Below are 243,502 nucleotides of genomic sequence, written 5' to 3'. Positions count from 1 at the left end.
TGGAATTGAACTGGGATGCTTTCAGGTCATGTTTCTTCTTCCAGTTTCTGGGGCGGTGGGGTAGCCTAGTGGTTAAAGTTTTCGCTCGTGAAGCTGAAGACCCAGGTTCGATTCTCGACATGGGTATATTGTGTGAAGCCCATTTCTGGTGTCCCCCGCTGTGATATTGCTGGAATATTGCTAACAGTGGTGTAAAACCCAACTCACTCTTCCACTCTTTTAGTATTTCTTGATGGCTGGTCTTGAATCAAATCGTTAAAAAAGGCCTAATAAATAATGTCATCTATGTTTTTACTTCACATGGGCTGGATGATTAATACTATACCCAATCATCTTGATAATATTATAAAGCGAAGGAAATTTTCCCATCCTTCTATATTGTGTTTGTTGAAAATGATATCGTTGATCTGTCTGATACCTTGATTTGTTTTGTTTCAAGGACACCAATATTTGAGATAACAAGGTATGACTGGTGTATTAACAAATGGTACTAACATTTCTATATGAGTGGATAATTTGGTTTACTTGCTTCTCATCCAGTGTTGTCTGTAGTGTGTTGAGTTATGTGACAGGACGTGCTCTGTGTGCAGAGGTGGAGCAACAGAACAGTTGTATGTTCCGTCTTTGTGCAATATTACAGACACTCAGTGTAGTGATGATGTTCTGCTGGAGGGAGGATGGGATGTGTGACAGCTGATCTGTGTTAACACCGCCAGTCTGTAGTCAGTGTCCTTCACCATCAGACAGGTTGTTAACATATTGACCTTGCATTGTGGTCGCCATGTTGACATTTAACATCGCCATGTTGACATTTCACATAGCTCTGTCACCATTTGACCTTGCATTGTGGTGGCCATGTTGACATTTAACATAGCTCTGTCACCATTTGACCTTGCATTGTGGTCACCATGTTGACAGTTAACATAGCTCTGTCACCTTATTTCATAGCATTGTGGTCACCTTATTTCATAGCATGGTCACCATTGACAGTTAACATAGCTCTGTCACCTTATTTCATAGCATTGTGGTCACCATGTTGACATTTAACATAGCTCTGTCACCTTATTTCATAGCATTGTGGTCACCATGTTGACAGTTAACATAGCTCTGTCACCTTATTTCATAGCATTGTGGTCACCATGTTGACAGTTAACATAGCTCTGTCACCTTATTTCATAGCATTGTGGTCACCATGTTGACAGTTAACATAGCTCTGTCACCTTATTTCATAGCATTTTGGTCACCATCTTTTGTAGCATTGTGGTCTCATCACGTTTTTGACAGTTCTGATAATGCTGTCACCATCTTTCATAGCATTGAATATCACAGGTACTTTGCAATACCTTAACATTGTTATGCTTTGAAAAGAATTTATTTTTGAATTTAATGTTACTTAACATTGTTCAACCTGGTAGTTTGGGATACCTCTCTTCATATATCTGTTCAAGGAATCTTAATGAATTGTCATCATCATCTTGACCAATGGAATCTCAACAGAACCTCTTTATTCAAAGTATTTTTCTAGGTCATGTTAGAAGTTTCTTGTCTATCTACACATTTCATATGTTCCTTGTATTTAGCCAGCCGTCATCTCACACCAGAGTTCCCCATGATGGCTAGACTTGACGCACAACAGGATACCATTTTTACATACATGTTGATGAGGCTTGATTGTCAATAATAGCCGGCTAATGAAGAGCAGGAATGATTGCTTTAACTGTTGCAATGTGTTTGGTCAGTGGGAACTGTAATGATTGCTAGCATTGTGTGCATGTGTGTATGCAGAGTCTAATTATACTGTAGCTAGTTGGTATCATTTACTGTGGAAACTGAAGACAGAATGTGTGAGCAATATAAACTGTAAGGACGTGTTCATCTGATAGTAGGGGCGGTGGGTTAGCCTAGTGGTTAAAGCGTTGGCTCGTCACGCCGAAGACCCGGTTCGAATCCCCACATGGGTACAATGTGTGAAGCCCATTTCTGGTGTCCCCCTGCCTCGATGTTGCTGGAATATTGCTAAAAGCGGCATAAAACCAAAGTCAGTCAGTCATCTGACAGTAAGAAATGTCTGGAACATTAACAGTCATTAGTTTCATGGACGCAACACTCATTCCTACTTTGCAATAAAAAGGGGATTGGGTGGTCAGACTTGGTGACGTCGTTCATGCATGTAATCATATTCCAGTAGCATAGATCGATGCTAACTATGTCAATTACAGGATTGTCTGGTCCAGACTTGATTACTTCCAGACTGATGTCAAATAGCTGGAAAATTGCAGAGTGCATCTTAAACAACTGAGCAAAGTTTGTAATATAGGCCAAGTGACAGTGGGTTCCGTCAACCCTATATTTCTGGGGGAAGCATTTACCCATCAGGCTGAAATCAGGGTGCGGTGAGGTAGCCAAGTGGTTAAAGTGTTCACTCGTCATGCTGAAGACCCAGGTTTGATTCCCCACTTGGGTACAATGTGTGAAGCCCATTTCTAGTGTCCCCCGCCATGATATTGTTGGAATGTTGCTAAAAGCGGTGTAAAACTAAACTCACTCTCACTAACTCAGGCAGAAATCTGTGGTTTGATATCCACATGGCCCTTTCTGGTGCTTGCTGAAAAATGGCTAAATGCAGCTAAAACCAATCAGCCTCTCTTATCTCCATATCTAGGATGACTTATCAAAATGGCTGAGAAAGAGAATATTTTCTGCTGCTGCAAGTGGCAGTGTTCCAACCATTTCACATCAGCCTGCAAGTTATCAAGTCAGTCTGTATAAGAATCTCCACTCAGTCTCAGTTTCCACTGCAAATGATCAATTAACATTGTTTTACCAGCTAAACCTGGTATTACCAAAATATGCAGAATCAGTGTATAATCCAGAATATATAACAATAACAAGTGAACACAGACAGGGCTAGATTAGTCTCTGGATATTAAAGTCACTGACTTGTAAAATCAGATGAAATAACAGCAACAAATAATTTTGGGTTTAGTGAAGAGATATTTGGTAATCCTGTAAGAACAATTGACTCCTGGCAAAGTATGTCATGTATAGATCAGGTTATGATACATTATACAGATTACAAGGCTACAGTTTAATGGCATCTTGCCCTGTTTGTGGTTACTTGTTAGACAATAGTCAGAGCAGTACATGTGAAGGTGCTCTCCTATTTTGCAATCATGTGCTATTGGTGTTTATTTCACCGTTTTGTTTTGTGATATTGTTGCCAAGTGTTATGTGTTGTTATGGCAGAACTTACCAGGTGATATACAGTTATACTCACTTTCATCATCGGGTCATAATAAGGTGGAGTTCTCAGATCGAATTGCTCATGGATTTTACCTACTGTATTGATTTGAGTTTTGTATGACATGAGATTGCTGTGTTATTCTTAATACTATAAAACTGGTGTCATTGTTTTATTACACAACCAGTTTCTAGTCATCGTTATGTGTATTACAAAGTTTTCCTATCGAGCAAATTCCAGCATATATGAGGCTATATTTTTCTCTCTGTTTGGGGAAGCATAACCAAAATTTAAGAAAGAAGCTGACATTGACTGTCTTGTTTTTGAAGCTGGATCATTGATCATTGATAGTTGTACCGAAACTATTACACAAAAGACATGAATTTGCCATATTTGGTATAAGTGCAAATTTGGAATATTTCAAATTGTGGAGAAAAGATGTTTGGCAGATGTTAGATCGGACAAATATAATGGCCTTGTCTCCATTCTATAACAAAAATAACTCTCCCAGCAAATACAGAGCTATATCACCAGTATAAGACTGGTCTGGTCAAATACGTCTTGCATTATGAAATGTACTTTTTCTCTTTAAGTAATTATTCATTGGTTGTAAGATAGAGATTGGGATAGTCCCTCTAAGTTTGTGGTTCCTTGGTATTTGTCACTATAAAATGGGGGAACTAATACGCTGGTTAATCTCATGGCTAATTCGATGACAGCTCAACTCAAGGAAAGGTATATTTATGCTTATTTTTCCTCCTTGTATTGATGAGTGACATATACATAGTAGCAGTGTGGCAATACAACTGTCAGGAAACACAAAAATGGAATATCTAGACATAAGAATTTGAGCATTTATGTCCCATCTGTTTCAGATCTGACAGAACTTTTAATGTATTGTTCACACTTCTTGACTCATCCGTTTCACTGTACACCTGAGATCGGACAAGTGTGTTGTCTGCTGTAGGCATAATACAACACATGGTTAGAATTCTTGTTTGTTGTATGTTGCATACCAATAGCCATCATTTGCTTCTTCATCGGACACGTGTTGAACTTGGTTAGACTGTGTAGGTCACAAACATTTTCATTAATTTCTCACATATTTCTTGACCACGAAACCTGCACTGCCTCAGAAAGATTATTTGAAATGTCCTAAAGGTCATGTATATGTACGGCAAACCTATGTATTGTGCAAACATTTGTACTTAAGATATTTGTCATGCATCATTGGTCTTGTTTTAATATAAGACATCTTTGTACAGTGAGTCCATCACACTGAAATGCGAGGCAAAATTGGCAAAACCTTTATGAATCTGAAATAGTATATGTTGTCTGAGATTTACACAAATTTGAGAAAAAGAAACTACGAGAGACTAATACTTCTCCAACCTTGAGATGTCTTGGGCTGCTCCAACATTGCGTCATTGTCCTGTTTGGTTCTTTGTGTATGTAATATTTTTTACAAATTTATGCAATAAAGATACCAAATGTTTCAATTTATCTTTTTGATGAAACACTTTTCACAATACAGTGAGACCCCGGATCCCAAATACAGAGCTGTCAACCCCTAAAGATGGTTTGGAGTGAGACTGAAAAAAATAAGCCGGGGTTATGTCGAGGGCAAAGCCCTGGTGGGGGGGTCTCTGGGGGGCAAAGCCCCCGCCCCCGAAAATGAAGTTTAGTGATTTTCAGGAGCATTTGGAGCCTTCTGGTGGCATTATTTTGACACTAAAAGATGCATGCTAATAAATAATAATAAGCCGAATCATTCGCATAAACATCGTTTTAGTACTTCGTTCATTCAGGCGTTCTTTCAATGTTCAACTTTACGCAAAAACGAACGAAAATGCGTATTAATTTTGAAATTATTTTTGGCTACCAGATATGCGTGAGATTATTATTTGGAGGCGTGAGAGCGTGACATTTGTCAATAAAGCGTGAGACTCACGCCAAATGCGTGACAGTTGACAGGTATGCATATATCTGGAAACCTATAAAAGTGACTGTCTATAACGGATATGCGGTTTCCGTTCCTGGACGGTAAATTTTACAAACCAACTGGCTAAATCAACACAAAATTGACTCACTTACCCGCACAAAGCTTTGATCTTCCGCTGACCGTGTGAAGTGAAGCAGGAGTGTCTGGACACGAGACAAGGTCTGCTAATCCGGATTAATGACCGATCAGCAGGGTATTGGTAGTTATTAGTAGGCCTATCTGACACAGAGTGAATTGTAATTGACAAATCAAAATGACCATGCTGTTTTGGAAGTGATTTTAAACTAGAAGGGTATGCTTGCTACCATTTCAACACTTAAGCCTGGATGACAGAAATCCAGATATCCGGACGTTTTACGCAAAAACGAATGTCTCACTGTATACATAATCTGGAAAAAGGCCACAAAAGGATTGATACAACTGCTTCAAGAACCTCAAGGAGACAGGTAAGCCAGTTGTCTCAGGTGCCACATTTCTTCTGTGTGCTGAGTTCATATGACGGCGTGAATGCGTGTGTTTGTGTATGTGCGGCTGCTTGTACTAGCCCAGACTTAAGCTGGTTGTATAGTGCTAGCCCACTGAGATACCATGCCGCAGTGAAGCATGAATACCCAACTCAGACACATTATACTGACTCCAAGCCGACCAGTCCTTGTTGTACCCATTAATGCCAAGCGCCAGGCAGGGACCAACAATTACCATATTTTAACGTCTTTTGGTATGACGCGGTCGGGGATCGAACCCGCGACCTTCCGCTCTCCGGGCGGACGCTCTAACCACTACACCACGGAGGAGGTCGTTGTGATGTCCGAACCTATGTGGGTTTGAATCCAGGTTTACTCTGATGTTACAGGATCTGTCAGCACCATATCCATACCTGTAGCTTGGTGTTGCTGGCATATTGTTCTTCATGCAACACAAACACAGGCAATACATATATTCTGTGGGAATTCTGGGTTTGAAGCTGAGACTCAAATACAGATGCCATGTTGGAAACAAGCACAGGCATGTTGCAGAGAAACAAAATCAGCGTGGCGCTTGGAAACAAGCACAGGTACGGAGGGGGGAAATATGATATGATGTCACATTGGGCTGCTTAAAAAACTAGACATCGCCTCTGCAAAATGAAAACTGAAACATGATTTGCAAGTATGATTTATATGACGGAAATAAATCATGATGACAAACATCCCATCACAGACATTAAAACATGTATCAGAATCATGCTGAGGCTGTAACAAAACTTCATAAAATCATCGTAAAAATCATATTTACTAAATATTAAGATACATTTACACAATAAATTCTCAATATCACAGATACCTTTCCATATGTGGACATACATAATTTTAGATATATAATTTTTGAGGGAATGTCACTTGTCTGCATTACATTTCCTTTTAAAAGCGACCCGGGACGGAAGAGAAACTGGAGGGTTTCAAAAATGATCATTTCACACAGGAGGTTGTGACAATGCTTCCTCAAAATCAATGCTAAAATTGTTTTTTTCTGGCAAAACAAAAACAAAATACCTGATGTTTGTATGAATGAGGAATATGTATATAAGGTCACGTCTGCTGGTCATTACAAGGGTAAACGATGATATGCAAACCTAAAACCTCTTGCAATACCAAAGACAACAGAGATGATACAAAAACAGATGTCACTTCTGTATATCATTTGAAGAATAGCTGGTCACCATGAGGTTACTTTCTATGATGATTCACATTTTGAATTCTGGTGACCTTGACATTTTAGAAAACAAAACAAAAACCTGTCCAACTGGAGGCAATTCCCAGGAAGCAAAATATCATAACATCTCAAGTTGAAAGGATTATAAGAAGTTGGAATGTTTAACGTACATATACAGAGTGACCTTCACCTTCAAACTTAGCCAAATATAAACCAGCCAAAAATTAACAGAAATCTTTGACATGTCAAACAATAAATCATACAAATCCAGGGAATGTGTGGTTGTCAGATAACTACTAAGACCTATCAAACAACTTTAATCATGTTAAGAACTAAAACGTTATTGAATAGTAAAGAAGGAACTTGTTCGGCAACCATTTTGAAAATGAAGAAGTTACTTTGGCTCTGAGAGGACATGAAGAACATACAATATGAAAACAATATATATACTGCAGTAGATCTCAGTACTGGACGGAGGATGGAAAAAGACCCAAGCTATTAAGCTCATGTTTACAATGTCAAGGTTAGCAGCAAATGGGCAAGCCTGACATTTTCAATATGGCTTCAAGGGCCTTGAGGTGTTGAGATAGCAAAAGTTTACAATGGACGGATGTCTGCTCCAATAAAGTCGTCGATAAACAATGCCCTATCCCTTTATATTACAAATGACCACTTTTAAAAAAATAAAGAAGTAAAACTAAAGTTCAATAAGTCTTTTTCCTCTGAAAGTGACAATAAGTCTGAATTCATGTTCCACATCATTGAGGTACACACTCCAGATACTGACAGTACACTCAAAACATGTAAACTTAACACATGGAATGTATGCTTTCCCTTGCAAAACAGACCAGTGAAGATCCAGGTTAGAATTGGTCTTCAGTAACCCATACTTGTAAAAAGATGACCAACAGGATCGGGTGGTCAGGCTCGCTGACTTGGTTGATACAACTCATCTTATCCCAGTTGTGTAGATTGATGCTCATGCTGTTGATCACAGGATTGTCAGGTCCAGACTCCATTATTTACAAATCGCCGCCATATACCGGTAGCTGGAATATTGCTGAGTGCGGCGTTAAACAACACACCAACCAATCTTGTAAAACAAATTAAGAATACTACCATTACATGAAGTAAAATGAAATTATATGATATAATATCAGATGATCATGATGTGTCTGTGATGGTCGGTTTCATCTTTGGTTGCTAAGTAACATAACAGTAAACAAGGCAAAAGCCAACTGCACCAATTTTCAAAGTTATAAGGCTACATTTTAGAGATGATATTCATTATGTGGATTCGGTATGTGTACATTCGCATGCATTTCTTATTATACAGTCAGGAATATGTTCCATTTTCCTTTAACCAAAATGACAAACTAGACATAATTTCCTGGTGAAGAACATGAAAATATGCAAGATCGTGATTCATGTATAGTCTGTTTGGCTCAAAAGCGGACCGATGAATTGCAGTCTAACTCGAAAACTGATAAACATATAAACTTTCTTATTTTTAGGACATAAATTCTGCAAAAATATCACAGAGTTGGTCTGGTGTTTTGATTATGATCAGCGTTTCATGAGTATTATATGTTTATCAGTTTTCGAGTTAGATTGCAATTCATCGGTCTGCTTTTGAGCCAAACGGACTATATATCATTAGATTTTCATCCCTACCCACATCACATCCTGTATCCCTTAGGTAACTACCTAACACTCATGCTTCATGTAAACCATCCACAATTAATATACACAGATGCCAGAAAATTGACATAAGTATTATTAAGTCTATATATACTACTGCACCTGCCTCTCTTTTTGTGGAAATATTGGAAGCAGTCTGATCAATAAATTATCCATGGAATGTCTTTTCAAACAAAGGAGAGTGAATATTGTTTAATGCTGCATCCTCAAATTTGCAGCTGATCACAGCGAAGTTAAATTTACAAACAATCCACTCGGTCATCTTGAGTTAACGTTCAGGTTATTGAATACAAGGACATAATATTTAACTTTCAGTAACAATATTGACTGTTTTCACCCTTGCCACATTGCTTCGAAAGAGATGCTTGGATTGGAAACCTGGGTCCTTATTCTCGAAAAGTTTGTAGCCCTAAGAATTCTTAACTCTGATCATAGCCAATGTGTAAAGAATGGGCTTAAGAAGTTTGTAGGGCTGTGAACGTTTCAAGAATAGCTAGCCTGGATATCTCCTTGCAAACTTGGCAGTATCACACATACCTGACAAACAGTGACTAGTTTAGTCGTCCGGACACAGTAATGGCAAAATTCACTGTAAGCATGCCAGATCTCACATTGTTTTCACTGTCAAAATATTTTGCTGTAGTCATATGTCTTATTGAAAAAATGAAGAAGTGAGTTAGGTTCTATGACGAGACATTGATTAAAGGAAGTCAGTGAGTTTGACCACCCTGTCCCATTATGTTGCACCTCAAGACAAGCATAGGATATATTATATAATATACCAGCCTTCATAAACAATATTTACATATTTTCTACTTGCAAAACCGGTTCTGTATACATATATTTTCGGATAGAAAAGGGTATAAAACTGAATAAATAAATAATTTCAATCTTTTTGATAGGTCACATTTTATCTGCAGGACATTCAGTTTTAGACCACACATTACTTCAAGCAACCTTTCATATCCTGTATCTTGCAAAATTTACTTTATAATATCCCACAATATTTGTGTATTTATGATTGTCTATTAAATATATGAACAGTTTGAAGGTAGATGGCTTCAGGATTCCTGGAAATTTAAACACAGACATATTCTGATATCACTCTGAACTGAAGTGTAACAAGATATGTCAACAGACCAAGATGGATGGCATCATTAATCCAATGACATAATTCTTCAGTGATTGATATTTACTTGTATTTCTTATTGTCTCATTGTGCTGACATAAATAATGTATGTTGTGTATCTTGGATTGAAAGTTGATTCCATTTTATAAATTATTAATGTAAATCAATCATTATAATGTGCATACAGTTGAGGAAGATGTATTATAACCACAATTTGATTTGATATGAGCAGGGATGGCAACAGGAAAATCTATTTTCAGCTGGAAACGTAATATTGTGTCATCGAGTTGAGGGTTTCTCAATGGATTTAGATGATGCACAATTGAACAATTTGAAATAAAATCAGCGGAAATCCGCAGATCAGCGGAAAATTGCCATCGCTGTATAAGACGTTCACGGATGTTCATGGAATCTTCAATGTCATATTTACATTTTTCTTCTTTTAATTTATATGATTTTAAGTATTGCACATAAAATTTGTGATGCAGTATTATTCAGTTACGTAAGAAACATCTGAAGGCAAAGATGATCAGTTCATGCAAATCACTCTGCATGGAGCTATGAACTACAGGCCTCGGCTTCAAGCCAAGATGACCCATGAAGATCCAGGTTAGAATTGGTCTCCAGTAACCCATGCTTGTCGTAAGAGGCAACTAATGGGATCGGGTGGTCAGGCATTGACTCAGTTGACACATGTCATCATATCCCTATTGCGTAGATCAATGTTCATTTGTTGATCACTGGACTGTCTGGTCCAGACTCAATCATTTACAGAATAATGCCGAGGGCAGCGTAAAACTAACCTCACTCACTCACTCACTCACTCAAGCAAAGATGGTGCAAGTGAGACAAAGGTCAATACCCCCAAAAGATTTCTACTCAGGTTACACATTTACAACTAAGAATTACTCAACAAAATGTTCGCATGATGTGTTTCTGTTTGTAAGACATTACTAAACTTCATTTGTTTCATTTTAACATCCTAAGATTCTGTGCATAGATATATAATTGACAACACCAAATGGAATAATTTCACTTGAGGGACAAGGTGAGTTATTCTATCTCAAATATCACAGAACAGTTGCACATATTGTACAGTGGTCAACGTTGCCTTCACAAACATATTACCCTGAATATATATACTCATCAACAAAAGAAACTGTTTAAACAATTTTCTTTTGTAATTTTCATGGAGTGTTTTTGGTTGTAAACACCATAGGTATTGCTCGTATGTAGTGATTTAATACATCAACTGCAATGGGGAGGGAGGAAGCTTGTGCCGTAGAAGATTATCATCAAATAGTTTGTATGATTTAATGCTGCTTTTAGCAATATTCCAGCAATATCACTAGGGACACCAGAAATTGACTTCACACATTGTAACCATATGGGACATCGAACCCATGTGTTTGATGTCATAAACGAAATGCTTTAACCACTTGGCTGTCACACCATCCCATGAAAACGTGAAAAGCTGGTTGATAAATGATCAAGAATCTTCGGCAAACTGGCACATGATGGTTCACACTTTGAAGGAGTACTCCCACAGGTTAAACAATTGATTTAGCCATTACAAATCTTCATGAGCTTGCATGCTTCTCAATAAAAGAGTATGATGGAATCAGTGTGCGAAATAGCCACTGGCCCGCTAGCCCGTGGCTAGTAAAATTCAAGTCGGGCCAGTAAACCTCGACGGTCACTGGCCTGACTGGCTAGTGAATTTCCATGGGTCATTTTGTAAATATATTACTCTTTTCAACTTGTCAAGTTATAGTAAACTTATAAATAATGCAATATTGTGGCCTGATAAAAATGTTCATCATATTTGCAGCTTAATGATGAAACCCGTGTCATGCCGTCAATATCTTCGTCTCATCTATATTTGTAATCTTTAACTTAGGTTATACATTCACATTTCGGGCTAGTGAATTATTTTGTTGGCTAGTAACTTACAGGTACAGCTAGCCCGACTGGCTAGCAGACTTAGGAAACTATTCCACACACTGGATGGAATTGGAACGAGCATGTGTGGGATGAGATTGGACATTTTCTTTGACATTTAACCCATGCATCAGATACCCAGCAAGAGTCGCGGAATTCACTTGTGTTGATCTGCAACACCATCTCACAGGCCTTTAAGCGGTTGTTCCCATGTGATGCAAGTACCATGTATGCATTCAAGATCACGGTGGCCACATCTGGTACTGACCTTTTAAAATGACATGGTCGCACTGATATTTCATGGTTCTTCATCTTATTGAGTCCTCAGTGAGAATTGGATGGCTGTGCTGTTTGAAAGTAACATTTTTCAGTTATTTTTTTATCATCATGAAACATGTCAGTTTCTTTTGTTGCTGAGTATACAATATAATCAGTAAATACTTGTCACCATGAAATATTTTTCAAATGTACAATATCATCTTGGCTACAATATCACACAGAGTTTGCTCCCTTGCTCACATCCTTCACCAGAGGGCACTGTGACTTTAGTGATGGAGCTGATATTGTGAGCAGGGATGACGGACGGAGGGGGAGGGGGGTCAATCACCGGTCGGGGAGCAGGCGATCTCAGGAACTCGGTTTTGTTGAATGTTGATTTGCTGCTGAAATTCAAGAAATGAAATTTTAACTTTTAAAGTATGAGATGAGATCATAGAACAATGAACAAATTATCAGGTTGTTGTTCTGACTCAGGAAATGCTTCGCCTACATGCACAAATTAGGATGAATCAGGGGAGTAAATATTATTTTATGCCACAACAATATTCAAGCTTTGTCATGGTGACATGTAAATAACCAAATCTAGAGCTGACTGCTTGAGTAAAGAAAAGATGTTGGTACAATTTGCTCACAAGTAAAATAGAAGAATAATTTTTGACAAAAACTAGGATCTCAACCTCATGTCTATTGCTATCAATTATCAATATGCAATAAAAAATAAAACTGAGAGTTATAAGTTCCTTGAAGAATTTATCTCAAGTCTTAATATAATTGAAAAGACGCTTAGGTGAGATTCTCTGTATATCATCCAAACTGGCTTCTACAGAGACATTGGCAAGATGAGATAAGACAATATCTCCTTGAAAAGGACCGCCTCCGTGGTGTAGTGGTTAGAGCGTCCGCCCGGAGAGAGGAAGGTCACGGGTTCGATCCCCGACCGCGTCATACCAAAAGACGTTAAAATATGGTACTTGTTGGTCCCTGCCTGGCGCTCGGCATTAATGGGTACAACAAGGACTGGTTGGCTCGGAGTCAGTATAATGTGTCTGAGTTGGGTATTCATGCTTCACTGCGGCATGGTATCTCAGTGAGCTAGCACTATAAAACCAGCTTCAGTCTGGGCTAGTACAAGTAGCCACACATACACATACACACACATGCACGTCCTCCATATGAGCGAAATATTCTCAAGCACGACGTTAAACCCAATTTCACCTCACCTCACCTTGAAAAGACCTCTAAAGTAATTGCATCACAATGCTTTGCAGCCCTTTGTGGCATCATCAAAGAAGACATCTATCAGAAACAGTGTATACTGACCTCTCTGTCCCCGGCCTCTGTACGTTGTTCGCTAGGATCAGTCTCTCACTGAAGGCATCATGTCGGATCCAGGTCTCCTTGTTACCCTCGTACACTGTGTTGTTCTCCACCACGCCCTGCGTCACACCCACCACCTTCATGCAGGGACCGTGGGGGCACTGCAGTCGGTTCTCTACAACCTGCATGGACAAAACTAGTTTGTAGGTGAAGAGCGATCCTGCTTGCATCAACAATCGAGAGCCATTTTGTGAAATCGGTGAGTATGGAGATAAAAAAGTACCATCGGTAAATAAAAACCTAGAAGTCAACTTTGTTTCAAAATATATTATTTAAAGTGTCCATATTTCATCTATATATATATGACAATGTAAGAAAAATAGTCCACTAACAATAAACACTGACATTTCTGCAAGAGAGTTCTGAGATTTTTCACAAGTCATCGGCCGTAAACCCATCAAATTCCGTGTCACTGTCCTCCTCATACTGTAAAGTCGATCCACATTATTCAAAAGAATTCACTGTCATATATATTGTGTCTACTCACGGATCGGAAAGCGAAGTGTAGTTGAGAGAAAATGCATAATATATTTTTGCTTCTCTAAATATCATATTTATTGTAGCAACAAACTGGCTTTGCTTATTTTACCCCATTCAACAATCACAAACTGATTACGCCTACGTTCCATGTCCGTGCTTACCACGTTCATGATTGATATGAGGCAGGCAATCAGCAATTTACCAGCTCTATGTATGGTGCGATATAAACACTGCATGGACACAACTAGTTGTAGGAGAAGACTATGATCTCAGGCAGGCAATCAGCAATTTACCAGATCTATGTATGGTGCGATATAAACACTGCATGGACAAAACTAGTTGTAGGAGAAGACTATGATCTCAGGCAGGCAATCAGCAATTTACCAGCTCTATGTATGGTGCGATATAAACACTGCATGGACACAACTCTGTAGGAGAAGACTATGATCTGAGGCAGGCAATCAGCAATTTACCAGCTCTATGTATGGTCGCGATATAAACACTGCATGGACAAAACTAGTTGTAGGAGAAGACTATGATCTCAGGCAGGCAATCAGCAATTTACCAGCTCTATGTATGGTGCGATATAAACACTGCATGGACACAACTAGTTGTAGGAGAAGACTATGATCTCAGGCAATCAGCAATTTACCAGCTCTATGTATGGTGCGATATAAACACTGCATGGACACAACTAGTTGTAGGAGAAGACTATGATCTGAGGCACTCAGCAATTTACCAGATCTATGTATGGTGCGATATAAACACTGCATGGACACAACTAGTTGTAGGAGAAGACTATGATCTCAGGCAGGCAATCAGCAATTTACCAGATCTATGTATGGTGCGATATAAACACTGCATGGACACAACTAGTTGTAGGAGAAGACTATGATCTGAGGCACTCAGCAATTTACCAGATCTATGTATGGTGCGATATAAACACTGCATGGACACAACTAGTTGTAGGAGAAGACTATGATCAGATGTAGTAAATATTATTCAATGTTTCAATCTGCAATTATACAGCTGCAGTAAATTATGTTTTAATGAACAAATTAATGGATTTACCAGATTATGATTTTGGTCCCAGTCATTTGCCATATATTTTAGTCAAAATGCGTAAAATGAACTACGGATATAACAAACTATAATTAGTGGTCCCTTTAAGATCGCAATGTATGGTGTCTTGTAAACAAACAGCACTGACACATTTAGTTGCCGTGACATCAGTATCTGTCTTGTGGAACACTTGAAACAGAACATACTTATAAACAACTGACATATCATGAACCGTTTTGGGTCACAGCCACTTGCTGCATATTATATCCATAATTTGTATGATGAACTAATGTATAAGATGAACTAGTGAGTTACAGTGACAGAAATTAGCAATGGGGACACCACAAAACAGAAGTTGGTTACCCAACATCAAACCACTAGGCTCAAACTAGTGGTCCAACAGAGTTGGTTAACCAACATCAAACCATCAAACAATCAATCGCTACTGTGACCAATGCATTCCCATCCAAGCTGATGGCGCCGTTGAGGTTTCCAACTACATCATTCTGAGAGATATGACTACAACAACGACACACAATCCCGTGGTCACGGTTGTCATATACGCCGTTGCCATGGATATGGATCTGTGAACAAACAACAACAACAATATCCAGTAAGATATACCTTCAAGTTTCATACATGATTATGGCCTATAGAAATGTTTTGTCTCCATAATATTGGCTAAAATGCATTTTCTTACCTTCAAGAGAAAAAGCAGATAGAGAGCCTGTGACCCATCATGAATTTTTAACCATATATTCTCCAAACAAAAATTGCTTGGGTTAAAGACTTGCTCATGTGCAAACATCGGTAACATTTCCTGAAATTTTCTTACTTTAGGATATGCATTAACTTCATGATCTTTAAATTTGGTGAAAGTCCAAACTATGCCAGTGTTGAAGAGAACAAGCACTATTTCCCATATATATTTCCAAACCAAATATTTGATTGCATCATTTTAGGAAATATTATCTTAAATTTGGAGAAAGTCCTAAACTTGTGACCCACATGAATTTTTAACTCCAAACAAAGAAGAGGACAAACACTAGACCTCCCTCAGCATGTTCATATATAACACATTTGATGACACCCTACATACTGGTTTCAAAAGTAAAACAAAACTTTTAAAAGCATCATTTTGGACTAAAGAAAGTTAATGTCAGGTTCCCTCAGCAATTATTACACTTCTATACTGGTTTCGAAACAAAACAAGATGGTGATGTCAGGTTCGAATTATTAGTTGTATAGCGGGAGTGAGTGAGTTGCCACACTCAGCAATATTCCAGTTATATGGCGGCGGTCTGTAAATAATCGAAGTCTGGACCAGACAATCCAGTGATCAACAGCATGAGCATCGATCTGCGCAATTGGGAACCAATGACATGTGTCAACCAAGTCAGCGAGCCTGACCACCCGATCCCGTTAGTCGCCTCTTATGACAATCATGGGTTACTGAAGGGCAATATTCTCACCCGGACCTTCACGGGTCCACTTCTATAGTGATGTGCATGCATGTGGGTGTATGGTGTGGGGATGCCTGTACTAGTGGGGACTAACACTGGTTTTAATATGCAAGTGCTCGGAGACACTACGCCACAGTTTAACATTGACACCAAATTCAGACACAAATACAATAGGGTCACTCCAATAGGACTGGGACAGGTGGGTAATGAGTTGGACCAGGGTACCTGTCTAAATACCCGAACCCGTTATGATCATGTGACTAATAGATCAAACAATGTAATATGTTATTCTTTCATGATTAAAAGGTTGCATTGTCTTTGAAGATTTAGACATAATATTCTTTTGCATATAATACATAGTTAAGATATTGAAAAACTCGAAATTTTAGCCTCTGAGCTGAGTTATATATTGCCATTTCTTACAAATTTGATGTCAGGAATTAACATAACGGGTATCCAAGTAGGGTAGGGTAATTGGGGGTTGGGCACCCAGGTAGAAAGTTTGGATCCGACCCAGCCCTAGAGTCAACCAGGTAGCAAGCTGCAACTTTTAACTTCTATTGGTATGATGTGGCGAGGGACCAAACCAACAACTTTCTGCTCTCCAGGCAGACAATAGGTTAAATATGGACAGATATGTTACAAGTCGTACCGACTGGTTCTCGCTGCTGGGAGAAGCGCTGACGATGCCTGTCCCACAATTGTTGGTGATGCTGTTGCTCTTCAGGACCACAGCAGAATCTTGGTTAACTGTGATGCCGTCAGAGAGGTTGGCGTATACAGCGTTGAAGTGGACGTGGACGGCATCCTCCATCTGTATCACTATCCCCTTACCTGGACAATCACCAGGTGTGTTAGAACAGGTAATTACAGGTTGGATACAACACACTCTGCACATACATGCTTAAAAGGTAAAGATTTCTAACAATGAAAATAAAGGCACGGTGGGGTCGTCTAATGATTACAGTGTCCGCTCGTCACGCTGAAGACCCGGGTTTGATTCCCTACATGGGAACAATGTGTGAAGCAGATTTCTGGTGTCCCCTGTCGTGTTATTGCTGGAATATTCCTAAAAGCAACATAAAACCATACCCACTCACTCTGCATATTGATTATTATGTTGTTTACTGTCACACTCAACAATATTCCAGATATATGATGACAGTATGTTAACACAAACAACTGAGTCTAAACAAGACAAGCTAGAGATCGATATGATGAGCAATTACCATATTGCCAGAGTATGTTCACACACTCTCAACCACCAATGCTAGCCTCTTATAAACTACATATGTTGCTAGTGAAGCACATGACACATGTGGTCTCACCTTAGGCAAGTGAGCTTGTTCAAAATTGCCTCTGTTCACCAAGCAGAAAATGGGTACCCGGTTGGAAAAAGCCACATGACTAAAACCTTCTAGCGCCTAACAGGCAGCTTGGGTTATCCGGGGTAATAATAATCAGATTCTGATAAAGTGCCGCAAGCAATCACTTGGTGTTTGGAGACTGTGCGCTATAGAAGATGACTTATTATCATTATTATTTCAGTGACAACTTCAAACCGAGAGCCTCAATGGAACATGTACTATCAAAAGAACATTACCTGATGGCTTGAGCTATGAAGATCGAGAAGCTCACTGCAATAAATGCTGAATCACTACTTTTCATACAAGGCACTACTCTTTGAGGGCAAGGCACGTCTTCCTTCATGATATTAACTCGCCTTTACTCATTTTTAAAAGTTTTGACTAGCTATATATATACAATATGATGATGGACTTGGAGGTTTAAGATCTCATCTCAAGAGTCTGGACCCCTAACAATATCTCATCGGTTCTTAATATTTTGTCCTTTCCATGAAATGGGCTGTCAGTGTAAAAACGTTTCACCCCATTGAGGTGCAACCCACCTGAGTTATGATAGACATTGTTGTACTGTACTGTGGCGACATCACATCGTGGACGTGGAGGACCCTCCTCGCCGTCTCCGTACCCGAGACTCCTGGATGATGCAATGTTCATTCCATCAGGGACATTTGGCACATGCTGCACATCCTGTAACACGAAGTAATACAATATACCTCACAACTACTCATCATCTGTCAAAATGTGCAAAACAGATTTCGTTTGCTATTTTAGTTTTATTCCATAGCATCACACTTAACATAATATATTTCTTAGATTACATTAGAATTAATTCATATTTTCCTGTGTTTGCAAATATAACGTTGTTTACATACCGGCGTCATGCTAAAAGTGGGAACCCACAATGACAATGGGGATATGTAACACCTTCTTGCCAAGTTTCACATGCCCGGCTTGTTTCTAATATGCAGCATACTATGTAATTTCCCGAGATTTCTGTTTCTCGCATTGTTTACTTCCAGCATATCAATGTGTGAACTTATTTTGTGCTCGCCTCCATAATCGTGAATCAAGCTGACAAAATTATATCTGACAGTACTCACTACTTAAATTCGGAATACAACCTCCTCCCTTCAGGCTACCGCTACAAAGTTCTAATTGTGAAAACTAAGAGAGCACGTACATCCTTTATTCCAAGTACCATATCTCTTTTAAACAAATGTGAAGATACTTAAATCAATGAATTTATGTAAATATGTTTTGCATCTCTCTGTCAGTAGCTCTGCTGATGTAACACAAATTCCTGAAAAGGCATTAAAGTATTATTCTATTCTATTCTATTCTATTCACTCGGTGCATGGTCAAAGGGCTGACATTATTACCCCAGAAAATGTACTTAAGTGTGCCTAGTTTTCATTCTCAGCTCCCTTGGAAGCCTACAACCAGCCTGGAAGGTCAACACCTACATTACATCTCCTCCTACCAGGTACCTATTACACTGCTGGACAAACAGAGGCATATTTCGGGACACAAGTCTTAAGGGTACTGTGTTAAGTCCAAGAAACTTTCATACTGTCGATTGTGGTCTCTCATCGTACAACTCTCCATTACTGACCTTGCTTTACATTACCTCATTTATGTATAGTGTCCCTTAAATGCTTAAAAACTTTGTTGGGTATTTGTGAAAACACAATGGAGAAAGGTGATCAGCACAATTATTCCATTAATTATTATTGTCACAAATCTGGCAAAACATGCCTCAGACTCACATATGAAAATAAAATCATTTGGTTATATGTTCAAATATATGGAACCGATATTGGGAAGTAGTTTTATAAACGTGCTCTTGATGAGCATGTAAATAAATGACAACTTACGGACTTGTTGACAAACATAATCCCTGAATCACCATTGTTGTTTATTTGGTTGCCATGGAGAAACGGTTGGGAGGCACTCATAATCCAAATTCCACATCCAGCATTACCTTGACAACAAGAAAAATCTCAATGAATAATTCCATAAAGGGAGGTGAGGTGAAATTGGGTTTAACGTCGTGCTTGAGAATATTTCGCTCATATGACGATGTGCATGCGTGTGTATGTGTATGTGCGGCTGCTTGTACTAGCCCAGACTGTAGCTGGTTTTATAGCGCTAGCCCACTGAGATACCATGCCGCAGTGAAGCATGAATACCCAACTCAGACACATTATACTGACTCCGAGCCGACCAGTCCTTGTTGTACCCAGTAATGCCGAGCACCAGGCAGGGACCAACAAGTACCATATTTTAACATCTTTTGGTATGACACGGTCGGGGATCGAACCCGCGACCTTCCACTCTCCGGGCGGACACTCTAACCACTACACCACGGAGGCGGTTAATTCCATAAAGTACCATTTAGGACAGGTGATATGAATGAAAGGATTTTGCATACAACACTGATCGCAAAGCATAGACAGCTAGACAACACAATACATATCACACACAATATACAGAGAGTACATGTCATAGACCTGGAATACTACAGCTTAAACAACAAAACATTTATAAACATATCATGAAACTCAGATGGTATGGCTGGTGATGATCCATATACAGTTGTGCCCCGTTTATCCGGACACTTGTGTTTTTCTTGAAATTGTCCGGATAAACGAATTTCCGGATATCTGAACCGAGGACTGTAGCGTTTGTGCTATTTGTGCGTTTGTGACATTTTGTGAAATGATCCGCATTCCACATTTCTCATTGGAGTTCACATTTTGTAATGATGCATGCGCAGTGACCTGTATCCGGTTGAGAAATAAAACTGACAGTAGAGTGTGAGCTACGAAAGTGTCCGGTTGTGTCTCTGGGTTCACAGAAACTTAAATGGGTATTCTACAATTGGCGAAGAGGATGGGATGGTGACTGAGGTATGTCTATGGTGAAATTGCAACACATTAACGGTTTGAAAGCGTTTGACTGTTCAGACACTGCCAGTCTCGCTCCTCGCTGGAAAAGATGGTTAAAGAATGCGGACCAAAAGAAAGCTTTATTGCTACATACAGCTGGGTTATCAGTGCAGGATATTTTCTTCACACTAGTTATCCCGGTAAACAAATTTGATTTGCTGTGGTATTGCATTAAACATGTTTATAGTTTTACACAACAGCTACAACTTGTTGGGTTGTTGGAGGAGCCTAGTGGTTAAGGCACTACCGTTTCATGATTTAGGCTCAGGTTTGATTCCCCAGACAGGTGCAATATGTACAGCCCATTTTTCACTTTTTGCATTATGTCACACTGAAATATTGGCTTTACTCCATTCTAGTCTGCCCCCTCATAATCAAATGTACACTTGGTAACTTCATTGAAATAAGAAACAGAAGATGTTTAACCTGAATGTAAACTGTCTTGAAACTTTTTATCATTTGTGTTATTGGTAACATGTATCTTAAAGTAGGGGTGTAGATACATTAATAGAACAGCACACTAGTTAGCCCTGAATGAGGATTGTTAATTAAGGACACCAACAACATTGGGTTTTTCATTTTATTTGTGCCCTAGTTTATCCATAGTGAAGCATTCAATTTGGCTTCCTCGAAGAAAAAACACACCTCACTCTACTTTCTAGTATAGTGAAATAAAGTACAATTTTTCCCTGAAAACATTTCCGACTCAATTGACTTTTGCACCCGGTGAACTTACCAGATATCACATTGTTCTCCAGGGATCCTCGACCCCGCTCTCCAATGACAATTCCATCGCCGATACCATGTGAGATAGTGTTGCCACTGACAACAGGATCACCACCATGTCGGATGTCAACACCACCCCACTGGTTACCACGGATGACATTATCTGTACAACAAATAACAGGATATGAAAAAAAAATACAATTTCTTTACATTTCATGTCTTTTGATACAAATCATTTTCATGTTCCTATGGGATAAAGGTATTTCACATTTAGCACATTCTTACCGAATATGAAGCCACATCCATTCTCATTCACTGCCACACCTGCTGCCTTGCCATCATAGATGTGGTTTTGACTGGAAAACAAATACCGATCCATGTGCTAAGTCATGTTGCAGTAAATGACTGAAGCTCACATAAAAGATCTGGAATTCCAGTGGTTCATGATGTGACACTTTCTAGAAGGCTGGCTGTTAGGGATGTCATGATACATAAGTTTCATGAATCGATACGTATCACGATACCCATGTCACGATTCAATATGTATGCACGATACCTATTTTCGCAGCATTATTGCGTAAATTTAGTTACATTTTGAACATTAATATTTCACATTTTATAATTGTCCATGAAAAGATCAACATTTTTGATTCTCAGAGATTAAAATTCCCATCTTTGTGCATGAAAAATAATCATTTATAACTCTCATAACATCAAAACCATGATGCAATTGCAAATGTAAACGATACATAAACATATTTAAACTGATATTTTCAAAACTAAATATCGATACAGTTTTGAATGTATCGATAATTGTATCGTCTTAGGAAAGTATCGATGTATCGTGGCATCCCTACTGGTTGTACCTATATAACAGCAAAACGAGGGAGATTCAAGGTCTTCTACGTCTCATCAGAGAAGAAAAAATCATTTACCAGAGAAAAATAGCATCACACACCAGAGAAGAAAGAATCACTCACCAGACAGTGGGGTTCCCCCCGTACAAGATGTAAACCCCAGCCTCTCGGTTCTCATAGATGTCATTCTTCTTCACCTGGCCACGCCCACTTCCCAGCACTACGACCCCTGACCTCTTCCCATGATGGATGCGGTTGTTCTGGAGAAATGACATGCATAGCAAGAAGTTCCATTAACCAAAATCTACAAATAGATTAATGACTTAAGTTTCAAAGATTTTTACTGCAATGCATTATGGAATCAGTGGGCCAGACATGAAAAAAAAACAATATTGAAAAGAACTACAATATGTTTTAATTTATCCTTATGTGAAGAAACAAACATAAGCATGTAACATGAGAATAATAAATTAAGATTGCAACCATAAAGCCAGATATGCAATGTGCACTTTATATAACCAGATGTGTAATGACAGTACTAACTTGTATGCTTCATTTTTCGGAACAGATTTGGTGAAATGGTATATCTGAAATGCCTACTGGTAATTTTCACAAACTGGGCAGGATTTTTCTATAAGAACAACAAATACTGATCTGTGTTTTTTCATAACAGTTGAGTTAATGGCCAAATGCACCACATTCTGTATATCAGCACTATAGCTATAAGACTACGTCCCTTTGCACGAAGAGATATATGCCACACATATATGCAGTTAAAACCTGCTGGCATAGTCATGAATATATCTACACTAAAGTATCTAGTCCACAGTAACAGTCTATAGGAGACATCTAAACCCTGAAAATATTGTTGGGCTTAAAAGGGGGTGGGGTGGTGAAATTGGGTTTAATCGCCATGCTTGAGAATATTTGGCTCATATGACGATGTGCATGCGTGTGTATGTGTATGTCGCGGCTGCTTGTACTAGCCCAGACTTAAGCTGGTTTTATAGTGCTAGCCCACTGAGATACCATGCCGCCAGTGAAGCATGAATACCCAACTCAGACACATTATGCTGACTCCAAGCCGACCAGTCCTTGTTGTACCCATTAATGCGGCGCCAGGCAGGGACCAACAAGTACCATATTTTAACATCTTTTGGTATGGCGCAGTCAGGGGGATCGAACCAGCGACCTTCCACTCTCGGTGGACGGGCGGACCGTCTATAAGATCTAATTCCCATGGATAAGACGACCCCAAACTTGACCCTTAAAATCAGTGTCAAAATGGTATGTTTCGCGTGTATAAGTCGATCCCCGCGATGGGGTCCCTAATCGCGGCAAACACAGACAACAGACAACTGGCAGTTACCAATAATTATAACTTTGGTCCACATTATTCTAAGAATTCACAGTCATATATATTGTGTCTACTCACGGATCGAAACGAAGCGTAGTTGACAGAAAATGCATAATATATTTTGCTTCTCTAAATATCATATTTATTGTAGCAACAAACTGGCTTTTGCATATTTTACCCCATTCAACAATCCGCGAACTGATTACCGCTTCGTTTTCCATTGACTGCTAGTTTTACAGTAACATCGGTAAAATGTGTGAATTTAAATGGCTTCTGTATTTTACCCCATTCCATGTCATGCACAACTTCTTCTTTACCACGCTCATGGTGGGTCCGTTATAACCTTTAGTGTTGATTATATTATATTTTATATATAAAACTGTAATTAAAATTACACAATGCTAGGGATATATTTCTTTGGGTTAAATAATAGTATTCTGTATTATATTTTACTGACGACCGCGCCAAAATTCGTCCCGTTATATTATTGTGCATGTTTGAACTTGTTAAGCCAGGAAAGCGTGTGCACAGCTGATTGCTATTTCCGGCTCAAATACACACGGTAATCTAAATTAATTTATAGAGCAAAAACTGTAACTAAAATTACACAATGCTAGGATATATTTCTTTGGGTTAAATAATAGTATTCTGTATTATATTTTACTGACGACTGCGTCAGAATTAGATCCCGTTATATTATTGCATGTTTGAACTTGTTAAGCCAGGAAGCGTGTGCACAGCTGATTGCTATTTCGCTCCAAATACACACGGTAATCTTAATTAATTTATAGAGCAAAAAACTGTAACTAAAATTACATAATGCTAGGATATATTTCTTTGGGTTAAATAATAGTATTCCTGTATTATATTTTACTGATGACTGCGCCAGAATTCGTCCCGTTATATTATTGTGCATGTTTGAACTTGTTCAACGGAAACGATTGTGCACAGCTGATTGCTATTTCCGGCTCAGATACACACAGTAATCTTAATTTAATTTATAGAGCAAAAACTGTAACGTAAAATTACATAATGCTAGGATATATTTCTTTGGGTTAAATAATAGTATTCTTGTATTATATTTTACTGATGATGATCGCGTCAGAATTGGCCCCGCTATATTATTGTGCATGTTTGAACTTGTTCACCGGGAAACGTGCACAGCTGATTGCTATTTCGGCTCAGATACGCATGGTAATCTTAATCCCTGCAAATAATACAATGCCCAGCAAGAACAACTTATAACTTAAAAAGGTAAATAATCTTGTCTAGTGATGTTTAATTGCAAAGTTGGCGTCTCTACTGACAAAGTCGTCTTCTGTTGTTTGTTCACGCAAAGTGATGCGATGTTGTTTTCTTACTCCTGGAAAAGTTTGACGAAAGCGTGAACTCCCATGGATAAGAGCGACCCCCTTCTACAGACTGCTTTTTGGTCCTCAAAATTAGGCTTATAGAGCGGTCATATATCGGTATCTTCCATGCAACTTTCAATATTAATCCACTTTCCTTTATCATCAACTACCCACTGGAGTATACAGGTGCATAGAACTACTTACCTGTACAATGGGGTCAGCATTCTTCCGAATGTCTATGACGGCCTCCATGTTGGAATGGATATCATTACGCACGAAACAGGGAAATTCATGATTAGTGTTGTGATCGGGTGAACAATTCCAGATTGCTCTATTTGCTTTGCAATTACCATAACAGCTGTTTCAAAGATACAACATTACAAATCAGACATGTGACGTTTCAAGCTTGCGATGAATGTAAATAGGGCTGGCTATTGCTATGGATCATAGAGAGTGATAATTGTTAACTAAATACCAATCAATTATCAATTAATATCAGAAAAATAAATTTGAGTAAAAATGAAAAACAAAAAATCACAGGTGTTGACTCATGCTATTGGACCACCTGTTTGCTGGTCATTCACTCCACATTCCCTCCCTTCCCTTTTCTCCCCTTCCCTACCTATCTCCCTCCCTTCCCCATTACCTTCCTTCCCCTCCCACCCTTCCCCTTACCTGCTATCTCCCTCCTTCCCCACTTCCTTCCCCTTACCTGCTATCTCCACCCCTCCCTCCTTCCCTACCCTCCTACCCTTCCCCCCTTCTTAAGCATCTCTCCCTTACCTGAATATCTCCCTCTCCCCTTACCTGCTATCTCCCTCCTCTATCCCCTCCCTCCTCCCTGCTATCTCCCTCTCTCCCTTTACCCATTCACCCTCCCTCCCCTTCTCCTTACCTGCTATCTCCCTCTTCCCCTTACTCATCTCCCTCCCTCCCCCCCTTCCCTCCCTGCCATCTTCCCTCCCTCCCTTTCTCCCCTTACCCTGCTATCTCCCTTCCCTACCTCCTTTCTCCCTCTCTTCTCCACTACCTATCTCCCTCCTTCCCCTTTACCTGCTATCTCCCTCTCCTTCACCTTTACCTACATTCTCCTCCCTTCCCCCTTACCTTAGCATCTCCCTCCTTCCCTTCCCCTTACCTACATCTCCCTCCCTTCCCCTTACCTGCTATCTCCCTCCCTTCCCTTACCAGCTGTCTCCCTCCCCTTCCCCTTACCTGCTCTCCTCCTCCCTTCCCCCTTACCTGCATCTCCCTCCTCCCTCCCCCTTACCTCATCTCTCCTCCCTTCCCCTTCCCTGCTATCTCCCTCCCCCTCCCCTGTTACCAAGCATCTCCCTCCCTCCCCTTCCCCTTACCTACACCTCCCTCCCTCCTTACCCTTATCTCCCTACCTTCCCCTTACCTTGTTATCTCCTCCCTCCCCCTTACCTGCTATCTCCCTCCCTTCCCCACTCCACCTCCTCCCTCCCTTCCCCCTTACCCTCCCTCCCTCCCCTTACCTCATCTCCCTCCCTCCCTTACCTGTCTATCTCCCTCCCTTCCCCTTACCTGCTATCTCCCTCCCTTCCCCTTACCTGCTATCTCCCTCCCTTCCCCTTACCTGCTATCTCCCTCCCTTCCCCTTACCTGCTATCTCCCTCCCTTCCCCTTACCTGCTATCTCCCTCCCTTCCCCTTACCTGCTATCTCCCTCCCTTCCCCTTACCTGCTATCTTCCTCCCCTTCCCTTACCTGCTATCAGTCCAGAAGCAGCAAGTCTCATGAAGATCCCAGATGTTCGACAATGGTGGATCTTGTTCTTGAGAACCACCACCTGGTAACAATGTTTAAGTGGTCATGACTGGTTAGTTCAAATTATCAAAATCACATGTACAGACATCTGCTATGAAACCAGTTGCTTTTAATAGCATATATGTGTGGGACATAATACATATGACCATGACTCTGTCATACTAAAAGATTCATTAGCATGTCTGACACTTGGCATTATATACAAGGACTGGGCAGCTCTGCTCGGAGTTGGTACACAGTCAGAGTTGAGTATCCAAGTTCCTTCCAATTTCACCTTACCTCACCTCACCTAATACATCGATAAGTCTCTGCTTGTCTACAAAGAATCTAACTCTAAAAAGACAGGGGCTCGTTCCTCAAAATGATCGTATCTCACCATCGTTTAACATAGACTTACGACTGTCGTAGCGCTACGATTGCTTTGAGGAACGGGGCCCAGAACCATATGTCCACTCACAAGTAAATGCATGAAAGCTGTCAACATACCCTTGAGTTTTGTATACATCTGATGCCATAGCCAACGTTGCAGATGTCACACTCAGACACGATGGCGTGTGCCTGGAGGCTGACCATGACGCCGCCTTTCGAGTGGATCATACGACACTGATGTATGAGACAACCTGGAATAGAATGGATATCTTAACATGGACTCTATCAAGAACACAGGATGTGGACAGGGGTATATTCAAACACTCAATACAGCTTTAGTACACCAAAGTATACTACTCACCTATCGATACAGCTTTAGTATACCAAAGTGTACTGCTCACCTTTCGATACAGCTTTAGTACACCAAAGTGTACTACTCACCTATCGATACAGCTTTAGTATACCAAAGCGTACTACTCACCTATCGATACAGCTTTAGTATACCAAAGTGGACTGCTCACCTTTCGATACAGCTTCAGTATACCAAAGTGTACTGCTCACCTATCGATACAGCTTTAGTATACCAAAGCGTACTACTCACCTATCGAGCTTTAGTATACCAAAGTGTACTGCTCACCTTTCGATACAGCTTTAGTATACCAAAGTATACTGCTCACCTATTGATACAGCTTTAGTATACCAAAGTGTACTGCTCACCTTTCGATACAGCTTTAGTATACCAAAGTGTACTGCTCACCTATCAATACAGCTTTAGCATACCAAAGTGTACTGCTCACCTATTGATACAGCTTTAGTATACCAAAGTGTACTGCTCACCTATTGATACAGCTTTAGTATACCAAAGTGTACTGCTCACCTATTGATACAGCTTTAGTATACCAAAGTGTACTGCTCACCTATTGATACAGCTTTAGTATACCAAAGTGTACTGCTCACCTATCGATACAGCTTTAGTATACCAAAGTGTACTGCTCACCTTTTCTCATTGCTTTAGTATACCAAAGTGTACTGCCCACCTTCTCGATACAGCTTTAGTATACCAAAGTGTACTCACTCACCTATTGCTACAGCTTTAGTATACCAAAGTATACTGCTCACCTATTGATACAGCTTTAGTATACCAAAGTATACTGCTCACCTATCGATACAGCTTTAGTATACCAAAGTATACTGCTCACCTATTGATACAGCTTTAGTATACCAAAGTATACTTCTCACCTATCGATACAGCTTTAGTATACCAAAGTGTACTGCTCACCTATCCATACAGCTTTAGTATACCAAAGTGTACTGCTCACCTATCGATACAGCTTTAGTATACCAAAGCCGCACTGCTCACCTATCGATACAGCTTTAGTATACCAAAGTGTACCACTCACCTATCGATACAGCTTTAGTATACCAAAGTGGACTGCTCACCTATCGATACAGCTTTAGTATACCAAAGTGTACTGCTCACCTATCGATACAGCTTTAGTATACCAAAGGGTACTGCTCACCTATCGATACAGCTTTAGTATACCAAAGTGTACTGCTCACCTATCGATACAGCTTTAGTATACCAAAGTGTACTGCTCACCTATCGATACAGCTTTAGTATACCAAAGTGTACTGCTCACCTATCGATACAGCTTTAGTATACCAAAGTGTACTACTCACCTATCGATACAGCTTTAGTATACCAAAGTATACTACTCACCTATTGATACAGCTTTAGTATACCAAAGTGTACTGCTCACCTATCGATACAGCTTTAGTATACCAAAGTGTACTGCTCACCTATCCATACAGCTTTAGTATACCAAAGGGTACTGCTCACCTATCGATACAGCTTTAGTATACCAAAGTGTACTGCTCGCCTATCGATACAGCTTTAGTATACCAAAGTATACTACTCACCTATTGATACAGCTTTAGTATACCAAAGTGTACTGCTCACCTATCGATACAGCTTTAGTATACCAAAGTGTACTGCTCACCTATCGATACAGCTTTAGTATACGAAAGTATAGCTGAACTGACTGACTGAGTATGGTTTAATGCTGCTTTTAGCGATATTCCAGCAATATCATGATGGGGGACACCAGAAATGGGCTTCACACATTGTACCCATGTGGGGAATGGAACCCGGACCTTCGGCGTGACAAGTGAACGCTTTAACCACTAGAAAACCTGACCGCCCCGATTCAGCTGAAGTTAACTAAAGTGTGCAACTGAATTATTGGTACAGCTGAAGTTAACCAAAGTGTACAACTGAATTATTGGTACAGCTGAAGTTAACCAAAGTGTACAACTGAATTATTGGTACAGCTGAAGTTAACCAAAGTGTACAACTGAATTATTGGTACAGCTGAAGTTAACCAAAGTGTACAACTGAATTATTGGTACAGCTGAAGTTAACCAAAGTGTACAACTGAATTATTGTTAAAGCTGAAGTTAACCAAAGTGTACAACTGAATTATTGGTACAGCTGAAGTTAACCAAAGTATACAACTGAATTATTGGTACAGCTGAAGTTGACCAAAGTGTACAACTGAACTATTGTTAAAGCAGAAGTTGACCAAAGTTTAGAACTGAATTATTGGTACAGCTGAAGTTAACCAAAGTGTACAACTGTCTACAGAAGGACATAGCACTTACCCTGAACCTGATCAACGACAGATCGCATGAGGCTGTCCTGAATGACATCAGTTGGAATCGGTTGAGATGTCTGGCTACTGATGGAAACAATATCAGCATTGACGCCCTGTGCAGATATTGATGCCTGGATGTGTTTCTGCCGCAGGTGAGGCAGCATGATGACAGACTCCTCCCCTGATGACAAGTCATCATCCGAGTCTGTGTGTACGATTCTTTCAATATCCTCGTCATCATCACTGCTGCTGCTGATACTGCCAGGTCGACCAACATCTAGCGGAGATATGAAAGTGAAGGCACACCTGAGTGAGTGAGTGAGAGAGAGAGAAAAGAGAAAGAGAGAGAGACAGAAAGAGAGAGAGAGAGAGAGAGAGAGAGAGAGAGAGAGAGAGAGAGAGAGAGAGAGAGAGAGAGAGAGATTTCATGCTGCTTTTTGCAATAATCCCAAATTACAGCAGCTTACAATGGAAATTGTGTTGTTTGTATTTACACCACTAAGCTGCAACAAATTAGCAAAATCATGATTATTACAATATACCCCAATTTTTCCAGGTTCTACATGTTTCCCAAAGTTTAATATGAAATTTTCAATCAGAAACAGATGATCTCACCTGGTGAACTTGATCTTGCAGAGTCAAGGTCATCAAGGAAAGACAAGCTGTCCTCACTGTCAAATGACAATCTGGAGTGAAGACTCTGCCCACTATCTGGGCGTGGCTGATTTTCAAAGTTGCCTTCATTCAAATCTAAGTGTGGTACTTGTATTGCTGCTGCCTCTGCATTATCTGCCCCTCCTTGGGCCTCATTTTCATCTACCCTAGCCTCATTTTCATTTACTGCAGCCTCTACATGAATACATGCAGCCTCATTCTGATTTTGGACGGGTTCTTGCATCACACTTTCTGAAGTTGCCTGTAAGTTGGCATTGGAATCATTAGAGTTTGAAATAGATTCATGTTGATGACTGACAGAACCTTGAGTATTGGATGAATTTTGATTGTCTGTAGTTTCCGGTAAATCTGCAGGTGGTTGATCAGCTACCCCATTGCTGACAAGCATTGGATTTGGAATGTTTTGGGATGGTTCCAGCGAATCACAATATGAAGTACCTGATTGGTCATTATGATCATGTGACGCTGAATCTGAACTGTGATTGGCCAGATGAGCTGAAGATGCAGTCATGGAATGCATGGTTGACGCATGAGACTCAGTAGTTTTCATAGTTATGAGTGATTGTCTCCTCTGACGACGATTCTGTGAAAATATTGAATTCATCCGTGATCGCAGGTAAGAATAAGTCCAGTTTCTCTCATCCTTCGAATACCCTTCAACAATGATATCTGCTGTGTCACTCTGGGAAAATTCACAGTTTTCAATAACACTGACATTCATATGTTGTAGAATGATGGTAGCGTGACGGAATGTGCAGAATCGGATGTGACACGTCCCAGGGTTCTGCGCATACACCATACCATCCTCCAAAATGCAGTTGTCCAACTGAAGGTACCCAGCTCGAATCTACAACAAAACAGTCAACATGGTGACGCTGCTAAAGGTTGACACAGATTTTTCACCAGCTGTTCAAATGTTGATGATACAGTATAAACAAGCATTGTCACTAAGGTGACATAATCCCCCGGCGCAAATTATCAAATCAAACTTAAAAATTTCATTAATTAAATTAATGAAAGTGAAGGTTGTAGTTTAAGATGATTTAATTGTCAACAAAAACATGACCAGTCAACCTCTCTTGATATCTTGTTCTGTAGCTGTTCAAACACACAAATATTTTCAAGACTTACTTTGACCTTGACATGAATGTCATGGTGTATGAAATGTGCCAAAATAGTAATAAGGACAAGTCTTGAAAGTCGATGAAGAAAATACAGTGAACCGTTCTTGAGATATCTCGCTGACAATCTTAACATGCAAGTTAACATGCTGAAATCTTCAAAGTGTCGCTGTGACCTTGAAAATTACGTCAAGGTCACCAAAATCGACTGGGCCCTGCACCTTTCCTAGATAAAGCGTGGCGTCGAATATGAGGAAAATCCAGTGAATGGTACTTGAGATAACTTGCTGACAAGGGTAAAACGTTAAAGTCCCCTTGTGAACTTGAAATGAAGGTCAAGGTCACCAAACCTGACTGGGACCTTTCATATACTGTGATGAACCTTGATGAACCTAGGTACCAGATATGAAAAGAATCTAGTCAACAGTTCTTAAGATATTCCATTTCGTATGTACGGACGGAAGCCTAATACTATATCCCCCGCTTCACCTAAATGCATGTCGGGGGATAATAACGCAAGTAGAGTATGCAATTGTTTTCTCTTAAAGGTCACATGCAACCAAAAAATCAAACATAATTAAAACACAATTATCACTTATTCATGACATATAATATACATTGCTGGTTATGAAAAAACATATAAACAAAATTATAAGCGTACAATCGCAAATCAAAAGTGCAATATTGTGTACTTGGGTTTACTTCCCAAGAAGAAAAGCAGACGGGATACCGAACCCAGTCACAGCGTTGGGTGTGCACTCAGGTGTAACGGCTGGTTCATTAGCAGATGCCCTCACGGCTCATTGTGTGTGTATATATAGAGATGTTGGGTTTTGTAAATACATGCTCATTTTTTGTGTATAACATTTTGCAATCAACAGACATCATAACATGTCATGTGTTCAAGTATCACACCTGCCTGTCTGTGTAATTACATAATGTGACAGAGACCGAACTCGGGCCATAAATCAATGCATTTTGTTTATAGTGTATAGCCTGATTGGTGTTAAGTTCAAATTGCATGTGGTCAGTGATAGCAGCTGTGTATTGAATATTGTCATTAGCAGACAGGCAGGCAGACACACAGGTGTCAATAAAACAAGACATTGAGTTTTGTCTGTGACAACGACATATCTATATCACAGTTAGAAATTCTGTCAACACTAAATAATGACATTGCTTTTAAGTATCGAACTGAGAAAGTGATGCGGTAAGAAGAACGTGTGGTGAAATAGACAAATGAAATTATATAAACAGTTAATTTACTGTCATAACATATAAAAAGCTCGCGCCTGTGAGATATCAACAAAACATTAGAAAAATAGCTCACACCAAAGCCTTCACCGAGTATTCACCGGACAACCCGCTTCCAAGCTGCGCAAACCTATTTCACTGCAATCAGCGCAGCCCATCTGTTGAAACCAGTTTTCCCCCGAAAAGTCGGGGGGAAATTAGTGAAACGTTTGAACTCCTATTTCGCGCGGTTTTTTTCGCGTTATTTTTCAACTTTATAAGTTGAATTTGCATTTTTGACGATTTGTTTCGGTAAGTCCATACCGCAAGGTATCAGAATCTGCAAAGTTGTGTTTTACGCTGCATGAGACCTTTAACTTTTACTGTTTAATCAAGTATACTTGAATCTACAACGAAATGACAATAACTAAGGAAACAGCTTCGCGACCAACAGAGTATAAATCTCCCAAAAATTTCAGCCTTTGCCAGCCCTGACCAAAGCTTACCTACCCACAAAATATCTTCATATATACATGTCTAAATTTTATATAATTGTCGGACTGGTCAATTTGAGAATCTGGCAGTCCATGTTGAAAATAACCTGTCCTGGGCGGTCGGGCAGGCAGGTATCTCGAATGCTGCTAACAACATCTGTAACTATGGTAACTGGAGACTTTCAGATCACTAATTCATCAGTATGTAATCTTAATAATGGCTTTAGCACTGTTTGGGATACTGTTTACAGTTATATGAAGGGCCCAGTAATGTGTGTAATTTACTCCAATTTTTTGTTGTTGAGTGGTATGCCTTTGTCTGGCTCTTCACTAAAGTTATCTATGTACATGAGAGTTTTCTCCCTTCTTTTAGCGAACCATGGTCTGTACCACAGACTCTGGATAAACCAGAAATTGAACGTACTGAATCCAACTTAAGTCTAATCTGCCTCAGTTCTAGAAATTACCAGTCAGCTTTGTTCCACTTGGATGGTAATTTTCATTTTGAGGACATGTATTTTGAATTTAGATAATAGTGCTGCAACGATTCGGTTCGATTCATCAAAAATCGAATCTGATAACTTTGTTTCGATTTTCGATAACCATTATCACTATTTCGATTCGATATTTGAATCCCTATTCAAATTTTTTCCACACAGCTAGAACGTAATTTTGACTCCAACTTGAGCAGCTTCGAACACTGAAATTAGGCGAAACGTGATTGGTTGATGCCGGGTTAATTATCCAATGAAAATTGTTGTTACTAGACATCACGAAGTTGACGATGGATTTCACGATAAAAAAGCCAACTCTGAGAGTTAATGAAATCTGATGTTTTTACTTGTATGAAGAATCGAATCTAAACTGATCTATTCGAGGGTCCAATATCGAAAATCGAATTGAATCGAGGTCTGGGAGAATCGTTGGAGCCCTATTAGATAATAATGAAAATATATTTCTGGGATTAAATGTCAGTCAAATCAAGACCATGATGCAGGTTAAGCAGGAAGTAATCAAAACGAGTAGGAGTGAGTGAGTGAGTTTGGTTTGACGCCGCTTTTAGCAATATTCCAGCAATATCACGGCGGGGGACACCAGAAATGAGCTTCACACAATGTACCCATGTGGGGATTCGAACCCGGGTCTTCGGCGTGACGAGCAAACGCTTTTACCACTAGGCTAACCCCCGGCCCCCAAAACGAGTAGGAAAATGATGTAATATCTTTGCTGATTTTACCTTACAATTTCAATGTTTTCATCCTGCCTATCATTGCCATTGTTGTATTTCTGCTAAGCGGAAATGGAACCAGTATAGAAGTATCTGGACGCGTGTGATTCACCAAATCTTCTGCATGTTCTACAGTTTATCATATCAGTAATCAACAAATGTGTATTATCTATGAGTAGAGTCAGTGAGTGAGTTTAGTTTTATGTCGTTTTTAGCAATATTCCAGCAATATCACGGCCGGGGGCACCAGAAAAGGGCTTCACACATTGTACCCATGTAGGGAATCAAACCTGGGTCTTCAGTGTGACGAGCGAATGCTTTAACCACTTGGCTACCCCACCAACCCAATGACAAGAAATTCATACTAGATATGCACACCATAGAAATCAGCATGTATAAAGTTCAATAATTACCATCAGCTTGAACTGATGTTATGTCAAGAGCAGTCAAGTTCTTACCTTGAGAATAAATGTTGTGAACCACGGTGCTCTCAATACAAGATTGCTCAGACGTCCAGTCAGGGCAATTTGTTCTATACACACCACTAAGATAACACTACCAAGTTCTCCCACGCCAACCAACTCAAAAGGAATTTTGGATGTCATCTCAAATTGTTCATCATAGATTCCAGGATAAACCTCTATCCGATCAAAGTCATTGGCCACAGAAAGAGCACTTTTTAACGAAGAATGTTCTTTCCCACGTCCGACTCGTATAATTTTTCTATCTTTTTTCCGCTTGAGAACATATAGACAGCTGCTGTGACTGAGATCTCGCGAGCACTGTGACCACTGCCTTGTTGACAAGTACTGATCATGATATGCCTGTTTCCAAGATGGCGGCTCGGAATGAATGTTGAGTGGCCAGAATGGATGCTTCCAGTCTTCACACTTTAGGTACAGTTCCTTCCATCTTGATCCATCTAAACTGAGGATAAGATCATTCCAGGTTTTGCTCACACAGCACCCTCGACACAGGTCTGCTGCGTTAAGATATGAAAGTATCATCTGCCATATTTCCCAAGGGAGACCACTCTTGTCCCCTGGCAGCACCTTGCTCATTGTATCCGTTTTCACCGTAGTTGTAGACATTGTCAATTCTTGCTAGGCACTTGAATCGAAACAATGACACCCATTCTGAATTAGCACTCGAGTTGGATATTTTCTTCTGCCAAGCATGCTACAGATATTTTGGACCAGTACATATTCTATGCAAGAATAATTTTGGTCACTTTCTCTTGAATCAGTTTCCCTTGTTGTCATGGTGATGAATTTAGTTTCTTTACCCATTTTACTTCAGGACCTGAAATATTGGAGAGGACAATATAAACATGTATGCCGAGTGAATAAACATTCAAGAAATGCAAGAACATCTCCCTGTACCTAATCACTTTTGATGTACCATGTTCACCCAAACCTGTGTAGGAACTGCAGCTGATATTCCTCGATAAACTACATCTTAAACAAACATATTCGAAGGTTTCTTGGTGTTTTCCACATTTCACCATTATATGACACTGCTTGTATTGGTTTACAATATGGTGATATTATCACTATAACACTTTTCAATCTCTGGTTTTTAGCACATTTCACCATTATGACACTAAATCTTTGAAGGGCATTATGACACAGGTCGTACTGCTTCACAATATGGTGATATTATCACTATAACACTTGTCAATCTCTGGTTTTTAGCACATTTCACCATTATGACACTAAATCTTTGAAGGGCATTATGACATAGGTCGGACTACTTCACAATATGGTGATATTATCACTATAACACTTGCCAATCTCTGGTTTTCAGCACATTTCACCATTATGACACTAAATCTTTGAAGGGCATTATGACACAGGTCGTACTGCTTCACATAGTGATATCATCACCATGTGGATCTCTGGATTTAGCACCCTCCACCATTATGACACAGGTGTCACATTGGGTCACGGTTCAATGATGTTATCACTATATCACGTGTTGATCTATCAAAGATGAAAAGTGTAACATAAACATCATCACAATTTACTGGTTGTGACTACAACACACCTATCATGTCAGTTAGCCAATATCACACAATACCTGGGAACTGTGCACCCATCTAAGCATGTGTTATAAAAGATCTTCTTTGATACTTTGCATCAGTTTACTTTATAAGTTATCACATCATGTCGAGGGAAATAAGGGGTTTTATCAGTCCCTCATAAGGTTGTATTCCCCGAGCCCCGAGTCCGAGGGACTGATAAAACCCTGTATTTCCCTCGACACGATGTGATAACGCATTTATCTAGCCGAATGTTTTTACTAAATCAAAAGAAAACAATACGCATCAATTTCATTCTCAGTTGTTGTGGCAAAACGTTTCCTTGCTGCCATGTTGACGCCAACTGATCGATTGACCTCAATGCAGTGCACGTTACTAAAGGTTTGGCGATGCACGCTTTTCTCCCTTCGCGTGGTCACCGAGGCGTGGCGGGATAATATGACTTTTGTCCTCCCTGCTCGCGGATCGTGATGGGTGTACATGGTATTTTATCAGAGTCACGTGAACCAATCAAAACTCGACATTCTTACATGAGGTTGGATAATCAGTTTTAACAAATCTCTGAATTCTTTTTTGTGGTGTCAACCCCTTCAACACGCTGTGCATTATCAAAGCAGTGGCAGTCATTTTCACATCTACAAAATGCTTTGAGATGCATCTTAAAAGTTGATTATTAATAATAAAGGCAAGATATTTTATGCAGTTCAAATCTGCTACCACAACCCCTCAATCAAAAGAGACAAAGAATACCTCTTCCACCTACACAACAACAGAGCACTCCATCTAACATCCCTAATGAACCATGTCTGAAATGTGCCTGTTCTATCGCCTCAGTTACAGAAGGCTTCTTCTAGTTATTATAATTGCTATAATCACTAACTGTTGTTGTAAATACCTTTCATGAATACAAGCATGCTGTTCTGTTAATCTTCATCACATGTATACAGATCTGTTCCGTTCTGTATCACTTCACTCTTGCTTGAGAATTAGTGCCTTTCCTTTAACAGCGCTTCTATTTTGCAAGATGATCTACATTGTATAACAAAGTACGCTTGAGAATACAGTACGTTCACAATTACAAAAACAATACGTTTATGTCTGTAATTACCATTAGTTCGGATAAAGAAAGCTTTTGCAGCTTATAACATAGAGATGATCGTGTTACCACATTTATGGAATCGAAGACAGGAGTTCTGCTGATCTTGTGTTCAGCAATCACGCCGCCCTCAGAAATCTCAACTAATCAGATTGTTCATAAGCGCCCTGATCTAGTCAACAAATTCGTTACAACATACATTACATTATATGTGGGTTGTGACATTGCAGTATATATCCGTGAACTTTATTTGTCGATAGCGCAGTTTGATGCGTCCGACCATCACCTCGTAAACATAAACAAACGAGGCTCGGTTCAGTAACTACTTCCGGGTCACGTGACAGTAAGCGCTTCCTCGCAGTTATATAATAAAAATGCACGGACTGTTAAAACATTTGTCACATGTGCTCCATAGCTTGTAAAACAAAATTATGATAATTCTTCTTTTTATGAGTCACCTTCTACTTCCATGAGTGGAATTTTCAGGTTCCAAAAGGTTGTGAAGGCACTGATAGTGCTATATTCCTATCTACCACTTTTATATTCCCTTTGTATTTTGTAAAGGCGTCTGTCGTAACAGATTTGGGGGGGGGTAAGTTTTCCTCCTGTCAGCTGAATATGTTTTCATAAACGATGCTCCACGGTGATGATAACGTTTGCATTTAAAGAAAGAGAGATACGTTTATACTCTTTTGTGTACCTATAACGCTAGATTTGAAAGAACCCAACTTTATATCCGAGCGTTCACACAGCAAGTGTTAGATAACAGATAAAACAAAAAAAGCCTTTCTATTCATAGGAAACTAACGTCTCCGCTGTAACAGCATGTTGTCAATACAGAGGAGTGTCATATTTCAGGTGGACTAAAGAATGTCTTAAGTAAATGTTGTCTTGAATTTAGACCGCTCAACCGTAACGTCTATGTCACTAAATAACAATATTGTTATTATTATAGGATATATATATAGCGCACATATCCACGCACTAGTGCATGCTCAAGGCGCTGGTATTTTTTCCCTCGATCATTGGATGTCAATCTGAACGGCACATCGCATTATCAATCTCAACTCCCTGGGGAGTATACAACTCTTTCAGCCACTAGGCGCACCGAGTTCTTGTGGCTTTCTCGTCCTAACGAGGTACCCATTCACAGCTGGGTGGACTGGGACACATAGTCACGGTACTTTGTCCATGTCCACTGCACGTTGCTGTACCCGCAACTAGGTGTTTGCACGTATTCCTGTGGCCACCAACTGGTCAAATACCAACGGATTCGTGGGATCTTTTAAGTGCACAGGGTTGTGTACTGTACACTGGGGGTTGTGACAACACTGAAAGAGTCTGCACACAAAGTTGACTCCAAGGTTTTTACACCCGGTCACAGGTGGGCTCCAATATCCAAGGTAAATGTCTTGACTGAAGAGTGGCCACTGTAACTGTTTACGCAACTATCAACATTCCGTTACAAAGCCTTGAACTAATGCAATTATTTCATAATAAAAGTAGGGTCTTGTTCCAGAAATTGATATTAGCCTATGTCGTAAGCCTAGGTGACATGAAGGGGTAGCCTGATGGTTAAAGCGCCCGCTCGACACGCTGAAGACCCGGGTTCGATTCCCCATATGGGCACAATGTGTGAAGCCCATATATGGTGACCCCATCCGTGATATTGCTGGAATATTGCTAAAAGCGGCGTAAAAAATCATACTCACTCACTAACACTAGGTGACGGGAACGGGAATGGAGCCAACTACAATTCAAAACAAAGTGCTCTTGTCAACCAAACTGGGGAAAAATATATTTAAAACTGGAATTATTTTATTTTGATTATGCTACATTCCGAAGTATTCTGACTTTGCATACAAATGTTAAAATCAAATGTAATATGGCGTGAAGGCTTTGCGAGCAAGTGCTGCAGGATTAGGGCTGCATATTGACCGCTGAGCTGGACCCGGTTCCACAAAGCGAATTTAACGCTAAGACGATCGTACCTCCTATACTTTAACATTGGGGAGCGGTGGGGTAGCCTAGTAGTTAAAACTTTCGCTCGTCACGCCGAAGGCCCGGGTTCGATTCCCGATGAATGTGCGAAGCCCATTTCTGGTGTGGCCCGCCGTGATATTGGTGGAATATGGCTAAAAGCGGCGTAAAACTAAACTCACTCACTCACATTAACCATTGGTTTGCTATAGTCATGGCAGTAAGAGCTATTTGTGGAGTGGGTGTTTCCCTGGTGTCATGTATGAACAAGCTCAGTCGTATTCCAGATGTCCAATTATAACATGACAGTTTATGTTATGGTCAGTTTACATTAAGATACGTTGAAGACCAATGTAGAAAAGTGGAAAAGTAATTTACTACTTTGCTTTTATTAACAATTACGAATTTTGCGTTTTTGGTGTTTCGCGATTTCTTTAGTATTTCGATTTTTCAGAAACGACAAAATTAAATTACCCTGCCAACGAATGTATACTCATGCCAATAATGGTTGTCAAACCACCACGAACAGACCCCAGTCCCCCCCACCCCAACGTGCGGGTGTGCGGGTGTGTGTGGTTACGTCGAAGATTGATTTCTCCACTAACTTTGATTTTTATCATTTACTGAACTCATGACAATAATCTTATCAACGTTACTGATTTGTTTTACAATACATCAGTTCATGTGTAAACAGTACCCTTAAACAGTATGGACTGTTTTGCAAAATTTAGTTTAGAACAGTTGCCTAAAGTAAGTGGCTATATTTACACTAGTGAGTCTAAACTTTTGAGTGAGTGAGTGAGTTTAGTTTTACGCCGCACTCAGCAATATTCCAGCTACACTCTGGGGCAAAAGAAACGATACCATATTATTGAGGCTGACACGATGACAAAAGATAAACAGAAAATCAATGTTGTAATTAGAAGACAAATAGGTGAGGAGCATGGAAAATCAAATTCATTAATCGAGGCCAATAATTGTTTGAGATAATTGCTAAAAGACACATAATCTTCACATGTCCTGTATTCGATCACTCCAGTAAGATGAGATACGTCAATGTCTGTGACACAGAGACACTCCTGCGAGTCGGTGACTTACCCGGCATCGATGCAGGCTCTAACACGACGTCAAACAGATGAGGTCAGACGTCTGATCACGTGAGGAGGTATCCTGTTCCACTCCTCCCTCAAAGCTTGGATAAGGGTTTGTCTGTTCACTGGGGCGACCTGTCTGGCACGAATCTGTCTCCCAAGATGGTCCCACAAATGCTCAATGGGTGAAAGATCCGGAGAGCGTGATGGCCATGGCAGGACAACAACGTTGTTGGCGTTGAGAAAGCCTTGAACACGTTGAGCAGTGTGACATGGGGTGTTGTCCTGTTGAAATACGGTTCCTGGATTCTATTGTAGGAAGGGTAGAACAACTGGCCGAAGGACTTGGTCGATATAACGCTGCCCATTCAAATTCCCATCGACAACAGCCAGATCTGTCTTTCTGTCACCACATATCCCTCCCCACACCATAACGCCATCACCGCCAAACGGCTCAACCTCTTGCACGCAGCAACGTGCCGTCCGCTCTCCTCTGCGTCGATGCATTCGTGTCCTGCCGTCAGGTCTGTTCATGAGGTATCTGCTCTCATCAGTAAACAAGAGTCTGTCCCATTGTTTGCGCTGCCAACCTTGAACGATACGTGCCCATCTCACACCTCGACGTCGATGTAGGCGCCTCAGTGCTAAACCACGGTAGGGTCTGTAGACTCGGATACCATGCTGACGAAGTCTCCTGGACACCGTTCTTCGGCTGATACGATGACCCAGCGCAGTCGATGCTGATGATGTCACAGTGAGGAATCGGTTGCGCAAATGCAGGGTACGCAAGTAACGGTCGTCAGCTGGGGTCGTGGCCCGAGGTCTGCCACTCCTCGGCCTGTCCTGTGTCCTGCCTGTCTGTCTGTAACGGGTCATCAGCATGGTTATTGTCAATCGGCTACAACCGAAGATCCTGGCGACGTGATTGTGGGTAGCGCCAAGTTGGATCATGCCAATTACCCTTTCTCTCTCTTCTTGCGATAATCTCGGCATGGTCGCAAATGTAATCGTAAAATGTGGATGTCCATAAACATTTTCACCTGCACTGTTACCGAATATTTGTCACGTGTGTCATGTGTGCACGTGCACGAAACTATCGTGAATAAGTTCACTTTTCTGGGTTCTTGCTTTGCAGGTGCATCACTGTTTCATTGAGTCAGCTTTGCTGCGATCTGTTGAATGTTTCTAGCCATAAATACTCAAAATAATCAAAGTCCAAACACAAATTATCATTTTAAAAAGCTTGGTATCGTTTCTTTTGCCCCTGAGTGTATATGGCGGCGGGCTGTAAATAATCGAGTCTGGACCAGACAATCCAGTGATCAACAGCATGAGCATCGATCTGCGCAATCGGGAACCGATGACATGTGTCAACCAAGTCGGCGAGCCAGACCACCCGATCCCGTTAGTCGCCTTTTACGACAAGCATGGGTTACTGAAGATCAATATTCTAACCCGACCTTCACGGGTTGTCTAAGCTTTTGATCAGTAGTATATAACATTTTCCATCCAGTGCTGGTATGGGGGACTCTCGGTTCAAAACCGAAACAAGCTCAATAAAATTGTAAAAGTTATTAGCATAGTTGCCAATATAGAATTTGACTGTTTATCTTTTATATATGAAAAGCGTGAATTATGCCAAGCACTCAAAATTTTAAGTGATCCCTCCCACATTTTACACTCTGAGTATAAACGTTTACCATCTGGCCAACGTTATCAGCTTCCAAAACTAAAATCAAATAGGGCCTTAAAACTTTATTCCATCAAGTTTTTATAAATTTATAATTATAGGTAGAATGTTTCTTTTAACAAGGTATTGGTTATTTATCTATTTGTTGATATTTAACTCTTATACATGAGGTCTGTGTGAATGTACAGCGAATTCCCGTGAAGGGTAATAAACATTTTTGTCTTGCCTTGTCTTAACCTGGGCAGATGTTAGATTCAAAACCACGATCGTGTTTTATCTGACACGTCTACTACGGACGCAATTCTTATCCAGTTTGATTTGGTTGTTTAAAGACGCACTCATCTATATGGTGGAGGTCTGTAAGTAATCGAGCCTGGACCAGACATTCCAGTGATCAACATCATGAGTATCGATCTACGCAGTTGGGATACCATGACAGGGGCGGATCCCACCCCACCTTCCGCCTACGCATGACATGTGTCAACCAAGTCAGCGAGCCTGACCACCCGATCCCGTTAGTCGCCTCTTACGACAAGGATGGGTGACTGAAGACCAATTCTAACCCGGATCTTCGCGGGTCTTATCCAGTTGATTTCCTTTCTGTTTACTAATAATATGTTGTGTAAATATACTTAACACCTACGTAACTGACGCTGTTTTCGTACCAACGCAGAGAGTGTGCAGAAATAGCAAAACCATCCTTAACCCACACCTCTTTCGACAGCATAACAATAATAAACTCACAGGTATACATTGTGCTGCACAGGAATAACATGGAATAGTCCTAAAATAACTGAACAGGTGATACATCGATGTCTTTTTGAGTCTCAGATCTTTCAACAAATATTTGTGAGATCCGTAATTCCGGATTGCGAATATATTATTACAGATCTAGAAATCTAGAAAAATAAATAACTTCAGCAACCCATGCTTATAGTAAGAGGCGACTAACGGGATCATGTGTCGACAGCCTCCGTTATTAAAAAGTAGTAGGACTGCACGGTATTACCGGTATATCGGAATACGCTTTTCAAACGATACGTATTACCACATTTTTTCTGAGTTCCGGTATATTGGGTAAAGAACATATACAAAGTTTTTGTGATTATCTTTATGGTTTAAATTAACTTCTACACATACTTTCATTCACAACAGATGTTTTCCTTCGTTTTTCAATGACAAAACTGCATACTGTAATACATGTACTATGAATTGTTATGAAAAACAGAAAATAGAATCCATGCAACCTAATTTTGAGATTGCTGTTATCAGAACCAGAACATATGTGTTTAGGTACTTATAATGCAACAAATTAAGAAAACATGCACAATTAGCGTCACTCACTGTTAAACACTTAAGGTCCCAATATATCGCAATACGTATCGCAATACGGGTACCTGAATCGCAATATATTGCAATACAATTTATTTGCCAATACACAGCCCTATTAAAGACTCCCGACATATAGCTGGAAGATTGCGGCGTTAACAAACAAACAAACAAACAAACACAGCCAAACAAACAAACAAACAAAGACAAACAATAAATATATAAATAAAGATTGCAAATAAATAAATAAATAAATAAATAAATAAATAAATAAATAAATAAATAAATAAATAAATAAATAAATAAATAAATAAATAAATGAGCTTTGTCCGTCACATATAAAGTAGGGTATTCCATACTTTACCCGTGCTTTTTTCAGAGTCATTAAAAGAGAATATAGAGTTGGTCTATCGTTTAAACGTCATGATTTATCGTTTGTGACGTCAAGAACAATGGAAGATGTCACTTTTAATTTGAGTATCACAATGTGTTCATGACGTCACGTCGCTTGTGGCTTCTTAGCAAACAATAAAACAATTTGAACGTACTCACCAATCAGAATAAAGCTAAATAGAATATACTGCTCAGTTAAAATATATACCGAAAATATTTCGCTTATATCCGTCTCTCAATAAATGACGTAACGCAATGTTATGTTATTTTTCAGTTCGTGCATTTATGGGTACAAATGCACTAATGTTTATTTTTAGAAATGTTTGTAATTGTCATTACCACATTTGTTCACATTTGCAGTACTGCAAAATACTCAAGCAGACGATTCATTATTTTTATTATTATATGTTGTACAGAATACAGTCCAGCGAAGTTGGCCACTTTCCCAGTGTGACGTCACTTTTGTAGCGCCCTGATTGCGTGTTATGAAATATATGTTGATGTTTTGACATGCCATGTAATACCGTTAGTTTGTTGGCAAAAAAATTGCATTGCATAAGAATGTCTGCTTGACTCTGAGCCGAATGATGTTTGGTCATCTCGGGAATAATTTTTCTAGTCGCCCTGTGGGTGCAGACGAAATTGTTATCCCGATTTAATTTGCTGATCAGCAATAACATGGCGGCGCAGGCTAAGGTAAGTTCGTGCAATGCATGACACTTCGGAGACTGAACAATAGTAATGTAAACAAACCACCAGCACACACTTATGTGTCACAAAACGGTAATGCAAATACTGTTACTTGCATTAAGTAAAGGAATTATGTAATCTGCTGTCAACGCTGTAAGGCCCAGACTTTTTTATCATTAGTTGAGACAGACAGGGTCGATTTTTGTCATCTGATCGAGGCGTAAAGTCGAACATCCAAAATAAACAAACCTGAAATGTGCATTTGCAGTGTCAGCAAGCAGTCTTCAAATACGACAAGAGCCAAAGACGTTGTCACTCCTGCAAATGTAAATTGCTCACTGAGTGGGTGAAATATTTTTTTTAGATTTACTTTAAATGGCAAATTAAAAATACAACACACCTAATATATGAGCTTTGTAGTTGTGCTTACATTGTGATATAACAGTGCAAACTGTTGAATGTTAAACAGAGTTCAAATTAAATATACCAGTTTGTCTGAGACATCCTCTTAGATGCTCAGTCCAAGATTATCGTGATTATGGACTACATGAAACAAATATCAGCTGTCATAGTGTATAATGAAGCCCAGGAACACGTACCACTTGTCATACCAGCTCTGTCCACAGGTCATTCTGGACTAGTGGATCTGAATATAACTTTATTTGAGGAGAAACTATTCATTCCTCTTGAATAACAGTATTAACACACTGGTGTCATTTGTAACTATGAAGTCTTGAATTACCATGTCCAGTAGAGCAAGTAAGTTTGTTTAGCAAGTATATGTTGTAATGCAATGTAGCCGGAATTCTATGAAACATGTTCATGTGGACAGTGTAATATATTGTGGTTATCATGATAATCAAAACATTTATCATGATCATAATCTGCACAGATTGATTCAAATTAACTGTGTGAATAAAGAATTTGATGTGATGATGATTTACATTTTCAAGATTTATGCTATAAAGGGTCATGTTTATATGTTGAATATATGGGTCAGTGTGTCTGAATGTTCTTTTGATAGATGATAATAGCTTGTACAATTCTCGACCATGAAACAAAGCGATCACATATTACTTCAAATGACCAATCAGTTTGGAAAACTGCAGAAGTGAAAACACCCATAGACAAATTTGATTATCATGATAATGATTGCATACTTGTCTTTTCAAAGCATTATGTGATTCTTATAGAGAGGCCTTAACAAGATCAATGGTTCTGAAAAACAGACTAACATTAGTTAAATGTCCTGGCTTTCACTCTTTATCAGTGGTACTCAATGTATAAGAAACAAAGAGCAGACCTTCAACTTGGTCAATAATGTTCCATTCCTCACATTGATACAGGGTAGGAAGCACATTTCTGGCATCTCCTGCTTTGGTTTTGCTATAATATTGTAAAATGTTGCAAAAAACAATATGTACTCACTCATATGGTGGTGTGTGTTCTTGTGTGTAGCACAGGTCGCAAATCAGGCCCTTGCATGCGAAACTGTGTTTGGCATCTTGACGTTGGAGAGTTTCTAGGACTTTCTAGGCCCTACAATGAAGCACCTCACCCTAGGCAAATGAGGTTGTTAAAAAATGCCTCTCTTCACCAGCAGTGAATGGGTACCCGGTGGTATAAGTCATGACTGTTAACCTTCTAGTGCCTTATGACAGCTTGGGTTAACCAGGGTAATGACGTGTTTTAGAATGCACAAGTGTGTGGATGCAGGTGCTTTGTAACTGTCCAGAGCTCCAGATAAGATTTAGCTCATGTGGGTACTGTACCCACTGTATTTTTTTTTGGGAGTGGGTATTATGAATGTTGAGTGGGTATTTCATTTTCCATTACCCACTGCTTTCAAATATGTGGGTATTTCAGTGATTTTACTCACCTAAGTATATGTCATTGAGTAAGTTTACTAAGCAGGTATGTACTGCATTATGTCATGCCTAAGCAAAACCAACTTAAATATAATGAACATGATTTCATAAAACATCGCTCATCCTGTACTGATAGTACAACACTTGTCCTATACTAACAGTACAACTTGATACCAATCAATGTCTTTTTCATTATGCAAGTGATTTTTATAAATATATTCCGTACGCATATATTTTAAACTTTTTGCGTATCTAACATTTTAAATGCATAATTGGTACGCAACAAATTTTTTTCAATGCGTAATTGGAAATTTTCAATGCGTATTTACCCAAATATGCAGCTTATCTGGGCCTCTGACTGTCCATTATTATATTATATCTCTCAATAAAATTGGTGACAGTTTCTCAAAAGTGTTATGTCTTTGACTACAGGAGAAACTCAGTGAAGGTCAACCAACTTAATTTTTAAGTTGATGTGAAGCCTTGAAAGGGCAATTCTCCTTTGCAATTTGGGTCAGATCATTCAGTTGAAATGGTTCTTTTCTGTATGAAAGAAAGAATCAGTGTGTTTTCATCATAATTGAACTACATGCCATGATCCGTCATTGTGGATTTTAGTCAGGGATTTACAGGACTCGAATTCCTGCATCCTATTCGCATGAAAATTGACAATGGACGCAACAAAATTCATTAGAGCATCCACAGGGACGCAGAAAAAGTCCAAATACTTTTTGTATAAATTCCAATCAAGTAACAATAAGTTATCACTGAGTTTGCAACTAGCTGGGTTATGGCATCATTTGCAATTTAATTACTGTAACAATGTGATGATCATGATACAATAACAGTATTAAATATAGCTGTGAGCAGCGATGAGGGCTCCTTGGCTTTATTTCAATCAAGCCATTTGTACTTGAGATGTAGATGTTGAAAGTAGTAAAGGCTACAGTTAATAGGGATCATATCAAATGCTTCAGTAGTGAACTTTGAATTCTTATGGCTGAGATGCGACTATGCTTGTCGTAAGAGGCGACTAACGGGATCGGGTGGTCAGTTTCGCTGACTTGGTTGACACATGTCATCGGTTCCCAATTGCGCAGATCGATGCTCATGCTGTTGATCACTAGATTGTCTGGTCCAGACTCGATTATTTACAGACCGCCGCCATATAGCTGGGATATTGCTGAGTGCAGCGTAAAACTAAACTCACTCACTCACTTATGGCCGAGGGTTAGATACAAAGGATTGTGTGGTATGGTTTGGATAATGGCAGTTAGGGCTTTGGAAACAGTTGTTGGCTTGATTAAGAAATAAGAATAATGGTTGCACGTTCACTTGCTAATTATTTATTTGTTTTACCTGAATTGATGACATTCCCACCAGTTCTGACAAGCTTATGGTGCTGGCTGAAAACGTTTTAACTGGAAGTACTGGACGTTCTGATAAATTAGATCAGTTTTTTTGCAAAGCTTGAATTGCATTCCTGGATCTGGATCTATGAATATCATTTGGTGTCTCGGGTAAAACAGGAATCTCAAGGCATAAAGATCCCGTTGATCAAATTGACAAGAAAACAGAAGATTTGGTAGCCTTAGCTGAAAAAGGTGCAAAGTTCGCTGTGATTCACAATATAGTACTTAAAGAGTAAGTCTATCTTAAACAAATAAACAAACGTTTCCAGTGATCTAATACAAAAACTACAATGGACTCAGTCGAATTAGATATAGAACGTTAGTTCACGTAAGATTCATTTACTGCATTCACTTTGGTGGTTCAACTGGTGTAAAATCAACGTAAAATACTCATACCAGTTCCAGCTGAAATTCATTACCGTAACAATACAGTCCAAATGATATTGGTTAATTGATTTCTTGAATTAAGACTAACAAAATTACTAACAACTACTTCTGTTTCTATGAAAAGATTGAGCTATTTCATCAGCAAAAGATACTTCAGGTGCTAGAAATTAAAATATCAAATCTAGTGAGAAATTTTGGTTCGAAGTATCCTTCCACAAAGTAATTTGAATGGCTAATAAAAGCATACTGAAATGTAAGTACTATTAGTGTTTCTAAACTTTTATATGTCAGTGAGATGTTGTTAAAGTCAAACCACAATTGATACCCAAAGTGGATTTGCTCTGTCGGCATTGGAAAGCCAGCGAGTGGGGGGGTGTTGGTAGATTTTACTGGCGCTTCCGTAAGCTTTCTCAATTAACGCTAGCAATTATGAAAAAGATATCTACCAAACGGTGAAACTTTTCACATACACCATAAAACAGAAAGTAATCAGCAAAATTTTGAGATATATACTGCTAACTTTTATTGTGCTCTTTACAAAACCGATTAAGATAGCAACTCAAGTGAAGAAAATATCATTTTACTTGTCCCTCCGTTGTCTTTGGCGCTATACTGACGCAATTGATAGGCCTATTCGGCACTATAGCCTTAAATGCATTTACAAAGTTAAGTTGAAATCAGACGGTTGGTTTCAGAGTTAGGGGGTGTTTGAAGCATATTTGAGGGCTGGAAATCGTCCAAAACGCAGCCAGAACACGTTTTCAACATGCGAGCGGATCTTCCAAATACAGCCGGGGTCGCGGGGGTCATGTACATTTTAAGAAGTTCTGGAGAAGAAATAGTTCCCTCTTTGACAGGCTGTAGCTTGGTTGTTCTTGGGTCTACAGACAAATCAATTAGTGTTCTGGAATCCCCAGGACATAGGCTATCAGACATACATAATGCAGACACATAGAACAGCTTCACAAATGTTTCCAGTGTTGTGGTTAGTGTTTATGTGGTTGTTTATGGTGTTTATTTTGGTGTGAGTGTAGATACCATTTCCATTTAAATATCAACAACAGCCAAGTTGAAATGTGACACGAAGCGCCCGTACTCTGTATTTGTGTAGCATGTACCAATATCCACAACGCTGTTTCTCTCACGCTGAGCTTGGTTGACACATGTCATCGGTTCCTAATTGCGCAGATCAATGTTCATGCTGATAATCACTGGATTGTCTGGTCCAGACTCGATTATTTACAAACCGCCGCCATACAGCTTGAACATTGCTGAGTACGGCATAAAACTAAACTCACTCACTCACTTACTCTCACGCTCACGCAAGTGAACTTGTGACTTCACAGCAGTTAAGGTACTTCAGTAGTTTGTATCAGTATCCATTACACTATTACACTCGGGCTGTTGCAACTGAATTTGTGAATCGAGAGCAGGTATATATACTGGAAATACACGTAACACCTCGATACAGGTCACCTATGAAGTTTTAAATCCATGCAAAGTGCAGAAAACCCAAATATTACCGTATTTTAGCTGATCTTCGACTGAATACACCAATTACTTTTATTTATCTATACTACTCAAAACAAGTTAGTTAAGGGTCATGCGATGTCATCATGTAATGTTATTGATGAGGCTGGTTGCATTATGCATGAATAAAACTTTACATTCCGTGTATGGTAGTTTATTCAAAACCATTGCAGGACCTGGATAAAGGCTGCAGATAACCGTGGTGCCAATAGTCATCATGTGGTAAGGTGTTAAAAAATGAACAAATTGAAACATCGAGTGCTTCACAGAAGCGCCACCACTGTGCTTGTGGAAGATGATGTTTCATCATGAACAACATTTACACGTGTTCTTCGTGGGATTAGTGCTGTGCATGCTTATTTTCCCAATAAAACTTGTAATTGTCGCATTGTTAGTATTACTATTAGGCTCCGTTCATCCGTACGAATTGGAATATCTTAAGAACCGTTCACTAGATTCTTTTCATATCTGGTACATAGTTTCATCACAGTATAAGAAAGGTCCAACTCAGGTTTGGTGACCATGACCTTCATTTCAAGGTCACAAGGGGACTTTAACATTTTACCTGCATGTTAAGCTATATCAGCGTCCAGGAGGGAGGTTTGATGTCGTTAACGTCAACAAACGTTTGCCATATGGAGCCGGGGTGTCATGGTTTGGGGTGTGTTTTCCTTTCATCAAAGGACACCTCTCTATGTCATTAATGGTAACTTGACCGGATATCGCTATCTAGGGGAGATTAACAGACAATGTTCAGCACATGGAATGCCAGGCAGATTTAGCCCCTATGGAACATGCTTGGGACGAGTTGGGACGTCGGCTTCGTAACAACCACGACCCTCCAAACAACCGTGCAGAACTGGCCCAGTATCTCATTGCAGAATGGCAGGCAATACCCCAAGCCTTCATCCAACGTCTGGTGAACAGTATGAGACAGAGGTGTACTGCTTGTCTTACTGTTCGAGGTGGTTTCATCTGTCATTAGTCCAATGTTGGCGTTTGAATTTTCGCTTCTGACAGTAGGTCACTTTGACCTTATTGATCAGCAATTACTGACATTCCTGTTGTTTTTGTCTCCCGTTATGGTTATCATGAAATGTTGGCTCGAGTTGTTATATGATCGCTACATTTCACTGTTATTTATCTTTGTAGTTATGGCCATTAAAAGTTTTGACCCTTAACTTGTTTTGAGTAGTATATATCAATTTGCCTATGCTGCATTTATTGCTTGACACCAGTATGTGTGTATATGTTTTAGCTCAGTAGTCGAAAGCATCACAAGTTGTGGGACCTGTGACCTGTGACCCATGCTTTTTTATTTTTGTTTGTTTTTAAAAACCGCACTCAGCAATATTCCAGCTATTTGACGGCGACCTGTAAATAATCAAGTTTGAACCATGCAATCCAGTGATTAATATCATGACACCAGTATGTGTGTATATGTTTTAGCTCAGTAGTCGAAAGCATCACAAGTTGTGAGACCTGTGACCTGTGACCCATGCTTTTTTTATTTTTGTTTGTTTTTTAAAACCACACTCAGCAATATTCCAGCTATATGACGGCGACCTGTAAATAGTCAAGTCTGAACCATGCAATCCAGTGATCAATATCATGAGGTTCAACATGTGTCAACCATGTCAGCGAGTCTGAACACCCAAACCAGTTAGTCGCCTCTTTCGAAGAGTATGGGTTACCTAATTTTACAGGAGCAGAGGCTTAACATGTTTTTCATAACCTAATTAATTGAACAGTTTGCTATATATATACTCACCCCAAAAAGTTAAGGACCACCCCAATTTTCAATATAAAAGTATTTAGTAGTTCATCTTATGATCCATATAATACTTAAATATTGAATATTGGGGTGGTCCTTAACTTTTTTGTTGAGTATATAGCTTAGACAAAATGCGTTTTAAGAGAGTGCATGAATGTTTGGGGTACGACATTTTATGTGCATTGCACGCAATTGCACATGCATTGAATATCACCACAAAACAAATCATGCTATACTGCAAGAAGAAAAATGTTAATCAATCATTTGGTAAAAATACTAAAATGCTGTTTTCTTAAGTCACAGAAATGTAGGTCAATCATAGGTGTTGCTTAGTTAATGTCTACAGTGAGACCCCAGATACCCGGACCCCAAATATCCGGAAACTTCGCCTTCCGGTCAATTTTCATAAAAAAACAATCTCTTACGTTATAAAAGTGACTGTCTATAATTGGATATGCGGTTTCCGTTCCCGGACGGTAAAATTTGCAAACCAACCGGTTAAATCAACACAAAATTGACTCACTTATCTGCATGAAGCTTTGATCTTCCGCTGACCGTGTGAAGTGAAGCATGAGTGTCCCACATGTTTTGACACAAGACAAGGTCTGCTAATCCGGATTAATGATCGATCAGCAGGGTATTGGTGGTGATTAGTAGGCCTGTCTGACACAGAGTGAATTGGAGTTGGCAAATCAAAATGACCATGCTGGTTTGGAAGTGATTTTAAACCAGAAGTGTATTCTCGCTACCGTTCAAACACCTACTATATTATTGTGCATGTTTAAACTTGTTCGCCGGGAAACGTGTGCACAGCTGATTGCTATTTCCGGCTCAAATACACACGGTAAGCTTAATGCCCAGCAAAAACTACTTAGAACTTAAAAGGTAAATAATCTTGTCTAGTGATGTTTAATTGCAAATTTGACGTCTTTACTGACAAAGTTGTCTTTTGTTGTTTGTTCATGCGAAGTGATGTGATGTTGTTTTCTTACCCCTGGAAAAGAGTTTGACGAAAGCGTTACCCATGAAGATAAGCCGACCCCCTTCTACACACTGCTTTTTTTATCCTAAAAATTCTGCTTATAGACGGTAGTATATGGTAAGCCTGGATGACAGAAATCCAGATATCCGGATATTCAGTTATCCAGACGATTTACGTAAAAGCGAATGTGTCCGGATATCCGGAGTCTCACTGTATATGTATATATAACCCGGATCTGGAAGTGCTATAAACATGTTAAAGAAGCGTGAGAAACCTGGTAGATGTGACGGTAGAAGGTAGATGTGACAGGGACAGTGTGGCTGCTACTTGCTCAAAGTCGGGAGGTGATGACCATCTACTATCTATCGTAGAATGGTTTGAAGCGCATATAAGATAAAGGTATGTCACCGTGTATTGTATTATTGATTAAGTGAACAAGTGGTTGATAATTGAATTTTGGAATCCAATGATCAGTAAACTGATCTTATGATTGATTATACTTTGAAGTGACATGGTGTCCGTGGTAACCATAGTAATTGTTTACCATGGTAACAGATCAGAATGAAGTGTCAAGAAGAATATCTCTGGAAACTGCCAATACTTCTTCGATCCGACCCCAATGTATTGAGAACCCTGTGGTCTAAGACTGGTAGATTCAAGGGCAAGCTACATTACTTGTTAGCCTTTACCATTTGGTACATGGCACCTCTGTTGTAGATACTTTTAGTGAATCTAAGATTAAGTTCTTCCCCAAATTTATGGTCATGATTGGATTTGAAGTTAATCAGCAGTCGAGTCAGCACTCCACAAGACGAAGAAATAATATCAGATGCATGTATAAAAGATAGCTATTTAATCCTTCTTGGATATATAAATCTGCATAACAGGAAATACCATCAAAGACTAACCATGGTATATGTTTTGCCTGAATCAAAGCCGTTTCCATGTACATTCATATTTTTGATAGATGAAAATGGCTCCAATGATAATACCGCTGATAAAGGAAGCTCCCAAATGACTCATTTCTATTTGAAAAGATCATTGGCTTGTAATAGCTATGGAAACCATGGGTCCAGCTTGACGCTAACATTTCATATTGGTAATGTGCAGTAACAGATGTAATGAATCTCCCATTGACGGTGCAGTGTTTTCATGATATAGACGTCATATGATCTCAAATTGGATAGTCTGGAAACTGACTCTACCCTTGGGTCATTAAAAAAACACCTGCTCTTTATGTTCATTGGAAAATGAATGGACCTCTTAGTGCTTAATGTTACATCCAAATTTCCACAAAAACAAATGTCCTTTCTATTAAATTATTACATTTATTCGAACCCAAGGGAACCTGTTTCGAATAGGATGGAGTGGTCTATTGATTGACAATAGAGACAATGAATTTCCTTAACATCTCAATCTCATCCTCTTCTCAATCCTCACCTCTAGTCAACTAGTGTAATTTCATTTTCAGTTTGAGGAAATTTAGAGATGCTAGGCTTGTTTATTTTGATTATTTTTCACATTTTTTGAAACATCATTAATGTTGTTAAATATGTGCGTTACCAAAGTTTAAGGTCCAAATATGATGTTAAAAGCTAAACATCACAAGTCAAAAACTGTGAACAGGGTGCACAAATATCCAACCATGACACCTGACTAACTAAATACTAAACACATGTTACATCTCCTGTCCCAAACACAATTTTCCAAAAATGTTACAACGATCCATCAAAATATTATCAAGTTATTTGTTGAGCAAATTTGAGTTCAAAATAAATGATTTATGATTAAAAAATAATATCAAACTTTACAATGCATCTTTCCTATGACCAATTACATTACCCAAATCTGAAAACAATCCATTAAATGATTATGAAGGTTTAACAAATTTGCCATGGGAATTTTCCTCAAGTTCAAGAGATGTAAATTGTGTTAATGCTTGATGTTAAGTTAAAAATATCATAATTTAACTTTGCATCGTTCATCTCCTAAAGATAAGGAAGGTTATCTGCAAATCTGAAAACAATCCATTAAAATGTGTTATTTGTTTGACATAAATTCCCATGGTTTTTAAATTTAGAAAATCAGAACCAAACCTTGCACTGCACCTCTCCTTTAGCATGTTGAGACAAATGACCTGTTTTCCAAATGTGAAAATATTTCGACTAATACTTTGCTAGTTATTGGTTGAACAAAATTTGCTAAGTTCAAATTTGTAAGTTGATGTAATTTTGTGAAAAATTATGTATAATATCATTGTCAAAATTTGCACTTCTCTACAACGTAAGACAAAGATGGTGGTTCCCAACACAGTGGAGAACTATCTAACCAATAGTTTTCAAGTTATTGGTTGAACCCAAATGCTTTTGGATTGACGGAGGCACGGTGGACAGAAGAAGGGATAAAATTGCTTGGTATAACTGTACACCTCCAACCTGTTTAGGTTATGTGTGTCATTGAATTTGTCTTGTGACACTGAACTTGAATTGAGATTGTACATGACATTAGACTAAATTCATTGAGATATATATATATATATATATATATGTATATAATCATGTATTTTTTCTATTCTGAAGGTACACAAAATAGAATGTGTTCTACTATGCTGATACCATCCACGATAATCTCCAGGGTATACGTTGTGATAAATCTCCACTATACCCTGGATACATCTACGGCTCGGCCCGATGATTTTATTACCTCCCTTGGCTGGCTTTTTATCCAAACAGGTGTCTGCGCTGGGAGGTTGAGCGTACCAATCACAACTCACTTTCGCTTCTTAAATTATCTAACCGATTAAACTTGGCAACACAATTAATGCAGAGGTACTCTGAAAGGGGTAGAAGGAGTTCTTGCATATATTTTTTAAAAGTTTCAGACCTGTCAGTTTGTCTGTGTATGATTTCCCCTAAAATCTGAGTCGCACTGCTGACGCCATGCCGCGCTGCTATCTAACACCGTTAAGCTCGGTTGTAGCTGTCTCACAGCTGCTATCTTTATTGACACACGCTGAAGCTCTAGGGCTCCTTTTTGTTTGTTATATCCAAATTATATATATTAGCTGATTGGCTACTGTGAGTATGCGGAGCCAGCAAAGGGAGGTAATAAAATTATCGGGCCCAGCCGTAGATGCATCCAGGGAACTTGTGGAGATTTATCGGAACATATACCCTGGAGATTATTGAGGATGTGCTGATACAGAATAATGAAAAATCTATGCTTAGAGATACCTAATACATTTTCTCTCACAAATTGGAAGTTGGGATGCCCTGGTGGTTTTATTACTCACCAGTTGAAGATATCACTGTTTAATAATTTTACGTTATTACACATTGTGTAATAACATCGCGTGATGCCGTATGTATGACGTCAAAGTGGTTTACAGTTATGACGTCACAATACTAATACCTCTGTCACAATAATATTAGACCTTGCTTGACTCGCGGAAAGTTTAAAGTCATCACACTAGTTGAATTCTTAGGAAAGAAGTACTTTGCTCGATATTATTTTGCTAATGTCGCGTGAGTAATAAATAAAATACTAAACTATGTCCCGTATAATACCATATTTATGAAACTCGTGAATGGTATTGGTATCTAACTCGCTTTCGCTCATTAGATACCAAACGATTCACTTGTTTCATAAATATGGTATTACATGGGACATCGTATAGTATTCTCTATAGCTCACATGTTGAAGACCCGGTTTGATTCACCTCATGGGTACAATGTGTAAAGCTCATTTCTAGTGTCCACAATATTGCTGGAATATTGCTAAATACCAACTCACTCACTCACTCAGTAGGGCTATTACAAATTAACTCGTGTACAATTCAGATTGCCATTCACGATCACTAGATTTGTATATTCAGGTAATTTCTATAATAAGGAGTGTTTCTGTTTAAATTTAAGTGTTACCTTCAAAGCGAGATATGCAAAATTGAATATACCTAAGTCAGGCAGCATATTAGTCACTTAATATTTAATTACACGGTAATGTGGTTACATGTTATTGTTATGATAAATTTACACCGTCAGCATAGTCAGAACACGTCTCGGTGGCTGGGACTTCGTCAAACTGTATATTTCAATGTCATTCTTTTAGTCTATAGTAGAGGGGGCAGTGGGGTAGCCTAGTGGTTAAAGCGTTGGCTCATCACGCCGAAGACCCGGGTTCGAATCCCCACATGGGTACAATGTGTGAAGCCCATTTCTGGTGTCCCCCGCCGTGATGTTGCTGGAATATTGCTAAAAGCGGCGTAAAACCAAACTCAGGCAGTCAGTCAGTCTATAGTAGAGAAAGAGTGTCTTATTCCCGTGTTTCTGGATTCATTGTGCCACGCCTCAGAAATTGGTTTGATTCCCACATAAGAACAATGTGTGAAGCCTATTTCTGATGTCCCCTGCCGTGATATTGATGGAATATTGCTTAATACCATACTCGCTCACTCTGGAGGTGACCCGTGAAGGTCCGGGTTAGAATATACCTTCAGTAACCCATGCTTGTTGTAAGAAGCAACTAATGGGATCGGGTGGTCAGGCTTGCTGGCTTGGTTGACACATGTCATTGGTTCCCCATTGCGCAGATCGAAGCTCATGTTGTTGATCACTGGATTGTCTGGTCCAGACTCGATTATTTACAGACCGCAGCCATATAGCTGGAATATTGCTGAGTGCGGCGTAAAACTAAACTCACTCACTGTTACATGTTGGCCCATCGTTGGAAGTTCACTGTACAGAGTTACATCCCTTAGGAGTACTGAATGTTGTTGGACATGGGTGCGAATCACCTTGTGGGGTTTATAGTTGAGAATAGATTCCAAGCAGCCTATGCATGTAATTGTCACAGAATTGGATTTGGTGGTCAGGATCGCTGATTTTGTTGATCACATATCCAGGGCTTGAAAATTCCACTCGTTCGCTCGTATTGACGAGTTTCAGGCAGTGAAAACGATAACGTTTTCTGACCCAACTATTTTTCAAAAAAAACATTGTTATTCCCGATTAGCAGTATTTGTAAATTCCTCGAAAACTAACCGCAAAGTTTAAGTCTTGATGTGCGTTTTGTATCCATTTTTAACAGATGTCATGCAGCATGGTTTTGTAACCTAAATGCTTCGAATATCGTGATTGGCTGCTATTAATAAACTGACCAATGAGAAAAATCCTCACAACATGAATGTTACTGCCTTCGAATCAGAATAAGCTTTATGATAGGGATCTCCTGCTTGTTATTACCGATTGTTTATAGTAGTCAACTTTTCTTTTGGGTGATGATTTGTTTTATTATTATACATAGGTAATTTCCAGGTTACATAAAATACTTGATATATTTTACCACATACACTAAACTGATAATTAGAATAAACAAAGATTTTGTACAGAAGACAAAGTAATGTTTATTGTAGTTTTATTCCAAGCAAACATTTTGAAATAAAATAATTTAAATTTACATTCATTGTGTTGCATGATCTATAGGGCAAGTACAATTTTAGCAGGACGACTGGAAAGTTCATATTACTCGCCCTGCAGGGCGAGTGCAGATTTTAAATTTTTTCGAGCCCTGCATATCCCACATATGTCATCATATCCTAATAACATGTATCGTTGTTCACAATATCAACCACTGAAATGTCTGTTCCAGATTCTGCTGTTTACAGGCCATCATCATTTAACTACAATATTACTGAGTGTGGAATTATACAAGTAACAAGCATGGGATTTGAATCCCAGATTCATGTTGATTATCATGATTATGATTCTTTATTTATATTAGTTTCAGATTCATGATATGGCTGAAGTATTACTGATGTGGCGTTAAACTGTAATGCACTGACTTACTTTCACCAACTGCATGATGTTGGAAACATCTGCTATCAAAGGTTTTATATTTTCTCCTTGGTTTTTCAATGTTACGCATGTTAAGGTAAATCAATGCATTAGTTATGTGCTATGCAGTTTGTCTAGTTCGGTGTCTGGTAAACAGTTTTGCCAAACACGTTTAGATAATTATTCATCAAAAACATGTCTTAAATACATCAAGGAAACTGCTTAGAGAGAAAATTAACGTTTTTTCGTAAATAAACTTTATTGGCAATACTAAAAATGAATTCTGTTAGAATCTGTAATTACATAGTTTTGACATAAATACAAATAACCAATGTAACAAGACTCAGCTAGCCGTGCATAGTTTAACAAATGATGAAGAGAATGCCACCACCCCTTTGCCAAAGTCATGAAATCACAGCATAAATATAGTTCACATTATAGTTGTTATGATTCATTAGGGTATTCGGTGAATCTAACTGTATTCCTTCATGAATTCAGTTTGATATTCACAACCACTAGAATTGAATATTCTGAAATTTTTTGAAAGAATGTTTTTAACTTGAATTCATTATTTATCAAAGTAATATATACAAATGGAATATATCCAAGTCACGCAGAATAATAGTCAACACACCTATGTATTTAACCAGTGAAGATCCAGATTAGAATTGGCCTTCAGTAACCCATGCTTGTCGTAAGAGGTGATTAACAGGATCGGGTGGTCAGGCTCATTGACTTGGTTGACACGTCATCGTTTCCCAGTTTTGATACTCATGCTATTGATCATTGCATTGTGTGGTACAGACTCAATTATTTTACAGACCGTGGCCATATAGCTGGAATATTCCTGAGTGCTGTGTTAAACAAGAAACCAACCAACTTATGTTTTATGTAGTTCGTGAAAACATGTCAAATGATTTATTTTGTTATTATAGTGAATAAAACATCAACTGGTGTTATGTTATATTATTTGGGAAAATATTCGTAGTTGTGATCATATAATCGTGACATGTATTTGAATCAGTGGATTCAGTGCAGATCAGGTAGTTGTTTTTGCCTAACTGGTGTTTCTTTTAAAGGTCACATGCAACGTAAAACACAACTTTGCAGATTCTGATACCTTTCGGTATTGACTTACCGAAACAAATCGTCAAAAATGCAAATTCAACTTATAAAGTTGAAAAATAACGCGATGAAAAAAACCGCGCGAAATCGGAGTTCAAACGTTTCACTAATTTTCCCCAGACTTTTCTGGGGAATACGGGTTTCAACAGCTGGGCTGCGCGCCATAGCACGCGGCGCAGTGAAATAGGTTCGCGCAACTTGGAAGCGGGCTGTCTGGTGAATACTCGGTGAAGGCTTTGGTGTGAGCTATTTTTCTAATGTTTTGTTGATATCTCACAGGCCGAAGCTTTTATATGTTATGACAGTAAATAAACTGTTTATATAATTTCATTTGTCTATTTCACCACACGGTCTTCTTACCGAGTCACTTTCTCAGTTCGATACTTAAAAGCAATGTCATTATTTAGCGTTGACACAATTTCTAACAGTGATATAGATATGTCGCTGTCACAGACAAAACTCAATGTCTTGTTTTATTGACACCTGTGTGTCTGCCTGCCTGTCCGCTAATGACAATATTCAATACACAACTGCAATCACTGACCACATGCAATTTGAACTTAACACCAATCAGGCTATACACCATAAACAAAACGCATTGATTTATGGCCCGAGTTCGGTCTCAGTCACATTATGTAATTACACAGACAGGCAGGTGTGATACTTGAACACATGACATGTTATGATGTCTGTTGATTGCAAAATGTTATACATAAAAAATGAGCATGTATTTACAAAACCCAACATCTCTATATATACACACACAATGACCCGTGAAGACGGCATCTGCTAATGAACCAGCCGTTACACTTGAGTGCACACCCACCCGCTCTGACTGGGTTCGGTATCCCGGCTGCTTCGTTTCGAGGGAGGTAAACCCAAGTACAAAATATTGCACTTTTGATTTGCGATTATGCGCTTATAATTTTGTTTATTTGTTTTTTCATAATCAGCAATGCATATTATATGTCATGAAGAAGTGATAATTGTGTTTTAATTATGTTTGATTTTTTGGTTGCATGTGACCTTTAAGTATTTTGGAAAAAAAACTACAAAAATGAAAATATAAAAATAATACATCAACCTGACATTAGTTACAAGATAAATTGTGCTGTTTCAACAGTTTAGGTGATAATATTGGTTCCAAGAAAACGTCAAAACATTTCTGTTACTATAGTTACTTTACATGCTCATATGGTGTGAGGCCTGTGGCCTGTTGATTTCTGGTAAAATCAAAAAGGGAATATTCTTGATTCCCATGATTACAAAACTTAATGTAAAAGCGTCACACTTTCCAGTGGTTGTCAGGGGCAACAAATTCTTTAAATGCTGTTGAAAATTCATGATAAATTATAATCAGGTGGATTGAAAAAGTTCTTGAAGATGGGAACAAATAACCACATGTTTAACTTGCATACAGATTAATCTGCTTCATATTTCTGTCTATTTATGGTACAGATTTGTTTCTTTACTTACGGTACAGTTTGCTTTCTATGGCAAAAACAGGATCAGAAAAACATTAAGATGCAGTTAACTTTCAGATGAACTGTTACAAACCGTCAATCAATTAAATGGTGCGAAGAGGTGTGTATTTAAGAGAATGGTATTTGAGGCATCGAAGATTTGAACTTAGATTGTACATTACCAAGGAACGTAGAATGATTGTGTGTTATAACTTTTCGATGTTTCCATATGTGCAAATCTAAATGATGATTGGTGAATAACCCTTGCTTGTTGTAAGAGGCGACTAACGGGATCGGGTGGTCAGGCTTGCTGACTTGGTTGACACGTCATCATATCTCAATTGCGTAGATCGATGCTCATGATGTTGATCACTGGATTTTCTTATCCAGACTAATGTTTAAAGACTGCCACCGTATATCTGGAATATTGCTGAGTGTGGCGTAAACCTAAACTCGCTCACTCACACATTGTTGAAAAGAAGAAAAATATCATTTGGCCTCATCCTGTTCATAATGTGACACATTATTTCATTTTGTCATCTGAAAATGAAGCTGCCTTCAGTGAAGTTTCCCTGTTGGGTTGACATAGACTTGCACAAGTCTCTTAGGTAATAATTAATAGTTTTAATGATAATTTCTAGAAAATGTAAATGAAAAGAACACATTGTCTTTCTAACAGACTGGTATCCTTATCTACCATCTGCTTACCTAGACTTGCCTCTTTAAAGGATAGTAGTCACGATATGCCTGCAATATTGCCGATGTGACTCTAAATCTGAACTCTCTTCAAAGGATAGACCCGGGAAGATCCGGGTTAGAATTGGTCTTCAGTAACCCATGCTTGTTGTAAGAGGAGACTAACGGGATCTGGATGGTCAGGCTTGTTGACTTGGTTGACACATGTCATTGCATCACAATTGCATAGATCGATGCTCATGCTGTTGATCACTGGATTGTCTGGTGAAAACATGATTATTTACAGACCACTGCCATATAGTTATAATATTGCTGAGTGTGGCGTAAAACTAAACCCAATCAAATCAATCTTTAAAGGATAGAATCACTATACATCAATTGGCTTAACATTCAGTACAGCCTTGGAGCAAGGCTAGGGTTGACATTCAGTACGCTATTGTTCCTTAAAATGTCAATCAGTAATGTATAGAATAATGTAATCAAAACTGGGAATTGTAGTGATTACAGATTACCTGAATCTTATGGATGAATGCTGTAAGTCCCTCACCAAAGGCTTGGAAATTACACCATTCATTTTCTTGGGACAGATAATCCGTCATTCCTTGAAGCTTGTCAGTTATTCTCTGAACACAGATGGGACTTGAATCGAGTGGGACTGACACATGGCTACAGCCTAGAATACTGTAAAATTTGGTTGAAAGTACAAGTGAATAGGGCTGACTATCAAGGGGGAAACAACTATTTGAAGCAATAGTCCATTGCAACATTGTATTGCGATAGCGATAGGCCATTGTGACCAACTATTCCAATAGTTTTTCTCCTTGAATTGTCTCATTTGAAGCCATTTCCCAAATGAATGTATAGTTTATATGAAATTAATACAAGTTGAAGTAGTTTATGTCTCTTTTAATAACTGACAAGAAACAAGATCAAGTAAACAGTTAAAACGTAAACTCGATGAAGCTGCAAGTCTGCACCCAAACATCCTGTATTTTGTGCTGCACATTTATCAACGGAAATCAATTACTAAACTATCGATAGTCACACAAACTATAGATGCATCGAAAGTTTTTCGTTTCTACCATCGATTAATTGCTATTGGAGACTCAACAATTGCAATCCATCGATAGTTCGATGCATCGTTACAGCCCTACAAGTGAATGAATGACCGAGTGAGTGAATACGGTGTTATGTCGCTTTAACAATATCCCAGCCATATCATTCAGGGGACACCATAGTCTGTCTCACAGTCCTTGCACTGCATTAGTTTCCCTTCAGCTAAGGCCCTAAATGAAGCAAGTCTAGATTTCTTCAGGTTCTGGTTCTGAATCTTCCATCTCACTGGGGCTCCTTTTCAATTTAACTGGAATTGTTTGTTTCTATAAATTATTATATGTATTCAGAAACTCGAGATTAGTCTAAGGACACCAGAAATGGTTTTACTCAGGTTTGGAATTGGACCTGGATCTGCGGTGTGATGAGGGCATGCTTTAAAGACCGAATAAACTTTTGTACTCTTTTTACCGTTACATATAAAAGGTGTGTGGTTCGGATCGGTGGGGGTGGTGGGGGTGGAAGTGACAATATTGCGTGATAAATTTCTTGCTACATTCACATGGTTAACGTCCACTCACCAGTAAGTATACTAGTCGATCTTCTTGTAACCGTGATGAGCGAGGCTGATCATAGTTTTCACTATCACTAGCGTCTGCCTCGAACAAATAAGGCCTAGCGACAACAAGCCATTTAGACAGAATCATCTATGAAAGCAAGTTGTAACTCGGAAGCTACGCAAAGCAGGTGACAAGATTAAATGACAGTAGATTGTGAAAACATAAAGCTTTCACTTTTCACGATTGTCATGATTTCAGGTTTAGACAAACCTGTAACAAGATACTTTACCCCCGAAAATGTACATGAATATTAAAGCGCCCCTCGTATGTATACCTCACATTGCGTCACGGAAACACCCCTCTGATTGGTTTAAATTTCGTTCGTGGGAGAGAATTGTGCACTGTTGTCAAAAACGTCGATTTGAGTTAATTAAATGTTGAAATGAGTAGTTTTAATGACGGGGTTTCATTTATAACGATGCCAATAAATGATATATGTATTTATATCCCCCTAGAGTATATGTGATCTTTAATCCCTAGGCTGCCTCACCAACTCTCTATGTACAATATATACACTGTAATAGGCTGAAAACCTTTAGTTAATGGTCTTTGAAAGAATTAACAGGAACACTTGTCTCCAATACAGTGATTAGTGTTTGAAGGCTTGAATTAAGAATACTTTCACAGTCTATTGCCTCTTGGACAAAAAGATAATTAAATTTTATTTCTTTTGAAAAATATATGATTGAACTTTGAGAGGGTCTCAGTGTACACACAAGAACAATAACAGCACTTTATTGTGTTTTAAGGTGAGCATTGATTATTTATGTTGATTGTCAGATTAAAGTTCACTTTAGAAAGAAATTAGGTTCTAAATTCTGTGTATAAGACTATCACTACGAGCTGCCATGGCCCTGTACACACCCTCTCATGTAGACTAACGCTTTGTCCCTGAATATATATAATATTGATAGTAACAAATAAACCTGTTTGTATTGAAAAGGAGCCCCAGTGAGTTCGGAGATTTCTGAAACTGGGGAAATCTAGACTTGCTTCATTTAGGGCTTTAGCATTGCAGGGAGGGCTAGGCAGTGGGGAAATATTGTGGTTTAGGGACTGAGACAGACTATCTCTCATGGAGTGCTAACTATTTTAAAGAATAGGATGTAGCTTTGAATCGGACGCTTGATGATGGAACAGCAACAATATGTTTTGTCCATGTCAGTAACGGTTGTCTTTACTTGTGCAACCTGTATCTGGTTTGTGTGTACAAATGGCCAAATAAAAAAAATGTTGTGGTTCCAATTACACCTCTTTAAATTTAGGGTAGGTAGGCAGGAATTTAAAAAAAATGTTTACGTGTTTATTTTAGAAGGAAAGTACAAACTAATAACACATGTATCAATGTGTAATTCTTTATTCAGTCAAGCTTGAGGCCATCATATCGAGTTTCTCTATCAGAATGACTGATATCTGTCGGCGCCGGGAAAAAACAATGGTATCTGAAAGCTTATTTTATTCAGCCAGCTTAAAAAAAAAGGGTTGGCACCAGAATTTAAGGGTCGGTCGGCTAATCGGAACCACAACATCTCTTTTTTTAGGCCTATTCCATATTCAAAAGGCCATTTTTCAGTCCGTCTGCACACCCATTAAAAGACAAGCATGCTTTCATCTTCAGCACGTCTTTCACCATGAGCATTATCCCCAGCCACTGTTGGACGGTGGGGGTAGGCTAGTGGTTAAAGCATAAGCTTGTCATGCTGAAGACCTGGGCTTGATTCCCCATTTCTGGTGTCCCCCGCTGTGATATTGCTGGAATATTGCTGAAAGCAGTATTAAAATTAAACTCTCACCAACAACCTGTGAAGATCCAGGTTAGAATTGATCTTCAGTAACCCATGCAGGTGACTTGGCAGACATCATGTCATCGGTTCCCAATTGCGTAGATCGATGCTCATTGCAGATTGAAACATATTGTGAAGATAAATTCAAAATGAAATTACCAGGCAGTATATTACCTGAATGTATTGTTTTAGATTATCAGTAGAAGAACAGAATAAAAGCAAGTTTGTATTGAGATTCCAGAATATTGAGATTATTATGTATAATCTAAATATTCTGGAATCTCAATAAAACAATTAATGCAGGGTACAATTACATTTCTCCACCATGTGATGATCCAAGACTAGCTGACTTGACTTGTATCTCTTCAGCATGGTTTGATGCTCATGATGTCAATCACTGGACGGTGAGGTCCAGACTGAATTATTTAGAGGCCCTCGTCATTGCTAAATGCTGCATTAAGCTACAAACAGCCAAAACACATAAACAGGCAGATCCATGTTGTATAGTACAGGACCAGAGTGAGGTGGTTTGTCTGTGACTGATTTAGTAACTCAAAATAACAAATAATTTCATTTCTACTGGCCCATGCATATGTCACTACTTGTTACACAGATGTTTTTTAGATAAAAGAAAGGTCTCTTGGACTTATTAATTGAAATAACTTTTTTGATGTACAAAAAATTAGTGTTAGCAAAAATTATGTAGCTGTTACTGGATTATCTAGTGTATTAAGACCACCTCCGTGGTGTAGTGGTTAGAGCGTCCGCCCGAGAGCGGAAGGTCGCGGGTTCGATCCCCGACCGCGTCATACCAAAAGACGTTAAAATATGGTACTTGTTGGTCCCTGCCTGGCGTTCAGCATTAATGGGTAAAACAAGGACTGGTTGGATCTGAGTCAGTATAATGTGTTATTCATGCTTCACTGTGACATGGTATCTCAGTGGGCTAGCACTATAAAACCAGCTTCAGTCTGGGCTAGTACAAGCAGCCGCACATACACATACACACGCATGCACGTCGTCATATGAGCGAAATATTCTCAAGCACGACGTTAAACCCCATTTCACCTCACCTCTAGTGTATTAAACACATTTTGGGGGGTAATTTTCATGTGAGAAACAATTCATTCTATCTTCTGATAGTGAAATTTTTGCAGGAGAGGAAATATGGTAAAATATTCAGTTTGACTTTGATTTTAAGTAAAATGTTTCTTGATAGGATAAATTCCATTTCAATTTCATTGATCTTCAGTATCCCATGCTTGTCGTAAGAGGTGACTAACGGGATCGGGTGGTCAGGCTCGCTGGCTTGGTTGACACATTTCATCGGTTCCCAATTGCGCAGATTGATGCTCATGATATTGATCACTGGATTGTCTAGTCCAGACTTGTTTATTTACAGACTGCCGCCATATAGCTGGAATATTGCTGAGTGATTCCCCACATTGGTACAATATATGAAACCCATTTCTGGTGTCCCCCACTGTGCTATTGCTGGAATATTGCTTAAAGCGCCGTAAAACTAACCTCACTCACTCACAGCTGTCTGGTTTGACAGCTGGTATGCATAAGTCAAACAACTGTATTTATCTTAAGCAGGTTATCATTCATCACTTAAGAATAATGGTTGTAAAAGTGAAAAACTAGTCATAATTTTGGATGTTATGAATATGAGGTCTCTTCAGGCATGGGTGGGTTGTAATCCTAAATATTTGAATAAAATAAAAAACAAAACATCTGAAATCTCTTAAACAATGTTGAAAAAACAGTGTTTTCAGTGATTGTGCCCTTTATTAATTGTGTGGAATATATACAGGATGAATGACCTTGTCCAAAAAGCACGACAAGTGTTTAACATGATATTGACCTTGCTACAGACATTAATTCATTGTAGTTATATAATCATTTGCTTTACTTGTGATAAGATTCACAGACACTAACAATATATTGCTGTCCATAAGCAACACCACATAAGGCGAGTCGCCTGTAAAACACTTTAAAATTGATGCTAATTTATATACCCTGTCTAAATCCCATCAGCAACTCCTACACAGTCCATACATTTGCAATAAAAAGCTTGTCTTCCATTGTTTTGTTATAGATGCTTGGCTGTTCAGATCTCTTGATGTTGCACCATATTACGCCATATATAAATATATAATGGGTTGGCACATAGTGAGACACTATGCGACCATTAATAAACATATAAGACAGGGTATATTTCCTGTAACTTAATCACCAATTATCTATTTTATAATTTACTAGGCTTAGTATTGTTTAACTATGAGCGTGTTTGTTCAAAGTGCCTGATAGACATTTTCTCCAACTCTAGTTAATAGATGAGAAAAACCCAATAAGAATTGATCTCTGGTAGACCAACCAGTTAGATGTCATGTGAGGTCACAAGGACAACTTATCAGGGATGTCTCAAGGTATGATAATGTAGTGTCATTATTGGTAACAGTTTGTTATCTATTTTGATAATTTCAATACAACCATATAAATAGATATATATTTATGTTAACACAGGAAATACAGTGATGTTTTGCAGCATCAATCAGGGGTGGAAATAACCCATTGCCCGATGCCCGAGTCCAGTGTTTTTTTCTGTCGGGCAAGCATATTTGTATATCACACTGTACCGGTGTCCAGTTGACTTTCCAATGTTAATTATGTTGTTTATTTAAAAAATCAACAAGAAAATTGGCCAGTATAGTGGAAATATTATCAGGGCAAGTGATTTTACTTGTGCCACTGTACCAGAGTACACTAGCAATTTTAAAGTTATTTCCAGCCCTGATCAATATATATTATGTTAAGTAAATACATAAAAATAACTGTTTCATCAAATTAGAGATGATCCTTCCCATGCTCTCAGTTGATGGAGACTGCTTGTTTCGCTATGTCAGCTGGTAAGGAATTCAGCTGCAATGGAAGTATAAGTATCAAAATAGTTCTTGGAACTGTTATTTGGGACAAATTTTGAAGTTTTACTATCAAGCAACATCAATGGCTATCGGATGCCACTTGACAACGCCAGCAGAACCTGAAAGTGGTACAGAATGTGCGAGAAAATGTGAGATCTTCTCCCCCCATGCCTGAGGCAATGCCACCTTCAAACCATTCTAATTCTAGGTATGCAATTCTCGCCTTAAACACAGCAATTTTCAGTATTCAAGGAGAAGTAAAAGATCAATCACAATTCGATTTTGTTTGTTTGCTGTTTAACACTGCATTCAGAAATATTCCAGCTATATGGCAGCAGTCTGTAAATAATCGAGTCTGGGCTAGACAATCCAGTGATCAACCACACGAGCATCGATCTACAGAATTTGGATACAATGACAGGTATCAACCAAGTCAGCTAGCCTGACCACACCGATCCCCTTAGTCGTCTCGTACGACAAGCATGGGTTCCCGAAGACCAAATCTAACCCAGATCTTCAAGGGTCCTTACAGTTGAAAGACTTTTTATATGAAAGTACCACGCATTCTTTTGAGTAGTGTATTTTGATGGGTGTAACCTGAAGTGATTATATATGTGGCAGAATATTCTATGTGTATGTTCTTAAAATATTCAGTCAAAAACATTTATTATGATTGCATAAAGTTATATTTAAGATATATTTTGCTGTTTTAGGGGCCAGTTATTGTACCTCAATTTGAGGTTTGCATCCTATTCTTCCCAGGTGCACATTCCGGGGGGATCTATTCTTCCATGGAATTCCATGGGGGTTTTGTTTGATGGATGTTGATATGCAAACAACCACATACAACAGAATGCCATGTTATTTTGTGAGTACACTAGGGCTGTAACGAATACACTATGTGGCGAATATGATACGTATCATGAATCTTGGGTAACGAATACGAATAATTATTCATGAGTACGATATTGTAGTTAAGTGATTGATGTACAATATGGAAAGCCCATGTTGACAGTTTTGATTTGTCACAGCAGCAAACAGTGATCTCATGACACTCAAATTTGGTTTGTAATAGTTATAATCGACAGTACCATGTGCAGTCTTGGCAAACATGACTTGCACTACTCCAATGCTTGTACATGTTCCATTCTTGCATATCTCACTTTGGAAAGGACATAAGGGTTCAAGTAAAACATGCTCCCTTAAACAAATTGTAAATATTCATTAATATTTGGTTCTGGTGACAACGAATTGAATTCATGAAGGGCTACAATTCGATTCACCGAATATGCGAGTGAATCGTTACAGCCTTAGAGTACACGTCTTGTAAGCTGTAAATGTATTTATCATGAAAAGGGAATTAGGTTTTGTTTGATTGTTGTGTGAGTTCTGGGATAAGCTGAGCCTGTCTTATCCCTATAAATATTACTTAGTGGAGAAAATAACATTGAATTCCTTTGTTTTTGGTACTATATTTTTGTGACTTCCTTTGTGAGCGTAAGAGAGGTCAATATATAGCGTTAAAGCAGGACCCTTTCACTTCATCCTTATGACCCGAGAGTATTAATTACACCATGATGTTTAGAGACAAGCATGTTATAATAAACCACTACTAAAATGGGTATTTCATGTAATTTTATCATCTGTGTAGTGTGTAAGTATCTATAATCCCATGCAAAAACATCTCAAATTTCATTTGAAGTTTGGACATTAATTTGCCTAAGTTCAATCAGGTGACTGCACTGATGTATGGAAACATAGCTGAGTGAGTGAGTGAGTGAGTGAGTTTTTTAACAATACTCCAGCAATATCACGGCGGGCTACACCAGAAATGGGCTTCACACATTGTACCCATGTTGGTAATCGAACCCAGGTCTTCGCTTTAACCACCGGACTACACACTGCCCTGATACATAGCTGAAGTTAGATGACACTGGTTATTGTCAATCACATTATTTCCAGTTTTAAAAGCTGCAACTCTTGTTAGGGGACTGCATCAGCTGCTAGCCATGATACAAGTGCTTACTGAGTTGGTTGGACAACACGATATTGATACCGTGGCAGACGTCAATCGACGGTGTGTCATATGACGTTGCCATGGGTTGAACGGAAGACCAACTGCGGCCATTTTGTCTGTCTGCCGTATGTTGCTAAATATTACATTGTGTAACAGGTGTACAGGTAGTTCTGGAACTGTTCAATGTTTGCACTCAGATGGGTCATAATTCAGGCTCCGATAGTTTCACGGCTGCTGAAGCACAGACAAACAATGGTTTGAATATTTTTTTGAAAACGCCTGAAATGAGAAATTGTTGGTACATTGCCATATTTCTTCCCTTGTAATAATATTAAACAACTGACAGGTTTCAAGAAATTATTTCCCCTCTAAATGCTGTGGAGGTGCCATCTTGCTTGATGTTACAGTCATGACGTCAGCCTTTTTAGATATATTGGTCTGGTGATTTCAGTGACTGTTAGTAATTAAAGACATATACTTTACTTGTGTGTTTAGCATAATAAGGAATACATTATCAATCTGTGACATTAGTCTCTAGCCAGAAGCAAAAGTGCATTTCTGTTCACTTCAGAAATCTTTGCTCATGTTTGCGCACTTGATATACTAAACATGCTAACATTGACAAAAAATGTCTTCATGGTTTTAACCATGTTCAGGTCTAATCCAGGCATTTAGTGAGATTATCCAAGATCATATTCATTTAAGGAAGTCAAAACCTGCCTGAATGATATAAGCTTAAATTGCATATTTACATGAAATAAGTACTTGAATTTTGAATTTGGTTTGAACATAAGAAGATGTAATGTGTGATAAAAGATCTCATAATTAATATTGTGTGACACCCAGCCTGTGATTCTCTCTTTAGATTTTAAAGTAGCTATCACTCATTAGAGGAAATACTGAATTTTTGGTTGTACAAAATGAAATAATTGTTTGCTGGATGTATTGTTATCCATCCTTACTATCCAACTTCTAAATGCCACTCAAAGAAGTTATATGTATGTTCAGAGTTGTAAAAAATATAAATAAAAATTCACCATATGAATCAGTGACTTTAAAAATATATTACCATCTTACAAAAATCCCAGGTTTGGAAAATGAATGGTTAGTGCCTGGTTCCTGGTGAATGATGCCACCTGCAGCAGAGGAATCCCTGCCACTGACCTGCCACATACCCTGCTTCCTGATGGCCTTGGAACAGCCGACTGTGAGAAGGAGGTGCTGCACCATAGAGGCTAGGCAGCCTGTCTCACTTGTGTGTTTGTAGGTCACAGAGGAGAAGGCAGACAGCCCAGTGGAGTTCTCTACCAATGATCAATAGAGACCAGTGGTGGTTCATTATGATCCCGCTGTATCCTTGTGGTCAATAGATGCTGTCATTGTGTGGACGCTGGCCAGCCTCGAAGGCCTTGGCCGAGTTTTGCAGCCTGGTTTCCTGGGCAATGTCCATTGGTGTTGTTCACAAAATTATGCCATGAGTTGAGCAAAGGAATTCTGGTTAGGTATTCAAAGACTTGGAATATTGATGAATCCTCTTAACTTGTGCTTTATAATATTTTGATATTTTTAAATTATTATTTAAAAAATTCTGATTTGCATCAGTAAGCTGAGTATTTCAGAATTACTTTGGATCTTTTTGTTTAATATTATTTAGAAAATAATATGGATTGAAAATTCTTTTTCAATCTTTAATTTGCTACTTGTGTGTACGTATGCATATCCCTGTGCAATTTATGTGTGCAATGAGTATATTATTGGTCTAAATGTATATTAGACATTTTGGGGAGTTTAATTGTTGACTCTGCAAATTTGCTTGCACTGGTGAATCTAGTGATCAGATGTTTGATATCTATGAGGCAACTGGAGTGAGGAAAGGAAGCTTTGTAGCAGTGGCCTCTGCATCTTGTTCAAAGTTTGCCTTGCGAAAAATTGTCCACATTTTTTTCAAGTACCTGCATACAAATGCAAAAAAGTTACCGTTTCTTCAAGCCTCCACTAAGCCAAATTACTAGCTGTCTGTAAATGATAAAGTCAATCAATCCAGTGATTGCCACCATGAGCTTCCATCTAATCCATTGGGATATAATTATGTGTTTCGACCAAGTTGGCAAGCTTGACCAGTCAATTCCAGAAGCTGCCTGTTGTTACAAATGTGTCATCGGGCTTGTTGTGATGTTTCATTCCCCGCATGGGTACAATGTGTTGAGAACATTTCTGGTGTTCCCCGCTGTGACATTGCTGGAATATTGCTATAAGCGGCGTACAACTGAATTCATTCACGACAAACATCTGCTGCTGGGTATTGTTTTGTGACAAGAGGTTGCCCCATAACAAGTGTACAGGTTTAAAATGGACTCTGTCCATCCATCATTCCATTCATCTGCCTGTGCATAATGTTGTTTCTGGATTTCAATAAACTTGGCACATGGATAGGTCTAGTTGTCACCTGGTACATTTTGATAGTTTAGGAGTTTTGAAAAATTATTTGATTATGAAAACCATTTTTGACCGAATGATAGGTCTGGTGGTGAATTGATGCTTTTAGATAGTTTGGGGTTTTAAAAGTTTGTTTGTTTGGCAACATGTTTCATAAATGTATTCATGACAATTATTTACTATTACAGGTGATATTGATGACTTTGTCTTTGTGTTGAGGTTGAAGTGTTGACAATCTTGTATGATGCTTGTGTCATGGTTGTGTCATCAGCTGAACATAATACCTATCAGAACATTGTTCCAAAGACTCATCAAAGCAGACAAAATTGGCAAAAGCAACATGAGATATAAAAACACTAAAGTACTCGCAGTACAACCACTGATAGATGAATCCATTACAATAATGTAAAACGCAATAAAAACGGTTTCTAGAAATCATTAACCTATTCGCTGTGTCCAAGTCCAAAGGGGTTGTTCCCATCTGCAAGAGGCTGATGGCCCCCCTAGCGCAGCAGTTATGAGTGTCCCCCTGGAACTACTGACTGACTAAGTTTGGTTTTACACTGCTTTTAGCAATATTCCAGCAACATCACGGCGGGGACACCAGAAATGGGCTTCACACATTGTACCCATGTGGGGATTTGAACCCGGGTCTTTTGGCATGACGAGCCAACGCTTTAACCATTAGGCTACCCCACCGCCCCTCCCTCTGGAACTATATGTTTGATACCTGACCATCGTTTTCACAGGTAATGTGTCACTTGAACCAAAAGTAGCCACATTAATCTGAAGAGCTGACTATTGATCGCTGTATGTAAGTGATGGGGACAATGATTAGTTGGCTGAAGGAGCTGTGATGATGTGGATCTCGCTTCCGAATGCTATGTTGTGTAGAGGAGCTCCACGGCAGGGTGTTGTTCAACATGTGAAAGGTATAGCTAACAGTCACGCGGATAAGGGTGATCCATGGAGAAGTTTAGACAAACATTTGGATCAAATTTGATTTGGGGAATTATTAAGATAAAGTACGGAGAAAGTGGGTTTTACTTTCTGTTTGAGATTATTGTACCTACAATGACAACATTTGTACAAGTACTGTCGCGGGTTCGATCCCCGACCACGTCATACCAAAAGACGTTAAAATATGGTACTTGTTGGTCCCTGCCTGGTGCTCGGCATTAATGGGTACTAGCAGGACTGGTTGGCTCGGAGTCAGTATAATGTGTCTGAGTGGGGTATTCATGCTTCACTGTGGCATGGTATCTCAGTGGGCTAGCACTATAAAACCAGCTTAGGTCTGGGCTAGTACAAGCAGCCGCACATACACATACACATGCATGCACGTCGTCATATGAGCGAAATATTCTCAAGCACGACGTTAAACCCAATTTCACCTCACCTCACCTCACCTCACCTCACCTCATACAAGTACTTGTCTGTTTCTCTGACAGCTTGTAGGGATACAGAGTAGCCTCGTGGTTAAAACGTTGACTTGTCACGCTGGAGACTTGGGTTCGATTCCCCACATGGGTACAATGTGTCAAGTGGCGTAAAACCATTCTGACTCACTCAAGCTTGTACTTGCAAGGACTAATGTTTGCCATGAGACACCATGCAGCTGTTTAGCATGGATTCCCTTTTCAAACACAGTATGTTGAGTATGAATGAACCAGTTCTTGTTTTAGCCTGGGATAACCAAGTGCCAGTAACATAAATTACCATGTTTTGATGTCTTTTGGTGTTATGCTCCGTGGATCGAATTAGTGGTGGTCCGATTAATTGAAATAGTCGAAGATTGGTGGCAATGACTAAATGACCAAGCAATCGATCATGTCTTCTCAATATCGAACACAATTAATTTTGGAACACTTGTTTGCATCAGCAACATTTTTCACAAGGTTGGTTTTGTCTGTTACATTTCATAAGCACTACAAGCTTGTTCACTGTCATGATTGAAGTTATCTTAAAGACTCCAGGAAATTTATGTTCCTAACATACTTGTCATCCTTTTAAGATGTGAAATTTGTAAATGCATTTTGTGCAGTTTGAAACCCCGAAAAGAACTACATGTTTTTTCTATATGTTTTTGTGCATTAACAAACATAACCATGAGATTTGATAAATGACGCTAGCCGATTATTTTCTATGATTGATCGCTTGTAATGAACCAATTATCATTGGGGAGATTTTAACCAATTCCCAACACTTGACAGAATCACTTAGGTTCTGACCATAGTCCTGGTACAATTCACACTCATATTTGGTGAATCAAAGTGTATCCCTTCATGAACTCATAATTCGTTGGGGCAGTGGGGTAACCTAATGGTTAAAGCATTGGCTCGTCACGCTGAAGACCTGGGTTCGAATCCCCACATGGGAACAATGAGTGAAGCCCATTTCTGGTGTCCCCCGCCGTGATATTGCTGGAATATTGCTAAAAGCAGCGTAAAACCAAACTCAGTCAGTCATAATTCGTTGACACTAGAATTGAATATTTACAAATGCTTTTAAGAGAGTGTTTTACTTGAGACTAGTTTGTTGTTTATGTAAGTGAGATATGCAAAATAGAAAATATATCCACACATGCAGTGGTGTAGCATGTGTGTTTTTTGGCTAAGGATATGAGAGACATTGTTTGCAATGTATTGTTGTTTTCAATTTATAGAAAATACCATTTGAATGTTGCAACTTATGCAATTACGTGACATGTTTGGTATTTTGATTTATTGATATTAAGCATAAGTATTCCTGAATAGATATCTGTTACTATTTATTTTAAAACATATATAACACTCGCTTTGTGATGTATTTATTTGTCATGTGGGCGGTGGGGTAGCCTAGTGGTTAAAACTTCGCTCGTCACGCTGAAGATCCGAGTTCGATTTACCCACATGGGTACAATGTGTGAAGCCCATTTCTGGTGTCCCCCCGCCGTGATATTGCTGGAATATTGCTAAAAGTTGCATAAAACCATACTCACTCACTCACTGTATTTGTTGTGGCTTTAGTAGACAATCTATTCACGTGAATTTGTAAGATGCAACCAGTCACTGATGACTGGCTGCTTTCATTATCAACAGTTATCATACAACTGTTTGATTGCCCTTTAAATATGTTGGTGAGTAAATGTGAAAACATAAACTTTTTATACAACTGGTTTAGTGCATTTTGTGATGTTTTGCTGTAGATTCTTACACCATTTTCACTACAGCCTGATAACAGTGTAAGAATATACACAGGATGTTGTTGTCCAATAAAATGATTACAGTTTTAAAAATTATTTTTTTCTAATAGAATTTGTGATCTTTATGTAAAAATGCTATTCAATTCTGAATTTTTTTAGACTCCTCCCCTTTGGATTATTTTTGTGTGTGTGAGAGACAGGAATGTTAGATATTTTAATTCTGAGCTGTAAGAGATGAAATATATCATGTGTTATCTCTTCAGGGTTGACCACTCACAGCCATTTTGGCTCAGGGCAAGTGGAATATTGTGTCGTCTAGCGTGACTGGAGAAATATCTGTTGGCTGTCATAGGGGACAAGATTTATTCAGTATACTGACCATATATTTGCCAGCTGCATGTGTCCATCCCACATTTCTCTGTATATTATATCACCATTTTGTGAGAATATACACCCTGAACCTAATGGCTTTTATAGCTTCATTTCAGAACTCATGTGGCGTCTGTCCATCTTTTTTATCACAAGCATGGCTCAGAATGTCTCTCATATCTTGAAATCAACAACCAATCTAAATGTCTTCATGAAACCAAACTCCACATAAACCTACAATACAAATGTTAAAGCGGCATCTTTTTCTTTACAAACCTATTGATAAACAAATCAGGAGTCATTGATGAACCTTTATCTTTATGTATGCCTTTTTGTAGCAGTGTCATCCCTCGCCTACCGGCTCGGGTGACACTGCTACAAAGAGGCATACATCAGAGCGTATTACCCTCGAGAGAAGCATACAACTTATAATATCTGGAAGATAAGTTTTACTGACTCATATGTAAACACAGAGATGCCAACCCATACGATTTTATCATATTCGTTATGAAAAAACAACACAAAATACGTGACTACGATAGCAGTAAAAATATACGATGTAAAAAAAAATAATACATTGAATCAAATTATCAAATAGCACATGTACCATACACAATAAATTTCAACCACTTTTTATTCAGTATCAAGCTATATGTGGGTACTTACTACTGATTTAGGTGAGTATGAATGTTAATAACAAGTTCTTTTAATATCTATGTATTTTTTATTAAATATGAAAATTATTTGGAAAAGTTAATACTAATTTTGGCCAAAAATGCTAAGTTTTTAATCAGTTTTTTGGCCAAAATACTAATTGGGCTAAATTAGGGTTGGCATCTCTGTAATCATTGTAGAGGACAGACAGTGCTTATACTGCAGGAGGTTCCATGATGACGCATTGCGATGGGGTAGCCTAGTGGCTAAAGCGTTCACTTGTCACACCGAAGACCCGGGTTCAATTCCCCACATGGGCACAATGTGTGAAGCCCATTTCTGGTGTCATTGCTAAAACGTCATTTCTGGTGATATTGCTAAAACGTTGCGTAAAACTAAATTCACTCACTCCAAGATGACGCCAGCACAGAGGGAAGTCCAGTACTGAGGACATTGCTTCATCAAGTTATATATAGTTGTGAACGAACAGTACAATAGGGTTGGATGGCTGCTTGAGGCTTTGTATTATTAACACAATGGTGGCATGGGGGTCAAGGCTATTTAGTATCATCCAAAGCTGGCTTCCACAGGAGATTATGATTGGCCATGATGTCATAATAATTGATGAGATTACAATCAGATTACATTACGAATCTCTGCCAGATTAGTCATCCTTTTCACACACAAGACACTAAGTGTATATTTTTACAAAAGCTGAGAGAAATAGACTTGTGACAGTTGTCTAGTTCTAGTATTGACACATGGTTTATTTTTTATATCAGAAGATACAAGTGTGAAATTCTGTATCATGACGGGATAGATGTACAATACAGCATCTGCAGCAGAGTGATCAACACACTGGTTTGCTTTGACTCCTTAGATTGTCATGAATCAATGATTTACAAAACAAAAAAATTTGTGTCCTGTTGAAAGTGGTTGGCTCTGCAGTCTGGAATCTCTCCACTGCCAGGTTTGTTTTTATTTTCTTAGATTCTCAAAAATCAACAATTTACTAGGGCTGTGATGATACACTATGTCACTATGTGATACATATCGCGATATTTTAACTGCGATACGATACGTTTCACGATACATACACCTTGAAAGAATGACACAGTATTAATATTTAAAATGATTTATTTCAAGGTATTTGTGTATAACAATAACACTATTTCAAGGTATTTGTGTATAACAATAACACTATTGTAATAAACAAACAAGTAACTATCATACTAGTATTTTTTTCTCTAAAAAGTACTTTAACATGTTTAAGATAATACTGTTTTGAAAAAAAAAAGGAGTGTATCGATACACCAGTCAACGAAACGATAGCTGTATCAAACTTAAATGTATCGTGATGTATCGGTGAATCGTCCCAATTTACAAAACAAAACATTTTGTGTCCTGTTGATCATGTTGGCTCTGCAGTTTGGAATCACCCCACCTCCACATTTGTTTTTTGTTTTCTTAGATTCTCAAAAATCAACAATTTACCAAGCAAAACATTTTGTGTCCTGTTGAAAGTGGTTGACTCTGCAGTGTGGAATCACTCCAGTTCTTGTTGTGTGGGCTTGTAACCACATTTGAAGGAGCAGGTGCTTGTTGTTATCTTCCCTTGAAGTCAGAATAAGCTGCTTATCTTACATCCTTCTCATCACAGATCTGTCATATACCAATCTCATACATAGTCAGAGTACCAGGACATTAAATCAGTAACATGAATGTTTTGGTCCAGACAGGCAGATGTTATCAGATTGTCAGTGCGAAGGTTGATGAATGTTGGTAATTTACTAAGATGACAACTTATTAAAGGTATCGTGACATTTGACTTCAACAACAAAAATTTGATTGAACATGAAAACATGAATTGAATTATCTGAAGTTTTACCATGTTTACTCCAAGATATATTTTTCACAGATTATAAACATACATTTATTATGATAAAAATGAGTTTTGATTGGTTGGTGTGTTAATAATCGGAAAGTTTAATATCAAATGAAAAGTATGACTATGTTAAAATACAAAATTATTTATTCTTCATGTCTACAGGTAAAGAATTTTCATTAATTAATTTAATCATGGTAATGCTAAGTATGAAGCAGCGATTAAATATTATAAGTTACATTTGATTGTCCCCCTTATTGCCTCTCATTGTCCATATGAGCCATGGTAATCTTAACACATGTAAATGCCTCCGTGGCAGTGACTATGAATAGAATATCATTGTCTATAAATTGGTATCAATACAATATTAACATAAAAATGCATTGATACATCGATTTTGTGATGCTGTGACATTGCTATCTGAAGCACAATATTCATGGTAGTCCTTTAGTTATTAAATAAGGTCTATTTCAAACCAGCTCTTGCTAGATGTTTTGTAATTTCTTTGTTTTTGAAAATTGTTGTTGGTAGGTGGAAGGAAAGACATTTTAGATTATTTCTTTTCTGTTTGTGAATGTCAGTTAGCCATTTGGAAGGAAATGAAACAGGTGCTTGGTGCTTGTAAGTAATTTTAATGCATTTGCTAAATATGTGAAAAGTTGCGAACAACATTGCCACCACTTGCTTCCCTGAGTTGTCTCCCTTACTATGAACAGAGACTGTTCCAAAATGACTCATCCTGGATCAAAATAATTCAACTATTGACGTCATCTTTTCTTGTGTTAAGATTCACTAAGTGCATAAGGTTTAGAATCTTGTAGTGCAAAGAGTGTACGTTACTTTACATGATTTTTTATATGTTTCTAACTCCATTAAAGCTTAAACATTACAGTTAGTTCCGATAGATAATTAAAGTTAACAATATCTTCACACATTGTTGATATCAACTTTCACAAAATGTGTCTGAATGAAATCATTGACATCATTAAGCGCAAATGCAATGCAAGCCATTGTACAATTAGCCAATCAGGATTTATGTTATTAGTAGGTACTGCTTGTTGTGTTAGAAACATAAAATATATTATTGCATGGTTTGCCAAACAAGTGGGAGAGAATCTCTTGCAACTGAAATATTTTAATATGTATGCAATCTTAAGTCTGTTGCCATGTGATGTAGACAAATAGTGTGAACGTGTGATGCACAGACTACAGGGCATGTTGCAACTAAGGCTGTTATGATTCACTCGCTTATTCAGTGAATTGAACTGTATCAATTCATGAATGCAATTCATTATTTGCTATCACTTGAATCGAATATTTAGTGATTGAGAGTTTTCACTTTAATTTTCTTGTTATTTATAAATAAAGGAATATATCTGGACAGGTAGTAAAGAAGCCGGCACTCTTATACACCTGGGCCCTGTTTCACAAAGCTCTTGCAGCGTTACGACTATCGTAAGTCAATGTTACAGTATAGGAGGCACGAATGCTGCGTGAGAAAAGTTATGAAATCTTTGGCTTACGAGAGCTTTGTGAAACGTGGCCCTGGGTGGTGAGGTAGCCTAGTGGTTAAAGTGTTAGCTCATCACGCTGAAGACATAGGGTTGGATTCCCCACATGGGCACAATGTGTGAAGCCCATTTTTGGCGTCCCCTGCCGTGATATTGCTGGAATATTGCTAAAATAAGCGTAAAACCAAACTCACTCACTCTCTCTTGTACATATACTTTGACTATACGTGATCACTGGTCATTGACACTATCGATATTGTTAAAACAGGTAAAAAATGATTTGACATTGTCTCACTATACATAAGGAAACACAGATCTGCTGTTGACTTGCTGTGGTAATCGTTGCCCAATGTCAGTGATATGTATCATACTCGCCTCATACTGGATTCGTTGTAGCCCACTCATTTATCAGGAGGTTGGACCACACCTTCACTTTATAGTTGCTGGTCAAGGGGCTGGACTCTTTGGCAGCAGTCTGTAAATAGTCTGGACCTGACAATCCAGTGATCAATGACATGAGGATCGATCTACACAATTGGGACATGTATCAACCAAGTCAGGGCACGTGACCACCCGATCCCATTAGTTATCCCTTAAGACAAGCACAGGTTGCTGAAGACCAATTCTAATCCAGATCTTCACTGGTCAGCTGAAACAGGAAGCTAGAATATACAGCTAGATTCACAGGCTGTGCCAAACACTTTCAGTCTACTAGCACACTATTTGCTCTTTACATTATTTAGATTTAGATAAGACTATCATTAGCAAGACCAAACAGAATATTACAAGACAGGGATTTCATCACGGACTCAGCAGTCACTTCTGCAATAATTGTCCTGACTCCCAAACACATCCCGATTCAAATGTGCAAAACAAAATTCTCCAAAATGTTGTCAGCCATTTGATGAAATGAAAGCCAAATATGTTTTCAATATCAGTATGTGATATAAAAAGCATAATGAGAATAATTAATATCTTTAAATGTGACTGTGAATGTGATCTTTTTATGACTGATCTGTTAAGAGAGTACTTCTGATCACCCACTGAAAGGAATTTTGTTTTCGCACCTGAGCTGAAAATGGTGAGGCCTATTAGGGTTTCAGTGTTTAAGAAGGTCACGTTTACACTTAACACAACAGCAATACCCCTTGTTGCCACAACAGCATACTTTAACATTTAGACAGACATTTTGATAAGATGGCTTCATAGAACAAAATCCTTATCATTTTTCTGAAGATTGCTTATCCTGTGTAGATTTGTGTGGCTCTTCTAATTATGATATTCTGATTATGAAATTTGTTTTTGTCATTTTTACCTGTTTTTTTCTTTTGTTTTCTGAAAGTTGACAATTCGATGACCTTCAAACAAGCATTACCTGCTGGGAAGTCTTGTAAACATTTATATGTCAGTGTTTCAGTGAAGGTTGTACAGAATTAAAACATCATGGGTGATCTAATTTTAATAACTTGTGGGTTTGAGCTGAAAAACTCTTCTTGATGTCATAAATGTGAGCTGTCTTGTTCCACGCTGGAGCTATTTCTGTGATGCAGGTTGGAGTTGGATGAGGAGGCAGAACAGAGGACCTGGTGGTTTGAGTCTTGTTTGTACTGTCATACACTTTGATTAGTTGACATACTGGATTGTATACCTCTCATTTAGGGAGGATGGTCAGGGACCTTTTAGGCTCCAGTTCAAAGTGTTTATAAAGGCATGTTGTGTTGGACTAATCTCTGAAAGAAAAAGTAATTTCGAATCTCTGACACAATGTTTGAAGCAGCAAGATGCCATGCATGTTCTCAACTTGAAAACTTCCACACTGTTCATTGCAATGATAGACATAATGGATTCTTGGCCATCAGGTTGTTACCAGCTAGCCCAAGACTAGTAAAATTCAAAACAGACTAGTAACAATTCTTTGTGAACTATTACCTCAACCATGAGGTGGAGGACATATCTGTAGCAACACATTTTGTTAACCATTGAAAATAGAATTTAATTTTTTGATTCTGCCCAGATATTGGTCATGAGTCCTCTGGACACAGAAACACTACTGGTAGGATAGACCAGATAGAGACAATAACATGCACGTTATTAACCGAGTGAGTTTAGTTTTACGCCACACTCAGCAATATTCCAGCTATATCAGGGGTGGAAATAACCTTAAAATTGCTAGTGTACTCCGGTACAGTGGCACATGTAAAATCACTTTCCCTGATAATTTTTCCACTATACCGTGATTTTTTAAATAAACAACATAATTAACATTGGGAAGTCAACTGGACACCGGTACAGTGTGATATACAAATTTGCTTGCCTCACAGAAAAAAACACTGGACTCGTACGTCGGGCAATGGGCTATTTCCACCCCTGTATATGGCGGCTATCTGTAAATAATCGAGTCTGGACCAGACAATCCAGTGATTAACTGAAGCCATCCATCATTGAAGTGTTTGTAAGCTAACCGTGGACCATGTCATACATAGTGAAACCTATTTCCTGTCGGTTATCATAAAACATTGGTGCCTGATAGGGGCAGTGGGGCAGCCTAGTGGTTAAAGTGTTCGCTCCTCACGCTGAAGACCCGGGTTCGATTCCCCACTTCAGTACAATGTGTGAAGCCCATTTCTGGTGTTCTCCACCTTGATATTGCTGGAATATTGATAAAAGCAGCGTAAAACTAAACTCTCTCACTGGTGCCTGAATATGCCCAAGCAGATTACTGTCGGGAATATTTTATATACAAGGAAAAGGACATTACTGCATTTGCCTAAAAAAATGTAAGACGAAAATTCACATCTTTCTTGATTTGTCAATGTAATCAACACAATAATTACTGTGGACATAACTGACATTTGTATTGTCATCTTAATATTTCTTGAAAATGTGAGTTTTAAATGTATTCATAGATTGCTTTCAAATGTTTGAAAATGTGTTTCAAATTCCTTTTGGTCAAGATTTAGAGTTCCTTGAGAACTGAAAAGGCTTCTGATGTTTGGTTGATGAGTGGTTCCAAGCAGAGAGCTGTACATACATTTGATAATGGTCGTCTTGGGCATGATGCTGTCACGTGCATTAGCAGCTGCTGCCTGTGCTAATATTGCCATTATCTGTCGCATGATTGATCGCCTTCTACATGGAATACTTGCACAAGTACACATATAGGGCCCAAAATACCCTGAATCTCTATAAGCAGACACGCTGGTCATTCCTGGTAAAAGGACATACTTATTATGTGATCTTGGGTTCAGCATAATATCTGATGGTAATGGGTTTCAAGACAAGTTGTAAAGATGCTTGTTTGGAAAAAGTGGGCGCTGTTGTACTTGAGATTGTCACCATCCACTATTGGTACTATTATTGGATTTTGCTGCTATTTTCACCTTCTTTTGCTTGTTTTCAGAAGTCTGCCATGATCGCCATGGACCATCTTACTTGATATCGTCAGGTGAGTTACTTAATATCATCTTAGGTTTCATATTTCTTGGACCCAGTGGGGATTCTGGGTTAGAAATTTTCCCCAGCAACCCATGTTGGTGGTTGTAAGATTTGACTCAACGGACCTGGTGGCTGAGATTTGGTGACTTGGTTGATGACGTGTTATGAAACCCAGACGGCATGGTATGTCGATCACAGTGGAATGTGTGGTCCAGACTTGATGATGTACAGATCTTGTCATGGAACTGGAACATTCCTGAGTGTGATGTTAACAGCACTCATGCATGCACAGACACATACACATGCAGACGCAGACACAGCCACTTGCAGATCTAGACACAGCCACTTGCAGATGCAGACACAGCCACATGCAGATGGAGACACAGCCACATGCAGATGCAGACACAGCCACATGCAGACGCAGAACACACACAGCACATGCAGATGCACAGCCACAGATGCAGCAGCCACATGCAGATGCAGACACAGCCACATGCAGATGCAGACACAGCCACTTGCAGATGCAGACACAGCCACATGCAGATGGAACAGCCACATGCAGACATGCAGACACAGCCACATGCAGATCAGACACAGCCACATGCAGATGCAGACACAGCCACATGCAGATGGAGACACAGCCACATGCAGATGGAGACACAGCCACATGCAGATCTAGACACAGCCACATGCGGACGCAGACACAACCACATGCAGATGGAGACACAGCCACTTGCAGATGGAGACACAGCCACATGCAGATCTAGACAGCCACTTGCAGACGCAGACACAGCCACATGCAGATGGAGACACAGCCACATGCAGACGCAGACACAGCCACATGCAGATCTAGACAGCCACTTGCAGACGCAGACACAGCCACATGCAGATGGAGACACAGCCACATGCAGATGCAGACACAGCCACATGCAGATGGAGACACAGCCACTTGCAGATGCAGACACAGCCACATGCAGATGGAGACACAGCCACATGCAGGAACGCAGACACAGCCACAGCCACTTGCAGACGGAGACACAGCCACTTGCAGACGGAGACACAGCCACATGCAGATGCAGACACAGCCACTTGCAGACGGAGACACAGCCACATGAAGATGGAGACACAGCCACATGCAGGCACAGACACAGCCACTTGCAGATGCAGACACAGCCACATGCAGATGGAGACACAGCCACATGCAGATGGAGACACAGACACATGCAGGCACAGACACAGCCACTTGCAGACGGAGACACAGCCACTTGCAGACGGAGACACAGCCACATGCAGATGCAGCCACATGCAGATGCAGACACAGCCACTTGCAGATGCAGACACAGCCACATGCAGACGCAGACACAGCCACTTGCAGATGCAGACACAGCCACATGCAGATGCAGACACAGCCACATGCAGACGAGAGACACAGCCACTTGCAGATGGAGACACAGCCACATGCAGGCGCAGAGCGCATGAGACACAGCCACTTGCAGATGGAGACACAGCCACTTGCATGCAGGCGCGGAACACAGCCACATGCAGACACAGACACAGCCACTGCAGATGCACTTGAGACACAGCCACATGCAGATGGAGACACAGCCACATGCAGATGTAGACACAGCCACATGCGGACGCAGACACAGCCACATGCAGATTGAGACACAGCCACATGCAGATGCAGATGGAGACACAGCCACATGCAGATGGAGACACAGCCACATGCAGACGCAGACACAGCCACATGCAGACGGAGACACAGCCACTTGCAGATGGAGACACAGCCACATGCAGATGGAGACACAGCCACATGCAGATGGAGATGCAGACACACTTGCAGATGGACACACACAGCCACATGCAGAGATGGAGACACAGCCACTTGCAGATGCAGACACAGCCACATGCAGATGCAGACACTTGCCAGACACATGCAGATGCAGACAGCCAGCCACATGCAGATGGAGACACAGCCACATGCAGATGCAGACACAGCCACATGCAGATGCAGACACATGCAGATGGACACAGACACATGCAGATGCAGATGCAGACACAGCCACATGCAGATGCAGACACAGCCACATGCAGACGCAGACACAGCCACATGCAGAGACACAGCCACATGCACAGACACATGCAGATGCAGACACAGCCACTTGCCACATGCAGACACAGCCACATGCAGACACAGACACAATCACTTGCAGACACAGACACAATCACTTGCAGCCACTTGCAGACAGACACAGACACATGCAGACACAGCCACTTGCAGATGCAGACACAGCCACTTGCAGACACAGACACAGACACAGCCAGACACAGACAGACACAGCCACATGCAGATGCAGACACAGCCACTTGCAGATGCAGACACAGCCACATGCAGATGGACACAGACACAGCCACTTGCAGATGCAGACACAGACACAGCCACTTGCAGATGCAGACACAGCCACATGCAGATGCAGACACAGCCACTTGCAGATGCAGACACAGCCACTTGCAGATGCAGACACAGCCACTTGCAGATGCAGACACAGACACTTGCAGACACAGACACAGCCACTTGCAGATGCAGACGCAGCCACTTGCAGACACAGACACAGCCACATGCAGACGCGCAGCCACATACAGACACAGCCACTTGCAGATGCAGACACAGCCACTTGCAGACGCAGACACGGCCACTTGCAGACGCAGACACAGCCAATTGCAGATGCAGACACAGCCACTTGCAGACGGAGACACAATCACATGCAGACACACAGCTACATGCAGACGCAGACACAGCCACTTGCAGATGCAGACACTGCCACTTGCAGACACAGCCACGTGCAGACACAACCACATGCAGACGCAGACACAGCCACTTGCAGATGCAGACACCGCCACTTGCAGACACAGACACAGCCACATGCAGACACAGACACTTGCAGACACAGACACAGACACTTGCAGACACAGCCACTTGCAGACACAGACACAGCCACTTGCAGATGCAGACAAAGACACTTGCAGACACAGACACAGACACTTGCAGACACAGACACAGCCACTTGCAGACACAGCCACAGCCACATGCAGACACAGACACAGCCACTTGCAGACACAGACACAGCCACATGCAGACGCAGCCACATGCAGACGCAGACACAGCCACTTGCAGACGCAGCCACAGACACATGCAGACGCAGACACAGCCACTTGCAGATGCAGACACAGCCACTTGCAGACGCAGACACAGCCACTTGCAGACACAGCCACTTGGAGATGCAGACACAGCCACTTGCAGATGCAGACGCAGCCACATGCAGATGCAGACACAGCCACTTGCAGACGCAGACACAGCCACTTGCAGATGCAGACACAGCCACATGCAGACGGAGACACAGCCACTTGCAGATGCAGACACAGCCACTTGCAGACGCAGACACAGCCACATGCAGACACAGACACAGCCACTTGGAGATGCAGACACAGCCACATGCAGACACAGACACAGCCACATGCAGATGCAGACACATGCAGACGCAGACACAGCCACTTGCATGCAGACACAGCCACATGCAGACGCAGCCACATGCAGACACAGACACAGCCACTTGGAGATTCAGACACAGCCACTTGCAGACACAGACACAGCCACATGCAGATGCAGACACATGCAGATGAGACACAGCCACTTGCAGATGCAGACACAGCCACATGCAGACGCAGCCACACAGCCAGATGCAGGCGGACACAGACACAGACACATGCAGATGGAGACACAGCCACTTGCAGACACAGCCACATGCAGATGGAGACACAGCCACATGCAGATGAAGACAAAGACAAAGTAGCAGCAGCAGACGAACTCAGTGCAAGCTTATTTAACGGGTACTGATCCACAGACTGTTTGTTTCATCCATTCTAGCAGCAGCAGTTAAGCTGAACTAAAACTTTATTCCTCCAATACTTGGTAATCACATCTGAATTTTTCTCAGGACCCTTTGGCTATTCAGTCACCTTGAACTGGAAAGGACCCTTTCTCCTTTAAAGAAATCAAACTGTCAAATTATGAGTACATTTTCACTTCTTTGAGTGGCTTTTAGAAGTTGGGAAATACAATATAGAACTTTTTTTTTTATGGATAACAACTGTCCAAATTATTGAGTACATTTTAGTAAAGAATTTTGCCTTTGACTGGGCCATTCTCTGCAGAAATTATTGAATAAAATGCTTTTAAGTGTTGTGGGAATGTTGGTAAGATCCTCCTTCTCACCAAACTATGCATTTAATTTTGAAAACAACTGACCTGTCCGACATGGAGTGAATGGAATCAGCTCATAACATGTGATTCATCTGTTCTCTGGTTGGAAGACAAACACCTGAATACCTCAAAAAGATTTATGAGTTCATGATATATTAATTAGATTGGCTGTGGAGATGCTTGCGTTTATGATTTTGGCAGATTCATTGTAATACTTGAAACAAATTGTGCTGAAACATTAATGTGTGACAGATCAGAAGAATCGTTAAAGGTATCATTAATCATTAAGAATAACTATTGACCTTGATCCAGCTATTTAATAATTAATTAATTAATGATAACTTGTTTTAGCCTGTAATGGGAAGGTTTTCAGAGTTTGAAACGATGTTTGATAAATTTCAGTAGGTATCATCCAGTGAGTATGATACAATCAGTCATGCTCCCTATATTTACTAATGTTTTGGGTCAGTATATAAATTATCCCAGATATTTCTTATTACCTCAGTTTGGAGGTGTCGTCTCTGAGGTCAAGGTTGCAAGAATTAGAAAGGACATAATCGTGAATTATGCTTGCAAATCATCTAAATGTTATTGATTTATGATACAAAAAGTTTAGAACATCTCAGTGTATTACTTCATTTTTGAAGTATTTTTCAGTTAACGATAGGTATGTAATTTATATTTTGCAATTTATGTTTCTTCAAAATTTCAAAGATTTGCTATTTTGATTCTCTTAGCTGTTACATCTGTTTTGAAATAATGTGAATTTTTGTGAGATTCTGATAGTGCTTCAATTTAAATACTCCATTTCAAAACTATTCTTGTTTTGAATCAAGTAAAAATGTAGTGAAAAATGTAAAAAGTGTGAACAAGATAATATCTCTGAGTCTCTGTATTCGAACATCAACTAGTCCACGGTCACCTTTCACAAAGCAATCCTAGAGTTTTTATGTGTACATTTCAATATTGACTTGAGGTGGTGGGGTAGCCCAGTGGTTAAAGCATCCCCTCTTCATGCTATACACCCGCTGAAAAAGCGGCGTAAAACCATACTCACTCACTCAACATTGATGGAAGTCGTAACCTTTTATATGATTGCTTTGTGAAATGTGTCCGATCAGTGATCAGGGTCTTCTCAATCAGCGTAGAGCTCATCATACACATCCCTAACTGCCCAGCAATTCATCAGTTCATTGAGTCACTATAATACTGTGGTCTACATACTCCATTACCTAAACAGCTTCCTCAAAAGGCTTCATTTATATTTCATCGTGCAAGGTTTATTGGTCAGATGACCCAGGCTAAGGCCCAGTGTATTTTCAAATTGTCATCAATATGTTGAACTGTGACCAAGGCTCATGATAGCTCTGGGACATAAATAATTGAGTTTTGGTATTGATTGATATGAAATGAAATATCTGAATAACTTCAAAGGATGATATCATATGACTGGTGCCAACTGCAGTAGAAGGTTTGATAATTGTCAAATGATTAAAAATCTAATATGAGGTGGTGTTTGATCACCTGTATTCCTGTGAGCAAAGTTTACAAAACATTTTGTGGCAGACTTGGTTGATATTTCGAAATTTGATGCATCAGTGACACAAAACGATGTCCCATGAAATTCCCTAGTTTGAGTTGTATTGAGATATATTCCACTGTTTTTTAAGAACATTTGCCTTGCCTTTGTATGTGTTTGTGATGGTTGCTAGCTGTAGGGCAGGATATGCTCACCTTTTGACAAACACCTGTTGTCATCACAGGTTTAGTATTTCTAGAACACATGCTATGATGTAGCTGGGACTAAACAATGAACTGAGTGTTTTCCTGTCTTGTGATTTGGGAAATGTTTTTGTCGCTTTCATGTTTGAATAAAATCTCATAAACATTCTTGTAGTTTATTCCTTCTCAAACGTCAACTTCAAATTGTTTATGAGTTGTTGTGGAACATTGTGGTTTCTTTTCCAAATATTGAAGATTAGAACCTACATCTTTTAATATCCTTACCAGTTTTCCTTACATGTGTAATGTCAGTGGATAAACAATGGTAAACACCTTTCATCAATTCATCTCTGGGCATTTTCAATGTATGTGTGTCCACGTGTCAGAATAATAGTTATCAATACTGGATGGAAGTAAATGGCGAATTGACACAACTCATGGTATCATTGTAAGTATCGAAGCTTGTAAGAAGATATTACCATGTGATGCTTCATCTCTCAGTGTGCTATTGCTTGTGGCTCTTTGTCATCGATTGTATGGTCCTGTTACAAGAGAGGATTGATCAATTCTGAGACTTACTTAGATGGATGACATGATATATATATTTTTCCCCAAAAAGCCCTTTCTGCATGATACACTTGCTCCAACAATGATTCAGGGGTTCCCAGTTTCATTGAAGTCCCTCATTTGGTTGTCCAAAATGTCTCCAATGTTATTTCTGTGGAACATTATGAGATAAAAATTAGAAAATTGTTAACGAGTATGAGAGTATGTTTTCAGAAAGAATTAAGTGGCATGGGATAGTTCCTTCCGTAATTGAAATATGTTGATGTCTTTTTACAGCATGGGCAGCCCCTAGACACGGGCCCACCAAGGCAGACTGATTATGACATGCAGGCCCATAGACATATTGTAGATCTATATAGAGGGGAAGAAAGACCCAGTTATCACTTACTACCATGTTTAAAAACGGGCAATGGTGCAGCTGCATGTAATCAGGATTAGAGAAGTCCAATACACCTTCGTTTAATGATCCCTGGGTACTATATACAGGCCTTCCATAAGTGTATGTTCAAATGTTAGTGGTCTCTTTGGTACCATCTGCATCCCATCCACAACTGTGTGTTCAAATGTTAGTGGTCTCTTTGGTACCATCTGCATCCCATCCACAACTGTGTGTTCAAATGTTAGTGGTCCCTTTGGTACCATCTGCATCCCATCCACAACTGTGTGTTCAAATGTTAGTGGTCATCCACAACTTTGGTTACTTTGGTACCATCTGCATCCCATCCACAACTGTGTGTTCAAATGTTAGTGGTCCCTTTGGTACTGACTGCAGCCCATCCACAACTGGTCTCTTTGGTACCATCTGCATCCCATCCACAACTGTGTGTTCAAATGTTAGTGGTCTCTTTGGTACCATCTGCATCCCATCCACAACTGTGTGTTCAAATGTTAGTGGTCCCTTTGGTACCATCTGCATCCCATCCACAACTGTGTGTTCAAATGTTAGTGGTCTCTTTGGTACCATCTGCATCCCATCCACAACTGTGTGTTCAAATGTTAGTGGTCCCTTTGGTACCATCTGCATCCCATCCACAACTGTGTGTTCAAATGTTAGTGGTCCCTTTGGTACCATCTGCATCCCATCCACAACTGTGTGTTCAAATGTTAGTGGTCCCTTTGGTACCATCTGCATCCCATCCACAACTGTGTGTTCATGTTAGTGGTCTCTTTGGTACCATCTGTGTGTTCAAATGTTAGTGGTCCCTTTGGTACCATCTGCATCCCATCCACAACTGTGTGTTCAAATGTTAGTGGTCCCTTTGGTACCATCTGCATCCCATCCACAACTGTGTGTTCAAATGTTAGTGGTCCCTTTGGTACCATCTGCACCATCCCACAACTGTGTGTTCAAATGTTAGTGGTCTCTTTGGTACCATCTGCATCCCACAACTGTGTGTTCAAATGTTAGTGGTCTCTTTGGTACCATCTGCATCCCATCCACAACTGTGTGTTCAAATGTTAGTGGTCCCTTTGGTACCATCTGCATCCCATCCACAACTGTGTGTTCAAATGTTAGTGGTCCCTTTGGTACCATCTGCATCCCATCCACAACTGTGTGTTCAAATGTTAGTGGTCCCTTTGGTACCATCTGCATCCCATCCCATCCACAACTGTGTGTTCAAATGTTAGTGGTCCTTTGGTACCATCTGCATCCCATCCACAACTGTGTGTGTTCAAATGTTAACTATCTGCATCCCATCCACAACTGTGTGTTCAAATGTTAGTGGTCCCTTTGGTACCATCTGCATCCCATCCACAACTGTGTGTTCAAATGTTAGTGGTCCCTTTGGTACCATCTGCATCCCATCCACAACTGTGTGTTCAAATGTTAGTCCCTTTGGGTCCCTTTGTTCAAATGTTACCCATCTGCATCCCATCCACAACTGTGTGTTCAAATGTTAGTGGTCCCTTTGGTACCATCTGCATCCCATCCACAACTGTGTGTTCAAATGTTAGTGGTCCCTCTTTGGTACCATCTGCATCCCATCCACAACTGTGTGTTCAAATGTTAGTGGTCCCTTTGGTACCATCTGCATCCCATCCACAACTGTGTGTTCAAATGTTAGTGGTCCCTTTGGTACCATCTGCATCCCATCCACAACTGTGTGTTCAAATGTTATCTTTGGTACCATCTGCATCCCATCCCCTCAAATTAGTGGTCCCTGTCTGCATCCCATCCACAATATATGTTTTCCCTTTGGTTTTGTTATGAAATTTGAATATTAACAGAGTCTGCAGCTGTGTTGGAAATGTCCTCGCTTCAAAATACAACCAGCCGTCAATGCATCTGTTGTGTGATAACGTGTTTGTATGTGCACATTTTGGACTAGTCTTGGTTATGAATTAATGTTACATATTTCAAATAATTTCAACTTTGATGCTGCAGATATTCAAAAACATTCAGGTAGGATACAGTGGCTATTTCTTTCAAACGGATTCTCTGATATTAGACGAATAGGACCAATCACCAGCATCTCATGTTAATGTCCGTGTTCGTTAAGCATGTTGAGCATGAGCCCTGTGGACCTCAACCTGGAATGTACTGAGGAACACATGGCTGAGTTGTTAACAGAAACTGGTTATGTTATGCTGTAAGTGTAGACTTTAAAATAGAGCACCTTGAACAACAACAAAAATATCTTTGTGATTTAATCAGTATTCACTTACATATAACTGATGGTAAAACAAACAAGATGCTGTTTGTCATCATCATCACCAGTCAGTGTAGGGCTTGTTTCAGAGTCCTCAGACAGTAAAACAGTTTCTAACATATGAGTGAGTGAGTGAGTGAGTTGGGTTTTACACTGCTTTTAGCAATGTTCCAGCAGTATCACAGTGGGGAACACCAGAAATGGGCCTCACACAGTGTACGCATGTGAGGAATCGAGTCAGGGTGACGAGCGAACGCATTAACCGCTAGGCTACCCCATCCCCCCCTTATAACATGTGGGTTGAAGCGACAGACTCTGTTTTACTTGTTTTGATTGGGCTACCTCAGTCACACCTGGACTGCCTTTTTCATTTATTCATTTGCAAATATTTTTTGAAACCAAATAAGAGTCACATGCCAATTTTTATTCTGTATTAGTTATTAGACTACTACAGACATAATATATTTACCCACATGTTTACAATGTGTGAAGTCCATTCCTGGTGTTACTGCCATGATATTGCTGGAATATTGCTAAAAGCAGCGTAAAACTATACTCACTCACTCATAATATCATTAATCAGTATCATTTTTCAAGTATCGCTAAAGATGGATTATGGTCCAGAATGCAATGCAGTTTCAGTTTGATTTAATGAACAAAGTGTGGCGAAATGAAGTAAGTTTAAACTATTTGGACAAAAACCTAAGCCATCAGGGCCCCCTTTGAAGCTTATTCTGTGGAACCATTTCAAAAGAGCTAAATGTCTACGACTGTGCACTCACCTAAAGTGAACAGTCCCAATACAAATCATAAAAAATCTCTGCAAGTGTGCCCGACTTCCGAGTTTGGGCCCAAGGCATCACAAATGTAAATAGTAATATTCCATATTGATCCTTTGTGTAATACAGTTTGTTCAGATCATGGTTATCTTTTCTTGGTCTGATGGTGACCTTGCCCTTTGTATGAAGCTGTCACACACACATTGTGCAAAAGAGTTGATTTTCACATCTTCAATATAGGGTCATAAATTAACATGAATGTCTTTGGTGAGCATTCTGATTTCCCGCCTCCAGGAAGGAAATGGCTAGGGGCAGGATGTAAATTAATGTGAAAGGAAACCATACAATTTTTATTGCACAGCCGGATAGTGGTTATGCAAGTTACTGACTGGTGGCCTAAGGTTCAAAGCACAGCACTGTTTGACTTTTTTAGTATTCTCACAGTTGTTCTGCATACTTAAGGAATTACCGAGTAACTGAATTACCTGTAACTGAAGAAGTCCTGACCAAAATACCTCGAGCATTGCGGCTGTAATGGTAGGACATGGAATCCTGTGGTGAGCAGCCCAGATCTGTTTCCTCTCTGGCAGGATGGAAAGTACATTGTCACATGGGGTTGTCAAGCATCTATGCACTCAGTGCATGGACAGACAAGATGTATCAATTGTCAGTACTGATTGCTGCAGACAAGAGGAAGGTAGCATATGTACAACGAAAATGTTTTATATGGTTTCACAGAAATTAATACAGATTGGAGGCCAGCACATGCCAGGCATATTCAGCGTATTTGTGGATTGTTTGTCCAGGAAGATACAGGTTGTATGGACAGCATGGTGACTACTAGTATATTCCCAAATGTGGATATCCAAGTGGATAATGGCAACTAACGACTCCACATCTCGAGTGTCTCAGCTCCAAGTTCCCTGTGTGTCGGTCCAGTTCTGGATTGGGACAGGAAGACCGAGTTTGTATGTTCCCCACTACAAGACTGAGATGAAATATAAGAATGGGGCTTGGACTGTGTAGTCTTGATTTAATGTGAAGTGATGGAGGCATGTGCTTCCCCCTTATATCATCTCAACACCTTCTGGAGGGGCGGTGTGGTAGCCTAGTGGTTAAAGCATTGGCTCATCACGCAAAAGGCTCGGGTTCAATTCCCCACATGGGTACAATGTGTGAAGCCCATTTTTGGTGTCCCCCACCATTATATTTCTGGAATAATGCTGAAAGCGGCGTAAAACCATACTCACTCACTCAGTTTACACCTGGAAGGTTCCATACTATTCTGGATTGGTCTATGCTGTTTTCAGAGTCCAGATTACACTTGGATCCAAAAGTATCAAAATATAGTAACTTCCACTCCACTGCTGACATGAGATCGTTATATATTTCTGACAACTTATTGTTGTTAACACACAATATTATGAGCTTCTACTGAATCTAAACAGAAACAATACAATGCAGTTACAACATTGTTTAACATTGAATTACACTGCAAGTACTTGTTATAGTTAATGTGTTCTCTACGTATCACACATTATGTGTATTGGCTTTGTGTACCTTTGATAAAGCCTTGAGAACAAGACAAATGAATTAGCAGCTAGGTATTACCTTAAGACAATTGTTGATTGTGTTTTCATCAGTAGGGAGGTGGTATATTAGGATTTATATCATCTCTACCATGTGTTGTCAGTATAGTCTAGCAGTGAGTCAATAATGGGATTTCTTGTTTCAGAGTGAGACCCCCTTGGTTTGCCAGTACATACAAGGTCAAGGGATGACTGACCCAAATCAACTTCTATCTTCGGTGAAGAGGAAAGATGAGAAGCAACAGGCACAGTAGGTTTACACATGTCTTTTGTCACTCTAGAAATCTGCTCTAAGGCTTCTGTAAGGAAGTATTTGTCTTAAGCTACCCGACTCATGTTTAGTGGGTGAGCCTTGTAGTTGCACAGTCTGTTCTACATGCAAGGTGGGGCGGTAGGGTAACCTAGTGGTTAAAGCGTTCTCTCATCACGCTGAAGACCCAGGTTCGATTCCCCACAATACATTATGGGTTCAATATGTGCAGCCCAGTTCCGGTGTCCCCTGCCGTGATATTGCTGGAATATTGCCAAAATCACCGTAAAACTAAATTCACTCACTCACTCACATGCAAAGGCCTGGGTTCTGTTCTCAGTATCGGTACATTTTAAGAAACCCGTTCCTGTTGTACCTTGATCATCTTATACCTGGAATGTTCCTAACTTTTTGGGTAGAAACCAGACATTTCACCTTCAAATTATTGTTTGCTGCTTGGACTCCCAGATTCTATGTGACACTCTAGCATGAAAGATATCTGCTTCAAAGACAAAAATATCTGGAGAAAACTCTCAGGTGGCTTGTATATTCTTAGGGAAGAAGGCTCACCTACTCACAATATTTAGTTTTGTGAAAGTACACATGTTGTCTTTTTCAGCTTGAAGACTTTGATTTTGTTTTGTTGTGTTTTATCCCTTTCTTTGAGCTCTTATTAATTTCTTGACTGCTGATGTGTTAAAGTTTTGTAAATACTTGACTATGCACCTGAACTTGAACTGGGCTGTCCATATTTTTTCCGTGTTTCCCATCTCCAACCCTTCCTGAAGTTTCATTCCAACAAAAAAATATAAAAGATTTTCTTGTCTTGATTTTCCTACCCACTATGGAAGTTAATGCCCTGGGCCTAGATTTTCGAAGCTCCTTAGTGCTAAGATAGTCATAAGTACCATACATTAACATTAACTTATGACTATCTTAGCGCTAAGAGAGCTTCGAAAATCTAGGCCCAGATGTAATAAAAAAATACCCCTACTCTTGTACACACATTAAACACAAGTGAGCTTGATCTTTCTTCATCTACATTTATTTAACAAATGTTTCTGAAGCAATGTGATGAAATCTGCATCATAAATGTATTCATGACTATTACCAAGTGATTGAAATATGAAAATTTTCATAAAATAATTTAAACAATCAGTGAAAAACATTGTTTTATGTATCTTTTTCATATTTTTCCCGCTCTTTTTGTGGTAGAAGTATGAGTGAGTGAGTGAGTGAGTGAGTGAGTGAGTGAGTTGGGTGGTACACCACTTTTTGCAAAATTTCCAGCAATATCACGGCTGGGGACCCCAGAAAGGGGCTTCACAGGTAGAGGTAGGAGATGGAAACACATGAAAAAAATATGTAAGGCCCTACAGGGTTTGAATGCAAAATTATTTAAATGCTATAGATAACTACATTGCTTCAGATGAAGTCTTGTATGGAGTAAACAGGAGATTGTCCTACGACTAATGTAAATGTAAAGTTCGCACAATAAGATGACTAGACATGATTATTTGCAATATTGACCGTATTTACTGTTATGCTAGATGTTTTGTATATGCAGTCAATAACATTATCCTGTGATATTTTCTTGTAAAATAACCGAGGAATAGTGTTCATGTGTGTTTCAGGGGATTAAGTTAAAATACTCAATGAAATAACTCAGATGATGGTTAACTCCATGATCAGGACTGACTGAATGACTGACTGACTGAGTTTTTTTGGTTTTACGCCGCTTTTAGCAATATTCCAGCAACATCACGGCCACGGACACCAGAAATGGGCTTCACACATTGTACCCATGTGGGGATTCGAACCCGTGTCTTTGGTGTGATGAGCCAACGCTTTGACCACTTGGCTACCCCATCGCCCCCCATGATCAGGAGTTGACTCTGTTGTGTGTATTGAAGCTGAAATGAACTTTTTTGAGGTTTAGCTCTGTTGTTGCCCCAGGTATGTTGTGTATATACCTGAAAATATTCCTTATTTGGTATATAAGTGGTTAGTTAATACAAGTGGAACAATCCATGAAGATTTGTGTTAGAAATGGTCTTCAGCAACCCATAGTAGTGACTAACAAGATTGCTTGGACAGGCTCCCTGACTTGGTTGACACATGTCATCATATCCCAGTTGCATGAATCGATGTTCATGATATTGATCACCGGATTGTCAGGTCCAGATTCGATTATTTACAGATTGTTGCCATATAGCTGTAATATTGCTGAGTGCTGCATAAAATAACAAATAAACAAGTAGAACAATTGGAGGGAGGATCTGCTGTTTTAGATCCTCAGAACCATCAGAGGGAAAAGCAAAATATTGACTTTCTAATGTTAAACATATATCCTTTAATGTATATTTATCATATATCGCCATGTATACGGTGAGTTTTTCTCATGTGAAATGAGGGGGCTGAGAAAGGGGTTGCCTGATATGTGGTGTAGAAGATCTGGCATTTTTTCAAGCTGTTTCGCTAAAATGAGCCTCACCTCGCTCCTGAAAAAATCAATATCTGTCAGGAAATATTCGGAAGTAAGCAAATGTAGGATCATCTCAAATAGGCTGTTACATATTTTGTTATTAATGGCTGTCATCTGATCATGTCTACTGTATCTAAGAGTGAGTTGAGGTGATTAGCCAATTCGATCACATACGATTTTGCCGAAAGTACTGCTTTTGATTTTGGGGAAAAAGCAAAACATGTTATAATGATAATAATAATGAGAAGTCTTATAATGCGCTAATCTCCGCGAAACAAAGCATGCTCAAAGCGCTAACACCGTGGGCCTAGATTTTCGAAGCTCTCTTAGCGTTAAGATAGTCGTAACTTAATGTTAATGGATGGCATTTACGACTATCTTAGAGCTAAGAGAGCTTCGAAAATCTAGGCCCTGATTATTATTATCCCGGATAGCCCCGGATAAGTGTGTTCGTTGAACACCAAGATGTTTATTTTTACGTGAAACTAAAAATAAAGTAGTTCCACAACAGCATTAAATGACATTGTAGGGCATTATCATCAAGAAGTCGTATCAGTCCCCAACTCAACGAAGACTCTTGATCCTGATGAGATGTCGAGTTTAACGTGAGGTTGGTTAATCACACCTTGTGCCATGAAGGCCTTAAGTCCAGTACTAAATTCTTGAAGTGAATGAGTTGGGCTTAATGCTGATTGTGACACTATTCAGATAATATAACACTGAGTCACTCAGTGTTGGAAGAAGGCTGAAGTGAATGAGTTGGGCTTCATGGTGATTGTGACACTATTCAGATAATATGACACTACCTCACTCAGTGTTGGAAGAAGGCTGAAGTGAATGAGTTGGGCTTCATGCTGATTGTGACACTATTCAGATAATATGACACTACCTCACTCAGTGTTGGAAGAAGGCTGAAGTGAATGAGTTGGGCTTCATGCTGATTGTGACACTATTCAGATAATATGACACTACCTCACTCAGTGTTGGAAGAAGGCTGAAGTGAATGAGTTGGGCTTCATGCTGATTGTGACACTATTCATATAATATGACACTACCTCACTCAGTGTTGGAAGAAGGCTGAAGTGAATGAGTTGGGCTTCATGCTGATTGTGACACTATTCAGATAATATGACACTACCTCTGGAAGAAGGCTGGGAAGTGAATGAGTTGGAGAAGCTCAGTGTTGTGACACTATTCCTGATTGTGACACTATTAATATGACACTCGAGTGTTGGAAGAAGGCTGAACCTGACACACCTCACTCAGTGTTGGAAGAAGGCTGAAGTGAATGAGTTGGGCTTCATGCTGATTGTGACACTATTCAGATAATATGACACTACCTCACTCAGTGTTGGAAGAAGGCTGAAGTGAATGAGTTGGGCTTCATGCTGATTGTGACACTATTCAGATAATATGACACTACCTCACTCAGTGTTGGAAGAAGGCTGAAGTGAATGAGTTGGGCTTCATGCTGATTGTAACACTATTCAGATAATATGACACTACCTCACTCAGTGTTGGAAGAAGGCTGAAGTGGGGCAAGTGTCAGACATTTACCAGTTTGTTAGACCCAAGAATGGTAGTGGTGCTGACAAACCCACAAACTTAATCAGGTTGAAGCAGAATTTCAATCCAGTCTTGGATATAATTCGTAACTACTCGTCCCTTTTCATAACCTGAATGAAGACTCGTACCCGTCTCGTAGCCATTTTACTGAACTTGACTCTGTCTGAGCGTAAAAGCGCAAAGAGAAAGAAATAGTCTAGTCGCCAAACTATTTTAAAGGGCATGTAACTCTAGTTTACTTTGAAAACACACATGGCATCCATGCCAAGGAAATTATCTCAAAAGGTGTGTTTAACATGCTTAAATACTTTCCTTCACCATAATGTTAATATATCCTGGATATAAAAATTCAGGAAACCCAGAAGAACTATGCAATAATTATAATATACTTAAAGTGTCTGGGAAAAAATTATGCAAGCCGAAGTGAAATATATTTCAACTAACTATTTTGACCCAATGTCTTCTCTACATACACGCTCTCTGATTGGCTGGGGGAATATTTCTCCCGTACATGGCTATGAGAGGGGTACGAGTCTACTTTCAAGTTACGGAAAGGGACGAATATAGTCTGTTTGGCTCAAAAGCGGACCGATGAATTGCAATCTAACACGAAAACTAATAAACATATAATACTCAATGAAAGGGGCAGTGGGGTAGCCTAGTGGTTAAAGCGTTGGCTCGTCACGCCGAAGACCCGGGTTCGATTCCCCACATGGGCACAATGTATTAAGCCCATTTCTGGTGTTCCCCGCCGTGATATTGCTGGAATATTGCTACAAGCGGCGTAAAACCAAACTCAGTCAGTCAGTACTCAATGAAACGCTGATCATAATCAAAACATCAGACCAACTCTGTGATTTGTTTGCAGAATTTATGTTCTAAAATTAAAAAAGTTGTTTAACAAACTATCATTAAAATTTTGACACAGTTCACCATTTGTTACGAGGGAGGAGTGCAGAGAAAGGGACAGCCAGGTGTTAGAGAAGCACGTGCACAAGTGCCGACAACGTTATTGATTCATTAACTTGTGCTGTGCCGTCTCCATCCTTTCTCGCACACCTGGCTGTCCCTTTCTCTGCACTTGTCTCTCGTAACAAAATAGTTAATTGTGTCGATATTTTAATGATAGTTTGTTAAACAACTTTTTTATTTTTAGGACATAAATTCTGCAAAAAACTCACAGAGTTGGTCTGAGGTTTTGATTATGATCAGTGTTTCATTGAGTATTTTATGTTTATTAGTTTTCGAGTTAGATTGCAATTCATTGGTCCGCTTTTGAGCCAAACAGACTATAGTTATGAATGTCATGGTTTTCTGAACATGACCAAGGGAGGCAACTCTGTATGGGGAATTGCAGTGCTGCAGATGTCCATTCTATTCTCAGAGTAACACTCTAGGTGATACTTACACATTGTGTGCTGGAGCCTCATCATTCTATTGTGAGAAGAGGAATGGCAGTTTAATTGCGAGGTACCTAATATATTGTGTTACCACTTATTCAAAATCTGTCGGACCAATGACTGTTCAGCAATTAGTTTATGAGTGAGGTCACATGGATCATTGGATATCAGAACATGGAAAAGATATTGCAATAAATATTGTTTGAAAACCATATTGCAGTATACCAGGCTAATGATTATGTATATCTGATTTCAGCACTCTATGATATGAAGAGTGCATAACTCGCTGAATTCATAGAATCGCCCTCCATTCATGTGTGAAAACATCAGAGATGTGAAATCATCTTTTGTGTGATGCCATGTGTGTGTTCAGATTACTTGCTGAAACGGCATCATTGGTTGAAGCTTCAGTTTGTCTGCGTGAAGAAGAGGTCAATGTTTCTTGGGCACCTTCTTCACGGAAGTGTTTGTTAATTAATGTATGGGGGGCTGTGGTTTAAGTGTTCCCTCGTCTACGCAGAAGCTTGTGTTCGATTCCCCACATGGGTACAATGTGTGAAGCCAATTTCCGGTGTCCCCCGCTGTGATATTGCTGGAATTTTGCTAAACGATATAATCACTCACTCACTAAACAATGAAAGCAAAGGTCATGAGAAAACAAAACTTTTTTACTTCTAAACCACGAAGAATACAAACAAAACTGGTCACACATCAAACTTGGCTTTCCAATACAATGTCATTTCTCGAGCCTTTATGTGAAACATGAAATTTCAAAAATATTTTGTTTAGTACTAATAACAAGTTATATGGATGTGCCCAAGAATAATTTCATTTTTGGTTTTATCTTTTATTTATGTTGACCACCAAGCAGGTGTATATATTCAGGTGTGTTTGAGGAACATGGTAGTGTGTTATGTATGCAAACCCACTTTTAAGTGTTGATGATACTGAATCAAAAGATGTTGAAAATGGTAGTTGTTGCTACCCTTGCTGTTGCTACACCTGGGGTATTGCTGTATCTAGGTCTAGCACTATAAAACTGGCAATCATATGAACAGGTAGAAGCAGCAGCAAGCACATACAGACTCGTATGTGCGGTAATCTTGACTGAGATGTCAAGCCATTGTCACTTCACCTGACCTCACCTTACTTTTAGCTGTAAAGACCCCGGTTAGAATTAGTCTTCAGTAACCCATGCTTGTCGTAAAAGGTGACTAATGGGATCGGGTGGTCAGGCTCACTGACTCATGTCTTTGTATTCCAATTGTGTAGATTGATGCTTTTGCTGTAGATCACTGGATTGTCTGGTCCAGACTCGATTATTTACAGACTGCCGCCATATAGCTCGAATATTTCTGAGTGAGGTGAAAACTAAAAATCAAAACTCCTTACCTCACTAATCAGAACATTTTAACTGGTTAGTGTTTGTGTTGTTTAGACATCTCCACTTTCATTGTATGTACATCTGTGTCTTAATGCATCACATTTGTTACACATGTTACAACTGGGTCAGGCGAGTACTCTGAATAATGGTTTTCCATTTTGTGTCATGAACAAAGTATTGTGAAACAGATCATGACTTGGTTCATGTAGTCAGTCCAGGCTGTACATAGAAAGCTTTGTTGAAAATAAGCTTGTGAATCCTGTTCCTGGTGATGCCTGTGCTTGGTTCACAGCAAGAGTCATACACAAGATATTTTCTTTTATTACCCACCTGTGGAAGATACTGCATTGTAATATTTTTAGGGCAATATTACACTAGTGTTATACCGCTAGACATATGACGTCATAATGGTTTACACTTATGATGTCACAATGCTAATACCTCTGTCACAATGGTATTAGACCTTGCTTGATTCACGGAAAGCTGAGTGTCATCACACTTTAGGCAATTTCTATCAATTTATGTTGGAGAGTAATAGAATACTTAACTTGCTTCTGTGAAATAATATTTCACTTGTTTGATACCAAATCATTAACTTTTTTAATAAAAAATTAATGGTATTACATAGAGTTCGTTTAGTCTCCTCTCTCTCTATATTTGCATAACACATTCTTCCTGATAATAACAGCTCAAAGAGGCTCTGTATATTACATATAGATAACCTGTGAAGGTCTGGGTTAGAATGTACCTTCAGTAGCCCATGCTTGTTGTAAGAGGCGACTAACGGCTGGGTGGTCAGGCTCGCTGGCTTGGTTGACACATGTCATCGGTTCCCAATTGCGCAGATTGATGCTCATGCTGTTGATCACTGGATTGTCTGGTCCAGACCGATTATTTACAGACTGCAGCCATATGATATAGCTGGAATATTGCTGAGTGCAGCGTAAAACTGAACAGTCGGTCACTCACTCTACATATAGACATTGTATTTTGTATATAGACAAGTATTAAAATCATTACTGTGTGCACATGGATATCATCATATGATAGTGAAGTGTGTAAGATGTCGCTTAAAAGTATAAATATATATTTTCAAATACAAAGTTATTAAAGGTTCTTGTTCACAATTTATCCATTAATCCCAAAAAATCTTTTTTGTAATATTTTATTTCCTGTCTCACCATAACGACTCTGGCATTGGACCTTAATATCCGCTACAACGATTTGTACATTTTGACCAAGCAGTACAAAATCAAAATGACTGGACTGGCGAAGTAATCTAATCACTCCAAGCCTTATTAACTTGCTGCCATATAGCTGTGATGATAAAACATCTGGGCAGATTCGCCATCGAATCCTAATCAACCAATGTAAGGTGTCGGTGGTGCTAAATTTGGCTACGGTTTTCACAACCAATAAACCCAATAAGGATTCAGGGTAAGAGTATTATCACTGGATTGTCTGGTCACGTCCATCATGTAGTTGGAATATTTTAAAGTGTGGCTTTGAAGAACAAACAACCAGTTCAACTGTTACCAGCCTGATACATGTTGGACATGTGAACAACAATAAGATGTTTCCATGGAAGCGATACATACAACACGTCGATATCACACTGTACGTTGTTGCATTGAAGTGACTGTCAACCTGTTTTGTATTCTCATATTGCATGTTTCTGTGAATAGGAATTCTTTGCTGAACATCAGATATATATTTTCATAATCCATGCATTCCACTGGAAATTGTTCAAAATCATGTCTAATAATGTTTTGTCTTAAAATGAACAATTTCATAAAATGTCTATGAAATTATGAAATGGTTTGTCACATTCCTTCTTAAGTATGATAGTAAATGACCCTATCTAGGATCTGGGGCCAAGATTTTCAAAGCTCTCGTAGCACTAAGAGAATTGTAAGTTAATGTTAATGCACGTCACTAACGACTATCTTAGCACTAAGAGAGCTTCGAAAATCTAGGCCCAGAGACCTGTTCGAAATGGTGGTCAGTAACCCATGCTTGTTGTCACAGGCGATTAATGTGATCAGAAGGTCAGGCTCGCTAGCTTGGTTGACACATGTCAACGGATCCAAATCGCATAGATCGATGCTCATGCTGTTGATCACTGGATTATCTGGTCCAGACTCGATTATTTACAGACTGCCACCATATAGCTGGAATATTGCTGAGTGCTGCATTAAACTACAACCCAACCAACCCACCAAGGATCCAGATATTATCAATCAGTCAGTATCTTAGTACAGTGCACAATCATAGACTGAAGTTTTGTTGCAAGAGAAACATAGTCAACAATGTGAGAACAAAATGTAGTGCTGGCTTTTGTGTGCACTCAGTTCCTGTAGTGCTGGCTTTGTGTGGCCAATTCCTGTAGTGATGGCTTTGTGTGCAGCCAGTTCCTGTAGTGATGGCTTTGTATGTGGCCAGTTCCTGTTTTGATGGCTTTGTGTGCAGCCAGTTCTTGTAGTGATGGCTTTGTGTGCAGCCAGTTCCTGTAGTGATGGCTTTGTGCGCAGCCAGTTCCTGTAGTGATGGCTTTGTGTGCAGCCAGTTCCTGTAGTGATGGCTTTGTGCGCAGCCAGTTCCTGTAGTGATGGCTTTGTGTGCAGCCAGTTCCTGTAGTGATGGCTTTGTGTGCAGCCAGTTCCTGTAGTGATGGCTTTGTGTGCAGCCAGTTCCTGTAGTGATGGCTTTGTGTGCAGCCAGTTCCTGTAGTGATGGCTTTGTGTGCAGCCAGTTCCTGTAGTGATGGCTTTGTGTGCAGCCAGTTCCTGTAGTGATGGCTATGTGTGCAGCCAGTTCCTGTAGTGGTGGCTGTGTGTGCAGCCAGTTCCTGTAGTGGTGGCTGTGTGTGCCAGCTGTAGTTTGTGTGCAGCCAGTTCCTGTAGTGATGGCTATGTGTGCAGCCAGTTCCTGTGCAGCCAGTTCCTGTAGTGATGGCTTTGTGTGCAGCCAGTTCCTGTAGTGATGGCTTTGTGTGCAGCCAGTTCCTGTAGTGATGGCTTTGTGTGCAGCCAGCCTGTAGTGATGGCTTGTGTGCAGCCAGTTCCTGTAGTGATGGCTCTGTGTGCAGCCAGTTGCTGTAGTGATGGCCTGTGTGCAGCCAGTGATGGCTTTTTGTGTGCAGCCAGTTGCTGTAGTGATGGCTTTGTGTGCAGCCAGTTCCTGTAGTGATGGCTGTGTGTGCAGCCAGTTCCTGTAGTGATGGCTGTGTGTGCAGCCAGTTCCTGTAGTGATGGCTTGCAGCCAGTTCTGTAGTGATGGCTGTGTGTGCAGCCAGTTCCTGTAGTGATGGCTGTGTGTGCAGCCAGTTCCTGTAGTGATGGCTGTGTGTGCAGCCAGTTCCTGTAGTGATGGCTTTGTGTGCAGCCAGTTCCTGTAGTGATGGCTTTGTGTGCAGCCAGTTCCTGTAGTGATGGCTTTGTGTGCAGCCAGTTGCTGTAGTGATGGCTTTTGTGTGCAGCCAGTTCCTGTAGTGATGGCTTTGTGTGCAGCCAGTTCCTGTAGTGATGGCTTTGTGTGCAGCCAGTTCCTGTAGTGATGGCTTTGTGTGCAGCCAGTTCCTGTAGTGATGGCTTTGTGTGTAGCCAGTTGCTGTAGTGATGGCTTTGTGTGCAGCCAGTTCCTGTAGTGATGGCTTTGTGTGCAGCCAGTTCCTGTAGTGATGGCTTTGTGTGCAGCCAGTTCCTGTAGTGATGGCTTTGTGTGCAGCCAGTTGCTGTAGTGATGGCGTTGTGTGTAGCCAGTTGCAGCCAGTTGGCTTTGTGTAGTAGTGATGGCTTTGTGTGCAGCCAGTTGCTGTAGTGATGGCTTTGTGTGCAGCCAGTTGCTGTAGTGATGGCTTTGTGTGCAGCCAGTTGCTGTAGTGATGGCTTTGTGTGCAGCCAGTTGCTGTAGTGATGGCTTTGTGTGCAGCCAGTTCCTGTAGTGATGGCGTTGTGTGCAGCCAGTTCCTGTAGTGATGGCGTTGTGTGCAGCCAGTTCCTGTAGTGATGGCTTTGTGTGAAGCCAGTTCTTGTAGTGATGGCTCTGTGTGCAGCCAGTTGCTGTAGTGATGGCGTTGTGTGTAGCCAGTTGCTGTAGTGATGGCTTTGTGTGCAGCCAGTTGCTGTAGTGATGGCTTTGTGTGTAGCCAGTTCCTGTAGTGATGGCGTTGTGTATAGCCAGTTGCTGTAGTGATGGCTTTGTGTGTAGCCAGTTCCTGTAGTGATGGCATTCACTTACCCGCTCACTTGCCTTTGGTGTCACCTTCAGAAAATGACTTTGTTCTAAAGATATCTCTGTACACCTAGCAGTAGATGGGTACCAAGTAGTATAAGATGGATATATGGTTGTTAACCTGCTAGCACCTCATAGACAAATTGGGATGTATGCCCTAAGGAAGCTAGGAATGAAAATAGAGTGCACACTGACCCACTGACCAGGGCAAGAGTAATAGAGCACTTTGAGCTTACCCTAGCGTGGTGCACAAATCAGCACTGTATGACATTTCATTTGTCCATGGATCCTGATGGTAACACATGACTCCAGCATCTAGTTCCGATGTGTTTTATGTATTGTGTCTGTATCAGGCTGCAATCCTGTACTACTGTATTGTATCATGAAGATGTATTAACCTGAGATGACAGATTTTTCAAATTACTAAGGACAGTACTGGTATGTTTTTCTGCTTCCGAGTGACATGTTGTATTGTTCATCTGATAATGACAGTCTGAGATGGCCACTCAGTCTATGTTTTCTGATCCTGAGTGGCAGGTTGTGGCCATTTTTCCTATTAACTGAATCAAACTGTTGTTCATTTGCAGGATTAGTGTGGAATGGGAAACAAGTGCTATTTCTATAATATTATCGTATTCAGCTGAAGTTCATTACATATGTGATAATATATTGTTAATGACAGGGCCAGAGGTTGTCATGGAGACAGAAATTGTTCTTTCCCTGTGAACAGGAAGCTCATCAACATGTTAATGATTGAATGACATCAAGATTAATGTTTCCAAAAAACAGGAGGAGTATTTTCAAAGGTATTCAGATCAGTTATTATTATGTCAGATACATTTAGACTGACTGACTGAGTTTATTATTATGTCACACATTATTATGTAAACCAGATACATTTGGAACACAGTGTGGGCAGAGTTGACCTAATGCTGCAATACTAGTTGCTTCTGATGGATCTACAAACAATCAGTGATCATGGGTTCGAATCCCAGGGTCCCGTTTCACAAAGCTCTCATAAGCCTAAGATCTCGTAACTTTCCGTAGCATTCCTACCTCCTATGCTCCTAACATTGACTTACGTTACTCATAGCGGTACGAGGGCTTTGTGAAAGTGGGCCCAGATTTGTCCTGCTCACAGTTCAAAGTTTGCCAGCACCATTTCCGTGTTTGAAGGTGGGGTGGGTTGGCTTAGTGGTTAAAGTGTCCGCTTGTCACCCTGATGACCCGGGTTCGAAAACCCAAATGGGTACAGTGTATGAAGTTAAAATAGTTAACATCTAAATCATATATCACTTGGGGATTACCTCCCTTGTCAAACTACCCGTGAAGGTCCGGGTTAGAACTGATCTTCAGCAACCCATGCTTGTCGTAAGAGGCGACTAATGGGATTGGGTGGTCAGGCTCGCTGACTTGGTTTTCACATGTCATCGTATCCCAGTAGTGTAGATCGATGCTCATGCTGTTGATAACTGGATTGCCTGGTCCAGACTCGATTATGTACAGACTGCTGCCATATAGCTGGAATATTGCTGAGTGTGGCATAAAACTAAACTCACTCACTCACCTTGTCAAACTGGGATATCCCTGAAATACTGTTTAAAGCAGCATTCAACCTCACTCACTCCTGAAATAAACTTTTAGTAATTTTTTTTTATGACATTTGCATGATATACAAGTTTTCCATTGACTGAGAGGCGAGTCACTTGTCTGTTAAACATGCATGTATGGGTATCATTTATGCTTCTTTATGAGACTTTATTCTTGTAACATAAACACTGACTGACAACTTCCACACTCTTGGGGAACCCTGTGGGAATTACAGAATTGTTGTTTCTTCAATTCAAGGCCACAGTTTTGCATACATTGAGAAATGTTTTCTATAGCCCATCCTAGTGAACAAAATGTAGAAATACATGCACAGTCTATCATCTCGATCTTTGCATATAGTCGTAGATTGATGCTCATGCTATTGACCACTGGATTGTCTGGTCCAGACTCTATTATTTACAGACTGCCGCCATATAGCTGGAGTGAGGCGTTAAACAACAAACTAACCATCTTTGCATATAGAGCCAGTGATAATCAACAACATTGTAAATCAATATATTTTATTTCAGTATCTGTTTGGTGAGTCTATACAATCGCCTTTGAATGATTAGCAAACTGATCAATGATGACTAACACGATCTCCACAGGATACATCCTCTGTCACGTTGATCATGTCCGACATTTTAAGTAAATGTATTTCAATACATTTGTCACTGCTTCTGCTGCAGTGGGGTAGCCTAGTGGTTAGAGTGTTCACTCGTCACGCTGAAGGGCCGGGTTGGGTTCCCCACATGCATACAATGTGTGAAGCCCATTTCTGGTGTCCCCTGCCATGATATTGCTGGAATATTGCTAAAAGTGGTGTAAAACCATACTCACTCTCACCAACTCACTCACTCACTCACTCATTCACTCACTGCTTCTCTCGGTCATTCTTAACAGACATTTCTGGATGATATGAGTGACGTTGTAACCAATCTACACAGGATACAATTGTAGACTAAGATTTGCATGCATGTCTTCACGTCACCTGTCACTTGGGAGAATTATATTTTTCTGACAATACAGTTAATTGTTGCTTGGATGTCAGTGTACACGTGAAGTCACACATACTAAATGAGGTAATATGCAAAATTTCAATATAAAAAAATAAGATTAAAAAGATTTGCCTCGTGTGATGAACTCATGGAAATTGAGTCTTTCTAGGAGGCCCAAAATTGTGTGAAGGTTGTGTTAAGCATAGTTTTTTCTGATCATAGTATTGAAATTCTTTTGGGTATTAAATCTGGGATAGTTTTACTGAATCACAGGTAGATCATGCGAGAAGGTGCACAGCTGATTCCTATGTCCAGCATATTACTTCGTAGTATTCTGTCGCTATCGATGAAACCTGGAGCCTATGTGAGCAGACATTAATAAATATAATTGACCAGGACTATACAGGATTAATGGTATACCACAAAAGCTTTTTCAATGATACATATTACTACTTATATATGTATACTAGGATATTGGGTGAAAGGTTATACCAAACAATTTGTGATGATCATTTGACCTAAAATCTACTTAGGTCATTAACCTGTATTTTTGAACATCTAAAAACCTAAGTTCTGTTTAAGGGTTGATACCTCTAATGTAGGCCTACAAAATGTCTGAACGTGCAGATTCTGTGATGTATTTTGACACCTTAACATGTTCATCTTATTTCTAGTGTTTCCGATAACTTGATCTATCATATAAAATGCTGCACACTAAAATGTATATCACTGTTAAATAACTTGACAATACCTGCCGTTTTCTCGATTGTCAGTTTCTTGATGTCGGTGACACTTGTATGACCAGGGTGCAAAATAGTTTCCAAATTTTGCTAGCCAGTGAAAAAGTTACTAGCCCTCAAAATATTTCAGAAGCCCGAAATTTTTAGTGTAGAACGTAAGCTTAAGATTACAAAAAATAGATGAGAATAAGATATTGTCGACATGACATGGGTTTCATCATTAAGCTGCTAATATGATGAACATTTTTATCAGGCCATTATCCTGCATGATTTAAAAGTGTATTATAACGTAACAAGTCGGAGAGAGTGATATATTTACAAAATGACCCCATGAAAATTCACTAGCCAGTCAGGCCAGTGACTGCAGAGATTTACTGGCCCGACTGGATTTTTACTAGCCACAGGCTAGCGGGCCAGTGGCTTTTGGCACATTTTGTATGACCACACTTTTCATCAGTGCCAAAGACCTTATCGACACCTCTGTGCAGTGGTACGGTGATTGGTTATGCTATGGTATTATACTGTGTGCAACACATCGAGTTTACGTACTTGTAGAGACCGTTCTGCTTTGGTGAGTCCACACAGCTAACAAACTACTGAGCCATTGAAAGTTGAGTGAGAACAATGACAGTAAAGTAGAAACTAATGATAATGATGATGGTCACGATCTGAGGCAATGGAACCAATGGAGACATGGGGAAACCATCCAGGTTGGCGGCCGTCGAAAGAAAAGATATGTAAGTTCTTGTTAAAGTTAAATTATAAAAGTGAAATATAATATTTTTAAATACATTTGAGCTGTTCTGTCATAGTAGACATTAAAATGACACTCTTAAAATGAGAAGTTTTATTTTTTAAAATAATTCTCAATTAATTAACATACATGATGTCATGAACTGGTGCATTGCAGGATTATAAGTTGAAACCGAGCAAAACTTTCCATTTTACATTGTAGTTCCAATAAGACTACAGAGAAATTCTTTAAAAAATATATGAAATAAAACCCCTACCTGACTACGCTAAGTTTGAAACTGCTGTAAAGATCACAAGATATATAATAATCACAAGATATATTTTGCTTGTGCCTTAGAAAGTAGAATCTGTATGTACAATTAGTGTAAATAACTGCCAAACAGAGCTTGTAATACATAACAATATGTATTGCAATATATTACCGCACAAACGTTTGGCCAAAACACCCACAAACTCAGCGAATAACTACAAAATTACATTTTGACAGTATATGGTGGAACACAGCTTCTACTTTGTGTAGACGTAGGTAACACATGACATTACAAATGTTCCAATTCCAGCACAAACCAGATCAATCTTGTCCAAAATATCATTGGGCTTCTTACGAAATGTTGTACCATATTAAGCTGGATATTAACTTATTCCTATTTTCTTTCCCTAACTTACGTACTAAATAAGGACTTCATGTCTTTTGCCACAACATATTTTTCTCAAAGGGAGTCTGTGACAGTGATAGAATTATTTGTCCATATGTAACCTTTAAGGCCATATTCCTTTGTGCGCAACCATAGCAGGAGGTTTAAGCGTGTAATGTGTAATTGCATTACCTACTTTTAACTGACCTGTCTTCTTCTTATCAGATTAGGGGTTATGGGGTAGCCTTGTGGTTAAAGTGTTCACTTGTCATGCCGAAGGCCTGGGTTTCGATTTCCCCCATGGGTACAATGTGTGAAGCCCATTTCTGGTGTCCCCCACCGTGATATTGCTGGAATATTGCTAAAAGCAGTGTTAAACCAAACTCACTCACTCACTCTCAGATTAATATGCATACTGTTTCAAGAATTGATGTTGAGTCACAAATGTCTGAAAAGTCACTTGCATAATGTTGATAACATCTTCAGTGATGAGTGGATGTATGTTCATATTAAACTGACCACCTCTGGTGTAGTGGATTGAGTGTCTGCCCAGGGAGATGAACCCCTGCCCACCACCTCATCAGAACAAAATGGGTGACACCCCCCTTAAAATCATCATCACCCCTCTTAAAGAGATGCCAACCCTCACGCTTTGGGCGTAATTATTACGATTTTGGCCATTAAATTACGCCATTACACTTTTCACTCTGTGAAAATTACGCTTTTCTACCCGTTTTGCGAAAATCAATAAAGTGGATAAAATTTCACAGGGAATATTTTTCGTAACGCATTAGTGTAGGGGTTCAGAAATGGCATTACACCGATAGGAATCGCTTACTCTTAGCATTGCGCTCATTCCAATTAACTTGTAAGGAATTAAAGTATTTTGAATCACCTGACCAACAATTTTTCATGTATGGAACTTCATAAAGATTGGTCACGTGTATTTCTGTCTAGAATCTTTCCTATTCATGTAGCGGTGGGTAGTATGGTTCTGTCTAAAATATTTCCTATTCATGGGTGAATAAGCCCATTTTTGGTGTCCCCAGCAAGTGATTTTATAAAGTAAAAAGCACAACTCAGTCAGTCTATTACTATATAAAAGTATTTTTATAAAGTTAACATTACTATGTAACGTTTTAGGTCACAAATTACACTTTTTGACCTCCAGTATTACACTTAGGTCCAAAATAGGGTTGGCATCTCTGCTCTTAGCCATAAATTATGAACAGTCCCTAATTGTGAAACCGATGTTGAACCCCTCTCTCTCTCTTCTTCTTCTGACATGGTAACAGATGGGGTTTCTGGGGTAGCCCCGGATCTGTATCCCCCTCACACACACACACACATGCTGGACATGGTAACAGATGGGGTAGCCAAACACAGGTAGATCAACCCAGCTTTGGGTAGCCAAATAATGTTCGTCAAGCTTATTTCTGTTGTCCCTCACCATGATATTGCTGGAACATTGTTAAGCAGTCTAAAACCATACTCACTGACAGTAACATGCATTAACTTCCTAATAGACAATGTATTTTAGGGCTAAATTTAGTGCTTTTTACCAAGTTCCTTGTCGAGTTGGGTCAGTTTGTTTACACAGGTAGATAAGCAGGTTTGCCAGTTACATGTCATGTATGACTGTGTCTCTGTTCCTATTGGGGGCGGTGGGGTAGCCTAGTTGTTAAAGTGTTGGCTCGTCACGCCGAAGACCCGGGTTCGAATCCCCACATGGGTACAATGTGTGAAGCCCATTTCTGGTGTCCCCGTGATGTTGCTGGAATATTGCTAAAAGCGGCGTAAAAACCAAACTCAGTGGTTCAGTCCCTGTTCCTTCACATGTCTACTACTGTCAATATGAAGACCGGGTTCGAATCCCCACATGGGTACAATGTGTGAAGCCCATTTCTGGTGTCCCCCGCCGTGATGTTGCTGGAGTATTGCTAAAAGCGGCGTAAAACCAAACTCAGTCAGTCATAATTACAATCGTCATACTGAAGACCCGGGTTCGATTCCCCACATGGGTACAATATGTGAAGTCCATTCCTGGTGTCCCCCGCCGTGATTTTGCTGGAATATTGCTAAATAAACTCGCTCACTCACTCATAATTACAAGCAGTATTCACCTCATGGTGAATATGTCAAGTGCAGAAACAACAATATGCACCATTGTTCTTTCCAATCGAAGAATTGATCTAGATTGTGTAGCAAGATTTGGAATCTTCTACATCCATTGACCTAACCTGCTTCATTTGCTCTTATTTGCCTATATATTTGTAGGAGATGAATTATCCAAGTGAGAATTTATGTTTGCAAGAAAGAAAAAACAGTACTATTAACTGAACATTTGTGACTGTGTACCAAGTGTACCATGTCTTTGAATTCCATGTCTTTAGTCTTGGCTAGCTGTTTGCTGATTAGTAAAAGATTAAACTGATGGGATTTGCTCTGAGCTACTTGTTTTAGTTTCACACAAATGCACGTTAGTTTCAACACAGTCATCTGTGTCTTGAACATCACTTTTGGCTTCTTTGATTGGCATTCTAGAAGTTGTATGTCCATAAAATTTCCTCATTTTTCATTTTTCTCCTTTGGCTTGCCTCCACCTGTAAAAACTGACTATTGTGCTGATGTCTTGAATACTGTATAAATAACTATTTCATAATCACTCACGAAAACAGTTATGAAAACGTACATTGTGTGGAAGTTTGATCCACACAAAAATTGTAAAAAAAGGAAACATTGATCACAAAAAGTTTCTGATGGGTTTGAAATGATGAAAATGTGAAAAGGTTTGTCATTTTAATGAAAATGTGAGAGATTTGTCATTTTAATGAAAATATGTGGCGATGTCTTAATGTCACTCCAGATTAGCACAGTTTCTTTGCCAAAGATTGCATTCTGTAAAAAGCTATAGACAGCATAGTTTTACTGTGGACTGACAAGATGTGGGCATCCATCTTGTCTCATCCTTTGTACTGTTGCAGCTGCAGTGAAAATAAGGTGGAAATTAACTGAAATCAGTTGCCATGGCAACCGAACAAGCATTTATGAAAATGACTAATTTTAAGATGTATGAAACTGCCTACGTACATCATGAACAGTCTCCAGTGAGTGAGAACAGTTTGGACACGTATGTGAAGGAAAGAATAAGGTAGGGAAAAGGTCCATGGTGACATCATAGATTTTAACAGAATGTATGCTGTGTTCCTTCTGCAGGCAATTGTGTCGGAGCCAATTTGTTCAACAAATGCTGTTATATAAGTAACCTGGTTTATTCTGCTTTAGAAGGATATGTCATGGCCTTAAGCACCTGATATAGCTACTGGTCAGTTCATTGACCTTGTTGGCCTGTTACTACCTGCTGGTCAATACGTGTTAATATTGCATGGTGAGCCAGTTGTTGTCAGAGTCCGGCTTCCTTCCTGGTGTGAGTTCAAAGTGGTGTCAGACTTGTAGAGGAAGGATTGAAATGGACAGTAAACTCTCATTGTTGCCTCTGTCGTAGGTATTTTCTTTTGTCATCACTGAATATTTACCAACGTTTATAAAAAAAAGTATGTGGAACGATTTGCTACTTAACTCTTCACATTTTGCCTAGGTATATAAGCTCAACCTTACCTTCACCTTTAACCTACATAAATCCATTTTTTCTACTACCAGCCAGTGATTTTTGTTATATCAGGTGGTATCCAGTTTTTCCCCAATATATATCATATCAAGGTTTTAAGTTAGAGTCTCCGAGTCAGAACTTGTCAAACACGGACCAGTGAGATGTAGTTGTGGACTATCACTTTTACCATCAGTCAGATGACAAGTTTGTAACAGATTTATGCCTTTTTTCAGCCTTATTTCGTATAGATTTTCGACAAGGTGAGATTCGTGCATTTGATTGAATTCTTCATGTTGTCAGTGGCTTGTGAGAATCATTCTTAGTGTTTAAAAAATGCTTACAGTAACATTAAGCCCAGCTCCCTCACTCACTCATAGGTAATTGCTGTTTGTCAGTGACATGGATGATGTGGAAGCTGCCTCGGGGAACAAGTCTCAGTTCAACAGTTTGTCACAGAGTATGAGACTTGTTTGGATATAACCTTGAATTTTCTGGATGGTCATTAGGGGCCATTAAAAGGGATCTGCGGTGGGTACTTCGAGGTGTGGTGGGTATTCAGTTTCAATGCGACAAAAAATGAAAAAGATGAAAGAAATGCGAAAATGTACCTGAAGTGAAAAACATGTTATGGATATGTCTTATAACTGGTGATTGAGGCTAGGTTGACATGACAAAAAATGTTGTGTGTCTTTATGAAACGTGCATGCAGTGGAAGCCTGCCACAGCACTACCACACACGGAATGAAATATCAAGTCATAGATAACCTTTACATAATACAAAAGAATCTCTAAGTAACATTCAGAAAACTGTCTGATGCTGGAGACAGATGGTTATAAGATATAAAAAGAGGACCTAAAAATATCTCCCAAGTAGCAGGTAATGACAATATGCTATTATGATAAAAGCATCTGATCAAGGAGTGAATTGTTGTGGGCACATCTATGCTGCGATGGTTGACAGATATTGTGAAACTCATGCTTGTGTGGGGTGTGCTTTCTGTGACATCTGAAGCCTGCCATTACACCAGCAAGACAGCATGGTCCACAGAAGGAGGAGGAGGTAGTATTGGACAAATTGTCCATGATTATTTCTAATTCCACTGGACAATCTGGTGGTTATTCGGCCAAACTAAGAGCTTCTTCAGATTACAACTGTTAAAATAATCATTGGAGATTTTTCTGGTAGGGCTTTTAGTGGAGTGTTCTGTAACACATACCTTGGAAGCAATTCTGCTTTTGAATCAGTCCTGAGCTTGTGAACTAGCTTCACTGCAAAAACAGGAATTTCTCAAATTTCATTGTGTTTGCATATGTTGGAGATCAGGGGTGACACACTACCTGCTTAGAATGTCTTGCAGGAAATTGTATGGTACATATAGGTAAATGCATATGTTTGCCCATTCACAGAATACCATATACATGGAGGGAATACTGACAGATGTGTAACTTCATCACACTTTGATCGCCATTGTGTAGACTATGGATGTCTAGACATGAGTTTTATGGTCCAAGGGACATAACTATGTACACCATGTTTGTGCACATCAGAATACAGTATTGTTTTACTTAATGTGTTCGGAAGGAAAGTTGCAAAGTCACCTCACTTGCAATGTTTGTCCCTCCACTACAGGATAAAATTTACTCAAGTAAAAAAAAAAAAAAAAAAAGAAATTCCCTCCCTCCCCTCATTTTCTGTTATATGCACAGGTTTTTGGTCAGTCAACTTTTTTGTATATTTTTTCTGATGGAAATTACATCTCTCAAGTTTCTGTCAGGTTCAAGGTTATGGTTCCTGTAAAATATTTAAATTTTGCTTTTTCTGTGTTGTACTTTTGATTAATTTTTATTTAACATGCATATTTTCTGGTGGGGAATATCAAGAAATATTCTTGCTTACTGGGACATCCGTCAAGAAAGTGATGTAATACGATTTTTGATATTTAACACAAAGATTGATTACCCTGAACAGCCTTGTGGTTGACAAGGGACAACATAAAAACTTGCATGGAATGCACATGGTGGAGACATGTGTGTATACTAGAGTTATGCCCCCTTACTGTGCTCACTGACCAAGCAGTGAGGATGCCCAAGCTGGCCACTAGAGGGAGCTAGTTTGTTTGTATAGTATGTTCCTGTCAGGGAGTACGGGTGTTTTGCCTATGGCTTGGGGAGCAAGGACTATGTAGCCCATGTTTTGTAGCGTGGATGATCCTCAGTGAAGTAGACCTGCAGAGGCTATGAGTCAGTCCATCAGGATGTGATACCCATTCCCTGGTCACCCTCAGCTCACTGAGCTGTAGCTGGAATATTGATTGTCTCCAAGTTTCTCGCCAGTCTCGCCGTCGTCCCTCCGTCCCCGTTGTCATTCGTACAGGTAGGTGTTAACCCTCCTCCAATATCCCATCCTATCTTTGTGCGAGGTCCTGGCAAGTGTCAAGTGGTTATTGTATCCTCATTGCAAAGGCTGCAGTATCATCTGTACACCAACTCATGAAGCCTTACTGCATGCTCTGCCTCGTAAGCACATTTCAGATAAACAACACTGTAATTTGCTTCAAGCCTGATAAAACATTGAGTCACCAGAGTTGGTGCCAGTGTTCTTAGAGACTTGTGCACGGAGGAGGAAAAAGAGACAGCCCAAGCACGCTTGTTATAGGTGTACCACTAAGCATGTAACTAGCAACTGGTCAGGATTGCTGAGTGACCTGGGTCAGAGTAATGACCTGATTAAATAACATGTTTATTGGTGAGTGGTAGCTTTTCACTTTATGCTCTGCTGTGGTTGTGCTTGGAGGGAGTAAAGAGAGTGGGGGTAGAGGTAGGGGATGGGGAGAGGAGGGGGAAAAGGAGCTCCATGTGTATGGACATGTTGACCATGCTTGTCTACAGATCAGCTGAAGGTGGTGTGGCATCAACATGGATCTCAGCCTTGACCTACTTACGTCTGTGTGTCATTGCATATTAGGGACCAGCCATTGCTGGAAATGTACATTCCTCTCTTTCTTCCTCAGTTTCTTGTGCATTTATTCCATCTAGATGACACTGAGTCTACATTAAAAGTTTTCTACCCAATGTCTGCCTAATGAGCCATTTTCTCTTGCCTTTGAGCAATAGCCAGACTGATGGCTTATTACCCTTGAATGGCTGCTTGTGAATGCATGGACTCGTCCCTTGCTGAGTGAATGGCAGCCAACTGGAGTGGTGTGTGAGAGACTGGCTGACTGGCCAGTGTGGCTGGGGTAATTGGATGTAGTGGCTAGTGGATGCAGCCACCCCATCTGTTCAAGGAGCACTGCACACCATCTCAGACCTTCACTTGGCTAGTTTTCTGCCAAGCAGCTGCAGGGGTCATATACAATAATCCCAATTCAGCGATCATGACATCCTCTCCATCTGACCACCCTAATTGCTTTCTTTCATAATGTTCACTCAGTTTTTTCTTAGAAAATGTTGGACAGCCTTCTAATTAAATTTATTTTAATGTTGATAAATTGCTTGAATCTTATGAATGTACAGTATTACAGTTTGATAGGTTTTACATTTTTGAAATGCATTATATTTGGATGAGTCATAGAATGATACGTTAAGAAAGATTTTGCATGATTTGACATGACTTTCAGACACCTAAGCAGAAAATATAAATTTATATATTTTTGTCACAAATGCTGTCGTGTGTGGTTTTACATTGTAGACAAATGTACAACAAACACTGCTGTTTGTGGCTTTACATTGTAGATAAATATACGACTCTGTGTTCATGGTTTATGCACTCACTCACTCAAAAGTTCTTCACAGTACCTGTATATATGTTTCTGATCAACTGATTTTAGAACGTCTTCCCAAATATAATATTTGACGTGAAATGAGTCATAATATTTGACGTGAAATGAGTCATATTAGCATGACAGTAGTGTAGATGTATGCATTCCTTCATTTCTAGACACATTTGTTCAATCAAAACAAAGGTGGGGGCCTCTTATCGTGATAAAGGCTGTATATTCAATAACGTTCAGATTAGTCCTTACTAATGGGATAGGGAGTTTTGTTTTTTTTAGTGGAAAAAATAATTTTGTAATATGTTTCCGTTTTATTATTCCAATCACAATTCTCAGTTGTTATATATGTAATTAAATAGAAAGTCTTGGATTTGCTGGCATCAGACTGTACTGGAATTTAGTTCTCTTAGAATGCAGCACCGAACCTTGAGTTCAGCTTAAGGGTTAATCTGATGAGAAAAATATTGTTTTTATGTGGTTATATGAATTATAAATTATTATGATTGAAAGGACTTAAAAACACAAATCAAAAAGACTGGCACTGAAACAATGCCTAAAATCTAACCCAAAGAAAATATTACAATTTTTTAGATCTCCCACCTACCCACTCAAAGGGTCACCAAAATAAACCAATTTTTAAGAACCCTTTCCTGAGAATCAGTACCTAAATTTTAACCATATTAAGGTATTACAAAGTTTCTCAATCTCCCACCTACCCACTCAAAGGGTCACCAAACTAAACCAAGTTTTTAAGGACCCTGAGAACTGGTAATAAAGTGTTGTGAACATTTGACTTGTCTAAAGGATCAAGACTGACCTAGGACACTCAGCCATGCCTTTTTTCCACCCTGTCAGCAGATATGTATTGATAGAGCACGACACCATAGATATTTGTCATAAAAGAGCTCATTTTCTTTGTAATATATAACAGGAAGGTGCTTCAAATAGACAGCCAGTGGCTGAGCGTTGGCGTTTCAGGAATAGCATGTCTTGTGGATGTCATTTCACAATCAGCTCTTCCAGCTTATTTGTCATAACCCTTTTTCAGAAATAAATGTCATTCAGCTACATCAACACTTTTTCTTGTCTTCCATGTCAGCATTTTTAATTTGTTGTGCTTTTATTTTTTTCAAAATGTCCACCCAACTAAGTGACATGCTCATCCTTTTATGAAGAATGATAAAACTGACGTTTCATGTTTGATCATGATATTCCTTCAAGCATCGATGATTACCAAAAGTAGTCAACATTCATCATGGATTAATGTTAATCTTTGACATTTTGCTCCATCTTGGTAATGCCTGGTGTCGGCTGCTGCTTCATAGGAAGAGCTAGCTGTCGGGTGGTCATGGATTGGATATCAATTTTTCATCAAACTTGCATTGATTTTCCCATGGTAACTGGTGCAGTGGTGATGATCATTCGGAATGGAGAAGGCACACAGGGGAAGAACTTCCCTTCAGGGCCATCGCCATGGATATGATAGCAGTTGGCAGATTAATCATTTACAGTTGCTCAGGTCTTTGTTGGCTATCATGGACTGTTGACCGTGTCAAGGCCCTCTAACTCCACTACATTGCCTGGGACTTCTTCCACATTAGAACGAGTTTCCTTGCATGGCTTGCAACACAAGATGGAGCCAGTAATTGAGTTTCGAACATTTGCTGACGTACATGAGCGTTCCTAAAAGATTTGATGGTTTGAATTTCGTTTAAAATTAAGCAAGTGGTTTATAGAACTGTTGCAGTGTAACTGGTGTTTTAAGGTTCTGGACATCAATTGCAATTATCACGGTGCAGTGTATCTAATGTGTGTTCTTTGACTCAGCCGGCATGACTGCAACATGTGGAATTACTCATGAATGTCAGAATCTTATGTCATTGTGACGTTAGTTTATAAAAATCATATCATAAACACTACAGATATCACCAGTAATAAGGGTGTTCAAATAGGAACAATGGAACTTGTGGGAACAGGCTGAGTAATCATACACACACTTGTGTGTGTCATTATGTCAGAATAGAAGCATGTAAGGTGAGGTGAGGTGATATTGGGTTTAATGTCGTGCTTGAGAATATTTCGCTCATATGACGACGTGCATGCGTGTGTATGTGTATGTGTGGCTGGTTGTACTAGCCCAGACTGAAGCTGGTTTTATAATGCTAGCCCACTGAGATACCATGCCACAGTGAAGCATGAATACCCCACTCAGACACATAATACTGACTCGAGCCGACCAGTCCTTGATGTACCCATTAATGCCGAGCGCCAGGCAGGGACCAACAAGTACCATATTTTAACGTCTTTTGGTATGACGCAGGTCGGGATCGAACCCGCGACCTTCCGCTCTCCAGAAGCATGTAAGGTGTTTCAGTAGTAATAAAATATTAAAAACAACAGATCAAAGGCTTGGTGTTGAGTAGTGTTTCATGTTATTTTCAGTGTTTGATGCTACGTTTATAATGCCCCTTCCATGTGCATTAACAGTGTTAAGTTTTACTCTAATTTTGTCCCATACTGTAAAGTGTAATTGTTAAAACTGAAAAATATGGCAGCTAAAATAATTATTTGTTAACTGAGAAAAATCATTTTAAATGGACCAAATTATTGCATGTTTGAGACACAGTCTCATCACAACGGAGTCCATGTTCCAGTCAGTGAGATCTTCAGTGACTCTCACTGTTGATAACCCATGACACAGACATGCTACCCATACAAAATGGCCTCCATTCAGGAGCAGACGCTACAAGACCTGCCTACAGACGTCACAACCCATCCCCACAGTGCTTGACTCCCATCTCTGTCACCAACCAGCCGGTAATTGTGGGATGTAACTGTGTATGCTTATCAATGTCACAATAAGTTTGACAGAAGCCATTTTGTAGGTCCTTAGTCACGCTATCAAAAGTAGATCAGAAAATCATGTGTTTCATGTGATACCTCAAATGACTTTGCCATCTTGCCATAAAGTCTAATATGGATATGATCAGATGTAATCACCACAAGAAAATTAGTTTCAAGGCAACAATCCTCTGGACACGAGGAAGTCAATTATACGAATACAGTTTAGTATGCCATGCGCTTATTGTCTGGGAGGGATGCATCAAACACTACCTGAGGAGCTGGAGTCAAATGTAAGGGCAGACAACCCAGGGTATAATGAGCTGGTTAGGTAAAAAGAGAAACAGAAATGGCCTAAGGCATTGTTTTCCGGGCTAAACTGACCTTTGTCAAATGGCAGGTCCTTGGCAACCACGTTGTTATTGGGATCAACACATCTCACTTCAGACTTGACAGTCATGGAATTCTGTCAGATGACAAGTAATAGTGGGCATGAATATGCTAAAACCAGGATAGTATTCCTCTCTTTGACCTGTGTGCTGTAATGCAGTTTATCATGCATTAAGTGGTTGCTCAGGTGTGTAATGTGTTGAAAGGGTGTGAAAAAAGGTGTAATGTTTCCCAGTTTGTGAAAAGCATCAGAAAAGATCTTGACCTCAGTAGTTTTTTAGGAGGAAGATTCAGTGTTCAGGAAATGTTGTTAGCCCTGCAGGTATCATAGTGTATGCTTTTGTTTGTGGCTGTTTCTTTATTTTTATTAAATGCTGAAGTCAGCATATTCCTGCTGCAGGACAGTGATCTATAAATAGATGAGTCTGGATCTGACTATCAAGTGATTGACATCATAAACATTGATCCAAACAAGTGGGATACCATGCACTCAAACTGTGCAAAATCTGACTTAGTTGGCTTGTAAGGCATTCAGGGGTGGTGGGGTAGCCAAGTGGTTAAAGCGTTCGCTCGTCAAGCTGAAGACCTGGGTTTGATTCCCCACATGAGTACAATGGGTGAAGCCCATTTCTGGTGTCCCCGGCCATGATATTGCTGGAATAGTGCTGAAAGCGGCATAACACTAAACTCACCCACTCACTCACTTAAGGTATTCAGAGATTGCTGGACATCTGTATTTTTACCAAGGGCTCTCAATCTAGAAGTGTTGTCACAGGAAATGAAAAGCATTCTTTAGTAACAAGAGTAGTCTATTTTTCAAAGATATGGAATGGACCAGACCAACCAGTGATTGGAATTATGGACAATGATCCATGCCATTGACATCCAATCAGGTCACTAAGGTCTGGACACCCACTGTATTAAGTTGTATCTTACAACAATGACAGGTTGCTTGTGGCCAAATCGGTCCCAGAATCACTACTTTCTTTTGATAGAATGCTACATATATCCCTATTTTTGGTTTTCTTTGTTTGTAATTTTGTGTTTGCTGTTGTCAAACAAAATGTTAAATCCTTTTGTGAAACACTCACTCACTCACTCACTCACTCACTCACTCACTCACTCACTCACTCACTCACTCACTCACTCACTCACTCACTCACTCACTCACTCACTCACTCACTCTCACTCACTCACTCACTCACTCACTCACTCACTCACTCACTCACTCACTCACTCACTCACTGTCTGAGCTGAACAGAGAAGGTGTCATGAATGACCACTGACTTGTTAACAGATGCATCAAGTGTCGGACAAAGCTGCCTGTCACGTTTCATGTCATTGCTATAGACATCAGTCCTAGTTATATGCACTGTGGTTTCAGATTACCCATCTTTCCTCTAACTTTAGGTGCAGACCCAAACTGTTTTCGTTTGAACTCATGTTTGTCACAAAATATAGAACAGTCGTGACGATAAATTCTAAACACTGGAAACTTGAGTATATTGTTATGGATAACTTCACAGTTGCTGGTGTAAATAGATTGCTGTTTTTTAACACACCTGAATAAGAGCATTTTATAGACGTTCCAGTTCGGAGATATGACGATAGGACAGGGACTATAAGTGTATGTTACAGTTGTGCCTAAGTCTTTAGGTAGTGTTGGACTAGTTTCTACATTACATGCTATAACCTGTCTTCAGTGCTGTGAATCATTACCCAATACAGTAAAGGTATGACTAGATCACTGAGTCCCTTGCCACCAACAGTGATAGGCTCCTGGAGATGAAAGTATCTATCCCCATATCCTTCCTTAGGTAACACAGGTGAGATAACGAGGTGGTCATAAATACAGGTACAACACCTGAGGGGCAAGTCGTCAGCATGGCTGGGCAAATTGGCCACGCTTTGATGGATGGACAGATTAGGTTGAGAAACAGGTAGACCTCTGCCCTTTGGTGGTACTCAGTTCTGAAAACACACAATTTTAACAGTTACCTATGTATTTGAACAAGTGTTTTTCATATGAAAGTTAAATGGTACTTTGTTTCTGCAAGTCTTTAAAATTATTTCAGTTGCACAGTCCCTTGTGATTATTTCAGTAGTAAATTCATGAGGATTGTTTCAAGTGTAAAGCCATCCAATTTGTTTCAGTTGTAAAGCCCCCAAGTTTGTTTCAGTTCACCAGGATTTTTCAGTTGTAAAGTTTCAAAGGTTGTTTCAATGGGAAAGTCACCAGGAATGTTTCAGTAGTAAAGTCACCAGGAATGTTTCAGTAGTAAAATCACCAGGAATGTTTCAGTAGTAAAGTCACCAGATTGTTTCAGTAGTAAAGTCACCAGGAATGTTTCAGTAGTAAAGTCACCAGGATTGTTTCAGTAGTAAAGTCACCAGGATTGTTTCAGTAGTAAAGTCACCAGGATTGTTTCAGTAGTAAAGTCACCAGGATTGTTTCAGGTAAAGGGACCAGGATTGTTTCAGTAGTAAAGTCACCAGGATTGTTTCAGTAGTAAAGTCACCAGGAATGTTTCTGTAGTAAAGTCACCAGGATTGTTTCAGTAGTAAAGTCACCAGGATTGTTTCAGGTAAAGGGACCAGGAATGTTTCAGGTAAAGGGACCAAGAAACAACTAATGTACCATTCAGTGTAAGCATTTTCTTGACATTTTTATGTCAATTCCAGATTGATAGTTTGTCAATAAATGTAATATCCTCATGAGTGACATCCTGTTGTAAATTAACCCCGAGTCTGAACTGTTTATCCTGGCCACAGGTAGCAGTGTCTCCTGTAAACCCGTAATACGAATCCCCACAACTATGAATGTGTTGGTTTATTGATGTTACACACATGGTAAATGTGATGTGTTTGGTTTGGGTGATTGATTTGAAAGTAAATATACAAAACATGTCATAGTTTATGAAGGCGCTGCAACTGTTGAACTTGCTCTTTGTGAAAAATGACGTTTCTATTGAAAGTAATGTTGTGAATATTTTAAAGTTGTCCAAAATGTCACGTAATCAAAATATAGTTGGATATTTTGCACCATATCGGTAACACAATAACAATATTCTATGTTTTATCTTCATGAAACTAATTGGAAAGTCATCTTTTATATTCACAGGATTAATGTCTCTTGATATAAACTTTGATTATGTGATGGGGTACAACAGTTTTAGAATATTTCACACAGAAATAACTGGAAAGGTATATATTCATACCAAAATGAGAAAAAAATATCTGTCTCCAGTCTCATTAGTTCACAAATAACAGATTTTGTTGAAGTTGACCTGTCATGTGTATATACTGGGAGAAACAAATAAAGGATCACAGGAAAATTCAAGTGTTCGTTTAATCTTTTCCAGTTTTCATCACCAGCTTTGAATAGAGCTATGGTGAAGGAACGTTTGAATTTTCCTGTGATCTTTTTTTGTTTCTCTCAGTATATATGTGGATGATCCATTGCCATTATCAACTATTGTCCAATTGAAATTTTAAATATTCAGAAATTATTAGATTGAAGGAAAAGGGATTTTCCATATATGGTTTCCATATATTTTTATAATACATAGAGTCCCTGTAATGTTTGGATTGTAAGCCAACAGGTTTATGCGCTCACTCGTCACAGCAAATGGCACATGAGTATAATGTGTGAAGCACCCCTACTGTGTTATTGATATCATTAAATCTAAAAGTTGTGTATAATCCAACTTATATGTATACTCTTCAAAGATGATGTATAAATGATGAGTAGAGGACTTCTTCCACTGGAATAATTTGAATAAGATGTATCAGTTGAATAGTGCAAGGATGTAGTTATTTTTTAGTTTTCATAAATGTCAACGACAAATTCTCCGGAATGTGTTTCAGAGATTCAGAGATATAAAGATATTCCTTGTAATTAAGACTGCAGCTGTCTCTCTCATTGCAGATTATATTCTGAGAATTTTCTAGCTACAACTTGAGCTGGTTCACAATCACCATAGTTTGTCATCAACTAGCTTCAACTAGCTTCGTGTTTTTGATGGTGGTCACAATAGGTAGAAGGGTATTCATCTATGTAATGTTATGCTGTGTAATTCTGTGTCGTCTCCAGTTACTGATACAAGCAGAGTATTATCGCATTCACATCATTCTCATCAGTAGTTGTAGGGAAACAGTATATTCTTCTTTTTGTCTTGGATAATCTGATACATCAGTGTCTATATGTACTTGGTGTATGGAAGAAAGATTGCATGACTTAAGAGTTCGGTTAGTAAGTCAGAGATTCTCGTGTTTAATACGTTCACTGGAAATGTCTTGTAAAATACTTTATATATTTATACATGTGTGTCACTGATACAATCAGCATATTATAACATTGCCATTGTTAGTTTTCTCAACAATAGTTTTAGGGAAATAGTATATGCTTATATTTGTTTTGGACGTTCATGAAAAATAAAAAATACTGCATTCTTGCATAATTCTCCAGCATCACTGTGTACATGATGTTTGGTGGAATGACTTTTTCCACAACTTGAGCCTTCATGTAAAAGTCCTGGCTAGCTATTCTTGAAACGTTTGTAACCCTACGAACTTCTTAAGCCCATTCTTAATACATTGGCTACGATCAAAGTTAAGAATTCTTAGGGCTACGAACGTGTCGAGAATAAGGGCTCTGGTTTTTACATTCACGGGAAATGTCTCTAAAAACTTTATATGTTTATATATATTTGTATGTGCGTGTGTGCATGGATGCATGCTTGTTTCATTGAGTAAAGTCTGGTGTCCCTGCCATGATGTTGCTGGAATATTGCTGAAAGTGGCATAAAACTAAACTCACTCACTCATTGAGTAAAGGATGTTATAAAATATATGTTAGGGGTTTTTTTCTAAATAAAGGCACTTCTTTAAAAAAATGTATTATATCCTTATATCATGTATAATAGTATCAGTTATTATTTTAAAATTGTTTGCTGAAACATTTGAAGCCATTAGGAGTTATCGAAATATTCACTAAGTTTAAGTTTTTAAAACATTGAGAATGTGACTTCACCCAAATATAAATGTTGGAGGTCTTAGCGTAAGGAGGGTTGTGGAGGCCTGAGAAAGTGAATGTTTTATTTGGTTTGGACTCAGCCAAGTAGCTGGCGTGAAATGTTGCCAAGCTTGGTCCAGCCCGCTGAGCCAGGAATGCCAAACTCTGCTTCACCAATACTAGGGGGGAAATCTCAACCTCTCTCAACACTGAAAAGACTTTTGTTGGGCCCTCTCTTCTCTGCAAATATTTATTGTTGTGATCAGAGCCGGTTTAGATGCTGTGCTCGTTGAGCGCGCTCAGCGATTCCCGACTTGCGATCGCTAGCTGGAGGTGTGTACATGACAAGCGATTGCTTCCGAAGACATTGCAAGGCTCATTCCTGTGGCTGAGGCTGTTAGGCATTGTGATTGTAAGGATCCTGCTGTTGTGAGGTCACAGACAATGTAAGAAATCTATTGCTTATTCAAGGTAGGCTTCAAGCTTAACAATATGTTTCTTAACACAAACAGAATTGTCTAACCTTAATTGTTCTCCCGGGAATAATTTTGCTTAAGGTGACGATATGGACCGATTTTTTTTTAGTTTCAAGTTGAAGGGAGATTAATGTTATAGTCAGGCTAACAAGATTAATGTTGTTATGCATTGACTGATGTGCAGCTGACTTTGATAGATTGTTTTATCAACATTTTAGCAAGAGACACGTTGTGTGAAGATTGATGTTGACTTTTAATGGGACATTTTACTTCTGTATTATAAAACTATGACAAGTCACAAAGATATTTTTAGACAACCATTTGATTCCTTTTTCAGATCAGAATATGGGAGAATCTTTTATCAAAATTGTAATGATAGACCTTTGATTCCTGATACGGGAGGAATGTGTGAAGTAATTCCATTTGTCCCCTGTTGGAGGGGATTCATGACTTGCCGTTCTTCCTCATAACTATGCTGAGTTGCTGCTCAGTCTAGCCAACAACAGTGGATGAGTCAAGCGCGCCAGGCGAAGCGAAAGCGTGAAATCATGAAAGAGAAATATTGGCGATTTCAGTGGAGATAAGATCCTGATATTGTTGCGATGGTCGTTACTGGTTTTAATGGTATTTCCTGCAGTGAGTGTCTATATTTGTGTGTCTTAAAACCGATATTTTGTTACCAACTCTGACCAGATTTTGTGAACGAGCACAACAAAAATGGCAATCAAAATGTAAATGAAGCTGTGATGTGTTTTTGTTTAGTCCGCCCAATATGATAGTTCTGCAGAGTGTACATTGTCCGCGCAAGCCATGTGTGAAATAACCTCCTGAGCTCCTGAAAGTCGAGGACACAAGACGAAGCAAGCTCCTTCTCCTGATGACTAACAGCAGTATCTCTCAGCACATTGTCGTCAGTCTATTCAGTGCAGTGGAATATGGGTGTGAAAACTCATTGTCAATGCATTGGGCTCACCAGAGATAGAAACTGTCATTAAGTACACAGGGCATGCAAGCAGACTAAATTGTGGAGCTTCTGGTGGAAGCATATCAGGCAGAAGATCTGTTAGCAGGGTTGCACAAGCTTTTGCAGTTTATGCAGACTGTCACTGTGGATGTCGCCTTAATCATTGTGTGCATCTTTTAATTTAGTTGATGCACAAAACAGCACTTGACAGCGTCTCTGCTGGAAGGGTTCTCGGGTGTTGTTGAAGTTTGATGGTTCGTAAGCAGAGTTTGTACAGAGACTTCTTACAGGTGAATGATGTGTGACAGTTGTTTTTGTGAAATGAAAGTTTTTCAGTCTTGTGTGTGAGGTCTGAGAGGATAGTGTGTCAGAATTATGGCTGTAGTTGTGAAGATCGTGTTGACAAGGTTGTAAATCAGTGATTGTATTGCCTTACATATCTGCCTTTGAAACAGCATGAAAATAAGATGTCGTAGTGTCAAAAACTGTAGGGTGTCTGTAGAGTCAAGTACTATAGCAGATAACCCAGAGCTCCATTTAATTTTAAATGTTGTTTAACCTCTGAAAAACTGTTGTGAGTTTTGTTATTGAAAATTCATTGTATTCTGGCCTGCTGGCCTGAAACTACTGAATTGTGGTGAGGGCCAGTGAACACCCAGTCATGGTTATTGATGACTAGCAGCATTTGAGGGCTATAAATTTGAACCAGTTCTCATTGCTTCAGTTTTGCAAATTGATCTGAATAAACTGACAGGAAATGTAAACATAAGTAATGTTTTGTCTTGAACCTGACTCTGAAGATGAACTCTAACACTCTGAAGACATGTAAAATGAAGTTTACACTTGCCCTTTGGATTATGTCTTGAAAAAAAGTGACGGCATTATTAAGACGACTGATAACACTAATAACCTGTTTTCCTGTTAACTAGTGTTAGTAGAAATAACACTCAGATATGTACTTGTGCAAATATTATGTCATGTGCATCAGTGTATTGTTTGCACTATCTGAACAAATTGGTACATGTAACATTGAATTAATGTTGCACTATAATCATAACTACAGATTATTGACATCATTCGACTTTTGTGTTTTTTCTAAAACTGAAAGCCCATTTCTGGTGTTCCCCGCCGTGATGTTGCTGGAATATTGCTAAAAGCGGCGTAAGACCAAACTCAGTCAGTCAGTTTTTCTAAAACAATGATCACGAGCAGTGCATGTTTCAAAGGGGAAGCTCAGATGGAATAAGGAATAATGGGTAATAGTGAAATTATTACACTTGCATATGTGTCATACTGATTTTACGAAACTCATGTCAATGCTCATGCATTACCCTCGCTCTCAGTCGAAGACTCCTCACACTCATTTTGTAAAATTAGTCTGACACATGTGCTGGTATGATAATCCCTAGGTATCTATCAGCTCTTCAACATTACAATCCTGAAACTGCTCGTTCTTCATTTTGTCAGGGTAAAGGATGTAGTGTGAAACCAGGGTATGACAAGTGAGCTATGTATCACAGTTCGCATATACAACACACGATAGTGTCTTTGTCATGGGTACGTCCAAAGAGACAACAGCTTGGACAACGCATGGGCGCCTCAGCCATGTGCGTCCCTGCAAAGTACATTGCTAATTGAATTGCTGACAAAGTGTTGTTGCTGATGTTGCTGAAGGGCGTCACACATCATGGCCCCTTTCTTGCCTACACAATGTTGCTTGGCAGGGTGACTTAACATAATTGCTATACAGATGAGTGCATCCCTTTTTTTAGTCAGCTTGCATTCTTGGTTGTGTGAAATATCCATGGTTGACTGGAGTTTATGATGTTATTTATGGCATTGAAAAACAGCTATGTAAATATATATTTGAAAGTGATATTGTGCATAAGGTAATGCAATCAGATGGAATACTTGATATTATTTTGATTAAATTGCTCACTATGATGAGTTTGGAAATATAATTTTAGATTTTGAGATTATTACTCATGGCAGATGTCATGCTGATGTGGTATCAGGTTGGTCATGAACATAGTGACAGCTGCTGAGAGAAAATCTTAGTTGTGAATAAGTTGGGTTGGAAGGATGACTTAATGGGAAGTGTGTTCAATTTGTGGTTTACTTTCTGAAAGGTGTAACTGAAAGACTGAAATGTAAAATGAGAAATATTGGTGCAAGATTGAAACAATTCTCTAAGTCCTTCCCCTTTTTACCCTTTTCTCCATCTCTCGTCCTTCATTCCACATTTATTACTCACCCTCTCTCAAACTCTTTGGGACGGTGGGGTAGCGTAGTGGTTAACACATTGGCTCGTCATGCCAAATGCCCAGGTTCGATTCCCCACATGGGTACAATGTGTGAAGCCCATTTCTGGTGTCCCCCGTCGTGATATTGCTGGAATATTGCTAAACGGCATTAAACCATACACACTCACTCTCAAACTCTTTTTATGTCCCCTCTCACCAAGGCTTTCAATCCTTCTATCATCCCCACACCCATTCTTATGATCCCTCACTCACTCTTTCTACTCATTCATCTACTCGTGAAGATCCAGGTTAGAATTGATCTTCAGTAATCCATTCTTTTCATATGAGGTGACTAACGGGATCAGGTGGTCAGACTTGCTGACTTGGTTGACATATGTGTCATCATATCCCATATGCGTAGATTGATGCTCATGATGTTGATCACAGCATTGGCTGGTCCAGACTTGATTATTTATAGACCGCCACCATATAGCTGGAATATTGCTGACTGCGGCTTTAAACTAACCTCACTCACCCACATTCACCTCACACACTCACTCCTTTCTCCTCCATCCTTCACACACTTTATTTCACCCTGTTCTCTCCCTCACTCACTCTGTTCCCCTTACTGTTTCACCCCGAACCTCACCCTGTTCTCTCCCTCACAATGATTCCCTGACTCCCCTCAGGTCCTACCTGCCCCTGCTGCTGTAAGTGAGGAAACATGTCCTTCCCCTGGCGTGGCAGCCATGGCCGCTAAACGAGGATCTTATTAACGTGATTACATGGCTGGATATTTTCCAACCCAATTTTCACGGAGATATTTGTCTTTACTTAGCTTTAAGAAAACTAAGGAGGCTTGATGCTGTTTTCAAAATTCAAAATGCTTTTATCTTTGAGAGTGAGGAAGCAGTTTTCTATTAGTGGTCAGGAAAGCATCATTACTGGTGCAGAGATACACATCAGGGTTTTTTATTTGAAGTAATGATCTAGTTTTATCAACAATCTGTGAGATATAAAAGACCTGATTTCAAATGAAGTCAAGGTCTTCTCTCAGTGGAGAGTGTAATGTGCACAGGGAGAGGTGAATTACATGTATTTTCGGAAAGCAAAGATGATTTAATAAAAACCTTTTTTGTAAATTTAGATTATAGATTTAGTTCTGAATGGTTATGCTGAAAAACACAGATTGGAGGGCGACCTTGTTAAAACAACAATGCAGGCATGTTGAGTGAGTGAGTTGAAAATGTTCTTTACATCCATAATCATTTAGCTATGTATACACCAAAGAAAAGAAATAATTTCAAACTGCCTGACAGTAAAATAACTAGCAATTTAGAGAAGGCATCATTTCAAGACAGGATGACACTAATTGATTCCTTCAGAGTTTTCAAAAGATTTTTGTGTTAGAGGTGAGGTTTATGGGGTTTTACATTTGGTTCTGACATTATTACATACATAGGGAAGAAGGCTGTTTTGCACTGTGGGGACTGATACTGTTTTCTTTTCGTACCAGCTCACTGAGATACCATGTTAAAGTTTAACTTGAATAACCCTCTGAGATACTGTATACACAGCGTTGACCAGCCATCAGAGTAAAAGGGATATTTTGGGGCCTAGTGTTTTGTTTTCATAAATGTTAAAACATTTGGTGAACAAACAACTGGCTGATTTTGTTATCTCTTCCCATACTGTCCTTTGCAAATATGTATTGCACAATCCAGTTTCATACAAATTGCTTTTTGTACAGGTGCTAAATATATGTACCTATTGGACACCAGGTGTGAACACAGAAGTGTGATAAGATATGTCTTGGAAGGGTTAGGAAAGTTGGTTAACACTTGCAAAGGTTTCTGCAGTGGGTTATTGTATAAACCAAGGTAAGGATTACATGTTTATTTCAAAATCTTTTAGTCTGCACAAATGATTTGTCACAAAGTTTGCCATCTGATGGTGAAAGAAGTAGTCAGCAAGGAAGCTATTACTTGTCCTTCTGGAAACTTGCAAATCTGTCTGATTTTCTCTTCCCCCGCAGCTCTTGAAAATTCACATGAAAGACAAGTAAATATCCATTGAAGGCAGTCTTCACTGACTAGTAGCATTTCAGTTCTGTTTGTCTGAACGAGGATTAAATATTTCAGTTTTGGCTCAGATTGATTTGGACAAGTAGTATGAACATTGGGTCAAGCAGGAGTAGCTTCAAGCTCTGGGGACTAGTGAGATGGGATTCACACAAGACCTCTGAACTAGTCTGTTACCAAAAAGAATGTCCAAGCTAGCCCTTCTTAGTTCAGCCTGTTTTCTGACAAGAGACAGTCAGGAGTAGCTTCAAGCTCTGGGGACTAGTGAGATGGGATTCACACAAGACCTCTGAACTAGTCTGTTACCAAAAAGAATGTCCAAGCTAGCCCTTCTTAGTTCAGCCTGTTTTCTGACAAGAGACAGCCAGGAGTAGCTTTAAGCTCTGGGGACTAGTGAGATGGGATTCACACAAGACCTCTGAACTAGTCTGTTACCAAAAAGAATGTCAGACAGCCAGGGGGACAGGTACAGGTTGTTGAGTCTGTGTCTACACAGACACTGGACATGATGAATTTCTCTTGTGTTTGCTATGAGGGGCTCGGACAGAGGATATTTGTTGGACTCTCGATACCTACATCCAAGGACGCGGTCTCAAGACATAGCTTTTCCTCACATCCCGGCTCTACCACTGGTGGCGGATCTGTTTGAAGTCCTGTACGTGAAACATCTCTCGGGTCTTAGATCAACTCCATTCATGTCAAATGATTTGGAGTCAGAATTACAATTACATGTCTATTGGACCAAGATGGGAGTAATTGCAATGTGGGGTAATATCTTTTTCAAATAAATCTTTTGGGCAGCTAATAGATACATGATTATATATTGTTTGTTGAGATGTTGATGCATTTCAGTTTGAAAAGCATGAGTATCATTAAGAAAAAGGTCTGGATCGAGAGGTTTGTGAACAAAGAAGTAATTAACATAAGAATTACAATATGGAGTTTGCATAAGGAATCAGTGCAATAAGGTTACACTCAAGGTTTTTACATAATCATGATAAGCATAAATAGTATGCAACAATCATGTTTTTTACATTAGTTTCTGCCTTATTTATGCCAACGTAATATTTAATTATTTAATTTTTATTTATTTATTTATTTATTTATTTATTTATTTATTTATTTATTTATTTATTTATTTATTTATTTATTTATTTATTTATTTATTTATTTATTTATTTATTTATTTATTCATTTATTTTGGGGGGGTAGAGAGCAAAATATAGACTTGCACAATTCTCTCAGGTAATAGTTGATAGTTTAAATGATAATTTCTAAAAAATATATATATCCCTCCTTACCTCAACTTGCATCTTTAGAGGATGGATTTACTATACATCCATGGGCTTATCATTCAGTACAGCCTTGGAGCAAGGCTAAGCAACATATAGCAACATTAAATACATTAAATTCTGTAGGACAGAATTGGGTGGTCCTTTACTTCATTTGAACAGTATATTTGAAAGCAAATGTTGAAGTTCTTGTGACACCTATACCCGGGTCTTTCTATATCCACAGGAGTTAGTCTTTGTAGAAGTAGCTGATGGAACCGTTTCTGAAAGACAGTGATTAGATTGAGTGTCATTATCAGCTGTAGTGGCAGAAGGTGTACAAAATCAATATCTCAACACCGCCCCAGTAGTTGCCTGTACTGTAGTTGGTCGTAAGCAGCTTTATACTAGAGCTGGGAGTATCATCAAATATGTATTCTGTCCTAATTCCTGCAGTTGTAGGGATCAAGCTTCTTGGTATTGAAGCAAGGCAACAGTGCACCTGTCCATGGTTGTATCTACCTGTACATGAATTATTTACAGTTAGTTATTTCTTTCATTGGTATATGTGATGACTGTGACAACTTGCAGGTGTGAAACATGTGAAATGATGCCGTTAGCAAAATATGTTTGAAGAAAATTCTCAATGGTCAAGTACATGACCGTATTGAACATATTTACTTAAAACTGTTGTGCAATTGCTCAGGTATGATAATAATTTCTACGTCATTATGACATTAACTATATATTCTAAACATATTTATGTAAAACTAGTGATGTTAAAATATTTTATCCAAATTTGAAATCTACAGATTTTTGTCATTGTACTGATGTTAAACATGGAATTCAAATACTTTGTGCAGACATTAAAGACCCGTCGATTTTAATCCAATTGTAAAAACTGTTTCATCAGTAAGACTGACATAACTTCACTGATGATAGTGTTAGTGTTAAGAGTGCCTTGGTTTGTTCAAGCTCTTACGGGTGGGAGTAGACTTGCACAAGTCTCTTCCAAAATAATCGTTAGTTTAGTGATTGAGTTAGTGAGTATGTTGTTTGCCACTTTTAACAATATTCCAGCAATATCATGAAATGGTCCTGACACATTGTACCCATGTGAAGAATCAAACTCTGATGTTCTATGTAACGAGCAAGCGGTTTTACCACAAGGCTACTCCATTTACCTTAGTTTAAGCAAAACTTTCCAGATTGCATAAAACATAAGAAGAGGTTGTCCCTTTATTGTACTGTCTGTTTATCTAGTCTTGCCTGTAAGGTCTAAAGTACTTTACACTCATGACTGTATCATTGTGTACAGCCTATGAGCGAGACTTGGGTTTAGTCCATCTCACAGTCCCTGAACCATTATATTTTCCCTACAGCCTAGCCTTCCCTGCAATGCCAAAGCCCTAAATAAGCCTCCAAAGCTGCATATATGTTTGGAATCTGCGATGAATGAGCTTTCAGAAAATACTAAATGTAAGTTTCTGAAAAATATGCACATAGGTGAAATTCACTGTTCAATATCGTCAAATATTGCTTAAATTTTGCACATTTTTTGTCAACATTTGACTATTTAAAGTTTTCTTTTTACGTTTTCATTCGTGTCAATCAATAACTTGAACACCTATCAATGACTGTAGCAAATGTTATTTCATTATTTTCGTAAATAACACATTTAGACGCGTTTTTGTGTGACATGCAGAATTTCCCTGTCTGTGATCAGGCAGTCACGCGAATGAGTGACCCCCTCTCAGGTAGTCACTTGTATGCGTAACGGGGGACCGTCTCGCGTACAAGTTATGTCCTCTACTGATAAAGCAAGTCTAGATTTCCCCAGGTTTGAATCTCTGATCTCCTTGTGACTCCTTTCCTATTTAAATGGGTTTATTTCTTACAATCAAACATATATATATTCAAAGACGAAGTGTCAGTCTAGGTTTGGGCTGTGATGTCTGCATTGTGTCTGGATGGTAGGTAGGAGCAGCGTTGCTCCCGCGGTCACAGATAAATGAGATATGGTGAGCATGTCATGGAGGGCAGAGTTCATGTTTCTAGATGTATGTGTTAACAAGGAGTTCACAGTGACCACCGTTAGGCTTGTAATTATGTGATAACGGATGTACCCACTGGTATGCTGGACTTCATTCATAGTAACGTAGTAGTCACTTACTTAAACAAAGGATGCTGATTAATGTGTTTGTCCACTATCAAGTTGTGTATTGTGAATCGTGAGTCACAAACATACACTTCACTTCACCAAGATAATTTGAAGTGCCTGAGGAAATGCTGATACTTGTGAGCAAAGTTTATTTCCTTTGGTTAAAGACAGATTCAGGTTCATGTTTTAGTTTGTTTGAATTTAAGTACTGACAAAGTTAATAGATTACCTTGAGGTTGTTTGGAAGAATTTCAATTGTAGGTTAATTTGAAGATTTTAAGTGCAAGTCAGTGTTTCTTATGTTTGTTTTTAAAGGCAAGAAAATGAACATATTAGTCATGTATGTTAAGAAATGGTTTTGAAGGAACCATACGACATACTGACCTTTGTTGGCACAGCGGGTACAGGTGTGGACTTAGACTAGTTTAGTTTTTGAATGCATAGAATTTTGATAGAAAAACATAATTATTTTTAAATTGAAAAGGAGCCCCAGTGAGATGGGAGATTCAGAACCTGAGGAAAGTCTAGGCAGATGGGAAAATAATACAGTTGAGGGACTGTGAGACAGGCTAGCGTGGACAGGGCTGTTAGTAAGTTGTCATGAGATCAACTCGGTAGCCATGCCGGTCCTGTAGGATCAGGTTTTGGGGTAGGCATTTGTTCATCATGCTGTACATGGGTACAATGTGTGAAGCCCATTTCTGGCATCCCCTCCGTGATATTGCTGGAATATTGCTAAAAGTGTCGTAAAACTAAACTCACTCATCATGTTGAGACCCAGTGTTTTTTTATCTGTTACAAAATATGGAACCCAGTTCTGGAGCCTTGTCTACTCACACCCCCTGCTCTCCTACTTCCGTGTAATAGAGTTGGAATATTAATAATAAATATTATTTAAAATGCCTGTATCCATGCACTTGTGCATGCTGAAAGCAAATATTGTTGAGGCATAAAACAATTCACTCAGTTTGGATCAAGCAACTTGTCAAGGTCAGTCCTACATACTTGGCCATTGGGGTTATTGCTGACACAGCTGAAATTTGATTTACTCACTCACAAGAAAACTGTTGTGAGAAATTGACAGTTGTGTTTTAAACACTCACCAGCTGTTATCAGATGCCTTGGTTCATAGTGAACACCTCCACCTGAACTTGACTGTAATGGCTGACCACCAGTTGGACTCTCATGACCACTCTTACTTAGAAGTGGGATTTTCACTTATCAGCCAGATAGGACCTAGGACAGTGGGTATACTAGAGTTTAGAAGCAGTATATTCATTCAACACTGTTGTAATATTGTCAGGGTGGAGAAGGTTTTACTTTGTTCAACAAATGTGAAATGTGCCAGCAGTTGTCAGTGGTGTAGTGGTTAGAGCGTCCGCCCTAAGGGAGGAAGGTCGTGGGTTTGATCCCCGGCCGCGTCATACCAAAAGATATTGAAATATGGTACTTGCTGGTCCCTGCCTGGCGCTCAGCATTAATGGGTACAACAAGGACTGGTTGGCTCGGAGTCAGTATAATGTGTCTGAATGGGGTATTCATTCTTTACTGCGGCTGCGAAGTATTTCAGTGAGCTAGCGCTGTAAAACCAGCTTAGGTTGGTGCTAGTACAAGCGGCCACACATACACATGCATGCATGTCGTCATATGAGCAAAATATTCTCAAGTACGATGTTAAACCCCATTTCTCCTCACCTTCATTACCAAGGAGTTAACTCTTTTCAATATTTGACATCACTAGCCAATGGGGGTCGCTCGCTCCCTCCTTCCCTCCCCCCTTCCCTCCGTCTCTCCCTTGCTCACTTGCTCACTCACTCACTCACTCGACAAGGATACACAAGCACCTGATTCTGACTCCCTGTAGTGCAGAAGCTTATGAGGCTCTATTAACTTCATTAAGCCTATGGATGAGGAAACTGATTGATGTATAATCTGTTGGAAAGTACTATTGAACGCATACATGTTTGCTTTCAAATAAAGTTAAGATAATGCTACTATGGTGTCCCTACAAATATTTTGTTGCATATTAATAGAAATAAGAGTTTTATATAACAGCATGTTCTCATTAATATATCTACTTCACAGGTTATTGTCCACAGAATGCATCGCTCCAAATGAGGGCTATGATCTCTCGACGACACTAAACGCTCAGTAAGCTTTTTGAAGTGATGGTTGACTGGTAGGGTGTTATGGTTACTTATGCCCCAGTGCTGCTCAGTGAGTCCTATATGTGATGCAGCATTATTCCCCATTGGGTAAAGCACCCCAGAGACTAGTTACCAAGTCCTACACTGTTCACACATCATCAGCACAGCGGAGGGTAGGATACCGTGGTATAAACACCACCCATGCTGAAAGGAGATTGTCATGTATATATGATGGATAGGTGATCTGTCGTCACAATGATATTGATTGACGTAGACATTTCACAGATGAATACCAGTTAGCTGTTATTTGCACCACCATTGTGATGCATGTTGTTTTGTTACTTTTTCTTTCTGGTGTATTCCCACGTGGTTCGTCGCAGTTTACGTAAACTGAGTTAAATACAGTACACGCTGAATATGTTATTGGGAATTCTGCTATTTACACAAGACTAATTAACATTATAAAGACTTTATGCTTCATTTGTTGTAAGCTATTGGCAATTTTTTCATAGATACAGTTGTAATTGTTTTAGAAACTGAAAATATAATACTTGACAAAAACAATTCCTTTATAAATACAATTAAAAATGTATTGCATTGACTGTGTCAGCTGTGAGCGCCAATAAAAATGGTCACCAAGAAACCAAATATATAATGTGTCTTTGCAGTAACTGTGTCACAGTTTATAAACATTAGTATATTATTCCAGGATGTGAACAGATTTCCAGTCCACTACAGAAAAATTGGTAGTCAAAATACATCTGAAATCAGTACACAAAAGAATACTAGCACCCTTTCGCAAGCTCACATACAACAATGTATGTTTTCAAATTCCTGATATTTAGAAGAATTAAGTGTTATGTATTCTCCCAGATACCAAAGTCAACAATTTCAGAGTATTGCTGTCCGTAATTGTGAATTACCTTGCTTCATATCCTGTACAGTGCTCAGTATTATTCAGTGAACAATTCTTGAACGATTTGCATCATTACCTGTTTTACTTAAGAGTATAGAAACTCTTTTGACAGTGCAATGATGCTGGACTTCAGGGTATCATGGTATCATGGTATCAGCAACCCTTGCTTGTCGTAAGAGGCGACTAATTGGATCAGGTGGTCAGGCTCGCTGACTTAGTTGACACATGTCATCATATCCCAGTTGTGTAGATTGATGCTCATGCTGTTGATCACTGGATTGTTTGGTTCAGACTCGATTATTTACTGGCTGCCGCCATATAGCTGGAACAAACAACAAACCAACCAAATCGGGTTATCATGCTTGCAGGTATACTAATTCTGTGAGCATGAATAGCATACTGTAATCTTCCTGTGAACCTGAACATTGAACTCTCACATTTTCCCAGCTATGTTTAGGATTAAATAAATGGTTATAAAAGTTAGTAGAACATATTGTAATAGTTTTGATGTATGTCAGTTCTTACCTTGTACCTATTTCAGGACCACTTTCCGAGCCGCTTCATAATCAAACAAAGCTCTGAGGGGTCCATTTTCCTACTTATTATTTGCCTTATCTATGAGTTCTTTCATATTTAAGGAAAATATTAAATATATTGATGGACTGGAGAATGGTAGGATTGGGCAATGAAAGTTGTGTGTGTCAGCTGCTTTTGTCATTAGCTTGTCCATTTCACTGAAACCATTATAGTTTTTGTTTCCAGCTCTAAAACAAAAACCGAAATATGTTTGCAGAACTTTTCACTGCACACAGCAACTAACAGCTGAAATATTTATTGTTTGGCTGTTTCCTGGGAAACTAATTCAAAAGGAAATATATTGATATGCAAGATATGCCTCATTTACAGAGCGGATTTCGAAACATGTTGAGAGAACATTTTGCTGTCAACGATTTGACATTTCTGATTTCTATCATTAGTTAAATCTGTTGCATCATGGCATGAAAATTATGCAAGATACATGATTGTGAAATGATTTCAACCTTTAACACATACACACACTCTGTTAACATCGCTTATAAATTACATGGTATACAGGATTATCTATTCATCAGTTTGTGATATTTTGGTGTATGAGCGGGGGTATTATTAACATTGTTTTATTATCGAACAAGTTGAGGCAGTTTTTTTACATGTAAATAAATAGTGTAATTATGTCTTTTACTTTCAAAAGTATATTTAGAGTGTTCAAAAGTAAGCATGACATTTATAGAAATCAGTTCATATCACTGATGAGAGCAGTTAAACATATAGGAGGTTTCTAGACCCGAAAACCGCAAGACACCAGGGTGCTGTTGTACAAAGAGATCTTAGCGCGCTGAGGTGTACCATAACGCCCATAGATTTAAGGTAGTCTTAGCGCCAAGGTTGTTTTGTACAACAGCACCCAGTTCTGCCCTGGTAAGATTGTCTTTATGACATTTCCATATGTTGTTTTTAAATAAAATCTTTAATATGTCATTGTGGATCTTTCAGATGGTTAGACCTTTAGAGACAGTGCCTAATGTCAGTGCCACATATGGTAAGAGTAGTGATGGTAGAAGTGCTGACTTGAAGCTTGAGAAACAGTGATATTTTGCAACATTAAACGTATCATCGTCATCAGTGAGAGAAATCGGAGATCTCTGCTGCCTTGTTGGTCAAAATGTCTTCATAAAGAAATTGTCACAGCATAGATCATAGAAAAAACCAGATTGCTTAGACAGCAAAATGTCAAGAAAGTTGATGAAAGCTGTTGAAGTATATGGTTATGTTCCAGCATTATGGAAGTGCTTTAAGGGTATGTTAGACTAACTCTTAGTCTCTGAATAGCTGTAATTTGGGTAGAAACAAACAATTCCTTTTAAATTGAAAAGCAGTCCCAGTGAGATGGGAGATTCAGAACCTGAGGAAATGGAGGCTTGCTTCATTTAGGGCTTTAACATTGCAGGGAGGGCTAGGCAGATGGGAAAATAATGTGGTCCAAGGACTGCGAGACAGACTTGGTGAAAATTGACGTGCACTTACTTCATGACTCCTAGGGATATTTTAGGTAGATTAATATAGTACAATATGGGGTTACTTTTAGTGAATCAAGATGCAAATTTGTATGCCTGCCAAAGCAATAATTGTTTTCTGTTTTGTAAAAATCGGTTGACTCATCATTGTGTTGCTATTCTGATCTAGCTGTAGTAGAGAAATATTAAATCTCACTGTAGAAATGAAGGTTAATTATTGCTTCATGTTAGACAGAAAGTCTAGAAGGTGTATCGCCAAGTGGAAAAACAGTTTAAACATATCATAACAGCTGAAATATTTCAATCCTAACAGTGTTATCAATGATCTCAATGGTAATGAAGTGTCCTCGCTAAAAGATCAAAATCTTGTTTTGCTAACGTAGACCTTCTTTAATATGTTTTTCATGCGAATCAGAAAAGATTCCTGCTGAAAATTGTCCCCAATCACAACTTTAAAACTACATGAATCAATATGAACAGAGCAGTAAATGGAAGTCCTCTGATCTTGAGAAACCCCAGCTGGTGACACACCATGCTGGGTAACTGTCACGCCAAACCAACATTGTTACCCACTGGTTACATTGGGCACTGAGTAATGACAGACAGGTCAAAGCTGACCACTGGCCTGCAGACCAGTCCTCTCTTACCATTGTCACTCCGGTATAATGAAGCATTGTACCACCAGGCGATTAGCAGAGAGGCACAACTAAACAAATTTGGTTGCATTTGAGAATTGGCCATTACACTGGTCAGTGAACCTATTGATTCAGCCTGGAATATTGTGTGGCAGTTGGAGGGGGAAGACTGCAGTCTTCATGCTTTGCTTGTTCAATGACAAGCTGGCTGAACTTCTTCACTATTACGCTGGACTGTGCCTCGTTATAATGTGATGGACCAGCACAGCTCTTGTTTACTCAGTGGGTACTGCTTGTTAGGTAGCCACTCTTCAGGGTCTATGTAATTATACTGTTATCTACATGTATAACTGTACATCTCGGGAGCATGGAATAAATGTATGTACTCATTGAGCTGGACAACTAGGGTTTATATTCTCTAACTGTGTGTTTCTTGTCTCAGGCATGGAATAAATGTATGTATACAACGAGTTGGACGACTAGGGTTTTATAAATATGCTCTAACTGTATGTATCTTGTCTTGGGCATGGGATAAATGTATGTATATGACGAGATGGATGACGAGATGGACGACTCAGGTTTTATATGCTCTAACAGTACATTTCTTACCTTAGGCATGGAATAAAAGTATGTATACATCGAGCTGGATGACTAGGGTTTTATATGCTCTACCAGTACATTTCTTACCTTAGGCATGGAATAAATGTATATACATCGAGCTGGATCACTAGGGTTTACATTCTCTAACTGTAGGTTTCTTGTCTTGGGCATGGAATAAATGTATGTATACATCAAACTGGATGACTAGTGTTTATATACTCTACCAGTACATTTCTTACCTTAGCCTTAGGCATGGAATAAATGTATATATAAACTGTAGGTTTCTTGTCTTGGGCATGGAATAAATGTATATACATCAAACTGGATGACTAGGTTTATATACTCTAACTATACTTTTCTTTTCTTGGGCATGGAATAAATATTTGTTTGCCGGCTTTATATTCTGTAACTGTATGTTTCTTGTTTTAGGCATGGGATAATGTATGTATGCAGTGAGATGGATGACAGAGCTTTATATACTGTAACTGTACATCTTGGTCATAGAGAACATGTTTAATGTGTACAGTGTGATGGATGACAAAGGTTATTTGCTGTGACTGTACATCTTGGACATAGACTGTGACCTGTAAATTCAGGTGGTTTATGTGTAGCTGTAAATGTTTGAGGACCAAGGTTTTGATGTGACATTTTCACTCCTCAGCCATGGAATAACCATGCATAACTGTTGTGTATACATTAGTATTTAGTAATAACAGGCTGTTTGTATGGGTTCACTGTCAATGAAGGTATCAAGCATGGATCAAATAGACAAACAGAACTCTGCAAATAGACGAGTTGTCCTGCAGACACGTTACCTGTTCTTACTTTACTGAAGGTCTACAGTGACTGTCAATGAATTTTTATGTGGTCACCTTGATAGTTGGGTCTATGTCTGCATGTTTTACATGCAGAGGGGCGGTGGGGTAGCCTTGTGGTTAAAGTGTTTGCTCGTCATGCTAGAGACTAACATTTGTGTTTTCAACTGTTGTATTTAACTTGTCACATCTGTGAGAATATTAATCTTCACGTTTAGTAATATTTGATATATTTATTATATCTTCAGATAATACTGTGGGGCGGTGGGGTAGCCTAGTGGTTAAAGTGTTCGCTTGTCATGCTAGAGACTCGGGTTCAATTCCCCACATGGGTACAATGTGTGAAACCCATTTCTGGTGCCACCATCATGCTATTGCTGGAATATTTCTATAAGTGATGTAAAACCATACTCACTCACTCTTCCATGTGGATACTTTTATCAGGTTTACAGAGAAATAGTTAGATGCCTGGATGTGATCTTCAGTGTATATCTGTTATAATGTGGGTGACTGTGTTTTACAGACCCTGAAACCAATATATCCAGTAAAGCCCATGTAATTCAATGATTCAATGATATGTGGGCAGTTTGGATTCCTGCAGTATCAGTTTCTGAAAATGAAGATTGTATCTTGGCTCCTTTTTATCTTATTTTAATAAGTTGATTTAAGAACTGTATTTCTGTAAAACATGTATATTTCAGAGACAAGGTGTTCGACAATTGGTGTGTTTAAAGTCAGGGGGTGACTCAGATTCCTAGGTTATAGTCAGTTATACCATTCATAGACAAGTATTTTTGTATAGTATTGGAGAGAAGTGGTTATAGTGTTATTTACACATCTAACTAGTCTTGCTTCAAGGCTGTACTGAACGCTAAACCCATGGATGTGTAGTAAATCTATCCTTTAAAGAGGCAAGTCTAGATAAGGGGACTTATCATTTAAACTATTAATTATTCCATTAGAGATTTGTGCAAGTCTAAGGATGTCAGTCTGTTATTTTTTCATAGAAATTATCATTTAAACTATTAATTATTACCTTAGAGACTTGTGCAAGTCAAATATCTAACCTGAGTTGTGAAATTTGTCCAAAGCAGGCCATAACTGTACAGGGGTTGAGAAATATGGTTGATTAAATGTGTGTTCGTGGATAGCCATTTAGTACCCATGAATTGTTTGTAGTGATTAGTGTTGTTGTAAAAGCTGTGGGAATGACCTTCTACATGGATACACACTGATAAGCTTATGATGTTTAAGGTGTAGGCAATGTATGTAATCTTCAGCCTTCCATGAACTGTCATTGCTCAGACTATATGCAACTAATTTGTCAACCACATAATATATTTGTCAACCACATTGACAGGTTTGAAAGTGTGATGAAAATATCAGAACAGGACGGCACAGTATGATAGCTTTTATGCAAACAGGAAGCATGGTTATTGTGCTTTTGAGACTGGAAGTAATGGAAGGAGGGGAGAGTAACATGTGTTTTCTTCGACTAATTTCTGCCATATGAGAGATAATTACTCTGTGGTGACCATGCCATATGAAGTGTTGCATGGCCACTGGATGACCACATCCTTTCCCTGGTAATGTAATCATACAACCCGTGGCTTACCAGGACTGCCATCTTATCCCTGCATTCACACTGTAGCGAGGATCCACACAAGGTGTCTTTCTTATGCTCCAGTAGGTTCTATTTACAGATTATTACTTCTTGAAATATGTATGTAATTCATTGACCACTTCCCTGTTCCACCGTGTTATAATGAAACAGGTTTAAAAGGTGAGGCCGCGTTATAGTGAGGTAGGGCTGTATTGATTCAAGAGTCCAGTTGTTGAGGAATGTAGGCAGGCTCAGTGGGCAGTGGAGCGGAGAGCTGATTGGCCTAAGATTGTTGCTGGACTGACCACACTACTGGACATGGGTTATGTAACTGGTCACATGACCTGTGAGATCCCACAGCTAGCTGTAGTCTGACCAGCAATGGAGGTGAACAGGGAGTGCTATATTTATCTGGATTTCTGAAAGCTGGACTTTAATACCAACACAGTGGAGTACTTTGTAATGATGTGGAAGATGAACCTGGCCCAGGCTGGCCTGCACACACCAGGCTAACATTGGGATCTGTGTAACTGGCATGTGCTGTTGGTAACAGGTCCTACCATCTTGACTCAATCAGGTCAGCAGGACTGAAAGCTTGACACATTTGGTGGCAGATGGACATCTGGTGGACAGCAGTGACCTTGGACCTGGTCTACCCCCAGTGAGATCAGGACGCACCCTGTCCCCACATCCTGACCCCGGGTGGGACAGCCTTGTGGAAGAGGGTGGTGACTGGATATTTATTTACCTTCCTTCCCAGTGCTGTGGGCAAGCCGATCTCCAGGTAGGCATACCAGTCTCAAGGCCATAGGTAGGATGGGACTGCTAGGCCAAAAGGTTAGCAGGGCAGGCTGAGAAGGGGTCTTAGTGGCTTATGGACATGGCTACTTCTGACATGGCAATAAAAATCTGCTACAGTATCAAACTGTAAAATAAACATAGCTCATCATAAAACTGTCACGCTTGATACATGGGAACACTTTATGTTGCTGTTCTGAGTTATGGGATTTTCATAGCATACCAAATGCAGTCATGGCTCAGGTCTGCATGTTTATTGTGCTTAGTAAATATTTGTATATGAAGCCCCAGCATATTCACTGGGGCTGGTTTAAATCACATATTTGTCATTGTAGAATAACACGACAAATTCTCTGTTGTTTCATTTAGTTAGTCGATAGGAGCTGAGCAGTATTCTAACTCGCAGGTCATGAAATATTCAGTAGAAATTACAACGATGACAAAACAAGTAGTGAGGTGAAAACTGTAACACTTGGTTGTGTAATGTCTGTTGTAGGAGACATTGTATGGGTGAACTGCTTGAGTGCATTCAGACAGGAGAACCAAATAGGGTGGATTGGTTCGTGGTGGTGTAGATTGAGGGAGTAGGGGTGTAGAGGGTAGAAGATGGGCCATGTCAGTTGGGCTGTCAGATGGGTTGACAGCTACCTTAGGTGGCTGCAGATAAGTCGAATTTTGAGGACCAAGAAAGCATTCTGAAGAAAGGGGTCGACTTATCTTCGGGTTACACATTTATTGAACTCTTTATTTCTGGTGGTAAAAAATTTAGAATGTATCACTTCGTGTGAATGAACAAGAGAAAATGACATTGTCAGTAAAGAGGTGAAATTTGCAATTGAACATCACTAGACTGATTATTTACCTTCTCAGTTCTAATTTGATTTTGCTAGACATTGTATTATATTCAGTAATTAGGCATTGTATTCTTTACAAAATTATTGGTTGTATTAAGATTACTGTGGGTATGTGTCTCGTAAACTGAGCCGGGAAATACCAATCAGCTGTGATGTGGCTCCACTGTGAAGGGTGAAGATGTATTGACGTGGCTCCACTGTGCAGGGTGGAGATGTATGTATTGACGTGGCTCCAATGTGAAGGGTGGAGATGTATTGACGTGGCTCCAATGTGAAGGGTGGACACAATGTGTTAAGCCCATTTGTGAAGGTGAAGGGTGATAGATGGAATATTGGCACCACTGTGAAGGGTGGAATGTATTGTCATGTCAGTCAGTGAAGGGTGGAGATGTATTGACATGGCTCCACTGTGAAGGGTGGAGATCTGTGTATTGATGTGGCACCACTGTGAAGGGTGGAGATGTATTGACATGGCTCCACTGTGAAGGGTGGAGATGTATTGACATGGCTCCACTGTGAAGGGTGGAGATGTATTGAGGTGGCTCCACTGTGAAGGGTGGAGATGTATTGATGTGGCTCCACTGTGAAGGGTGGAGATGTATTGACATGGCTCCACTGTGAAGGGTGGAGATGTATTGAGGTGGCTCCACTGTGAAGGGTGGAGATGTATTGATGTGGCTCCACTGTGATGTATTGATGTGGTCCACTGGAGTTGAGATGTATTGATGTGGCTCCACTGTGAAGGGTGGAGATGTATTGAGGTGGCTCCACTGTGAAGGGTGGAGATGTATTGATGTGGCTCCACTGTGAAGGGTGGAGATGTATTGAGGTGGTCCCGGACATCAATGTCAGGTGTTGAGGCAATTCACATCCATGTGCTGATAGAGGTGAGAATAAAGGGAACCTGATGGCCATACCTGTGGTCAGCAAATGAAACACATCCTTGTGATTCAGATGATGAAGGAAGAGGTCTAGATGTTGAGAGGCTAGGTATGTGCTTGTCTAAGGGGGATGATAAGGAAGGAAGGCCAGTGATGCTGACCACCTGATGGGGAATATGGCTGGAATGCTTGGACAGAGAGCAGCAGCAGGATCCACAAGATTCATAGATAACCAGCACCTCTGATAAACATGTGGCTATAAAGGAGAAAGTGGAGAAACCTGAGACTTATTGGGGTGAGCTGTCACTGTCTTGACAGTGTGTATTGTGTCCAGACTCTTAGGACAACTGAGGATTAACATGATATTCACCTTTTGTTTAATGAGGATGAGGAGGCTACTTCTCAAAATATATCTCATTGACAATAATACATGTTGCCAGCTGGAATATAAGGGTTGTTGAGTTAGCTGGGAGCAAGAGTCTAAGGAAATTTGTCAACTTCCACTGACCAAATAGTGAGTGCCTGAAGTATGTGTATGTCTCCAGATGATTGTTGAATGTGTCTCACCTGTGTCCACATGATTGTTGAATGTGTTTCACCTGTGTCCAGATGATGGTTAAATGTGTCTCACTGTGTCCAGAACATGACTGATTGTGTCTGCCTTGGTCTTGTTGTTTTCAACCTGCTGTCATTACACTGGAGCCCACTATAATACTTAGAGCAAGCCTAAGTCCTAAGAAGGCAAATGCTTGGAACACCTGACTGTAACTCAATACTTATGCTGTGTTGAAATTTAGGATGAAATTGAAGAGGTCCTAGTGACAACTCTTAATGTGAACAATTAAAGATTGAGGAGCTCTAGTTAGAGAAACTGCAGCGAAAAAGGTCTGTCTCAACTTTCAATGCTTCATTGGGACTGTCCATGTTAAAACTATCCTTGGGACAGAACATTAACAAAACTCAAAATGAAGAAAAATATACTTTGGATAGGTGAAAATAATGTTTTTTAGACTTGTTCCTTACTTTTCAAACAAAAACCCTTGAAATAGTGACAAAAAAAGTCTTCCACATTTGTTTGTGAGTGCTTATATTTACTTTTTGACACAGAAACAAGGATACTGTTATCTTGTGTTGCTTTGGTAGAGTGGAACTAAAGTAACAAACTGCTTAGTTTATCATCCCGAATTGGCTTCCACAGGATATGTCCTAGTCTCTCGTACAGACCCTGAAGCAAATATATCCAAGAAAGCCCATGCAAGTCTAGAAAATGTGGCAAGTCTAGATTTCCTCAGCTTCTGAAAATGAAGAAAGTCTCTGGGCTCCTTTTCATTATATATATATTTTTTTACTATGAACGTTTTTTTCAGTAAAATATGTTCATTTCAGAGACTAGTTGTTAGTCTAGATATGTCCCTGAATTGACATTGCATCACAATGCTTTGTAGATAATTATCGGTTTCATTATTGTGACATCACCAGTCTCTGGCACTGAAGCTGATAAGCAGTACACACAAGGATCTGCTTATTACTGATTGCAAACAGGAAAAGTTGGAAGATAGATTTTGGATGATAATTAATTTCTTGCCCTTGTGTCTTTTGATATCAGTGAGTGTTTTGTGAAATTGTTTCTCTTGTCAGAACATTTTTGATAGAATAGAACAGTAGGGTCAATAAAAGTCTAAAACTCAAAGGCTCATGCATGACAATCCAGTGAGATTACCTGTGTGTAAGCCTGTTGAAACACATCGGAGCCTTGGCCTCAATATCTAGAGCATATTCATTATACAGTTTCCTGCAGTGGGCATCAATATTCACAGTCATTCTTTTGAAAAATGATACTGATCAAACAAATGGCAACTTTGTACGATGTAAAGATCATGTTGCTCTACCCTGAAGTGTCTTGGACAACCAGATTTCTGTTGTCTGTCAAGGTTGTGTAGCTCTACACTGAATTGTCTCAGACACCAGATTTCTGTTGTCTGTCAAGGTTGTGTAGCTCTACCTTAGTCTCTACACTGAATTGTCTCAGAGTGCCTTGGACAGCAGGTTTCTGGTGTGTGTCAAGGCAGTAGCTATATCTTGAAGTGCCTTGTACACCAGGGTTCTGGTGTCTGTCAAGGTTGTGTAGCTCTACCCTAAATGCCTTGGACACCAGTGCTGTCTTGGACCCTAAAGTGCCTTGGACAGCAGGTTTCTGGTGTCTGTCAAGGTCGTGTAACTCTACCCTGAGCTTGTTGAACACCAGGTTTCTGCTTGTGTCAAGGCTGTGTAGCTCTAACCGTTTCCGTTTTAAACTTTAAAGCTATGGAGTGATATCAGATCAACATTGCCATGTACCTTGTGTGGAGCATTGCCATGTGTCTAGTGTGTAACATTGCCGTGTGTCTTGTGTACAGCATAAAATGTCATTATGCCTACACATGTAGCCACACATTAGAAAAGATGGCCGATACTGGGACAATGTTGCATGGGGGTGGCGTCAAAGAGATTTTAAAAGCCCTGTCCGGAATACCATCAACAAATACCACAGACGCCAAGTAGAATATTATGATGGTGGTCAGCTCAGTCTCAGTATAGACTCTTCGGCATACCGCAACACAATATGTGTGTCTCGCTCTATAAACCACTAATAATCAGGAAATATTGCATGGGACACTTCCTCTGCCAACAGCTATGAAGATCGAATTACTAGAGGTTGTAATTGGTAAAGATTGTATGAAAGGTCTGTTGATGCATGTCTTGCTATTCCTTGCTATGACAGTTATAACTAGTGACAATGTTGTATGACAAGACAAACATTTGAGCAACAAATTTAAAGGATTAGATGACACAAATACCACACGCTATATCAGTGAATGAAATAAGGCCCGTCCCACCGCCTGAGACGGTCTAGATTTCTGACGGACGGTCTAAATTTACAACTAGCCAGCCTGATGGTTTGGTAAAATTTTTAGATGTTCCATACATCTAAGTAAAATCACCATATTTGGTTTGGTTAAATCCATTTTGGGTGGTAACATTTTGAAGTTACCAGCCCTGATGTCTGGCTGGAAGTTTGGCATATTTCATACACTGGCTATATATCTCCATGGCTCACATTTCTGAACAGCAACACTAAAGGAAATGGAACAACGAACAACATGCCACAGCAAGTTTTGATGGACACAAAGATATCCTTTCCATCAAAAAGTCTTTTTAGTTTTCTTTGGTCTGTAAGACAGTTTTTCATTGTTCACTTTGTCACAAATATAAACAGTGGGGCTGGCCATCATGTAGTTGATATCGCCATCTTAACATTGAGGCTGGTTTGTTACTCGGATTCTGATTGTCTATAACCCTGATGTACATTGCAAATGAAGTTGGCTGATGGAGGTCAAGGACAGGAACAACAGGAATGGATCCAGGGGTTAGTTGTACTACAAAATGCAAATATAGAAGATACCAATTAGAAACAAAGCCCTCGTCATCGCCCTCACCCACACACACAACCTTACCATTACCCACATCAGCAAACTCACCTTCACCTTCACCCACACCCACAACCTCAACCACACCCTTACCCTCACCTCGCCCTCACCTTCACCCTCACCTCACCCTCATCCTCAACCCTCATCCTCAACCCCACCCCATCCCCATCACCCACATCCTCTCACCCTCACCCACATCCTCTCACCCTCACCCCCACACTCTCACCCTCGTCCCCACACCTCACCCACCTGGACCCCCCCCGATCACTCCAGCCATATGTAAACCCACCTGCCGCCTGATGAGGATATCACCTGTAGTCTGTCTGTCATGTGATTAATCCCTCTTCAAGTTGACACAATGATGGGACAGTTCATAGCCATTTCCTGTTTGAAATCAAACGTGTAATGTTTCTGAGGTTAGGGTTTCACAGCAGCAGCAACATTGTCAGGATGCATACAACAGAATATTCCCATAAAATGCACAGATTATATCAAATCCATTTGTGTAGCAGATAACTAACTATATCGCGATATGTATTTTACATCAGTAATTGGTTTGAAAAGTGTGCCAAAATGTCATGTCGTCCCAAAATCTTTTTATGCAGTATGAATTAATGTATGTGACATCAATTTAAATTTTATTTTTGATGCAATTTGGACATGTTTAAAGAGTTGTGATGCAAGTGTCTAGGTTTTAAATAAGCAGAACAGAATAATTTGTGCAGTGAAAAAAACCTGATTCTGATTGGTTGAAAAAAAACAAGTTAAATACAACAGTTGAAAACACAAAAGTTTTTCAAAACTCACTTGCCCAAAACCTTCGAAAGTCTTAACAACTGAGCTAAACCCACACAAAGCACTGTGAGAGGTGTTTGGTAGGTCACAAAACAACTATCTCGTGCTGTGGTCTGAACCTAAAAGTTCAGCCAGGTCAAAGTTTGGTGGGGGAGGTGTTTGAGAGATTTATAATATGTATTACTACTGGGGAGATATTTCAAACCAACTCCTTGGCAACTACAAATTCAAAAACATTTTTTCAGAAATAGATTTATCCAACATGTTTTTTTTCACTATTTCTACCACCTGTTATCCAACCCAGCAGTTATGCCAGTTGTCATGTAAATTTTCAGGACATAATTTGTCATGCTGATTTCCAACAAATGAAGAGTTGAGTTCATTTCAAAGAAATTACTTGGTTGAATCCACCCATTGAAATTATGCAACAGGATGCGATGATGAAATTCAAACTTTTTTAGGTTTTGTGTTTTCAACTGTTGTATTTAACGTGTCAAATCTGTGAGAATATTAATCTTCACGTTTGTTAATATTTGATATATTTATTATATCTTCATATAATACTTTGGGGCGGTGGGGTAGCCTAATGGTTAAAGCGTCGGCTCGTCGCACCGAAGACCCGGGTTCGAATCCCCACATGGGTACAATGTGTGAAGCCCATTTCTGGTGTCCCCCGCGTGATGTTGCTGGAATGTTGCTAAAAGCGGCGTAAAACCAAACTCAGTCAGTCATATAATACTGTAATGGCTTCTGCAGATTCTGTCTGTTTCACCAGTCTTTACTCAATGACCTTGTTACATAATATCTATAGTTATTATCCTAGTGTGTTGTAAGAGTGGCCTCCCTTGTTTGTAAGGGCTGGGCTGTCATACCGCTCATATTACCACCCATATCTCTTTGTGACACTGAGCTCTTTATAGCCATTTTGTTCTGAGTAGACAGTGCATTACAACTGACAAGTGTATATCGGGATATTATCAAGATTATCCACTAGCAGGCGATCACACAAATCAGGGTATTTGAACAGAACGGTTCTTTAATCTAGGTTGTTGAGTGTACTATGTACTGTATGTAGATATGAATAGACAGAGGCTGTGTCTTGACAGAAAAAAGACATACCCAGGCTTTCCATGGCCAGTTCTGTCTGTCACTGATACAGGTTTTGTCTGTTATTCACACCAGATTGCTATGGCAGAGGATTGGTAAATGTGGAATTTATATTCTGCCCCTGCTGTTGTATACTCTTACAATGCTATTGTGAGATGTGGTGAAGTGCTATACACAGTAGTTTCCTACTGGATATGGAAAAGTGTCTTGTCTGCGGACCAGTTGGAAATTTCTCAAAACTTTTGTGAACATGCAGGCCCTATATGCTTGAGGCAACGTGAACACGTTATTCTAAACCCTTTAAGGGGCGTTAGGGTAGCCGAGTGGTTAAAGCATCCGTTCGTCATGCTGAAGACCCGGGTTCAATTCTCCAGATAGGTACAAAGTGTGAAACCCATTTCTGGTGTTCCCCGTGGTGATATTGCTGGAATATTGCTAAAAGCGCCATAAAATCACACTCACTCACTCACTCGAAACCCTTTATTGTGAAATAGAAACATTTTGTTTCAATGTCTGATAGATGTTGACATGTTTATATATATGTGTATTTCATTATATATAGCTTTCATCTGATTATACGTGTAGAGTTCGTATCGACAGGCTTGCATTTAAGTAGTGTATGTCACACTGATAAAATGTTGAATACATATTATCGAATCCCCACATGGATACAGTGTGTGAAGCCCATTTCTGGTGTCCCCCGCCGTGATGTTGCTGGAATATTGCTAAAAGCGGCGTAAAACCAATCTCAGTCAGTCAGTGAATACATATTAAATTTGTGTTTAAAGCATACAATATATGAAAAGGCCTCATGTTGATTACATTTTTAATGGCCACCAACCCACGTCCTTGTTTGGTAAAAATATTCCAAACTAGGGATGTGGATTTCAAATAGAGTTTTAATGCATACAAACACACTGACAGATGTTCCAAGGATATCTTCAGAACAAATTCAAAAGTTTAATGTAGAAATAATATAAAATTCCTTATTGCAAATTTCCCCTCTCCCCAAACCACTTATTTCTGAAAATTTTGAATTCCTTGTAATACAAAAAAAAATAATTCTGCCATGAAGTATGAGATGTATATTTAAATGTTATTCTGTATTCTTATATGGTATGTACAATATTGTGGAAGATTTAGACAAAGATAATGGAATCGAATAAGTACTGAAACATTCACAGCTTAGGTAACAATCTTGATGTGGAAATAGGATGGGAGTTTTTTCTTGTTATTTTCTATAATAAAACATTGTGAACCAAGGTGAGTTGATTTTGTTGAATGGAAAACTTGCAGGACCAGTAATCCATCCACCCCTAAATTTAAGGAATTAAGGTTTTATACGCCATCAAAACTTTTAAAGAGGGAGAGAGTTTTATGAAGTTTCATAAAGTTTTCTGAAGTAAGATGGTTAATGTCTAAATGCTTGGTTCACATTTACATAATGGCTTCCCGAGAATACTATGCTTTGTTTGTTTCATAAACTCATGTGACAATGTTCTCGAGATGAGAAGGAATAGGCTGTTTGTCCACGTTAATTCCCACACTCTTTATACATGATGGAGGGATTGGATATCAGCAAGACAGTTTAAGGGAAATTATTGAGTGTTCTGGCTCACATTTGGAACGATGACAATGACACTGATTCATCAGAATGAATACCCCTTCTCTTTGCAGTGCTTCAAAGTAGCATCTTCTCCGTTTAAAACTTGCAGGTACATTCTGGTTGAATGTTTTAATGAAATATGAAATTTGAACATGTTTTTGTCTCAACTCATGAAGGGTATTTTTGGTTTGAGTTAAAATTAACATGAACAACTTAATGCTGTCATCACCGTAGCAATAATGTTAAGCTTCATTTGTGTCTAGTTCTGAGGAGGAGGGAAGCATATCCTCATGCAATTTTAAGGACTTAAAAATTCAGATTCTGTTGTCTTCATACGAGAAGCAGTTATTTTCCATCTGACCAGTTTATGGATAGAATTTCATGTAACAGAATGAGAACTTGGTTTAGTGATAGAAAATAGTGTAGATGTTGAGTAGCATGTCTGTCACTGAGCACGTTATTTTCCTTCCTGCCTTGTCCTTTCTAAATGAAGACAAGATTTCCCTCAGTTCACTGGATCTCCTTTTCAGTTTTTATGGAATTACTTGTTTCTCTCAAAATTATGTATTTTCAGAGACGAAGTGTTAGTGTAGATGTAGAGCTACAACTGAAGCTCTTGCCCTACTTACCGATAGTAATCACACAGAGGAGATATGGCTAGGATGCAGTTTGGTAGGTTTCCAGTCTCACACACTTACGTTTGATGTTAGAAAGAATTGGATGTTCGAAGCCACACAAGTTTATCTTAGTTGTAAGTGGGTCTTCCTAGTCTGTTAAACTGTGCTGCAGCTTGTCTGTGTGTCAGTAGCTTTTGGACAGTACAAGACTAATTGTCTCAGTTCTATCACAGCTGTACATGTTCATGCCCAACTCTCTGAACCATATTCCATTAGGAAGTAGCCAGTAGCTCTAGGCTGTTCACAGACCAAATATCTGGTCAGATCGCATCTGTACAATATGCAGTCCTAACCCATTAAACCATATTCCTTTTGCAAATGTGCAGTGGTTCGCCTGACCAAGTGACCAGAAGGAAGGCTATTGGAGCTGCCAGCAGCACTCCTGCCCTACATTGTGACAGCCAGAAACACCAGTCATGCGACTCCAAAGCTGTTTTCATGGATCATTGATTCCACTCGTTAGTAGAGGTGCTGAGAGTCTGTGTGATGTATGGCTAAAGGCTGAAGGCCCAGCTGGTTAGCCCTGCATTGTGTGCTATATTGTCCAAGACACAGTGAGCAGGGATAGAGGAGGGCTTAGAAGGGTGGTAGTCTGCCCTGCCCTGACACTCAGGCTCTGGTTGATCTTGCAGCCTTGCTAAAAATGTTCTCACCAGATTTATAGACAATAAGACTTTTTTCTGATTTGCTTTTGCAACATAGGACCATTGGTCGACCTTGAGACTTTTGTAGAAGATGTGCCCCGTAAGCAAGTACAGCAAATTAGATCAGTTTCCTTTTATCATACCATGCATGAATATCGTTACATTATGGTTGCCCGAAAAGACAATCCCTTTGTGATGTTTGAATTCCACAAACAAATTTATGGGGAATAATGAAACTGAGATAGATGTATATTTTGTGGAATATGTCTTGTTCCATTTTGCATCTTCAAAGTGTTGTGAAAATATCTCCGTATCTGCTGTTAAGTGGCACCTCGTAAGGCCAGATGTTTTTTGTGTCTTGAGTTTCTGGTCAGTTGTTATGATTATGTACAGGTGGGAGGGTTGGGAAGGAATGAATATGTCAGCATCTGTGCCATTTATCAGGCTCGTTTTGCAATATATCTTTGTACATGCTTTTTTGTTGCTAAACCTGGGAATAAGCATTGAGAGAAAGATAGTTCCATATTTTAGTGTATCTGTAAACCAAGATTTGTATTCCCTGGATGAACTGGAGTGGAGTGGACTGGGAACACCATAATGTTTTAAACATTGGAGTCTTTTGTGATCAAGTTTCTCCAGTTGTTGCTAGAGCATCCAGTGATTGTAATGCCACCCATAGACTGGAGACACATGTAGCACGGCATTGCAGTCAGCAGATGCTGAAGCAATAGGTAGGCACTGGTTGCCCTGGCGGAAGGTAGGCACTGGTTGCCCTGGCGGAAGGCAGTTTGCTCTGAGGACTGCATCACTTCAGGTTTTTCTCCAACGTTAAGTGACACACTGTGATACAACGGAAAAACTTTGTTTCTCACCTTCAACCTTAACCACCAGGAGAGTGGACAGGTGAAAAATAGATAAAAGTATGGAAATAAGAAAAAAATGTTATTAACAAATTGTGTAACATATTTTGTGAAATATTATAATTTAAATCTCTTGGTAATTGGTTTTAATTACTCTAGGATGCAGTCAAGCTGCTTGCCTAAGAAACTATTTTTCGGTAAATGTAGATGAGTGATCAAGCTGGTCTGTTTTTTTTCATGAGTGTGCAGTCAAATTTTCATACAAGAAGACTATTGTTTTATACCTTGGGATGTCTGAGATATTGTTGGCCTTAGCACTTGCATAGCCTTGTAGTTGGAGCTCACCTTGTTGGTAGTAGTCACGTGACTATCCTACACACCTCAACTGAGCTCCAGCAGTGAGCTTCAACTCATCTTGCTCACTCACCTGTTGGTGATATCGTGACTATCTTTTTCACTCTCTCACCCCAGCTGATCCTACTCGCATCTCAACTGCCAGACTGCAGTGGTGAGCTTAAACTCAACTCACCCCAGCTGGACATCTCAACTACTGAGCTACATTGGTGAGCTTCAATTCAACTCACTCACTCACCAGTTGGTGTATGTCTTCTTCACTCACTCACCCCAGCTGGAAATCTCAACGACTGAGCTACATTGGTGAGCTTCAATTCAACTCACTCACTCACCAGTTGGTGAATGTGTGACTATCTTCTCCACTCGCTCACCCCAGCTGCTCTTCCAACATCTCAATGACTGAGCACCATTGGTGAGCTTCAACTCAACTCAACTCACTCACCTGTTGGGGTATGTGTGACGCTTTCCTTCACTCGCTCACCCCAGCTGCTCCTGCTCACATCTCAACAGACGGACTCCAGTGGTGATCGTCAGGTCTACCTTACACTGTTTATAGACGAGGAGGCTGTTCTAGATGCATAGCAGTGACACTTGCAGTCTGATGAACACATTCATTACAGGACTTCCTTCTGTGGGTAGTGTTGACACCTGTTGAATCACTGGCACGAGCCAGTCCCAGATGGAATCTGAGCCCAGTCAGCTCTGTCTCTCCCTGTTGATGCTGTTCCATGTGATACAGCCGTACTGTCACACATTTAATTGGGAGCTAGAAGTGGCAGAGGTGATGTTTGCTTAAAAATCTATAGTTCAGTGTTCAGACGTCTGATATGGAAGAGTAATCTTAAAGAATAATGTCATAAAAGATTGAGCAAAACATTGAAACCCTTTTTTTTTTAATATATGCTTTTTATCTTTCATGTTTGCATATTATGCCTCAACATGTTATGTATATAGTCATGGATGGATTTTTACGCAAGTGTCATGCTTGAACCGTTTCAGACATACTTGCTAAAGATTTTGACACCAATATTATGAACGGTATTTACAGCAAAGCTCCACTTACTGTTCATTACATCACCATTCTTTGTGTAGATAACCTCAGCCGTTTGTGAGGGTATGGTTATCTGCATTAGAAAGCTTAGGATTGATTCCATCAGCTTCTGATTTGTGATATATATTCATGATTAGCAATTAATTGGAATATTGTTTCAGCCTGTTTGGAAAACCTGGGATTATATTGCAGCATGCCCCCAACTGTTGGGTTCTTGGCCTTAATGACCATGGCTAGGCAGAACACCTGGTGTATATGGCTTGAATAACAGGAGATTTACTGGGAACAATGTCCACAGCGGCGGAGAAAAAAAGGGGTGGACATGTAAGGTGACCGTCGGTGAATACAACACCATGGAGCAGACGAGACACCCACTAATAACATGGTGGCTGCATTTAGAGAGAGCTTGTGTTTCTAGCAGTGTGGGCAGGGAGTTAGTGGCTAGCCTAGGGCAGGAGGGAGGGAGGAGGCAGTGCAGACCCACTGTCTACCTGAGCTCTGTTATTGTCCATACTCGGCAGCAAAACAACTGAGACTGCCTTTTACATTTCTCTTGGTCGCCATGGCAACATTAGCAAGGCGATTATTTCTCTGCTTGTGCTACTGTAGCTTTGCTCTTGTGTCAGTTTTTGAGGCTGGTTGATCAGCTTCTCGTCATCAGCACATGTGACTTGCGCTCACACGACCAACAGACTATGTAGGAGGCACAGGGAAGATGGAGTTCTGCTCATCAAGGCTGCTATGGGGAGTTGTCACATGGCAAGATAACCCGTGACCTCCTGTACCTCATCAGCAGTCGGCCCCACCTGTTGACGATGCTGATGGACATGGAACCTGTTGAACGTGCATTGAGGTATATGTGTACATTCTGTATGGACCTTTTTTTAGTCTTTTTGGATTTACATTGGTGGAAAACCGTGGGTGGCAAGGAGGAAGATGTTGAAGAGTGGATTCTTACCAAATGGTGATGGTCTTATTTCGGGGCTGGTCAGTATGTCACACTCCATTATATCGTCACAACGACATGACTGAAGTTTCAGACAGGGACATCTGAAACTGGTTTTCAAACAGAGGTGTCATTTTTAATTTTGTGGTCTTGTGACCCTGTGTGGGCATATGTTATTCATGTAATGTTGTAATAGTGAAAGCTGTTCCCAGCAGTTTTGTTAAAATTCTAATCTGTTTATACACGGATGACAAGTTAAGAGTACATTATTACAGTAGTTCTTAATTCATATGTGCTTTATTGCTGTCTTATTCTTGTAATGATCTGAATCCTGTCATAAGTCTCTGAAGAACTGTTTCTTTCATGAACATGACATAAGATGTAAGCTGGGATGGATGAATTGTGACTTTTCTTTTATGTCATATTTTTTACACCTCTGCAGCCATCCTTCTTTGACTGCTGATGTTTTTCAAGCAAGTTATTGATCACACAAATTTGACATTCCAAATCAAATGATTGGTTGCATGTTAACTGACTTGAAATGAAGGATCTGAACTGTCACCCCTAGTGATGTACTTGGTGGCCAGGTGAGATGGTTAACGGAGCAGCTCTTGTGTGGTAGTGTGCCTCTCTCTGGCTGCAGCTCTCGGCAGTTGGAACAGCCTGTCTTAGTAGACTGGATGTCGTGTGTGGCCATACTCTCACACCTTCTAATTCAGCCAGCTGGAAATGAGCTTCTAAGCCTCGGTCACCAAGTCTGTGACACAGTGTGATGTGACAGAGGAATTCTTGTGAGCTGGTTTGTAGAGGAATTAGACAAATTAATGTTTCGAGTGCTGTGTTTTTTCTGTGTGACTAGACGGAGTGGTGTGAGGGAGTCTGCAGGGAGCTGATACTGAGTATGCAGCAACTGACATTCAGACAGGCAGGTCATATAGGTAGACACCCCCACTACCAACATGGACTGGACTTGCAACAGTTTTTGTGGTATGCTAGTTCTGATACTGACGTGGGCAATGTGTTATTCTAACATGTCACATGTCTAAATCAGTGGCTATATTGTATTGGTATTGATGTCATGTGCAGATCACGTCTCATTATCATTGCAATGAACTGTTATAATTCACATCTCTGTGACACGTGCACCTGAGTGGTTTGTTTGGTTTAAAAATGGAACGGATTAGCTGTTGTAATGCTGAATAGTATCAATGATATTTAATCTTCATGGACTGTAATAACAATCATATTGTAAGCTCATTAAGAAGATATAGGTTTTTATGAGTCCTCATGTGTGGTATAGGTAGCTGGAGGTATTTTAGGAGATATAAAACTGTTCACATTATCAGGGAAATAATTGATCGAAAAGCATAAAATAATCTTTAGGTTGATAAGTAGGTCTGTGAAAAAAATAACATTATTATCAGTACTGTAAGAATCTATGATCTTTAACATTATATATAGAGGCTAGTTATTGTTTTATCTTTGCAAGTTCTACTAATACAAATTAATATATTAACACTAGGTTGTATACAATACCAAGATATAAGTTGGGAATCTTTGGTTCTGAATATTTTAGGGGCGGTGGGGTAGCCTAATGGTTAAAGAGTTGGCTCGTCACGCCAAAGACCCAGGTTCGAATCCCCACATGGGTACAATGTGTGAAGCCCATTTCTGGTGTCCCCCACTGTGATGTTGCTGGAATATTGCTAAAAGCGGCCTAAAACCAAACTCAGTCAGTCAGTCAGTCTAAATATTCTAACACAGACTGCTGTCCCTCCTTTGAGATTTCTTCCTGTGTTATTATGTATAGGACTTGATAAAAGCTTATGCAGTCTGATTCAGAATTGGAATCTTGTAGTCAAAATAAACCATTTAGAAAATGATTATTTTATTAGACTTGTCAGAAGTAATTTAAATGCTTTAAAACAATTGTTTTCTTGATATTATTTCCTTTTGGTATTTTTTTCATAATTTGTTATGTAATAGTATGCATCATTTTATTATACACATTAAGTTCAGTATTACATTGTGCTGATGATGTAGGTCTGTACTTTGTCTGGTTGTTGTTCAATGCCACAGTTTAGCAATATTACAGCTGGATGATGGCTGTCTGAAACTGATTGAGTCTAGACCAGGCAATCCAGTGACCAACTGATGATGTTTGTTGCCACTTACGACAAGCATGGGTTGTTGAATGGTTCTTTGTCTGTTGATAATCAGGAACGATTTTGGCATTGAACCAAAACATATCATTATTGCCTTTTCAGCATGTTCAGTGGAGAATTAAGAGGAAATGAGTTTGTGGAAATGGGGTTCTGTGAGAAATATCATGATACATTTGGCTTTTGGCCAACTTATGCAATCTTCTGTATTCGTGTGACCAATTTAGAATAATGTGATGAAAGTGATAACTTTATGATCATTAATTATTCATGGTAGTCGACAAAATATGAAAAAATATAAGTTTGTGTAGATGAGTTCAGGCAGTGATCTAAAGCAATGGTTTCCTGGGAAAACAGTAAATAAGTGTAATAAAAACAAGGCCTTATTATTGATAGTCTCAGTAAATATTTGGACTGAGTTAATTCTCAGTCTTTGTTATATGGCTGGAGTGTTTATGGTATATACATAAATATGTTCTGTAGTTTCATGCCATCAAAAGTTGAAAGATTATATTTTGTCTGATTTAAAAACAGGAGATAGAACATTTGATGCTCAACAGATCAACCGTAAAAGGGGTTAACACAATAACAGTACAGTTGCAGATATGTTAGCAGGAAAAGAGTTAACATGTTAACATGTTAATGAAATGGCCAACAAGTTACTAGTAAGAAGGAAAGCCTAAAAGTGAATGTGATAACAGTAAAAGAATGAACACATTAACAGTAAAAGGGTGAACACATTAACAGTAAAATGGTGAACTCATTAACAGTAAAAGGGTGAACTGATTAACAGTAAAAGGGTGAAGACAGTAATGGTAAAAGGGTGAAGACATCGGTAAAAGGGTGATCGCATTAACAGTAAAAGGGTGAACTCATTAACAGTAAAAGGGTGAACAGAGTAACAGTAAAAAGGTGAACTCATTAGTACAAGGGTGAACACCATAACTGTAAATGGGTGAACACAATAACTAAAAGCCTAATTGCATTAACAGTAAAAGGGTAAATAAATCAACAGTAAAAAGTGAACACATAACAGTAAAATGACGAACCTGTTAACAGTAAAATTTGAACCTGTTAACAGTAAAAGGTTCAACTTTTAAAGGTTAAATGAGGAACAAGTTAACAGATGATGTCAACAAAAGGCTGTGAAAAGGCTTCTTACACCTTATTTAGAAATGCACAAACTGACAGTAGAAGATTGTTTGTGGTAGTGAAAGTATATGCTAGTATGACCACACTATCTGTAGGCTGTCTTTGGAGGGTGTGGAGGATGTTGCTGCAGTACAGGAAGACGTGCACATGCATGAGCTTGCACACACATGTGCACACGCTATATTTCTTTACAGCATGATGCATTTCAGAGTTTTATGGAATGCGGTGCTATTTTCAAATATGTGTGATCTTTTGGGTAGCAGTCGTAGATTGTTTGTTAGCTACTTTCTGAGACACTCGGTAGACGGTCGCAGTTGTGAGCCAACGTGTAAATAAGATAAAAGAGTTTGTTGTTTGAAGGCCTGAAAGGATCACCTCAGACATGCCAGGAGACGACATGCACCGGTCATTTGTTCCATATGCTTCCATATGCTTAGATGCTTCAAACTGAACAATATTTCCCTTTATATTCATACTCTGATGGACTTGATTTATTATGGGCTAAATCTTTCCAGGCCTACCAAAGAAAACTTTCCACTGTGCAGAAAAACACAGAAAAGACCACATTAATCGTGGAAATAGCAACACAAACATAATACCTCGCTACTGAAACAGTAAAAACGGCAGCTTTAAATCGCTAACACTGCATCATAAAACGAGGAGCTCGCAACTTCGATTTTGTGCATGCGCACATGGAAGAGGAAGTCTCGACCGCATGTTGACATTTTCCAGCTTGGACAAAAGTTACATTCCTTTTTAAGTATTTCTGTTGTGTTATTTGGCATTTATCATCATGATACTTGTGTGCACACTTGTTTAGTTTACTTTCCATTCGTATGAAACGATTGACAGCAATTATTTCGACATATTTAATACTTTTTCTACGCGAGGCGATTCATGGTTGCTCGGAAATTGGAAAGAAGCCTGGATCGTAATGCGCATGCGCAGTAGAGGTCAAAGTTCGCTGATATAAAAATGTTGCAGTTTCATAGTTTTTCATTGCCGTTTTTACTGTTTCAGTAGCGAGGTATTATGTTAATGTTGCTATTTCCACGATTAATGTGGGCTTTTCTGCGTTTTTCTGCACAGTGGGAAAGTTTTCTTTGGTAGGCCTGAATATCTGTTGGGCAGATCATGGATTTCTCAGTGTTGTGTGTTCTATTAATACACATCTGTAACATTTGGGTAGTGATGGTAGACTGCTTACTAGTCTCTTTCTAAGGTGAGCAAAAAATAAACAGGAAAATGGGAAAATACATGGAAATTCTGATGTGACTTTAGATTTTACATTCAGAACTTTACAAAAGCAGCAGTGTGAAGTTAACTGCTGATGTATGACATCAACTCAACATGAGACACAGTGCTACAAGTTTATAGTTTTCAAATCCCTGTTCTGTCAGTACCATAAAGTTATATTACCAGGGGACACAGTTCACCTCCATGATTCATATGTATAGGGAAGCAATTTGCATCAACCAGGCTGTATTGAGAATAAGGTATGTTGAAGAAGAGGCCATATGCTGGTAAGGCAACATGGAATGAATGAATGAATGAATGAATGAATGAAAAATTTAATAATAAGGCCAGACCAATTTTATTTCTTGTTTTACAGATCCGCCGGTTGTATTTTTTCAAGAATAAGAAAAAAAATATAAATTAATTTTCCCCTCTCAAAAAATAAAATCCTTGTTTTATTGGCCAAAAATATAAACTTATAAGAAGTTCTTATTTGATTGTTTTTTGCCCCATAAACACTTCATAAATTGCCAGAAGCAAAATACTTTTAATTTTAAGAAGGAATTTTTCTTTGACTGGTGATTTTATTTTGTTTATTTATTTCCTTCCTGCCTTCCCTCTGTAAAACAAGAAATAAAATTGGTCTGGCTTAATAATAAAAAAACCCAACAACCAAAAAACATGTTATTGTCTGAAGAGAGTCTGAAAAAGTCGATGTGCTGTATACTTTAATCTTCAGACAGGTCAAAGTGTCTGTCACAATTGTGATTCCATAATTTTGAGGACTCTTTTGACTGTTTGGCCAGGAGTTTGATCCAGATAGTCCATGGCTCATTTTGTAATGGTAGTTTGTGTAGCTGTCAGCTGGGAGGAAACAGGTGTCGTTCCATTCTTCAGTTCCTGACACAAGCTGACATGCTGGTGTTTCTCTAGTTCCAACCATCAGCCCTTGGGTAACATCTTGTATGGAAACCAGTATACTCTACATAACATGACTCAACCAATCAGATAGCAGCAGTCTATTGGCTGATTGCAGACCCAATCAGATCTCACCTGATGACATGGTGGGTAATAAGGGCCACTTCATTATCATTATCAATACTGCTTGTACAATCAGGTTGTTCTCACCAGCTGCTTCCATACAGCGTTTGAACATGCATTATCTCCCCTGATGGCTACATTTGAAACGCGACATGCAAGATCTGCAGAAGAGGGTCAAGTTAACTGACAGTTGATTTCTGATATTTTCCAACTTAGATTCAACTTCTGGAGTTGATTCATGATATGCAATATAGGATAGATGTTTTTAGAGCTGCTGAAGTGCGTGTTTCTGTATTGATTTACAACATGCAATCAGAGTAATGTGACAGAGTATGGTTTTACGCTGTTTTTAGCAATATTCCAGCAATATCAGGGCGGAGGACACGAGAAATGGGCTTCACAAATTGTACCCATGTGGAAAATCAAACCCGGGCCCTTGGCGTGACGAGCGAATGCTTTAAACACTGGGCTACCCCACCGCCCTATCAGACTAATGAAATAAGCGTATTGCCATATTTGCTGCTATACAGGGGAAGGGGAGGTGTATATTAAAAAACATACACATAAAATTAAATGTTTGTTAATATTTTTGAAAATATGGAACTTGCATTTCTGAATATTATTTGTAATTGGTATCATTGTTTTGGAATCATACAGATCTCCAGCTGATTAATTTTTTGGCAGATATGGAAATCTCTTTTATGCTAATGATTTGTAATTGGCATCATTGTTTTTGAATGATATGTAAATTGGAAAAGCTGGGTCATCACAGTGAAGCATGAATGTGTTAACACCTGTTGCAGGTGGAACTGACATTGTGGTAGTCATTGTTGTCTTTATAACAAGTAGACCTTCCATCTGGTGACAACGCTGAATTCATAATGTGATGCCAACAGATGTCATAATATTTTTGTCGGTACCTGTTTGGTGTTCGTTTGGAAGTCATAATTACATTACTATCCATGACTACTCATGTAAGAATATTCAACAATATTTTTTAATGTTTGAACTTTTAGTTTGATACAGTCTGGGACGTCAGCCACTAGTCTGGAGTCTAGTTTAGGCCAATCATAACATCAAACTATACAGGAAGTGATGTTTGTAGCCATGTTTGGGCTTGTAAATGCGAACGTTTCATTTGGATGGACTGTTGTTAGATGGGCCCCATCTTTGTTGAGACATATACTTGGTACTATGTTTCAAGATCAAACAGCAACCTAAAATGACCTGTTTGACTTCTTGGTACTATGTTTCAGGATCAAACAGGAACCTAAAATGACCTGTTTGACTCACTGGTGCTATTGTTACAGGATTAAACTGCAGCTTAATATTACCTGTTTGACTAAATGCCACTATTGTTTCAGGATCAAACAACAACCTAAAATTACCTGTTTGACTAACTGCCACTATTGTTTCAGGATCAAACAACAACTTAAAATTACCTGTTTGGCTAACTGTCACTATTATTTCTGGATCAAACAACAACTTAAAATTACCTGTTTGACTAACTGTCACTATTATTTCTGGATTAAACAGCAACTTAAAATTACCTGTTTGACTAACTGATGCTATTGTTTCAGGATTAAACAGCTTAATGAGCAGCAACGGCGGGAGCAGGAGAACATCTACATTGAGGAGCTTGCGGAGCTGATCTCGGAAAGTTTCACGGACATGAGTGTATTCTCCGTCAAGCCCGACAAGTGTGCAATACTGCAGGAGACCGTCAACCAAATCCAGCAAATTAACAAGCAAGGTAAATAATCGTTCTATATTTACTGGCTGATGATTGGAAACCAGGTGACCAACCAACAGTACAATCGTTAGGAAACTCAGTCTCTCTCTGATTTATTTTCTTGCAGCAAAAATGCTCAGTGTGTCTTCACATTTGTCCGAAAAAGTAATTTCCTTGGTTGTCATGTGCTTGTAATGGTATAAAACCCAGCTAGGGGTTGCAGTTTGTGGGAAACCTAACAGTTGTTCCTCAAATGATGTTGATCATGTTTGCCTGCAATACCGTACACTCAGCATTTATCTGTCTCAGGAGATTTGTCATCTGTATTCTTACAGCTCAGTTTGGGAGATAATTAATAGAAATCTTGTGTTCTTGCAGTCAATACCTTCCCTTTGGGATATAGAAATAAATGAAAGTTTTGTTTCAGCTGAGAGTGGGTCGGGAGACGAGTTCAACAAAGTCAGGTATCGTCCAGCAAGCCTTCCATCCTCGCCAATGACCTGCTAGGACCGCTGCTGCTCGAGGTAGGTACCGTGCTCGGGTACCAGACTGGGGTACCACCCTACCTCCTTCCATAAGGACTTATCCTCGCTCATTCACCTCACTCATATGCAGCAGCACCAATCAGATTATGTACAAATGCCCACTACTCATCTGGTTTAGGGGCGGTGGGATAGCATAGTAGTTAAGGCGTTTGCTCGTCACGCTGAAGACCCAGGTTCGATTCCCCACATGGGCACATGGGCAGCCATGATATTGCTGGAATATTGCTAAAAGCGGCGGCGTAAAACTAAAGTCACTCACTCACCTGGTTTAGTGCCTTGGGCAAATGATTATGGCCTTGTGTATCATCACGGAATTCTTTGGGTCTTCTGGATATCAGTCTAGGGGTTCGTCAAGGTTTAGCATTAGGTCTATGGGAAGAATCCCTTGACTTCCATGCTTAATTTTGAACACTGCTCTGGATACACTAACCTTAGAGCAATCTTGTTTTTGCAATTTGAGCAATCTGGTTGCGACTCATGCCTGTTTCTAAGGCTGATTGTAGTAATAGTAGTAGTAATAGTCCGCTTATATGGCGCTCATATCCAGGCACATTGACTGCTCCACGGCGCTACATACATTACTATCCCCGGTCATAGGACACTATCGCACTTTCCGATACTTTTTCAACTCCCTAGGGATCATACAGCCATGCTGCCTGTTAGGCGCAATGAACTAAACACTCACATTGCCAGCACATCCTCATGGGTACCCATTTTACAGCTGGGTGAACTGAGACAATGTGGATCTAAGTATCTTGTCCAAGGATACTACGCAAATGTGCCCACCTCGGGACCCAAACCTAGGTGCCTCCACCTGGGATCGAACCCGGGCCTTCAGCGTGATAGGCAGACGCCTTACCACTGCTCACTGCGCTCTACACCAACAGACTAAATCTCAGCTCACACAATCAGCCATTGATTTGCCTGCTGGGTTCATTGACACTTAGCTGGCTGCCATGACATGCTTGAAATGTTGATATCCTGTGAAACCCTTCATGATACTCTCAATCATCATCATCATCATCATACTGCTACTTCTACTACTACAACTCTCATTCATCATCATCATCATCATCATCATCATCATCATCATCAGTGCATGTATTGTTGAGTGTGGCGTAAAACTCACTCACTTACTCATGAGTGCATGCTAGTCATACAGATTTCAGTTTGGGTTTCATCTCTATCTATTTTCTTGTAAAACATTGGAGATGGGTTTTTTGGTAGTGGCTAATAATAGTCAGCCATTCCACCAGGGCTCTGACTCTTGACACTGAGTCCTTCATGCCTGTTCAGGGACAATGCATTGTTGCATGCACTCTCCTGTACTGAATGCATGCATCAGCAAAGGGTCACTTTTTCTTGTTAATTATTGTTTCCTCATTAAAAGATAAATAATATGTATTCAATCAGCTTGTAGTTTTAAATGGATAAGATCAGTAGTTACGATAACGATACAATTTTATCAAGATTCAGTTGTTTACAGAGTGCATCAGCTGGAACACTACTGATAGTGACACATAATAACATATCTGGTTTTTAGCATTTGAAATAGATGATTAAAAAATAAATCTATAAATATTTATGTAGTAGAAAATCCCCATAAGATTAATGATGATAAAGATATGAGGATCAGACTGAGATGCACCAGCTGCTTCACCTCATACACTTTATTCCTTGTACCAGTTTAGAGAAAAACACATTTGCATTAAATGTTTTTGCTCTTATTTTGCAGATGTGATGTTTATTTCACTTATAATAGGATTAATTTATATCAAGAAAAATACTTTGCTTGATTGCTAAAGATTAATATTTGTGGAAATAATTGAAAAATAATAGTTTTCCCAATGTGTGTGTCACTGGCACTGAATTTTCAATGCAAGGTAAATCACTGACTTATTACTTAGACAATATGTTGATAATAGCTTTGGTGTTCATATGAGAAGTTGTGTATATGTGTAAAGTCAGATAATTTCCACAGAAATGTTTTTGAAACAATTTTCAGGTAAATAAGGAATTACTGCAATGACTTCAACACTTGTGATAAATTTGTTTTTATATATCCATGAAACAAACAGAAACGAGTTGTAAAGTTTTTGCAACCTTAAGGTTTTCGAAACATCATTTTCCTTGCTTTCCAAACTATATAAAGATAATATCAGTGGTGCCATATAATTTTATTTTTGAAAAACAAGATTCTTCTTCTTCATAAATAGTTTCCATATGATAACATGGAAGAATTTTATGAAATGGGGTCTGTTTAATCCCTGTGTGGATCTTTTCCTGGAGAAAGGTAATGGCTTTTTTAAACTACCACATGAAATCTTCAATTCAAGTTGGACTTGAAAACTCCCACAAAAACACCCCATACAGTGAGTGAGTGAGTGAGCAATATTCCAGCAATATCACATTGGAAATGGGCTTCACACATGTGGGGAATTGAACCTGGATCTTTGGTGTGAACGAGCACTTTAACCAGAAGACTACTCCACCGCCCCCACTCTCCATACAGATTGGTTGCCCGAAGGTGATGTGATTGTACTTGTTGTCTGAAAGTTACTGTTGTTTTCATTTCAGGCTCTTGATGGATTCTTATTTGTTGTGAACAGTCAAGGCAAAGTAGAATTTGTGTCTGAAAACATCGCACAGTATTTGAAGTACAACCAGGTGAGATATTATTTTCCCTTGTGAAGTCCTCTGTGGAATATAACAGTATATATGTCGGTATATTCCACTCATCACTGAGTATGTGTCAAGACAATCCTCTGTGAAGTATAACAGTATATATGTCAGTATATTCCACTCATCACTGAGTATGTGTCAAGACAATCCTCTGTGAATATAACAGTATATATGTCAGTACAATCCTCTGTATGTGTCAAGACAATAGTATAACAGTATATATGTCAGTATATTCCACTCATCACAGAGTATGTTCAAGACAATCTTCTGTGAAGTATAACAGTATATATGCCAGTATATTCCAATCATCACTGAGTATGTGTCAAGACAATCCTCTGTGGAGTATAACAGTATATATGCCAGTATATTCCACTCATCACAGAGTATGTTGAGATCCTCAATGTCAGTATATTCTCATCACTGAGTATGTGTCAAGACAATCCTCTGTGAAGTATAACAGTATATATGTCAGTATATTCCACTCATCACAGAGTATGTGTCAAGACAATCCTCTGTGGAGTATAACAGTATATATGTCAGTAGTATTCCACTCATCACAGAGTATGTGTCAAGACAATCCTCTGTGAAGTATAACAGTATATATGTGTATATTCTACTCACCACTGAGTATGTGTCAAGACAATCCTCTGTGAAGTATAACAGTATATATGTCAGTATATTCCACTCATCACAGAGTATGTGTCAAGACAATCCTCTGTGGAGTATAATTGTATATTCATATATATGTCAGTATATTCCACTCATCACTGAGTATGTGTCAAGACAATCCTCTCTGAAGTATAACAGTATATATGCAGGCATATTCCACTCATCAGGGACTCCTTTGAAAAATATCAGTGCTGTATGTGCTGGTTATAGAGCAATTTAGTATGTATCAGCACTGAATAAGACATTTGCAAGTTCATGAGATGAGTTTTTTCACAACCCACTGCTTATGAAGATGACTATGTTTACCAACCATGTCTTGCTTTAACTATTAAGGAAGAACTGACTATTGATCTCTGCATGATTAGATAACACACTGTGCTTTAGATGTTTAGAGCACCAGTATGAGGACGGGTAAAAGCAGCTTTTGTAAAGGAAGTAGCTATGCTAGAAGTATACATGAATCACTGAACAGACTCGTTTGAATGAAATCTGGCCCTGCACTCTTTCAGGATTTTACTACAATATTTTCTGTTGTCGACTATCCAAGATTGATGGTTTAATAGAATGAATTGATGTGATAATGCAGTTTTTCTGTAAAGGGAACATTATGCAACATCTGCTTCACCCAGGCTGTGTTTCTAAAAAACCTTTCTTTTGTTAAATATGTCATTGATTTAGATCAGGTAGTCCACGTATACTTCTCAGAAGAAGTAAAGGAACATCTTATTACATCGTCAATAGTTGATATGTAATGTTGTGTAACTGTAGTAATATGAAAGGGTCCTGTTGTATTGAAGTTGAAGGGATCTGTAAATAATTTGACTTATCTGACATAACAGACCATGGTGAATAGAGGAAGAATACAAAAAGGCCAAGTTTTTTCATTGAGACAGCTGAAAGTTTGACATAACAAGTTCGACACAATCATGTTTAACTGTATACATGCAAGATTCTTCTTTTGGATAGTCTATATCTACTGAAAAAATATGCCAAATAACTGAGTTAAGGTCAGGAGATTCAGTTGTTTCTGTCACAGATTGTAGGAACCAACATTATTTGTAGCTTCCGATGTTCACTTAGTTCTGTGTGGAGGTTCATGGTAAAGAGGGGCGGTAGGGTAGCCTAGTGGTTAAAGCGTTGGCTCGTCACGCCAAAGACCCGGGTTCGAATCCCCACATGGGTACAATGTGTGAAGCCCATTTCTGGTGTTCCCCCTCTGTGATGTAGCTGGAATATTGCTAAAAGCGGTGTAAAACCGAACTCAGTCAGTCAGTAAGTAATGGTAAAGACGTGAAGGTCATCAGTCTGATAGTCGTGTGACTAGTGAATGTTAGGACTGTTTGTTTTGTCACCAAGTGTAATTGTTACTCCAACCACTAGTCTTAAATGAGCTGTGGGCTGCATGAAGTAAGAGTTGACCCAAGGGATGGTAATGTGAGAGGGTAACCACAACCAGGGTATGTGGGATTCTATGAGCTACATGGGCTTGTACACCAAGAGCAGGTCAAGGGGTGTACACAAACTAAATCCTGTATGCCGATCAAGGGACACATGATACACATGTATTAAATTCAGGTTGCTTGACTTGTTTAAGGCAGACTTGGACAGTTACATATCGTTATGTTTTTGAGTGCCATCAAAGCTTGATCAATCAAAACATGAACAGGATCTGTTGTGACAAGCAAGTGACATTGTATTAAACATTACATCATAAACACCAAGCAGGCTGAGATGAGTTTTTTTCAGATGGCTATATTCTATAATATTCTATTCTATAATAAATACCTGTGATCTAAGATGTTTTTAGAAGTTATTCAGTTACCCTACCCTACCCCTACCCTACCCCACCCCTACCCTACCCTGCCCTACCCCCTGCCCTGCCCACCCTACCCTACCCTACCCCTACCCTACCCTACCCTACCCCTACCCTACCCTACCCCTACCCTGCCCTACCCTACCCCCACCCTACCCTACCCTACCCTAGGAAGTAAGCAAAATGATCAACAAATATGTGAAAGTTGTCCAGTAAATTTTGGGACATGTCCATAGATCAATCCAAGAAGTGTTCGTGAGGCAGCCTGCTTGTGAATGTACATTCACAGATTGCTGTGCAATCCCTTTAACACCTTGCTGAAGGAAGAAAACATTAGGACTATGGATCACTAGAAGGAGTGATCCCCATTATATGGATTTCTTAGTTCAGGGTTGTTTTGTATGGATGCTCTGTTACTTATATAACCCTTTTTCGATGAGCTGAATTGAATTGTAAGGATAGCATAAATTGCTGTTGCAAAGCTAGAATGTTTTTCAGTTTATGAATAATGGTTGTGAGTTCACTGTTGTTGTGGGTGAACAGCTTTCTTTAATTCACTGGAAAACCTTGTAACAGGAACCATTCAATCTCTGTATGTTCCCACAAAGACCTTCCACTGGTGTATTTGCTGAACAAGATTACAATTCAAGTAAATTCTGTTAACACGTAGAAAAATTGATTGGTCCCAGTTCGAGCAGTGTATTGAATATCCTTATTCTTTACCGGTGTAAATCTTCAATAACAAAACGCTCACACATCGACAGATGCGCATTCTTTTTTCAAGTTCGCTCAGGCGTGACACGGTCTTATTTTCGGTGTTTAGCCCTGGATCACCTGTGCGATGGTGGATTTGTTGTCAAATGTAAACAATAGGCTTAGCTGGTAGGCTGTCCGATTGTCAAGATTCAAATTAGTGCAGTATTCTTTGGCTTGGGAAGGAGGACCGTGGAAGGATAGTATTTCCTCACTTCCTGTATAGGATGCTTTGTAACACAGGGCAGGAGGGCAGTGCTGATCACTGCTCGGAGGGTCAACTGAAGAATCGATGGATCTTTCAAATACTTCTAAAGAAATACATAAAAGTGTACACTACATTAAAATATATACTGTTTATTTTCTGAGATAGTTTGATAAATGTCTCAGTCGATTGAGTCATGAATGTGAAACTAGTCTTTTTGATCAAATAATGATCTATACCTTGACATTGATAGCTTTCAGGAATATGAATTTAATTTTCTTTTAAGAATAAATGTACACTGAATTCAATTAGTTTGTAATACTAAAACGATTAAACATGTATTAAATACTCAAAATATTTTATATTTTGAATCATACAATCAAGGTGAAATATGAAATACTTTTCCATTTGCCGTAAGACTGCATGCCAGTTTATCGCAGTACACCTTTCAAATCCATACGTAATTGCAATTACTCACAACCAGTATATTGGGTAATACAAATATATGAAGTTTTTTTATTAACTCTTTGATTTAAGGTAAAATCTACAGACTTTCATTCACACTGATGTTTTCCATTGTAGTTAATTGACAAAACAGCATACTTGACATACAATAGATTTGATAAAAATGAAAATACAATCCCTCAAAATCAAATATCAATTCGCGATTTCTGTTATCACAACCATAACATTTATTTTTAGGGCTTTAGTATGAAGAAAACAGGCTCTGCATGTACAATCAGTGTCACTCACTGACAAACACTGAAGCTCCCAATATATCGCAATACATATCGGAATACAGGTACCAGAATCGCAATATATTTGCCAGTACACAGCCCTAAATTACACAGTACTTTACTTAGCCCAAGTCACTTTCTTCTGCTTGTTTTATGAATGCCATTTCATTACCAGAAGCTGACAAATTCAAAGAATGTTAAACTGTTGCACTTTCACAAATCTGCTGCAGCCGCCTGTTCATTATGCAGCAGCCCGTGAGCATTGTTAGGCTGCAGTGTAAATAACACAGTGTGCAACATATGCATGGCGTTTCATTGATGGGCAGTGGTAGTGGCTTACCACAGGTTGAGTTATGTCCCTTGGGATGTGGAATTTTGGGTTTTGTGAAGGTTCTTGGTTTATGTGAACCTTACCAGAAGTCATGGGTTCCAAGGAAGTTGTACATATATAGTACCTGTATCACTTGCTCCCACATCAGGGCGGTGGGGTAGCCTAGTGGTTAAAGCGTTCGCTCGTCACGCCGAAGACCTGGGTTCGATTCCCCACATGGGTACAATGTGTGAAGCCCATTTCTGGTGTCCCCGGCCGTGATATTGCTGGAATATTGCTAAAAGCGGCATAAAACACAACTCACTCACTCACTCACTCTCCCACACCAAGCTGATCATGATGCCACTTAGTGGCATCACTTTAACGCAATTTTGAGTTCGACTCATTCTTAGGTTTGGGGTTTGCTGTGCCGAATTTGTCTAACATGGATGTGTTGGACTGGTCATTGGCTGGTTGGTCAGCACAAAAAACATGCCGGAAAGGTTTAAGATGAGAAACATATTTGGCAGGAATGAAAATTCTGAAAATGCTGATTCTGAATATGGTTTTTATGCCACTTTTAGCAATATTTCTGCAGTATCATAGTGGGGACACCAGAAATGGGCTTCACACATTGTACCCATGTGGGGAATCAAACCTGGGTCTTCAGATTGAGGAGCAGACACTTTGCAGATTCTGTGAAATTTGATGTGTCAAGAGCCACTTCTGTGATACCTGTCGTGACAGTTGTGGGATGCACACTGTACACTCACTTAACTGGATAATTTATTCCAAGTGTACATGCCACTTTATACTTTCATATCTCCATATACCCAGAATCAGGATTTGTTTTCAAATGAAATCAGGCTGAGACACCTTTAGGTCACAGTCGACAGCTAATTTCTGACTAGTGTATTCCATTAGCAAGTTTAGGATGAGACAAGTAGTCTTGTAATATTTTTGCCAAGCCGTCCTGAAATATCCTATCTTTATCACACCTATTTATTGAGACACCAACACGTGCATTATTAACAGGATTGTCTGCCTGTTGCTATGTGTTGTTCCATTCTTAGCTTTCTGTGAATGAAGTGATGTAGGGTCCAGCAGCATGATTCGCGAGATAACAGTCTGCTGGATTTGTTTCAGGATGATCTGGTTGGAAAGAGTGTGTACAACATCATCCATGTTGGAGACCATGCCCAGTTCAGCAGCAGTCTCCTGCCCATGTCATTGGGTGAGTAACACTCAAACTACGCCCACGCAGGCTGCGAGTTTGTGTTTTTTTTTCAGTACCTGCTCCGAGTGCAACCTGGCTTATAGGTTCGGCTGCACAATCATAATTTTGGTTGCACCACAAAGCCATGTCACTGGTTCTAAAATGTTACATAAATGCTTGTTTAGCAATTTTCATAGCAAGTACTCAGTATAAGATACATTCAACAGAACCAGATCCCATGATGAATGGTTCTGTTTCAGTTTTGCATTACCTTTATTTATTAATCTCTATTATATGATTACTGCTATATAACTGATTAATGAGTACACAAATGTTTATGCTTGTAACAAGTCTTGTTACTTCCAGTCACTTACTTCCCGATTAAAACACACGATGACAGCTGCCTGTTACCAAACACAACGGGCACCAGCCATTTTGAACATGCACTGGTGCAGGTTGTTAATAGCAAAATCGCACCCTGCTACACTTGAAAACAAATCTGGAAAGACATCCACTTCTTCCTCATTATATATTGTCGACAGAATTGTGACTTGTCTATTGTAAATGACACCATGTCACTGTCAGTGTGAGATAATGTCAGATAATAACTAGTATTGCCTGGTTATTACCTGGTCTAGTTATTCTGGTTATTACCTGGTTATTACCTGCTCTAGTTGTTACCGTGTCTAGTTATTGTGGTCATTACCTGGTCTAGTTATTCTGCTTATTACCTGGTCTAGTTATGTGGTTATTACCTGGTTTACTAATTACGTAATTATTACCCGGTCTAGTTGTTACCTGTTATTACCTGGTCTAGTTATTCTGGTTATTACCCGGTTATTACCTATTACAGGGCTGTAATGGTACACTTTGTTGTGCCGCCATATTTTGATTGCAGGTTTGCAACAATCCATAGAGGACACATTAAGGCACAACTACCATCTTAAAACACTCTAAATAATGCCTAAAAAAGTAATAAGCAAGTAAACATATAATTAAGCCAACAGTGAAGCAATTATTTAAAACAATAAGCATATATGACGTAAAAGCCAGGGTACCTATGACAGGCATCAAGATGACTGACATGCTTGGCCAAGTTGGACCCATGGTATCGACAATTGATACAGTAGTCTGTCTCAAAGGTCCTGACCAAATTATGTTACCTTCCACCAAGCTATTACGATAATGCTTCAGCTCTAACTGAAGTATCTGAAATGTCTCTTTTTCTATTTAAATTTTGTTGGTTGCTTTTATCTTAGTGATAAAATCTAAGAGACTAAGAGTCCATGATACTATCATGACACTGGTTGCATCTGTAACCTAAGGATACCACCAAAATTACTATTGCATCATTACTCCTGTGGGATTTCATTAGAACACTCTGGTTATGGTGAGTGAATTTGGAGGAAATGTGTAAAAGTGCTATGTTTGTGTTGACAGGAAATGGCATAGTGTGGCCTGGAGAGACCCCAACCAGCAAAGGACGAAATTTCAACTGTAGGATGCTGATAAAGCCTCCATGTGAGTACTGGCATCTAGATTATAGTTTTCTTTTTAGTATTCGTATTTACCACACAAGATAGTTAACCTCTTGTACTGTTGTACAAAGCAACCTTAGCACTATGCCAGTCGTATAAGTGTACGTCATGGTATGGGAGTTCCGATCACCTTAGCACCAAGATCGCTTTGTATAACTGCACCCTTGGGTAAAGGGGTTTTCAGCAAACACATGCTTGCCATAAGAGGCAACAAGCAGTGGTCGAGCTCACTTATTTGGTTGATGCATGTCATTGTATCTCAATTGCATAGGACCGCCTCCGTGGTGTTATGGTTAGAGTGTACGGAGAGCGGAAGGTCGTGGGTTCGATCCCTGGCCTCTTCATACCAAAAGACGTTAAAATATGGTATTTGTTGGTCCCTGCCTGACGCTCGGCATTAATGGGTACAACAAGGACTGGTCGGCTCGGAGTCAGTATAATGTGTCTGAGTGGGGTATTCATGCTTCACTGCGGCATGGTATCTCAGTGGGCTAGCACTATAAAACCAGCTTCTGTCTGGACTAGTACAAGCAGCCACACATACACATACACACACATGCACGTCGTCATATGAGCGAAATATTCTCAAGCACGACGTTAAACCCAATTTCACCTCACCTCACCTCACCTCAATTGCATAGATCAATGATCATTATGTCAATTATAGGATTGAATGGTTCAGATTCAATTATTTTAGGATCAGCATTATATAGCTGAGTGTAGTGACAACTTCAAACAAAACCAAACACAGGATAGTTTTCGTCAATGCAATAGTCACTATAATATGAAACAATACTTTTGTTGCAGGTGAAGAAGAAGAAGATGATGTAGAAGTGTTGCAAACCTATGTGTCGCAGTATGAAAGTATGCAGATTACAGCCATATTACAACCGTACCTGGGGGAAAAGTTCTCAGAATCACGCGGAGAATCAGGTAAAGGGACATAACTCTGCATGGCATTTCCATTGATTGATCTCAATGTTTCTTTCAGGCTTGCTACTGTTTGAATTCTAACAGTAAAGATGAACTTTGTATTCTACATTCTAAAGCGAATTTGTCACACCGAAGAGCCGGGTTCCGAATCCCCGCATGGGTACAATGTGTGTGGCCCATTTCTGGTGTCCTCCGCAGTGATGTTGCTGAAATATTGCTAAAAGTGGCGTAAAACTATACTCACTCAGTCAGTCAGTCTAAAACGATTGAAAGAATTGGGAGCTATATTGGAGTCAATCAATGTTGGAATGATAATAATGAATGTTTTGAGAGTGCATCATCACTTGCACTTCCTTATGACCACAGTTGTTTGTACAGTAATTGCTCTTGAATGATAAATGGTGTATGACGTGAAATTTGCATGTGTACGATTTTCATTTTCAAACAAAGAAATGGCTAGAAAGAAACACTAACAACAGTGTGATGCAATAATAATGATTGTCAAAATTAATGGTCTACAGTGATTTATCGACTTTCTTGTAAACCATCAAAATCCATTGATGTGTGAAATTTCATGGTTCAGCTTTCCCAAATGTGAACCGACAGTTTACAGTCTTCACCAGCATAGTGCCTAGTACTATACTCTTAAAACAAATTGTTCATTGACCAGAAGACTACATCCCAAACTTGGAAATATTGCAAAAATTATCAGGAATTTTATTACTGTACAGTAACAGAACTGTAAAAAAACACGCAGCTGAGCACATCATGGTGGGGTACAATCACGTGCACTTTCATGTCATGGCTGTGTTCAAGGGCTGTACCACAGTATACACTTTCATGTCATGGCTGTGTTCAAGGGCTGCACCAGCTTGTACACTTTCATGTCATGGCTGTGTTCAAGGGCTGCACCACAGTATACACTTTGATGTCATGGCTGTGTTCAAGGGCTGTACCACAGCTTGTACACTTTCATGTCATGGCTGTGTTCAAGGGCTGAACCAGGGTGTACACTTTCATGTCATGGCTGTGTTCAAGGGCTGCACCAGGGTGTACACTTTCATGTCATGGCTGTGTTCAAGGGCTGTACCACAGTATACACTTTCATGTCATGGCTGTGTTCAAGGGCTGTACCACAGTATACACTTTCATGTCATGGCTGTGTTCAAGGGCTGCACCAGGGTGTACACTTTGATGTCATGGCTGTGTTCAAGGGCTGTACCACAGTATACACTTTCATGTCATGGCTGTGTTCAAGGGCTGCACCAGGGTGTACACTTTCATGTCATGGCTGTGTTCAAGGGCTGCACCAGGGTGTACACTTTGATGTCATGGCTGTGTTCAAGGGCTGCACCACAGTGTACACTTTGATGTCATGGCTGTGTTCAAGGGCTGTACCACAGTATACACTTTGATGTCATGGCTGTGTTCAAGGGCTGCACCAGGGTGTACACTTTCATGTCATGGCTGTGTTCAAGGGCTGTACCAGGGCTGGTATACACTTTGATGTCATGGCTGTGTTCAAGGGCTGCCCCAGCTTGTACACTTTGATGTCATGGCTGTGTTCAAGGGCTGCACCAGCTTGTACACTTTCATGTCATGGCTGTGTTCAAGGGCTGTACCACAGTATACACTTTCATGTCATGGCTGTGTTCAAGGGCTGCACCAGGGTGTACACTTTGATGTCATGGCTGTGTTCAAGGGCTGCACCAGGGTGTACACTTTGATGTCATGGCTGTGTTCAAGGGCTGCACCAGGGTGTACACTTTGATGTCATGGCTGTGTTCAAGGGCTGCACCAGGGTGTACACTTTGATGTCATGGCTGTGTTCAAGGGCTGTACCACAGTATACACTTTGATGTCATGGCTGTGTTCAAGGGCTGCACCAGCTTGTACACTTTGATGTCATGGCTGTGTTCAAGGGCTGCGCCATCTTTTACACTTCATGCTGTTAATCACTGGTTTGTCTTGTCAAGACTAGATTGTTTACAGACCACCATGATATAACTGGAATATTGCTGAGTGTGGAATAAAACTAAACTCACTCACTACCGCCACCGTGGTTCACTATAGAGCGTCCGCGAGAGCGGAAGGTCGCGGGTTCGATCCCGACATACCCTTTTTTATCTTGTTTTATGTTGTACAACAAGGACTTTTATCAATTTAATTCATTTGAGGTGTAATGTACCAGATAAAATATGATGAGATTAATATCTGAGGTTTTTAAAATCGATACAACAATATATCAATGACAATATTTTGAGATTAATATATGTATCAATACAACAATATCAATGGGTAGGTCAGGGTAGGTGGGGTGGGGTATCCTAGTATCCGAGGACCCGGGTTCGATTCCCCACGTGGGCACAATGTGTGAAGCCCATTTCTGGTGTCCCTTGCCATGATATTGCTGGAATATTGCTAAAAGCAGCCTAAAACTAAACTCACTCACTCACTCAGGTCATTTACATGTGTGAAAAGCAACAGATATGTGAGAAGTTATAGCAAGTAGATTTTGTTAATGTGGTTGCCATGACAATGGAACCAGTCATGTCATGTCATGGTTAAAGACAACATTAATGATGGTAGGTGCTGGTTGTGTTCGTGTGTCCATCTGTGTAATGTGTTCAACATACCAAAACTGATATTGCTGTTCATAACATTTTGAAGTGGATAACATTAATGTACTTAAAAAATTAAGTATGAGTCATGTTTTTTTTATTTCAGTTAAGATTGTTATGATTTTGTAATATAATTAGGTTCTTCACCTTCAGGTGTCAGAAGCTCTTGCTTTTAACAGAATTTCTAATTTGAAAAGCAGTTATGTACTTAAAATTTCGTTGTTAAACTCTAACATCATACTCTTACTGATTCCTGTGACAGTGGTGTCTAGTTTAACATCACATTCAATCGGGACACCACAGTTGGTGATTCCTATGACAGTGGTGTCGAGTTTTACATTGCCTTCATTTGGGACACCACAGTTGGTGATTCCTGTGGCAATGGTGTCTAGTTTTACATTGCCTTCATTTGGGACACCACAGTTGGTGATTCCTGTGGCAATGGTGTCTAGTTTTACATTGCCTTCATTCGGGACACCACAGTTGGTGATTCCTGTGACAATGATTTTAGTCTTCAACAATATTCAGAGAATCTCGGGACATTGTTTTATTGTCATCTATTTTATTTTTCAGAAAACCAAACGTGTTTAGTGTGCATTGCTCGCCGTCTTCCTCTAACAGAGAAAGCCAATATGATGATTGGTATTGAGCAGTTTACAACACGACAAGATCTGAATGACAAAATCGTAGACAATGATACAAGGTAGGATCAGACGAAGGGGCACCAGGGAATTTATGTTGTTGATTTTGTTTTTACTGGAAATCCAGATTGTAGAGTTGTGTTTTAGGTAAAATCTGAGTGAAAATTTGCAGGATTGTCTTGTCTTGTCTTATTTAGTTTCAGCAGTTAGTAACTTTAGCCCCTTGCCTGAAGCCCAAGTTACTAAAATTCTGTTTGGTCATGTAAAGTTTGCTAAAAACATTTCATATAATAGTGTTGGGGTGAGGTGAGTTGAAATTGGGTTTAACGTCGTGCTTGAGAATATTTCGATCATATGACGACGTGCATGCTTGTGTATGTATGTGTATGTGCGGCTGCTTGTACTAGCCAAGACTGAAGCTGGTTTTATAGTGCTAGCCCACTTAGAAACCATGCCTCAGTGAAGCATGAATACCCCACTCAGACACATTATACTGACTCCGAGCCGACCAGTCCTTGTTGTACCCATAAGTTGCCTCTTACGACAGGCATGGGTTACTGAAGACCAGTTCTAACCCGGATCTTCAGCAGACTCAAATATTTGGGCACAGATTGCCACAGTCCACCATCATAAAGCTGGAATATTGCTGAGTGTGGCGAGAGACAGAAAGCACCAACAAGAACTTCATCTGAAGATGTTCTATTTTTATGTCATAACTGTTCAATTATACCGTCTTGGTATGTCAGCTTATGGCCTTCATCATGACAATGACTTCTTGTTTCCAGAGGATTAGTTGCCAACTACGGACCCATTGATTTCAAAGGACAGAGTATTCTGGAATACTGTCATTCCAATGATGTTAGTCAACTACGCCGCCATTTACAAGAAGGTGAGTGAATGAAAGTAACAGTATCTGCCAGTGGGGTAGCTTAGTTGTTAAAGCATTTGCTCGTCATGCTGAAGGTCTGGGTTCGAATCCCGGTACAATGTGTGAAGCCCATTTCTGGTGTCCCTATCTGTGATTTTCCCGGAATATTGCTAAAAGTAGCGTAAAACTAAACTGACATGCGGGTGCATAATCTAAAATATCGTTGATAGGAAGTGTGGTGTTTCGTTTAGCTTGAGCGGGGCAGTGGGGTAGCCTAGTGGTTAAAGTGTTCACTCATCATGCCCAAGGCCCAGGTTCTATTCCCCACATGGGTACAATGTGTGAAGCCCATTGCTGGTGTCCCCTGCCATGATATTGCTAGAATATTGCTAAAAGCGGTGTAAAACTAGACCCACTCACTCATTCTAGCTTGGCTGACTGACTGACTGAGTTTAGTTTGATGCCACTTTTAGCAATATTCCAGCAATATCACGGCGGGGAACACCAGAAATGGGCTTCACTCATTTTTCCCCGTGTGAGGAATCAGACCCGGATCTTCGGCGTGACAAGCGAACGCTTTAACAACTAGGCTACCTCACAGCTCCATTCTAGCTTGAACTGTCACAGCGAACACTGTTCTAAGCAGTTATTCCTATTCACTATTGCCATGGTGTGCGTCCATGGTCTTATGGACAGACAATCTCAGAATTCAATCACAGTACATGGACTTGAATGTATGGGTGTATAGAGCATCGTCCTGTTCACTAGATCGACTACTAACACCCATGTTGTTGTGTTACAGTGAGGAAGCTGCGGAACCACACCAGTGGAGTGTACCGCTTCAAGTTGCAGGAGAATCGCTACGTGTTCGTGCAGACCAAGAGCAAGCTGTTCACCATGCCAGTCACTAATGAGCCAGACTTTGTCATGTCTACTCACTCTATCATAAGGTAATCAGTCAGGTCTCTCTGTCTGCTGGGGGAATGGTGGGCCACGTTGCCAAATGCAGTGTGGTGAAAAACATTTCAGAAGCTTGTCATCTGAAGTTCAAATTTAAACTTGTAATACAGGGGTGGAAATAACCCATTGCCTGATGTCTGAGTCCAGTGTTTTTTTCTGTCGGGCAAGCAGATTTGTGTATCACACTGTTTCAGTTGACTTTCCAATGTTAATTATGTTGTTTATTAAAAAGATCAGCAAGAAAACGGTCGGTATAGTGGAAAAATTATCAGGGCAAGTGACTTTACATGTGCCACTGTACCGGAGTACACTATCAGTTTTAAAGTTATGTCCACCCCTGTAATATTGAAGTTCAGTTCAATCTGATTATATTTTTGGTGTGTTAGTGCCATAGCTGTGTTTGTGGGTTTGTGAAATTCCATGCTATAATACTGTTCAAAGTGGTGATAAACTATACTCACTGTTCACTTGCTTCATACTAATAACATACTGGCTAGCTATTCTTGAAACGTTCGTAGCCCTATGAACTTCTTAAGCCCATTATTAACACATTGGCTACGATCAAAGTTACGAACTCTACAGGGCTCCAATTGTTCCGAGAATAAGGGCCCTGGTTATTAGGACTTGTTGTTGATAAAATATTTGTTGTTGCAAGGATGCAACTTTCGAACTCAGCCTTAAAATAATGAAAACAGGAAATACAGGTGTTCTATTTTTGACATTAACAGTTTGAGAACATAGAGATATTTTTGAAATTCAGTGTGCTTAGCACTTCATAAATTAGAAGCAGTAAACTCTCTATTTATGGTGGTAGGGGGTGGGGGGTGAAGGGTTGGATGTGATTTCGTGTTGGGGGATGGGGTGCGCAGAAGAGAAAGAAGTTAGGGCTGGCACTTTGATCTGTTGTTGTTTCAATTTACAAGACACTAAGTCTGTGACTTTTCCCAGTATTGTTATGAAAGGACCCCACAGGATTTTATAGCTTGATGTTTTTCACAGCTGTTCTTTTTTACAGAGAGTGTGATTCGGAGGTGGAGCTGAAGGGATCGGCTTCTACCAGTCTGATGAAGTCCATCATTGGTCAGTCCAATATCAACAACCGTGGCGGAGGTGGAACAGGCAGTGGAACTAAAAACCTTGCTAACATCACTGCCACAATTGGCATGAACATGTTGGGAGACATGAACTCAATTATGAACTCCCCACAACTGAGCTTGGAGGGGCTGGACCTGCTCAACTCCAACACCAACTGGGATCTACTAGGGACAGATAACCCCATCCAAGGTGAATTTAATCTTAACGCTGCTCTCAGTGGCAGTGCTAACATGAACTCGGGGGACTCGTCATGGGACCATATGGCCCAGCTGAAAGTGGGGCAGCCATCACTGCCCAACCAGTCTCAATCTGCTGTTGTGACTCCAGTGCAAGGACTGAATGCTATGGCAAAGCGACAAGCAACTTTTCAGCAGCAGCGAAGTCAGTCGGTGTCGTTTGATGAGCGCAAGAATCCCCGTTTCTCACCAAGTCCGGGAAGCAGGGGAACTCCGTACACGCTACAGTCTCAAAGAAGTGTGCCGAGCATGATGGGCTATGTGAACCAAAGGAGTCCTGTAGCAGCGAGTGGGGTAGCCACTGTGCCACCAAGTAGGTCCCCAGGGGGTCAGTTCACGGCGCCCTACCCCCAGCAGCGGAAGACTGTTTCCCCAATGATGTCCCCCCCAGCCAGGTGAGAATTAGCAGATCAACAGGCTTGTTGAGTGTTCATGAACAATTTGGTACAATTTTCTTCGCTTTAGCTTTATGGTGTGGTATATTGCCATTTGTCTTTATGACAACTGTCCCTTTGAATTCAAGGCAAGTATTCATCAAAGTAGTACCCTACACAGTCTAATAGTACCCTAAATGTGAGTCGAGTGAAATTTCTTGCAAGATAACGATGCTAGTCCATAAACTAAACTACAGTCAGACCTCATTAATACGAACACTTTGGTTTTTAAAAAAAAACGTTCGGATAGTGAAACGTTCGTACTGCTGAAACCACAGTATATGCACCGAGTTACTTCCCCTTGATATCTTTCCTTACTATCGAGACTCTGAGGTCATTGAAGCCTATGTTTATGAAGGAAATTATAACGTCCAGATAAACCACGAAAGAAGCAAAAACTATGGCGATTTTTTTACATTTGTGACATGTCATAACATGCCTTTTCTTTTATATTTTCATTTTTGTCATCAGAAAATTATTATAAAAGATTTCTTAAATAATATGTATGGTCGCCTATTTCCGATATCTGTGGCTTTCCTCACCGGTAACATGACATAACAGAAAAACCTTTTCATGAATAACATGCGTTTGATGTCGGGTATAGCTCTGAACATCAACAACATCACTGAACCCTTGCCAAGAGTATTTTCACAGTTGTAAGAAGCGATTTTATTGGATAAAAATTGGGTTCTAATGACGCTTTTCGCTACAGTTTGCTATAAGTCAAAATTATGTACCTAAGGCAGATATGCAATGGATTGCAGAAATATTGAAATTAATGCCAAAGCATTTTTTAACAATAAACTACTAATGATCAATGTGCAGTATATTGCAAGAAGTTTTTTGAACAATAAACTTTATAACGCTTTATTTATAAAGCAAAAACACAACAAAATCACTATGCTTCATTAAGCTTTAATAAAAACTTTTAATCATGACAAAATAAGAATAAAGATAATATTTAAATGTAATTTTCACCACGATCATTCCCACCACCATTACCACAATTGCCACAATCATCAAGGTTTCCGAGTATTACGAAGTTTTCTGAATACAAGTCAAAATACCGGTTTTCTATCAGCATATCGCAATACGTATCGTTTTCATGTCTGAACCAGTTAATACCGGTAAACTGGTTATATTGCGCAGCCTTAATTTTCATGCTAGTAGACTGAAAAACTCCTACATCAATGGGTTAGATTACTAAAATGACCTGAAAGTGTCAAGGCGATTCCAGGTTGGAACGAATGCGGTGTAATATTCCTTCTCTCAAACCTAAAACCAAGGTGACTGTGGATTCAGTGGTCAGGTTCAGTAGGTTGATAGTGTGTCATCAGACTTCAATTTATGTCACTTTGCACATACTATAAATCACTCAATTATCTGCTTTTGTGTAGCTGTGTTAAGTGTGGTGATATACAGCTCAGTTTATAATTCGAGAAGGTCAAGCATACCACTCAAAAGCACGAGATTCTTTCTAAACTTGGTCCATTATTGCATCTGGTGTTCTTGTTTAACTGTTTCTTAGTAGTATACATGAATGAAAATCAATCATACATACAGTGTCTGACTCTATCTCTCTGTACAGGTGTCTCTTCCAACCAGACATTATGGTCCCGGTTTTCCTCCCCTTCCACCAGTGGAGAGTTCCAGGCAGTGTCCAGCTCAGTAGCCAATCAGCAGAGTCCTCTCCAGGCACTCCAGTCTATGGACTCGCAATCCTCTGTGTCGGAGCTTCCAGACCCAGCTCTCAGACTTGGGTCATCCGAGCATATATTCAGTGGAGGTGAAATGAACAATGATTCCCGGGGGAACCCTCGGGGAGGAAAACTCTGTCGTTTGTTAACCAGTAAAGCGTCGTTTGATCAGTTGACATCTCTGACAAGTGAAACTTCTGTACGAACTTTCCATGAGCGCTCTTTAATTAAATCTAAGTCATCGGTGGATATAACCAGGCAGTCTCCACAACCAGGGCCGGGACAGAGTCCCCCAGAGAAGCCCCAGAGTACGTCAAATGACGACGTGGAGCCGTCTGGCTCACATAGAGCAGACGGCGTCGAAAAGAAGGATAACGCAATACTCAAAAAGCTCCTGAGCCAAGAAGAAGACCTCCCTACTATGGATACAGAGATCAGCAGCTCTCCCCACACAGGGGGCGCCACAGGGGAGAAGTTCGGCATTGAAATGGACAAGAATGAGGCAGAGGCGAAGAAACCATCCAACATTCTACTCAAGGTAGGACTCAGGGTAAACAAACTATTCACTATCTTCTTCCTTTTTTTGCTTTTTAGAGGCTATCAGGGTTCAAAAGTAAGGCAGATCTAGTTCTAGAATCTCTCAAGTTATAATTATATAAGTTAGAAACCAGAAATAGTCTTTTTCTTCTAATCCAAATTCATAAAGGTTAACTTACACATAGGAACTATTAGTAATAACAAAAAATCGGAAGGTTTATGTATGTATATGTGTATGCTTATGTATATATGTGTCATTTGACCTAATGGATAAGTATGTGCTGCCATTTATAAATGCCATAATAATGGTAGTTACAAACACGAATCCTTCCTCAGACTAGGAGATATGAGCCTTACTGTTGAATTCTGAAGTCTTGCTTATTGATTTGGTAACATGTGTACGCACATTATTACCAGCAGCAATAGAGGGAGCAGTTGAAAAGTTAGTTTTCCCCTAATAGTATCCAGAAATTCTGCTTGCATTTGATCGGACATTTCAGTCTGTCATTCCTGGGACAATGCTCTTCAGCTCTGTTTTTAAACTGGTATAATCATTCATGTTATTCAATTGATGTAAGATTTGCAGACCTGTTAACCCCACCCATGAACTTAAAAGATTTTAAACTTTTCAACTACTCCCTAATTGTCCTGGTTTTTAGGCCTTGCCAAGGTAAAAACAATGGTCACATTGTTTCGGGAGAGCTAAGCTTGATACCATCAAGACTCCTTTAGGCAGGTGCTTTCTAGTCGCTCCTACTAACCAATGCTGGTCTTTGAGTGGCCGAATGGATGGTGTGGTCTGACTCAGTGACTGTTACAATATCGATAACTGGATTTTATGGTCAAATGGCTGAAATACTGCTAAGAGTGGTGTTAAATAAGACATGAACACAACATGAACACAGTACCATCAAACATAACTTCTTGATACCCCTGTAGCAATGTCTTACAGACAAGGGGTGGCGGGGTAGTCTAGTGGTTAAGGCATTCGCTCGTCACGCTGAAGACTGGGTTTGATTTCCCCCATGGGAAGCCCATTTCTGGTGTCCCCTGCCGTGATATTGCTAGACTATTGCTAAAAGCGGCGTAAAACCATGCTCACTTTCTCTTACAGTCAATGCCTGAGAACCATTAGTTTATATATTTAGAAAGCTTGGTATATAGTTGTACCTTGATGTAACTGCAGTCACGACACAGACAGAAAACAGACGGCTGAATATACTGCATATGGGGTAGCTTTACGAGACACCAGTGAAGAGAGGGTTGCTGTTTAGCTTACACCTTTACTAGGGTCTCAATACCCGGACCCGTTATTTATCATGTGACTAATAATTAAACAATGTAATATGTTACTCTTTCATGCTTAAAAGGTTGTATTGTCTTTGAAGATTTAGACATAATTTCATGACATAATGTCACTTCTTTTTAATATTCAATACATGATTAAGATGTTGAAAAACTCAAAATTTTAGCCTACAAGCTGAAGAATATATATATATATATTGCCATTTATTGCAAATTTGATGTCAGGAATGAACATAACGGGTATCCGGGTAGGGTAGGGTAGGGTAATAGGGGTGGGATACCCGGGGTAGAAATTTTGGACCCATCCCAGCCCTAACCTTTACTTTGACTTGTATGAAGTCTATTCTGATGCATCAAGATGATCCACTTATATTATTGGAAGTTGCTAAGCTGAAGTATAAGCTAAGCCATAAATCAGTCTTGTAGTCAGGTGTCTGTGTTGGTCTGTAGACAACTGGCTGGTGTACTGACAGGTTGAGGTGTCCCATCCAGAACATTTGTAGTTTGGTGAAGCTGGCACTTGTGGAGATATAGTACTGGTTTTTGTGTTAGTACTAAGGAACACAATGGCAAACTTTCAGTTCTGTACAACCCCGTATATCGTATAGATTTGAAAGTCTTTGTATAACATGTATTTTGTGCCCCGGCAATGTGGTTAAGAGCTGATGGTGTAATGTTCGTCACTGTGTCTTAGATGGTTACAGTGTTATCTTGTTAGCACAATTAAACCATTAGGACACACATTGAAAGAACCAACTACATTTGTATCCCTGTTTTGTGATCAGCTAAACATCAGATCTGATTATCAAGGGGTGTTCGCTTATCATGCCAAAGACCTGGGTTCGATTTCCCACATGGGTACAATGTTTGAGGCCTATTTTTGATTTTTCAAGCCTTGATATTGCTGGAATATTGCTGGAATATTGCTTAAAGCAGCATGAACCTTTTTCATTCTCTCTGTCCGTTGACCTGGTGCTCTCCATACCCTTTCCAAGGACCAATGTAAGGGTAAGAATCAGTGTAAGGCTGTGTTTAACATATAAAAGTTGTGACAGGTGCTTACGGTTTCTGGACCAGCAAGTCATGCTTGTCACAAGATCCAGCTAACATGTTGATTGAGTGGTCAAACTTGGTGACTTGAATACATATCATTGTTACCCCAGAAGGATGGATCAGTGCTCATTCTTTCACTCATTGGTTTGCGTGGCCCAGACTCAGTCATATAAAGGCTGCTTCGCTTATAGCTAGACATCATAGCAGCATTCGATGAGCTGTAGCAGTGGGAGCCTTAATATTGTTTGTGGAACCTTGACATTTTGGGCTTGCCAGCTTGGTTTGGTCACCTTCTTAACAGCGCCTAAACTTTCAACTAATGTGTGTTGACAGCAACTGTTGAGTGATGACAAGAACGGTGATGCACCCAACAAGAACCTCCAGTCAGTGTTACAGCGAGAGCTGAACTCTCCAACAGATGAAGCTGGGCTCGATGGAGACGGGAAGCGACCGACCTCAGAGTTGCTGCAGAAGTTGCTCCAGGAGGAAGAAGATGAGAGTTGCACATCTGCTCCAGCGGTGAGTGATCTGAAAGGAAGCTTCTTTAAAAGTCTTCAGAAACAGAGCTTTTCATAGAGGAAAAGGTTCTTGTGTCTGCTTGTCTTAATCTGGAGATTGTTGCAATATAAGCCAAAATACTTGACCCTCTGGTAACAAGATAAAGGGAGAGAAATCTCTAATACTCAGTGTCACTGAAATGATGACACTGTGTGATGTCTTTCTCCAGTGATGACGATGTTGACCAGGTCATTACAGGTCATGTGACATCTAGTTGAAGACTACTGGGCCTATCAGTGTCATCTTCTCAAACATATGCCAGTGGTGACTGAAAACAAGGGATTTTGGCAGATAATGTGTGATTTTTGTTCTTCTGTCATATTTCATGTCAGGTTTCAGTTGCGATTTGACCGATTTCAGGCCAGAGCATGGTTCATACTTGTCCTTGGATTACTCCAGAGCCTTGGTTAGGGTTTGCGTTTAATACCATAAATAGTTCATGTCACTGTACATAAGGCAGGTTTTCCCCATCTAGAATTAGACGGGTTTGAAGGGGTTTGCCTTATGCATGGAGTAGATCTCACATTAATTTTTGTCTGGCGATGTGAACTGGTGTCCAATAGGTATGGATGTTGTTGACAGTAAAATGTCTCATTCTGTTCAAAATAACTATACCTTTTTGGTATGTAAACTTCCGCCATATCCGAATTCCTTATTCATGCTATACATACTCTCTAAATAATGTTTAAATCAGACTCTCCATGATTACGATTCTGTCTCCACCAGTAGAGAGCCAGAAGTAAGCATGTGCAGGATCATTTAACATTTTCCAATGCAGTTTGGCATAACAGTTAATTTTACATATATATTTCAGTTAAATCTTCAATGCATATCCGTAAATACATATGTAATTATATCCCAGAAATAGCAGCAAAGTAGCAAAAGCTGTAACCAATAATCAAATTAATGTTTTTCATCTGTTACCTTGCGTTGGAAAGTCATGTATCAAAGATTGTTGAATAAACCTGCTCATAGTTATACAAAACTCAGCCCAGGAAATTCAAACTTAGATAATTGGTGATTAAATTACAGGAAATAGACTCTCTTTGTCATACTTACTTCAGTACTTAAAATGAGATTTTCTTGTTGTCACCAATTTGGTGTCGCACCATGTCAACAAATGGTGCCTTGGGCTGAAGGTCTAAACGACCAAACATCATATAGAAAAACAATAGAGGACAAAAATGATTTCATGGCAAATATCAGGATCGTGTATGTTTTAAAGATGCACTTCATTCGGGGTTGCTTTATAGATGGGGTATATAAATCAGCTTCAAGTTTGCAGATTTAAAAAGGGGGTTGCCTTATACATGGGGTGACTTTGTTCGCAGTGAGGTGAGTGAGGTGAAATTGGGTTTTGCATCGTGCTTGAGAATATTTCGCTCATATGACGACGTGCATGCGTGTGTATGTGTATGTGCGGTTGCTTGTACTAGCCCAGACTGAAGCTGGTTTTATAGTGCTAGCCCACTGAGATACCATGCCACAGTGAAGCATGAATACCCCACTCAGACACATTATACTGACTCCGAGCCGACCAGTCCTTGTTGTACCCATTAATGCCAAGCGCCAGGCAGGGACCAACAAGTACCATATTTTAACGTCTTTTGGTTTGACGCGGTCGGGGATCAAACCCGCGACCTTCCGCTCTCCGGCTGGACGCTCTAACCACTACACCACGGAGGCGGTCTGTTCGCAGTGATGTAAGGTGAATGCATGTTGAAATTCTTAACACTCTTAACATTGTTAACATTATTCTCTAATTACATCAATAAAATGAATATGTTTTTCTCTCCTCAGGAAAGTACTATACAGGACCAGGAGATAGGAAGTGGGTCAAGGTCGCGGCACCAGTCAGGTCAACAAGAGCCGCAGTCATCAGGCTTCAGCCAGCCAGTCACACCACAGAGTGCTGCCAGTTTCTCTGATGCCTCACAGTTTGACATGCTCAAAGATGTATTTTCTGATCCTGCAAAGAAGAATGTTGAACAGGGTGGACTCATGCAGAATAAGAATCTGAATAATTTTCTTACAAAGTTGTGGGAGAAAGGTGACAAAAGTTCTGAGAAGGCCGGTGATGTGAGGGTACGTCAAAAGAAACGTAAATCCTCTAGTTCTGATGTGGACAGTACAGAAGTGTTAGAAAGTGATTCTAGTGTTTCACCTGGGCACCAGAGCCGCCTCTCGCAGAGGAATGCTCTCTTGGCCCAGCTGTTGTCAAAGAAGGCAGCCAAAGAGACTGTAGTGAACACTCAGCTAACTGTGAACCCCACAGCACTGCCTCAGCAGAGGATCCCTAAAAACATCACAGAGAAGTTCATCCAAATCCGCTCCAACAGCCAGGAGCTACGTCAACATCCATCTGACATAGGAGTCGACAAGGAGAGCAGTCTGACCCCCAATCCACGGGACAATCCTCGCACAAACCCAAATGCTCCCTTTCCAGGCAATACAAAGCCTGATGGTGCCATTGGTGGGGTTGATAACTCGGGACAAATGAACACAGGTGTCCCACCTCCCCACAACATGGACTCTGACAGTGCCAACAGCTTTGACAATTTCCAACAACTGTGGGCCTTATCCCAGGCCAACGAGTCTGTGAGCATGGAGATCGAAGCAAATGGTGGCGATAGTTCTGATCCACTGCTTCAACAAATCCTCCAGCAAGCAGCAGATCTTCAGCATGAACTGACTGCCGGCAACCTGAACCAGGTCGTGTCGACTGCAGCTTCCCTTCCCCAGCCCCAAACACCTGTATCCTCAAACGCTGCCCACATGTCTACATTATCAACATCAACCCAGGTGACCGCATCTATTACTCAACAGCAGCAGTCAACATCTAATGCTGAAGAAGTGAATATGATGCAGGAAGTGGAACAGCTGATGGATCCCTGGGAAGAAATAGATAATATTCTAGGTATTAACTCACAGTCCAACAACCAGCAGATTGGTCCAACGTCGGTCACGGAGCAGATGGCAATTGATGCCATTCAGAGACAACTCATGAGTGAGGAACCAGTGCAGACTCCCAATTCTGTTTCTACTGGCAATCATATACGTAACGCCAACCCCAGTATATTTCTCGGGGCTGCTAGCCAGGCTTCAAGTACAAAAGCAGGACAGATGCCCACTCGCCAAACTCTCGCCCAGTTACAGATGGCTCGCAACCTACATCAACAGCAAGCCGGGGCACTGGGTCAGGTCACAGGGTTGGATGCAGCATTCACTCAGCAACTACTACAGCAGCAGCAGCAACAACAACAACAACAACAACAACAACAACAACAACAACAACAACAACAACAACAACAACAACAACAGCAACTGCAGTCACTTCCGCCCCAGGGAGCCATGGCCCAATCCATGCCAGGCCAGATGGGTCCACGTTTCCCTCAGCCTCAAGGTGAGAGTTCTATCCTTTTTTAACCCATCTTGCATCCTTGAAGTTACATGTTAGTATGTGATATTGAGGTTGCATTGTAGAGAGTATTCGCTCGTCATGTCTAGGTCAGACATTTTATCTCCCATATTCAGTGATGATGTAGCTGTTTATCTATGTTAATGTATGGGACGATCATCTTGGAACTACAATTGTTGTAATGTATGGGATTTACAATCATCGTAGGACTACTATTATTGAAAGTCTACATTCATGTATGGGCCGATCATCTTAGGAGGGCGGTGGGTAGCCTAGTGGTTAAAGCATTCGCTCATCACGCCGAGGACCCAGGTTCGATTCCCCACATGGGTACAATGTGTGAAGCCCAATCTGGTGTCCCTCGCTGTGATATTGCTAAAACCCAACTCACTCACTCATCTTAGGACTACGATTATTGGAGGGTATGTTAATGTGTGGGAGTGAAGATCATTTAGTGCTACAGCTGTCAAACATTGTTCTTCCTTCTTCCTTCTTCATTCATTGTAAGTGTAGCACAGTTTGACATTAATCACTGAGATCATAATGAAATATCTTCAGCTTTAATGCAACAATTTGTTTGCTTTGTAGTATCTCCCGCCGTGATGTTGCTGGAATATTGCTAAAAGCGGCATAAAACTAAACTCACTCACTTGTAGTAGCTGTGCCCTTGTAGATTTTGTCAAGTGATTGCTTTAACTGTGGAGGAGATATGATTACACCCACACCAGTATTCAGGAAGAAATTATGTAATATTTGCTAGTGAAATAATCAGATTGTTAGATTATCAGAATATTTAACTGACACCTTTCTCCTGCTGTGCAGCTCCAATAAGTCCGCTTGCCAGTGCCTTGCAAGGCCAGTCCCCACAGCGCCCTATGTTCCGAGGCATGAACCAGACATCAACAGCCGTACAGGTGCGACAAACGCTGTTGCAACAGCAGAAGCTGAAGCAGATGGAGAAACAGCGCCATCGGCAGGCACAGGAAAGACAGAGGCTATTACAGCAACAGCGACTTATCGCGTTGCAACATCAGCAACAGCAGAAGTTTGGGCAGTTCCCGCAGGTAGGTAGAACTGTGCCGTGACTGCTTGGTCTAAGTCTTATTTTAAAATCTCAGGATTCCAAAGTGTCATTGATAACAGATACAGTCCCATTTGTAAGATCACAGCTGAAAGCTGATGGTGTCTTATATTCTGTTTTAAGTTCTTAATATTGAAAGTAGTTTTGGACAAAATGTAGCTATTTGAACGATTCCGTCTTTGACATAATGGTCATTGTATGCTGCCCATCTTTTATTGTGTGCTTGCCTGTTTCCCTTAGATGTGGTCCAGGAATGGCTTTGTTTGTGCTGTTGGTGATAGTTTGTGGATGTGGATGTTTACCTTTAGTTTCAAATTCACCTGGTGTAGTGTACATCATGATTGGAAGGAACACGTGACAAGCCCGGCCACCTCAAGCTTTGTAGATCATCTGGAATTCATTTCGTTCAAATTGAAACAAAATCATGCTTTATGTTCAAACCAAGTAGGTTTTGATTTCTGACAGTTTCACTATGTGTGAGCTTTGCATGGAGTAGTTCTTCCGACTGTCACTCCACAGACACTTGTAATTCTCAAACACTATGTGACTCTCCGACCGTTTTGTTTCCGTAGGGAAATATGGGAGTAGATGGCCACTTCCCTGAAAACCTTGGTGAGCTAATGAACTCAGGCCACGCCCCAAATGTTACCTTACCTGTGCAGGTATGTGATACAAGCCGCTCGCCTTTAGTAGGTCAGCTACACTGTTAGTCCAGCCTGATACTATGTGCAATATTGCCAGCCCAGGTGAACTTGAAATATCTGTACATATTCATATATATTGTGATCCAAAAATGACTACGACTTGAACATCGAAGATCTGTCACTATTCAGGTTGTTGTAAATGTTTTCTTTCAAGTTGGTGTTTATTTTTAAGTTTGTGTTGAGACTTGTGATGAAGTTCCACATGTGTTGGTGTGTAGCTGTTGTGGAGTATTCATGCATGGGTTATTGTATTCCAGCGAGGCCAGGCCATGCCAGGACCCATGTCGCCCCGGTACAACCCGGGTAGCATGTCGACTGGGAACCAACCAGTAAGTCCCATGATGCCTCCCTCAACGCCACCCTCCCAACTGTCCCCCCACTTCGGACAACAGCAGCAGTGGAACCTCCACCCACAGCAGTCCAGTGCTCTGCAGGGCGGAGTGGGACTTGGACAGGTTGGATATCCTTATAATATGGTTGATAGTGAATAAATCCTTATAGTATGGTTGATAGTGAATAAATCCTTATAGTATGGTTGATAGTGAATAAATCCTTATAGTATGGTTGATAGTGAATAAATCCTTATAGTATGGTTGATAGTGAATAAATCCTTATAGTATGGTTGATAGTGAATAAATCCTTATAGTATGGTTGATAGTGAATAAATCCTTATGTATGGTTGATGAATAAATCCTTATAGTATGGTTGATGGTGAATAAATCCTTATAGTATGGTTGATGGTGAATAAATCCTTATAGTATGGTTGATGGTGAATAAATCCTTATAGTATGGTTGATGGTGAATAAATCCTTATAGTATGGTTGATGGTGAATAAATCCTTATAGTATGGTTGATGGTGAATAAATCCTTATAGTATGGTTGATAGTGAATAAATCCTTATGATGGTTGATAGTGAATAAATCCTTATAGTATGGTTGATAGTGAATAAATCCTTATAGTATGGTTGATAGTGAATAAATCCTTATAGTATGGTTGATAGTGAATAAATCCTTATAGTATGGTTGATGTGAATAAATCCTTATAGTATGGTTGACAGTGAATAATAGTGAATAAATAGTATGGTTGATGGTGAATAAATCCTTATAGTATGGTTGATGGTTAGTGAATAAATCCTTATAGTATGGTTGATAGTGAATAAATCCTTATAGTATGGTTGATAGTGAATAAATCCTTATAGTATGGTTGATAGTGAATAAATCCTTATAGTATGGTTGATAGTGAATAAATCCTTATAGTATGGTTGATAGTGAATAAATCCTTATAGTATGGTTGATAGTGAATAAATCCTTATAGTATGGTTGATAGTGAATAAATCCTTATAGTATGGTTGATAGTAAATAAATCTTTATAGTATGGTTGATAGTGAATAAATCCTTATAGTATGGTTGATAGTGAATAAATCCTTATAGTATGGTTGATAGGAATAAATCCTTATAGTATGGTTGATGGTGAATAGATATAGCATTACACATTGATACAAGATTGTTAATAATGGGTCCTTGTGTAAAAAAATGTTGTTTACCTGGAATATGCTATCAGCTTATCGGCACAAATTAAAAAGGGCAAATTCAATATATATATATTTTTTCCATTTAACTAAATTTATTCGGCAGATCCATGAAACAAGTAGATAGAAACGCATGCTGTCTCAGGTCTTATGTTTGAAGTATTGAATTAATGGCGTAACTAAAAATAGAATATTACTTATCCAGAAGTGGTAATCCCCAACACTGGCCAATCACATGTAAGAACCTCCTGGTGCCATATCACAGCTGATGGAGTTTGATGTGTTTAATCTCTGTGAGGTTCTTTATTGTATAATCAATAATTATAACTTTATATGAACACAATACCTTTTTTGTCCTTTTCCATTGTGCAATTATTTCTCTTTCCACATGATCGGCTGTCCAAGCTTATGATCATCAGTATTGGCCAGAGTTGACATTTTCCTCATTCTGTTCAGCTGAAACAAGGACAAATGAGAAACATGGGCTTGCCCATTGCTGTCTATTCACAGTCTAACCTTATTATTCATGTTGAAACCTTCTTGAAGATCTGTGTTAGAATTGATTTTTGGCAATGACCAATTGTTGTGTAAGAAACGACTTAAGGATTAGATGGTTTGGCTTGGTGACTTGGTTCATGCATGTCATGAATTTTGTAGATCCTTGTCAGTTCCCTGATTTGCTGGTCCAGTGGTGAACTAATCACATGTTTGTTGATGCCAGGGATCCCAGTTCCCGCCCTCCAGCGTCACAGATCTCTCTCTGGAAACATGCCGAGTCCAGGAGGTCAGAGTTCACCTCGGTTCCAGTTCCCGGAGAATCAGTTCCCAGCTGGCCAGCAGGGGGGACAACTTGGTTTGTTCCCTGGAGGCAGCCAACAGGGGGCAGCACAACAGCAGCAGGGAGGACCTCAACAAATTTTTGCTCAGAATAGACTCATGCAGAGACAGATGAGTTTGCCACCAGGTGAGATATTGATTAGTTCATCAGGTTGGTGTAATTAATGAGTTGTGCACACAAGCTTTATTGTTCATCACAGGTGTGTGTACTTGGGAATCACCTGTAGTACAATTGAAGCTGTTCATGTGCCCAGGAGTTCAATCAGGTAGGGTTAGGGTTACACATGAAGCTTCTGGAATAGAATGTTTTCTGTCACTCTCTTAAATAGGACCCGTGAAGATCCGGGGTAGAATAGGTCTTCAGCAACCCATGCTTGCCACAAAAGGCGACTTTTCTTGTCGTAAGAGGCGACTAACGGGATCGGGTGGTCAGGCTCGCTGACTTGGTTGACACATGTCATCGGTTCCCAATTGTGCAGATCGATGCTCATGGTGTTGATCACTAGATTGTCTGGTCCAGACTCGATTATTTACAGACCGCTGCCATATAGCTGGAATATTGCTGAGTGTGGCGTAAAACTAAACTCACTCACTCACTCAAATAGTCACTGACCTTGACCTTGGGGTTCAGATTGGATTAACATTCCAGGGTGATGTTGTACAAAACAACCTTAGCGCTAAGACTACCTTAAAGTATGGGAGTTTAGGCCAACATAGTGCTAAGATTGCTATGTACAACAGCACCCAAGACATGCATTGTATACCTCAATACAATTTTGAATGTGTTGGAGTGTTTATCTTACTCGAACATTGAGGTCATGGTTGGTAAATATGAATTTCCTCAATATCCAGCATCAGCTTCATCCTTACTGGTGATAAAGATACTGTGGAGCTACATATTACCACAGTACATGGGAATTTGAATGTTTGGTGGCCTTGTGGCCCTGGTGTTTACTTGCCTCACAGACAGCCCAGGTTCAGTTCTGAGCATGGTTGAAAGTTGTAAGTTGATGCCCTTTGATCTGAAATGGTTTGTATTTTATTCAGGGACATATGACCCTACACACTTACTCGTAAGACGTGTGCAATATATTTCATCTCAAAATCACATTGACAGTGAAATGCTATTAGCCAGGATCCGTTGGTCCAGAAAATCTGCTGTTAATTTCAGTGACAAGAACTTTGGGATCGGTACTGTTGACGCTGACATCACTTTATAATTTTTTTGTCTCATCAAGAACAGCTAAAACTGGTTATTGCATTGTTTAAGTGTCATTAAACAATGTTCATGCATTGCATATTTCTCCCCTTCCCTCCGCAAACAGGCCAGCCATTGGCTGTAGCCAGCTTTGTGCATGTGCTGTTATGGCTGTTATTGATCATCTGGAAGATATTGTTGGGCATATTATCTCAGCTTGTTACGTAACAACATCACTCATGCCTTGGCAGCTCATGGCTGAACTTTTAACCTCGTTCCCCGTCGTCACCTTAACAGAAGTTTCAGTAGTTCGACTCTCTCTCTCTCCAGCTGGGTCTTCACTCTTTACAATGCCTTGTGTCAGAGGTAATATTATTTCATAATTTTGAAAGATATTTGATGTTTATTTCAGTTCCCAAAGTGATGTAATGTGGTTTCTATAATTATTGATTATAGATCAACATAAATGTGATGTTTGTTTGTGCAGTGAAAGATGGTTTCTGTTTATTGTGATTCAGTGCGAGTGCCATGTATCTGAGGTCCAGGTGGTTCTTGGTAGAATGTATGTGGAGAGGAACGGCTACTCTTCATTGTTCAAGGATTGTTCCTATTCTATATTGAATTTTTGCATTTAGTCATATAGAACGTAATGCCTTACTGTTTATTGATCTGAATTTGTTCCTTGTGTGAAGAGTGTCTGTATGTATGCGTCAGACTCTGATGTGTCTGTGTCATCATACCCTGGCTTCAGATATTCCTCATGATGTCAACCACTGTTTGTGGAGCTGAATTAATGATCGGTCCTGCACACTCTATTCCTTGTGTGAAGAGTGCCTGTATGTATGCGTCAGACTCTGATGTGTCTATGTCATCATACCCTGGCTTCAGATATTCCTCATGATGTCACCACTGTTTGTGGAGCTGAATTAATGATCGGTCCTGCTCACTCTATTCCTTGTGTGAAGAGTGCCTGTATGTATGCGTCAGACTCTGATGTGTCCAGACTCTGATGTGTCAGATGTGCTATCATACCCCTGGCTTCAGATGATCAGTCCTGCCTCATGACTCTGATGTCTGTGTCATCATACCCTGGCTCCACTGGTTGTGGAGCTGAATTAATGATCGGTCCTGCACACTCTATTCCTTGTGTGAAGAGTGCCTGTATGTATGCGTCAGACTCTGATGTGTCTGTGTCATCATACCCTGGCTTCAGATGTTGCTCATGATGTCACCACTGTTTGTGGAGCTGAATGTCAATGATCTGTGTCCTGCTCACCACTCTATGTATGTATTCTACTGTAATGTAGCAAGTGAAGAGTGTCAACCATTCATGTGTCAGGTCCACACAATACAGGTTGCATCGGATGTGCCTGTGGTCATCACCGTGTCACACCCTGCTTTTAATATGGTCAATAATGTTTTTGTTGAACTATGTCATGTATGGCTATGTAATGCTAGCAAGATAAAACCAGAAAGCAGTCTGGGCTACTTGCTACAACCATTCATTTGTCATATCCAAAATATTCTCAAGCACGATGTTAAATACCTCACCTTACAGGTTGCATAGCTGTGATATCGCAAACTACTAAATCACGACTCAAAATATACCTACTTTCATATCTCCCTGATTGTGTGGTGAACCTTGTTTTCAGTTTGGTATCGTTACGTTTCTATTGGAAGCTATGGTAAATATTTAAATGATTTCATGTTTATTTGGGGAATGTTGAATTTATCCTTTTCTTACCTCTTAGTTACAGTTGTGAAACTTTCGAATTGGTTTGATTGTCTTCATTTGATTATGTAAATAATATTTTTATACCTTTTGTCTTTTTCAAATCATCCCTTTGTTTTTTCGTAGTTTTCAAACGGTTGAATGTGCTGTAGTTTCAAGGAACTATGGTATACACAGAGATATTCAATGGTTTTGGTGTAGTGCATTGTTCTTGGGGTATTGTATAATCTGAAGTATTCCATCTTAGTTTGTACATGTTGTAGGGAAGAAATGGTCTCTTGTCCTCCACATGTTTGAATGAAAATGAGCTTTAGGCATTTACAGTATGTGACCTAATTGTTTAGAGTGAGTGAGCTGGGTTTTATGCCACTTTTTGAAATATTCATGCAATATAACGATGGGGGACACCAGCAATGGCCTTCACACATTGTACCCATGTTGAGAATCGAACTTGGGCCTTTGGGGTAATACTTAACACAGTGCACTATACAGGTACGGGCAGGTCGTGTCGTGTCGGTACATCCATAAATGTAAATGTGAAACATATCACGAGTTTGTTTTCACTTGGCAACAAACAAGCATGTCTTTGGTTTCTCTTGTTGACCTCCCCTGGATTGAAAGTTTAAAATAGGAAGTGAACTCGTACTAGTAACTAGTAGTGTTTGGCTAAAAAGTTTGACATTTGACATGACCCACAATAATTTCTGAGTGACCCACATAACTCAGGGCTGGTGGGCCATGGGCTAACTTTTTAGAAATGCTTGAATGAACACTGCGGCATCCACTGACTTGGCAACAAATACCACTGTCCCATTCCCTGAAGTGATCTTACTGCATCCACTGACTCGGCAACAAATACCACTGTCCCATTCCCTGAAGTGATCTTACTGCATCCACTGACTCGGCAACAAATACCACTGTCCCATTCCCTGAAGTGATCTTACTGCATCCACTGACTGCAACAAATACCATGCCCCATTCCCTGAAGTGATCTTACTGCATCCACTGACTTGGCAACAAATACCACTGTCCCATTCCCTGAAGTGATCTTACTGCATCCACTGACTTGGCAACAAATACCACTGTCCCATTCCCTGAAGTGATCTTACTGCATCCACTGACTCGGCAACAAATACCACTGTCCCATTCCCTGAAGTGAACTTAGTACTAAGAAAATCAGTTCTGTACAGTCCTAGTGCTAAGATCATCGTAAATCCCATATTTTACATAATACTTGTGTTTTCCATTATTTTGGTACTTCATTGCTACCTTCATTTACCATTCTACCCATGGAATCAAAGTTCTTACAAAATTTGTTACTGTACATGAAACATTTTCCTTGGTGACAGATTTAGTTTATTAGAGACATTTGTAACAGAATCTTTTCATTTTGTGATGGATCTCTCCTTGATATTGCACAATAAGACAGTAGATACTAGACTTACTTATGAGAATTACCCCAGAAAATGTTAACAATTAACAAGTCAGTTTCCATGACAACATGCAGACACTGGTAATTCCAGCTGTGTCACATGTTTATTGATCTGTTTGTCCCAAGATTCTGTCAGGCATTGTTCACACTCTAGTGTGAGATTAGTGAAATATTCACTCATAGTTCCTTGTGGTTGTTCATACTCTGGCACAGTATGATTCTTGTGTTTTTGTAGTATTTTGTGTCTTGTATTAAATGATTTGTTGATGTTTTGATGACACTGTTACATGTGGCATGTTTATTACAGGGCGTGGATCTCCCCGCACACCTCACAGCCCGTACGGCAGCAGCCCTGACCCCATGTTGATGTCCCCTCACTCTATCTCCCCCAACTCTCGCCAGTCTCAGCAGCCAGGAACACAGGTACATCATAGATTGCATTCTTACATGAAGGTGTGGGTTAGAATTGGTTAACATTCAGCAGTCCATGCTGGTCATAAATGACAACTAGTGGGATGTGAGAGTTCAGGCTGACGCACTTCACTGAATTTGATCATGTCCCATGCTGCTGACTCAGTTTATACTCCAGACTTGGTTGTTACCATTTTGACACTGATTTTAAGGGTCAAGTTTGGGGGTCGGCTTATCTTTGGGGTTGGCTTATAAACTGTAATATACAGTATTATCAAGATGAGATTGCTAGTTTTATCATGTTTTACCATAATGGATAGTGTTATGAAAGCCACAAACCAATCAAAAACATTGGGTATCAAGATCAGCTGGATATGGAAATGAATCTAAAGCTGGAGCATCTTTTTATTGACGTGAAGTCTGTTTGTTGAGTAACATATAGCATAACAATACACTTAAGTATTGGTTTCCAGATGTGGCAGAGCATATATAACCTGACTGCAAATCATTTGTCACATTGTAATAGGTAATCTTATATATCTTCCCTCTGTAAAATCTCTGACATAAATGCTGTATTTTGGCTGTCATCCTAAACACAAATCCTAAAGATTTTCAACAGAAGTCTTCTTCACTGTCAACTGTCTATAATCAGTCATGTAGACAATAGTGTCCTAAGGCTTTTGTGTACTTGCAAGGCAGGAGACTTCACTTGTCTGTATGTATTGCAACATGGTTCATAAATTCTGTTGATTAAAACATGTAAGAATAATTCTGTTAGTTGATAGGATATTCTTTATCTATCATCCTGCTGTAAGATGTTTAGCCTGCGTTTCCACCACCTACTACTTGTATCTTCAGGTGAGCCCAGGAACTGGCTTCAACCAGTCCCAGCTGTCGGCTGCTTTCGCGTCCCAGCCTCTGTCCGCCCCGGCCAGTTTTTCAGGCCCGTCACCAATGTCCACTGCCACATCCAGTTTCAACCAATCGCTGCCTTCTTCATCTCAGGGCATTCCTTCCCAGCAGTCTTTTCAACAGCCTTTTGACATGCAGTTCTTGGAAACAGGGCCAGACGGGTAAGATCACTGCTGACAAAGGACGGTTGCTTCTTGTGGCTATTTTACCAACATGTGAAATTTGTTTTAAGATACCTCTGAGGATAGCTACGAGATAACTTGTAGTAGCAAATTCTGTTCCATTTGATAATTTGAGTATACTCGTGGTAGGCAGTCAACATGTTAAACACAGATGGCTGAAGAAAATCGTTCATGCCTAAAAAGGTTGTTTGCTCTAAGTTTTATATTGTAACTCAACTGTTGAAATGTATATTGTATTGCCACAAAGTGTTTAACGCCCTGTCCTAGGTGTTGATGTAGATTGGTTACTTCCAGAAAAAAGCCTGTCATCTCGGGCGACCTGAACCAAGCAGTGTCCAACTCAACGTCACAGTACGTCAAACAGGAGCTGCGTATCATCTGTAGTGCAGCGCTCAGAGAAACAGCTTCAGTCACAACAGCAACAACAGCAGCAGCAGCAACAACAACAGCAGCAGCAGCAACTTCAGCAGCAACAGCAACAGCATGAGTCAATGTCATTTGACACTGGAGGAGAACTGCCTTTAGAAATTTTAGAGACCAGTAAGTAGGAATATAATGATTCAGAGACGCTTCGATACTTATTAGCAGGGCAGATGGGGTAGCCTAATGGTTAAAGCGTATGCTTGTCACACTGAAGACCTTGGTTCGATTCCCCACAAGGGTACAATGTATGAAGCCTATTTCTGGTGTCCCCTGCCATGATATTGTTGGAATTTTGCTAAAAGTGCTGTAAAACCATGCTTACTCACTCTTTGAAGGGACAAATGGCATGTTTCTCGATGACATTGGTCTGGTCGGCTTTTGTGTTTCACCAAAGTTGTCAACATCTAAGACCAGCATCAATTCTGACGGGTAGACCCTTGAAGATCCGAGTTAGAATTGGTCTTCAGCAACCCATGCTTGTCGTAAGAGGCGACTAACGGGATTGGGTGGTCAGGCTTGCTGACTAGGGTTGACACATGTCATCTTATGCCATTTGCATAGATAGATGCTCATGCTGTTGATAACTGGATTGTCTGGTCCAGATTATTTACAGAATGGTGCCATATAGCTGGAATATTGCTGAATGAAACTAAACTCACTCACTTCTGACAGGTAAGGATATGAATGAACTACAGTCTCTCGGGTTGTTAATCCCAACTATCTCACTCTGTTGTTACAGTTAACGACATGACGAAGGAGCATGCAGCTGTTGGCCTCAATCCTCTTGATGACTTAGCAGAGAATGAGGACATCCTCAGCTCCTCCAGACAAGAGGCCAAGAAGAGATACGAGCAGTTCCGTGCCTTGTCTACAGGACAGACCCAGTATAGTAAGCAAATATAGATCCAAGATCAGCATTAGAATTAGTCTTCAGCAATCCATGCTTTTTGTAAGAGGCGACTAATGGGATTGAATGGCTCCTTGACCTGACCATGTCCAGTCTCTTACATTTTATTAGCTTCCATTAAATAGCTTGACGTTTGCTGAGTATAGCATTAAACACACAATACTAACAGCAGGATTTCCCCAAGTGTGTGAATCAGGTTGTGATGTATGTGGTTTACATATTTGTTTTTCAGTTCAGTTATGTTTCTGATAAGGGCGAATCAGGGGGAGAAAACAACAATATGTGCTGTCCAAGGGGTGATAATACTGATATGTGCTGCCAAGGGGTGATAACTGATATATGCCGTTCTATGTGATAACACTGATATGTGCTGTCCAAGGGGAGATAACACTGATATGTGCTGTCCAAGGGGTGATAACACTGATATATGCTGTCCAAGGGGTGATAACACTGATATATGCTGTCCATGGATGATAACGCTGATATATGCTGTCCATGGATGATAACGCTGATACATGCTGTCCAAGGGGTGATAACCCTGATATGTGATGTCCAAGGGGTGATAACACTGATATGTGCTGTCCAAGGGGTCATAACACTGATATGTGCTGTCCAAGGGGTGATAACACTGATATGTGCTGTCCAAGGGGAGATAACACTGATATGTGCTGTCCAAGGGGTGATAGCACTGATATGTGCTGTCCTAGGTGATAACACTGATATGTGCTGTCCAAGGGGAGATAACACTGATATGTACTGTCCAAGGGGTGATAACACTGATATATGCTGTCCAAGGGGTGATAACACTGATATATGCTGTCCATGGATGATAACGCTGATATATGCTGTCCATGGATGATAACGCTGATATATGCTGTCCATGGATGATAACGCTGATACATGCTGTCCAAGGGGTGATAACACTGATATGTGATGTCCAAGGGGTGATAACACTGATATATGCTGTCCAAGGGATGATAACACTGATATGTGCTGTCCAAGGGGTGATAACACTGATATGTGCTGTCCAAGGGGTGATAACACTGATATGTGCTGTCCAAGGGGTGGTACCACTGATATGTGCTGTCCAAGGGGTGGTACCACTGATATGTGCTGTCCAAGGGGTGGTACCACTGATATGTGCTGTCCAAGGGTGGTACCACTGATATGTGCTGTCCAAGGGGTGGTACCACTGATATGTGCTGTCCAAGGGTGATAACACTGATATGTGCTGTCCAAGGGGTGGTACCACTGATATGTGCTGTCCAAGGGGTGATAACACTGATATATGCTGTCCATGGATGATAACGCTGATATATGCTGTCCATGGATGATAACGCTGATATATGCTGTCCATGGATGATAACGCTGATACATGCTGTAACCTGATATGTGCTGTCCAAGGGGTGATAACACTGATATGTGCTGTCCAAGGGGTGATAACACTGATATATGCTGTCCAAGGGGTGATAACACTGATATGTGCTGTCCAAGGGGTGATAACACTGATATGTGCTGTCCAAGGGTGATAACACTGATATGTGCTGTCCAAGGGTGGTACCACTGATATGTGCTGTCCAAGGGGTGGTACCACTGATATGTGCTGTCCAAGGGGTGGTACCACTGATATGTGCTGTCCAAGGGGTGGTACCACTGATATGTGCTGTCCAGGGGGATAACACTGATATGTGCTGTCCAAGGGGTGATAACACTGATATGTGCTGTCCAAGGGGTGGTACCACTGATATGTGCTGTCCAAGGGGTGGTACCACTGATATGTGCTGTCCAAGGGGTGATAACACTGATAAATGGTGCTCATGGGTTTATAAGTCTGACATGTGCTGTGCAAGGGTTTATGACAGTTTTATGCTGGTCAGTGGATTATAAGGGAGACATGTGTTGCTGGATTTACAGTAAATATTTACTGTTCAATTGGTTATGACACTAGTTTTTACATGTGCTGTTATTAGGTTCCTGATCAGTTTGGAATTCTGTACCGTTCCTTCAGACTGCCAAGCATGTTAGTAATGCCATATTTGTATTGCAGTCCCAGATGATCCAGAAGCCAAGGCTACCAGCTTGTTCCGCAATCAGTTGTTGAGTGCTCCCCAGTCAGATCAGTCACAGAAAGGCTGCGGCCAGAAGAACGAGCTTGTGACACAGGTCAACATCGTGCAGAGAGAGCCACGGGTACGTTCCTTATAGTATTCATTTGCTGGGATACATGTGCAACTCTCTCAGTAGACATTCTCCAAAGCAGGCACAAGCAGGCAGAATCAGAGTGATTAAAATTAGGGTGCACTTGACCGAAGAGTGGAAGGGAATAACACTGAGAGGACCCACATAGGATGAGTCATTGTGTTTCATCAGTCAGGATGAAGTCAGTTTGCCTCGTAATGTGATTGGGACCTGGCTAGCTATTCTCGAAACGTTCGTAGCCCTGCGAACTTCTTAAGCCCATTCTTAACACATTGGCTACGATCAAAGTTAAGAATTCTTAGGGCTACGAACGTTTCGAGAATAAGGGCCCAGCATCTCACACTAGTAACCAGATGCTGCATGCTTGTCAATGCAGAACTCAGAATAGAGGGAGACAAGTTTGTTCTTGCAAGATGACAAGCTGGTATGCTGGAAAGATAGTTAGAATTTAAAACATTCTTGCTCCTAATTTACAATGTTTGTCGTGTACTGTCAAGGAGCCATGATATGTTGACTAGTTTCAAAGTGAGCTGGCCTTTCTGTGGTTTGGAGTTGTATGCTTTATAGATACTTTGTGTAACATCAGCAATTTTACTTTCTTCACTTTCTGAATGTCATGTTAAACTCAAGTCATTTCACCTCGTCTTTCAGTCAAGAATCTCAATAACTTTATTGTGTTCTGATATTGATGTCCATAAGACCCCTGAAGATCTGGGTTAGAATTGATCTTCAGCAACCCATGCTTGTTGTAAGAGGTGACTAACGGGATCAGATGGACATGCTCGCTGACTTGGTTAGACACATATCATATCCCAATTGCGTAGATCAATACTCATGCTGTTGATCCCTGGATTGTCTGGTCCAGGCTTGATTATATACAGACCCGCCATATGGCTGGATTATTGCTGAGTGTGGCGTAAGACTAAACTCATTTACCCATAAGACTTGTAGATGTTGCCACTAACATCATGTTCTTGGTTTTGCAGACCCCTATTGATGATATACGTCCGGCAGACCAGAAGAATAGTTTATTGCAGCAGCTGCTGTCTGAATGATGAAGTGTGATGCTAGCAGGGAGACTACGCTGGACGGGACACAGGGCTTTCACTCTTTACTGTCAACCCAGAGATGCCACAACATTCAGAAGAGGGCAAGAAGATGATATTATTTTTGTATGTGAGATACGTGTTCTGTTGTGTTGTGGAGAGGCAAGGAACCATTGCTCAGTAGTGTCAGCAGCCGGCCATTTGTACATAGTTCCACATAGTATTGTGTCGGAAAGCAGACATCATGATCTCACGGCCGCCTCTGCCATCTAGACGGACAGACGAGCGGACACAAAGACAGATGGCAGTATTGTGCATTACCATGGAAACTCAGGTGGTTGATGAATACATGACATCATGTATATCACGTTCTTACAAGAACTATGGAGGGCAGGATTTATTTAGCTCCTCTGGAATATGGAGGGCAATTTTATTGAAGCTCCTTGACTATGGAGGGCAAGATCTATTGAAGCACCTCTTGACTACAGTGGGCAAGATCTATTGAAAATGCTCTTGACAATGGAAGGCAAGAGCTATTGAAGCTCCTTTTGACTGCGGAGTGCAAGATCTGTTGAAGCTCCGCTACACTTCAGATGTTTAGATACTGTATCTGCTCTTGACTACAGAGTCAAGATTTATTGAAGTTTCTCTGGAGACTAAAAGATGATGGCTATGAGCCAGAGGAAAATTCATGATACACATATTCTTTGCATGTATGTTTTGCAAGTATGGCACAGCGCAGCATTGTGAGATAGTGCAACTTTATGGGCAGCCGAATTTGGCGGTATTGTTGTGATTCTAAAGGAGGCAGTGTGATAAACAATGCTTACAGATTTCCCCACTAGCAGACTTGGAGCTTGTTTCAGTTCATTCAGTGCACAAATCTACAGGACTGACAACTGCAGTGCGTTGAGCAGCAGACAGTCAAGTATTTAGTTGTTGCTTGTTGAGCTTCATCGGACTCATTGTGTACTCACAAGTGTATCTTCATGATTTCCATATCCTTATGTTCATCATCATGTGAGTTCATCATTGTGTACAGCACGTAGCATACAGATGTGTTGTGCTGTTCACAACATTGACACAGTGTTGAGGTCTTGTGGCTGTGTGTGTCGCCCATGCCAGCCGGTTAACTGATATTGACAGTGCATATCACAGATTCATGACACCGTGGAACGCCATTCGTCAGTTGTGTCACAGAATTATGACTCTGCATCTCAACCCATCACTCGACCTTAGATTTTAGGGTATGCCTTCCACCCCCAAGTTACCGAAATGGTATCAACTGCCTTATGATGTGGACTATGTTGATGATTGGGGTGGAGGACTATTACATTTTGTTTTTAGGGTGGGAGAGTGATTAACAAGACATTTGCACAGAGAATGTATTGTATGTTTATACAGATAAAACATGTTGACTGCCTCTCGCAGAATCAGCCTTCTCCTATGTTAAACCAGGCCATCAAGCTCCATCTACATCCTCAGTATAACGCCTCATCCACTTCCTCCTCACTAAACAGCAGATCTGATACAGAGGTCTGAAAGGAAGAATGTTTTAGTTTCAGAATGAATAGTTTCCCGAGGGATTGTTACATACGAAATGTCATCAGTGTTCAGAGCCGAAGTTTTTATCTATGTACTATTTTGGGAATTAATGTTTTAACACAAAAATGGACAGAAACAGTCCCTAAACTGGTTGATGTTCGGACTGACAGACTTCTCATACAATGTGGCTTTTCAACGAGTAACAGTATCCATGGCAATGTTATTGAGAGATCCAATGTCAGCATGTCTTTGAGTAGAAGTGAGGCGTTGTATTGATGGTCAAAGTCAAGGCTTGGTGCAACCTTATTCAGTGGTTTTGCCTTGAGTTCCGTGTTAAAGTGAACATTGTTTTCGTACGTACAGAAACTCCTTCACTGGATGTGAATGTATATTTCTGTTGATAGTTTCTTGTAGGTGCCTCAGATTTCAACACTGCGTGCGTGTCACAGACAAGGCATTTTAATCCAGAACTTGTTAGATCTGATATTTATTATCCTATAGCACGAATGTCAGAGCTTTTCTACTACTTCTTTATTGGATTTCCATTAAGTAGGTCTATATGCAAATTGCCGGTTTCTCAGACTGAATTAAGTAAATGTATACATTGTATTATATATTTTGAGAGAATTGATATATGTAAATAAACTAGAGATTGCTATGGGGTACAGTCAGCATTTTCGGGATTGCATTTTTAAAATTTTCTCAGAATTGTATAGACTTAATATTCAGGCTTTTCTGTCGAGATTTTGTGACAAATGGTATTTGTTATATTTTCCTTAAGAAATAAAATTTTAGTATATTTATTGTCAGTATTAACAATTAACTGTATGGATTTCAATGAAGAAATTCTACTTTGATCTATATTTCAAATGACAACTTTAGCACTGGAAAATAGCAGTTATTCAAATTTTAGATTGTGTTGCCGAGATCTTCTTTTATAGTTGCTAATGGATTAAATATCATGAATAAAATTAACTGTGTTCATTTTCAAAGATGTGTAATTAGAAGAAAGTAATTATTTCCTTCTGATGTGGTGCATGTTTCTTAAGAGTTAAACCTGTGGATGATGCAGACAAGTACCCAAGCTGATGAAGTTGGATTTAAAAATGAAGTACACCAAAACTTAGTGTCGTCACCTGAGGCATCAAGAATATTAGAAACAACATTTCATGAAATGTAGAGAAATTATTTGTTGTAGATTTGTTAAACATATCTGTTGATTAATTGTATCAAATTTCTTTTATAGATGATCAAGTGGTCATTCCTTATTGTGGATTGTCGCACTGGTCATGAGAAGCGTAGTTGTTCGATTTGTACAGTTATAGTGTTTTATTTCTTAGAGGTTCAACCTCATGAGGAAATTATGGTTGCCATGGAAATGTCAAATGGCGTTCCCATGACCACTACTAAAAGTAGGACGATTTTTGTTAGTTTAAAAAAGTGCTATATAACTTCCGTTTTCTTCATCCCCAGTGAAAATTTGTTTCCTGTATCTATTCTGTACTAGATGTCATGTCTTGTTTTCGTTACCATGGTTACGGCCACCGTCGTTACAGTTGCTAACGCTGCCACAACCAGTCCCCTATTGTTCTGTTGACTTCTTCTATTAGTTGCGGGATCGTATCGGCAGCACTTTGACGTATGTCTGACGCGTGACGTCCTCCTCAGATGGCGTATTTTTGCAGGGAGGAAGGCCGGTTAAAGTGCATATTGTTACATGGATGGCAGTTAGAACTCGGAGACTGGTAAGAAGGCAATAAAATACATGTATGATTATACAAAATTTGTCTGTTGTTTTGTTAACCTCTGTGTCTTGACATGAAATCCAGGACAGAAGACATGGTCAGTGTGAGTCATACTTTTTACTTCTCTCATCAACTCCCTTAGCACACACAAATATTTATTCCTTAGCACATACACAAATGTATTCCATAGCACATCACAAATTTTGTCCATAGCACATACAAAAATGTATTCCTTAGCACATACACAAATTTATTCCTTAGCACATGCACAAAGTTGTTCTTCAGCACAATTGTGTTTTAAAGACCATATTGCAGGTTAAAAAGGTCCCCTGGTATTGTGTACCTTTTGAAGGTGTCTTCTAACAGTAGATGGAAACCCAATATCCAGATCAGCAGGGTCAGAAAATGCAGAACCCAAAACTCCTATAATCTCTGAATGTAAATGACATCCTGTGTCCAGTGTGTCCAATGAATAAGACAGGTGTTGCACAGTAGCATGTACCAGAAACCTCCGATCGTGGGTGTGTCAGCACACTACATTGCCTGTGGGTCTCACAACCTGCTTCTCTTCAGGCTTTGCATGTGTGGGGATTCCAGGTATTAGGGCCATCGGCAACCTGTGCTTGTTTTTGGTAACAAACTGGTAGGATTACATCGTTGCATTTCATTTTCTTGAATCATTGTTTGTCTGGTCCAGGCCACTGTCTTATTTATAAAATATTGCTATTGTCAAGACAACGTTATGGCGTTCTTCCGTCATCAGCATGGCACTCATTTTATAAAATATTGGCCAATGCCGACATGAACTAAACTCAGACTGAATTCCGACGGGAACAGCAAAGGTTGACGTCTGTCGAAGGGAGGCAACTCTGTTTACTCCTAAGCCTGCTCAAAGTGTTTGCATAGTTATTGTTGCTGAATGGCTGAGAAAATGCTGCTATCAGATTTTCACTCACTCACTCACTCACTCGTGTGTAGTATGTATGACATTTTGTTCTTCGGTACATTTTGCCACGAATTGGATGACCTGTTTTGATAATTAAATACAGGTAAATTGATTAACTTGGATGAAATATTGGGATTAGGGATCGTTCATAATTTATGGCTGGCTGGCTGGCTTTGTACACAAAAGTCACCATCATCATCATCACACACGCACACACACCATAAATTTTAAACCTTTATTTAATGAGATCAAAGTTAATAGTGTCAGTAATTATTGGATCAGAAACTGTTTGTTACCATATAATTTTGACGTGTCAGCTCAAGACTTGTCTTGAGATTGCATTCCAGAGTTTTTGGGAACTGTTGCCAGTGAGTTGGTGAGTCAGAAGACCTCTTACAGTCAGAATGGACCAGCCATGGTGGTCATATAATGACACATTTGTTAGCCAAAGCTAATCTGTAACAGATTGCAAACATAATGATACAGCTATGTGGGTGTTTTCTGATAACTGGATTTTAGTCGTAAAATAAATTCTGACATTTGTTATTGATGATACGTATTTGTTACATAACCAAATCCATGGAAAAAAAAAATGTGTTTAACATTTGTTTATGCCCATTGGCCAGTTCATCTTCCCATTATGAAAATCTAATAACAAAACGTTAGCACTTCGTCCCCAATCTTGATTTGATGTCTGTTGCTTAACAAACAAGAATCGCCTACAAGTAAACACCTGTACAGTTTCTATTTGTATCAGGGGCGGTGGGGTAGCCTAGTGGTTAAAGCGTTCGCTCGTCTCGCTGAAGACACGGGTTCAATTCCCCTGATGGGTACAACGTGTGAAGCCCATTTCTGCTGTCCCCCGTCGTGATATTGCTAGAATATTGCTAAAAGCGGCGTAAAACTAAATTCACTCACCCAGTCCTAAGTAGCAACAGCCCACAGTCCAGACCCGTACAGTAGAATAATACTTATTTGAGAATCAGTCATTTTGAAGAACCTTTCATGGGATAGAGGCTTGATAAAATATAGAGATTTGAACACACCACAACTTTCTTGGCTTGTAAAGCTGTTACCATTTCTCTGACTTAAGGGGCGGTGGGGTAGAATAGTGGTTACAGCGTTCACTCGTCACGCCGGAGGCCCGGTTTCGATTCCCCACATGGGTACAATGTGTGAAGCCCATTTCTGGTGACCCCTCTGTGTTATTGCTGGCATATTGCAGTAAAAAAAGCGGCGTAAAACCATACTCACTCACTGACTTAAAATACCACCTTTCTTGACAACTACAATTTTAGTTTGACCTATACTACCAGACATAATATTTATCTCAAAACGTTCCGCAGCGTTTATACAATTTTGCAACCGCATGACTGTGTCAGTAATGAGGATATCATTAGTATATTGTAATAAGAAAGTTTTATGATATCAGGATGTAATTCTGTAGTGCCAAATCATTAATATATATACTAACGGAAAAAGGTAACTGTGCATCACATAAAATGGGATAAAATAATATTTATTCGAAAAGTATCAAAATAACCCTAACTAAACATGTAGCAGAGCAATTTGCATTACATTTTATGTCGGGTATCGCGCGTGGCACGTGTACTTTGTGCACAATAAAATTAATCACTTTTTGCAGGCTTTTTGACACCTGAAGTTCACACACCTGATATTAAAAATGAAGAACGGTTGGTTATTTTCTTGCCTCTGAATGTTAGGTTTAACCTAAAGTGCGGGTACGCCATGCCACGGCTTACAGAAAATCAGCGTCTCCCCGCCATGGGTATGCTGGAGACTGGCATGGGCCCAAAATAAAGTGGCCGGACATTTTGGTGTCCATTGAAACACGATCTCATCTCTATGGAGACGTTTTCAGCTTCACGGGAACACGAGAGATTTGCCTCGGACGGGCCGTCCACGCTTGGCGTCACGTCAGCAAGACAACCACATGCGGCTGACCCATCTAAGGAATCGATTCCAGACTGCCAGTTTGACTGCTCGGACCATTCCTGCATGGCTTACGTCCAATCAGTTCCAGGGCTCCGTTTCACAAAGCTCTCGTGAGCCTACTTTTCTCGTAGCATTCGTATTTCCTATACTGTAACATTGGGAGTACGAATGCTACGAGAAACGTTACGAGATCTTAGGCTTACGAGAGCTTTGTGAAACGGGACCAAGGACTGTACGGAACCGACAAGGGTAGCCCATCATCCGGTCCCGACGGCCTGCAAATGCCCAGTTTTGCTCCAACGTCACCGACAGGCACGTCTTGGGGAGTAGTCACATCTCATGGTCGGACACAATTTGTCATTGTCAATGGCAATCTAACAGGTCTGCGATACAGGGATGAGATCATTGGGCCTCGTGTGCAGACGTTCATTCAAGGACAGAGACGTAAGTTCACGCTTCAGCAGGATAATGTCTGTCCACATGTCGCTGTTGTGTTGTGACAGATTTCCTGAGACTGCAGAACATTCCGGTACTCCCCTGGATAGTTGTTTCTCCGAACCTGTCCCCTATCGAGCACGCTTGGGATGAAATGGAGTGACGTTTATGTAAAGACTAGAATCAACCATTAACCTATAGTCCGTTTGGCTCAAAAGCGGACCGATGAATTGCAATCTAATTCGAAAACTAATAAACATAGAATACTCAATGAAACGCTGATCATAATCAAAACATCATACCCACTCTGTGAGGTTTTTTTGCAGAATTTTTGTCCTAAAAATAGAAAAGTTGTTTAACAATCTATCATTAAAATATTAACACAGTTCACTATTTGTTACGAGGGAGTAGTGCAGAGAAAGGGACAGCCAGGTGTTCGAGAACGGATGGAGACGGCACAGCACAGGTTAATGAATAAATAACTTTGTCTGTGAACGTGCTTCTCGAACACCTGGCTGCCCCTTTCTCTGCACTCCTCCCTCGTAACAACGACCTTGAAAATTGTCTCTATGTTGCCCTTTGGAGGAATAGAAAAATATGATTCAAAACGCAACATGCGACATCGCGACTATGAAATGTCGCATTGTCGTGCTTTGGTTAATTTTGCCTCATTTGGCTTGTTTTTGAGAGGGCGACAACGCGACAATGTCCCTTCCAGGATTCCATAGTCTATACCTCGCAGGTGCAGCACTATTACTTCTTGAAGACCAGCAAATGCAACAAGAGCAGGCCAAAGAAGAAGACGTAACCCCAACTAGAAAAAAGAAAGCAAGGAAACTGTGGGTGAGGGAATGGTTTACTTGAAGACATCATATCGGACATTATGATCAGTTATTGACAGAACCCTACAAGGAAGATCCAAGAGGCTACAGAAATTTCCCCCGACTTGTTCCAAGACATGGTGGTGAAGTTAACCCCTAATTTTGAGAAGAAGACCGCATTTATGAGAGAACCGCTGGAGGTGGGACTCAAGCTGCCAACCAGTCTTGAGGTGAGGTGAGGTGAAATTGGGTTTCAAACGTCGTGCTTGAGAATATTTCGCTCATATGACGACGTGCATGCGTGTGTGTGTGTATGTGCGGCTGCTTGTACTAGTCCAGACTTAAGCTGGTTTTATAGTGCTAGCCCACTGAGATACCATGCCGCAGTGAAGCATGAATACCCCACTCAGACACATTATACTGACTCAAAGCCGACCAGTCCTTGTTGTACCCAATCATGCCGAGCGTCAGGCAGGGACAAACAAGTACCATATTTTAACGTCTTATGGTATGACACGGTCGGGGATCGAACCCGCGACACCACAGTCTTGACTGTGTTAATCTTTCCTATTGAAGACATTGATAAAAAGGCTTATGAAGCAGTCACATGTTATATGTACATGTGTCTATAAAATGCAGAAGGCCGGACCGGAGAATAAGTTCGAATGGTTCGCCATATAGAACGGTAGGAAACAGGGTCCGGCCATTCCATGCTTCATATCACGGGTTTTACCAAGCGAAAATGAAAACATAACAAATCACAGTGAGCGAAATTAAAGCCAAAAGCGCCCCCTCCCCATTATTAAAAGGACTTTTGTTCATATTTGTGAATACTAAATGTTCAGCTTGGCCCTTTAACTGACACCTCGTATGTGAAAAAGCAGCAAAAGTTAATGATCCAGCAAGTGCGATTCAGCGGCGACTAGTACAAGCGTCGTAAAATCATCCCACACAGCACGGTCTCTGCCGCTTTGTTGTCGTCACCGCATCGCATGCAGTGGTTAACACCCACGACAAGGAATTGGTTTCTAAAAAAGTAAAAGTTTGCTGAAAAGGGACGGTTCTCTCCTGCTTCATTTCCTCTCTATCTGGATTTTTTTCTGTGACATTTATGTCGTCCCGTGTTTCCCCGCAAGATCATTTCCCTGACTATGGGAGAGTCGTCTTTAATATCCCCCTCTATATCGAGATTTCATTCAGAATTATAATTGCACTTTCATTCAGTAATCAGTTGTATTCTCGACTCCTCACAACCACTGCTGCTTTGGTTGGGCTAAGCGCTGCAGTCGTGGGTCCGAATCCTGGTTCGTCCTCATGTTTAATCATTATTGATAATCTGTTCTACTGCCTATACAAGTACTGATTACTGGACTTATTCAGCTGTGACCATTGCACCCATTTACAACTGACCACTGCTGCTACTGACACCGCTTCCGCAGTTTTGCCACTCAGAGAGAGTCCGGATTATGGAGAAAACCGGTTCACAAAGTCAAGATTTGACAGATTCCACTGTACTTCTAAATAACTTATTGCTGGCGTTATGGGAACTTCATTCCCGCTATACCATAATATACCCTATTGAAACAATTATTTTAAAACTCCCTATATTTTGAAGTTGAAATGTCCCTACCTACTTAGGATTTTGAGGAAATGAACTGTGAGTCTTGAGACTGAAATATCTTTTTGACCTTCTGAGCGGCAATGTAGGGCCACAAGTGTGTAGAACCAAAGAAATATATAGGTAAAAAAAGGCAAAGCAATATATGTCAGGTGTCTATGTATATATATGACACTTGTTGGTTCAGAATCAAAACACCGCCATATAGCTGTAATATTGCAAACCGAAACACGAGTCTCCTTAACCTATTCAGACAATGACCTACTTTTCAGCCGATCAGAATTGTCTCGTGTGAAAGTGAAAAGAGACACTACAAACAACTATGGTTACACTGTATTTCAATTCCTTGTTTCTTAAACAAATGGTATTTACAAGTTAATTCTAATTTTAAACTTTAATAACATCGTATTTCTATTGTTTATGGCGAGGTGTAGGCAGCATGACCCTAACTAAGACGTCACAGACTGCCCCAGTTTGATGAGGTCGTAAAATGTTTCACAAGTCACCTGGCTCACTGGTGATGTGTTTTTTGCGCTTATTCAGTGTAGTTTTGCAACGCACAATGTGATTGATATAATATCAAGTCCCTACCAGACCGCCAAACTTTTCTAGCGGCAGAGCCTCGTTTTGAGATTTCTACGATTTCAAGATTTCCGTTTGTCAGAGCTCGCTGTACGACAGAGCACGCTGCACGACGTGTTTGCAAGGATTAGAAGGAGCGTAGTGTTGCAATATACAAGTGCTTAGATGTATCAAATAATACTGATTAATATTTATGTATCCAGTTAAATGAATTAGTCTCAAAATTCTGGACTGGTTATTGTACTAAGTTGCGCAATAGGACGGAACCCAGTCAGCAGGAAACGAGACTGCTGTGTAATGTTTCAACGCTTCAACGGATCGAGACGAGCAGAAGACTGTCATAATAATTATCAATTACAACATGATTGGTTCAATGGTCACAAATTAGGTTTTCGATGCTGAAGATGTCTGTCACTAGACTATCTGGTCCAGACTCAGGTATTTACACACCGCCATCATATAGTTGGAATATTGCACAATGTGGCGTTACAAGGAAAAAAGCAAACATCGGTTGTTCGTTCATTTGCGTCCCACATACATACTGTGTTCGAAACTATCAAAGCTAGATCAGTGCGCCCCACAGCCACAGATAAACTTTTCAGGCTCTGTAATGTTTAACGCGAGATAGCCACCAGGCCCCGATTTCTCGAACTTAAGTCTTTAGTTTTTAAGTTTTTGCTCAAATTTGAGGAAATGCATTTCCCAGAATGAACTGAAATCGATATTAAACTCGAACACAGTAGACTTTTAGTTTGGTGAATAGAATAATTAAGTTGTTTGGGCTTTTTTATTTTAAAAATGCAGTTGAGTTAAAAATTTAGTTGTGTAAAGTTGTCAAACGCAGTTTGAAATTTGAATAAAAACTCATTTTTATTCGAGAAATCGGGGCCAGGAAACGCTGTGTACTTTCAGACAAGCTCCGGGGTAAGGTAGATGGCGTCGACTTTCGATGTTTTGGGGGTGAGTACATAACGGAACTACAAAACAGCATAGAACTTTAATGGTTTGCGTCTGAACACTGATCCTACACACAGAACCAGACAGGGAACCAAACATTACCTTACAATTTTTACTTAAGTGGGCATTAGAACCGGGGTATTTTGTGTGAAGACTGAGGACAAAGCCGAAAGAGCGTACTTTTGTCACATATATACCATATACATATGTAGTCTAAATATCATATACTGATAAAATATGTATTTAGCAAAGAGAAGTGCACTTCTCCAATAGCATCATATGGTAGCAACTGGGATCTTCTGTACTCTTAAAGTCTTTGTAAGTTCCAGATCTGCCTTTCTGTATTTGTATTTTCCTGGTTTTGCCTTTGAAATATCTCCCCGGTAGGCTAAATACCGCCTTAGTGTAAATTCCCGCAGAGATGGTCTGTGATGACAAGACGAAGATGTCTGTGTACAAAGCTGTCCATAGACCTGTCACCTAAACAGTCGTACCATGCATTTGCGAAGGATGAGAATCATCACAGGAATCTTTTTTTCTTTATCGACATTAATAGGCAGCTAGTTTTCTTGCTTGTTTGAGACTTAGACTCTACATCTCTCGTACCATTTCCCAAACTAGCTCGAAGAAAGAAACAACTCGTTGTCACAATCACACAACATTATAAATTCGTTTCTGTGCAGGGAAACACTAATTTTCGAACATTGAATCAGTTTGGCATCGGAAATTGTAAACTAGTTGATTTAATACACTATGATAAGCCGGTTACGGGACTCGGCCACGGCCCTTCTACTGGCACCAAACCCTTGTCCCCCAAGACATAAGTGATTAACTAATTTGATTGCCAGTGCAAATTACCAGAGTATGATAAAAGAAATTCCAAAGCGATAAGCCATTCTTAACCTTGGATGATGTAAAATTGGCGACTTAAGAAAGATATAATTGTGTTTATAAATTGTATAAAAATGATTTTGATAGAACTATTTATATTCGATAGCGCTTACAAACGGCGACAGTCCATGTAACTTTACTTTTCCATCAAATACAGGGACCAGTGCATTTCCTTATTTACTCATCTTCATGATATAACTGTACTGTCACGAATAGAGTCGAATCATTTGCCACTGGACTGTATGCTTTAAACACTTTTCTTTTCCAAGTTCGCATTGTGATGTAGTGAATATTCCTGTTGAGAAAATCTCAAGATTTAAACTGAGAAATGATTCCCGTATGATGTTTGATATTCTAGTTTCAACCAATTCGTTGACATTTGCGTTGGAAGAATATGTGATGCTATTAACTGATGATGTAAATGATGCAGTAGTTAAATTAACTGAATTATGTGTATTTTGTTGCTTACAAGTTGGATATGACAGGTACATTTTCTCTCAAAGCCCAGATAACCAAGCACCATGGTTTGATGAAGAATGTTCAAATCCTTAAGCCGAAAAGTAAAAATGTCTTTATAAGCTAAGGACATTTAGGTGCGAAAAGAATATCAATGCTTCTATATACAGTACCATTTTAAGCATTGTTGTAAACAAAAGAAGAGTTTATATGGCAGTAAAACACCAGTAATATTACATAATATAGGAATTTTGAAACAAGATATTGTAATCAATGAAGTAGATGAATTGACAGTACAGGGTCCAGATCAGCAACAGCAGCAGCTTCAGGGAATTGGTGGCTTCAGTATCAGAGACCATATTGCCCAGAGCTATTTCGATTAATCATTCTGTGAAAAAAATCAGAAGAAAGTTGTTAATTTCTATAAAACATTAGATAGAACATATAATTACTCAGAGTTGAAGTTGCAATATTACTCTGTGAAGCTGAAAGTTGGGTCAATATTTCGAATTTGCAAGATTGTCAATATTTGCTGCAGTTTAGCTACTCGGATTTGTTCTCTAACCAGTTGTCTAGAATCCTTAATTTTCTCTAGTTCCTCTTTTAGTATTACTTCAGTTGACATTTTCACATGTCCAGCTGGTTCACCCCTTTTACATTCTTGTAAACACATTATGAAATCATAACATGTTGGAATAAGTACACACGTATTGTACATAACTGAGAATGTTCAACATGATGTCATCAATAACAGTAAAATCATTAATTGCATTTTTGAACAATAAACTATATATTCTGATATGAAGTTGTGTCATGTGAAGCTTGCAATATTAATATAGACAGTTCCATATCAGTTAATTGTAATATATTAAATTACTGTTTCATATTACATAATGATTTTGGTCAGATGGAAATGAAATAAAATTGTATGCTGTAAAGAAATAGATTTCTAGTATCAGAATATAAATTTTACCTTTCTGTTTGATATTTTGATACTTTTTCTTTATTTCACTCAGAGTTCTGAGTCCAGATCGCCCCCTTCTGCAACAAACAAATGTCTCTCAGCCTGTTATTTCTGGGATGTGCAGGTCATATGACAATATGTATACGAGATACGTATGTGGTGCCCTACAACCTACAATAGTCTTAAGGGCACAGTAATCATAAATAAACATGAGTGGGCGGAGCTTATGTGACCACGTCACACGTGTTTCGTACGCACTGCTTCTCACTTGAACACGGAAGTGTCTTTAAGTCGTGTAAAGTTGAATAGCGCGTAATGAGAGTGCATTTTTTCCATACAACATAACAAAAACAGCATTTCCTTCCATACTACCATTTAAATATTAAAGAAAATATATCAATATTCAAATGTTCGAATCCCGAATCTGAATATTTTTTCACATTCGGGATTCGAATGATGAATCTGAATTTTCTTTTCATATTCAGATATATTCTTTTGCACATTCGGCACTCGGCATTGGGCATTCGGTATTTGGTGTTTGAACATTATTATGCATTACTTCAACACATTTTGAATTTGGGACATCAGCGGCTATGTAAATGTAGTCTTTGTACTTTCACTCTACAAACTTATCTACCCTCGGCGCTGGCGTTCTCCGAAAGGAGAAAGGTCCTGAAGCTCTCCCCTGCATGTATGTGTTGCAGATAGAACTTTGTACATCGGGATTTTATTATTTTCGCGCGTGCGTGCGTGCGTGCGTGCGTGCGTGCGTGCGTGCGTGCGTGTGTATGTAGATATATTCTGTATACATGCATTGCTGTGCTAGTCGACACCCCAGTCTCATCCACAGCTTGTATAGTCTATTTTATTTGTATAATTATCAAATGTGTCATACTGTTTTATACAATTATCTATATCCATTACTTAAAAAATGTAATATAGATCACTTAACCTCCTACCTATTTACTATATGAGTACAATTTGTAAAAAGTTCATAATCTTATTGAAATTAGAATACTTATCAACATATATCGTGCTATATACTTGGCCAGATTGATTGTAACTACTAGTATGAACTATTGCGATATTGATGATTGTATCACATGTACTATTAATGTATCATTATTCTATGAATGTTTCAGGGTGAATTATGCATTAGCTCACACCCTCAGCGTGTGTTTGTAGTTTTGATACGTTCACTGGCATGCTACATATGCATTAGGTCTCGTTGAAGACCAAAGAAAGACCAACGAAGTCAAGAATTTGTCAATATACACACTTTTATTGAGGGAAATAATGCATCAGTAGCTATCTGAGATCAATGGGGAATTAAGCAAAGAGGGAATCTGTTATTTGCTATGTAATTGCGGTAAATGTATGCAATAGTCCTCCTTACTGATTATGGAGCATTTTTAGTAAGAAATACATGTTAAAGTATTGATTGAAAACACGGTCTGTAAATACAATACAGCAGCATCAAAGTTTAAGGGCAGTTCAGTAACAACATAATTCTTAAGGATCTTCTGACAGTACCAGATGCTCCATCTGCCCACCACCCGGTCCAGATACTGGTATTATTTCGGGGTTGCTGAGACCATCGTACAGATACCACACACCGCCTCTCACAAAATAGGCCTTGAAGTGATCTCTCTCTGCCACAGTGTAAGCAAAAACTTTGTACCTGGGAATTGAATTGTTTAAGTCAGTTTTGAAATCACATTGCCAGCACTGAACATCCTCATTTTATTATGCATTTTATGAATATCAAACATAAGGGCACCTTGCAACCTCTGTTCATTGGGTTTGGAAAGTTGCCCCCGAAGACATATGTTGTTTAATTTCACTATGCTTGCTATGTCAAAACATCCATCTCACTTGCTTTATCATGTTTCACTACATACATGTGTGTGTTCTAGACATCTAGGTCTCTATTGACATTTGGATATCCATTATGTATAGATTATAATATTTGTCATCATAATAATTAAAGAGATTAAACAATTCCAAGCAGCAATGATATATTGTTATCACGGAAATACTTAATGCAGTGATCAAAACTATTTTTTCTCAAGTGTGACAGGGTCACACGATCGGGAGAACTTAGTTGTGAACAGAAATGTACTTTATCTACTTGTGTGACAGTAATGCTACGTACCTTTTTCCCAAGATGGTCACCGAATCAGGTAGAGAGGACGATGTAAGTCCTCTTGATCTGTTCAAAAAGTTAACACTTGCAATCAGTATTGGTGGACTGTCTTGAGTGAAACGTCGTTTAGAACAGGTGCGCACTCCTTTGCACTGCTTTTCTGTTGGACCTAAACATAGACAACTCATCACTTTGGTTGCTGCGTTTTATACAATAGGAATCTATATCTACCTTGGTGCAGGCAGTAGAAGTAACACAGATTTTAGGGAATACAGTGGGCAGATTTACTGGAACATATAACACCATGTTACTCATATCCTGACAGTTAGTTGGAAGTGAACTTTTTCGGCAATGATACAGGGATGATAACAGGTTCCACGATTACAGTTGATTAATAAAGTCATTTGGGTTATTTAATGAAAATGTAATTTTAAGTATAAAATATCAATTTTATTCAGAAAATTACATATTTTTCCTTATCATGACTCATGCTTATTGCTTGTAGAATCCGTCGGATTTGGTGGTGGGTCAAGCTACTTCTGGATTTCATGTAGTGATTTACGTCTTATATACCCCCCTATGGGAACTTCTTGTTGGCACTGCTATTTTACTGCTAGTCTCTGCTGCTGCTGTAACCCTGTACTTCCAACTGTCTCTGACCGGGGTGTGGGTGGCTGGGGGACCACAATTGTTAACTTTGGTCCTGGCTTGTTAACATTTTATGTGGATTTTGCGACTCCATCTCTTGATGCAAGCATCAAGTGGAGAAGCGAACCTTTCCTGTACGAGTATCCTTACAAGTACTGGGTCATATCACTTATGCTAGTCTGTCCTTAGACGTGCATATAGACTCTAAAGCTGAACTCTTCCGAGTGTAGGCTTTTGCAAGTCATGTGATAAAAGGGCGAGACTTCATCTCAACGCCTTTGAGGGACTGTCAACTGTTGTGCAACAACCAGCGGGCCGAAATGGTGAATGCCGGAGACGTCCTCGGTGGCGGTTGGTAATGGTTGGCAAACACCATGTCTGATTTCCAGAAGCAGCCCTCCATTATCGTCCTGATAGAGCAATTCCCATGTAGAGCGAGTGTTGACGCCAGAGCTCTAACTTCGTGTGGGTTGGAGGATCCAGTCCTGCTGCTTTGTAGGCCCGTAGTATGACAGTTCTGATCCAGATTGATATCGTAGTGCGGGAGACCTCCGTCTGTGTCGCTGTCAATTTCGGGACGAAAAGACGCTTAAATTTCCGTCTCCTGGTCCTGGATCTTTGTAGGTAGACTTTCAATGCTCTTACTGGACACAATGAAAGGTCCTGTGTATCCTGTGGTCGAAGGACTGATGATAGTGCTGGGACGTGGAATTGTCTGTCCAGTTGACCTGGCAGTTGATTCTTTGCTATGAAGTCCCATCTCAGTCCCATATGCACAGTGTTTTGATTTTCATCAAATTGTGTTCTCTCGAAGTCCAGAGCATGTATTTCCGACATCCTTGCTGCTGTTGCTAAGGCGATCAGGAACAGCGTCTTCTGCGTCAAGATCTCGAAGGATGTCCTCTCTAATGGTTTGTAGACGTCACTGGTGAGATGTCGTAGAACTACGTTGAGGTCCCACCCCCGGAGCTTTGAATCTCTGTTGTTGGTCCTCCAATTTAAAAGAGCGTAGTAAGGCCAGTAACTCTGGTACTTTCGTCAGTTTTGCACTCGTCCTCATGGTGATGACTGAGCTCAATGCCGCTAGGTATGTTGAGAGTGTTGACCCTTTTAACCGCTTCGTTTGTCGTAGGTAGTCCGCCACTTGAGGGTGTGTCGCCTTTATGGCTGTAAAGCCGGTCCTCGCAGCGTATGTCTTGAAACTTTGCCACTTGTCGTCGTACAAGGTGCGTGTAGACTTGCGTAAAGCTAGTGTGACTGCTTTCGCTGCTCTGGCGGAATATCCTCTCTTGTTTAAGTACGCCTTGATACAGTCCACACGTGTAGCCGGAACACCTCTGGGTTGCCGTGCGCCTGCTTTGTGTGAGGATGTACTAGTAGATTCGTCCACTCTGGTAGTTGCAGTTGAGGTTGTCCTAATTCTTGTATGAGAATGGGGAACCATATTCTCGCTGGCCAGTAAGGCGCGACCAAAATCAGTTGTAGGTCCTTCGTCTGGCTGATTTTCTGCAACACCCTCGGTATTAGAGCTGGTGGTGGAAACGCGTAAGCGTTTAGTCCTTCCCAGCAGATGCTTAGAGCGTCCGTTGCCCATGCTCGAGGATCTGGTATTGGTGAGACGAATGTTATCAGTTGATTGTTGAATCTTGTGGCGAAGAGGTCTGTTAGTGGTGCTCCCATCTCTTGTATGATCTTCTTGAAGATCTCTGGATGTAGCATCCATTCTGTTGGGGATGGCTGCGTTGGACGGGATAGTGCGTCTGCTATCACATTCTTGGCTCCTGGAATGTGGCATGCTCTTATGTGGATGTTCAGGTTGTCTGTTATGCTGAACAGTTGAAAGCAGAGGTCCAGGAGGTTCGCCGACCTTGTTGATCCTTGCCTGTTTATGTAGAACGCCACTGTGGAGTTGTCCGTATGCACCATCAGATGAGCATTCTCCAGAATGTTTGTCCCGTGGAGTATGGCGTTTAGTACTGCTTTCATTTCCAGCATGTTGATGTGCAGATCTTTCTCCTCTTTGGTCCATGTCCCAGCTGACACTTCGTCGTCGAGATGTGCTCCCAAACCTTGGAGCGATGCGTCCACGTAGAGATGCGTCTTGCACTCCGGCTCTGCTAAATAGGTGCCTCCGCAAACATTCGATCTCTGGGTCCACCATAGTAGATATGGGCGTAGTGCGTCCGGGAGTCCGAAGGGTTCTGGGTCGTCCAGATGAGTATTGACGAAGACCTGTAGTGGGCGTAGTTGTAGTCTCCCTCTGGCTGTCATGTCTTGCGCTGACGTGAGGTGACCCAACAGACTCTGCCATTGTCGTAGTGGCCACGGAGAGAGTAGAGTTTGCGAGATCGTCTGTTGTATCTTGAGCCATCGGTCCTCTGGTACCACTATGCAGTTCTGTGTTGTGATGAACCGGATTCCTAGGAACTGCATGTCCTGTGTAGGTTCTAGGTCCGACTTGAGGAGATTCACTAGCCACCCCAGTTGTGTAAGCAGTCTGATGGTGAAGTCCAGTTGTAGTCTGAGATGCTTTGGATCTTGATGTACTTGAATCCCGTCGTCTAGGTAGAATGCACTGCGTAGACCTCAATGATGTAGGTATGTGACTATGGGCTTCGTCACCCTTGTAAACAACCAGGGGGGCCGATGATATTCCAAATGGCAGGACCTTCCATTTGTAGTGTCGTCCGTCCAGTATAAACTTCAGGTACTTCTTTGAGTCCAGATGTACAGGAATATGCAGGTAGGCATCCTGTAGATCTATGCTGGCCATGTAGTCCATCAGACGGACGAGGTGTAGGTGTTGTGGTAGATGTATCATGCTGAACTTTGGTGGTCTGCACAGATAATCTCTGTTGAAGGCCCTCATGTTGTAGATGAGTCTGAACATTTCTTTGGAGTTTTTCTTTGGCACTAGGAAAACTGGGGAGTAGAATCCTGGTGAGAGCTGGTCCTGGTCCACCACTTCTATGGCTTCCTTCTCTAGTAGAGATGTGACCGCTTCTCGTAGCCTCTCTGTCCGATGGGTCGTGAAGTTGAACTTCTGAGGTTCGTCTGTCAACGGCGGAGTTGCTTGTAGTTGTATGCGATATCCGTCTCTTAGGATGCTGGATACAAATGGATCTTGAAGAATTCCCCAGTTCTCCCAGTAGTTTTGTAGACGTCCACCCACTTGTGAAGGTTGTACAGGAACGGCTGGGGGTGGAAGACTCCAGTCCTTCCGAACCCCTCCTTCATCGTCTCTGATCCTTGCCGCCTCTGGGTGCCCTGCCTCGTCCGGGTCGTCCTCTATAGTTGCCGGCTGGGCGACGAAAAGAGTCCTTCCCTCCTCTGAAGGTGCTCATTCACTTGTCTCTTGCCTTCTGGATGCCTGCGAACTTCGACTTGCCCGAGTAGCGCTGGGACGTCTGCCTGATGACACTGGCTAGTGTATCGATGGACTTTATCATGAGGACTTCTCTGGAGTCTTTGGTAACTTCTTTGGCGACGTCGTCAATCTCCCCTGTGAAGATGGATGATGTCGACCATGGGGCTCTGTACAGCGACTTCGCGAAGCGTTCGCTCCAGTTGCAGGATGCCAGTAGTCCTTGTCTTCTCGCCAACATCAACGCTGCTGAGATGGATGATAGATGGTCCCTCATAAACTGCTGGTCCTTCTTCTGCGTGAGTAGAGCAGAGTAGATCATCCGGTCCTCCTCTGCGGGAGAGTCCTTGAACTTGGCGATGAGCGTCTCATTCACTGCCCTGGATCTGTTCAGGCCGAAGAACATCCTTCTGGACATCGTCTCTATCTGCGCCAGCTTTTTTGTCGTCAATCTTATAAGACTTGGTCCGGGCGTTGTTGATGACCTTGTAGTTATCATCGATCTCTTGTGCCTTCATGAAGGGGTCCATATTGTGTAGAGAGAACTTCTTAGCGTTGAACTGTGGAATATTCGGTGCCTGGGATTTCGTTGCCTTCCTGAAGGCTGCGTCCAAGTTCTCTGGAACTTCCGAGATGGGATCAATTGGCGGTAGAGTGATTGTGTCGACATCATCGTCCTTCATCAGGTACGTGAGTGCTGCATTCTCTTCCTTAGAGGGTGACGCTAACTCCGTTGGCCATCCAATATCTTATCTCTGCGTCCGAGAAGATAATATCGCCATTGTCCTGTTTCAGGGGCGCTGACCTGAGATCGTTTATCATCCTCCGCTGGGGATCTGTGAGGAGACCTGCGTGGAGACCTGCGTGGAGACCTGCGTGGAGACCTGCGCGGCGATCTGCGTGGAGATGAGCCTGTAGAGGAGCGTCTGTAGGGCGATCTGCGTGGAGACCTGCGTGGAGGCGAGCGTCTCTTGGTTCGTGAATGCCTCGGCGAATCCCTTGACGATTTGTGAGGTGACCTTAAGTGCACAGAAAAGCCTTAAGTGCACAATGGACCTTTTTATAAAAAAGGCACAGCAAAAAGAAGATGCATTTCATTTCCTACCAGTCCCCTGGGTTCCTTGGGGCTGGATGAAGCTCTCCTGGGCAGCTGGCAGAACCTCAGAGGTGCACATTGACTCTCCGCCTTGACGTGCCAAGGAAGCGGCCCAGCTTGGTTCAAATGGGAGAGAGAGTGAATGAAATTTTCAGTCTTGAGGGTGTTTGAGATGGTCAAACGTATCGGGAGGGACCTCTGCACCAGCCAGAAACAGCCAAGAGGGTGCAGCGAGGGTCCAAGACATCATTGTGCATTTTTAAGGCTTTTCTGTGAACTTAAGGACACCTATAGCTGACCTTAAGTGCACAGAAAAGTCTTAAGTGCACAATGGACCTTTTACAAAAAGACACATCAAAAACAACATGCATTTCATTTCCTACCAGTCCCCTGGGGTGCTTGGGGCTGGATGAAGCTCTCCTGGGAAGCTGGCAGAACCTCGGAGGTGCACACTGACTCTCCGCCTTGACGCGCCGAGGAAGAGGCACAGCATGGCTGAAATGGGAGAGAGTGAATGAAATTTTCAGTTTGGAGGAGGTTTGACATGGTCAAAGGTATCGGGATGGGCCCATGAACAAGCCGAGTCAGACAAGAGGCTACAGGGAGGGGCTAAGACATCATTGTGCATTTAAGGCTATTCTGTGAACTTAAGGACAGTTATAGCTGACCTTAAGTGCACAGAAAAGCCTTAAGTGTACAATGCACCTTTTTAAAAAAAGGCACAGCAAAAAGAAGATTCATTACACTTCCTGCCAGTCCCCTGGGGTGCTTGGGGCTGGATGAAGCTCTCCTGGGAAGCGGGGCCATGAACAAGCCAGAAGGAGACAAGAGGGTGCAGGGAGGGGCTAAGACATCATTGTGCATTTAAGGCTATTCTGTGCACATAAGGACAGCTATAGCTGACCTTAAGTGCACAGAAAAGCCTTTAGTGTACAATGGACCTTTTTAAAAAAGGCACAGCAAAAAGAAGATGCATTTCATTTCCTGCCAGTCACCTGGGGTTGCTTGGGGCTGAATGAAGCTCTCCTGGGCAGCTGGCAGAACCTCGGAGGTGCACACTGACTCTCCGCCTTGACGCGCCAAGGAAGTGGCCCAGCTTGGCTCAAATGCAAGAGAGAGTGAATGAAATTTTCAATCTTGTGGGTGTTGGAGATGGTCAAACGTATCGGGAGGGACCTCTGCACCAGTCAAAAAACACCAAGAGGGTGCAGGGAGGGTCCAAGACATCATTGTGCATTTAAGGCTTTTGTGTGCACTTAGGGACAGCTATAGCTGACCTTAAGTGCACAGAAAAGCCTTAAGTGCACAATGGACCTTTTCCAAAAAGGCACAGCAAAAAGAAGATGCATTTCATTTCCTACCAGTCCCCTGGGGTGCTTGGGGCTGGATGAAGCTCTCCTGGGAAGCTGGCAGAACCTCAGAGGTGCACACTGACTCTCTGCCCCGACGCGCCGAGGAAGCGGCCCAGCTTGGCTGAAATGGGAGAGAGAGTGAATGAAATTTTCCGACAGGAGCGTGTTGGAGATGGTCAAACGTATCGGGAGGGACCTCTGCACCAGCTAGAAACAGCCAAGAGGGTGCAGGGAGGGGCCAAGACATCATTGTGCATTTAAGTCTTTTCTGTGAACTTAAGGACAGCTATAGCTGACCTTAAGTGCACCCAAAAGCCTTAAGTGCACAATGGACCTTTTTAAAAAAGGCACAGCAAAAAGAAGATGCATTTCATTTCCTACCAGTCCCCTGGGGTGCTTGGGGGTGGATGAAGCTCTCCTGTACAGGTGGCAGAACCTTGGAGGTGCACACTGACTCTCCGCCTTGACGTGCCGAGGAAGCGGCCCAGCTTGGCTCAAATGGAAGAGAGAGCGAATGAAATTTTCAGTCTTGTGGGTGTTTGAGATGGTCAAACGTATCGGGAGGGACCTCTGCACCAGGTAGAAACAGCCAAGAGGGTGCAGGGAGGGGCCAAGACATCATTGTGCATTTAAGTCTTTTCTGTGAACTTAAGGACAGCTATAGCTACCTTAAGTGCACCCAAAAAGCCTTAAAGGTCACATAAACCCTAGGGGGTAAAAATACATAAATCACTAACTGGCATCGTTATAAATGAAACCCAGTCATTAAAACTACTCATTTCGACCTTTAATTGACTTAAATCGACCTTTTTGACAACAGTGCACAATTCTCACCCGCGAACGAAATTTCAACCAATCAGAGCGGCGCGACTCTGTGACGTCATATGAGGAATAGCTTTGAAGGCCGATGCAGAATTCATCTACATTTTAGGGGGTAAATTATCTTGTTTACAGGCTTGTATAAACCTGAAATCGTGACAATTGTTGTGGAAAATGAAAGCTATATGTTCTCACAATCTACTGTCATTTAATTTTGTCTCCTGCTTTGCCTAGTTTCCGAGTTACAACTTGTTTTCATAGACGCTTCTGTCACAATTGATTGGTGTCGTTAGGCCCTATTTGTATAATGACTGATCCAAATTGATCCCATTTCTGTGTTTTTTACCTCGATATTTAATCATGTCATGTAAAAATCTGTTTGTATTCTCAAAACAGTGTCGGCCCATAAGTTTTCACATGCAATACAGCAATTAATACTCCCTTGTTGTAACCCGTGTTAGGTGGTATAAACCTACACATGTTATTTGTCATCATTCACTTGATGGTCAGTTAATAAATTTATAACAGGTATAATTAGTGGTAACACACTTAGATTACCCGACAAAGGTTCCCATTTGGCATTTCTTGTGTCTGGAGTAAATATTCAACATTATAAACATCGATCAAAGGATTAACCGATAACACGCTGATTGATTAATTACTTTTATCTTACACAGCCAGAATTGTCAAAGGTAGTGTTTATGTATGTAGATTTACTAATCTATACTGAATACACTCTGCCGTGTCGGTGTCTGCGTAAAAACAACGTCCTTCTTTCAAAGGATTAACCGGCAATACATTGATTGATTGCCCATTATTGGCTAACTAAATTACTGTTTTTAATGAAAGGCGGACATTATGCAATTAGTTGCCAGGTGTGCTATCTTGGGTGACCAATGAGACTATACACCAATACCTGAAAAGATTTATCACTTTTTCGTATATTAAACTGTTAAAGACACATCATTTGGAACAGTTTGTGGATATTGACGGATACATTCCTCAAACAAGGTAATGGCCTGATATTGTTCCTATAACTTAAATCTGTTTTAATTTTAATATTTGCATTTTGTTTTTATTCATTTGTCGTAGCATTCAACAGAATCATTGTTTTCGCCGTGAAGTGTAATAAGGAGACAGACAATATACACTAGGGTGTGTGTGCGAATTATGATTCACATTGGCAAACTATAAAAAATGTCTAGATATTACAGTTCTGTTATAAATTCACTATAAGTATCAGCAGATCGTCAGCTTTTATTTAGTTTCAAAATGCATAAAAGTATGATAATAAACTAATTAGGATTATAAGACCAAATATAAAGACGCACATTGACTAGTATCTACATACTGGTGAGTGGACATTAACCATGTGAATGTAGCAAGAAATTTATCGCGCAGTATTGTAACTTCGACCCCCACCTCGCTTCCGTGGAAGAAATCGTTATGTTATAAGTTGTGTCATGCAAAATCCTTTTTGGTTATGATTCCAATACATATTTAACTACGAGTAGAAAGTAGTTTTGATTTTCTAACTTGATGAAAACAAACTATAATCTCATTAATTCTAACAGACTTTACGATTTTCAAAATGGCGGCCCTATCGGGAACATCCGCCAGTCTGTGGATAAATGCTATTTAGGTTTGTTTTCACCGATCCCTAAAATCAAAACTACTTCTACTGGTAGTAAAAAATATGTATTTTATTGATGGCCAATGGGATTTTGCATGACTACTTACTAATAACATAACAATTTCTCTCCTGGCAGCGAAGGTGGGTATCAATATAATACTACTTACAATATTATTGTTACTTCGACCACAACCTCGCTTCCGAGGAAGAAATCGTTATGTTACAAGTTGTGTTATGGAAAATCTTTATGGTCATCAATCATATACATATTTTACTATAACTAGTAAGTAGTTTTGATTCTTTACCTTCCGTGAAGCGATCTGAACACAAGTAAGATATCGTTTCAGGCTTCCACAACGCTTCGCTTCGCACTCACAAACATAACCCATTTAGCACGAACTTCTGCGGGGTCCTGTGGAAATCTGTGCATGGTGACACCATCACCCGACCCCTAGGGGCAATTGACGACAAAGCAACGATTCGGCATGTTGGCGTTGATGTCGAGAAATCATCAAAATGATGAGCGTGCTACACACTTTCTATACAACTAACTGAAAATCGTTCCTCATATGACGTCACTGCAGTGCTCTGGCGACAGAGTTACGTAACCTGTCTGTGGTTTCGTTGGCGGGCGAGAGGGAAGCAGGCGACCTTTTGGCCACTTTTAATCGCTCGGTATTAATTAACCACAAGTTTTTAAAGAATAAATTTGGTGTTCCGCATAAGACTAACCACAAATCTTTCATATGTAATGGTTAAAAGAGTAACAAAAAACAAAGTTTAGTGGTTCTTTAAGTGCACAATGGACCTTTTTAGAAAAGGCACAGCAAAAAGAAGATGCATTTCATTTCCTACCAGCCTCCTGGGGTGCTTGGGGCTGGATGAAGCTCTCCAGGGAAGCTGGCAGAACCTCGGTGGTGCACACTGACTCTCCGCCTTGACGTGCCGAGGAAGCGGCCGAGGAAGTGGCCCAGCTTGGCTGAAATGGGAGAGAGAGGGTGAATGAAATTTTCAGTCTGGAGGGTAAGTGCACAATGCACCTTTTCAAAAAAAGGAGATGGTCAAACGTATCTGGGGTGCTTGGGGAGGGAAGCCTCTGCACCAGCCATGAAACAGCCCAAGAGGGTGCAGGGAGGGGCCAAGACATCATTGTGCATTTAAGGCATTTTTCTGTGCACTTAAGGACAGCTATAGCTGACCTTAAGTGCACAGAAAAGCCTTAAGTGCACAATGGACCTTTTTAAAAAAGGCACAGCAAAAAGAAGATGCATTTCATTTCCTGCCAGTCCCCTGGGGTGCTTGGGGCTGGATGAAGCTCTCCTGGGAAGCTGGCAGAACCTCGGAGGTGCACACTGACTCTCCGCCTTGACGTGCCGAGGAAGCGGCCCAGCTTGGCTGAAATGGGAGAGAGAGTGAATGAAATTTTTCCAGACTGGAGGGTGTTGGAGATGGTCAAACGTATCGGGAGGGACCTCTGCACCAGGTAGAAACAGCCAAGAGGGTGCAGGGAGGGGCCAAGACATCATTGTGCATTTAAGGCTATTCTGTGAACTTAAGGACAGCTATAGCTGACCTTAAGTGCACAGAAAAGCCTTAAGTGTACAATGGACCCTTTTAAAAAAAAGGCACAGCAAAAAGAAGATGCATTTCATTTCCTACCAGTCCCCTGGGGTGCTTGGGGCTGGATGAAGCTCTCCTGGGCAGCTGGCAGAACCTCGGAGGTGCACACTGACTCTCCGCCTTGACGCGCCGAGGAAGCGGCCCAGCTTGGCTGAAATGGGAGAGAGAGTGAATGAAATTTTCCGACAGGAGCGTGTTGGAGATGGTCAAACGTATCGGGAGGGACCTCTGCACCAGGTAGAAACAGCCAAGAGGGTGCAGGGAGGGGGCCCAAGACATCATTGTGCATTTTAAGGCTTTTCTGTGATCAGGAGGCTATGGCTGACCTTAAGGACAGCTATAGCTGACCTTAAGTGCACCAAAAGCCTTAAGTGCACAATGGACCTTTTAAAAAGGCACAGCAAAAAGAAGATGCATTTCATTTCCTACCAGTCCCTGGGGTGCTTGGGGCTGGATGAAGCTCTCCTGGGCAGCTGGCAGAACCTCGGAGGTGCACACTGACTCTCCGCCTTGACGCGCCGAGGAAGCGGCCCAGCTTGGCTGAAATGGAAGGAGAGAGTGAATGAAATTTTTCAGTCTGGAGGGGGTTGGACATGGTCAAAGGTACCGGGAGGGTCCTCTGCACCAGTCAAAAACAGCCAAGAGGGTGCAGGGAGGGGCCAAGACATCATTGTGCATTTAAGGCTTTTCTGTGCACTTAAGGACAGCTATAGCTGACCTTAAGTGCACAGAAAAGCCTTAAGTGCACAATGGACCTTTTTAAAAAAGGCACAGCAAAAAGAAGATGCATTTCATTTCCTACCAGTCCCCTGGGGTGCTTGGGGCTGGATGAAGCTCTCCTGGGCAGCTGGCAGAACCTCGGAGGTGCACACTGACTCTCCGCCTTGACGCGCCGAGGAAGTGGCCCAGCTTGGCTGAAATGGAAGATTGAGTGAATGAAATTTTCAGTCCTGTGGTAGTTTGAGATAGTCAAACGTATCGGGAGGGACCTCTGCACCAGTCAAAACAGCCAAGAGGGTGCAGGGAGGGTCCAAGACATCATTGTGCATTTAAGGCTTTTCTGTGCACTTAAGGACAGCTATAGCTGACCTTAAGTGCACAGAAAAGCCTTAAGTGCACAATGGACCTTTTTAAAAAAGGCACAGCAAAAAGAAGATGCATTTCATTTCCTACCAGTCCCTGGGGTGCTTGGGGCTGGATGAAGCTCTCCTGGGCAGCTGGCAGAACCTCGGAGGTGCACACTGACTCTCCGCCTTGACGTGCCGAGGAAGCGGCCCAGCTTGGCTGAAATGGGAGAGAGAGTGAATGAAATTTTCGTCAGGAGGGTTGTGGAGATGGTCAAACGTATCGGGAGGGACCTCTGCACCAGGCAGAAACAGCCAAGAGGGTGCAGGGAGGGTCCAAGACATCATTGTGCATTTAAGGCTTTTATGTGAACTTAAGGACAGCTATAGCTGACCTTAAGTGCACAGAAAAGCCTTAAGTGTACAATGGACCTTTTCAAAAAAGGCACAGCAAAAAGAAGATGCATTTCACTTCCTACCAGTCCCCTGGGGTGCTTGAAGCTGGATGAAGCTCTCCTGGGCAGCTGGCAGAACCTCGGAGGTGCACACTGACTCTCCGCCTTGACGTGCCGAGGAAGCGGCCCAGCTTAGCTGAAATGGGAGAGAGAGTGAATGAAATTTTCCGACAGGAGCGTGTTGGAGATGGTCAAACGTATCGGGAGGGACCTCTGCACCAGGTAGAAACAGCCAAGAGGGTGCAGGGAGGGGCCAAGACATCATTGTGCATTTAAGGCTTTTCTGTGAACTTAAGGACAGCTATAGCTGACCTTAAGTGCACCCAAAAGCCTTAAGTGCACAATGGACCTTTTCAAAAAAGGCACAGCAAAAAGAAGATGCATTTCATTTCCTACCAGTCCCCTGGGGTGCTTGGGGCTGGATGAAGCTCTCCTGGGCAGCTGGCAGAACCTCGGAGGTGCACACTGACTCTCCGCCTTGACGCGCCGAGGAAGCGGCCCAGCTTGGCTGAAATGGGAAGGAGAGAGTGAATGAATTTTTCAGTCTGTAGGAGGTTGGACATGGTCAAAGCTACCGGGAGGGTCCTCTGCACCAGTCAAATAACAAGCGAGAGGGTGCAGGGAGGGGCCAAGACATCATTGTGCATTTAAGGCTTTCTGTGCACTTAAGGACAGCTATAGCTGACCTTAAGTGCACAGAAAAGCCTTAAGTGCACAATGGACCTTTTTAAAAAAGGCACAGCAAAAAGAAGATGCATTTCATTTCCTACCAGTCCCCTGGGGTGCTTGGGGCTGGATGAAGCTCTCCTGGGAAGCTGGCAGAACCTCGGAGGTGCACACTGACTCTCCGCCTTGACGTGCCGAGGAAGTGGCCCAGCTTGGCTGAAATGGGAGAGAGAGTGAATGAAATTTTCAGTCTGGAGGGTGTTGGAGATGGTCAAAGGTATCGGGAGGGGCCTCTGCACCAGCCAAAACAGCCAAGAGGGTGCAGGGAGGGGCCAAGACATCATTGTGCATTTAAGGCTTTTCTGTGCACTTAAGGACAGCTATAGCTGACCTTAAGTGCACAGAAAGGCCTAAGTGCACAATGGACCTTTTTAAAAAAGGCACAGCAAAAAGAAGATGCATTTCATTTCCTACCAGTCCCCTGGGGTGCTTGGGGCTGGATGAAGCTCTCCTGGGAAGCTGGCAGAACCTCGGAGGTGCACACTGACTCTCCGCCTTGACGCGCCGAGGAAGCGGCCCAGCTTGGCTGAAATGGGAGAGAGAGAGTGAATGAAATTTTCAGTCAGGAAGGGGTTGGACATGGTCAAAGGTATCAGGAGGGGCCTCTGCACCAGCCAAAACACCCAAGAGGGTGCAGGGAGGGGCCAAGACATCATTGTGCATTTAAGGCTTTTCTGTGCACTTAAGGACAGCTATAGCTGACGTTAAGTGCACAGAAAAGCCTTAAGTGCACAATGGACCTTTTAAAAAAAGGCACAGCAAAAAGAAGATGCATTTCATTTCCTACCAGTCCCCTGGGGTGCTTGGGGCTGGATGAAGCTCTCCTGGGCAGCTGGCAGAACCTCGGAGGTGCACACTGACTCTCCGCCTTGACGTGCCGAAGAAGCTGCCCAGTTTGGCTGAAATGACAGAGAGAGTGAATTAAATTTTCAGTCTGGAGGTTGGTTTTACATGGTTAAAGGTATCAGGGTCAAAGGGGTGATGGAAATGCCATGAAAATATTTTCAAATTAATTACTTTAGAGGGAAGTTAAGTTGAAAATAATTGAAAGTGATATAACAGCGCCTTGTTTGCGTCCGTTAAAGAATACAAACGGCTGTGGGTTGTGAGGCCGATACGTTTATTTCTGGTCTATTTATTAAACAGCCTGAAAGAACATATAAGAAAGTATATTAAATGGAATCACATGAATATGTACATGTTCAAATCACTCATTAAGTATATAAGATACACCTAGTTAAATACATCTGAACTATGTCACAAGTTATAATGTTACATAATATTAATACAAATATACAACGATCATAAAGACATGCTGTAGGTATCTTTAGAAAATATTATAGTAAATACATTTCTGGTATATAGGGAATCTGGTCAAGTATTACATACCAGGCTGGTTGTACCCAAGCTGATCATAATGGAGGATATTCTTCTAAATGATCACACTCACAGATCTGCATAACAAATACGTATGTATGCAGAGAACAATATATATACAAGTGATATGATATAAAATAATGTTTAAAAGTACAATTGCATTCGCCACACAAATAAAACATGAAATCACATGTAATATTACATATATGTGTCAATCAATCACACATATCAAACATACGGGCATGCATTCAAGCGGACTAGTAATTACTTTTATAAGTTGTCTGATATTTAGTTGATATACGTTTAGGATTGCGTTCAATACATAAACAATACATATACTTACAATAACACAGTGATCTGATAGTTCATCTTCAACTATACATATTTATAAGATATATTATATTTCAAGTAAACCAAGTCTGACTTACATGCCACAATACAATATATTTCTAATTATAGTAAACAAGAAACTGTCCATATATACAACATTTTATACAATATAAACCAAACTCATAAAATTCCCATGACTCTGGCTATATCTTTCCTTCAACAGTACAAGACGGCATCTGAGTTTAAAATCTGAACATTGTAGTTAAGCTGTGGCCAGCTTGGCCTATCAGTAAAACAATAGAAATGACCGAGAGCTGGAGCAAAGAGTGTTGAAAGCATGCAGTGTGACAATTAGTGGAGGTTAGACTGAGAGTTACAAGGCTTACTATGCAGAGCTATGGACTAAGAGTAAAATAAAGTATAAAACATAACTAAGATTCTTACAGGTGTTCTTATTGTTTAATAGAGTAAGTCATTAAGTGGAAACAGTGCCATCCGCCTTGATACTTAATATAATCTTCCTAATTAAAAACTATGTACATATATATATATATATATTTGGAGTCTGCCACAGTGATTTTAACTGCCAATCAGTAAACTCTTAAGAATCCCTTCAAATGGTAAATTCACTAGTTTCTGGTGTGAAGGTGCAGATAAATATATTAAGGATAAAAAAGAAACACCATGTCAACACCTCAGCCAGTTTATTGTCTGGCAAAGTATGTCCATCCAAAGATACCATACTGCCAGGGTCTAACCTCCACTAATTGTCACACTGCATGCTTTCAACACTCTTTGCTCCCGCTCTCTGTCATTTCTATTGTTTTACTGATAGGCCGAGCTGGCCACAGCTTAACTACAATGTTCAGATTTTTAAACTCAGATGCCGTCTTGTACTGTTGAAGGAAAGATATAGCCAGAGCCATGGGAATTTTATGACGATTATGAGTTTGGTTTATATTGTATAAAATGTTGTATATATGGACAGTTTCTTGTTTTACTATAATTAGAAATACAATGTATTGTCGCATGTAAGCCAGACTTGGTTTTACTTGAAATATAATATATCTTATAAATATGTATAGTTGAAGATGAACTATCAGATCACCGTGTTATTGTAAGTATATGTATTGTTTATGTATTGAACGCAATCCTAAACGTATATCAACTATATATCTGACAACTTATAAAAGTAATTACTAGTCCGCTTGAATGCATGCCCCTATGTTTGATATGTGTGATTGATTGACACATATATGTAATATTACATGTGAGTTCATGTTTTATTTGTGTGGCGAATGCAATTGTACTTTTAAACATTATTTTTATATCATATCACTTGTATATATATTGTTCTCTGCATACATACGTATTTGTTATGCAGATCTGTGAGTGTGATCATTCAGAAGAATATCCTCCATTATGATCAGCTGGGGTACAACCAGCCTGGTATGTAATACATGACCAGATTCCCTATATACCACAAATGTATTTACTATAATATTTTCTAATGATACCTACAGCATGTCTTTGTGATCGTAGTATATTTGTATTAATATTATGTAACATTATAACTTATGACACAGTTCAGATGTATTTAACTAGGTGTATCTTATATACTTAATGAGTGATTTGAACATGTACATATTCATGTGATTCCATTTAATATACTTTCTTATATGTTCTTTCAGGCTGTTTAATAGATAGACCAGAAATAAACGAATCGGCCTCACAACCCACAGCCGTTTGTATTCTTTAACGGACGCAAACAAGGCGCTGTTATATCACTTTCAATTATTTTCAACTTAACTTCCTTCTAAGTAATTAATTTGAAATCATTCTCATGGCATTTTCATAAACCCTTTGACCCTCCTGATACCTTTGACCATTTCCAACCCCTTCCAGACTGAAAATTTCATTCACTCTCGCACCCATTTCAGTCAAGCTGGGCTGCTTCCTCGACGCAACAAGGCGGAGAGTCAGTGTGCACCTCCGAGGTTGTGCCAGCTGCCCAGGAGAGCTTCATCCAGCCCCAAGCTCCCCAGGGGACTGGTAGGAAATGAAATGCATCTTCTTTTTGCAGTGCCTTTTTTGAAAAGGTCCATTGTGCACTTAAGGCTTTTGGGTGCACTTAAGGTCAGCTATAACTGTCCTTAAGTTCACAGAGGAGCCTTAAATGCACAATGATGACTTAGCCCCTCCCTGCACCCTCTTGGGTGACTTTGGCTGGTGCAGAGGACCCTCCCGGTAGCTTTGACCATGTCCAAACCCCTCCAGACTGAAAAATTCATTCACTCTCTCTCCCATTTCAGCCAAGCTGGGCCGCTTCCTCGGCGCGTCGGGGCAGAGAGTCAGTGTGCACCTCCGACGTTCTGCCAGCTTCCCAGGAGAGCTTCATCCAGCCCCAAGCACCCCAGGGGACTGGTAGGAAATGAAATGCATCTTCTTTTTGCTGTGCCTTTTTTAAAAAGGTCCATTGTGCACTTAAAGTCTTTTCTGTACATTTAACGTCAGCTATAGCTGTCCTTAAGTGCACAGAAGAGCCTTAAATACACAATGATGTCTTGGCCCCTCCCTGCACCCTCTTGGCTGTTTTTGGCTGGTGCAGAGGCCCCTCCTGATACCTTTGACCATGTACAACCCCCTCCAGACTGAAAATTTCATTCACTCTCTCTCCCATTTCAGCCAAGCTGGGCCGCTTCCTCGGCGCGTCAAGGGGGAGAGTCAGTGTGCACCTCCGAGGTTCTGCCAGCTGCCCAGGAGAGCTTCATCCAGCCCCAAGCACCCCAGGGGACTGGTAGGAAATGAAATGCATCTTTCTTTTTGCTGTGCCTTTTTTAAAAAGGTCCATTGTGCACTTAAGTCTTTTCTGTGCATTTAACGTCAGCTATAGCTGTCCTTAAGTGCACAGAAAAGCCTTAAATGCACAATGATGTCTTGGCCCCTCCCTGCACCCTCTTGGCTGTTTTGGCTGGTTTTGGCTGGTGCAGAGGACCCTCCTGATACCCTTTGACCATCTCCAACCCGCTGCAGACGGAAAATTTCATTCACTCTCTCTCCCATTTCAGCCAAGCTGGGCCGCTTCCTCGGCGCGTCAAGGCGGAGAGTCAGTGTGCACCTCCGAGGTTCTGCCAGCTGCCCAGGAGAGCTTCATCCAGCCCCAAGCACCCCAGGGGACTGGTAGGAAATGAAATGCATCTTCTTTTTGATGTGCCTTTTTTTAAAAGTCAGCTATAGCTGTCCTTAAGTGCACAGAAAAGCCTTAAATGCACAATGATGTCTTGGTCCCTCCCTGCACCCTCTTGGCTGTTTTTGGCTGGTGCAGAGGCCCCTCCTGATACCTTTGACCATGTACAACCCCTCCAGACTGAAAATTTCTAATTCACTCTCTCCCATTTCAGCCAAGCTGGGCCGCTTCCTCGGCGCGTCAAGGGGAGAGTCAGTGTGCACCTCCGAGGTTCTGCCAGCTGTCCAGGAGAGCTTCATCCAGCCCCAAGCACCCCAGGGGACTAGTAGGAAATGAAATGCATCTTCTTTTTGATGTGCCTTTGTTTTAAAAGTCAGCTATAGCTGTCCTTAAGTGCACAGAAAAGCCTTAAATGCACAATGATCTCTTGGCCCCTCCCTGCACCCTCTTGGGTGTTTTTGCTGGTGCAGAGGCCCCTCTTGATCCCTTTGACCATCTCCAACCCGCTGCAGACTGAAAATTTCATTCACTCTCTCTCCCATTTCAGCCAAGCTGGGCCGTTTCCTCGGCGCGTCAAGGCGGAGAGTCAGTGTGCACCTCCGAGGTTCTGCCAGCTGCCCAGGAGAGCTTCATCCAGCCCCAAGCACCCCAGGGGACTGGCAGGAAATGAAATGCATCTTCTTTTTGCTGTGCCTTTTTTTTAAAAGTCAGCTATAGCTGTCTTTAAGTTCACAGAAAAGCCTTAAGTGCACAATGATGTCTTTGCCCCTTCCTGTACCTTCTTGACCTGTTTTGGTACAAAGGCCCCTTCCTGAGACCTTTGACCAACAACCCCTTCTAGACTGAAAATTTCTAATTCACTCTCTCTCCCATTTCAGCCAAGCTTGGTCGCTTCCTCGGCGCGTCAAGGGGGAGAGTCAGTGTGCACCTCCGAGGTTCTGCCAGCTGTCCAGGAGAGCTTCATCCAGCCCCAAGCACCCCAGGGGACTGGTAGGAAATGAAATGCATTTTCTTTTCGCTGTGCCTTTTTTAAAAAGGTCCATTGTGCACTTCAGGCTTTTCTGTACATTTAACGTCAGCAATAGCTGTCCTTAAATGCAATGAATAGCCTTAAATTCACAATGATGTCTTGGCCCCTCCCTGCAACCTCTTGGTTGTTTTTGACTGGTGCAAAGGCCCCTCCTGATACCTTTGACCATGTACAACCCCCTCCAGACTGAAAATTTCTCATTCACTCTCTCTCCCATTTCAGCCAAGCTGGGTCGCTTCCTCGGCGCGTCAAGGGGGAGAGTCAGTGTGCACCTCCGAGGTTCTGCCAGCTGCCCAGGAGAGCTTCATCAAGCCCCAAGCACCCCAGGGGACTGGTAGGAAATGAAATGCATCCTCTTTTTGCTGTGCCTTTTTTTTAAAGTATGATGGAGAGCCTTCAGTGCTGACTGAATCAAGTGACAGCAGTGATAGGATGATTTTATGATGTTCAAATGTGCATTGATCCAGTAATTAGTACTAACCATATTTTTCAATGTGTACTTGCTTCTTTTTAACCTGATTACTTCTGCAGAATATGTGCAGAGATATTTTCAAGTAGTTTACATTTTGGGGCGGAACTGGGGTCGGCGTTTTCAGCCTCCTGTATTACTCCTCTAAGTTTTACCATGACCCGGAAGGAAAATAGGAGAATATAGTGCCTTGTTTGAATGCACTGATGTGTCTGTCTAATTTATTCAGGGTGACTTGTGATAGCTGAAATGAAAGATCAGATATTGTACTTTATTGCCGTTTGTTCTTGTCCACAATCTGCGCATGGGATTGACTCCAGCCTTTCATGATTTGACCCCAAGTTCAAGGCTGTTTAGTGTATTTCAGCTCGAGAATTCCGGTGACAGTTGTTGACAGTGGATACAGCAAAATTGAAGTGGTCGATCCAGACCGATATTTTGCTGGGTAAGTGAGAAGTAGTAGGTTGGTCAGCATGCCACAGGAGGACAGCCTAGGACAGATATTAATTATGGTGGACTGGCCATGGCATGTCACTGTAGATAGTAAAGTGGTCTGAGGCTATATGTACTACATGTATTGGCTGTTAACAGCCTGGTTGTTTTTAATGTTGCTTTGGAAGTTAATGGGAAAACATTTGATTTTGTGCAACATGTAAAGGTGAGTGCACATTTTAGTAATTCATACTTTACATGTATATGCTTTCCTATTTATATTTCACCATGGATACAAGTTGGCATTGTTATAGAGACTAATTTAAGGGAGTGAAGCTAGGGCTGCTTGAGTTGAACGGATTGTTTTAGTGGACTTGATTCGAATGTAGCTTCGATTTGTGGCCCACATGGTAATGGTTGAATGGCTTCTAAATTTGTTGAAACCGATGCATTGACAACAAATTAGGATAAAGTCACCACTGACACAATTTGGGTGTCTGAGTTAATCTCCTGAGTGTAAACTCATATGATATGGGTATTGTGAGTATGAAATGTGTTCACTGCTGATGGCACAGTATGTCACAAACCCTCTTATTTTAAGTTAACAGTGTTGCATATTATCAATTCTTTCTGTTTCACCCTTTTTGCATATGAATAAACCTAGTTTTCTTTTTAAAATACACTTTTTTCACTCATGACTTTCAAACAGTTATTTAGTGGCTGTTATGGTCTTTATGATTTAACATTTAATATGATCTTGACACTATTTTCAGCTTGGAGAATGACTGATGGTGACTGGGGAGGTGTATCTTTGCACATACAGCAGATTCAGAAGCCTTCACATCCAGTGTGGTGTTTCAACAAGTCGGTCTGATGTTGGCAGTGTGTGCACCCTCCTTTCACCTTGATATCCTCTTCCACCTTGTACAAGTTGTGGTACTTGAACATGTTGGATTTAGTACATTTAAGTGCCCCAGTCCAGTTACGGCTGTGTCTCAAATTCCATAACTCTGTCACCCTCATCCATTAGATATTTCTGATGAAAAATAATCACTTTGGGGCAGGGTA

The 243,502-nt window shown here is 40.2% G+C and overlaps 2 protein-coding genes and 1 long non-coding RNA gene across 5 annotated transcripts; 1 reads left to right on the top strand and 2 right to left on the bottom strand.

Annotated features, from left to right (window-relative positions):
- Positions 1–10,517: 10,517 nt before the first annotated feature.
- Positions 10,518–38,102, bottom strand: LOC124256546 (F-box only protein 10-like). Of its 3 annotated transcripts, none has more exons than XM_046690533.1 (16): positions 37,475–38,102; positions 34,997–35,840; positions 30,403–31,309; positions 29,795–30,064; positions 27,251–27,384; positions 26,705–26,786; positions 25,179–25,246; positions 22,389–22,525; positions 21,694–21,764; positions 21,419–21,571; positions 19,609–19,715; positions 18,277–18,421; positions 17,020–17,201; positions 15,351–15,488; positions 13,306–13,484; positions 10,518–12,365 (listed from the first exon to the last, which is right to left on the bottom strand). In XM_046690533.1, exons 2-16 carry the CDS (start codon positions 35,627–35,629, stop codon positions 12,191–12,193), a joined length of 3,381 nt encoding a protein of 1,126 aa, XP_046546489.1. In that variant the 5' UTR covers positions 35,630–35,840; positions 37,475–38,102; the 3' UTR covers positions 10,518–12,190. The 3 variants fall into 3 exon arrangements, with proteins under 3 accessions (XP_046546489.1, XP_046546487.1, XP_046546488.1); XM_046690531.1 differs by having other exon boundaries at positions 10,518–12,368; positions 37,475–38,100; XM_046690532.1 differs by having other exon boundaries at positions 10,518–12,368; positions 37,745–38,100.
- A 6,543-nt stretch (positions 38,103–44,645) lies between these two features.
- LOC124256485 (nuclear receptor coactivator 2-like) lies at positions 44,646–211,093 on the top strand. The gene is given in 29 exon segments (XM_046690473.1): positions 44,646–44,854; positions 83,757–83,801; positions 95,507–95,610; positions 166,203–166,375; positions 166,787–166,878; positions 169,477–169,566; positions 175,215–175,302; positions 176,725–176,805; positions 177,630–177,755; positions 180,950–181,079; positions 181,803–181,906; positions 182,688–182,835; positions 183,861–184,571; positions 186,199–186,381; positions 186,383–186,845; positions 189,536–189,721; positions 191,561–193,163; positions 194,001–194,242; positions 194,832–194,921; positions 195,221–195,418; positions 197,213–197,411; positions 197,414–197,455; positions 201,998–202,113; positions 202,960–203,174; positions 203,490–203,583; positions 203,585–203,735; positions 204,358–204,507; positions 206,573–206,715; positions 207,711–211,093. Coding segments are annotated over 27 exon segments (5,949 nt in total). The 5' UTR covers positions 44,646–44,854; positions 83,757–83,801; positions 95,507–95,548; the 3' UTR covers positions 207,780–211,093.
- A 16,879-nt stretch (positions 211,094–227,972) lies between these two features.
- LOC124256514 lies at positions 227,973–236,506 on the bottom strand. The gene is made up of 3 exons (XR_006892940.1): positions 236,397–236,506; positions 235,709–235,765; positions 227,973–228,004 (listed from the first exon to the last, which is right to left on the bottom strand). It is a non-coding gene; the product is annotated as an uncharacterized LOC124256514 (long non-coding RNA).
- Positions 236,507–243,502: the final 6,996 nt, after the last annotated feature.

This window comes from Haliotis rubra, unplaced genomic scaffold (genome assembly GCF_003918875.1).
Source record: "Haliotis rubra isolate DU_JTF1 unplaced genomic scaffold, ASM391887v1 Scf63, whole genome shotgun sequence".
NCBI classification, from domain to species: domain Eukaryota; kingdom Metazoa; phylum Mollusca; class Gastropoda; order Lepetellida; family Haliotidae; genus Haliotis; species Haliotis rubra.
Note: the sequence above shows the minus strand (reverse complement) of the source record. Positions and strands in the feature narration are given on the sequence as shown.

Coding starts and splice junctions, on each gene's coding strand:
- LOC124256546 (XM_046690531.1), bottom strand. CDS start 35,629: ATGTCTACAACTACGGTGAAAACGGATACAATGAGCAAGGTGCTGCCA. Junction 21,765..22,388: donor GGGGGGAACCCCACTGTCTG/GTGAGTGATTCT, acceptor TTTGTTTTCCAG/TCAAAACCACATCTATGATG. Junction 21,572..21,693: donor TGGATGTGGCTTCATATTCG/GTAAGAATGTGC, acceptor TTTGTTGTACAG/ATAATGTCATCCGTGGTAAC.